General features: G+C 44.5%; 5 protein-coding genes and 1 long non-coding RNA gene across 20 annotated transcripts; 1 reads left to right on the forward strand and 5 right to left on the reverse strand.

The window, feature by feature from the left end:
• Nucleotides 1–8,397: 8,397 nt before the first annotated feature.
• On the reverse strand, nucleotides 8,398–9,664 carry TCIM (transcriptional and immune response regulator). Its single transcript, XM_073325064.1, has one exon. It carries the CDS (start codon nucleotides 9,623–9,625, stop codon nucleotides 9,305–9,307), a length of 321 nt encoding a protein of 106 aa, XP_073181165.1. The 5' UTR covers nucleotides 9,626–9,664; the 3' UTR covers nucleotides 8,398–9,304.
• Nucleotides 9,665–53,059: 43,395 nt separating this feature from the next.
• Nucleotides 53,060–113,366, forward strand: LOC144929904 (uncharacterized). Its single transcript, XR_013635068.1, has 4 exons — nucleotides 53,060–53,153; nucleotides 109,555–110,868; nucleotides 112,329–112,408; nucleotides 112,773–113,366. It is a non-coding gene; the product is annotated as an uncharacterized LOC144929904 (long non-coding RNA).
• IDO2 (indoleamine 2,3-dioxygenase 2) lies at nucleotides 63,390–87,665 on the reverse strand. The gene is made up of 10 exons (XM_073325313.2): nucleotides 84,219–87,665; nucleotides 80,468–80,563; nucleotides 79,145–79,264; nucleotides 78,453–78,571; nucleotides 77,970–77,984; nucleotides 77,105–77,204; nucleotides 72,720–72,837; nucleotides 71,199–71,250; nucleotides 67,615–67,763; nucleotides 63,390–65,585 (listed from the first exon to the last, which is right to left on the reverse strand). Exons 1-10 carry the CDS (start codon nucleotides 84,315–84,317, stop codon nucleotides 65,215–65,217), a joined length of 1,239 nt encoding a protein of 412 aa, XP_073181414.1. The 5' UTR covers nucleotides 84,318–87,665; the 3' UTR covers nucleotides 63,390–65,214.
• Nucleotides 90,213–151,181, reverse strand: IDO1 (indoleamine 2,3-dioxygenase 1). 15 transcript variants are annotated; one of them, XM_073325294.2, is made up of 15 exons: nucleotides 151,126–151,181; nucleotides 148,116–148,280; nucleotides 145,778–148,018; nucleotides 145,460–145,629; nucleotides 145,270–145,362; nucleotides 143,173–143,295; nucleotides 97,497–97,592; nucleotides 97,284–97,403; nucleotides 96,644–96,762; nucleotides 96,001–96,015; nucleotides 94,968–95,067; nucleotides 94,170–94,287; nucleotides 93,010–93,061; nucleotides 91,714–92,051; nucleotides 90,213–91,076 (listed from the first exon to the last, which is right to left on the reverse strand). In XM_073325294.2, the coding sequence occupies exons 5-15, from the start codon at nucleotides 145,345–145,347 to the stop codon at nucleotides 90,685–90,687; spliced, it is 1,551 nt and encodes a 516-aa protein (XP_073181395.2). In that variant the 5' UTR covers nucleotides 145,348–145,362; nucleotides 145,460–145,629; nucleotides 145,778–148,018; nucleotides 148,116–148,280; nucleotides 151,126–151,181; the 3' UTR covers nucleotides 90,213–90,684. The 15 variants fall into 15 exon arrangements, with proteins under 15 accessions (XP_073181395.2, XP_073181397.2, XP_073181396.2 ...); XM_073325296.2 differs by lacking the exon at nucleotides 151,126–151,181 and adding an exon at nucleotides 148,408–150,635 and having other exon boundaries at nucleotides 143,173–143,359; XM_073325295.2 differs by lacking the exon at nucleotides 151,126–151,181 and adding an exon at nucleotides 148,430–150,634.
• A 3,335-nt stretch (nucleotides 151,182–154,516) lies between these two features.
• LOC140903508 (disintegrin and metalloproteinase domain-containing protein 18) lies at nucleotides 154,517–196,060 on the reverse strand. Its single transcript, XM_078850630.1, has 21 exons — nucleotides 196,012–196,060; nucleotides 194,929–194,996; nucleotides 192,272–192,333; nucleotides 191,623–191,701; nucleotides 189,777–189,853; nucleotides 189,458–189,635; nucleotides 187,803–187,868; nucleotides 183,052–183,123; nucleotides 181,455–181,621; nucleotides 181,263–181,344; nucleotides 180,417–180,553; nucleotides 178,185–178,365; nucleotides 173,669–173,758; nucleotides 172,448–172,646; nucleotides 170,616–170,721; nucleotides 168,121–168,304; nucleotides 167,728–167,808; nucleotides 167,217–167,325; nucleotides 165,812–165,968; nucleotides 155,814–155,846; nucleotides 154,517–154,695 (listed from the first exon to the last, which is right to left on the reverse strand). Exons 1-21 carry the CDS (start codon nucleotides 196,058–196,060, stop codon nucleotides 154,689–154,691), a joined length of 2,184 nt encoding a protein of 727 aa, XP_078706756.1. The 3' UTR covers nucleotides 154,517–154,688.
• A 2,117-nt stretch (nucleotides 196,061–198,177) lies between these two features.
• Nucleotides 198,178–234,764, reverse strand: LOC140903442 (disintegrin and metalloproteinase domain-containing protein 32). Its single transcript, XM_073324741.1, has 19 exons — nucleotides 234,759–234,764; nucleotides 228,096–228,157; nucleotides 227,432–227,510; nucleotides 226,078–226,154; nucleotides 225,689–225,878; nucleotides 224,255–224,320; nucleotides 223,400–223,471; nucleotides 221,675–221,841; nucleotides 221,282–221,363; nucleotides 220,451–220,587; nucleotides 218,376–218,556; nucleotides 215,608–215,806; nucleotides 213,910–214,018; nucleotides 207,140–207,323; nucleotides 204,243–204,323; nucleotides 203,114–203,231; nucleotides 200,246–200,408; nucleotides 198,842–198,874; nucleotides 198,178–198,297 (listed from the first exon to the last, which is right to left on the reverse strand). The coding sequence occupies exons 1-19, from the start codon at nucleotides 234,762–234,764 to the stop codon at nucleotides 198,291–198,293; spliced, it is 2,013 nt and encodes a 670-aa protein (XP_073180842.1). The 3' UTR covers nucleotides 198,178–198,290.
• Between the last annotated feature and the right edge of the window lie 1,333 nt (nucleotides 234,765–236,097).

The raw sequence follows: 236,097 nt of genomic DNA on the forward strand, positions 1-236,097 counted from the left end.
TGGGGGCTAAGGCAGGCTAGTCCCTACCTGTCCTGGCATCGCGCTGTGCCCTGGAAGCAGCCAGCAGGTCCAGCTCCTAGGTGGGGGGGCCAGGGGCTCCATGCACTGTCCTGCCTCGAGCACTGGCTCCGCACTCCCATTGGCCAGTGCCTGCAGTGGGCAAGAACAGCACGCGGAGCCTTCTGCCCGAGCCCCACCTACTAGCGTCAGACCTGTTGGCCACTTCCGGGGCACGCACAACGCAGTGTCAAGACAGATAGGCAGCCTGCCTTAGCCCCACTGCACCTCTGACCAGGAGACGCCTGAGGTAAGTCCAGGCCCCAAGTCCCTGCCCCAGTCCTGAGGCCCCGTCCAACCTGGAGCCCCACTCCTGCAACGCAAAGCCCTCATCCCCGGCCCCTCCGAGAGCCCGCACCCCCTGTCAGAGCCTTCACCCCCTTCCAGACCCTAATTCCCTGCCCCAGCCCTGTGAAAGTGAGTAAGGGTGAGGGAGAGCGAGTGAGGGAGGGGACAAGGGGAATCCAGTGGACATAGTGTACTTAGATTTCCAGAAAGCCTTTGACAGGGTCCCTCACCAAAGGCTCTTACATAAATTAAGTTTCAGAGTAGCAGCCGTGTTAGTCTGTATTCGCAAAAAGAAAAGGAGTACTTGTGGCACCTTAGAAACTAACAAATTTATTTGAGCATAAGCTTTCGTGAGCTACAGCTATGCTACAGCTGTAGCTCACGAAAGCTTATGCTCAGATAAATTTGTTAGTCTCTAAGGTGCCACAAGTACTCCTTTTCTTTTTATAAATTAAGTTGCCATGGGATAAGAGGGAAGATCCTTTCATGGATTGAGAACTGGTTAAAAGACAGGGAACAAACGGTAGGAATAAATGGTAAATTTTCAGAATGGAGAGGGGTAACTAGTGGCGTTTCCCAAGGGTCAGTCCTAGGACCAATCTTATTCAACTTATTCATAAATGATCTAGAGAAATGGGTAAACAGTGAGGTGGCAAAGTTTGCAGACGATACTAAACTGCTCAAGATAGTTAAGACCAAAGCAGACTGTGAAGAACTTCAAAAAGATCTCACAAAACTAACTCATTGGGCAACAAAATGGCAAATGAAATTGAATGTGGATAAATGTAAAGTAATGCACATTGGAAAAAATAACCCCAAGTATACATACAATAAGATGGGGGCTAATTTAGCTACAACTAATCAGGAAAGAAATCTTGGAGTCATCGTGGATAGTTCTCTGAAGATTTCAGAGTAACAGCCGTGTTAGTCTGTATTCGCAAAAAGAAAAGGAGGACTTGTGGCACCTTAGAGACTAACCAATTTATTTGAGCATAAGCTTTTGTGAGCTACAGCTCACTTCATCGATGAAGTGAAAGAGAACTAGATAAAAGAGAACTAGATAAATTCATGGAGGTTAAGTCCATTAATGGCTATAAGCCAGGATAGGCAAGGAATGGTGTCCCTAGCCTCTGTTTGTCAGAGGGTGGAGATGGATGGCAGGAGAGAGATCACTTCATCATTATCTGTTAGGTTCATTCCCTCTGGGGCACCTGGCATTGGCCACTGTCGAAAGACAGGATACTGGGCTGGATGGACCTTTGGTCTGACCCAGTATGGCCATTCTTATGTTCTTATGAGCCACCAAGGGAGGGCAACAGTAGTGAGAGGGGGTCGAGGCCTCAGGGAAGGAGTAGGGCCTCAGGGAAGCGGCAGGACTAGGATGTTCAGTTTTGTGCCATTAGAAAGTTGGCAACCCTATCTCCAAGTGAAATTTAGGCAGACAGGAGCTAGTTTAGTCTAGCTAAAGCTGAACAACAAGAAAAAATAAAAACTATCAGCACCAGCAAAACCAGGGAAATTTGCACTTAGTGATTTTGTAAATAAGCAAAACATTTTTCATTCTTTCTTTGAATTTGCTGGTTGAAAATGATCAGCTTTTCTTTTGTGAACTCTTGGGGAGTTCATCCAGGGTGGATTTTTTTCAACATTTTCACCAAAAATTCCAGGTTTTCCTGATGAAAATGTTAAAAAGAAGTATCTTGCTGAGCATGCTCCGGGGAGAATTCACTGGAGACTTTGGGGGGTTGGAGGGCAGCAGATGTGCTTGTTTGCAGGAAAATGTCAGTTTTCATGTCTTATAGCTTTATTTTTCAGCTGTTGCAAAGATACATGGGATCTTGTATGTCTATCTTCCACCTTATCTTGATAACTATGTTTCACAGCATGCAAAGATAACAGCATTGCTTATCATAACCAGAGCCATGTCTAGCCTCTGGGAAATTGTGCTGTGACATCATACCGCTTCACACAGGGCATTTTTACATTGACACCCCTCAGGCCAATTGTGTGTGATAACCGCACACGCACAGCTATACGTCTGCACCACTTTACAGCACTGGTGATAGGGTCATGTTAAAAGTGAAAATAAAATCCTCTCTGCGCACCCTTAGATGAAGTATGCTTTCTGTGCTTAAAGAGAAAACGCTGGTAATAATGCACAGAGCCAAACTATTTTAAAACTTGGATACTAAGCTGCCTTCATGTGCCTGGGTATCACTGTATTTAGTTATGTTCTTAATCTCTTTTGGTGTCTTCATTTACCTCAGTAAAAGGTGACGATTCCGTGTGGCCACAAGCCACTGCTTAGAGCCTCCAGCTGATGGTAAAGTTGAATCTCTGTCACAGCTCTAGGTTCCTGTCAGGTTGCATGGCGGAGAGGGGATTTGGAGTTCTCTTCATTGGCTCACTGCTTGTCCTAGTGGCTGAATTGGGGCCAGAATGCTCAACACCTTGCAATCTTGAGCCCATCACCCCCTTAGCCAATGGATCACTCTTGACCTGTTTCAGGGCCCTATGCAGGAGCAGCTCTCTCTGCAGCTCAGTACCTATTTCAGATGGCCAGGTTGGAAAGACCTATAGAATACGTAGTTCCCAAACAGTAGATGTTTGTCACAGCTGTTTCTTTTCTTGTTCTTTTGTGAGCTGCTTGTGGAGAACCAGCAGACATCTATGCTCTCACTGTAGTTTTAGCCTGGGGTCCTGACATTCTTTCCATAGCTTTTGCAGCTCCACTTTTTAAGGCAGGAAGCAAAAGCCTCCTGTGTATTATCCTGTTTCTGTGATGCCAGGTTTATAATATACAATACACCAATGCGTTCAGATACCACGCGGATGGGAGCCATATGGTTACCTACAGAGAATAATTGCCGCTGCACAGGCCCTTGGGCGAGAATGTACTCAGTGTTCAGCTATTTATTGCTGAAAGGTGCCAACCCGGCTTGTGACAGCAGTAGGCAGTATAGCATTTTTTGGTATATTTATGCTGCTGAATTCTGCACATCCATTACTTATGGAAAGAGTTTGTTCTTTGGACTTTTGAGAAAAAAAATCACAAGACTGACAGTTACATCCAGCTGAGGGTGAAACTTTAATCTGTCTCATCCCCCCAGTGTAGTGCAAGGGACATTGTATCAGTAAATGCTGCCACTGACCCAAGCAGCCTGTCCTTTTAGAAGTAATGCAGATGCTGACATGCACCATCATAATCAGCTCTATTTGCAAAACCCCGTGTACCTTCCACAAGAGGTTAAACACGACAGGACCTCATATTCTGCCATCAGGGAACATCTCAAACCCTGTTCTTTACACAGCTGGAACCAGAGAATATTTACATATTCCAAATGCCATCTTCCTATAAGGACAGACAATAAGAATGATCTTTCTAATGGAAACCTGATGATGCTGGGATCTGGTTGGTTAGCAAGGAAGAAGGCCTCAGATGCTACTCTGTGATTATGTTACTACTGTCATTGTCCTCAGGATTGCCTCCTTTGGGCTCCTTATACATTGCACCCAGTTATTCTGAATATGCCTTCCTTTCTCCTGAAGATGCTCTGAGTTTGGCACACTGGGATGTTGCACAGAGTGATGCTTTTAGTTAGGTGTTGAATAAAACATAATCTTCTTTGAAACCTCCACTTGTAACAGCTTTTCTTCCAGCCAGGGAAGTACCTATATTTCTCATTTCACTTACTGTGAACCTCCGGAGTCTCTTTCCTTGCTGTGTTCTAGTGTTACTTGTTGAGATAGATAGAACAGATGTGCAGAATCATTTGGTCATAGTCTTCTTTACAGTGTCACTTGTGGAGCAGTTTAAAATTAGCTGGTGAGACGCATGTTCCTGAGGACTCTAGGACACAGGGATATCTAGTATAGCCAGTTTGACTCAGTGAAAAGAATTAATGGAAATGCATGGCTCCTGAAGGCAGGAAATACCTTGAACAGGCCTTTTCCTCTTTTTGTTGCAAGGGGAGCACTGACAATAGATTCTGTATCTTGCAGCTGCGTTTCTGCACTGTCTGATGACTGCAGCATATTTACTCCAACAGACACACAGTCTGCACCAAAAAGTGCTCAGGAAGGGCCCAGCACAATGCGGATGACCTGCCCCAACACATCTATTCTGTGTGAATTATATCAATAGCGTAGTGCAAACGTCAGAAAGAGCATCAGCTCCCGCCAGCAGGACCCGTCCATGTAGATGGGGCATCATGAGCACTGCATTTCATAGGTTCAGATTTGTGTCCTGGGTGGTGTTTCCAATGGCAGGAAGGAAAGCAAGTGAGCAACATCAACCTGACAGAGAGAAACCATTTCTAGAGCTTGATGAAACTTGTGTTACAAACAGTGTGACTTGTAAACACTTTCCTTGCAGTTATATCATGAGAGCTAGCCTAAAGAGTAGCAATGACAGAAACATGAGCTGCTTTACCATGCATCAAATATAAACCGAGCTGAAACGGAATGAAGGTCAAGATTGCAGGAATGAGATGCAGAAATGCAGATTATAACCACAGAAAATGAATAAGCAAGTGACTTTTTTGAGCACAGTCTTTATTCTTCAGGGAACCCATGTGGGCTAATGATTTCAATGTCATTAGATAAGGGAGACTATAAACTCTTAAATCGTAGGATGTTATCAGTCATGCTATGCAAATTGCTATTACCGTGACCATCTTAGCTGTATTAAGAAGCATCAGCAGCAAATGCTTTAATTGGTGTTGCTGCGGCTTCTTTCGGATCCCCATCCTACAAAGGAAGGAGCTGGCAGCCACCGTATCTAGCTTCTCCAGCGTACTGGTTCGCACTGGGCGGGGAAAGGTTAGAGGTAATGTGTAGCACAGAAGATAGCTATACTTGCCATACTATTCTATTGCACAGAAGATAGTTACCTGGGGACTGTAGCTTCCCAGCACCCATTGTCACTGGCAGGAATTGCATGGCCATTACTCTGCACGGTGGATTCATACATAATGTCCCCAAAGGTGCAAACTTGCATTTCCCTGCAGGCATAGAGCAAGTCACAGGGCTCTGCGATAGGTGGTTGATTTATGACAGGTTATTATTCGAGATGTGAGGCATGGAAGTGCCTTGGCAATAGGCAGCAATATTGTTTTTAAATAAGTCTGACAAGTACAGCTTAAAAAACCACAGGCTATAAAATACACATTTCTGCACACCTGAGTCCTCACACTCGCTAGTCCAGTCCTGCCACTGGCTCCGCTTCCAAAGCACTACCAGGGCGCTTCACTCCTGACCACATGCTGCCCTTGGTACTCTACCTCTGGGCCCACACAAACAGCTCTGCATGCGCCTTGGTCCTGACTTGCAGCCTCCTCTGCTCTGTGTGTCTTGAGCACAGATTACCAGCTAAGCACAGCTGTGTGGCGGTTTGGGGCTATGGGAATGAGTGACTGGATTGACAGCAACACATTCATTTCACATGGGAAATGCAAACTGTATCAAGCCTGATAACCAAGAATACAGGGGGAGAGAGGGTGAAGATCGGAGATGGACTGTGGGACGCTTAACCATATTAGGGGGAGTGACAGCTGTTGATTTCAGATAAGCAAAGGAGGCGAGCACGTACATTCGTCGGTACCAGCTGTTTCTGTATTTTTAAAGCATCTTCCTGCAGTATGATTTCCGAGAAAGCCCCTCCATTCCCAGTATATAATACTAACCAAAGCAATGTGGACTTCCATGGGTATATCACCCCCGGGGATTCTATTCTTAGAGCATTTCTGTCTCCCACATGAGCCCATTTTTTGTGTAAATCACATGGAAAAAACTCTGCAACACAAATCCCCTGAGTGACTTCCTTGAAGTTGTCAAGGGGATCTGCACACACACTGTGTTGTCCCACCACAGATGGCTACACACGTTTAAATGAGGTCATTGGAAGTATTTCCATTCATTTCAGTGGGCTTTGGATCAGGCCCGGCGCTAGGAAAGTTCTTGGAGCTGACACCTTAGACACACACATCACGTAAGACATTTAGTATGGTCCCAACTGTGCAATGGGATAAAGGCTTGTGCCAGTCCAGAGTCCCTGAAAGAGGCTCTGACCAGGCACAGGAGTCTGCCTGCGTGGATCAGAATGCAGGATCAGGATCTATATTCATGTGTTATGTTGTTGTCTCATTTTATTCAAGCCAGGAGATATTGCACGGCCTCACGCCACGGGTGTTCTTCCCCAGTCCACAAATCCTGGTGTTTCCAGTTTAAAAGTGAGTGCAGATAGGTCAAGGGAGCCATTACCAATGTTTGCACATCTGCACTTAGCAGTTTATAGCGGGGGCCGGCACCCATGCCAGAGCCACTGAGCTACAATCCTGAGGGCTGCAACTAATTTGTATAAAATGGAGCAGATTGCTCACCTGTATCTTTAATACAGAGGTGCAGAAAATGGAACTTCCATCCCATGGGAAATTCAGATATTTCTATGTTTGTCTTTGCCCTGAAGTGGGACAAAATATCAAAATCATGGAACTGAAATGCTGAAATATTTTGATTCAAAAACATCAAAATTATGTTTTCAACAGCTTCCATGTAGATTATGTTGAAACAGTAAAATATTATAAAATTAATAATATCAGAGTAAAATGAAGTGAAACCAAACAAGTCTAAAAGAAACATTTCTATGTTATCTAAATGAAATGAGAAAGTCTAAATGAATCGTTTCAAAACTTTGCCATAAAACATGTTGTCAGAATCTACATGGTCTCGTGAAATATTTAGATTTTGATGAAATAGCCTTTTCTCCGGGAAAATTGTTCAGTCAAATATTTTTTTGACCAGCTCTCTGGAGACTGGTGGTTCCAGTATGCAGTCTTGCACCCAATTCTTTCCAGCTCTGCCTCTGGCAGGGGGGACGACTAGATCAGTTATATAGCAGCCCAAACTGCTGCATAAATAAGCCCATTCTATATGCAGTTGGCTTTTGCTATTGACCCCCAGATTAGCTTGGAGGGCATTCAGCTCTGGAACTCACTTCCGCTGTTGGTCTGACAGACTCCAAGTCTTTTGATCTTCATGGTATGGTCTAAGACTCACATAATTTCTCAGGCTTTAGCCTGCGCGATCTTTGGGCCGTGCCTGCCTTATCCTGGAGGGAATTTACTTAGAACTGATATTGATCAGTGGGCTATGGCATTTCTAAACTTGCTCCTGCTCCTTGGGAATGTGTGGTTGAGCTTTATAAATCTATAAATAAATACAATTACCTGCTCTACTAAGTAATTTAAAGGGGCTATTTCTAGCCTACCTGATTTATAGCCCATTTGTATTTTTTCACTGTAAGAAAGCAGAAGCTGGCCTATTACTCTGAATCATTTTAACTTTCAGTGGAGTAAGCAGGGTCATGGGAATTTATTTTTTTCAGCTGGCAGATTATTAGAGGATATGTTTATAAATAGCTATTCTGTAGCTGTGTTTAATGACTTTGCACATAAGCAACATGGTGAGTGCTGCAATATAAACAGCTAGAGAGATTGTAAATTCCTGATTCTGCTGCCATTGAAGTCAATTATAAAATTCCATTGATTTCAGTGGATTTTCCATAAATCCCCTTGTTTGCAGGAAAGATGGGAGCCTGGAGGAACCAGATTGTTTATTTTTGTTTGCTACTATTTATTTTCTAAATAATTTATATTGGAGGCTTCAGGGAGAAAATGCAAAATATACCCATTGAGTTAATATTAACCATTAGCCTAATTCAGCCTAAGAGAATCAGCAGTTAAGAGTCTGATGATTTCCATTTAAGCTCTATCAGAGCAGCTTCCTGGATGCACCAAAGTCAGAGTTTAGTAACAAGGAATGAAATCCCAGCTCCTGTGAAGTCAATATAGCAAATCTCCCATTGATTTCAGTGGGGCCAGGATTTTAAACCCAGGAGTTTTAAGAATCTGCTTCCAAATGGATTGATTGGCAGTTAAGGAAAGAGATCTCATATTTCACCACATCCCCACAAAAGGATATATTTAAAAAGTAAAAAGCCAAGAACATAGAAACCCACGTTCTTTTAGAATCAAGCATTGCAGACAAAAGTGGTTATATAGTATCATTATAATTTATTAGGTTTGTAGCTCACCATATGCAATAAATTATAGTCAACGTAATTATAGCATTGTCATAAAACACTACCATGGAGTATTTCTAATATCTAACACACTATCTACAAGTAAGCTCTGTAATTATGGTATATTAATATCAATGAGAAATGAACAAAATATCTTTAAAAAGACTTTCACAGTAAATTCAGTTCAGGAGAGGAACTTCATTATTTTTGCTTTTGTGCAAAAATTTCATGATACGAGTATACCACATAACAATGAGAAAAGAGATACAATTGCATAGTGTTTCTAAAGAAAATGCACTCCCTGAAGGTTGAACTTGTTACACCCATGTGGTGTATTTTTAATGCATTTTAACAAATGCAAAATAAATGATCAATAGCTGATCAGTCACTACAACCCTCCATCCCAGTAGACAACAGTGAGGCTTAGAAATCATTTAAAGATTCAGTAAAAACAGGTTTAAAAAAAAGATGAAACCAGTAAACAAGTAGAAGAAAATGTTCTATTCTGCTTTCACCTCAGATTTACTGAGAAAATTGAGTCTGACTGGATGCTTGTGTCATTGTCCCATAGTTCTATGCCTGGAAGCTTGCTGGGTATGTTTCTTGCCAAACATGCTGGTTTCTTTCACTCGTACGTAGGCTTTTCTGGTTCTCCTGTTGCTGATACCGGTTCTTTCGCATTTGGAGAGTTTTCAATCACTCCTGGAAGCTTTCTGCAGTGTGTAAAATTGGATTGAATGCTTATAGCCAGTTTTCAGGTTCACTTGTCTGGCCAGAAGCTTCCATGGTTGTGGAGAATATCATATTTCTTAAGATTTCACAAACTCAGTTTTGTTCTTTAAATATAGCTTTTCTTCGATCTCCTTTCCCTTAGATAGTTCAATGAACTTTAATGGAATATTTCCGAAGTTTCAGAAACTGGAAAAGTTTGTCTTTTGTTCTCTGCTTTAGTGCCATTAATGCTCGTGTTTTCTCCTCCAAGTCCTGATCAGCGTCAAGTATGATCCTGGCTCTTTCCTCTGCTTTCTTGTCTCCAGAGTTTTTGAAGAGCTTTTGAAGAGATTCTTGATCTGTGCTTTCATAGATATTGGCCACAGCTTTCTTTCGCAAGGCTGTGTCAAACCGATAGCCATGGACTGATGGGCTCACTCTTAAGGATGTAGACATGGTTGAAATTTGATTGCTTCTCTTTGCTTTCATCTATATCAGATGCACTGGTATTTGCCTTCTAGGACTCATCAGAGAGATCAGTACAAAACATATTCACAGAACTGCTATTTAAAGGCATCCAGAGCAAAAAAAACCCTGGAAGGATCAAGTTACAGCAATGACATCAGAGCAATCTCAACACAGAATAATTATAGTCGGATTTAACAGTTAAGATGCCAGATTTCCTTGTTTGTAAAAATGAGAGCAAAAGTTTTCCTTTACTCATGTGAAGAATAGACTTTACACACACAGCCTTTGGTTGGTATGCTCAGAGAAGGAGAACACATTCAGAAATTTTTGCCAAGTAAACAGACTCATTTGCAAGAGAGAGGTTGTTAATCCATCTGAGGAATAAACTTCTGTCCTAGCTTATTACTATGCTACTAAAACTGTTTGCTGGGAGCAGGTCTGAGCCACTGTGCTCTTTGTATAGTTCTCTGTGAATTGTTTCTAGCCCAGCCGAAGGAAAGTGTAATAAAGCAGCGACACACACTTGAGGCTGATTACGGAACGTTTGGGGCTGATTACTCCATGATGAGAACAATATTTAGTGCTCATACAGAGCTTTGCATTTTCAAGGTGGTTTACAAACATTATTTACTCCTCACAGCATCCCTGTGAGGCAGATATTGTTACTATCGCCTCAGATTTCATTACACGCTACGTTCATATCCCCACCAAAGCCAGAGCTACATTCTTCATGCCTGCCAGGACATCTCGCCTCTGGGAGCACATGGAGGCATGTAAATCACCCACTCTCTGGAAAGCCCCTCAGCAATGAGCCAGAACAAAGTCAGCACAGAGTGGAGCTGGATTGTCCTGCTTGGGTGGGTTTAATTTGGACTCATCGTGTTACTTCCCCCACTCTGAGAAAGCTCCTGATTTCCACCCTACACTCCATGCCCCAAAGACCCCACATTCCAAGAACTGTCACTCCAGGAGATGAGGGCTGGATATAGCTACTTAAGGAGGGTCAGTATTTGTTGTTTGGGCCTATGGGGTTCACTAGAGAGCACCGCCAGGTGCCACTTCCCTCACCCTCCACCCCCTCCAGGACAGCGCAATGGCTGGGGGCATTGCAGATGTAAAGATCCTACCGTTTGCTTCCTTATCCCATGACACTTCAGCCAGAAGTCAGGAGAGGTCGTTTTTGTTCAGCCAACATGCTGCTCCATGTTATCCTGATCACGGCTTCCATACAACCCTGGGCACTGCCTATGATTAATTATGGCAGCTCGGGTTAATTCAAAATTCTTAGCTGCCACAGTGGTGGGGTGCTTTATGAGTAGAGAGGGAGACAGATAATGCCAGCTGACGGGCAGATAATCTGTGGTCAAAACTCACTTCTGCTTCCTGCTTTTCACATTTTGACAGTAGCAGAGAGCTGTGACAGTGTTTCTGGAACACTAGACCCTAGACACCCTGGTTAGCCCATAATGCTATTGCAGCTCACTTCCCCTTTTTAATTTTTAGTAATAGCAGAAAAGAGAATAAAAAAGAAAAAAGCTTTTAAGGCATGTTGAAGAGCTGCCATGAAAGATAAAAGCACCCAGTACAGCCACCAATTTAAAGTCACATCAAATATATGCACATTTACTTGACTCTGAACATTTGCTTTAATTAATTTCAGAGCTACATAGTTTCATAGATTTCATAGCCAGAAGCGGCCATTAAATCATCTAGTCTGACCTGTATAACACAGACCATAGAACTTCATCCAGGTTCCCCTGTCATGAGCCTAATATACTTGTGTTTGGTCACAGAATTTTTTTTTAGTTATCTCAATAGGTAGTAGTCACGCAATAATTTGCAATGGCTCAATGTCCTGTGGTCTTTACGTCTAGGCTGTTAATGCTTTACAAAAGGTCCTATTTCTTTTGCTTGATGGTCTGATTTAGAACGGGTCAAACTCTGCAGATGCAATGTTCATGAACATCTGTTTGAATTCACACAATTGGTTTGGTTTGAATGTGCTCATACCAGTCTTTGTGAGATTGTTCAGTCTTTGTGAGATGTCTTTGGCTCTTCTTTGTGAGAATGCCCTGATCCACAGGAGAACAAGGCTGCTCATATGTGAACATCAGGATTTGCTGCTGACTATTTACGTATGATTTCTTTAGCACTGTTGGTCACTTGCCAATCCATATGCTTTATTCTCCTATTTTAAAAGTTTTATCTGTCCAGTCAGAGAGCCAAAGCCTCTCTATGTGACCGGCCAAACACCACAAATAATGGATAGGGAATATCTGAAGTAAAAGGTTTGTAACAAGGAATAACAAATTATCTGAAATGATTCTGTCCAGATTATCCAGTGAACATCTTATTGTTGTTTATTTTCTGTATTATGGCAGCTCCTAGGAGCCCCAGTGGGGGACCAGGACTCCATTGTACTAGCACAAAAAGATGGTTCCTGTCCCAAAGAATGTTACATATAACTAGGGGGCCCTACCAAATTCATGGTCCATTTTGGTCAATGTCATGGTCATAGGATTTTAAAAATAATAAATTTAATTATTTAAGCTATCTAAATGTGAAATATTAGGATGCTGTAATTGTAGGGATCCTGACCCAAAAAGGAGATGTTGGGCTGGGGGTCACAAGTTATTGGGGGGGGGGGGTTTACAGTACTGCTACCCTGACTTCTGCCCTGCTGCTGGCACTGCCTTCGGGGCTGGGCAGCCGGCCAACAGCCGCCGCTCTCCGGCCTCCCGGCTCTGAAGGCAGTGCAGAAGTACGTGTGGCAATACCGCAAACCCCCCAAAATAACCTTGCAACCCCCCTGCATCTCCATTTTGGGTCAGGACCCCTTGTCAGAGAAACGCTGGTCTCCCTCCATGAAATCTGTATAGTATAGGGTAAAAGCACACAAAAGATCAGATTTCACAGTCCGTGACACGTTTCTCATGGCCGTGAATTTGGTAGGGCCTTACATATAAATAGTGTATCTTTTTATTAAATTACTTGTGAAAAATACAATAAGGAGCAAGTGAGATTGTTCTGTGACTGATTCATGAACAGAAAAGAGAGAGGCAGTCATCAGAGGATGGTATTTAGATAACAATTCCGCCTATGTGCTTTATGCTGGTTCTAGCTTGCCACAGCTCTTATCTCAGGAGGAGGGAGGGGATGCCATTTAGCCATATGAACACTTCCATATCTGTATATTATTAACAGGTTGTAAATAAATGTTTGGGCATGCCCTAGGTCCAGTCCCATAACTCTTATTCAGCCAACATCCTGCTGAATCAGATGGATTTTGCCTGAATACGTATTGCAGCACTATTATCCTTTAGCATTATCATCACCTGGGGTTAATTTGTTCCTCTTGCTGTTGAATAGGTCCATGAGAGAGTTTCTATTGGTTACGCACCCTTCTCAGCATGTGGATATTAATGTTGCCGGTTCTTGGTTTTGTTTTGGGGTTTGGGGGGGAGGGTGTTTCCCCCATGAAAGGGAAAAGCCTCATGTTTAATTATCAATTGCTATTCACAAAACAGAGAGTCAAGGTAAGTGGGGTAATATCTTTTATTGGACCAACTTACCTTGGTGAAAGAGACAAGCTTTCCGGCTTACACAGAGCTCTTCTTCAGGCCTGGTACCTGAAGAACCCAGAGCTGAAGAAGAGCTCTATGCAAGTTCAATAGTTTGTCTCTTTCCCCAAGAGAAGTTGGCCCAATAAAAGATATGACCTCACCCACCTTGTCGCTCTCATATCCTAGGACCAACATGGCTACAACTATACTGCAAATATTCACCAAGGAGTAATAGATGGGGACACTGGGGGGAGAGATTGGGAGGGGAGGAAATTCCCAACTCCTGAACTGCACATTTCCAGCTCAGATGCAAGATGCTGTCTCTGGAACACAGTAGGAAAAGTTTTGGGTAATGTTAAAAGTATATTTCATTGTAAAATATTAAATATACTTTGCTTCACTGGACAGATAAATAAGTTACCAAACTATCTGGAAATAGCATAAATTGTGCCGAACAAATGGTTATCTGTCTCCCAGCTGTATCTATAATGAGCCCTCCTGTTGAGATGCAGCATTGCTCTTTTGCCAGGGTAACAGCTATGGTACATTCATGCAGGACCCTTCTTTTTTAGCACCTTCTATCACTTCCCTGCATGTGTTTACAGTGAAGTGGCTGATGGTATTAATTTCATAAAACTGTTGAAGATACACAGTCTTGTGCACGGAGACTGGTGCCAGACAGGCTCAGGAAAGTGTCTGCTGTGGAAACGAAGAACAAAACTGATGCATAGGAAGTAAGACATCAGCAGCTGCCAGGCACACACACGCATTTTCTTGTGAAATAATTTTGCTGTGAGCAGTGTCAAACATACCTCAGCCCCCTTAGAGCTTTTGTTCCTACTTAGAACAGTGATTATGTTTGGTTGCTTTAGGACATGTGGCATGCAACCATATAGCACTCCTGAAATGCTCTTTGATTAATTTTTTTCTGTTATATAATTTATGAAATACTTCCTTCCTCATGAATTAGTAATTCTTTTCTCGTGAATTTGGGGGATTCTCTGGAAAAGATGTGATTTCTATAGTGCTGCTCATGATACTCATGGTACAATTAAGTCTTGAAATTATTAGACATCCTGCTGCTTTACATATTAAAAGGAGTCTGGTTTCTAATTCATATTCTCTCTGTCCTTGCAGAATAAATAGCTCAGTCGCATCCCTGATTCCATCATGCCTTTAAAACTCTTGGCATTCTAGTTATCGTAATTTGTCTTGCCTAAGGAGCAGTCAAGTTTGTCCTTAGCCCCACAAAATGAACCCTACATGTTAGAAATTGAAAGTTCAGCTCCTATAACTCATCCTGTAGTGTCCCAGGACCCAGATCAGGGCCTTGAGGGCTGAGGTGCTTGTTGTCACTTATTATGGGCCAGATTGAGCCGCCAGGCTCAGCCCCTGGAATATAGGGCAGGGCATAGCTGGGCAGCCCCAGGAGTAGCTCCTGGAGGGAATCGTGACTCAAAGGGCTAGATCCCGTTGCACTGCTCCAGTAAAGCTGGCCTAAGGCAGCAGCTGGGGATGCCCCTAATGTAGAGGATCCTGAGCTGACATAGGAGTACCACTTGAATCCCTTTGGCCCCTATCTCAGGAAAAGGGGCATTCTGGGATGGAGGCGTGGTAGAGAAGGACAGATAAGGGCTGGACCAGAGTATGATGTTCCTCCAGAGATCAAGGCCATTGGAAGAGCCTTTTGCAGACTATTATCTGCTGGCACAAGATAGAGTAGCTCCCAGGATTGGAGGGGACAGAAAGATGAAATAAAACCTGCTATGCATTCACCTCTACACATGTGCCGTATGCAGCCTGTGCTCTTCCCATACCTTAATGATTCTTCGGATGAACTAGGCCTGTGTTTGTTTTTTTATAAAAAGGCAGGTAACTTTGGAGGAGCTTTGAATTTTGTAAGGAACATTTTGCACAGCTTTCCTTCATCATCAGTCTGCTAAAGCCTAGGCAATTTGTGATCTATTATACTTAAGGGACTAGCTGAAGCAATCTTGGAACCGTTAGCAATGGTCTTTGAGAACTCCTGGAGGATGTTGAGAAGTTACAGGGAGTTAGAGAAGGGAAACATAGTACCTGTCTTTAAAAAGGGGAACAAAGAGGATCCAGGGACTTATACACCAGTCAGCCTAACTTTGATACCTGGAAAGATACTGGAACAAATTATTAAACAATCAATCAATTAAACACATGCATCCGACGAAGTGGGTATTCACCCACGAAAGCTTATGCTCCAATACGTCTGTTAGTCTGTCAGGTGCCACAGGACTCTTTGCCGCTATTAAACAATCAGTTTCTCAGCACCTAGAGGACAATAGGGTTATAAGGAATAGCCAGCATGAATTTCTCAAGAACAAATCATGCCAAACTAACCTAATCTCCTTCTTTGACAGGGTTACTGGTCTAGTGGATTGGGGAGAGGAAGTAGAGATAATATATTTTGATTTTAGTCAGGCTTTTGACACAGTCCTTCCTACATGGCATTCTCATAAGCAAATTGGGGAAATGCAGTGTAGATGAAATTACTGTAAGTGGGTGCACAACTGATAGAGAGACCAGATGCAAAGAGTAGTTATCAATGGTTCGTTGTCACACTGAGAGGTGGTATCTACTGGGTTCTTGAAGGGGTCAGTCCTGGGTCCAATACTATTCAATATTTCTGTAATGACTTGGATAATGGAGTAGAAAGTAGGCTTATAAAATTTGCAGATGACACAGAGCTGGGGGTGTGTGGTTGCAAGCACTTTGGGGCACAGGATTAGAATTCAAAACGATCTTGACAAATGGGAGAATTAGCCTGAATTGAACAAGATTAAATTAAATAAAGACAAGTACAAAGTACTTCACTTTGGAAGAAAAAATCAAAGGCACAACTGCAAAGTGGGGAATAACTGGCAATGTGGTAGTAAAAGGATCTGTGACTTATAGCAGATCACAAACTGAATACGTCAGCACTTGGATGCAGCTGTGAAAAAGGCTAATATCACTCTGGGATGAATTAACTACTCTATGTACTACTCTGCTCAGTACTGGTGAGACCACAGCTGGAGTACTGTGCCAGGAGCCCCACTTTAGGAAATATGTGGACAAATTGGAGTGAGTCCAGAGGAAAGCAACAAAAATGAAAAAAGGTTAACAAAGTCTTCAAATATGTTAAGGGCTGTTATAAAGAGGATGGGGATCAGTTGTTCTCCATGTCCCCTGAAGGTAGGACAAGAAGTAATGGCCTTAATCTGCAGCAAGGGAGACTGAGGTTAGATATTAGGAAAAACTTTCTACCTATAAGGGTAGATACGCTCTGGAACAGGCCTCCAAGGGAGGTTGTGGAATCCACATCCTTGGAGGATTTTGACAACAGGTTGGACAAACACCTGTCAGAGATGGGCTAGGTTTACTTGGTCCTACAACTGTGCAGAGGGATGGACTTGATGGCTTCTCAAGGTCCCTTCCAAGCCTACATGTCTATGATTCTGTGGTTATTACTGTAAGATATTGCAGCCCTATTAGAGAACCTTGGCACTGCTGTCTGTACTGCCAACCCCAAAAGCTGAAAAATCGTAAGTCAGGCCTCCAGAAATCAAGAGATTTACAAATAATAATTTTAGGTTCCTTTTAATCTTGTTTCTGAGCCTTTAGGATGCTTGGTGAAATTCTGAAGCCACCATGGGGGCTAGGAACCCTCCCCCGCCCTTTTTTTTTTGTGTTAATGAAAGCCAAGATTGTCACAAAATCTCACTTATCCCCAGGAGCTGGAGCTTTCAGTAAAACAGCACACATTGCGAGGCTCATGATAACATCAGGAGCGGTGGCAATGCTGGGCTGTCTTTTGGCAGTAGGAATATGAATATTCCTATTAATTCCTAGCCAATAAAAATGCAAAATGAGAAACCAAATCAGGACACTTTCCATGCTTCAGAGCTCCCAGCGTGAATTGTAATCACAGATTTCTTAAAAATACACATTAAATTTTTATCCGTTTCTTCTCCCACAGAAATATCCTGCTATGGTCAATTTTTCAAAAAGAGCTTCTTTAAAAATGAAGTTTTAACACTCGACACCAGCTGCCTTTGTTTAACAAACCCTCTGTCTTTAAAATATTACCCAAAAAAGAACCAAAGATAAACTGTTCTCTTTTTAATTTTTAATTGGTGAGTCATATCTTAAACATTCGGAAACTGAGCCTTGGGCATTTAGAGTTTCTTTAAAAAAAGAAAACAACCGTGATCATAAAAGAAACGTGTTTATGACCAGGAAATGAAGACGAGGAATTTATACATATTTACCATACAATGGCTGATATTTTTTATTTTCTCATAAATTATTGTGATTTAGCCAGAAGGATTCCCCTCTCTTCTTCTCCTGAGATATACCGGAGAATAATTAAAAGTTTCTCTGTTGTGAGAAATGGGTACCCAAGGACCTTCTGAAGCTATTATGTGTTTGAAGTGTGTGCATGGAAGAGAACCTTGACGATATGTGTGTGTGCATAGATGTATGGCAGTGAATTATAATGTAATGAAAGGTACTGGAGCTACAGCTTGTAGAGAATGAACTTCCTTATTTATCCTCAGAACAGGTGCGGCAAGCCGCATTCTTCTGGCCTAGGCTCTGGTTCAGCAAAATACGTAAGCATGTGCAGAAGTGCTTTCTGAAGAGGGGTCAAACTTAACCACATACTCAAAAGTGCTCCCATACCTTGTTGAATCAGAGCCTATGCCTCTGTGCATGGACTGCCAACAAGGGTACCAATTAAGATTCACTGTGATTGCGCTTTTGGTTGTTTTAAGAACTGACTCCCACATTTCCCAGGGATCATCAAATGGATGTCAGATGGCTAATTATTTTGGTCTCTATGGACCTAGGTCAGCTGTAAAGCAGTGCTCTGGCAATGAAAGGTTCCATGTCCCATTGCCACTCCCCTGAGTCTTCCTGGCCTCCACTTGCCCAAAGCAGCTGTTCGGTTTATGTATTTTTCATGCTGCAAAACGAAGAATAGTCGATGCAGTTTTAAAAGTACATTTTAACTATGTTCAGTTTCTCATGGAAAACACACAAAGGATCTTCATTCAGTAACTTTTATTAATAGAAAGCATTACGAATATTTGCAAAATTGCTGGTGCTTTAGCCATTTGAGCCATTTCTTGCTTTTTCCCATTGCAAGCTTATGTGCACCTTGATATTTGTTTAACCTCAGAGTCACTTACAGATTTTTTTCTTCAGCTTCCTCCTCTCCTGTGGGCTGGAGGATCCTTGCACTGGTTAGGGTACAATGAATACAGCTCTCAATATGCTTGTTTGCTCTCAGTCTGGAGAGTGAATTAAAAAGGTGATTCTCTCCAGCACAGAAACAGCTGTGAGATTACAGTACGGTTAAAGAGGAGCCAGCTCATAATGTTCCTCTCAGAATCTTAATCCCTGAGAATTAGTGAAATGTCTAAGTCATGTGAATAGCTGTACCTGACCTGACTTTTCACCTTCCACCTAGTACTTCTGACCTCTGGCACAAGGCTAGTGCAATGTTTGCTAAATGACCTCACCTTTTACAGTACAGGCCTTACCTGATTTGAGAGGTCATCTTATCTTATCTTCTGAGAGGTCATGTCTGCAGCCTCAGAAGGTGTGTTTCCTGCTTTTTGCCTAAAAAAAGTTGGTGAGCCAGAGAAATAAGGGAAAAGCAACAAGACACCAGAATATTTCCAGCAGCTGAGTATAGTGTCTGACTAGACTAGGGTCTGGCATGCAGTCAGTCACCTTCATCAGGGGGACTCTTAGAATGAGAGGTAAGATTACTAAGAAACACAAAGGGGTTGGTGGTATCTGGGGTGCACAACCAGTTATCCAGAGAGTTCCCTATTGTGATTGTGCAGATTTCCCAACCACGTGGCATATATTATTAGCAGCGCATGCCATAATATACTAGCACTCAGGCTACACATGACAACTGACTTCAGTGTAAGTTATGTAGCTCAGAGGTGTGAATAAACCACGCCATTGAGTGACGTAAATTACACTGACCTAAGCCCCGGGGTTGGACAGCACTATGTCAGCAGGAGAGCTGCTTCCAAGGACATGGCTACCGCCACTCGCAGGGGCCTGAGTGATTAAGTTGATGGGAGAGCTCTTTCCCGTCAGCTTAGCGTGTTTGCACTAGTGCAGTGGAGATGCTGTAAATTCCGTAGTGTAGCCACAGTCTCAGACTGAACCCAGCAGGGATACCAACATGAATAATCCTTCCTTGCATGCCCCCTGGTCTCCATCCCAGGGAGATGGGGCTCCTTTGAGCATTGTAAGTGTCTATGGTTTATTCACCAGGAGGAGTAAAGGGAGGATTTGAGTCTCTAGGGCTGTCAAGTCAGCGCCTTTCAGGAGCAAAACATTCATCCAAAAACAGAAGTGAGAGAGTTTGACTTTGGGCGAAGCGTTCTGCTGTCTGAGACTCTCCGGCAGGTGGAAGGAACCTTGGTGAAAGAGGCAAAGTACCAAAGTGCAAAGAGTTATATATCTTTTCAGTGACTTGTTTTGCCAGGCTAACTCCGGGTGGGCTGAGCTGGCTCCTGACCCCAGTTGACTAAGCTTCTGAAGAGGTTCTAGTTTAGATGCACAGCAATAAGGTGGCTTATCTTAATTGTAGTTTTGCACTAGCCCAATTTCTAGAAAATGAATGATTTATCAGCTCAGTTCCACAGACGGTACCGTTCACACAACTGATTTGAAATGAGAGCCAGAATGAAAAACTAGTACGTTCAGTCATGGGAAGATATGATTAAATTTCAACCCTTCTGTCATAAATATAAAGGGAAGGGGAACCACCTTTCTGTATACAGAACTATAAAATCCCTCCTGGCCAGAGGCAAAATCCTTTCACCTGTAAAGGGTTAAGAAGCTAGGATAACCTCGCTGGCACCTGACCAAAATGACCAATGAGGAGACAAGTTACTTTCAAAGCTGGAGTGGGGGGAAACAAAGGGTCTGTCTGTGTGATGCTTTTGCTGGGACCAGGTCAGGAATGCTCTTCAGAACTCCTGTAAAAAGTTAGTAAGCAATGTAGCTAGAAATGCGTTAGATTTTCTTTTTTTTAATGGCTGGTAAAATAGCTGTGCTGAATGGAATGGATATTCCTGTATTTGTGTCTTTTTGTAACTTAAGGTTTTGCCTAGAGGGATTCTCTCTGTTTTGAATCTGATTACCCTGTAAGGTATTTACCATCCTGATTTTACAGAGGTGATTCTTTTACTTTTTCTTCAATTAAAATTCTTCTTTTGAGATCCTGATTGCTTTTTCATTGTTCTTAAGATCCAAGGGTTTGGGTCTGTGTTCACCCATGCAAATTGGTGAGGATTTTTATCAAGCCTTCCCCTGGAAAAGGGGTGTAGGGCTTGGGGGGATATTTTGGGAGAAGATGTCTCCAAGTGGGCTCTTTCCCTGTTCTTTGTTTAACACGCTTGGTGGTGGCAGCATAGGGTTCAAGGACAAAGCAAAGTTTATACCTTGAGGAAGTTTTTAACCTAAGCTGGTAAGAATAAGCTTAGGGGGTCTTTCATGCAGGTCCCCATGTCTGTACCCTAGAGTGCAGAGTGGGGAAGGAACCTTGACAACTTCAATTTAAAAAAATAGCTTAATAGAAAAAAAAACTGCTACCATGAGTCCCCGTTCAGAACTTTTTGTCCTTTCTACCACCTATGAAAACATAAATTAAATAGAGACTAGCTGCTAAGACAGCTATTGTTATAACCATTATATTCTGCCCTATTAATTTTGCTCTGTGATGTCATCTCACAATTAAAAAGAAAAGAGTGATTTGTTAACTTAGTCACGATGTAGTTCAGTGGCTTGAGCAGGGGATGCCTTTGCTAGTGCTGCCATTGACTCAGTCAGTGTCTGACCTGAGCCTCATTTTCTCCACTTAACATTGTCCGTGGAGCGGTTGGCACTTAGAGCCTTTAATCACAGCCCCTCCAAATATTACGCAAATTCTAATTCAGCAACAGCCTCTTTGAGTGACTCAAAAGCTGGATTCTCATTTTCTCTAAAAAGCAGTCACAGCAAAAAAGGAAGGCAAAAGAAAAGCAACATGAATTAAAGGTGTTTTTGTGCCAGTAGCACAGCGAAGGTATAGATGCCTCTATGCAGTTCAGCTTCTACTTAACGGCTTTACCTTTGAGGATCTTGGCCATGAGTAGATTTGAGGTTCGGGGCCATGTCCTTTTACCTGCACGATTAGTCCCATTGAGATCAATGCTTCTTAAATCAGCGGAACTAGATTTACTCATGTGGTGTTTGTAGGATCGGGCCCTTGGACAGCTCATGGACAGTGAATGATTGGGTCTCCCATGTAAGGCAGGAAATTAAGCTTTCTAAAGGAGGAGACTTTTAAGATGTACCCAGAGTCTGACATCCTAGCAACTTGCAGAAGAACCTTGTGGCCCTAGGCATGTTATATGCATGCTGCACTTTGCATCCTGATTACAGAGAATAATGAAAGAAACAAACCAAAGGATGGATAGGAAGCCTATAGAAGTGCCCAGGCTCTATGATTGTAGATGCCAGAATTCTAATGTGAGATGCTGCCCTTGCTGTCAAGCCCTGCAGTGATTCTGGATTTTGGCTTCCAGTGGCTTTGCATGCAAGTCAGGAGCTGGTGTGTGATATTACAGGGGTGCATATAAGACATACGTCCTTTAATGAGAGGCCTATTTGCATGGATGAAGAGGAGATGGAAGCTTTGCAGTATACCTTCCTCCTTGAGTAATCAGAATAAACCATGAAATTTAGTTTGTTTTCTTTCTTAAGGCTTTTGTTTAACCACAGGAGTTAATCATGTAATAAAGCAATGAGAAAAGCAGAGCATATCAGAGGGACATTTGGGGTCTCACTGAGAATTAATAGTTCTTCAGTTCCCATATATTCTCTGTTAACTGTCCTGTCATTGTGAGTTAATAATGCAGTACATGACATGATGAATGGCCAGTTACTGTAAGTAAATTATGCTCAGTTTCCAGGTTGAGAAACTGAACAGAAACTTATGATATTTTAAGAATGTTAACACACTCGCTCACACACATCAGCCCTGCATGCAACAGATCTAATTAAAGCCTGAAGAAAACAGCAGTCTCGAATCTGCCTTCAGAACAGAGTGCTCGTTTTCATAGACGCTCTGGTGATGGGGGCTGTATAAATATCTGTATAGATAGATTCTCCATTTGCTTTCTGTCCTCTGAAGCTTCATGTCCTTCAAAATACCAAAGAAAACTTGCTTTGTCATTCTGCACACTTGAGTAAATAATATCCACTTTGGAATAAGTATCAGGTAAAACAATATCAGTCCAGGGCAATGGGTCTGGCTCTGACCACACAGGGAATGCACTGTGGGATAAAAAATAAAATGCAAAGCTATATCCAGCCTGGAGGTATCTCCATTGCATGTTTGTGTTGCATTAGATTCTTCTCTTCTTGGAAAAAATGTTGTGTTTATGATTTGCAAGAGACAGAGGCAGAGCATAGACTCAAACTCAGGAAAAGAGAGAGAAGCCTACATTGGAGAGTATGCTGAGTATGGAAGAGGAGCTGTTCTCACGGTGTTTTCTTTCCCAACTTTCCTGGGTTTTAACACTGCTGAATGTGCAATGGCAGAACATACAGTGCTATATAATATCATATATGCACACCTACACAGAGAGCAATTGAGAGAGAGAGAGACTATTTTAGAACTGAATGAAGTGTCCATCCTAAGAACTGCTGAGATGCTGCATACAATATACAATAATTTAAACAATTCTGGCTCCAACAGTCCAGAGAAACCAACCTTTCTTACCTTCAACAAAAATAATGAAATAAAAGAGAAGGCCTCCCCTTTTCAGGGACTTTCCTTGGGAGGTTATAAGATGGTTGAAGATGGACTAACCTGAAGAGGAAGGCTTTAAAGTGAGCTTTGCATGGAGCAAGACGATGATGAAGATCTTGCAGGAGGGCAAGCTGCAGATGGGAATTGGAACTGAATTGGAAAAGTTCAGTTCTACCCCATTCTAGATGGAAGCTGAGGCTGAAGAGCAAGGCTGTCCAGTCAGTCTCAAGTGCCATGTGGGACACAGGGGGAAAGAGGGTCTCTCAAGCAACTTGTACATGAGTGACCATAACAACCCCTGAAATGTTTGTGGCATTCTGCTCTGTTGCAAACGTTTCTAGCAAGGAACTCATCCCAGGTCTGAATGTTAAGAACAAGTGTCTCGAAGAATATTCCTTACAATAACTTCATGCAGGTGCACCTTCTAGAAGGAAAGAGAGAGTTGTTGACCATTCTCTAGATGGAGCATCCTCTGGTCCTGAAATAAAGAACCTCACATCTCAGTCCCATCTGTGCAGCAGACCCTCCTCTAGCTGATACTCTGTGTTTTCCCCTTCAGGCCCTAACTGTATTAGGGTTGTGTTCAGCCCCCATCTCCATATTACTATTTGCATTACAGTCGTGTTCAGGGGCCCCAACCAATCCTAGGCCTTCACCATTGTAACAGTTGTATAAACACATAGTTCACAGACTAAGGGAGCGATTTTCAGAATGCCTAAGGGCATTAGGCATCCCCTCCCAGGGGAAGCCCCATTAACTCCCTTAGGTGCTTTTTGAAACTCCCCCCCCCCAAAATAGACACGGCAGACAATCTTTGCCTGCCCCTTCAGCAGTGTAATGCTATTTCCATAAGCACCAGGAAAAGCTTATGTTAAACCATGTGCTTTCATTGACCCTTTCCATGCAGGTCAGCAAAGGCTGGGCATGGCGAATGCGACGTAACGTTAGAAGTGAACACACACTTTTTCCTATCTTTCATGTTGAATTTCCTCTATGACCTTCCTGGCGGTTTCTGTGTATTCTTCCCTGCAAAAAGGGAAAGGCAGAAATGTCTCCAGTTGTCAGACTGCCCATTGTCTGGTGTAGGGGAGACAGACGCACAGGAAATCCTTTTTTCTGCTTTGGACATTGCTATAGAGCGGGTAGCTATTGCATTCTTGAAGCACAGCCCACGTGCAACTGCACCAGAGACAGAGACCAGGTCTCAAGTGTCCCCATAAGTCAGGTCACATCGCTGCGAAACGGCTTCCTTCCCTATATCACCAGCCCACCCTAGGAGTGCACAGACTGTGCAATTTATGTCCATTTGGCCATTAAGAGCAAGGCAGCCCTTTTTCTTTAATCTTCCTCTGGAAGCCAAAAATGCTATAACCCAGGCCTTAATACAGAGAATTCTGATGAGCCTTCATTGTGCTGACAGCCAAGGAGAACTTACCATAGACCATATTTAGCAAATAGCTGTAATTCTGTTGAACCCCTGAAGAAAGCAAGCAGTTCTGTCAGGCTCATCTGGGTTTCCCAGAACTGCCTATACACGAGAACATAAAAGCGGCCAGACTGGGTCTAGCCCAGTAGCCTGTCTTCCAACAGTGGCCAATGCCAAGTGCCCCAGAGGGAATGAACATAATAGGTAATCATCACGTGATCCACCCCATCACCCATTCCCAGCTTCTGGCAAACAGAGGCTAGGGACACCATCCCTGCCCATCCTGGCTAATAGCCATTGATGGACCAATCCTCCATGAACTTATCTAGTTATTTTTTGAACCTGTTATAGTCTTGGCCTTCACAACATCCCCTGGCAAGGAGTTCCACAGGTTGACTGGGCATCGTGTGAAAAAATACTTCCTTTTGTTGTTTTAAACCTGCTGCCTATTAATTTCATTTGGTGACCTATGGTTCTTATGTTATGAGAAGGAGTAAATAACACTTCCTTATTCCTTATACCTACTCCCTCCCTAAGCAGCAACCTTTTACAAGAGAAGTAGAGCACAGGAAAGAAAGCTGCCATGTGACAGGCCTACACTTCAATTAGATAGAGTCCGTTGCTCTCTTATTTTCCAACACACTCATTAATCACATGACCTAGGTCTCTAGTTAGAAAATATCGTTCAGCATCAACGTGTGAGTTCAAGTTTAACAGCAGATTTTTTTCTATGACAGCCCAGTACTGTATTTCTCTCTATGGCACACCCCCTGACCGCTCTCCATGCAGGGGGCCAGCTAACTTCTAGCAGCTTCCAAGCCCCAATGCTCCCCATTGTTCCCTATCTAGCGAAAGCTGTTCCCTCATGTAACGTCTTCTCCGCCTTCCTCTCCCATGCTCGTTTTCCCTTATGCCTAGGAAAACTAAATGCGGAGTATGTTAGCAATGCAGATAGTCTGCTTCCACTGCTATGAACGTATTGAAAACACCAGTTCCAAGACCATGTTCCCTAGATAATCTGCTGGTGACCTGCAGAGAGCTGGCTGCTAATAGAGAGCTGGCTCTGCTACTTGTTTCCAGCTGTTACCGCATGTTAGAGACAGCTTAAAAATTCACTAAACACTTTCCTTCTATCTAGGCAGTTCCTGTAACTGCCCCAGGGATGCTATGTGATCATCAGTGGGAAGGGAGCTAGTCTCCATAATTCCACATCCAAAGAAGCTGGCCGGAAGACAATCTTTCTATTAAGAGATTAATTAGGGACTTTCATTATTGAGTATCCAATATTATCCAGTATTGAGTGATCCAAGTTTTGGCCACCAGAGTTTGCTCAGTCAATAAAAACTTCCGAATGTACATGTTAGACATTGTCTGTAGATTGTCTGCCTCAGTGCCCTGGATTGCAGATGTAAATGCAACTCTTGTGTGGGAGACTCTAGGATTCCTGCTACAAGGAGGTACTTTACTATGGACAAATCAAATCAAATCTCCTTATGAGAAACTAAGCAGAAGAACCCAGCACTGGTGAGTAAACAAGACACTGAGGGTGAACGATGAATGCATTTGAGAGGCAGCCTGGTCCAGTGGATGGAGCACTGGGCTAGGAATCAGGAGAGCTGGGTTCTGTTCCTAGCAGTGACTTGGGCAAGTCCCTTTCTTTCTCTGAGTCTGTTTCTCCTCCCACCTATTGTCTCTGACCTAGTTGTATTGCAAGCTCATAAGGACAGGGAGTGTCTCTCATTCTATGTTTGTACAATGCCTAGCACCATGAGACCCTGCTTATGACTGGAGCTTTTTAGCATCGCCATAATATGAAAGCTTCAAAAAACCTTCTAGTTTGTTTAGCCCTCAATATAATTTTCAGTAACATCCTGCTTTCATGCTTGACGTATATAAATGTCTGAGCAATTCTATCAGTGGAACGAACGAGCAGAAATCTGCACCAGGGCTGCCTCTTTTTTATTATCATAAAGTAATCAAAATACAGCCAGTGGAAACCACAACATTTTCATCTCATTACATTCACACTGGAGTCTCTGGCTGTTTGCTGAGTGTGGGAGCATTTTTTCCTTGTGCTCTTCACTCACCTTGCTCATTTTACTGATTTCGGTGTTGCATTATGTGGCACTGTTTCCCAGGATTCAGAGCCTGGCACGGGGAAGAGTGGCTGACTCTCATTTGTCATTTGATAAGCATCCCTCCTTAACTGTAACAGTACTGTGATTTCCATGAATGGGGTATTGCTAGGATACATAATCCGCTCCCCACTTTCTCCACCCAAGATGTAAAAAAAAAAAAATTGTACACAATTAATTGCCTTCTGCTTGGATTGCTCCAATTTCCCTTGTGAGGTAGATAAGTAGAATTCCACCTCTCTTTACAGATTGGAACCTGAGTTATAGAAAAGTTAAATGGCTTGCCCGCAGAAAACCAGTGGCAGAGACTAGTATAGAACCTTGGAGTTTTAATTCTCAGTTTCCTGTTCTAATCACTAGACACTCGAGAGAGATTTTTTTTTTTTTTTTTGGTATTCGTGATGCATTTGTGATTGCAGAAAAGCTGAGTGTATGTATACAGTAGCAGTAAGCACACAGATTGGAAAGTATGTATCTGAGTAAAGAAATCTAATCAGAGCTCAGGAAAACACCCAATTGTGCCACATGGGGATTGCTCACAGAATCAACTGATACCTAATTCATGTGGGAGATTATGTGAAAGAACAGTGTTAGCAACCTTGTATTTCATAGAATCATAGAATCATAGAATATCAGGGTTGGAAGGGACCCCAGAAGGTCATCTAGTCCAACCCCCTGCTCAAAGCAGGACCAATTCCCAGTTAAATCATCCCAGCCAGGGCTTTGTCAAGCCTGACCTTAAAAACCTCTAAGGAAGGAGATTCTACCACCTCCCTAGGTAACGCATTCCAGTGTTTCACCACCCTCATAGTGAAAAAGTTTTTCCTAATATCCAATCTAAACCTCCCCCACTGCAACTTGAGACCATTACTCCTCGTTCTGTCATCTGCTACCATTGAGAACAGTCTAGAGCCATCCTCTTTGGAACCCCCTTTCAGGTAGTTGAAAGCAGCTATCAAATCCCCCCTCATTCTTCTCTTCTGCAGGCTAAACAATCCCAGCTCCCTCAGCCTCTCCTCATAACTCATGTGTTCCAGACCCCTAATCATTTTTGTTGCCCTTCGCTGGACTCTCTCCAATTTATCCACATCCTTCTTGAAGTGTGGGGCCCAAAACTGGACACAGTACTCCAGATGAGGCCTCACCAATGTCGAATAGAGGGGAACGATCACGTCCCTCGATCTGCTCGCTATGCCCCTACTTATACATCCCAAAATGCCATTGGCCTTCTTGGCAACAAGGTCACACTGCTGACTCATATCCAGCTTCTCGTCCACTGTCACCCCTAAACCACTGTCATCCCTATAACAACAAAACACCTACAGAGTGAGAGCGATTTCCCTCCTTCCACCACAAATCCCACATGTTCCTCATTCCTAGGGACTCTGTTTGCAGCCCATAGACCTCTCTGCCCCCTGCAACATTCAGTATCTCTCACTCACACCGCAGTCATTGTGATGCGTTCACATCACAAGCCTCCAAAGAGGAAAGTGAATTTGTAGGCCATGGCTACACTACAAACTTTGGTCAATGCAAGTGACGTTGGCTTAAAGCCGCTGGAGTTAGTGTCTCGCTTGTGCTCACGCACGCTTGGCTCCTTGCGTCAGTGCTGCGCAGACTCACCAGGAGTGCTCATGTCGGTGCACAGTGTGTTGCACCATGGGACGGTATCCCAGTATGTAACACGCCACCATCCAGCACGCTGTCTTTTGGGAAGTTTTGGCAAGTTGCATAGGAGTGCCTGGGAGCCAGGGATCAACTTCCTAGCGAACAACTATCTCCATCCCCGAATGTCATCTATATTCCATAAATTATACCATAATTATACCATAAATTATACCATAACTTACAAGCTTTAAAAAAAAATCTCATGAACCTGCACAGCCTTCTTCACTGTCCGCCATCTCTGATGGAACCAGGAAGCCTGCACAGTTCTGCACTAATTCATAAGTGTTGCAAGGATGAACCATCTTCTGGTATTTGCAAAACCGTAAGAAGAACCTAATCAGTGGGTAACATGACAATTGCTTGAGGGACGGACTGCTGTGAGATTAGCAAGAATCAATTCAAGGTTGTTGGTGGAGCACTGCTTCTGGGACCAAGAAACAAGCACTGACTGGTGGAACCTCATCATCATTCAGGTTTGGGATGATGAGCTGTGGCTGCAGAACTTTCAGATGTGCAGGGCCACAGTCCTGGATCCGCATGCTAAGTTCGCCCCAGCAGTCCTTCACAGGCACAACAAAGAAGCAAGTGGTGATTGCACTGGGGAAACTTGCAATGCCAGATTGCTACCGGTCAGTGGGAAATCAACTTGGAGTTGGAAAATCCACTGTGGAGGCTGTTGTCATGCAAGTGTGTGTAGCCCATTGCGCTAGCTTGCCTTCATAATATTCTGCCTTTATAATATTCAACAGTAATGCAAGGAACTTACAGGCTTGTATCCTGTAAGACATTAGCATGTGCAGGGCCATTAATCACCTCCTGCTATGCAGGACTGTGACTCCCAGCAATGTGCAGGAGACAGTGGACAGATTTGCAGCAATGGTGTTCCCAAACTTGGTGGGGCAATAGATGGCAGGCATCTCAATTTTAGCACCAGACCACCTTGCCACAGAGTACATCAAAGAAAGGGCTACTTTTTTATGGTTATGCAAGCATTGGTGGACCACCGGTGATGCTTCACTGACACTGGTGTTGGCTGGTCAGGGAAGGGGCATGATGCTTGCATCTTTAAGAACACACAACTGTTCAGAAAGCTACAAGCAGGGACTTTCTTTCCAAACTGGGGGATTACCACTGGCGACATTGAAATGCCAATAGTGATCCTGGAGGACCCAGCCTACCCTTTCATAGAATCATAGAATATCAGGGTTGGAAGGGACCGCAGGAGGTCATCTAGTCCAACCCCCTGCTCAAAGCAGGACCGATCCCCAATTAAATCATCCCAGCCAGGGCTTTGTCAAGCCTGACCTTAAAAACTTCTAAGGAAGGAGATTCCACCACCTCCCTAGGTAACGCATTCCAGTGTGTCACCACCCTCCCAGTGAAAAAGTTTTTCCTAATATCCAACCTAAATCTCCCCCACTGCAACCTGAGACCATTACTCCTTGTCCTGTCATCTGCTATCACTGAGAATAGTCTAGATCCATCCTCTTTGGATCCACCTTTCAGGTAGTTAAAAACAGCTATCAAATCCCCCCTCATTCTTCTCTTCCTTAGACTAAACATCCCCAGTTCCCTCAGCCTCTCCTCATAGCTTATGTGTTCCAGTCCCCTAATCATTTTTGTTGCCCTCCGCTGGACTCTTTCCAATTTTTCCACATCCTTCTTGTAGTGTGGGGCCCAAAACTGGACACAGTACTCCAGATGAGGCCTCACCAGTGTCGAATAGAGGGGAACGATCACGTCCCTCGATCTGCTGGCAATCCCCTACGTATACAACCCAAAATGCCATTGGCCTTCTTGGCAACAAGGGCACACTGTTGACTCATATCCAGCTTCTCGTCCACTATAACCCCTAGGTCCTTTGCTGCAGAACTGCTGCCGAGCCATTCGGTCCCTAGTCTGCAGCGCTGCATGGGATTCTTCCGTCCTAAGTGCAGGACTCTGCACTTGTCCTTGTTGAACCTCATCAGATTTCTTTTGGCCCAATCCTCCAATTTGTCTAGGGCCCTCTGTATCCTATCCCTACCCTCCAGCATATCTACCTCTCCTCCCAATTTAGTGTCATCTGCAAACTTGCTGAGGGTGCAATCCACACCATCCTCCAGATCATTTATGAAGATACTGAACAAAACCGGCCCCAGGACCGACCTTTGGGGCACTCCACTTGATACCGGCTGCCAACTAGACATGGAGCCATTGATCACTACCCGTTGAGCCCGACAATCTAGCCAGCTTTCTATCCACCTTGTAGTCCATTCATCCAGCCCATACTTCTTTAACTTGCTGGCAAGAATACTGTGGGAGACCGTGTCAAAAGCTTTGCTAAAGTCAAGGAACAACACGTCCACTGCTTTCCCTTCATCCACAGAGCCAGTTATCTCGTCATAGAAGGCAATTAGATTAGTCAGGCATGACTTGCCCTTGATGAATCCATGCTGACTGTTCCTGATCACTTTCCTCTCCTCTAAGTGCTTCAGAATTGATTCCTTGAGGACCTGCTCCATGATTTTTCCAGGGACTGAGGTGAGGCTGACTGGCCTGTAGTTCTCAGGATCCTCCTCCTTCCCTTTTTTAAAGATGGGCACTACATTAGCCTTTTTCTAGTCGTCCGGGACCTCCCCTGATCACCATGAGTTTTCAAAGATAATGGCCAATGGCTCTGCAATCACATCCACCAACTCCTTTAGCACTCTCAGATGCAGCGCATCCGGCGCCATGGACTTTTGCTCGTCCAGCTTTTCTAAATAGTCCCGAACCACTCCTTTCTTCACAGAGGGCTGGTTCCCTCCTCCCCATGCTGTGCTGCCCAGTGCAGCAGTCTGGGAGCTGACCTTGTTCGTGAAGACAGACAGAGGCAAAAAAAGCATTGAGTGTATTAGCTTTTTCCTCATCCTCTGTCATTAGGTTGCCTCCCTCCTTCAGTAAGGGTCCACACTTTCCTTGACTTTCTTCTTGTTGCTAACATTTGTTCCCCTGGCTCCTGAAACTGTACCCCTAACCCTGGCTACCTTGACAGCACCAAGGAAAGATTCAAACACTGGCTCAGCAGATGCAGAATGATGGTAGAATGAGCTTTCGGTAGATTGAAGGGATGTTGGCATTGTTTTCTCAGAAGATTGGACCTCAGTGAAAAAAACATCCCAATAGTTATAGCTGCCTGCTGTATCCTGCATAATATCTGTGAAGCAAAGGTGGAAAAGTTGCTGAGGGAGGGCAGGGTGGAGCTGCTGCCTATTGAGTTTAAGCAGCCAGACACAAAGGCTATCAGAAGAGCTCAAGGCGGAGGTATACAGTTCAGGGAAGCTTAAGAGCACTTTAACAGTGAGACACAGTAATGCATTGTGGTGTACTGTGCTCTCCCCAGCTGTTTTGGGCCTGTTAAAAATTGCATGGTGTTTGGTGTGCATCCATGAATATAACACTGTCAATGCACCTATTAATTTTGTGGTGTTTGCTGTGCATTTCTGAGTATTACAGTGTGCTTGTCACTGATCCTATGTGTCACACTGTACAGCAACAAGTAAGTGGGTGTTTTCAGAACTGCTAGGCACTCTGTAGCATATGTTATGAACTAAGATAGATGCATTATTTTCCAGATAATAGAATTTTATTCAGTAACAAAACCAGTGCAAAGAAAAATCTGTGCAATTTAAAAGCAAATACATTAAATCTTAATATATTAATAAGACAGACCTTAACAAGGGGAAAGAACATTCACATCCATTTTACCTACACATACAGCAGCCGTGGCTTTCAGAGGCTAGTGTATGTGAAGCTGTGGTTGACTTTTATATCCCCCCAGGATGGAGCAGTAGGGGTATAGATGTGGCCCTTGATATCACGTGGAATGTTGAGAGGGGTGTAGGGGGATGCTGTAATAGAGTTCTCCCTGGACTGCAAAGGGAGACAAGCCTATGACTGTTGAACCTGTAGGTCCACAAGAGTCTGCAGCATCTGTGTTTGCTGCCAGAGAAGCCCCATTATGTCCTGGTGCATCGCTCTCTCCTTTTAGTGCTGGGACTCCTGGGTCTTTCTCCTGTCTGTTCTTTCCTTCTCCAGACTGCAGTGTTCTCCTTCCAGGCCCTGTGCTAACAGTCTGACGCAGCACGGGCTTTCAGGATTTCACTGAACATGTCATCCGAGTTCTGTTCTTTTTCCTCCTTATCTGGTTCAGGAGTTCTGCGGGTGTGGAGGGGGAACCCCTCCAGGAGGCGGAACCCCTCCCGGAGGCAGCAGCTGCAGATAAAACATGCAAAGGTATCATTGTCCGTGTAGTCACAACAGAAGATTCAGAGCTCCCTTCCCTTGCTCCCCTAAAATTTTAAACAAGACATGCTTATCAACACTTCTGCTTGTGCACGGCACCACTCACACCCCAGCCATGGTGAGTACGGCCTGCCAGGGCTAAGGGAAATGAGGCAGGAATTGCTTGGTTGCATGAAACAATGGGGAATGGCGCTGAATACTGCCACCACTTTCCACAGACAGTGGTGATTTTAGCTGATCTCTTACTCCTGAGGGTAACAAAGGCAGAGAGCGCAGCTGGTGTTGGTGTCCTGAAGCCTCCTGGGCTGCTAGCCTGCACACTGCAATGGTGCCTGCAGAAGTTATCGCTGACGGGTGTGGGAAAGTGTCCTACTGCAGAGGAACAAGTAATGCTGCCATCCCTAGAAACCTTCAGGAGAGGATTGCAGAGTACCTCCATGAACATTTTGTCAAAATCTCTCAGGAAGATTCAAGGAACACCTCTGGGTACATAAACAAACTGCTCCGCATGGCCCCCCACCTAACTCCACAGGGGAATGAAAAACAGATAACAGTGCTACCTCTCTTTGTTGTACCGCTGTCTGTTCTAGAACAAGTAAAGTAATGAAAAGTCGATAGCGGTGTCCTCTCAAGTTGGGGGTGCTATCAGTACATCATTGTAATGGAAAAAAAATTAAACACTTTCCTGAGGTTTGTTCCCCTGCATGGGGCTGGCCTGTGCTTGACTGCAGGGACTGACTGGACTGCGGTGAAGTCTCAAACAAGTCCTGGCTCGTAGCATAGCTGGACCCCCGGTCGCATGTCACCCATCCTCCCCCTCCTCACTGTTCTCACCAGGGGCCTGTGGCTCGGGGTCCTCAGAGGTCTCCACAGCGGTGCACAGGGTGGTGGTAGAGACTCTGCCAAGTATGGCAGGCAGCTTTGTGTAAAAGAGGCGGGTCTGTGGCTTGGCACAAGATCCACTGTTGGCCTCCCAGGCCTGGCATGATTCCTGCTGCTGGTCCCTGTCATACCTCTTCTCCTGCACCCCCATGCAATCTGCTAGAAGATGTCCATGTTTCTACAGCTGGTCCGTAGCTGTTCTTGCACAGCCTCTTCTCTCCATAGGCCCAGGAGATCTAATCTCTCCAGTGTACTCCAAGCCAGAGAGCGTCTGGAGCGCGTCGCTGGCCTGATCAGCTGAGCAGTTGCACTCAACAATGGAGAGCAGTGAGGTGTGCTCACCTTCCAGTCTCCATGACCCCGAGCCATGGAGTTCACAAGTGTGGCGAGAGCGGTCAGTGTCGGGCATTGTGGGACAGCTGCTGGAGGACTGTTAGGGTTCCCATAATTAACTGAGGTGTCTATACTTGCACTGCTTCCACCTCAGTACGTCGACCATGGCTCAACGCTGCTCAGAGACGTGGTGTTACTGCGTGGCTGTAACAGGGCACATATCAATGAGAGACCAATTTCACCATAGACACACGCACAACTAGGTCGGCACAAGACGGCTTACATCAGCCTCACTTTGTAGCATAGACCAGGCCACGGAAAATGTTGTTTGCTACTGAAATGATTCCCTCACTGTTTTAAACTCCTCTGTCTCCCGCTATTGTCCTTATCTCCTCAGGCATGACCCTTGGCAGGGTGATAGGTCTGTCTTCCTTGCTATGGATCCCTGATCGGAGATTGAATGTTTCAGCCCCATGCTGATACATGGTTATTGATCTGTCCCTGGCTTGCACATGCTTGTAAGTACAGCCATACTGGGTCAGATCAAAGGTCCATCTAGCCCAGGATCCCATCTTCTGGCAGTGGCCAGTGCCAGATGCTTCAGAGTGAGTGATCAGAACAGATCAATTTATGGAGTGATCCATCCCCTGTCATCCAGTCCCAGTTTCTAGCAGTCAGAGGTTTAGGGACACACAAAGCAGGGGGTTGCATCCCTGACTACCTGCACTAATAGCTAATGAGGGACCTATCTGCCAAGAACTTATCTAATTCTTTTTGAAGTCAGTGATATTTTTGGCCTTCACAACATCCCCTGGGAACAAGTTCCACAGGTTGGCTGTGTGTCGTGTGAAGACATACCTCAGTGTAAGTGCGCATTTGTATTTTGTATGATATTTACTCTCCTTTTCTGTGATGTCCGCCGTTAACCTCCCTTGAGCGTGAGCCATGATGATTAAAGTCTCCTGAACCCACTTGCAGACGAAGGTGACTGGCACATAGAGCTCTGGGCACTGCAGTCCTACAGCATCTTCTCTTGCTTATAGTCATGCCACAAAAGCCAGTCAGGCCACTACCCCATTGCTGATTCTGTTGGAAGCAGAGTAGGCCATAGACCCCAGGGGGGTCAGATTGCAGCAATTCCAAGCACTCGGTCCCTTTAGGTAGTTAGTTCTGTGGGGCTTGGAACGGGTAGAGAAACAGCAGGGTTCCTGTGTGGGAGGAGAAATCTAGTCCTGAAAATGACACCAAGGTGTCTTGCTCAAGGGCAGGCCCTCCACTACCAAACACTACTCTGCTTCCTTCATCCCCTCCTCCCAGCATTGCTCCCTCCCCTCATTCCTGGCCTATCCCTAAAATCCTATAGAACAGGAATCTGGCTGAGGCTTTTTACAGATCCCCTGTCATTGTTGTGGGGCCAGATGGTCAGCCTGAATTTTTGTAAATTGTAATTTTGCCCAGTAAATTGTAATCTTTGATTTATATCGGCTTCTGCACAGAGGAGCCATACCAGTTTTAAAGAGGTGGTGGCATCTTGATGCCCTAGAACAGAAGGGAAGCCAATGATTATGGCCCCTGCAAATGAACATAGAACTCCTGAGTGCTGAATAGCTCAGCAGTGGAAGGAAAAGGCCTGGGTAGAGACCGTCGAATTGTGGAAGTCAACAAATGGTTACGCAGGTGGTGTCGGAGAGAAGGCTTTGGATTCTTTGACCATGGGATGGTGTTCCAAGAAGGAGGAGTGCTAGGCAGAGATGGGCTCCACCTAACGAAGAGAGGGAAGAGCATCTTCACAAGCAGGCTGGCTAACGTAGTGAGGAGGGCTATAAAATGGGTTCACCGGGGGAAGGAGACCAAAGCCCTGAGATAAGTGGGGAAGTGGGATACCGGGAGGAAGCAGGAGTGCGCGAGAGGGCAGGGCTCCTGCCTCATACTGAGAAAGAGGGACGATCAGCGGGTTATCTCAAGTGCCTATACACAAATGCAAGAAGCCTGGGAAACAAGCAGGGAGAACTGGAAGTCCTGGCACAGTCAAGGAATTATGATGTGATTGGAATAACAGAGACTTGGTGGGATAACTCACATGACTGGAGTACTGTCATGGATGGATATAAACTGTTCAGGAAGGACAGGCAGGGCAGAAAAGATGGGGGAGTTGCACTGCATGTAAGGAAGCTGCTCAGAGCTCAAGTATGAAACTGCAGAAAAACCTGAGTGTCTCTGGATTAAGTTTAGAAGTGTGAGCAACAAGGGTGATGTCGTGGTGGGAGTCTGCTATAGACCACCGGATCAGGGGGATAAAGTGGACGAGGCTTTCTTCCGGCAACTCAGAGAAGTTACTAGATCGAAGGCCCTGGTTCTCATGGAAGACTTCAATCACCCTGATATCTGCTGGGAGAGCAATACAGCGGTGCACGGACAATCCAAGAAGTTTTTGGAAAGTGTAGGGGACAATTTCCTGGTGCAAGTGCTGGAGGAACCAACTAGGGGCAGAGCTCTTCTTGACCTGCTGCTCACAAACCAGGAAGAATTAGTAAGGGAAGCTAAAGTGGATGGGGACCTGGGAGGCAGTGACCATGAGATGGTTGAGTTCAGGATCCTGACACAGGGAAGAAAGGAGAGCAGCAGAATATGGACCCTGGACTTCAGAAAAGCAGACTTTGACTCCCTCAGGGAACTGATGGGCAGGATCCTCAGGGAGAATAACATGAGAGGGAAAGGAGTCCAGGAGAGCTGGCTGTATTTTCAAGAATCCTTATTGAGTTTACAGGGACAAACCATGTGTAGAAAGAATAGTAAATATGGCAGGCGACCAGCTTGGCTTAACAGTGAAATCCTAGCTGATCTTAAATACAAAAAAGAAGCTTACAAGAAGTGGAAGATTGGACAAATGACCAGGGAAGAGTATAAAAATATTGCTCAGGGATGCAGGAGTGAAATCAGGAAGGCCAAATCACACCTGGAGTTGCAGCTAGCAAGAAATGTTAAGAGTAACAAGAAGGGTTTCTTCAGGTATGTTAGCAACAAGAAGAAAGTCAAGGAAAGTGTGGGCCCCTTATTGAATGAGGGAGGCAACCTAGTGACAGAGGATGTGGAAAAAGCTAATGTACTCAATGCTTTTTTTGCCTCTGTCTGTCTTCACGAACAAGGTCAGCTCCCAGACTGCTGCACTGGGCAACACAGCATGGGGAGGAGGTGACCAGCCCTCTGTGGAGAAAGAAGCGGTTCGGGACTATTTAGAAAAGCTGGACGAGCAAAAGTCCATGGCGCCGGATGCGCTGCATCCAAGAGTGCTAAAGGAGTTGGTGGATGTGATTGCAGAGCCATTGGCCATTATCTTTGAAAACTCATGGTGATCAGGGGAGGTCCCGGACGACTGGAAAAAGGCTAATGTAGTGCCCATCTTTAAAAAATGGAAGAAGGAGGATCCTGGGAACTACAGGCCAGTTAGTCTCACCTCAGTCCCTGGAAAAATCATGGAGCAGGTCCTCAAGGAATCAATTCTGAAGCACTTAGAGGAGAGGAAAGTGATCAGGAACAGTCAGCATGGATTCATCAAGGGCAAGTCATGCCTGACTAATCTAATTGCCTTCTATGACGAGATAACTGGCTCTGTGGATGAAGGGAAAGCAGTGGACGTGTTGTTCCTTGACTTTAGCAAAGCTTTTGACACGGTCTCCCACAGTATTCTTGCCAGCAAGTTAAAGAAGTATGGGCTGGATGAATGGACTGTGAGGTGGATAGAAAGCTGGCTAGATTGTCGGGCTCAACGGGTAGTGATCAATGGCTCCATGTCTAGCTGGCAGCCGGTATCGAGTGGAGTGCCCCAAGGGTCGGTCCTGGGGCCGGTTTTGTTCAATATCTTCATAAATGATCTGGAGGATGGTGTGGATTGCACCCTCAGCAAGTTTGCAGATGACATGAAACTGGGAGGAGAGGTAGTTATGCTGGAGGGTAGGGATAGGATACAGAGGGACCTAGACAAATTAGGGGATTGGGCCAAAAGAAATCTGATGAGGTTCAACAAGGACAAGTGCAGAGTCCTGCACTTAGGATGGAAGAATCCCATGCACTGCTACAGACTAGGGACCGAATGGCTCAGCAGCAGTTCGGCAGAAAAGGACCTAGGGGTTACAGTGGATGAGAAGCTGGATATGAGTCAACAGTGTGCCCTTGTTGCCAAGAAGGCCAATGGCATCGAGGGACGTGATCATTCTCCTCTATTCAACATTGGTGAGGCCTCATCTGGAGTACTGTGTCCAGTTTTGGGCCCCACACTACAAGAAGGATGTGGAAAAATTGGAAAACGTCCCGCGGAGGGCAACAAAAATGATTAGGGGACTGGAACACATGACTTATGAGGAAAGGCTGAGGGAACTGGGATTGTTTAGTTTGCGGAAGGGAAGAATGAGGGGGGATTTGATAACTGCTTTCAACTACCTGAAAGGGGGTTCCAAAGAGGATGGCTCTAGACTGTTCTTAGTGGTAGCTGATGACAGAACGAGGAGTAATGGTCTCAAGTTGCAGTGGGGGAGGTTTAGGTTGGATATTAGGAAAAACTTTTTCACTGGGAGGGTGGTGAAACACTGGAATGCATTACCTAGGGAGGTGGTGGAATCTCCTTCCTTAGAAGTTTTTAAGGTCAGGCTTGACAAAGCCCTGGCTGGGATGATTTAGTTGGGGATTGGTCCTGCTTTGAGCAGGGGGTTGGACTAGATGACCTTCTGGGGTCCCTTCCAACCCTGATATTCTATGATTCTATGAACTTGGCTGCACTTCACACCAATGCACCAGCCTAGAGGGATGGAGCTATTTGAAGCGTGGCTTAAAAACAATGACCCTGATGTGAATTATTTTTTTTTAATTGACACTTTCAAAATGGCAATGTACCAGAAGTGCCTGTACCAACCAACCATAGCAACTGGTACTTTCCAGAAGTTTACAGCAACGTGTACTTTCACTTAATTATTATATATTCAGATTGATACATTGTTCACCGGGAAGTCATGACTTCATTGTAAAGCTCTGCTCTGGAATCATAACTAAGTGGTGGCTCTAATTTATGGATATTTTGTCTCCGGCTAGGGCGGTTTATTTATGCTGTCACAGTTCAAACAAAAAACAAACAGTTGAAAGAAAAAGCCGGTAATTCTGATGAAAGGAACAAAAAAAGTTGCTTATACCGAACGATTTTCCAAAAACTGCGAACACGCTTGTAGACATGTCACCCCTGGGAAAGCAAACTGCTAAGCAGCTGTACGAAGTTTTACTTCTAATACTTTGATTCTGATTTGTGAGCCCTTCAGAAACAAAGTAGAAAAACAACCTGTCTTCCATTAGTGCTCTGAAGTTAGCAGCAGCTGCCTAAAAAAATTAATCAGACTAGAATTTGCTTTTACACCTGCTGTTTGAATAGAAAGTCGCCCAGTGCAAATATATGTATAGTGGACTTAAGATTGTCATCTAGCAAAGGCAGAGAGACAGGAACTGTATACGCTCCCTCTACAACTTACAAACAGGCTGGGTAGGATCATAATTACACCCTGGGTTGGGTATTGTCTACTACAATTTGCTACCATTACTCTGATCTTTATAGGTTAAAAAGCTTTATTCAGACGTATAAATACAGGGCCCATTTCGGCACATATAGCCAGCTCAGTCCTAATGATGTCAGGAGAGATGGGTTGGGGTGTAAAACAGGACAGAATTTGGTCCAAATGGTTTAGACATAAAATCTGATGAAAGCATTTATGTCTTTCAATGGCTTAAATTCCACAGGCCATTACTGCAGCATTATTACAGAACCAGTCAGCAACTGGACTTGTGGTTTCACTACAGACATGTGATCTCTGTGGTTAAAGACGCTTCTACCATGTATAAGTTCATAGCCTGCTCTTGGGCTTCATCAGATTCACTGGTTAGTGGTTTAGATGTGGGCCAGATCACAACTAAGGTCAGGAGATTTAATAGTTTGGTCAGCCATATAAAAGGGATTTAGAGCAGGACAGGGAAGTTGTCATGCTCCTTGCTACTCTTGTTTGCATAGAGGGCCCAAAAGAAAAATGGGTCAAAACAAGCATTCTCAAACCCGCTGAGTTCCTGGATGGCCTGGGTTTGGAATCAGACATGCAGTGACCCTCAAGAACCCCACACGGCAGCAGGCAAGAGGCTTCCAGAAGTGGCGCGGGCCAAGAGACATGCTGGCCACCCTTCCCACAGCCCACATTGGCCTGGAGCAGCGAACCACAGCCAGTGGGAGCCGCGATCGGCCAAACCTGCGGACGCGGCAGGTAAATAAACCGGTCCGGCCCACCAGAGGCTTTCCCTGAACAAGTGGTGGACCGGCTTTGAGAACCACTGTTCTAGGTTCAGTCTCAGCAGTCTCTCAGTATAGAGAGAGTCCATCACCTCCCTGCCACAATCCAGCACTTGTGAGAGACCCTATAACACGCTAGTATGGGTAGCAATGGAGGAAAAAGCTGCAAGGAAATAATTAAATTTCCTTTTCAAACCCCCAAGTGGTTAACGATGACAAAAATCTTAATAAGAGGTCTTTTTTTTTTCCTTTTTTTATTGTGGAATGCATCAAGTCCTCTTCAAGTAAATCTCCCATGTAAATGGGTGAGGGCTGATCAAGCTTTTCTGGTGTGTGCACATAAATCCTCTATCTACCGCACAGCCCCAGCTGGTGAGCAGCCTTCAACCACCTGCAGCCTGGGAGTCCTCAGAAAAGAAATTCCTGCACGTTTGTAGAGTCCTTTCTTCACTTTGACCTGCACAGGAAAGAACTGAAAGCATCATCCCCCAGCAGGCAGCAAAAGTCTGTTGCTGGAGAACAAGATTCTTGGGAACTTAATATCCCCAGATAGCAACTTTCCAAAGAAAACACTCGGGCAGAAATGCTAATGACAACAGTGAAAGGAATTCACTCCACATCCAGCTGTGCATAGTGAGCTATGTGAGCCAAGCAACTCGCAAGGCCTGTGGGCCACTTTGTAATGTAGAATTCCCTGTGGACCTGGGAGGTGATGTTCTTTGAAGAGGGTAGGAGACTCTGTTACGATTGGGGAAATCACAAATAGATAAGGAATAAAAAGTTGGAAATATTAAACCTACGGCCTCCTGGGTGTTCACTCCTTTTCTTCGCTAGCCTCAGCCTTTGCAAAGCAGCATTGATCTCTCAGTGGTTTGAGCATTGGCCTGCTAAACCCAGGGTTGTGAGTTCAATCCTTGAGGGGGCCATTTAGGGATCTGGGGCAAAAACTGGGGATCGGTCCTGCTTTGAGCAGGGGGTTGGACTAGATGACCTCCTGAGGTCCCTTTCAACCCTGATACTCTATGACTCTGGGCTCGTCTACACTTACACCAGTGCAGCACCAACACTTTGTGAAGAAGCTATCCTTGCTGACAGGCCAGGAGAGCTTCTCCTGTCCACGTAGGTACTCCACCTCCCTGAGAGGCAGTAGCTATGTCAACAGAGAAGCCCTGTGTGGATTTTCCACAGCCCTGAGCAACTTTATTATACCAACATAAGTTTGTAGTGTAGACTGAGCCTGTGTGTACTTATTGGGCTGCATGGAAAAGGGACAGGTACCTCTCCCTCCACCAAAAAACGCATTGTGTTCTGGACCACAGAGGCTACTGTAGGCATTTATGCCTCCCCTGCCTAGTCATTTATACCTCACCTGTCCCCATGGAGTCTGGCCTGGCAGAATAGTCTACACCCATACAGAATAATGTCTGTGACCTGTTCCTATTCTAACCTCCCCTATCCATTCCTACCTTATCAGTTTCATCACCAGTGATATCATCCAAGTTGTAGCCCCAGTGTGGTAAGAAACAGGATAGTTTAGGCTGGATAGCAGGACAAACTTGCTGGCAGTGAGATCTGCTAGCTTGTGGCATCATCATCTCAGAGAAGAGATGGGATTTTAAACCAGATTTTAAAACCAGGCTGGACAAAATGTTAGGGAATGTGTTGTAGGGAGCAATCCTGCATTGCCTCGGGGGAAGGACTGGAGGGGACTTAACCAGGCGTTTCCCTCTCTAATTTGTGCTGTTCTGTGCAATTCACAAAACCCCCCTGCACAGGGAGTCAATAACAACACGCGCACACACACGCAGGGTAGGCCCCTATTACTCCAGCAGGGTAGGAGGAAGCACCTGCTGGAGTAATAGGGGCCTCACTGAAACCTGACAACCCACATTTAATGTCCACCACTTCCCTCTGTCCCTGGGCACCTCTATCGCTGTGTGCCGTGCTGAGGCAGATGCTTGTGCATGTCGCTTGGCTTTGTGGCGCAGCTGGGTGGATTATGCCTTGCTCCCAACTTCAGGCAGCCAAGACGCTCACATGCAGTCTGAAGTTCACAACGGCCTGAGGTTGAGAGAGTGGCACAATGCACTCGGGAGCATCACATCACCACGCTACATGCATAAGCAGCAGCCACATGCCATTATGGGATCTACTGCTGTTCTGGCACCGTAGCCAGGGAGGGGAGACCAGCCAACTAGCTAGGCCCATGACGGGGATGGGCAGGACAGCTCCGTGCTGCGTAGTTTACATTTCTCCAGCAGTGCCAGCTGCTCTGTCACATTCCTGAGATAAGCGACACATGCCTGGAACCTCTTCACTACTCTAAACGCCGCTTGAGAAGAATTCATGTTGCTTGCGTAGGGACGCTGTCAGAGTTCTGTGGGGAAACCGGCTCGAGCTTAACTGCACCGACAGAAACAACTCCCAAATCCAGGCATAGGCACGGTGTGTAAAAATCTCTGATTCCATGACCCGATGCAGAAATTAAATAAAATAACACAGTAAAATGCTCCTATCAGTGGAGAAGAGAATACAGAGGATGATTGGAGGTTAATGAGTTACGTGAGATATTTGGAAAGATACCATAGTGCGGAAAGCGAGTCCACCCCAACAACACAGAGATACATTTTAAAAACATTTGCTAAAGCAGCTTTTTATTTAGGAAAAGCCAGTGGGTAACGCAGAGGGTTCCTGATTAATATCTAATCCCAACAAAGCCTGCCCCTCGGCAAATCTCTCTCTTCCTGTCTGCACTGGGGAGAAACAACAAAGAAACGTGCCCGTCACAAAGACAGTGTTTACAAGGTTCAGATTTTGCGAGGAAACAGTGTGCTACTCCATAGCCAGCAGAGAGAACAGGGTAGAAGAGATTAGAATAGGAGGCAGTCACAGGATGCTGCAGTGGGCCCTGAGTCTGCAACTCGTCTATTTCTCCTGCTCTGAGCTACACCCCCAGAACACCATCGTCATGATCACAATCGAGGCAAATCCCAAAGAGACATAGAATCCTTGCAGCTCATGCATCACCCAGATCGATCTCTAGCCAGGTCTTTACGATGGTCTGGCTGAATGTTCAGGCTTTGTCAGTCACTGGTGATCTTAGTGATCTCTGATGCCCATGCGATTGCCAGACAAGCCGGGGCATTCCTTGGCAAGCACGGTTCGCAGTTCATCGTCTTCCATCCTACTATATCTGTACCAGGAAAGTCCCTGGATGTGAACCAGTGCCAGTGGAGGCAATTTCTGGGTTCAGCTATGGATATCCTCGTTGCCGGCCTCGTCCTATCACTTAACATGGAGCCTTGAACGAAGACGGCAAGAATCTAAAATGTCCATCGACTGCTCTACAGCTTTCCCCAGCACTCGCATCTCACTGCTGTGTGGCAGGGCTCGAGCCACGGCTTCGTAGCAAGCTTCCTGTCGCAACCTCTCTACAGAGGCTGCTGAAGTGCCTGAAAGGTAATGTCATCTGCTGCTAGATGAGCGCCTCCCTCTTTTTAGCCTTCTCCAGCACGGCCTATGACACGTCCCAAGAATTTGACAGTGGCCATCTGCTCAAAATCTCTCTGGACTGGTTAATACTGAGCTGGCTGTAATCTGGAGTTGGAAGCTTTTTGATGATACCCCCAGTTTACTAGGCTCTTTCATATCACTGGCCGCAGGCAGCTGCAGGCTTTCTCTGAGTACAGAGGTCTCTAAAAGAGAGGCTACAAGGAGGTTCTTCTTAGGAACAGACCCAGACAAAAGTCTCTGATCTCCCTAAAACACAGCCCCCCTCAGATACTATGGGGAAGGGCATAGAAGCATAGACAGAGAATCTTGCTTTGGCAAGTGCTGGAAGAGTAAGTAAATTACTGCTTCCGGGACCTGTTTATTCACTCTACTGCTTCAGGAAAGGTTAATCTGTTACCGCAGCTAAATGCAGCTAGCAATTTAGACACTAATAAATGTGAGAGCTGAGTAATAAGACAGAGGTGAGGAATGATGACTGGAGACCGGTATGAGGACAGCCCAGTCTGGCTGGCATAAACATGCTTCCTCGCCCGTTGCCAGTAAATTTGATCAGCTGCTGACGTCAGCCTTGTTAAAGCTGCCATTCTTTGTGCTTCTGGAGGCGTTATTTAGCAATCAGTGCTCTGTTCTTTGTATACGCTCATAGAGTTCGTGTCCAAAATGCAGGTGAATAATGATCAACTCTTGGCAAGCATATAGTTTGGAAATGGAGAGCACAAGTGGCCCTGCTGATCATTGCCTTAAGCAGGTGCATCCAATGATGAACAGGTGTTGTCCTCCTTCCTTGATACAACAGCTCATTCTGAAACTTGTCTTACACCAGCGGCTGTCGGGCTGCTGTCTGTGGAGGTAAAGATTCTTTGATCTGTAGAAGTTAAAACCATGAACATATTCCATTTTTGCCAGACCGAAAATGGCTCAGTTTGGAATCACTGGTTGATGGTGAAAATCTGAGTAATTCCTCTGTATTTCCTGAAGGTTTCCTGTTGTTCTTGCATACAGTAAATACAGAATATATTTAGAAGCAGAGCCTAGTATGTACGACACATTCTTTGAGTGCGGATGATAGCTGAGTGGCTTTCTTTTTAAGTAATCAGTCTGACATCTGTACCCTTGGGAACCCTGGTATGAATTACCTCATAGAATCTGCATGTCTGCCTGAAATAGCCTTAGATGGCTTGTTGGCCCTTATCTAGTGACTATTAGTTTTGAGTGACTAACTTTACGAACAGGTGTTAAAGCTACTGCATATCTGGAGCTTTCTCCAAATGGCAGAATTAAAATGCTTGTAGTCCAGATGATGATTAAAACTCCAGCTCATGACAAAAAAGGGCATTCCAAATGTTTAGATAAATAATTTCCAGTCATCCACCCACTCTCCCTTCATTAAATTTAATGTATGTACCACAGATTTCATGTAGTTAAAGTTCCCAAACAATTGCTGATTGTTCAGTTGAGGTGAGATGCCCACACAATTTGGGGCGGGCTTTTGCTACCAGAGAAGGGCTTGTTTCATACAGAGCAATCAGAGCACAATACAGACTCTATGGAGCTGGCACCCCTTATGTAATCACACCAGAGATGTTGAACTGCAAATGCGGAGCAACAATGTGGAAAGAAAGCGATGCCACATCAGGGAGTGTCTGCAGACAGGCAGTCAGGCCCTGGCTGCGAACCTAAAACAGGAAAGAACTGGAGTCGCATCTGCTTGGGTGTCATAAGAATGGGGCATGTTCATGGATTTAGTTTAAATCCTGGTATCAGTTGCGAACTATGAGTAAAGCTTAGACTGTTCTAAAAGCATTACCACAGTAGTATGCAAGCAGACTAAGAACTTATTTACGGAAAATCTGTCTTTCATATCTCTGTCCTCTCTTATTGATATTTGTTATTTGTATTACCATAACCCCATGGACCAGGCTCCCATTGTGCTAGGTACTGTACAAACCGAACAAAAAGACAGTCCCTGCCCCAAGGAGATTACGAACTAAGTGAAGGTATTTCTTCACTGCCTGTCTAGGAATAGGTCTACACTACAGTACGTAGCGGCATACCTGGAAATTGCCATGCGTGTTGTTGCAAACTATTAAACAGCTGCTGTGTTCTGCTGCAGAGGTGCTTGCATGTTTGTGATGGGAGAAGTGCTTCCTGTGAGTGTGTTTATACCAGTGATCCCCAAACTTTTTACCTTGCACTGCCCCTTAGTGCTGTCTGTGCCTCTCCCCCCACCCATGGATCCAGGATTGGGGCTGCGGCTCCGGGAGGGGGGGGACGCAGACAGGGGTAATGGGGCCGAGGCTGGGGCCACAGCTGTGGGTGGGAGTGGACCCTTGGCCAGGGGCTGAAGCCTGTAGGTGCGTGCGGGGCGGGGTAGGCAGCCGGAACCCTAGGTGCAGGACAGGCACGGGGCGGCAACCAAGACCTTGGGCATAAGACAGGCGGCCAGGACCAGGAGCGGAGCTAGGTGGCGCTTCCTCCCCACCCCCTGTGGGGGCTGGTCCGGGCCCCAGCCATACCCCCCCGGAATGTTACTCCGTGTCCCCCTAGGGGGGCTTGCCCCATAGATTGCAGACCTCTGGTTTATACTCCTGCACATGTGCACACAGCATGTGAAGTGCGTCTAGATGACAAGGTGCGTCGTCGTTGTGAACGGCACAAGCAGGTCCTGCTAAATGATGTAGGATGTTTTGATGTTGATCCAGGCCAACATCAACATCAACCAGGGATGCAGGCCAGCTGTGCTCGGTTCCGTTCAGAAAGGGGAATGAGCAAAACGGTTGGGTGCTGGTTTTGTAGCTTCCTGAATCTGGGGGTGTCTGGAACGCTGCGCAGTCCCCATCGTCAGCTACCGTAGCCCAAGAGCTGCTTCATGCTACGCTGTGCTACGTGGCCACTAGGGAGCCACTCCACAGCCAGCACACTGGTGCTTTGACCATACCTCCTCCCCTTCTGCTATTCCTCCAACATGCAGCCACCCTGGGGGTGGAATAAAGCTGTCTCCTCCTCTTTACACTAGTTAAGGCATTCCCCTATGCGAAGGGAATTTCCCAGGGGCCAGTTCAGATGGCTTTCCAGCCCCTCTGTGCTAGACGCCAGTACCAGGGATGTTTTTTGTGAGCTTATACTTAGAATGGTGTTGCCATGTCCCAGTGCACTAGGAAGGCCAGCTAAAAATGCAGGATGGCTGGAGAGGTCCAGCAGAGAGTGCCACTGAGTCAGCATGGCAGATGTGGCCACTCTCAGGAGGAGCAGTGGTGTGAGAAACTGACCCCATGGGACAAAAGATGAGAGGTTTTTCGCAGGAGGGGTGGGTGAGATTCTGTGGCCTGCGTTGTGCAGGAGGTCAGACAAGATGATCATAATGGTCCCTTCTGACCTAAATATCTATGAATCTATGAAAAGCAACTTTGGTGTCAACCTTCTTAGCTGGGAGTGGAGTTTCAACACTTGGCTCTACACTGACCCCTGCAGGGGAAGTTCTAGTGAGCTCCAAAGGGATGCACCCTCCATCTGCTCCTCCCCAGCTGCAGGAGTGGCTGACAGGTGGAATTAAGAGATGCTCTGGGCCCACAGCCCCAACCCCACGAAAGAACTGGCCATCCCCAGAACCTGCAACCATGTTTCTAACCATGATTCCTATAGTTTATTTAAAGGCAATCAGGTCATTGGAGGAGAAAATACAGGGAGCAAAATATCTTCCTTCCATTGGGTTACGCATTTTCCAGCAATGAAGCTGCAAACACAGTCCTGTTTCCTGTTATACACTAAATCCGTCTCTGCACATGCAGGAAAGCAATTCCTGCTGTGCCCCAGAACCCTGTAAAACATTAGCTGCCAGCAGCAGAATGTCTTGTTACTGCCAACTAAGTCATTCATATGAGGGTTTAGTGCAGGGCATTGGGAAATGCAGGTTTCAAAGATACCAAGCAACTTACATCACTTTAGGAGGGTAATTGGCTGCACTTGCTAAAAGAAGAACAGACTTTCACTAAGACTTGCTGATTTCTAGCTCCAGTTGTTTTTCCAAATCACGTTTTTTCCCTGCATGAAGTAATTTTTATTCCAACCCCCCCACTAAATTTCAGTCTCTAGTTCCCTTCTTTCTCCAACAACTTTAACAGTGACATATCAGCCACAGTGTATTGTTTGAAATTTTTCCACATCAGAGATTTCACTGACTGCAATATAGCCCATATCCAAAGATCCTTCTGGGTAGTGCTTTCCATCTGATAAATCACCTTTAAACTGGTGCAGTTGTTTCTAGTACAGACCATATACAAGAGGTAGAGCAACACAGAATGGTTTTTCAGCACAGGCCAGCCTATCATTTTAACTTCCCAGCCTTTGAAAATATAAAATGCTAAGAGAATCTATCTCGTAAGATTATTACTGTGCTCACTCCCCTAAAGCAGCCTGAGTGCTGCACGTCTGCCTGTCACTCTACCGCACTATTCCTGCATCTTCAGACATTGCATAAACACACCAAAAAAACGTGAACAGAGCAGGTATTTCTTCCCACTAGGAGTCAATAATCAGCAGCAAAACAGACAGGACACCATAGAGTGACTTGTGCAAACTGCACACAAAGCATGGGTTCTCTGTATCTGAGAACTTATATGGTCTTCATCACCATAGTATCTCAGACCTCAGTCATTAAAGGGTAGAGTAGGGAAGTCTTATCCCCATTTTACAGATGGGGAACTAAGGCCCGAGGTAGAGTAAGTGACTGACCCAAGGAATCTGTGTCTGCACTAGGAACTGAAACCGGGTCTCAGTCCAGTGCCCTGTCCACTAAACCATCCTACCTCAACCTCAGCACAGGGATCTGGCAGGATTCTGAAGAACCCCTGAAGGGCAAGTTCCCAGGGACCCTCCCAGCTGGGAGAAGATACAACAATGGGGAGTTTAACATTAAGCAGGATTTGTAACATTACAAAACAACAAAATGGTGGTGAAATGCTCCCTGCTGTATTTGACCATAATGGAACTCAGCCATTGAGTGAGGGGCTTGCCTAATCTCTGGGGTCTGAGGGTGCTGACAGGGTTAATTATCTCAGTGATGGAGTAGTTTAGATTCTTTAATCTAGCAGGAAGGAGTGTGTCTGACTCTTTCTCCTCGTTTCCATTGCACTGATTATTCAGCATCTGAATCTATGTTCCTTGAAATGTTCTCATGATGCTCAGCAAGGTGCAACAATGCCCATTGCTGTACAGTGCGTGCCTCAGATCCTACTTATAAGTGCAGAGAACAAGAACAGACTGAAGAGAACAAATCCTCTCTGCCAGTTGCAATGGCAGTTCTGGTGCTGTGCAATCCACCTCCTGCCTGGAATGGCCCTTCCCTTCACAGCAAGGCAGCTGGAAGCTACTCTTTTGTGATGCTGCTCTCTCCAAAGCTACATCACCCCTGCACAGCTGAAGGAACAGAACAAAAGAGACAGCTGTCCTTCTGCTACTGCGTCAGAGGCTTTACATCGGAGGAGTCACTGGCCATGCTAATTGCTGAGAAATCCTTATACTAATTGTATGTGCAGAGACAGCTCTTCTGTTGGTTTTTTTCTTCCCCTTCCACTTCAGGCATCTAGTAATTCTTGCATTCCTCCATCACTGCTCCCATGCTGTAATTAATACTTTTTGGCCTGACCATGTCCTTTAATTCATAAATCATAGAAGTGTAGGACTGGAAGGGACCTTGAGAGGTCATCTGATCTGGTCCCCTACACTCATGGCAGGACTAAGTATTATCTAGACCATGCCTGACAGGTGTTTGTCTAACCTGTTCTTAAAATCCTCAAATGATGGGGATTCCACCACCTCCTGCTGACACATCCCAGAAGGATGAATGGGTTTGGAATGGATTATTGGTTCCCAGTGAGGCCAGTAATTCAGATATTGAAGATGAAGGCCTCTACATTTCTGAGAGTCACACATGGACCAAATGAGGCCCTTGCATTTTTCAAGAGCTGAAATAGAGCTCGGGGGATGCCTTATAGGCTGTGGCAGTCAGAGCACATTGATGGGGTCTGTTGCCTCCTCTGCCACTGACCTGCTGCATAACCTTGGGCAAGTCACCTTCCCTCCTCTGTCTTCCCCTCTGTAAAATGGGGGTGATAATACTGACCTACCTCACAGGGATGTTGTGAGTAATTAGTTTTCATTATTTAAGTCTTTTGAGGTCCTCTGATGAGAGATGCTGGAGATGGGAAAGCCACAACTGTTTAAGAGTGGGAGATGTAATGCATTGCAGTTTTGTCATAATGATGCATCCTGCAGTAAATCTCCATTTGCTGGGGTTTAGGAAAAGTTGTGAGGGGAAGGAGATGGAATTATAGCTACATGGCTCCAGCCCCCAGCACTCCCACCTTCTGCTGTCCCAAATACATATTTTTAAAAAATCCCCATCTCCCTCAAAAAAACAAACAATCCCTCAGCTCCAAGCCACTTTGCAAACTGAGCACAAGTATGTGATCTCACTTTGCAGGTGACCAGATCCCCAGGCCCACTTATTCCAAAGGAGGAGCAAATAGATAATACACAAATAAAGGTCAGCTGAGTATAATCCAAAATGAGGGAATGACTGCACTGCACTGTGTGTGATGTACGCCCAGAACAATGGAGAGGAGAGAGTAAGAAATGAGCCAGTTAAGGCTTTCCGAAATCCAGAATCAAAGAGGCTTGCTGGTGGCCTCTGGGCCATTTCAGACTCAGCAGCGAAGGGGAAGAGTTTGACCAGCTGAGTTACTGAATGCATCTCCTGCAGGGCCCCCTCCCCGAACTGTCACAGACTCCTCAGAGCACAGCAAGGGAGGAGCAGACCTGGGCAATAAAGGGATGGATGAAGTCACAGACTCTGACAGACTTCTGGTACGCAGACAGTTTTCAGGACAGAATGAGCAAAGAGACTGTGCAGCAGGTTGGAATCCAGCATAAGAGTAACCAGACACTTGACGCCTCTGGGCATTTCTGTAAGAAGGATCAAACTGACGGGACAAGGCACTGGCCTCCTGGTTTAGCAGTTAAGCAGGCCACAGAGAGGCTTTTTTTAAAATGAGCTTGCCAGATAAAAGAGAGAAATCGGGACAAAAGGTGACAATTCTGGTGTGGGATGAGAATATGCAGAGGGGAACGATACACATGTTTTGGCCTGGGCACAGTTTGGTTTTAAGGTCCCTAAAAGTAGTCAAAGGATTCTTGGGTGTTGCTACAACCCCAGTGGGCACTTGAGGAAAGTTGATCAGGGGATGTTTTTATGGCTATGAGAAGTTTGTAAGGCAGCCAGGGCCTGGATAATGGGGGGTTTTAATTACGCTGATACTGACGGACAAAATAACTGTGCCGAAAACCCCAAAAGGAAACCGGCTGCTGGAGGGGAGCGCAGGCTCGATCCATACACAGTGTGTTAACTCACCTGAGTAGTCTGAAGCCTGTGCTGGCCCCAGTGCCAGGAAATGAGCCGAGTATGATAAATACAGTCGGGAGGCATCTGGAATCCAAATGTTTACAACATTGTTCAATTTCAAATATCCATGAGAATCAAAGCGCTAAAGGAGGTAGCCGCAAAGCTTCTGGTTTTACGGGGCTGCCTGTGAGGAAGTATGAGGTGCCCTCAGGGACTGAGGCTGGGATTCCACCACGAGGAGGAAAGGCTGCAAATGGTGGGAAATATTTCAGGGACTGTTGCAGAGATTTGTAGAAAATCTCTTGATGCATCAGGGAACTGAACACAGCTCTCCAGCTACAGCCCCAACCACTGCACCAGCCTGCCTTTTTCCTGAGGGGGTGACGGCCACAGGCTGTTTGTTGTCGAGGCTGCTGGAGGCTCAGGGCTCATCCCTCTGGGGAGAAGGAGGCGTGTTGGGGAGAAGCTTCAGTCTTTTCTACGGCCAGTCCCTGGAAACAGCAAGCTGCTGGTGGATTTGCCTGCATTCCTCAGCCCAAAGCAGCAGGAAGCTCTGTGTAATTTAGGTCCCCTCATTAGGCTCCCCTGAATTTTCTTCTATTTTATTTGCAAGGAAAAATAATAGAAACAATTCGGGGCTTAGGGGAGCTTAACGAGGGGGCTAAATTACACAGGGCCCAGTAAAATAATAGTATCCAGTGAGTTCTCCCAGGGGCCATTTGCCAGAGCGTGGATTTAGTGAGGCTGTTTACACACACACCTGTTGCCAGCGGCTGCTTGCCATAGAGTCACAGCAAAGAAAGTGGAGCTGATGGCAGGCCTGTGTGTCAGTGCGGCACAAAACCCTGGCTGGCTAAGTGTGACCAGGACTGTGCTTGATGAAAAGGATGGAGGATGAAGCTAGGGCTGAGACGCGCTTGATTTGCTACCAGTGTAACCTGTCCCCCTCTGGGCCCAACCCACAGAGATATGGGTCTGGTACAGTTCTTAGTTTGAGTGTCTGGGTTATAGAGATTCCTGTGTGCAGCTGAAGAGGTCCCCAGTTCAATCCCCTTGGCCTAGTGTGGGCCAAAATGGCAGCCACCCATATGCGGTGGCTCATCTGGGATTCAAACTGTTGTGGGCCACACGTGTATGAGTTGAGCTTCCCCAGCCCTGAGAAAGCAGGTAACCCCGTGGGCAGTGTGGACTAGCGATCCCCAGCCCACAGAAGCTCTGGGTGTGTTACAGCTCTTAGCTCAGGCTGTGACCACTTATGCTTTTAGTTCTGGAGGTCACCAGTAGCTGTCCCCCAACATTGTAACTGGGGGCCCCCTGCCAACTTTCTTTCCCTCCAGCTCCATAATGAGCACATTGCAGGACTGGGGCCTCGGGCTGTGGCAAGCCCTGTGTCCTGGGAAGGCTTGAGGTGAGGGTGCAGAAAACCTACTAATTTGTTTAACAAAACTCCCCCCATGCCTCAAACTCAAGAGGGAGGCAAACTATCCTGGGGCACTCCCGTGTAAATGCTAGTACTTGGCTCCTGGGGAATATGCTGCGTGCATGAAGAGCCGAGCAGCGTGTTTGGCTGGTGTCATGTGAAAGGAGGCCTGGGGGCGTACAAAAGCCTTTTAGAGCAGCTAAAGAGTATCCACTGCTAGGATTGTTCTTTCTTCCTTTCTGTACCTTACATCTGGTGCATCCCAAAAGCAAATAATTTGATCCTTAAATGCATTGTGTTTCTGGGATAAGCATGTCTGGTGGGACAGGTTTAGCAGTTCCCAAGAGGAGGGTGAGTTCTGTGAGAGGGAGGGAAAACTGCTCCCCTGTTTGGTGCAGCTCTGGGGAGTCTTTCCCAGCCCCTCCCTGCTATCAGAGCAGAACTGCCCCCAGCTGTGAGAGTGCAACAGCTGGTCAGCGTGAGCTGATGTGGGCGGCCAGGCAAGGAGGCTCGGGTGAAATTACAGGATTTGTGGTCTTTTTATTGGTGGGTTTGGTCTCCTGGGAGAGGTGAATACAACTTTATGGTTTGGGTATTCAGCAGAGTTAGAGGGGGCTGGGATTGCTCTCAGCTGGAGGAAGAGCACTTTCTCACTGGGGCTCATTAGCCTGATACCGCTTCCTTTTCCTTTTCAGGGGTTATGTACTGGATCCCAGGCTGGCTGTTGTCTGAAGTCTGGAGGGAGCAAAGGATTCTCTAAGGACTCTGACCTTGTGGGAGCAAGTGACTGGTAGGAACTGTTTTAATCTATGAATAGTTGTGGTTTTACTGCCTCCATAGGTCAGCCTGCTGCTGTTGGGTGGAGATGGTGCCTTCCTCACTGGGAAATGTTTCTTACCCAGGGTTAATCAGCTAAGCCCTGCCCCTGCACTGAACTCTGCGTGTGCAGACTGCTGAGCCTGCCTGGACCCCTACTGAAGTCAATGGGGAATCAGGTGGGTTTGGGGGAGACCATCTGTGTGGAGCTTGTTGCAGAGCTGGGGCCTAGGTTTGTTCTTTAGGTGTGTGCTTGTGTTATATGCCTGATCTAAAACATACAGGGTGGTCAGGCTTCATAGAGCAAGCCCCCACTCGCCCACGTAAAGGTGCTGAACTGCATCAACACAAAATAAATGACTGAGTTATTCTAACCTTGCTCTGAGGGGTCCTCTCCAGTAGTTCTAAGCTCTTTCTAGCCATAAAACACACACGGATGTGAAGGACAAAAGTTCTCCAAAGAAAGACATGCTCAGTGTATCTACCCCCCACTCCCCATCCAAAACAGCGATTCAAATCACAGTGCTGGGGCTGCTGTGTTAATGTGACATGGCTCTGATCCTGCAGATTTGCAACTGGAAGCTAAGGGAAGGGTCTATGTAAATCTCTGCAGGATCAGGCCCTATGTTTGTATCGGTGTTTGACAATATGGTGGGACCTAGGGAGGGTGAGAGTGGTGCTGTGCTGGGATTGTTGTTAATGTGATGCAGCTTCTGGTTGAGGCTGCCAGCTAGGGACGCTCCTTCGCTTTCGGTAATGTTCAGACAAAGCTGGTCCTCCGCTGTTTGCCCTCTCTTGAGTCAAACTTACTTTAATATGGACGTGTTGTATATTACTAGAGTGCTACGCACATGGATTTTAAAGCAAAGGCGTTTGCCTCCTATCCCAATGCTGGGAAGGGATGTTCCAGGGCAGCTTGGCATAAACTTCAGTCTCCAAATGGCCAAAGCCCTGGTGTGTCAGGTCCTGGGCAGCATGATGTGCTTTGGAGCACGGCTCATTGGGGCAGTGTAGCTGCGGAATATTTCCCTTTCTTTATTCTCTGAACTGCTGCCGATCACGTAAGGGCAGGGCCATTCTGTGAAGAATGGTGCAAAGGCTACTAGGAAGGTTGGAGACTCAAATGATGCACTGAAGAAGCAAAGGGGCTGTAATGCATGTGGCCATTCTATGCTGCCATGTGTGATTCTTCTGGAGGGACCAGCAATTGGAGGAGAATAAAATCAATTTCCAAGCAAGTGTTTTTACTAGCTGGTAAAAGGTGCTTTTGAACAACACCCCTTACCTTCTTCCTGGTATTTCTGGTGTTCTCTGTTTTGGATAAGGTGGGGAACCACTTTATTGAAGGGGTGTGGCTGTGAGCATCACTCGTACTATAATGCATTCCATGAAATTTGGGGCACTACAAATAGATGCATGGGCAGCAGCCCTTTTAATTACCCTAATCTCTTGAGGGAGCTGGGAGTCTACTTTCCAACGCAGTGCAGATGTGAAGGTAGCAGTGCCTGTCTAGAACGGTCATGTACTCAACAGCCAGGGAAAGTTAAACTGGGAGATGCTGTGGCTTGTGTCTTTTCTGCATCCAGTGCACTGACGAAGTGTAGCTTTATGGGGGAAAGGCTCTGAGCAGTGCCCAGGGTTTGATCGGGAAACACTATCCCACTAGGAGGGTGGTGAAGCACTGGAATGGGCTCCCTACGGAGGTGGTAGAACCTCCATCCTTGGAGGTTTTTAAGGCCCAGCAAGACAAAGCCCTGGCTAGGATGATTTAGTAGGTGTTGGCCCAGCTTTGGGCAGGGGGTTGGACTAGATGACCTCCTGAGGTCCCTTTCAACCCTGATCTTTTAGGATTCTATGACCCTCAGTACAGCCCCTTTCAAAGTTGAACAGAATGTGGTATATTGCAGATGTGGAAATATATTGTATGGAGGGGATTTTCAGGCTGGAAAGAATTGAACTTGGTGATTATGTATGAAAAAGGGATCGTAACTGACTTCACCGCCAGTCATTTTCCACCAGCCTCTCAGCAAAGTTGTCTCCCAGGCCCCTTTGTGACTGTCTGCTGGAAATGTGATGTTAATCATGCTGCTGGCCTGAGACTCACAAGGACGCTTGTTCCAAACTGAAATCACTTCTCTGCTTTCTGTAGCAAGGAGTTAATGTTCTAGCCTGCTTTCCACTCGGTTGTCGTCATCCTCCACCAGGGATGACACCGAGATGGTTGTTAGTCTTTGTCCTCCGGCAGGAATCCCAGCCCATCTTAATTAAAGAGGCAAAATGCTACCCAGTGTAACAGTCACAGTGCCGCTGCTGCTCCTGGCCACTCTGCTCTGTGGCACTGGGCACTAGAGGAGCTGGTCTGGTGCCGCAGCTGCTTTAAAGTTGAAGCGTGACACATTCTGTTATTGCTCATTTGCTTCATGATTGAAATTCTGCTCAACTTCCGCCTCCAGTTGGTGGGGAGAATGGGGGAGTGCTGTTGCTTGCTGAGAAACTTCCTATCCCTATACTAGGCAGAGTAAGGTAGAAAAGAAGTGAAGGGATTGTGAGGAGCTGGCTGGCATAGCAAGTACAGAAATGAATCTGGTTGAATAATCCCAATGCGTGTCAGAAGCACCACTGGGGAGTGGTTATGTGATAGCCACCCACGCACCTGATTCTCCAGGTGGAATGCCACAAAGAAAAGGGCAATTCCTCTCTCCGGTCACACCTACACAATGCCTTGCTCTCTAGTTAGCATGTATTCAGCTCTTAAATCTTTCACTACGTGTGAGAGGGGATTGCTTGGCCCAGAGTCCTTCATATGAAGTATTAGTCCTTTGTGACCAATATGCAACATTAAAAAGGCCTCAGGCATCAAGTGTGGTTGAGACCAGTTTGTGTGTGGGTGTGTGTGAGAGAGATCATTTACAGTTGACCTAAATGAAAATCTTATACGGTAGTTTGCGAAATGGCTAATGCACCATAGACAAAGCATAGTGTCTTTGTTAAAGTTTAAAATACTTTGTTTCATTGTATTTTTAGGTATAGGGCCCCTTAAATAATTTACCACTGTGTATGTACCTTCAATCACAGCTCAGCTGAGGCCTTGTGATGTCTGGATCTTGTGATCAATGAGAGAGATCAGTGGTTTGAATACAAGATAAAAATGAATCAAAGCTCTAGTGAAGTAGCTGTCCCAAAATGCCATGAAAGAAAGCTAGGTGAGGTCTGTGCAAATCTTCCTTGTTTGAAGATGTTATCAAAATCTCAGCAGCTGGTGAGTCTCTTTGCAGGAACTGAGTCTGATGATTGAATTGTCTGTGTGTAGTTGAAGGAATCTCTCTTCTATGTACTTGGTAAACAAGAGCCAAATTCAGTAACCACTCTGGCTTGTGTACACAGCAGAGACACATGGAGTTTGTGGGGGGGGGGGAGGGGGAGAACAATTTGCAGAGAAGGTGGAGAGATTTTAGCCATTCTCCCCAATAAAATAACATGTTACAAGGCAAACTCTGCATGCCCGTACACAGCTTAGCTCAGAAGCAGTAATTAAAAAAAAAAAAAAAAAAAAAAACTTATTGCGAAGAGTTGTGAAGTTGGCAAAAACTAATGGGCTGTTCTGGGTTGGGATCAGGTCCATTTTTTTCCCCTCTTTTTAAAAGCAAAACAAAACAAAAACCTCAGGCCCTTTGAATAAATGGCTTTAGTTTTCTCCCACCTTTTCAAGTTTCTCTATCTGCCTTCTCCTTCTCTCTTGCAGGCTCCAGAGACACTTTCCCAATACACCCACCTCCCTTTCTGAACTGGAAAAATACTTTCTGAAGTAACTTTCTGTATTGCTCTTTTGGGAGGGCTTTTGTTCCCTTCCCTGGATGCTGTAAGCACAGAGCTGTCTGAGAAGGCACTTTGAGGTAGAGCTGCTGGCAGCATTGCTTGAATTCAAAGGCTCCTGAGGCCGGAGGAGGGAGACCTTTATAAAGAGTTAGTGAGGATGTAGTCCAGTTTCCCTCCTTATTGGAGATGGGCAGCTGGTGGAGAAATGCCTGATGTTTTTGGGGAGCAAGGGAAATGGGTATCCCCATATCAGGATGTGTCTGAGCTTTCCTAGTCTAGAAAGGAAGATGAAGTGAGCTGTAGCTCCTGAAAGCTTATGCTCAAATAAATTGGTTAGCCTCTAAGGTGCCACAAGTCCTCCTTTTCTTTTTGCGAATACAGACTAACACGGCTGTTACTCTGAAACCAAGGATTATTGAGTGGTTATGGTGTCAATCCTCAAAAAGAAAAGGAGTACTTGTGGCACCTTAGAGACTAACCAATTTGTGTCTCCCAAGCCCCAGACTAATTCCATGTGTGACCCTGGGCAAGCTATGTAGTCTCTCTGTGCCTCAGTTCCCCATCTGTACAACAGGGATATTAGCACTGCCTTACCTCACAGGGGAGGGGGTGAGGATAAATGCATTAAAGACCGTGGGGCACTTTGGAGCTGTAGTGAATACATTCAACAGCACCAGTATGCTCTCTCTTATTCCAGTCTTGGGATTCTTTCCTGACACTGTGATTGCTGTTAATCTGCTGTTTGTTCCACAGTTTTGCAGTACATGTGGATGAGGCTGACAGCCCTATACATCTTGCTTGCAGTGCCAATCTGCATGAGTGCCCTTAGAATACTTATTATAGGTTTTCATTTAGCTGGAGTGATTCATTCTCTCTCTCTCTCTCTCTCTCTCTCTCGTTCATGCTGGCTTTCTGAAAGGGGCTGAAATCTAATAGACCGAGACAATCATCAATATGAAATATTTCATACATAAAACATGCAGCAGCTAGTCTTGGCCTGAGATCTAGCTGAATGAGGTTTGGCTGACAGCGACTGAAAGCAGTTGTCTGTAAACAGTCTATAGAGATGTCCTCTTCTCCTAAGCCGCAGTTATAAGGCAAAAGAGGGCACAAAATGAAACTTATCAAGGAGCTGTAATAATTCAAGCTGCCTTGTGCTGATCTCTTGGCTGCCCTTATGGGAATAAAGCCTCGATTTCAAAGGACCCTGACTCTCTCCTTACGCGGCAGGAAAGGTGGCCCTGCCAAAGCTGTTGTGGCATGGAGAAGTTGGCTGGGGGTGAAGATCTCGTGGGTGGCAATGCCAGCAAACGCTGGGCAAATGGAACAAGGGGGCGCTGATGTCAGGTGGTTTTTTTTTTTTCCCTAAAGGTGCTGATCATCTGCAGCACCCATTCACTTCAGTGAGACATGTAGGGTGCTCAGCGGCTCTGCAAATCGAGCTGTTAGAAACTCAGGCAGAAATTCTTTAAGAACAACATAGGAACGGTCCTACTGGATCAGACCCAAGGTCCATCTAGCCCAGTGTCCTGTCTTCCAACATCGGCCAATGCCAGGTGCCCCAGAGGGAATGAACAGCACAGGGAATCACCAAGTGATCCATCCTGTTGCCCGTTCCCAGTTTCTGGCAAACAGGCTAGGGACACCATCCCTGCCCATCCTGGCTAATAGCCACTGATGGACCGATCCTCCATGAACACATTTAGCTCTTTTTTTTTTTAACCCAGTTATGGTCTTGGTCTTCAACATTCTCTGGCAAGGAGTTCCACAGACTGACTGTGCTTTGTGTGAAGAAATACTTCCTTCTGTTTGTTTTAAACCTGCTGCCTATTAATTTCCTTTTGTGACCCCTGTTCTTGTGTTATGAGAAGGAGTAAGTAACACTTCCTTATTTACTTTCTCCAAACCAGTCATGATTTTATAGACCTCAATCATATCCCCCCTTAGTCGTCTCTTTTCCAAGCTGAGAAGTCCCAGTCTCATTAATCTCTCCTCATCTGGAAGCCATTCCATATCCCTAATAATTTTTGTTGCCCTTTTCCGAACCTTTTCCAATTCCAATATATCTTTTTTGAGATGGGGCGACCACATCTGCATGCAGTATTCCAGATGTGGGCGTACCATGGATTTATACCAAGGCAATGTGATATTCTCTGTCTTATTCTCTATCCCTTTCTTAATGATTCCCAACATTCCGGTCGCTTTTTTGACAGCTGCTGCACATTGAGTGGATGTTTTCACAGACCTATCCACAGTGACTCCAAGCTCTTTCTTGAGTGGCAACAGCTAATTTAGACCCCATCATTTTATATGTATAGTTGGGATGATTTCCAATGTGCATTACTTTGCATTTATCAACATTAAATTTAATCTGCCATTTTGTTGCCCAGTTCCCATGTTTTGTAAGGTCCCTTTGTAACTGTTCACAGTCAGCATTGGAATTAACTGTCTTAAGTAGTTTTGTATCATCCGCAAATTTTGCCACCTCACAGTTTACCCCTTTTTCCAGATCATTTATTAATATGTTGACTAGGACTGGTCCCAATACAGACCCCTGGGGGACACCACTATTTATCTCTCTCCATTCTGAAAACTGACCATTTATTCCTACCTTTGTTTCCTATCTTTTAACCTTAGAGACTAACCAATTTATTTGAGCATAAGTACTTGAGTGCCACAAGTACTCCTTTTCTTTTTGCGAATACAGACTAACATGGCTGTTACTCTGAAACCTATCTTTTAACCAGTTACCAATCCATGAAAGGACCTTCGCTCTTATCTTTGCACAGAGAATATTCCTTAATGATTCTGTCAATCACAGGCTACTTTATGGTCAGCTCGTACAAAGAGGCATTCACAGAAGCCATTCCAATGGGCCAGAGGTGGACGCTCTGCATTTCCATTCAGGCTGTGACCTCCTTTCAGTGGATCGGCTTCAAAGGGGAGATCAGCTGAGTTCTAAACCCAGGAGGTGGCAGGCAGGGCTTTGGTGGTACAAGGGGGCTGGAATTCTCAGGCCTCTGCCAGGGGTGCAGGAGACATTTTAAAGGAGAAATATTGTGGGGTAGAACTGACCTCCATGCAGGGAGCTAGCCTGCAAGGGATCTCTTTCCTGCTTAAAAGTTCCCCTGTAGCAGGGGACCACAGTCTTAAACTCTCATTCAGCTGTGAAATCATCACCCTTTGCTGCATGCAGTGCAAGTCTCAAAGCCGAAGGACAGCAGCTACCTGCACTGATGCTGTGACTGTCCGTGATGATGGGCAGTGTAGCACCTGCCAACGTGACTCAGTGTGAGCTGGTACAGAATGTCCAAGGGGAAGGCCCCAGAGGAGATGCAGTAGATAGCGCAGTTTTCCTCCTTGTTCTAGGGCATCTGTCCTAGTGAAATGACACATTCCCAGAACTCCATCCTTACCAATGTGTGACAAGAATAACTTGGGGTTTTATGGTTGTCCTGCTAAGATCTTAATGCTTATTTAATCAACGCAGTTCAGACTGGAGGGAGGGTGCAAGTACATTCAGGTGCTTAATGGACCATTTAAAAACTAATACCAGACTCCCTGACAACTAGTCAATTGTTTTAGCTTCTTCCCACATGGTCTACTCATTTCTCTTCTCTGTCATCATCCACTGTCCTCTCTCAGGACAGTTTTGAAAGACTTGAGCATAATTCTAGTGACGGAATAATTACAGTGTTTGTAAGCTGGAGAAAGCTGTGAGTAATTATGGCCCAGTTGCAGATGTAACATCTATTTACATAGGCTTAGATAGGTAATCACTAGATAAAATTGTCCATCAGCAGCACATAATAAAATGCAGAGCAACAAGGAAACCTCTGTGTTCAGACTGGATTGCTGCTGGTCCCAGCACAAGTACAGGGTCTAGTCTGAAAGACTTGACTTGACCTGGTGATTTTCCCTGGAAGAATGTTGTCCTTTGATAGCTTGCCCGGATTAATTGGAACACAAGCATGGAAGATCCTACTTCCATGATCAGCTTCTCTTCCTTAGCAAGGAATTTCCTTTTGTGCGCACACGTGTGTGTGTAATATATATATGAAATGCTTTAATTTTTTTGGTGTTCATTTTTAATTCATGCCATGAACGATCCCTAAACGCATTTGCACGGCTTGGAATCAAGCAGCTTTTCACCCTCAATTTAAAAAAACCACAAGCTGCTGCTGCCATCTGGTGATAGAATAAGAAAAGGTTGCAAAGTGCTATTTGCTCGGAGGACCTGGGGGAGCAGGAAGTACCACAGGTATCACTGCATCAGATTTGCAGCTTGAAACAGCAAAGCACTTTTTTAATGCAATGGTAAATGCTGTTTTGAAGCAGCCTGTATGCCGGACTGACCGACTTACTCACTGGGTTTATGCTTTGAATTAAGATTAAGGTGATTATTCTTTAAAAATTCCTAATATAGTGGTTTACATTAGTTTGATATCTGCTTTTTACCTTTTAAGTAGCTGGTTGTGAGTAATTTACTTAAAAAAACTGATTGCCTGACTTACAGCTTTCCGAGGAAACAGAACCGATACGTTCCATCAGAACAGGCTGATGTAGCCTGAACAAAGCACTAGGCTATGTACTGTAGGAAGCGATTCTCCACTGGGACTGGGTGATCGAATAGGCATCTTCCCTCTTCATTGACCTTGATGAGGCTTTGTTAATATTGCTTGAAAGCAGGTGCTAAACTAGACAAATTACTTTAGCAATTACACTGGCTTTCCTCATTAGTTGTAATTAGTGTACAATGAACACTCCAGTGCTGTAATAGCCATCTTCTGAAAGTAATGTAAACAGCACATCTGTGCAGAATACCCACAAGAGAAATCTCTTCCTAGCCTGCTGTGTCCTAAGACTTACAAAAACAAAATGAGAAACTAAGTACCCTAATGGGGAGGGTAGGGGGAATTCCCTCATTACAGCCCCCTAGCAGCTACATTTAACGATTCCCACAGAGAATTGTCCTGATTTTTGCCACTTTCTCCTAAATCCTGTGTGCACGCTCACAAATCTAGACAACACCACAGAAGATAAAGTTGGCATCTCAGCATATTGATCCAAGGAGTAAAAAATATTTCCATCCCCTTAAAGGTCCCATCTACAACTGGAGCCTTTTAGCAGTGTTTAAAGCAACTCCTGAGAAGCAGAGACCAGACCTGCAAGAAACACTGAATTATAATGGAAATTCTCTGCATACTGCATACTTTAAAGACTTCCCTTGTGAAGGCATGGAGCTGATCATAAAACTTTAAAAGGGTATGTGGGGAAAAATAGAATTTAATAAAATTTTAGTTTATATTTTTTTTAAATTCCTGATAACAGGAGGGTTATTCAGAGCTCTTTCCAAAAGATCTGATCTTTCTCTCCTTTCAACAACCATTGCTGCCCCAGTACAGTTTATATTGCAGATTCATAGAATATCAGAGTTGGAAGGGACCTCAGGAGGTCGTCTAGTCCAACCCCCTGCTCAAAATAGGACCAATCCCCAACTAAATCATCCCAGCCAGGGCTTTGTCAAGCCTGACCTTAAAAACCTCAAAGGAAGGAGATTCCACCACCTCCCTAGGTAACGCATTCCAGTGTTTCACTAGATTGTTGTAGCTAAGACAACTACCTATAAAGTGGGAAATATCTCTTGTTCTGAAATCTACTGAATGTGCCAGAATTGCAGCGGCTTCCTCCCCACCCCTTTTAATGATTCGTCACAAATGTATTCTGATTTATATTTTACATCTGAAAACTATTCTGTGGATCCAATAGTCCTGGCAGCATCAGGGGCCAGTGTCTCCACTGCCATGTTTCTTGTGCCATCATTTACACTCGTGCAAAGTGACTGTGAAATTGCAGCCTTTTAACACCCATCTTGCCCTGGCTGAGATAACTGTGCACACATGGGGCAAGGCACCAGAGAATCAAGTCCTAAGGGAGTTACTGTCTCTTTAGGTTACAAATGAAATACATGGAGACAGGTGTACAGCACTTGCAGTGACGTGGAAGGCACTTGTGGCAAGATAAAATAACCAGGCCCCGAGGGGAACCCTTTTGTCTGCTGTTTCCTCTTTTGTGAGGTCTGTATGGGAGTTTGACAGGTCAGGTCCTGGGTTTGCAGACTTCAAAGCTGTGGACTGCACATGTTCAGATTATTGATTTGTCTGTCCCACAAAATGTGTTTTCCTGGCTGGTTTCCAAACAAGTCCTGCTACCCTGTGAGCTCTAAACATGATCTGGGACCTCGTTGTGACGTGCCCCTCACCCTGACATCCAGAAGCTCTAGGAACACATTAAAAAGAAAAGGAGGACTTGTGGCACCTTAGAGACTAACCAATTTATTAGAGCATAAGCTTTCGTGAGCTACAGCTCACTTCTTCAGATGCATATCGTGGAAACTGCCACATTGGTAGTGATGATACTTAAGTACTGACAATCTGCTCAGCCTCTACATTGTGGGTCTTGACCCCAGGGGATTTATGACTCAAACACAGATAAGATGCATGGGAGAGTAAGAGGATGGGTTGAATTTGACATTTCTCTGCTCCCCCCCCCTTATCTGCGCTCTGTTGGGTGGAGAAGGCAGCGTTCGACTGACATGGGTTAGTGCTTGCTACCTGGTGCAAGAAGTGAGTGTTTAGGAGGGATTTGGACGAGGAGACAGGGTGATTGCTCTGTGTGTGGAAGATGGCACAAACGTGGCAGCTGGAGAAGGAAAGCAAAGGGGCTGAGCCTGGCATGGTGGGCAGAGAAAGGATACGTTAAACACTAAACTCTATCTGAATGATGGAGGGTGACCGATGATGACGTCCCTGGGGCAGTAGACAGTCCAGACAGACCCATGCGACTTGACTCTGTTGTCCTGTGGAAAGCCCAGCAAAGCTAGTGGGCTGTTTCATGGATGCAAGAATCCATTTGCTGGACCAGGGCTGAAATTAGCAAATGAGACTATATGTCCATGGAGTCAAGACTTTCAGATTCTGTGTCCAGCTTCCACTGAAGTCAGACTTTGCAAGGCCCCCAGAGAGAATTGCCAAGCTCCTTTATCAAGGAGAACTGAGTACCCTCGCCTCTTGTGGCAGACTTGGGTTTCTCAGTGACTTCACAAGCGACAGGGGTACCTTTTGGACTTACTGCTTCTCTTATATTTACTGCCCTTCTTTGCAGTAACAGTAAATAAATGAGGAGCCTGAAGGAAAAATGCTTAATAAAAATCAGGATTTTAAAAAAATAGACTGCAACTGAGCTTTAACTACAACTGCGGGAGCAGGGAAGAGGCAGGGAAGAATTTAGAGATGCACAGAGTTTAAGGCCAGAGATGCTCCCCTTCTTTTTCTGAGCCTCGCAGTCTGGAATGACTTCCCCCAGCAAACGAGGACGTGGATCTGTTTTTATTATTATTACAATCAGTGTTGTTGAAGCTCCTGCTGAGCCACGGGGTGGAAAGTAAATGTTGCTGGCAGCCTGAGAGTGGGTAGAAAAGATTCCGACCTGCTCAAGTACTTGCTAGTATTAAGAAAACATTCAGGATCAATGTCAGTTTGGAATACTGACTACACTTCTCAAAACTGGGTGCCTAATACTTGGATCCCTTAATCTGTATTCAAACTCCTAAATAACTGGCTGGAATTTTTGAGTCTCCCTCTCTTAGCCCCCACCAGCAGCTGCCTCTGGCCACCTGTGACTCATGTCACAACGGGGTCATCGGGGAAGGGACTTCTTATCTCGGGAACTTCCAGGCTGCTGAGAGGCAGGAAAGTTATGCAGCTTCCTGTCTGAATGAAGGCGAAGCGAAGGGTAAGTCCACACAGGGATAAAAAACCTGTGGCTGGCCCAGGTCAGCTGACTCAGGCTCACGGGGCTAACAATTGCTGTGCAGACATTTGGGCTCAGTCCCAAGCCTGAATGTTTACACAGCAGTTTAGCCTTGCAAGCACCAGCTGTGCCGTGCTGCAGGTCTTTTACCCCCCTGAAGGCATACCCTGTGTGTCAGATGGGCAATGGTTTTCTTCCAGTAAATCACCCCAGGGTTCACTTATTCCCAACATTGAATGCTTTTTGTGTTCATAGGATGCTCTACCTAAGATGGACCTTTCAACTAGGGCGATCCCAGCCAGATCCTGGCACATGCGCTACGTGCAACTATTAAACAAAAAGCTCTTTCGGTCTTAAGCTTGCTCATGCCTCTTGTCCCTAGTGAAACGCATGTGGCATGACAGCGTTTAACCCTGGATTATCCCTGCTCTCGTTGTGTCCCTGACACTCTTCAAGAAGCTCAGGATGCCTGAGCCACCAGTGCCCCTCTCTTGTAACGACGAAGGCGGGTTAATCTGAAGGCTACCCGCCCAGTGGCTTGGTTTTCCTTTCTTGGCTTTGGCATTAGCAGCTGCTGTGGTGATGTACTTGGTGACAATAGCAATGTGATAGGTTCTCAAGTCCACCAGGGCGGACACACACTGGTTGTAAGCTATGCGTAGCTTTTCATTTCCAGCAGACAGTATATGTTGCTTCAGTGAAGGGGCAGAATGGATTTCTTCTATGAAGGCCCTGTGGTGGGGTGGCATGTAGTCCCTCATCCTGTGTAGAAATGCAGCTGGAAAAGACCAAGAAAGGAAGAGGTGAATCACTTGGCCAAAGATAGGAGGGGGAGGTATTAATTATTAAAGCTAATCTTGACAATTCCCAGGGAATACTTTAATATCGGGACCTGCGTAACATCTAACCTGCTATGATTCGTTCTAGAGTGCTTCCGACAGGTGCTCTCCTGATCTTCCCCAAAATACCCTGCCAGCGGGTCTCAACCCTGACCTGCCAAGCGCTTGCTGATGTGTCCGAGCAGAGAATGCCAGCTGTGTAGAATTGACATGGATCAATAAGGGACTAGCTTGAAACCCACCCAGCACTTTTGCATTTGTGACCTAAGTCAGATTTGTCTGCAGATCCCAAGCATAGAAAACAGGCCCATATTCCCAGCTGCACCCAGAACTCCCATCCATGGCTTCCCAGTAGCCACAGATCTTGGTAGGGAAGGTTGTGTCGGAGTCTCTGTCTGCCCCTTGACAGTAGTAGTGATGGTGACTTGCTCTATAGCCTAAGAGGGCAACTGGTGACCACTCTTTTTTTTCCGGGCCTGGAGGCTCTTAATCAGTGGCACCTTACAGTATTCATCCTATTGATCCTGTTGCAACTCTACTCAAATTACAGAGCACACTAGAGACCCGTAATGTAGTATGGTCTCTCTTTACAAATGCATGTGGCTAAATATCCCCAGTGAGTAATATTGGCTCTTATACCAAGAAATATATCCCTAATAAACCAAGTGCATGCAATAAATCTGGAGAGATCCTGTAGTTCATTTAGCCTTGCTTAAGACTAAAGCACTGTCGCTTTCCATTCTTTATGTTCTTTCAAGGTATATCTGTGTAAATGGGGGAAAATAATAAAGCGAATTAAAAACATTTAAGTGCCTTTAAAAAACTGATAAACATAAATTGCTGTTTTCAGCATGAGCATATTTGTAAGGGACCCTCTTTATAGTTCAGATAAGCAAATGAAAAATCACTTTGAGTATGTTCAGCTCAAATCTGCTCAGATTTTAGAAAAGTCTCTAGTAAAACTCTGCTCTTTAATACTTCACTCTGGTAGCATGCTTCATAGTGCTTTGCACGGTTGGAGAGCCTCAGCATCTCTATTCTACACATGGGGAAACTGAGGCCGGGGCACACTGTCATTTGGTTACAGAGCTAGAAAACGAATCCAAGAGTTTCAGGTCCTGTGGGTGAAATTCAGCCCAAGGCCAATGCGCCACTGCCCTCCTCAAAGGAGGGCTTAAAGCCAACTTAAGGGGGGTGTTGGATTGGTGCTGGAACTCTGGAAGGGGTGAATTCCACCCAGTGTGCATTTCCCAGCCTGCCTTCAGAGGCTGAAGAGTTGCTGGTGCTGAGACGGTGTTCATGTCTCACTGAAACCAGTGCAGCACAAACCTCCAGCATATGTGTAAAATACTTTTCCATCTTTGCTGCTTCTCATTCCTCATGCATCCTGTTTATCTCCATGAGGCAGGGCCATCAAGTCGTGCATCAAGCCCTTTATTCACAACATGTACAGGAAGCTTTACTTCCCCTCGCAAGAGAATAGGACTAACTGGAATGTGAAAAGAACCACCCCCCCTAACCCCAATACTGCAGCGCACCACTAGGGTTACATATTTAACCCCAAAGCCATTGGGCACTCCTAGCCCACGTGTCCCCATTTCAGTTCCTAGTTAGGCTAATTATAACGTGTACATGGGGGGGGGGGTGAGTTGATGTTACTGACAGCATCTGCACTCTTGCGCTTCCTGCCGGTGCTGTGTCCATCTATAACCTAGACAGACCTGTTTGGTTTGAATTAGTCTATTCATTAGGGCATGCCTTTGGGATTTGGTAATGGGGCTGCCAGAACCTGGGTTTAATAGACATCCTCCCACAATGTATTGAAGGGAACTTCTTCCCAGCTGACACAGAAGCAGGTGGATTTTGAGACAGTCTGATTGACACATGGCTTTATCCATTTGTAAATATACCTGATACAGAGCCACACCCATCTGCTTAAACAAATAAGCAAAGTTTTGTTTGACTTACTGCTTTCCTTGCTATGATGAATTGCTAATAACTCATCGAAGACATGAAGTACTGTGCTCTGTGCTGCGCTCCCTCCAGAATATGACATGGGCTCATCAGAAACTCCTTCATATATCAGCCCTCCTGGCATTGCTGGGTTATCTTTCCACCTTTAATGAGAGTGCAAGGCAGTAAGAAATGGTGCTTCAGTGAGCTAAGAACGCTGCGTTCGATAAACAGGGCAAGACTTCAAAATGCTGACCCTACACAGGCCAGATGGAGTAAATCCTCCTAGGTCTGCCTCCTACATCATCATCTTGGGGCTAACCCTCTTTTCAAGTCAAGTTCTCAAATGTTAATATATTACACGGGAAGAAACTGAACATAAGATGTGTGTGTAACAAGTTCTTCTCATGCTTCATCCTTCGATACTTCCCTTCCCCATCCTGTGTGTGTGTGGTCATCCCGTACCATGGCAAGTGTAACACAGATTGCAGTGTCTCAGATTAGGGACCTGTCATTTCCCTGTAAAGTGATATGCACAACTGTGCTGCATGAGAAATGAATACAACAAACCAACAGCAGCAATACTGATTAAAAATATAACCCATCCATCCCCTCTCAAGACAATTCAGCAGGAGAAATAGGTGATGGTACTGAGGATAAGCCATCCAAGACCGCTGCATAATCCTTGTACACCATCCAGAGCTGTCGTCGTCGTCTGGGTTAAATGCCGCAGAAAACGCCCTCTGGCTAGAAGAGCGCCGTGTGAGCGTCTGCTGACGCTCCTGCTGTGCGCTTGTTTGGAAACCGTCCTTTAGAACCTTCGGTAGCCAGATGCTGGAGATGCTCATGAGAGCAGCAATGCCTATTTTAAGCCGTTTGTTAACAATTGCATGAAGCAGAATGACGACCGCTCAGATTTTCTCAGCTGCCTGGAATACTCAGGAGAAGCATCAAACTTGCGCAAGGCTACAGTGTGGGGGGGAGAAGGGTCTCTAATGAAACAGGATTTCTATAAAATAATATTTTGGCAGTGATCAGTATGGTGGTAAGCATTTTAGCAAGATAAACTCTTGGCTCCTAAGATTTTAATTCCATTCTGTATAGTTCTTTAGGAATTAAAAGGGGTATGGCTTTTTAAAGGGGGTGTGTGTGTATTCCTTAGCAACAGAACATATAATTGCAAGGAGCAAGCTCTCAAGGTAATAGGCAGGGATTGGGCACTCAATTCTCATTAACCTCTGGGGCGGTTACTCTGAAATGGCTGTGTAGTGGTCTTAAAATGTAACCTTAATTGTCTCAGATACCAAGAGCGTCCTTGTTCATTGTAGTAGCCCACTGGACTGCTGCATAATCGTGATCGATCCATTCCATGGTTTTGAAACCAACCTCTCTCCCTGGTAATCTCTCTATTTCTCCTTTTCATTTACAGTGCAGAGCTTACAGCTTTGCTATGAGCTAAAATTTTCTAAATGACTCTACCTCAGCACTGAATCTTGAAATGTCGTCATGCCCGCTAGACTAGGCGGCAAGGGTCAAGTATTACAAGATACAAAGGGCAGTTAGGCTCCTGACTAACCCCCCTGCCCCTGACTTTCAATGGGGAGCTGGAAACCTCCTTCTTCGTTCCTTGTAACAGGGACTTGTCTTGCTTTCCTATAAAGCACCAGTGTTTCCTATAAACACTGACTATGCGATAGTGTGAACCATGGTAGTGGAAAGCATACAGGCTCTGTTGCCTGAAAACAAAATTGTAGTGGTACCATCCCAAGCCCCATCACCGTTGCTGGGAAACTTGTGTTTGGTTTTGCTAAAAGGAAAATAATAGCAAAACAACATTGCTGTATTATTCTCAGATCTGCTGGGTTAGGAGAGCATTTGAGGCAGATATTCCGAAGTCCTAAAAGTTCTGTTCTGTTCTTTTTGTCACCTTTCCTTTAGCATAATGATTCCTCTGGATACAGAGTAGGGACAACTTTCGTTTCCTGAAATGGAGTGCAGGGTTTTACCTTTATGTAATGTAATTCTCCTACCCTCACAAAAAACACTAGTCTTCAGCAAACCAATAAACTGGCCAGTCTTTTTTTTTTCCTGATCTGACATGCTTTTTTCCACCACTCCTCCAAACCCTGCAGTGTTTGTTTTATGCATTGCATGTTTACAAATGCTAAAAGCTCTGAATGAATGGAAAGGGGTAGGGGCAGGAATCAGGATTCTGGAAATAACTGTGCCCTGCCCTGAAAATGTCTCCTGGCTTCTGAAGAGTGGATATATTTAGCTGTTTATACTATTAAAATGTTGCAATTTTGGGGTTTCAGTTAGGTGTCTGGGGCTGACCGTCCCCCTGACGTTAACTTCCAGGAGCAGCTGTTATACAAATCTAAGAGGGAAACTAGTTTTATCATCAAACTTTCAGTTATTTTAGCTCTCCCAGAAATACATTTTATAGTAACCTCCAGTCCTGTGAAGTTTATAACAGAAGGTTGTCAGCCTGCTTTAAACTCTGTTCAAGACCAGGTCAGTTTAGATGGAAAACTGAAGAAAATTTAAGATGCAGCAGGCCTTTACACTCGGGAACACTGACACCTGTTTTAAAATTCGAAACCCCCAAATAACACTGATATTAGAATAACTTTGGGGGTTCTGAGCTCTCCAAGTGAGGATCTGGCATGACAAAGGCGTTTTGAATGAGACTTCAGTTATTCCTGAGATTTTTGTTGTTGTTGTTGCTTTACACACCTGAGTGGTGATGGGGGTGTGTCTGTGTTCATTAATGAGCGGCATCCTGTTAAAACAGTGGCAAAGTAATTTGTTGTGATTCGATGGAGAACAGCAGAAGAGACCTACTGACCTTCCAGCAATGTCTACAGAGACATTGTATAGAGAGAGACTATATAGCACAAGGTCAGGAAGAGAGAACTGAAAGTGTGTAGATTGTAATCTCTTTGGGGCAGGGACTGCTGTTTTGTTCAGAAGGACAATGGGGCCCTGTTCTGTGACTAGGGCTCTGACACGGTACAAATAATTTAACAATGTGTCCAACAAATAAACACCCATCTCCCAGGGTTGCTAGCTGGGTCAAGAACTTTTCATGATCCATTTCCATATGATTGATACTAACAATGTTCATGGTGCAGAAAACACCTGGGGGTGGGCTGGTCTTTTGAAAGGCAGGGACAGATCCTGGGAAAGGTAGAGGAGGAATTCTGACCAGGCGCTGTGTTGTGCTGTGCTCTCTTGCTGATACAGGCTCCTGTGACCACTGTCTCCATATATGAGAAGTTTAGGATTGGGGCAGGGTGGAACACACCTGAGTCCGGGGACCTCTTCATCCTGTGCGTTCGGCTGGCCCAGCGTGGATAAAGTTAAACAAAAAATTCCCTTCCCAAAAGAGGGCTCTGAGGCAGTACAAATAATTTTACTGCCTCATGTCTAGGCACAAGGGTGTCACTAACTATAACCTGCGTTATCCCTGCTGCACAAGAGAGACTATGGCACATGATGTACCTACATTAGGGCTGCCTTCCTCCAACAGCCTCCTCTCTACCCTTGGGAATTGCTGACATGATTGTTCCAGAGGGAAATGCGCACCACGTACTTACCCAGACAAAAAGATCCGAATCACGGCATAAAATATTGCTGGATCCACATGGTCTAGGAAAGAAATCAAAGTGTGGTGTTACTCCAAGCCAATGGCAGTTACTTCTGCATCAGCCTTCCCCCATCTCTTCCTTCTCAGTCTGAGCAAGAAATGCCCTGAATCTTTAGAAAAACAACTTGCAGAGGAGGCTGGAATGCTGTGCCCTGCCACCATCCCCCTCCCAAATGTGACCTGGCCCTTTAATGCTCCCGTGAGCTTCATTCGTGGTACTTAATGTTCACTTGAAATAAAGGAACTCCAGGTACTGGGAGCTGTTACACCACGTGACTGGCTGATGTAGCAAAATTAGGCTGTCTCTGGCCAAGACCTCAGCAGCTTAGGCTGTTGCTCATATTGTTATATGGATTCTTCCCTGAGTGCTCTGATGTTGGCTCTGCCATCTTGCTGAGACCTCGGTACCATCCCTCTGCCTTGGCCCCCACTGGCTGAGAGCTGGAAATGCTCTCAAGGGCAGGTTTCCCCCATATGGACCCATTTAGTTCTGTCACCGTGGCTGCCTGTGCACATTGCAAACACGCTTCGCGCAGAAAACGTGCTCTCCCCACCTAAGCACGTCATGGTAACTTCACTTGAAACAAATGCATTGCAGCGTCTATGGCCTGTCTGTGTTCCTTGTTGATGCAGGATCACGCTGCTGCTGCTGGCAAAGTCTGATTACAGCGTGACGGTGGAGAATCACAGAGGGTTCAGAGGTCAGTGCAGCTAACATTACTCCCCACTGTACTTGTATCTCAGTAATGGAGAGGAGGGGGCATGAGCGTCTGGTAAAGCCAGGAGCTGTTGTATTAAAAAACTGGTCATTTATACGGATGTGGAATAACAGAGGTGCAGTCTGAACTCCTCCCACACTGAGACCAATGGAACTCCCATGAAGAGCGCCACGTTGTCCATCATGGGGATGTGAAAGCTGGGTTCTAATCCTGGTTTGGGCCCTAACTGGCTGCTGTATCTCAGACAACTAACAGTAGCTGTGTGTTCCTTTCTGTAAAAGTCTTCTGCTTCACAAAAAAATGTGTAGGGACATGATTTGAGATCCCTGGGTAGAAAGTACCATGTTATTAAGCATTCACTCCTCTGGAATTCCCTATTTCCATACCAGGGGACAGACGCCAGACTAACCGTTCACTCTGGTTAAGCAAGGCTGGTCACAGCAGTTCTGGAATCAGAGGGGAGTTGAAGAGCAGTGAGAGGCTTTTCAGTGTTGCTGCTCTGATTGTCTCACAAAACTCCCTCGATTTTTTCATTCGGGACTCTTGCTGAGCAATACAGACATACACACATCCCTGCACTGTCCTGGGAATATCTGTCTTGCATTTGATTTTCTCCAAGCCGTGACACCTGCAGCCCCGTCCCTGCCTAGAGTCTTTCTACTCTGTGTGCAAATGTTTCCACTCCTGTATCCCAATGAATTAATGTTTGTGCCGTGATCTAAAGACCGCTAAGTGTGAAGCAGTAGCATTACCGTGCATCCGTTTCAAAGCGTCGCTCATCTCTTTAATGGCCTTGGCCAGCTCTTGCAGGGCCTTATGCAGGGCCTCTTTGTCAGGCTGCAGGATGGCATTACCTGCCTGAACAACTGCCTGTAAGAGAACAGTGGAAGAGCTGTGATGTATTGGAGCAACTTGGGTTTATGTGCCCTCGGTGTGCCTCTGGGCACGCTGCCCCCTCTCTTTCATTGGGACAGGCTCTCCTTATCTTATTGGCTCATCCTGAGCTCACCTGGCAGGGCTTTCTCACCTAGCCATGGTAAGAAAAACCGAAGCAAACTGCCACCATGCTAGAAGGTGCAGATTGTTCTAAATTCTGACCCCTGAAACACTGGCAGATGCTGGGACAGGATCTCCCAAAGCAAAGCACAGGAGAGATGATGGTTCTGTGCCCATCCGTGCCCCCAACACAGGATTGCACAATAACTCCAGATGTGACTTCCCGACCAGTGGCAGGCATTGGTCTCCATGGCTGCGTTTGCGACATTCTCTGTTTATCAACAGCACAGGGGAACGTGGGCAGTAGCAGTGCAAGCATCCGTTCTACACTAACACAGAGAGAACCTTCCCCTGGGGGAATACCTGCTAGGCAAGTGTATTCTACATATCCCATTCAGCTGTTTGCCGAGACTGCTAACAAAGTGGCCTATGTCTTCTGAGAACAGCCACCCCTCCTCTTCCAGGTGAGCAGCCATTTGTCAGGCTGCGGTACTACAGATCTGGGCCCTTCATCTTTATCTTCTGTTTAATTCCTAATAAATCTGACTCTGATTGGATTGTGTTGACTGCAGGCCAGACCACCTTTGTTCAACAGACTCTTTTTTTGACAGGTTTCAGAGTAACAGCCGTGTTAGTCTGTATTCGCAAAAAGAAAAGGAGTACTTGTGGCACCTTAGAGACTAACCAATTTATTTGAGCATGAGCTTTCGTGAGCTACAGCTCATTTCATCGGATGCGTACTGTGGAAACTGCAGCAGACTTTATATATACACAGAGAATATGAAAAAATACCTCCTCCCACCCCACTGTCCAGCTGGTAATAGCTTATCTAAAGTGATCATCAGGTGGGCCATTTCCAGCACAAATCCAGGTTTTCTCACCCTCCACAAATTCACTCTCCTGCTGGTGATAGCCCATCCAAAGTGACCATTCTCCCTACAATGTGCATAATTAAGGTGGGCCATTTTCCAGCACAAATCCAGGTTTTTTCACATCCGCCCCACCCCCATACACACACAAACTCACTCTCCTGCTGGTAATAGCTCATCCAAACTGACCACTCTCCAAGTTTAAATCCAAGTTAAACCAGAACATCTTGGGAGGGGGGGGGTAGGAAAAAACAAGAGGAAATAGGCTACCTTGCATAATGACTTAGCCACTCCCAGTCTCTATTTAAGCCTAAATTAATAGTATCCAATTTGCAAATGAATTCCAATTCAGCAGTTTCTCGCTGGAGTCTGGATTTGAAGTTTTTTTGTTTTAAGATAGCGACCTTCATGTCTGTGATTGCGTGACCAGAGAGATTGAAGTGTTCTCCGACTGGTTTATGAATGGTTATAATTCTTTTCTTTTACGTAGAGACTGTCCAGTTTGACCAATGTACATGGCAGAGGGGCATTGCTGGCACATGATGGCATATATCACATTGGTGGATGTGCAGGTATACGAGCTTCTGATAGTGTGGCTGATGTTATTAGGCCCTGTGATGGTGTCCCCTGAATAGATATGTGGGCACAATTGGCAACGGGCTTTGTTGCAAGGATAGGTTCCTGGGTTAGTGGTTCTGTTGTGTGGTATGTGGTTGTTGGTGAGTGTTTGCTTCAGGTTGCGGGGCTGTCTGTAGGCAAGGACTGGCCTGTCTCCCAAGATTTGTGAGAGTGTTGGGTCATCCTTTAGGATAGGTTGTCTCAGAAACAACTCTGACATCATAATCAAAAAGGCTGAAAAAGGAGGTGCTGTTGTCATCATGAATAGGTCGGAATATGAACAAGAGGCTACTCGGCAGCTCTCCAACACGAGTTTCTACAAGCCATTACCCTATGATCCCACTGAGAGTTACCAAAAGCAACTACAGCATTTGCTCAAACTTCCTGAAAAAGCACAAGATCAAATCCGCACAGACACACCCCTGGAACCCCGACCTGGGATATTCTATGTACTACCCAAGATCCATAAACCTGGAAATCCTGGGCGCCCCATCATCTCAGGCATTGACACCCTGACAGCAGGATTGTCTGGCTATGTAGACTCCCTCCTCAGGCCCTATGCTACCAGCACTCCCAGCTACCTTCGAGACACCACTGACTTCCTAAGGAAACTTCAATCCATCGGTGATCTTCCTGATAACACCATCCTGGCCACTATGGATGTAGAAGCCCTCTACACCAACATTCCACACAAAGATGGACTACAAGCCGTCAGGAACACTATCCCCGATAATGTCACGGCTAACCTGGTGGCTGAACTTTGTGACTTTGTCCTTACCCATAACTATTTCACATTTGGGGACAATGTGTACCTTCAGATCAGCGGCACTGCTATGGGTACCCGCATGGCCCCACAGTATGCCAACATTTTTTATGGCTGATTTAGAACAATGCTTCCTCAGCTCTCGTCCCCTAAAGCCCCTACTCTACTTGCGCTACATTGATGACATCTTCATCATCTGGCCCCATGGAAAAGAAGCCCTTGAGGAATTCCACCATGATTTCAACAATTTCCATCCCACCACCAACCTCAGCCTGGTCCAGTCCACACAAGAGATCCACTTCCTGGACACTACAGTGCTAATAAACAATGGTCACATAAACACCACCCTATACCGGAAACCTACTGACCACTATTCCTACCTCCATGCCTCCAGCTTTCACCCTGACCACACCACACGATCCATCGTCTACAGCCAAGCTCTGCAATACAACCGCATTTGCTCCAACCCCTCAGACAGAGACAAACACCTACAAGATCTCTATCAAGCTTTCTTACAACTACAATACCCACCTGCGGAAGTGAAGAAACAGATTGATAGAGCCAGAAGAGTTCCCAGAAGTTACCTACTACAGGACAGGCCTAACAAAGAAAATAACAGAACGCCACTAGCCGTCACCTTCAGCCCCCAACTAAAACCCCTCCAACGCATTATTAAGGATCTACAACCTATCCTAAAGGATGACCCAACACTCTCACAAATCTTGGGAGACAGGCCAGTCCTTGCCTACAGACAGCCCCGCAACCTGAAGCAAATACTCACCAACAACCACATACCACACAACAGAACCACTAACCCAGGAACTTATCCTTGCAACAAAGCCCGTTGTCAATTGTGCCCACATATCTATTCAGGGGACACCATCACAAGGCCTAATATCAGCCACACTATCAGAGGCTCGTATACCTGCACATCCACCAATGTGATATGCCATCATGTGCCAGCAATGCCCCTCTGCCATGTACATTGGTCAAACTGGACAGTCTCTACGTAAAAGAATAAATGGACACAAATCAGATGTCAAGAATTATAACCATTCATAAACCAGTCGGAGAACACTTCAATCTCTCTGGTCACGCAATCACAGACATGAAGGTCGCTATCTTAAAACAAAAAAACTTCAAATCCAGACTCCAGCGAGAAACTGCTGAATTGGAATTCATTTGCAAATTGGATACTATTAATTTAGGCTTAAATAGAGACTGGGAGTGGCTAAGTCATTATGCAAGGTAGCCTATTTCCTCTTGTTTTTTCCTACCCCCCCCCTCCCAAGATGTTCTGGTTTAACTTGGAGAGTGGTCAGTTTGGATGAGCTATTACCAGCAGGAGAGTGAGTTTGTGTGTGTATGGGGGTGGGGCGGATGTGAGAACCTGGATTTGTGCTGGAAATGGCCCACCTTAATTATGCACGTTGTAGGGAGAGTGGTCACTTTGGATGAGCTATTACCAGCAGGATAGTGAGTTTGTGTGTGTGGTTTTTGTGAGGGGGTGAGAGAACCTGGATTTGTGCTGGAAATGGCCCACCTGATGATCACTTTAGATAAGCTATTACCAGCTGGACAGTGGGGTGGGAGGAGGTATTTTTTCATATTCTCTGTGTATATATGAAGTCTGCTGCAGTTTCCACGGCATGCATCCGATGAAGTGAGCTGTAGCTCACAAAAGCTCATGCTCAAATAAATTGGTTAGTCTCTAAGGTGCCACAAATACTCCTTTTCTTTTTTGACAATAGTCCATTCCATTGATACCTCTGAAGCGACCTCCTATCCGCTTTGCCTATGCCTGCAGATCTGAGTGAATTGCATCGGGAGTTGTAAACATTAAGAGAAATGTTTGTCTGCCCAGGATGGCACCATATGAGTTGTACTGTACCTTAATCCCCGGCGCTGCTGCCTTCTCAACAAGGAGGGTAACTAGAATGAATCCTCTCAAACTCTCCCCTCCGGGCAGGGAAAAGATGGTATCCAGATTCCTTTAAGGATGATGATGATGATGATTTTTGAAATCACATAACGTGTGGAGATTAAAACACACAAATTCTAGGAATAAGACTAACTGGCCCTTCACGCTCCCTCCACCTCACTGCTCTGAAGTGCAGTCAGCCAGGTTCTAGCCAGACCCTGCAACACAAGTGTTTTGCACTAGCTTTGGTCAGGCTCTAGTACACTACAAACCTTGCTGCTGGGTAGGTAGCAGTGTGGGGATATAAAACGCCTTCCTCCTCTTAATCCCTTTCCCCAGCCACCACATCAGGATTAGGGAGAGGATGCCACACACTGAGAACCCACCTGAATTTTTCAAGTCTTTAGGCATTCAGAGTGGAAGACATCTGCATTGTAGAAGGCAGCACCTGCCTCCTATGCAAATTGCAAGTGGCTTGTACGTCCTACTCCCAGCCCCTCAGATCAAAATGGGGCATGTAGGGTCTGATTTTCTTTCAAAGGAGCTCCGTACCCCACATGCACCCAATGAGCTGAGTCCATCTCCACAATCCATACCTCTGTGTGAAAGATCACAGCTGTAGTCTGGTTTACAGAAGTCTGGGGGTCACATAGAAGCCACCCAGCTGCTGCTATGGGGCATTGGCATTCCTCTGCCCAGGAGTGAGCTGTTACATTGTGCTCATGTAGCAGGAGACAGATGTAAACTAAAAAGAGCCCTGAGGTGATGGAGCAAATAATTGAATTGAAACAAAGCTACTACAGTTAAAAAATAAATAAGCATATTAGATACTTACTCTATTTCCAAAGGGCTACAGGAGTTTCAGGTATTGACAACAAAAGTGCGAGAAAAGGAAACAGGAATAACAAATCACTATATAGAAATGGAATCCATTACCAAAGATGTGTACTTCAGAATGAGATCTTGTCCTAACACTGATGTTAACAGTAATGTGGCTCTGGCTCCTGTTTTTCCATGTGCGCACACCACCTCCCCCCTCGATTGATAAAGAACTGGACTCTCACACCAAACCTGAAAAGATCTTTGTAGGGAATATTTATCTTTCATGCCAGTAAGGCTCAGAATGGAGTAAGAAAGGGAAGATTTTAAAGGACTATCAAAATGTCAGAGCTCAAATCTAAATGGACAAAAATGGTCTCAAATCTTCCTACTAGATTGACCAATGGTTGCATTTGTGCCGATTTGATACCTAACACAACCACTTTAACAACTCGATTTCGGTCTGTCCAGCTGTAGATTTCATTGTTCTTACATTTACCCACTAAGATTCTTTTTCTTCCAGTTCACTAGCACAAAATCCGCGTGGACCAGGATAGGAGGCAGCCCAAGCATCTGTGAGATCTCCCAGTAGGGAACAGCAAGGTTTCGTGGCAGAAGCTGGAAGACACAAACTTGTGCTTACTCATTTTCTCCTGAAAATGATCCAGTTGGAATGTTCGATGTAGCAGGCTCCTAGTCAGCAGGGAGCCAGGGGCACACTGACCAGCATGCTCTGGTCTCAGACCCCAAGAGTACATCTATGCTGCAAAAAAAGGAGTGTTCTTAACTTGGGTTTAAGTAGCAAGGAAGACGCAGCAACTTGGGTTAAAGTTAAAGCCTGCAGGGAAGCTGGGGTTTGAACTCAAGCTGCCAATCTGAATGAAAAGCCAAGTTGCCATGTCTTTGCTGCTGTTGGAACCCAAGGTAAGAAGGTTCCTTTTTCTGCAGTGTAGACGAACCCTCGAGCTGCACTTTGCTATTGATGCTGACTGATGTCAGGTAAGCTCAGAACTTTTGTACCTGTCAATATCCCAAGCAGTTCCCAGCTCAGCATGGACTTTCCAGCCCTCTGCAGGTACAAACATTTTACCTGAAGGGGGCCATTCTGCTGCCTATTCTGGTAGCATTTATCTGAAAAAAGCAAATCCTTCTTGGCTTCAAAGAGCAAATCTGTTTTGGTGCAGCTTTTACCTTGACCGTCTCCTCCTCGCCTTCTTGCCAGACAAACCCCATTGTGATGAAGCTCAGTGCCAGGTGGGCCAAGTGCAGCTCTCTGTGCCCTTTTAGATGCTGACTGCTCAGCTGGGGCATCTGCCAACAAGAAACTTGTGAAAAAAGGCATTTTTGAGTGGTAAAAATTACCACCACCAAAGATCTCAGTGCACCTGGCCAACTCCCAATGCCTTGTGGAGATATTCTCCTCCCATAAAGCGAGGCACCGACGCAAAGTAATTTGCCTTGCATCACAAAACAAGTCAGTCTGAGCTCAGAACAGGACCCAGGCATCCTGATGCCCATCCCTGTGCTCTGTCACGTCTGTGAAATATTCTTGCCGCCATCAACACACACGGCTTCTCTGCTCTGCTCTGGCTTTTCTTCTTTCTGCCTTAGAACAGGGCTTATTACACTGATGGAACTTCTTCTCATTTGTAGCACTATTATATGGTAACCCCCCTGGTCTGTTTAGAGCAGCGGCTCTCAACCTTTCCAGACTGATTTCTCTTGTGTACCCCGAGTTTCACCTCACTTAAAATCTACTTGCTTACAAAATCAGCCATAAAAAGACAAGTGTCACAGCACACTTACTGTAAAATTGCTTCTTGTCTCGTTTTTACCATATAGTTACAAAATAAACCAACTGGAATATAAATATTGTACTTACATTTCAGTGTATACTATATAGAGCAGTATAGACAAGTCATTGTCTGAAATTTTAGTTTGTACTGACTTAGCTAGTGCTTTTTATATAGCCCTGTTGTTAAACTAGGCAATTACCTAGATAAGCTGATGTACCCACTGGAAGACCTCTGCATACCCCGGTTGAGAACCACTGTTTTAGAGAAGCTTTGCAGAAGGGTGTTTTTCCCTCTCACATCTAGTCTTTAAAAAAAAAAAAAAAAAAATCACTGAGAGCTAATTTGAGATTAAAGGTGCTGTAGCAAAGCTCTAGATGCAGGAATCTGGAATAGTTTCACGTTATGATTAACTCCCAACCTATGTACTTTCTAGCTGAAATGATGAGTTCCGGCCCATCTTTGTGCTTTACCTCTAGTGACACCTGAAGAAAATCTCTCTGTATTACACACTGTATAGGAGAAGCTGTTTTTTTAATTTAACTTTTCTCCCCTTTTGGTTTTTTGAATCCCTATATGTCAGGATCTGTGTTTTCCTAAACGTTTGTGTGTAGCTTCGTTTGAAGATGAAGCTCCAGTTCTGCAGAGGTGACTGGCACTAACATTAATTTGAGGTTAATCCCTAAGAATCTTTAATCCTCTACTTGAATTCTATAGGTACCTTGTAAACTTGTGAACGGAGCTGATGGCTCTGGATCAGGTGAGGCAGGTTGTTGGCAATCTCCATCCAAGGCCCGTAGGGAGCAGGGAGTTCACTCTAGAACAGACAAAAGGCCTTAAATCATCAAACAAGTCTGTTAGGAGCTGGCACAATTAAAAAGTCACTGGCTGGATCTCCCCACCGAGCCCTAATTTGATGGGCAAGTTCATGATTGGTGTAGTGATGGCTGCTATGCGGCAGGAATGAGGGGCATTTGCAGAGTTCGGGGAGGCAGGACTGCAGGGTGGGATTGACAGGCATGACTGGTAGAGCTGCATGTTCAGGAGGGAGTCCAAGACTGGAGTAACAGGCAACTGAAGCATATCTGAGGAATTGTGCTGGATGCTTGCAAAGTGCCTCACCGGGCAATATCTGGCCTGCGTCCTCTTTCTTCTTGTTAAATACTGTGGTGCTTAAAAAGAGCAGTGAGGTAGAGGGGTCTGTGTGTGTGTGTGATTTTTCTGAGGGGAAACAAAGCTGCCTTTCTTCCATTGGGGAATCCTGATCCTATCACGGTATTTTGTATCCACTGATTTTCATGAAGAATAATTCCCTTTGGGGCCACATGGCTTTTATATTTTATCTGGGATCAATGTAAACTAAGTGGCTATTTAATTGTGTGGGATCTGAACAAGATGAAGGTCTAATGGAGTTTTTTTTTTTTTCTGCTTTTAAAAACTTCACTTTAATGACCCACTGATAACTGATAAGAAACAAATCCCTTGTTCTCTCACCCCTTTGCCTCCAGTGATTGCAGGCAAGGTAAAGGAGAGGACAGGCTCATTTCCTGATGTTGCCCAGTGTCACTCCTGTTAGTTCTGCCTTCCCCGAATTCTAAGGCATTTCCCTCTTCCTTGCAGGGGGGACCCAGACAGCGTGGTACTAGCTGACTTGCAATCAGTTTAGATTGGCTTCTTTTCCTCCTTCGTTCAAGGACGGTTGATGGAATTTAAAACACACAGACACAAAGTAGGGAGTGTGTTGTGGAGGTGCCCAGCAGGTAGGGAGGGGTGTTCCCCATGGAGCCAGTGGGGGAGTATGGGGCTATTTTAGGATTCCCCCAATGTCAGTCTCTTCCATGGCCATTAAATTAGAATCAAGACTTGCTTTTTCTTTTAAAGCACAAATGGAGTTTCTCACTGCTCTCCTGAGAGTGAGGCTTTATTTGGGAATAGCAAAGAGACTCATATGAAAAACTGAGTCACAATTTGGCTGCACTACCGAACTGAGGTTAGCCAGCTTCTGAAAACTACCGCTCAGCTGAGCTCCCTGCATAATCCAACCCCTCTGATGTGCCTGGCCAGCCATTATGGTGCACAAGACATTCAGGATGTGTGTTCTCTGGGGATGGGTGGGGAATATTTACATGATCTTTTATGTGCCAAAAGGGAGAGAAAATGAGCTACTTCTGAAAGTACTTTTGTGGTGATTAGCGGCCTGCAATGAGCAGATGGGGCAGAGGAGCTGGCTTGAATTGAATGGTTTGTTTTTCTGGTATTGCTGAGCACTTTCCAAACAGAAACAAGCAGAGTCCCTGCACGGGGAATATATAACTTCCTCCCTAGCAGAGACGCACTCACCAAGGGGGCCACTTTGTTAGTGATTACGTATATAATTATGATTACATTACCATAGCAGCATATTGTAGCTTGGCTCTAAAACAGTCACTCGCCATGAGATGCAGACAAAGAACAGGCCCGAGCAGGCAGCAATCCTTGCATTGGGAGCTGTTTGGCTGTGACACATTCAACGTCGCAGCTAACACAATATTGACAAACGCCAAGCATTCAAAAGCTGAGTCAGGCCCCGGGTGGTTTAAAAAGAACCCAATATTTTAAGAAATCTCATGGTTTTATTGGCTTTTATATGGGTCACTTGTTTAGACTTACTCTGCAAAGCTTTTGTTGCTGTTGTTGTTTTTTTAATGACAGATTCTTGTGTAGTAACGTGTCTCTGAGAACAGCATGTGAGGGAAATGGAGCCGCTCTGTAATAATGGTTGAACCATGTATGTTGACCTAGTTATTGGGATATTACTAATGACTACATCAGCTTAGATTAATGAGGACTGTAAGAAAACAGAATGGCTCAAGATAAGCCACCCCTTGGTAAACACTTGTGGGTTCTTGAGAGATGATGGTTGAACTAGTAACTTTGAAGAGTGACATCCTGGCTCCAGGCATCTTACAAAACGGGTTTTGATGAGCAGGGCCAAAGCCTGGAAACCAGATGATCAAAAGGGCTGTGGCAGTTTAAAAAGGGAGCCTGAGAGGGGAAGTGGTTGTTTGTCTGGGCGGAACCAGACTGATACATAGGACCAGTTGATGTGCCTGAAGAAGTGAGGTCTGCTTCGGGGATAGTTAAGCCTTTTGGTAAGATAAACGGGTAGAGACTCTCTCTCTTTCTTTAAAATCCCTTTTCTCTAAGTGCTTTGTTCTTGCTGCAAAATAAACAATCTTGTGGTTTTCAGAAGGCTGTCCCCAAAGGGGAGTGGGTGTTCATAGAAACATAAGGCTGGAAGGGACCTCTGAGGCAAGTCATCAAGTCCAGCCCCCTGCGCTGAGGCAGGGCCAAGTAAAGCTAGACCATCTCTAACAGGTGTGTGTCCGACCTGTTCTTAAAAAGCTCTAGAATAGGGAGGTTGTTCAGTCCCCATCATTGGAGCCTAACTTCCCTCGTAGGTTAGATATTAGGAATAACCTTCTAATACATCTCCTCCCTTGCTGCAGTTTAAGCCTATTAGTTCTTTCTTTTTTCTTTGGACATGGAGAACAGATGATCCCCATCCCCTTTGACAGCCCTTCAAATATCTTAAGACTCTCTCGTCTCCCCTCAGCTGCCTTTTCTCAAGACTAAACATGGCCAGTTTTTTAACCTTTCCTCATAGGTCAGGTTTTCTAAACCTTTTATCACTTCTGTTGCTTTTCTCTCCAATTTGTCCATGTCTTTCCTAATGTGCTGTCTCAGTGTGTGCAGAAGGCAATCAATCCTGCTGTTCTGGCATTTCACTATCTGTGGAGCATGGTCTTTTTCCAGCTTGGAAGGAACTGGAATGTCAGTTACCATCCTAATGACTGTAAATACAATGACTTTTAAGGCCTGATCCTGCCAGATTCTGAGCAGGTGAAGCCAGTGGGATTGTCAGTAATTAGCATTCGAATTTTGTAGGATTGGGCCTTTTAAGCGCTGGCACTGTGATTTAAACAAGTGTGGCTTAATATCAAATAGCTTGTGTTTAACTTCCCAGTCTGTATCCTGTTTCTCAGCATTTTACTGAATAATCTTGAATTGATTTCTTGGCATCCCTGCAAGCTTCTGCTCAAGGAGTGCCATTTATAATGTTGCTGTCACTTTTTAAAAAGGATTAAAGCTGAAAGTCTGTATTCTAAAGCTCACTCTCCCCTGTACTCAGACTCACGAACAATCTGTAAATACAAGATCAATTCTTTGGTGTCTGTCTTTTCCCCTCTCCTCGCAGCTTGCTCCTGGCACTTTTATTGCTTTTTAAGAATTAGAATGTTATCCTCTATCTAATTTGCTTTAAATATTTAAGCAAAAAACAAATTGTATTTGTGTATAAATAAATATTAGTAAATGAGTGAATTACAAATAATTGCTACAGAATAAGACAACTGCCCACCAACCCCTCTCTTTGAAGGTGTTGCGTTTCCCTTGACATGAATGTCTCAGAGAGAGAGAGAGAGTGTCCCTACCAGAGGATTTGGAAGAAGGAAGCCATAATCTTCAGAGAGCTGAAATCTTCTTAAAGTAAAAAGCAGTGGTTTCTCCTCATTTTCGCTATTAATCTCCATCGTTAGAGAGCTGAACTCTGCCTCAGTCTGGGAAAGTAGAACCTACTGCATAAGAGAGGGTTCAGACTCTATCTGGGCACTGGCCCTGCCGTAGGAAGCATCAAATAAGCACACTTGTAATGTGCTGAGTAAGTGAAGCATTTTTCCCTGGAATCCAGAGGTAGCAAACCTTTGTGCTGGGCGTAGAATCCTCAATGGCCAGTGGGTCTGAGTAAACATGAATAAAGGTTGCTGATAAGGCAGTGTGCAGAGCAAACTCTAATCTAATCAACATCCCCTTACAGAAAAGTCCCGAAAGAGAGGTTCTCCTCTGTTAAGATGTGTGTTTTCTGGATACTCCTGTGGAATTCAATAAAGAGCTCTAGACTGACTTGGGAAACTTATTAAAAATATCACTCTAAATCCCCACAGATTTTAATGGGGGGGAGAGGAGGCTATCTACCAAGCCTTATTGGGTTAATTCCAATTAAATCCAATTGGACTTTTCCAGAAGGTCTATGTCCATTTGTAACAAAAAATGAACCCATCAGAGAAGGTGCGTGTCTCCATTGCACTAAGGTGCTTGTCGTTTCCTATGCTGTAGTAAAAGATGGCCTGTAGTTGATGGCGGCAATGACTTGCAAGTCACATCCTCTGATCTGCAGCCAGTGCGGTCTCCAGACACTGCAGTTTCCAATAAATAAAGAAGTGCACCTTATATATGCATGTTACCATCCTAGCTATGTCAGTATAGGGGGATGCATACACTCTGTGCTGTGTGGATGAGTGGAAGGCCAGGAGCGTGTGTGTATATCAAGAATGCCTGGGGATGATCTCTGCTGGCTGAGCATTAGCACTGTGATACAGGTAGCCGGTGTGAAGCCAGGAGAGAGGGAGACCTAGAATGGGAATGCATAAAGTTTGAATCACTAGACGGTTTTAAGCAGGCCCTTTGCTTACTGCATCCTAGGCCGCCAGAAAGTGGTTTAAGGATCTGGCCTTGAATAAAAAGGATCACATCCTTGGCTTGAACTTCTGAGTGGTGGTGCAGGGAGACCATGTTGCATTGTGATCTGCACAGGGCTGGCAAGATAAGCAGGTCAGGCTGGGTCAGTGGTTGCAGGGGAGACCTCCTGAGGGACCCTGGACTTCCTTTGGAAATGATATTGGTGATCAAATAGGCAAGCAATTCCCTGCTCTGAGTCAGCTCTGCCTGCCTGCCCCGTTAGTCACCTCAGCTGAGGGTCCACCCGTTCATGCTCTGATGTAAGATCCCGAGGCATGTTCCATTGTAGGCAACTATGTTCTGCTTCTCCCTAGCCATGCCCCTGTGCTCCAGCCTTGGATACAAGAGTCCCCTCCCCTCCTTTGAGTGGCTGTCGTGCAGGTCTGGGCTGGGCAGCAGCTGCTGAGTTTCAGGGTGTAGGAGTGTTCTCAGGGAACTGCCTGGGAAAGGCGTGCAAAGCCTCTCGCTCCTCTCTTAACTTAGACCCTACCCCTGCCTTGTAGGAAACCGCCCCTGTTGCCAGTGCCACATGCCCTGCGGCCTCTGTTCATGTTAACTTGTCAGTTACAGTCCCCACTGTGCTGCTGCTGTTCTGAAAATCTGACCCATGTGGCTCCTGCAGTCTGCTCTGCAAAACCGGGTTCTGTAGCGCTGCCTTTCCTGTGTCTCCTGGGTGCTCTTTCTGATAATGGCCTAGGGGGGTTTCAAATACTTCCCCTCCTCCTCCTCCCACACAGCAGTCAACATAGCTGCTACTGCTGGCTGAGGGCTGTGGTCACTACCTATACGCACACATGCCAGTGGAATGGCCAGCAGCCCTGCCTTCAATTTCATCCCCCACGCTCCAGCGCAGATGAGCTCCAGCATCCCCATACAGGATCTGGGAACCCTGCCTTCCCTCTGCTGCACAGCAAATCTACGCTTGTGCTTGCTGTGGCCAGAGCAGGACTTCCCCTGCGTGGAGCCACAACCCCAGTGAACCAGCTTATTTCAGCCCATCATGCAGAAGGTGAGGTCCTAGCGAGAGAAACTGTGCACACTTCTCCATTGCACATAGGTTGCCTGTGGCTCTGCAACTGGGCACCTTAGATATTCAAGTCTGTCCTATTACTGGTCTTGGCTCTAACTCCACAGAGCAAGACTCTCTCTTCCTCTGGCTGTGCAGACAGCACCTGTAGGGGTCATGAAGTTTGGGACTAGATCCTTTGGTGAGTGTAAATTGGCATTGCTGCATGGGCTTAGCTGGATTTACACAAGCCGAGGGTCTAGCCCTTGGTATCTACGTTTTAACTCCCAAATAATTACCCCACAGGGACTCTGAGCATGTTCTGGGCTATTGGAATTACATGGACTCATGAGGACACTAAACTAGCATCACACCATGTTCATCTCCCATAGGAAAAGGGAGAGCAGGTTCTGTCTTATTTAAATAATAATAATAAAAAAGGTAGAACAAAGGACCATTTATCTTCAAGCTTCCTCTTGCTGTCTAGAATGTGATGGGTCCCAGTGGTAACTGTTGCATTGTTAAGGAGATCTACACCCCACTGGGGGAGAGTGGGGGTGTTTTGTTTTATTATTATTATGTATTGCGGTAGCACCTAGAAGCCCTGACTGAGATCGGGGGCCCACTGGGCTGTGCACTGCACACACGCATAGTGAGACAGTCCCAGCCCCGAAGAGCGCTCACACTGTAAATACAGAAACCAGACAAAAGGTGGGAGAGGAAATGGAGGCACAGAGAGGAAGTGACTTGTTTGAGGTCACAGAGCAGGTCGGGGGCAGAGCCACTGCAATAACTTAAACAGAAGTTATGGGCATGAAGCAGAAATTACCAGGTGAGGTTCTCTGGTCTGGGTTTTATACAGGAGGTCAGACTAGATGATCATAAGAGTTCCTACTGGACTTGAAGTCAATGAACCTAGGTTGCCGGACTCCTAGCCTGGTGCCCCCATCTACTGACCCAAGCTGCCTTTCCTCGGGTTGCAGGAGCTTTTAATCCAGCTCAGACACTGCACTGGAATGAAAAACCAGAAGTGACCATGATGCTAGGTACAGATCCTGTCTGTGCTGATTCCTGTTGGCTATTGTTCCAGCAAGGCCCACGGTTCCCTTCAAGCAACCCTTGACAGCAGCCAGGCAGGAAGAGTGCTAAAGAATTTTGTTCTCTTCTCCAAAGGGAACAATGTATGCTGTACTAAGCACAGGCTGTATCTTAGTCTCTGTGCTTTGACAAGGTGCTGCTGATTTACCTTGGCTGTGCCAAGGATGATATTAGCACATAAGTTAATGGAAACGAAAACTGAAGCTGCTGTCACAAAAATAAGCACATCACAGCAGGGAATAAAATAAGTGACATGAAACATGTATTATGAAATTAAGGATTTCTTTCAGGTTCCAGCTAACTTCCCAATGATTAAATGTATGCTAATGTTATGATTTTGCCAATGCCAAATAGAGCATAAGATCCTAATGACTGTTTTAATTTGCATTAGTAAATTACATGCTGCTAATATGCTTGTCACTGAGCACAATCTGCATCTGTACCTACTGCAGGCACCCAGCCAAACAAACAGGTATTTATGGAAGGGTCATTAGAATAAGGCTCTGTTGATTTCCAGGCTAATTGTTTCAGTGATACATGGGAACAAAACTCCCTGCCCACTAGGTGGTTAATGCAGACAAGACTAAGCCTACTATCTGATTAGGCAAATAAGACCAGACCCAGTAAACCATAAAGAGCCCAAGCAAACTCTCTACCTAAGTGCAGTCCTGGTCAACATGTCGCCCATGGATAGTCACCCTTTTTCCTGTAGGGCTGGGGACTTGTCCTAACTGAATGTGAAAGCTCAGAGCAAAAACATTTAAAATCCTTCCTTCATTGTATTCAGTCCCTGCTTTTCCTTCTCAGTTCAGCCCAGCTCTTTCTCCATAGCTTCTCTGCTGGGAACACTTAGAATCGCCTAGAGTTTGTCAGCATTACTGGGCTCATTTCTATAAACTTTCCATGGAAAGCCACCAAAGGACAGGGAGCCAGGACTCCTGGGGTTCTCTGCTGGTTCTGCCATGGAGTGGCGCTGTGCATGACAGACCTGGGCGAGTCAATTTGGCCCCTAAAGCTGGCTATCCAGGTTTGACTATTCAGGTCCTTATGCCTCTGGCCAAATTTTTTAAACTATCTGCCTCTGCAAAACGAGAATATTACATATGCCTCCTGTGGACTGACTGAGGGCACTTTCCCACAGAGCCCCAGCCTGCAAGTAAGGCCAAGAAACTCTGCTTCCCCCGGCTCTTAAAGTGACAGCTTGTGATTCCAACACAGTCCTCAGTACATCAGACCTCACATCTACTTCAGGTGGCTAAGTAAGTTCCTCATGTGAAAAGATAATGCAACAAACACAGGGAAAGCGTAACTTCCATCTCTGGCTTAGAATGTGGTTTCATGACGAGCCCATGGTCTGGTTGGGGTTCTTATCTCAGCACAGCTTACTGAGTCAGTTTGCCCTTGGAAAGGGGGCCTTAGGGTACACACCAGATGCTGAGCTCTTGGGAAAATCTGGCCCTACGTGGCTTGTCCAGGGTCCTGCAGGAGGTTGGTGGTAAAAGTGGAATAAGAACCCAGGGGTTGTGGCTCCACGCCTAGCTCTGAACCACAAGACCATCATGACTCTGGCCATGAGTCAGCACCTGCTTGATGCTTTGGTGGGGATTTCCTGAAGTGATTCCTGCCCTTAAGAATCAGACATCCTCTTGTCGTTCCCCAGCCCCCACAGCCACAGGGTGTACAAGTGCATTGATCTGAAATCTGAACTGTGCCTCAATGGGGAGGAACTGAGCATCCACTGCGCTTTATCCCTGTTAGAGAATGGCCTCCACAGCCCCGACAGGCAATGTGGGGGTTAGGTCAGCTGATGTCTGCCCCAGACCGGAAGTTCTCCAGGCTCTGCCGAGCAGTGGCCAGAGCTGCTGTTGGTGGCTTTTCATAACCAGGACGGATGTTCAGCTTGCTGCAGCTGCAATGGCTTTTGGTTGCCCTGGAGGCATTTCTCTAAGCTGCAGCTGCATCCTCAACTGATGGGCTCTCAACAGGGTGCATCGCACCTGCTGCCGCTTGGGGTTCCTGGCAGACGAGTTTTGAGACACGGTTTGCAGAAGCTGGTCGGGTATTGCTGGGGGAATGTCGGTCCATTTCCCAGGCCTGTGAATAGGCACTCCTGTCATGCAATACCCTGGCGTATGGCTTTGCCTCGACTGCCTCCATCTCCTCCTCACGCTCACTCCCAGCTCATGTTCCAGACAGGGTTGGTTTCTCAGATCTGGCTGAATGATGGGGGATCTGAGAGGCAGTTCTCCTTGCCCCAGGCCACTTCTGGCCACCTCTTCGGTAGTTTCTAAACCTCCTGTAGCTTCACAGCTAGGAAATGGATTTTCCTATCCCCTCCCTGCTTCTCTGTGGTTCACAAATGATCTGGGTTCACCTTGCGCTGATCCTGAGACGGCATACATACCCTGGGGAGGGCAAGCAGGCAGAGGAGGGGTCTGCACCCAGAAGACTAAGGACCACTTTAATTTCCTGGCAGGGCTCAGCCCCTAGGCAGCTCCTTGGGATCCATGCTGGACTAGGGTCCTATCTGAGTGCCCTATCTCCCCCCACCCCACCAGGTTGGTGGGCAAGCGGCAGGTCCCTGGGGTTGTGGGCATCGTGCACCCCTGCAACTAACCTGCTCCCCTACAAGCCAGAGTAACCGGAGGCCAGATACAGACCAAGTATTTAGCAACTTGCGTTATAACTTTCTTCCCCTTGCGGCTTTTCAGCCTGTTTGCACTTCCTCCTTTTGGGGGATTCACAAATATCACCTGAGTGCGGGGAAAGTTAGAGCTGGAAGCAACGTGTCTGCCCCAAGCTGGGGTTGCTGAGAACAGAGCTTTAATAACTGCCAGGTGGGAAGGGGAGTGAAATGTGCCACGACCAAGATGCCATATGTAAGACAGAGGTACAGAGCACTGCACTTTCCTGCCACTCCCCGGTGCGATGAGTGTGCATGGCTCTTTACACCATCGATATAAATACAGCAAATCCATGGCTTTCGATATTGGTTGTAATGTCTGGATTGTCCTTACCCATGTTGCAAAGGGTGCAGTTGCCATTCAGGGGCACCAGCCGGTCCTCGTGGCTTCAGTGGATGCTCCCTCCATGCACCCATCTGCAGTGGTCCACAGATCAGGCTGGGTGCTGCCTTCCTGCTCCCCTTGACACTAGAGGAGAAGGCCCAATCCTTCCCCATGCCCCAGCAGTCCCATCCCATCTCAGGGTCATGGCTAACACGAGGCTGACAGCAACAGGAAAGGGGCCCATCCGATTGTGCCGTAACCATGGCCTAGTCAGTGTGTTAACACCGTTGCATCCTGCTCAGTGAGCTGTGCCTTTCGGGTGGTGTCTCTGACAGCTTTGAGAAAGCGCATGAACCCTGTCCCACCGGTTCCCCTTTCTGAGAGCACTGACGTGCCCTCGTGGACACAGCCCCCGAGCTGCTGCTGCTCTGCTCGGCACCTCCCGGCCGGGATGGTGATGTACTTGGTGGCGATCTGTATGTGATAGCTCCGTAGATCCACCAGCGCCAACACGCACTTGTTGAAAGCTGCATGCAGGCCTGCGTCTCCTGTTGCCAGGACAAACTGCCGGAGGGACGGGCCAGAAGCTAGGGTCTGAATGAAGGCCCTGTGAGCTGCTGGCATGTAATCCCTCATGCAACCGAGGTACTCTGCCGAGAACCCTGCAACAGCAAGATAAGAGCATTAGTTTGGGTGATGCAGTAAAAGAGAGCTCGGCACTGTCCCCCACTAAAGAAAAGGTGCTGGGCCAAAACGGTGGTGGTGGTTCCCCAGCTCAGCCCTGCTCTGCCTCCACGCGGTGTGACCCACATCGCTCCTCTGAGTCATTTACAAAAACTAATGTAAATGGGTGACTGACTCTCCCAACTCCAGTGCCCTGCTCTAAACTCTTACCCCGGGAAGTGACTGCACTATTGCTGAAGTACCGATTCCCCCTGAAAACTAGAGCAGCAGTGGGCTCAGACAGAGTTCGGCCCTTCGGAGTTACGTGGGCCAGGCAGCCGGCAAGTGGGGTGTGCGCACGCAGGGCTTCTAATAACGTTGCTAAGCTGAGGCTGGTGGCCCCACTGTGTTTTCTGGCTCTGGCCCGTGTGAGGTTTGTTTTTGTTCTGTTCCGTGGGGAAATCCCTTTCTGGGGAGACCCCGGTCTCCTGCCCATGCGGGTCTGGCATGAGTCTTCTGGACTAACCTGCTGAATAATCGTCTAGTGGCTGGTGCCCCAGAAACGGAATCTCTTGGTGAAAGGCTTGTGTACTAGTCCCAGAATAACCGCAGCTTCCAGCCTCTATTGCCACTTACCCTGGGCTGCACGGTGCTGGATTCCTAGCAGTACGTCAAAGCACTGTAACGTAGAGCTCTGTGCCGCACTGCCACCAGAGAACTGCTTGGGGCTGTCCCACACCCCCTCGTACACCAGCCCCTCCGGCATCAGGAAACTGTCCTTCCAGCTAGTTCCAAAAACATGAAGCGAGAACCAGCAGCATGACCTGAATGTGCTGTCTGTTGGGGTTTCTGTGTGGCTTGACTCGCCACGGTGATAGACACTAGTGCCTTGCAGCACAGGTAACTTCCGATCAGACAGCTGTTCCTGGAAACAATGGTTCGGCAGTAAAGCCGCCCAATGCAAGATCTGTGCTCTGTTAACTCGGAAAGAAAAGGAGGACTTGTGGCACCTTAGAGACTAACCAATTTATTGGAGCATAAGCTTTCGTGAGCTACAGCGGACGAAAGCTTATGCTCCAATAAATTGGTTAGTCTCTAAGGTGCCACAAGTACTCCTTTTCTTTTTGCGAATACAAACTAACACGGCTGTTCTGAAACCTGTCAACTCAGAGTGACCTGAGCACCACCCAGGCCTACCCCACCCTCTAGTTATCCCATCATGGAAGCGCTGTGCCCCCTGCAGGAAGGGGAACTTGGCGCTGCAATGCAGGCTTCCAGGCAGTGCCTGTTGGACTGGGCTGGGAACATCTTAGTTCTTTATACAACATGTGATGGGCCAAGTTTCTCATGCAGTATCACGGTAGGGTGACCAGATAGCAAGTGTGAAAAATCAGTGCGTGTGTGTGGGGGGGGAATAGGGTCCTAATATCGGCACATCTGATCCCCCTACGTTTCGGCTCACTAGTCCAGTTTTTTGTAAAGTGGCCACCACTCGCCAGAGAGGGCGAGACTTAGACAAGCAAAGGAGGAAGGGAACGGAGCTGGTGTCAGCAGCCTCCAGAAGGGAGAAGCAGAAGGGTAAATACCAGCTCCTGCTGGGAGGTGAGAACTCAGTGTGCATTTATAAAATGATGGAGCAAATGTTATGGAAAAAACAGCCATCATCATTAAGAAATTTTTATCTATATCAAGTGGATACATTCTCCCTCCTTATCCCTAATTGGAAATTACAAACCCCCTGCTTTGGGGCAGGATCAACCCCTAACTGAGCGGTCTGGGAAGAATTTTTTCCGTAGTAGGCAGGTTATGCTGTAATTGCTGTTTCTTACACCATCTGGTGCTGGCTGCTGTGGGAGGCAGGGTATTGGTCTGATGCAGTCTAGTGACGCCTCTGTTCCTAATAAGAGAGAGTGACCCAGAGAAAGTACATACCCTGAGAGGTAGATGCGAAGGGATCTGAAAAAAGCTCCTGGATTTACACACTCTGTGGAGAGACGGAACGTTCATTCAGGTTAACGAGCGCAGTGGAGTCATAAGCAACGTGTGACACGAACCCTTAGAATCCTGGCTTTTCCAATAGTATTTGGTTTGGAGAGATTCCATGTGTCCCTTCCTGATTGGTTTAAAGTATTTAATCTGTTTTGGCTGATGAGACATTTTAGAAATACATCCATTACTCTTGAACTGCACAAACTTGAGTGATCACATTCAGGGGAGCCCCTTGCTTGCTTGGCCTCTCCACAGAACAAAGTACAATCCATGGCGGCCCACTGGGATCTGGCTCTGCTGCTGGCACAGAAGATTGGTGCGTCGTTCCGCGGTGCCATGCAGCAGCCCTCTCCTCCTGCCAGGCAGGGCTCTGCCCCAGCCATGCACAGGGAGTGGTTTGCAGACATCCCTTGCCCACAAAAAATTTGGGCAACTTGAGTGAAGTAATGCTACTGTCAGTTAGTGGTACTTGCAGTTCGCTTCATTTAGTGAGCCAAAGTGGTTTGCATAAGAATTCCCAGACGGATTCATGCTATGGCTTTAGCACCGGGGATGGTAACTCGTGTACAGAATTTAGTGATGTGGATCCAGTTCTGAACTTCCATCTCCTGCTCATTTCCGTGTGTAACAATGTTGCTGTCTATTACTTGTCCCTGCGATCCCTCTCACGGGCATGCTGACTGGCATACGTGCTAAAACGTGTATTTGGTGAGACAAGCTTAGAATAAAGTGCATCTCATTTCAGCAGAGCACTGTCTGTGGGATGTCTTTAGGGACAGGAAATTAGGTCTTTGGCTGAAATAATTTGTGCAGATGCCCAGTCTTGGACATGTGGGAAGGATGCAGGAGCTTCCTCAATCAGCACCAAACTCCATATATCCCTGGGAACCATTCCACACTTGTTCTAATAGCCTATCTGACCACAAAGGAGACTCTGCAACAGACTCAGGGAGCCTGAATGTTTTACTCCTAACTACAAACTGTTGGGGGGTCTCTCTATCTGGAAGTAATAAAATGGGGATTGATTGTTGCATTAATATAAACTTTGTTGTGGGATTTTTGGTTGGAATTCACAAGCGCAGCTATCCAGTCAAAGCACTTACCGTGAATTAGTTTGAAAGCTTCACGCATCTTGCATATAGACAAGGCCACATCCTGCAGTGCCGTTTCTAAGGAGCAACGGTCATGGTGCAATATGGCATTGATGATCATGGGGATTGCCTTAAAGGGAACAGGGGAAAAACACTCTTGGTATCCAGAACACCAGGCTCAGACTTTCTGAGGAAAGAGACTACAGAGAGTCCCAGGTCACTCCCAGCTGCGATACTGTAGGGTTCTCCAGCAGGAGCCATCACGGGGATTGGCGGGGAATGAAGCTGGTGCCTCCTTGGCCCGGTGCCTCCTTGGCAGGGGTTCACTTACAGTGGGGTCATAAATAATGCCATCCTCTTAAAGGAATGGTGTCCAAATCCCTTCTCCACAGCTCTGCAGCTAGAACCCTGCAGAGGGATGCTGAGGCTACTCCAGTAGTCAACAACAGCAGGGAAGGGTGGAAAATAACACCGCTAACAGCAAACTGAGGTTTGGGACCCATTTGCTCTTGTTTGTGAGGGGGGACTCCCGTCTGTGGGCAAATGAGGAAGAAAAGGCTCTCAGCCTCTGCTGGGTGAAGGGTGCAAAGTGAATTCTAAAACATAAGGGTTTAGATGGATGGTGGAAAAACCTGCACTTGTACTTGGTCATCACGTCCCAGATGTGTTTGATCACTTTAAACCGCCCTAGAATCTACTAGACAGAATGCTATGTTCCTGTGAGGTAAACTAAATTGAGTTTGTAAGCAACACTTAGCAGGGCAGGGGCTTGCTCGCTCACAACTGGACTGTTTCATTAGGACTCTGTACCTTGATTCCAGTTGCAGCTGCTGCTTCAACAAGAAGAGAGACTAGGAAGAAACCTTTGTTGCTGTCCCCTCCAGGGAATGAAAACAGGATGTCCAGATTCCTAAGGGAAGATAGATACATTCCCCAGGGCTAGGTCAGTAAAATGACCTCATTGTAATAGCAATTTGTAGCTGATGCTGAGAAACTGTATCCAAGGAGAACTGTGCAATCTAAAAATATCATTAACCAGAAGCTCGTGTGGAATCCAAAGGAAAACATGCAGTGACTTCTGTGTGCAGCTAGATTGCCAGCTCTTCAGATGAAAGATGCATGTAGAAAAGCAAAACACTTGCAAATCTGAACTAGGTTCCATAACACACATTGAGGCTGACACATAGAAATGGCTCTGAAATCAGTTGTGTAAGGTGATGTGTGCACATTTGCACGTGCTCGCTAAACTACCCTGCAGAATTGAATGGTTGGTTTCTTTCCCATATCTATTTATATGACGCTGGTACTCTTTCATACAAGTTACTCCATGAGCATAAACTAATCAATCCTTGCCTCCCTCTCTCCCCACCAAAAGTAGTTTTATCCCAGTTTTATGATGGAAAAGCTGAAACACAGAGGTGAGGATCCCCCAACCTGTTTGGGGTTGGTGGTGCACTTTGTTAGTCTGCACAGGTTGAGTTGGGGATGCTGCTGTAGCCATAAGACCAAGCCTTCTTTCCTTTCCTTGCTCTCACCATACCTTCCTGGGTGTGTCTGCACTTCCAGCTGGAGGTGTGACTCCAGCTCGTGGAGACCTACCCACACGAGCTTGATCGGGTTTGCATGCTAAGAACAGAATGTAGCCATGGTGGTGTGGGGGTGCTGCACCGACTACGGACCCGTCCAACAAGCTAGCCATGTACTTGGGGTGGCTAGCCGCTCCCACCCCTCCCACCTGCTGCAGTTACCCAGCATGCTCAAAATAGTGCATACGTCTCCTTGGGTCACTCTGGTACAGTGCTCTACAGTCCTGTCGTTCGCCAAGACAAACAGATCTACTTACTCAACATTCAGGGGTCTCCAGGCACAGCCGGGGCGGAGCAGCAATTGAGGAAGAAAAAAGAAAGCAGTGAGAAGGAGGAAAGATTTTAAAACTGCGTAAGTGAGAACAACTCAGCGCCGTTGAGTGGCCATGACATGGGTTGTCAGGGTTAGACAGGAAGGGGTCACAACCCAGCCAACGAGAGAACCCTAACTGGGGCTGCATAGACCGTGGGGTGTCGAGCACCCAGTCACAAATGGGGGCTCAGGGTGGGAAATTACCTTTATATCTGGGTTCAGCAGTCTGAAGAGAGCAGCCCCTACTTGGGGTCACACAGTGTCTCACCCCGCCACTGCCAGAGCTCGAAGTGTCTAAGCAGTCGGTAACTGAAATGTCCTATGAGGAGGCTTGTACCAGACAGGAGGATGCCTGGATCAGTTAACGTAGCACCAGCAGGTGAAAGCGTCTGGACAGCACCTGTCTGATTGCGCCGACCGGGGTCACTGTAATGCGTTTATATGCATTCAGGTGACCTGATCTGGGCGTGACCAACAAGTGAGACCTGCGGGCGTACACATCCAACCGGTGCAGGGCGGGGGTGGGGGCGCTACTATATATAAAGCGATGTGGCATCTGACAGAGGTCATCCCGGAGCTCTACATACCCACAGGGGTCTCTCTTCTTCCAGTTTGCCAAAACACAGTCTGCATAGACGAGGATGGGCGGCAGGTCGAGAAGCTCTGAGATCGTGCAGTAAGGCACTGCAAGCACTCTAGGAAGGATCTAGGTTAAACAAGAGTGTTACAATAACAGCAGAAGGTTACTGTGCTGGGCAGCGAAACAGAGGAGAACCTGGGGAAATTCACCATGTTGGGATGGAAACTCTGCTCCTAACAAAGGCAATTTTGCAGATCAGTGCCAAGTGGGATACTGTGAACCGAGGGCACTGTCAGTCCCTGCTTTTCACCAACTGTCTTTATATTGACAAACCAGTTCAAGAGGGTGGTCCCCAGGCTCAGCGATCATGTTTTTTTCCGCAGTTTGTGTGCGTCTTCAGGGACAGAGGGTGGGTGGTTAGCTGGGCTTCCTGATGCTTGCTCTTCATGCAGCACGGGGAAGAGAGCTGCATGTTATTGAGCATCGCATGCTTTACAGGTAGGTGGGCTAGTAACATTCCCCAGCACTTGCTCCTCAGTCTCTGACCCGCCCTAGTGAAATGGGAGCCAAGCCAGGGACTGAGTTTTAGCATCGTTGATGCTGCACGATCAGGATGTAGAATAGCAGAGGGTAATAAAGGCGCTGACCTTCACTGTCTGTCTGCTGCCTCCTTGCCACACGTATCCCATTGTGATGAAGCCGAGAGCCAGGCGAGCCAGGCGCAGCTGCCTGTGTCCTCGCAGGTACTGTGTGCTGAGCAGTGGCATCTACGAGGGGAAAAGGCATTAATGCATTAGCACAGCCCCGGGGCTGTGCGAGTTAGCTAACCGGCGCTGCACGCAGCAGGTTACATATCGAACCTTTGCTACTTCCCTGCGGAGCTGATGTCCCTCTATCAGGTGGGGCAGGTTGGCTGCGACATCCATCCAGGGAGCGTAATAATCTGGCAGTTCTGTCTGTATGAAAGAAATCCAAATTAGGGCGTTCCTTTTAATGACAATGTTTTCCCTGCTGCAACCCAGCTTCCTTCTGGGTCTGAACCAAGTAGACTCCCACATGCCCGCTCACAGGCCTTCCCAGATCAGCACAGAACTCCCACTGACTCTCCCCCGGCACTCCAGCGGGAGACGTGCGAGTTCAGCTGCAGGCCATTGAAGGCCAGGTTTTCAAAAGAGCTCGGCATCCTGGATACCCATTGGGCACAGAGCGCTGCTGAAAATCTGGCCCCAGTTGTGGGGGCTGAGCAATTGGCTGTGGCCAGGAGCCCTCTGGCAATTCCGGCCCTTTGGAGAGCAGAACGTTCCTCCGGCGATGTCCTCGCCAAGAGAACCTGAGTTTAGGGGAGAGCTGGAAATAGCGATCGCTTCCCTCTTGGGCCCACCCCGTTCCCAATTCTCCCTGCCCAGCATCTCCGTGGGAGCTGTGGCCCGAACAGACCTGGTCACAAAATGTGGGAGTGCTGCTCATTCTCTTGCCAGCGGAAGAATAACTGAAAAGACACTCATGAGGCCTAGGGCCTGAATATTGGATGGGCAGCTAGTTCTTCTTGCTTCTGTCTTTGCTACAGCAAAGTTCAGCTATTTTGAAGACTGAGGGTATGTCTACATTGCAATTAGCCCGAGCCCAAGACAGCTGGCAAGGGCCAGCCATACATGTAAGGGGCTGTTGAATTTCAGCAGAGATGTTCGGGCTTAGCCCAAGTTCTGATATCCTCCCACCTTGCAGGATCCTAGAGCCAGGGCTCCAGCCTGAGCCTAAAAGTCTACACTGCAATTAAACAGCCTCTTAGGCCAAGCCTGAGTCAGCTGGCATGGGCCAGCCGTGGGGGTTTTTAATTGCAGCGTAGGCACACTCTTCGTGCCTTGCCACTAGTCCTCAGCTCCAGCATATCAGCTTGGAGGCCAGCGAACATGCAGTGGGCATTCAAAGGGGCATGTTGGGGGGAGCAGGGAATAATAGTGCGCCTTGAAATACAGTTGGAATATTTGGCCTCTGCAGCCTCTCCCCCTTTCAGCTAATGATGATTAACTGTCAGAGTAAAACACAGACAGCTGTGAAGAATTTTTTATTTTTTACAAATCAAAATTCCATTTAATCAAGTGGCAGACAATATATTCGCTTGTCCAACCATGCTCCCTGGGCATGGGCAATTCGGTTTGGCCGGTGTAATGAGAACAGACAGATGAAGCAATCATGCTTGACAGATGCATCTAATTTGGGATCAGTCAGACGCTACGTAAGCATCATGCGAGACAAACATTTTGGTTTTATTCACTTATTGATGGGGAAACTCCCATTTTAAAACCACCATGGCCTGATGGTGCTTTTTAGCATGCTCTGCACGTAGGTCTGAGGCTTAGATGCATGTCTTTCTATTTATTGATCTCTCACTGTATGTTTGTGAAGCCCCAAATTTGGCCTGATGTCATACTACAGCAAGGCACTATTTCTACAGAATTTTTGCACTATTTGTGCTCAAATATATAAATTTAGGAGAAATAGTTTGGTGGCTTTTTCCCTTCTCACTGGCATGTTGAAAACCCTTTTTTCGGCGGGTTGAAAATGATACAGGCACAAATAAAAAGGAAGTGCAGAGAGAACAGAGATGGCATTGTGTTGGAAAATAAAACCAGTTGAATTATGTTTCTCATATAGCCCATGATGAAGTGATACTTCAATCTATTACTGATAATTATGTCGCTCATGAGCTTTCCAAGTTTCTGCTCTGCTCTGCTCTGCTGGACATCTTGATCTTGTAGAAACTTCACTGTACAATCACAGCAAGCCTCTAGGGATGCTCTGAGGTACAACGTGTATTCACGACAGGTGTTTTAAGTCAAAAATTTCAGTCCATGTAAGTTCCCTTGATAAGTATTAAAAACAAGCCATTTGAACTGTATGTAATGTACACAATTTTTAAATCTGGACTGTCATGGCAATAAATAAATGTGACAAGCTCCCCTTGTCCGCTGCTAGATTCTGAGGCCAGATCTCATGTTGCGCAAGATGTGGGGCCGCCTCCTGACCTCCTCTGGAGTGAAATCGGAATCTGGCCTGTTATGACCATGTGAACGTATTTGTAGAGTGTCCCATCAGTCTGCTTTACTTTGCAAAGCTGGTTTTCCAGTCCCAATGAGGCTTAAGGAGCTCAAGTCCTCTCTCAATTGATTTAGTTTACCTTCTCTTTGATAAAGTACCGTATCTATACACAGCGATCACCAGTGTCCTAGCAGGGGCTTTTCAACCTCTCCGACACAAGCATAACAAGAATCAGTGGCAGGAAGTTAATTTTACTTTAAATAATGAAAGATCTTAGCAGAGGAGGGGGTGGAATCACCATTGCTGGAAGCAGATGTAATTTCCTGGTTGTGAGGGTGATTAAATAAGTTCATCTTAAATTCAACCTTGAAGTATCTATCTTGTTAAAAGATAGGCCATGGAATTTCTCCCAGCAGCTGGAATAAAGCATCTGTGAGCAGGCGGTCAGGCTGGTCCATTCTGGCCTTGGAATCTGAATGAACAGTGGGATTCATACATCTCCTTTCCTCATGGGGAGAATGGGATTGCCTGCATTGCCAGCAATGGGTTCATAATGCTTACAGCTCTGCATTAAGACGGTGGTAATCAAATCTCATGTTTCAGGATTCAGCCGGTTCCCTGCAGGGGTCAGGAGGGAACACGCACCCACCCCAATTGGCCAGATGTATGCTGCTTTTTTTTTTTCTTTCCCCTTTTTTGTGAAGCATCAGAGATTAGCTGGAGAAGGGGGATGGGTGGTCTGAAGTGGTACAAAGAATTCTTTCCAGATAGGGGCTGATGGGTCTTGCTCAGACCTCAGGGTCTAACCGATCCCCGCCCCAATGTGGGGGTCTGGAAGGAATTTTTTCCCAGGTCAGACTTTCAGGGACCTTGGAAAGCAAAAAACCCTCCGCCATGTGTGGGTGTGCGGGTCGCTTCCTCCGATTATCTGGGTATATCTAATCCATTCCCTGCCATTGCAGGCCCTAAGACAGTGGTGGTACCTTGGTCTCTCCCATCCTTTCCCTGGGGTCCACCATTTAGTCTCCTGCGGACTGAAATTCTCTGGTCTGACTAAAGTGTTTGGGGTAACATAGGGTTATCTGGCTAAAAAATAATGGCTTGTGAGATACAGACGGTCAGGTGGGATGACCTAATAGTTTAGAGTGTAAGGCCAGAAGGGACCAAGAAACATGAAATGCTTAGGCCCCATTCAAGTCAAAGGTGCCTTTTGAAAATAAAGGATGTAGGTGCCTGCTACCCTAAATGTATAAAGGGTTTCACAGAATATTCAGTTCATCCACTGAGTCTCTTAAACCAACTGCAAGTGTGTAGCTGATAGCAAATGATACCCCTATGACAGGACAGGCTCTCAGATCCTAGTTTAAGGTATAATGTGAAAGTCAGGTGTGTTTTTTTGGGTGTGGGTTTTTTATTTTTTGTAAGTTCTCAACCATTGTTTTGGCTAATGTTTGAAACAGACCATGAATCCCAGTAATGATGGAACCTAGCGCCATTCTAAAGAAGAAGAGCACTCAGCCAGGCTTGAGGCTGTTTCCAACACTTCAGGCTGACTCTCTCAAACACTCTCAGCTTTAGCGTGACGTTTGCGTGACTGTATGTGCTGGTTGTGGTGTTACATGGGTGGTGAATGAGGGCTGTGCGCTGCGGTGAGGGGGTCTGTGCATTTGGGATATTTGTCACATGGATTTGGCGGCCGAACCAAGAAATCCACCATCCGTGCGGTCTCCCTCGTACAAATAATGAAACTGCTGCGTGAAAGTAGCTGAAGAGTAAGGGTGGTAATTTGTTACTTCTGATATCACAATGGTCTAGGACTCTTGGAGTGATACAGAGTCGTGCCTGACCATAGCTACAAACTGTGTACAATTTCTGAACTTAAAAATTGGACAGTAGCAGACAACAAAACCCATTGATTATTCAACCTGGAGATATTCTGAGCAAAAAGAGCTCACAGCCCTATTGGAGTTGTTTCCAGTGCTTCACACTGTGACTTTGCATACAAGCTCTCAGGTAAGTCTCTCTCTGTGTCACTCTGAAGCCTTAAATATCTGTTTAATTTAGTTAGAAATGAATTACTAAAATATACATATTACTTATAGCATTAAATATGTTTTACACACACCATTCCTTAAACAATAGTGTATTACACATACTGTAATGAGCACTTAATTAGCATATAAAATTGCAATAATTGCTAAGCAGCAGTTACTTTATATAATAAATAATAGCAAATATTTTTATATTGCCATATAGAGCAAAATATATTTTGCTCTATCGGTTTAGCAGACCAGGCAAATGTGCTGCGTAAAATTTTAACTTGCCACTGTAATCCTAGAACTCTTACCAGTGGGTTTGGGAGAACAAAGCCATATTCTTCTGAAACATGAAACTTCTCCAGGTTCTGCAGACTCTCACTTTTGTCTTCATGTTCCATGCCTGTGATGTAGCTTCTTAATTTCCCTGCCCATCAGCCCCTGAGCAGTGAGAAATTATCGCTCTATCAGGAGTAGAAACTGCCCTGTCTTTTTTCATTTACTTGCCTGCTCTTTGGAGTTTAAATAGGTTGTAATGTATGGGGGACTTTTTTGTTCCCCAATCAAAATCACCTGATGGCTTATTTTCTGTTTTCCGTTGTGTAGCCAGCAAATTGAAAATAGTATCACTTCCTCCTCTTAATGCTTCTCTTTACTCATGAGGTTTGAGAAGTAACAGAGCTGAATCGATCCCTTACCAAATGTAGCGTGTAATAGTCTTTCGATGCAAATGGTCCTGATCACAAGGCATTCGTTCCTTAGGGCAGGGTTAAAGTCAGTTTGTTTTTCTCTCCAGGCTAATAAATATGGAACAACTTGATGGCACCCAGACACAATTTCCCAACAATGGTTGTCTTGGTGCCTTTCATCCTGAAGGGTCACAGGGTGTTGCAAGCTTAACAGACTTCCTGTGAAGTCACCATCTCTGAAGAGCAGTCGTTTCTGAGATGGGCTATGGCAACTATTAAATAGGGTGCAGCAATATAAGAAAAGACTGGGCAGAAAGGGGTGTGTGTGTTGGGGAGGGAATTTAGGAAGGCAGAATTCCTGGACAAATTCCTTTTGGACAATGTGGGTTCAATTTGGCTGGCAACTGGCAGGCACAGCACGTTTATGTTCAAGGACTGTTGAAAATGTTTGATGTACCATAACATGCCTTGTAAGAGAAGCCATGTTAATGGGCAAGTGATCCGGACCCTGGTTTTACCTCAGCCCCCTGGGACTTCAGCTGAGTTACTTCCAAATAACTGAGCCACCCCACAGTTAGGGGAGCAAACACCTTCCAGGTGCTGTTCCTATTGGCATTTAAATATGAATTCTGACCCAGACCCAATTTGTCTTGATTAGCAGATCTCTCCGAGCTATTTTCACCTCTGCCTATGCGAACAGGTCACTTTACATCAGGCTTTGAAAAGCAGCTCTGTTGCAGACTTTCAAGGATATGAAAAATCTACACCCCTAAGAGGTAGTGTAGACGAACCCAGAGAGCCCTATGCTGATCTGACCCCTGCTGTAGGCAGCTCTAGGTCAGCGGAAGAATTTTTCTTCGTGGACCTAGCACCCTCCTCTTGGGGAGGTGGATTAACTGCAGCAACAGAAGAATCCCTCGCATTGCTGTAGTGAGTGTGCACGCACAATGCTACAGCGCTTCCAAGTGTTGATGTCGTCTTCGGGCAAATGTTATCTGATTCTTCACAGGAAGTGCTTGACCATTTGTGTCTCAGACTGCATCCGATGAAGTGGGCTGTAGCCCACGAAAGCTCATGCTCAAATAAATTGGTTAGTCTCTAAGGTGCCACAAGTCCTCCTGTTCTTTTTGCCGATACACTTCCAAAATGACAGGTTTCAGAGCAGCAGCTGTTAGTCTGTAGTTCACTGCAGTGCTCATTTTGGCCACAGGGTGGCAGTGCTGCATGCAAAATGAACAGAGGACGTCAGCGAAGGGGAAATTTCATATTGCGTTAAGAACAGGAGGACTTGTGGCACCTTAGAGACTAACCAATTTATTTGAGCATGAGCTTTCGTGAGCTACAGCTCACTTCATCGGATGCATGCCGTGGAAAGTGTAGAAGATCTTTTATACACACAAAGCATGAAAAAATACCTCCCCCCACCCCACTCTCCTGCTGGCAATAGCTTATCTAAAGTGACCACTCTCCTTACAATGTGTGTGATAATCAAGGTGGGCCATTTCCAGCACAAATCCAGGGTTTAACCAGAACGTCTTTTTTGGGGGGGGGGTAGGAAAAAATAAGGGGAAATAGGTTACCTCGCAAGTATTCCTTTTCTTTTTGTGAATACAGACTAATACGGCTGTTACTCTGAAACCTGTCATATTGCGTTGCAATCCAGAGGGAAAGGAGGACTTGTGGCACCTTAGAGACTAACCAATTTATTTGAGCATAAGCTTTCGTGAGCTACAGCTCACTTCAACGGATGCATTCAGTGGAAAATACAGTGGGGAGATCTATATACACAGAGAACATGAAACAATGGGTGTTACCATACACACTGTAACGAGAGTGATCACTTAAGGTGAGATATTACCAGCAGGAGAGCGGGGGACAGCTTTTGTAGTGATGATGAAGGTGGACCATTTCCAGCAGTTGACAAGAACATCTTTGGGGGGGGGGGGATAAACATGGGGAAATCGTTTTACTTTGTGTAATGACCCATCCACTCCCAGTCTCTTTTCAAGCCTAAGTTAACAGTATCCAGTTTGCAAATTAATTCCAATTCAGCAGTCTCTCGTTGGAGTCTGTTTTTGAAGTTTTGTTTGTTGAAGAATTGCAACTTTTAGGTCTGTAATCGAGTGATGAGAGAGATTGAAGTGTTCTCCGATTGGTTTTTGAATGTTATAATTCTTGACGTCTGATTTATGTCCATTTAGTCTTTTACGCAGAGACTGTCTACGTACAACAGTGGTTCCCTTAACCCACCCAGCAATATTGTTAATCTATCCAACTATACTCTTAGGACAGATTCTTCTGCTGGGCTATCTCGGGATCTCTCCTTCTGCCATTCCACCCCCACGAACATGATGCAATTCTGTGGTGACCTAGAATCCTATTTTCGACGTCTCCAACTCCAAGGAATATTTCCAACACACCTCTGAACAACATACTAACCCACAGAGACCTTCCTACCAAGACTACAAAAAGAAGGATTCTGGGTGGACTCCTCCTGAAGGTCAAAACAACAGACTGGATGTCTACATAGTGCTTCCGCCGACGTGCACGGGCTGAAATTGTGGAAAAGCAGCATCACTTGCCCCAAAACCTCAGCCGTGCAGAACACAATGCCATCCACAGCCTCAGAAACAACTCTGACATCATAATCAAAAAGGCTGACAAAGGAGGTGCTGTCGTCGTCATAAATAGGTCGGAATACGAACAAGTGGCTGCTTGGCAGCTCTCCAACACCACTTTCTACAAGCCATTACCCTCTGATCCCACTGAGTTTTACCAAAAGAAACTACAGCATTTGCTCAAGAAACTCCCTGAAAAAGCACATGAACAAATCCGCATAGACACACCCCCTGGAACCCCAATCAGGGGTATTCTGCTACCCAAGATCCATAAACCTGGAAATCCTAGATGCCCCATAATCTCAGGCATTGGCACCCTGACAGCAGGATTGTCTGGCTATGTAGACTCCCTCCGCAGGCCCTAAGCTACCAGCACTCCCAGCTACCTTCGAGACACCACTGACTTCCTGAGGAAACTACAATCCATCGGTGATCTTCCTGAAAACACCATCCTGTGGACGTAGAAGCCCTCTACACTAACATTCCCACACAAAGATGGACTACAAGCCGTCAAGAACACTATCCCCGATAATGTCATGGCAAACCTGGTGGCTGAACTTTATCCTCACCCAGAATAATTTCACATTTGGGGACAGTGTATACCTTCAAATCAGTGGCACTGCTACGGGTACCCGCATGGCCCCACAGTATGCCAACATTTTTATGGCTGACTTAGAACAACGCTTCCTCAGCTCTCGTCCCCTAACGCCCCTACTTGTGCTACACTGATATCTTCATCATCTGGCCCCATGGAAAAGAAGCCCTTGAGGAATTCCACCATGATTTTAACAATTTCCATCCCACCATCAATCTCAGCCTGGACCAGTCCACACAAGAGATCCACTTCCTGGACACTACGGTGCTAACAAGCGATGGTCACAAACACCACCCTATACCGGAAACCTACTGACCGCTATTCCTACCTCCATGCCTCCACCTTTCATCCAGACCACACCACACGATCCATCGTCTACAGCCAAGCTCTACGATACAACCGCATTTGCTCCAACCCCTCAGACGGAGACAAACACCTACAAGATCTCTATCAAGCATTCTTACAACTAAAATACCCACCTGCTGAAGTGAAGAAACAGATTGAGAGAGCCAGAAGTCACCTACTACAGGACAGGCCCAACAAAGAAAATAACAGAACGCCACTAGCCATCACCTTCAGCCCCCAACTAAAACCTCTCCAATGCATCATCAAGGATCTACAACCTATCCTGAAGGACAACCCATCACACTCTCAGATCTTGGGAGACAGGGCAGTCCTTGCTTACAGACAGCCCCCCAAACCTGAAGCAAATACTCACCAGCAACCACACAACAGAACCACTAACCCAGGCACCTATCCTTGCAACAAAGCCCGTTGCCAACCGTGTCCACATATCTATTCAGGGGACACCATCAGAGGGCCTAATCACATCAGCCACACTATCAGAGGCTCGTTCACCTGTGCATCTACCAATGTGATACATGCCATCATGTGCCAGCAGTGCCCCTCTGCCATGTACATTGGCCAAACTGGACAGTCTCTACGTAAAAGACTAAATGGACACAAATCAGATGTCAAGAATGATAACATTTAAAAACCAGTCGGAGAACACTTCAATCTCTCTCGTCACTCTATTACAGACCTAAAAGTTGCAATTCTTCAACAAACAAAACTTCAAAAACAGACTAACGAGAGACTGCTGAATTGGAATTAATTTGCAAACTGGATACAGTTAACTTAGGCTTGAATAACCTCCCTCCCCCCCGCCACTGTTCCTCAGACATTCTTGTCAACTGCTGGAAATGGCCCACCTTGATCATCAATACAAAAGGTTTCCCCCTCCTCCCCCCGCCCTCCTGCTGGTAACAGCTCACCTTAAGTGATCACTCTCTTGTTACAGTGTGTATGGTAACACCCATTGTTTCATGTTCTCTGTGTATATAGATCTCCCCACTGTATTTTCCACTGAATGCATCCGATGAAGTGAGCTGTAGCTCATGAAAGCTTAAGCTCAAATAAATTGGTAAGTCTCTAAGGTGCCACAAGTACTCCTTTTCTTTTTGAGGATACAGACTAACACGGCTGCTACTCTGAATCCAGAGGGAACCAATTCCAGCCATTCCCTTCAGGGAAACGGTTCTCCCCACTCTCTGCATTTGATTTCTATAGCCAGGAAAGTTGCGTGGAAATAGCCTCGAAGGGTTAAAGCTGAAAGTCTCCGCAGAATTGTCCTATGTGCCTAAAGTGTTACTGTATAATTGTAGACCTGCCTTGAAATGGGAAGTCATCAGCCAGTGAGTTGTGTTGTTTTTTCTTTCTAGTGGGAGATTGGTTTTTGGCCCCAAAACATGCTATTTTTGTGATGATAAATTGAGGGGGTGGTATGTAGTTTGCAGATATGAGTGGCAATGATGTAAAAAATTTTAAGTGCATCAATGGCCTCGAATAAAACAAATCTCTGAGCAGATCGCTGAGTGACCTAGACCAGCGCTACTCAAAGTGGTGGTCCGTGGACCGGTGCCGCTCCACAAACAATCGGCAGCAATCGGTTGCATGCACATCGGGGGGGGGGGGGAAATGCCGGTCCCCCACATCAGCTTGAGAAGCACAGACCTAGATCACTTTTAATATGGCCAAATTGATGTACACATGTCCAAGTGTTTGCTTGAGCTCAGCTTACCATGTCTATGGATGTAGGCCATACTTACAGAATGGGGGACTTTATCCACCACAACTCCCCCTTTTTGTGTTTAGTCACTGCTTCCCAAGATAATCAGCTGAACATAAGCTCCCAGTGTTTTCTTTAGCAGCATCAGCAGCAAGAACATTTTATACAAAGGACAGTTCCAACAGCTCTAATACCTTGTACAAGAGAAGTGTGGTTTTTAGCCCAACACAATGAACAGCTGTTACTTTGGTGGGGGGAAAAGTCTGTCAAAGATGAGGGTTTTCCTTGAAACTTATAAAAATAAGACTCAAGCATTTAAAACATTATCTTCTCTAACAATCCTTAGTTTCCTTGGTCTAGGTAGTTTGTAGATGGTTAAGAAGGGAAAACAGAAGGTAAGTACCGGTAATTAATAAAATGGTACTCAGTAAATAAAAAGCAAGTTAACATGCCATAAGACTGAGGTCTCAGTGGTATACAGTTTGCCTCTTTGAGTAACCAACACCAAATTTTGTTGTTAACCCAATCACTGTCCAATGTTAATATTAAACACCTTTGTACTGTTATACCTTTGGATGGTGTTGTAACTTTGACGAGCCCATAGATTGATGTATAGGCCCAAACAAATAAATATTTTGTTCCATCTAGTAATGGCTGGAAGTTGAATTGAGATAAACGCAGCCTGGAAAAAAGGTGTAAATTTGTAACAGTGAGGGTAATTCACCGCTGCAACAATTTATCAAGTGGTGGTGTGACGGATTCTCCATCACCGGCAAGTTTTAAAGTCCACTCTTGGTTTTTGAGATTTGATCTGGCATAAGGAATTGTTCTGGGGACATTCTACAGCCAATGTTATACAGGAGATCAGACTACATGATCACAATGGTCCCTTCTGGCCTTGGAATCTATGAATTATGCACATACATGTGTGTCTGCCCTCCCCCCCCCCCCCAATCTCTCAAAGCGTCTCCTGCTCCTACAATTATTGGAGGAATGACCATGCACTGCTGGACAACAGTACCTCAGACAGACGGGGGGTGGGGGTCTCCTTTTAACCTGATTACATAGGTCCCTGCCTGGCTTGCTGTGAAGAATTCAGCAGATAACCAAGTACAGACCGTTCCAGGGACAAAACCACAGCTCCATGGCGCTTTGCCCCAGGTACAGAGAATATAACATACCTGTTCGGAGGGTGAGGGGGAAGAGCTGCGGTTTCCATACCTTGTTGCTTGTTATAGTGACCCAGATTTTACCAAGTTCTCTCCCCACTTGTTTTTCTCTTCAGTAAGGTGAAGGTGAGCAGTAGGGTTATCACTTTTTTTTTTCTTTGTTAGCCCCTTTACCAATACACTGAGCCATATGCGCAGCTGAAGCCATGTAGATTGCGCTGGAATGTCTCCTCCTGAGTTGTTCAGCCTTATCGGATCAGCTTCTTCTAGCATGGGGGGTGCCTGCACTTCTTTGACATCAGCAAAGGGATTTGTCATTGGTTGTTAAACTTTAACTTACTACCCTCACTGAACAGGCCTTTCCAGTTGGGAGTCTGCATGCCCCGCCTATGTACGGGAACTAAATCAAAGTAGTATTTTCTGTGCTTTCTTTTGCATTTGTAGAGGTAATAGCTTTTCCTCTTAGGAACCGCTGTTAAAGCAGCCCCAGTATGTTTCATAAGGTATGTCACGTGCTGGATGTTTGTTTTAATCTAAGAACTGGCTTTGTGGTTGCAGGGGGATTTTTTGTGATTTCAGTCCTTCACTACTCGTGAATAATCCCTGCCCATCTCTTTTAGGTCTGATACAACAATTGTTTTCCCCCCTCTTCTCAAAGATCAGCTGATGTATTTTAACTTTTGCCCACTTCTCTACACATGCAGGTTCTGCTAGCAGCAATGCTGTGATGCTAAAAAAGGAATTTATTCTGAATTGGACAAAGCAGGACACCCTTTGAGTAACTTCCCTACCTTACCGTAACTGGAGCTCTTTGAGATGTATGGCCTCTCTCAGTATTTCACAAGCTGCCCTCCTTCCCTTCTGCTTCAGATCTTGGCAAGATTTGTGATAGAGACAGGGCTTACCAGGGGTGGGGCAGATCAACTCAATGCAGAGCGTGAGGGGGCACGGACTGGACAGGGCGCAAGCATGGACCAACGGACGCCGCTTGCGAGAATTCTTGTCTCGGGCACGCATACCCACGCAGGAATACGCAGAGCGACCAGCACTCCAAGAAGGGGAACTTTACACAGGGACGAGCACTGAAAGAACTCCAGTTCTTTCCTTACTGTATATTCCAGTGTGGGTGACTAGCAGAACTCACTATCTCTTCCTCAGTAAGGATGCTGACGGGATTGCTGCTTGTAGAACCATCGCTCCAAAGGATGCCTCGGCAGAGAAGCGTCGGACCCACGGCGTAATGTCTTGTGAACGTGTGGATGGAACTCCACGTTTGCTTGGTATTTAGAGGGCAGCAACCTCTGAAAGCGATGCTACTGAGGCAGTTTGTGCCCTTGTGGACTGTGCCCTTGCCCCGTGTGGAGGAGGAAGCTGTGCCAAACTGAAACGGAGGCTTTCTTCTCTATGGAATCCCTGTCTGGGATAGAGACTGCACCTGCGACGTGTTCAGCCCTGGTTAAGATTGGTTTGGCAAATGGGGTCACGTGGGTGCATGCCACTAATTGACCCAACAGCATCGGGAAGGAACAAACTATTGTTTGAGGGCTGAGATGGCTTTGGACACTGAGGTTCCTCAAGGGTAGAAACCTGTCCGGCGGTAAGTATGGTTTGTCCATGGTCCAGTCCAGAGCTGCTCCAAAGAACACGCTGTTAGCTTACCGGACGCACACTAGAGTGACACTGAGGCCCCAAGGACTGGCGCAGGCTCAGCAGGGTGCTCGCTGCCATCTGTTCTTGGTGGGACTGGCTCTTGAGGAGCCAGCTGTAACTCACATGTATTTCCCTACCTTGATAATTGTTGTGAATATCCCCAGGGGAATTGCTCAACCTTGCCTGGGGACTTACTCAGCAATGCCCCCACGACATGCCTGGACTTCTGTTTTATACCCTCAGTCCACATGCTTGGAGAACACAACACAATGGCCACATGCTGGGCCTTTCTCCCGCCCCCCTCTGCTGCAAGCAAGACAGATGCTCCGAAGAAGACCGAAGACTCCAACAGTGGAGCCAAAACACAGGTTTGTCCCTTCAACCGGGGCCAAAGGACTGCCATAGCGGGGGGGGTGTGTGAGAAAAACTGACTTTTTGCTTAATTTGAAATCTAAGTGCATCTAAGACGGGGTTAAACTAGATGTTGCCCAGTCTAATGGTGCTTGAGAGTTTAGACTACCACATACTTACTTCAGGCAAACGGTTAAAAGAACATATAAACACGTAAACAGTAAACACACCGGTAAAAACTTTACTACAAAAGATCAGTACCAAAGATTGTGACAGGCTGGCCCCCCCCTCGGGCGTCCCCTGGGGTGCCAGGAGGCCACCGTGAGGGGACCCAGGCTGGCGGATTAGTCTTTTACCCAGTGGTGCTGGGCTAGGCTCCCCAGCGTTTTCTAGCCAAGCACATTGTGCAGCTGGGTGTGGCCCTGTCTGAGTGCCAGACATCTGCTCTGGGAAGGCTCAGCTTAAAGGGCTTGCCACAGCACCCAGGTGCTGCTCTCCCCCCTCAGAGTACAAACCGACAATGTATATGAAATTCACCTCTTCCCTCAATGCGGAAGAGGGTCCGCACAACTTCACTCCCACTGCCCCCTGTTAGGAGGAATTTAACCTGGACTGTAATTTACATGTGATTTCTGTTTGTATTAGTAAAGTAAGGTGTGTTTAAAACAGATTATTTCTGCCCTATAAGAAAGTGTATTAAGCTTAATAAATTGCCTTGTTCTAAGAAAATGAGTTGGCTTGCTCTGTCTGCTAACTGGTTTTTAGAACCACATTCAGGGTGGGAACTTGCATGTGATCTTCTTCAGACTTCCCCCAGTTCAGACTTTGCTGGAACCAGGTTGGAAGGGTAAGAAAGAACTGAAAACAACTTTCATCTTGGGTCAGGTCACGGGAGAACTGATGACCTGGATTACCTCATTCCCCACCCTGAAATAGACCTCCCCCCCCACCCTTCCAGGAGTCTTGTTTCCTAATGTAAATCCTACCTGTTTTCCACAAGAGGCTAAGTACAGAATGCAAGATGGGTTCCAGTATCGGGTGACATGGTCACATGCCTCTGTAGGCCCACTGTAAAAGACCTTGTCTCTTGGTGATTGATTGGCCATTAACGCTGTCTGGCTTTTTCATTGTTGTACCTGAAGTGTTACAATCATATTCTAACTTCAGATACAGAAATAGTAACATATCTAGTATATGAGCCAACTTGTATGCCTGTAGTTTGACTTTGTGAGAGAGTTCTGAAAATAGCAGGGGCCTCACCCATAGGAATATTATCTTTCTGCAAGATGGATATGATTTCCTGAATGTGATGTCATTCCAGAGTATGCAAACCTGAGCAAAGGATCATTAGAGAGAGAGTTTGGAAAGTTTGAGATGATTGGATATACACCAGCCTTCATCAATGGAAATAATAAATTTGCACTGCTTATCTTTGTGACATGTCATACTAATTGGTTCACCGCTTTGTCTTGAACAGCACAAGATGGTACGTTCCTGAGGTAGAGAGCCGGGAGCTGGAGGGATTTGGGTGGTGCCTTTTCTCCGTGTGATTCATAAGTAAGTGGCTATGGGAGCATTCATGCGATCTAGCAGGGTGCGGGGCTCCAAATGCGGTTGTGCTGAGCGATCACAGCGCCTCGAGGGGCTTGCTGCTTGTCTCTCGCCTGGGCTGTCTCTCAATGCTTTGCTTGTGAGTTAAGGGGGCACAGCGGTCCCACAGTCCCAGGCTGCATCCTGGGGATCCTGTCACAAGGGGTACTCACTGGGAAGATCCATGGGGAAGGGGAGGCAAGGTTTGACACCTGGCCCTGTTGGGATAAGGGCCTTATAGTTTGTGTGTCAGGGGGAAGAAACCTCCCCTCTCCCCTGACTTTAGTTTAAGCAAAAACTGAACATATGTAGCTAATTCCATATTTTACAGGTAAATGTTGAGTGGAAGAAGAAATACAGAGTCTGCAAATAGTAGATGAGGAAAAGACATACTAATAGGAGGATTCCATTCCAAAGGAGGAGGAATTTCCAGTCCTGGGTGGATGGAGCACATGTGTACCACAGGGACGACTCGTAACTTGGTCAGTTCTTTGCGTGCCGGTTGAGTAAACGTGCCATAAGGCACGGTAATGGAATTAAAGGAGCTGGGTCCAATTCACAATAAACAGCAATTTGCTAGAAAAGATTAAATTCCATCCTGTACAAAGCCAGGCCCTAAATTCAGACCTACGTGCAGCATGTAAATCTCAAGAAGGGCAATTCTCATCCCTCAATAAGCAAACACGTGCACGAAATTTCAGTCTACCAAGAGCTTGCACCGCCACCGCTCTTCTTTTGGGGCCTGTTGTTGTTTTTCTTTTCAGTTGCGAGTGCGGCGGGGGCCTCCCCATAGCGATCGTTCAATTCCGTACTCCTGGTGCACTAAACAAAGAATCTGAAGAGTTTCACAGCACAAAGGCCATACCCACACACATGCAGTCACGTTTCCGTTCTTCATTCACCCTTGTTGTGACTGAGTATACTGTTAGGAACAAGCACTAGTTTGTCATTATACCCATCTCAAACAGACACATTTACTGTCAGTCAGTCTACACCACAAGCCGCTGCTGCAAAGAATGCAACAGAAGTAGATGTCGATTACCTCACTTTGTGTTTAATTGTGCCTCCTTGCACTGGAAGTTCCATGGTGCATGTTACTGTAGGGTGTGTCCTGCATTTAGAAGAAGTCTCTATGGGGGTATGGTTACCGGATGCTGCAGGCTACTGACTGAGTTTATGTATGTGTATTCTTTGAGAGCCTGAATGTGTGATCAGATGAGAAAATGTTTGTATTGGTGCATCATCATGGTCGACAATCACAAATGTGTATGTATGCAATGGTGTTCTGCGTGCACTTTTGTGCACCTTATGTATCATAGGGTGTGACTAAATATGTGTTCAATCCAGTGGACAGATCTGGCTGCTTGCAGATGCTAACACACATACAGATACAACTGTTTTACAAAGTTAAATAGTTTGATAACGTATGAATTTTTGCCACTCGCATGGACAGGCATTGAGTGCTGCTGAGTGCTATATATGTCTGATGTGCTTGACATATACAGGAATGCACAAAGTCAAAGACCTATTTAGTCATTGGTACATCTCATAAGTGCTTGGCTTTTTTTGTATGTCTAAACACACAAGATTGTAGAGATTCAGTTGTAGAGAATGTGTTTGTAGAGATTGATCAACAAACGAACGAACAAAACACACAAAGTAACCACATGGTACAAATGAGATCTCTACACATTATCTTTTTCCAACAAACAAACACCATTCATAAATGTACAATTAGTTGTGAGCTTGTAAATGTAGATGCCAATCTGTTTGAAGATACAAACAAGCATGTGCTACAAGTGTTTGGAACAAACCATTTCATATGTTATTACACAATCTGTATGTTTGAGATCTAAGTGTGGTATTTATGAACTAAACAATTAGAAATTAAAACATTTATTTCACTGCAGAACAAGTTTTAATCCATAATATAATAAACAGACTTAGTGTAGTTATCTAAAGAACAAGAAACACAAATAGTTAGTTTAATAAGATCCAAGTAAACTGAGTTTAGAGGAACTTTTTGTCACAAGGATGTTTAATACTCTAGTCTGATAACATCAAATCTTGGTGTAATAATCTAATTTCTACTACCTCAATCCTTTTTATGAACTAATATGTTAGAAATTAACAATCAGGGTGGTTCAACCTTATTCATGTGGGTGTTTCAGTGTAACTGAAACATGATGGTTGGAGATGAGATGTTCTCAAGTGTTTAGTGTTGTTGAAATTTCAACACTTTGAGAATATTCTGAAAACTAAACACTAATCAACCATGTTATCAACCAGTTATGCAGACTGTGATCAACACTAGATTGTTAACTGATTATGTTTTGTTTCTTAGACTCTCTCTCTCAAGAATGATGTAGAGTGAAAAACCGTAGATTTGTCTGATCTTTAATCTCAGAAGTAAAACTGTTAATTCATATGTTTTAGATGGATGAGTTTGTCACCTGATATAATATTACCTGGATTTACTGTTAACTGATTGGTTGAGATCACACTTGAGAACTAAAACTATGTAGGGTGATAAAATAAACAAACATGAAACATCAGGTAATATTACAACTAGATCACCCTACTTAAATATAGCAATCTTGTTTTCAGTAAGATCCTACAATATCAACTAAAATGGATTTTGACTGATGTTTTGTCTCACGATAAGTTTTGATCAATAAGATTAACAACTGACAAGGAAAGAATCAATCGTAAGTTCAACAGATCAACTATTTTTAACACTTTGAGGTGCTTTGATAATATACAGATCTGTGAGGTACAATCTCAGATATCAGGAAATACAGTGTTCAGATACTGATAAATTTGCTCACTAATCCTCAACTTTGATATGGAGATTGTTAAACTCTAGTTGAGACTGTTGTTGTTGTAACATTGCATCTGAAGTGGTTTGTGTGTTTAAGGGTATTGATCCAATAAGCTTTTGTGGGTAAAAGTTATTTTGCGTTACTACCAGTAGTTAACTGAGTCCAGTGGCACCTTGGGCATGTGTTTATCAGTATTTAATGAATCATGTGTTTAAAAATGTTTGTGTTTATTAGAATAAACACCAGGATCTAGGATGTTACCAGTCATCAGAATCTATGGACAGTGTTTTTCTAGAGAATCTAGGATGTTTGTTCCCTATAAATACTGATTATGATAACTCAGCTGAATTTCTAATATGGAGTTTATTATCATAATCAGATGACAAACACTGTCCATAGATTCTGATTGTTTTAGTTTGGATAAGAGTTTGTGTGAAAACTAAATCAAACATGAACAATTAACTCTTTTTGACAATCTTTTACAAAACTATAGTGCACTTTGGAAAACAAGTTTGTTGAGTTCAGCCAAATTCAAAGATTAAATCTAGATGTTCTTGTAGTTATCATTAGAGTCATGTGCATTAGTCTCTTGGATATATCAATCTTCAGAAGATAGATGGATATATCCATGTCTCAGTTTTAAATTAGTATCATGAAATCAACATTCAAGTTGGTATACCAATCTGGAAAGTAACAAATCTTATGACAAGTGATATAGACACTAAAACAGTGTCAAGAGTCTTGTTGAGGAGTATGCTTACCACTTCTGTGTCTTCAAAGCATTTGTAAGATTCTTTAAACAATAGTAAACTAAAACAAAGGATAGGATATCTTGGTAACATGGTTTTGCTAAAGATGTTTACTATCATCCCTTTACATACTTCTGTCATGGTTTATGCTTGAGTAGCAGCATTCAGTGTCTAGATTACATTTATAGGACAGGGTTGACTGGGTTTTACTTGTTTTTAAAAACTAGTTAATAGTTTAAACTATTTGGCTTTTACTTAACTACAAACTCTCTCAAAAACTGAGTCACTGTTTGACCTGAATAAGTTGTCTAGTCACTAAGGTTTTATATTACTTATCTGACAGTCATAGTTAAGTAACCATATTTGTTTCAGTTTTGAGATTTAAGAAGTAGAAATGTTACACTCACCTAGTGAGTCAGTAGGGATCAAAATGTTTTGAAAACATTTTGATCACTTAAATTTGGAATTAAGCAGTGAGATCCAGTTTTAGATTAGTGTACAGGTACAATCATAAGTAACACTATCTGAATACTAGAGAATCTCAGATGATTTGATTAAAAACTCTGAACAGACGAATCTCAACATATCTTGATATTCTTACTACAATTGCAGTTTATCATCTTCAGTTGTTTGGATGTAAAGGTTTGGGTAATATGAGATGTTTAAGTTACTTTACACTCTGATTCCAGAGTAGATATCAATTTGGATGAGGTGTAGATGGAATCTTGTAAACATTTGAGAGTTTGTTTTGAGAAATACAGTTGGTACTGACACAAACAAGTTGTATGATTTCTAACAAATACTTTAGGATTCTACTTGTTGAATTTGAAGTAAACAATACTATAATCAAAGTTGAACTGATCATCCAGTAGTAATTTAGTTTTCAACTGATTTGTCACAAAGTACAGCACAAGATTGGTACATGAATCAAAGATATTGGTAGCTCCTACAAGAATAAAAGGTACTAACTGTATAGTTAATAAAAGGGTGACCATAAAGATTGTTCTGGTTGGTCCCTGCCTTAGACTTTTAAAAGTCATCACAGAAATAATCCATACAACTTTTATCCTACAAAAAGTCTTATATACTCAATCTTTGTTTTAGCAAAACATTTACTTAGTTCACAAGACACAATCCTAAGTTATAGGAAACCTCTGTAATGCTAAACCCAAGAAAGAAAGACGGACACTCAATTAGAGAAATGTTGAGGGCCTGAAGCCCCATTTCTGTGAGAGATTGTTTGTTTGTGAAGGCTTTCACTTTTCCTGATGCATGCATTCCATGTTTTGTAACATGGGTGTTACAGCCAAAAAATGGGTGTTCTGGCTCAAACTACTCAAGGAGTTCAGTGGTTTGTTCATTCAATGGAGTTTAGTATAGAAACTTTTAATCTATTCACACATACATTGTGTTTTAAAGTAAATCTGTATAAACAACTGATTTAGATGTCTAAAACAAGGAGTTTCCTGGTTTACTCTAAATTTGTCTTTTAGACATCTACAATTTTATAGGTTTGTTTGTTTGTGTTTTTGTACACTGAGTTTGTACATTCATATAACTAATCTAACTGTTAGTACTGAATCAAACAGTGTAAACAAACAAACAGTTTTTAATCTGTTCCAACTACCTAACTAAGTCTTGTTTACACATCTTGTTAGTTTGTTTAGGTGAGTACAGAAATGTTTCACCCTTTGAATAAACTTGATAAGATGTTTAAATCTAGTTAAACAACTCAAACAATTTCATTAGAGTTCATTGTTTCATAGAGTTCTCTTGCGTAACTTACAACAAACTCAGTTTCCCTTTTGTAGTTTAATATGAAACTTACAACTCTGAGAATCTGGTTAACGCTACATAATGTTTTCTGGAAGATGTCTCTCAAACTTTACAAAAACTAGATTAGAAATCTTTGATATCAAATTTGTCATCACTGTAGTTAGAAACTAGATATACAGAGCTAAAGTTTATAGTTTGTTAGCTTAAGCACGTTTTAATCATTTCATGTACAAATGCTTGGAGTATAAACCTTACAAAGCATGTAAACTTACAAATTAATTTGGTTTGTAGCATTACTTTAACTGAAAGCAGTTTTACCTAAACTAGTTTTAGTACTGTAAAACTATACATTTACATTTTAAACTGTGTAGATTGTGTATATTTACCCTACTTCAACAGCTCTTGAACTCTGATATCAAACTCATTGGAGCTAGTTTGTAAATGGAAAACTAAACTAGTTTTCCGTTTACCTCAATGTAAACTAAAAACTAGTTTTTAATGTATCTTCAAACTGATTTTAGTTTTTCTAGTCATTGGATATCACTAAACAGCTAAGGTTTTCAACTCGTTTTGTAGTCACACATTGAACATGTTACTGGTGTTAACCTTCTACAGTCAAACAGCTATCTATCTCAAATCTTTGATCTCTAGGATAAATTAAAGACAGACTTCAAATTCTGCCTACAGTTCATAATCATTAGTTTTGAATGACAGACATGTCTAATGTTGAAGTCTGAAAGCACTTACTGACAACTGCTTGATGTTTCTAACTCTGTGTAAATCTCAATCAGATATGAGTTTAGATATGTTTATAAATGATTACAAAAACTAATGTCATTTCTAATCTAAAGGTCTAAACATATTTAACTAGATTAAACTTTGTGATTGGATCTCTGCAGAGATCCAAAGTAATTGTGTAAACTTGTCAGGATCTAAATTGTAAACTACTGTATTATCTCCAGCAGGTATTACATGATTAGATTCTCCTTACGGAAAGTAACTAGGAGCAATTAAATGTGATTCTCAACTAGAGTAAACTAGAGCAGAGTACTCTATAGATTCATGATCAGATTATGAAGTTTACATACCATCAATGATCAGATCTTAGAGAGTGATTTTGTCTATATCATGGATGATTTCAGTACAGACCAATGATATATTAATAATCATATATTTGATCATGTCAAGTAAGCAAGTAAAGTATTGGGGAAAGTACTTTCCCCATCATCTGTGTACACTAGTTTGATGTGGTTTAAAGGGTAAATCTCGTACCATCTTATGTAGTTGGTTAAACTTTTACCCTTGTTACATTATATACTACAAACTATACTGTATTGTATAGTTTATTAAGGTTAAAACTAAACTGAAGTAACTTTGAATAGTAAACTACATTCGTATATATAGTTTACTACTTTCTACATGTTCTGATTATTCAAACTGTTTTTGTAATTGAATACTATTCAGTGTACACATGTTCTGATTAGTTTACCCTAGTGTCCAAATGAGTATAAACATTGTTCTAAAACAAACGTTATGTATTCTTTAAAAGGTAACTTGAGAACATCCTAAGGAGTAAGTTGAGTACACTTTAGTGTTACCTTGTGTCGGTTAATAACTAACTACAAACCAACTGCGTGTTTACAGGTTACACTTAAAGAGTTTACTTAACTTACCAGACCATATGTGCTAAGACACTTAGGGCTGATGAACAGAGAACCAAGTGAACTGATGGCAAGTAAACCACAAAGTAAAGTAAGTGTACTGTTTAAGGTTTACTTTGTAAGTTAACTGAGACTACTATGTCAACCGAAGTTAAACTTCAACAGTAGGTTTAGTTGTTAAACATCAACAGGTTTGCTTGAAAGTAAACCTTTGCTGAACTGAGACAAGTAAAATACTGTTTAAGTTTGAACTTTTCAGTTTTGTGTTAGTTCACTTTAGTCTAAAGTTGTTCTCTAGACATATGTATGTTATGCAGTTATACATTTACAGATTGTAGTGAAAACTAAAACAGTTCTAAAACTTGTACATGTTATGTTAAAACAACTACTTTGAGACTTGTTTATGTTAGTTCCAAGTCTCAAACTACTCAGTGAACCTAGTTTTGTTTGCTTTAAACAGAACATTCCACTAGTTAGGACATACTGTTTATTAAAAGTGTTCTCTGTTTAATAAAGTCTGGATGTTAAGTAGTTGGTTGAGTTGTAAAGTAGTTTTGACTGGCCTTAGTTCCAAGTAGTGTACTACTTGTAAACAGACGTTGTTGTTGTTAAACTTTCACTAACAGAAGCTTGAGTTCAGTATTCTAACTGCACTTTTTACTGGCCTTTGAGTTTGTACTTCAGACTAAGTGTAGTCAGAGTTTAAAGTACAAAAAGTTTAAGTGAAAGTTTACTTCTAGACTAAAGCTTGTTTCTGGGTTTAAACTACCATCAACTTCAAACAAAAGTAGATTAAACTGGTGTGTTTAACACACTAGTCTGTTATGTACAAAGAGTGAAGTACCAACACACTGTTCATGTTAGTGAACAGACAAAGTTTAGTTTGCATTCAAGTATAAACCTTATACTTTTACAGTCTAAGTATAAGGACAACATACATTTATGTACAAATTACCTTAGGTCACTTCAACTTCACTGTCGACAACAGTACAGTAAGGTGTTCAAAGTAACTTCAGTTTCAGTACTGAAACTGAAGGTTGTGGTAGCATTTTGTACAGTTTACTAACCAGTGAACTTTATTGAAAAGCCTGCAAATGTAAACCACAAACCTAAAGCGTAGAACAGACTTCACTAAACAAAACTACTGAACTCCAAACCTACACTTATATTAGTACTACATACAATTTTAATGTTCAAACCTAACTCTGACATGAACTAGTGTAACCAAATTAGTAAAAAGTGCTGTAAACTATTTTATGCTTGTGTTTTGGTTAACACATTTCTAGGACAAAAGTGCACTTTCCTTGTAACTTTAAACCATTTGGTTTACCTAGTTTTACTATTCATAAAACGTTAGTACATTAAATATTGATAATTTAGTTTAAAACTAGGTAGTAATGTTCTGTACAGTTTACAGAAGTGTGTACGTAACATACTTTAATGTACAGTTTTAAGTTACTACTAAGTGACAAATATAAAGGAAGGTTTGCTTTTAACAAGTAGTTATAAAAACATTACAAACTTGGTAACAACTCTGTCTTGTACTTTGAATAACTTGAAATATTCACATTCAGTTAAACTACCTTCAGATTTAAGTGCGTAAAGTGTAAACTATAAAGGTCAAGTAGTGTACATTACAGTTTAGTTTGATTACACCAACTTGACAACAGTTTAATGTGTGGAGTGACCTTTTCACATTTCACTCAGTTTATATGAAGACACTTACTTAGTATACTTTACATTTTATGGTTTGTTAAACATTTCAGTCTAGTTTGGTTAGAACATGTACATCTACACTGGTGTTTGTAGTCGGGTACAGTATAAACTGTACCCGACTACAAACTTTTTACAGTGCTATAAAATCCCTCCTGGCCAGAACCATTGAGACAAGATCCTTTGTTTCCCCCTCTCCAGGTTTGAAAAAATCTAGCTAAAGTGGCTGATAAAATAGGAGTATACATTCCATTCAGCACACTTATTTGTGTGTCTTTTTGTAGGTTGAGATGTAGCTTATAGGGATTCATGATGTTTTGAATCTGATGTGATCATTCTTACAGGGTAAATGAAGAATCAAGTAAGGATGGTGACTATACCTGAGTGTTGAGAAAGAGAGTTGTAGGCTACAGAGGTGATTCTTAAGGTTAAGATCCAAGGGTTTGGGTCTGTGTTCACCTGTACAAATTGGTGAGGATCTTAATCAAGCCTTCCTCAGGAAAGGGGGCTGTAGGGCTTAGGGAATGAGCCCGCTTGGAGAGGTCTTCCCTCCAAAATATCCCCCAGTTTTGTTGAACCGTATGCTGCCACCACTAAGCGTATTTTGCACCTTGGGAAGTTTAAGCTTTACTCACATGTTTACAACAAACCAATAAGTGAAACTGATCATTGAGAAAATGACCCCCTAAGCTGGTAAGAATAAGCTTATTCTTGTAAGTACCATGTGTTCAATTCAGTGTTCTACAAAGACATTTTACTTCAGTTCATATGTAATTGTTTATTTCATTTGGAAACAGTGATTTAACTTTACTAAGATAAAGTTATTCAGTTCAAACAGTACTCCATGTACTGTTTTGAGTTGAGTGAATGTCAAACTACAAGTACATTAACTGTTCTTTAATGTTAAAGAGACTCTATTGTACTCAGTGTTGAAAAGTGTTCAGTTGACTTAAGGAAGTACTTGGTAACTGTGTTTTGACTTTTACATGTACTCTTGGACACAATTACCAAGTCAAAACACAATTACATTTCATTAGTTTTAACTGAGTTTGAGTTTATACTCAAATAATACTGTTTAAACTACCAGTTGTACAGTAAGAAGTACCAGTAAAGTACAAACATAATTACACCTGAACAAGCTTTAAAGTGTTTGAAATGTTCCACTTGTATAATTTGAGTGTGTCAGAATATATTTATAAAGGAAATTAAATTTTACACATTGTGAATAAAAGAAAAGGAGGACTTGTGGCACCTTAGAGACTAACCCATTTATTTGAGCGTGAGCTGTAGCTCACAAATAAATGGGTTAGTCTCTAAGGTGCCACAAGTCCTCCTTTTCTTTTATTCACAATGTGTAAAATTTGAGTTTGAGTATAAACATTACAAGGAAATTAAACTCACTCACTATGTACTCCAGTACTTTTCTTTGTTTAACAAACTGTTACTATACAAGGAAAAGTACACCTAACTGTGTACAGTGTTAAGCAGCAGTGTTCAAACAAATGAACTTTGTGTAACGTAGTTTAAGTTGCACTTCATTAAAAATTTCATTAGTGTTCACATAACTGTACAAACTTTGTTCACCAGTACCTGTACATAAAACTTCAAGTTACTGTTCACATGTTAACCCTAAACATTGCCAGTACCTTAAAGTTTCAACTTCAGTGTCACAACTTAACTAAAGGTGACTTAGTCATCTATAAAGTTAGATGACAACTAGTGTAATGTAATTAGTTGAAACTGAACTATCATGGTGTACACCATGATAGTTAAACCATTAAAACTAAACTAACTATAGTGAAGTATAACTATTTCATCACTTGAAACTACAAACATTTACAATGTTTAAACTACAGATTACAAGTACAGTTTGTATGTTACATGTACAGGCTGTCATTTAATTGGATTAATGTACATTAAATGGAACTGTTGACCTAGTAATGTACATGTATCTGTACTTTCCTATTTAAGTACTACTGTGTTTTTAAGTACTGTAAACTAACCTTCAAGACAAAGTGACTTGTGCTGAGTTAGTACTTTACTTATGAATTAGACTAACTCAACAAAGTACTTATAAGCAATTGCTTATAAAGTAACTCAAGTATTAACAGTGTTTACTTGAACTTGCTGACAAGAATACTTGATACTCAGTAAAGGAAAGCAGTGGATGTGTTGTTTCTTGACTTTAAACCCCTTGGTGATCAAACAGCTTATGCTCAAATTTGTTAAACACTTCTATCAACAACTAGAAGGAATAGTTCAGTCTGTATCCACAAAAAGGATGACCACTTGTACCACTGTAGACACTAACACAGCTACTACTCTAGATCTGTAATCCTTGTTACAGATCTTGTTTTCCACTGTACTAATCCGATGAAACAGTGGGACAGTTAATGTGAGTGATGTACAATTTCCCTGTTAATTTACAGCTACTTGTTAATCTGTTGGTTAGAAACTCAACCATAAATCTCACTGAATGGACAAGTCAGGTTTGAATTCAGTAATCTGCATGACCTGATCTTTATTCATTGTTAGACAGTTTATCATTTCTGAGATTAGGGTAAAAATGGTCTCAGCAAATTGATTAGCAGATATTGGTAAGATTTGTTGTCTGACTAATCTTAACCTGATTTAACAACTGATTTTAGTTTATAGATACTAGTATCTATTATCACTTGACCTTTTATTTGACAGTATATTATTTAGGAATAATTGGGTTAGAGTGTAAATGGTAGTAGGTTGATACTTTTTCAATTGAGTAGTGCACACTAACTACACACAGCTATTGTGCATGTACTCAAATTCTTAAACTGGTATCAAACTACTAACATGCACAGGTCTTTAGGTTTAGGCTGGTCATCATACCCAAAGTAAGGTATTAGGTTATCAAGTATTTGAAGTATGGTTTGTAAGCTGCCAAGATAGTTGATTACATACTTTAATTGTAGTTTGACCAATTGTTACATTACTGGTGTGACTTCTTGTTGAGTGTATAATGTTTGAGCAATTCCTAATTGCTCATTCAACTACTAGTGTACAATCTCATATTATGGTCTAGATGCTTATGCCACATATCATGCTTAAGAAATTGTGTAACAGATCTTGGTATTTAGATGACAGCAGTGAACTCGATCCACACAGGAAACAGTTAAAGAGAACGAATAGATGGTTAACTATAATCAGTTTGTTTAATTTGACATCTCAAGCTAGAGTACTACTAGAAAAGAAATAGTGATGCAGAAGACCTAAACTGTTTACAACCTAGTTAATAAAGCTGTGCAGCGATAGCATGTAGTAGTTTTGCTATGGTATAATTGTATCAATCAAGTGATAGCAAGTTGAACAAACAATGAAGAGGATAAAATGATTGTAATTTGTAAAATGAGCATAACCATGTAGTTGTTCACACTATGCTGGCTCAGTCAGGTTGATGGTTCCATTTGGGATGGTTTATCAAGTTGAGTCCCTTTACACAATGGAGATCTTTTACAATTAAACAGTTCACCCCTGCATTTTTAACAAACCTGCTACTCCGATAGAAGTTGGAGTAGTTTCAACTTGATCAAGTAGTTTATCACCTACCAGTTTGTGAATACAGACTAAACCAATCTACATGAAAAATCTATCAACTTATTACGTTCATTAAACAGAAAAGGAGGACTTGTGGCACCTTAGACTAACAGCTGCTACTCTGAAACATCCCATCTACACTATCTGCTTTACGCAGATCGGTCTTAAAGTCAACTCAGATTGTAGTAACTCCCTCTTATCTCTGAAAACCATCCCAATTATCCATGCATGACAAATTTTAATGTAGATTCATCTGTAAGAACACAACATGGTACTCAAGTATAAAAATGTTGGTGTGATAGCGTTCTACTACCTGGTATTTACTCAAAATAGCTAATCTATACACAGTCAGTCAATGTGTGTGTACACGGACTTAAATCTCATGTGTCAAACCTGACCATACAAACAGATACACAAATTACCTCTCCTCTTTCACACAGCAAGATAGATTCATGAGCAATTAAATTGCAACTGTACATAAGATTTTCTGGGTCATTTGCTCAATACACATGGACTGTGTTTTTATGACTGAAAAAGCAACCTCATGGAGCCAGTAGAAGATCTGGAACATAGAAAGAGAGAGGCTGCAAATGCCAAGGCTACCTCCTGAAACACAGACAAAGATGGCGTGCGCCGAGATCTGAGGAAGATGTATCACAGCGGCAATTTCCTTGGTCATTGGACCGGTATGCCAAATGTGGCCTGGTTTGACCATCAGTAGGCTGAAATATGTAACTGTTTCTATGATCATTTTTATCTACCACCTTGGCCCTATTACAGCTACTCCCACCTAAAATCTTTTACAGCCACATTTCACATCCATATTTAGCTCTAGATTGATAAGTGGACTCTAATTGCATACCACTGCGTGCCACACACATTTGAATCCTTGTACAAAACAACTAGGTCAAGTGCTTGAGTGATTCTGGGCATATATTTTTTTTTTTAAACTAAACACCTGAAGAAACACCTCCGCTCCTAGTTTGCTGAACCTTGCAGAACAGGCATATCAGTATGTAGGTCATAAAAACAGCACATCACTACCCAGTATTTGCAATGGGGACAGGCAAAGTACAAAACTAAAGCCATCTTCCTCAACACGTACCCTGCAGACAGCAAAGGTGTTCTAGCTCTCCTTAGCGTACAACCAAGTCTCCCACAGGCCAAGGGGCTTCAAGATAAGGGCAAAAGCCTCTTTGCTAAACAGGCATGTTGCTCTCAGGGGTCAACAAGGAGAGAGCTTCTGAGCGGTGCCATGCTCCACTGACAGGTAAGAAGCATTGTAAAAACTGAAATCTGTGAGGGGACGAAGAGGAGGAGGAGGTCCACTGCCAACACTGCCTCCCAATCCTCTGATTTTACAGTCTGGGAGGGCCCAGCCCTGCTCACAATCACTGTTCTTGCTGCTGCATGCCCACAGTATATGGGAGGGGGAAGGATGCACAAACACAGATTACAGTGGGAACACCACAGAGGTGTATTTCCCCCCCCTTTAGATGAAGGGGTGAAACTTCCCCTTTCACAAGCCATGTCTTCAGGGAGCAGGCGGGTCAGTGACGCCACTATTTCCTCATTACGCAAAAAAAGACACGCACCAGACTTTCTGCCAGCTCAGTCCAGCTAGAGGCAACTGCGAGGAGAACACTGAACTCCTCTCCCCCTCGATGAATGGGTAAGAGGAGTCTCCCAATACCTCCACTCGTAGATGAACTGGAACCTTACACACCGCCGCTCCCCCCCCACCTTAAAGTAATGAATTATCAGACTAGAAGTCAGTCAAAATAAAGTAACCAGATGGTCAGTAATGTTACTGATCAATGACCCTAGTGGCCAAACTTCCTGTAAGAAGTTTCTCTACACACGGGCCTGCCTGGATGGACTACTACAGAGGTCCGCTATGGGGTATGAAAGCGGTGTAATCTTAAAACAAAGAGTTTGACAATCCCCCCACAAGACAGTGAGTAAGGAATGGTTTTCTTGTGCATACAAAAAAAAAAATTAAATAAAACGAGCCGCTCTTCCACTGATACCAAGTCCCAATATTTTACTTCCTACACCTTCCACTACTCACACCTTTCCCATTGTGTGTTTATACGGGAACTGCACAAGCCTATGAAAGCTGTTACAGCAGAATGTACATTACACCCCCCCCAACATGGATTACGAGGCTGTGGGCGCACGCACACTCTGAAGTTCCATTCAGACGCTCGATTTAAAGGGAAAGCAGGCGTCAGGGTAGGCAGTGCGACAAGTTGGGTCAGAGACGACCCCCTCCCCTCCGGACTGCCACCTGCTGTGCTGAGCCTACCCCAAGCCCATTTTCCTCAGCAGCCTGGGACGTCACTACCCTGCCTGGTTGCACCTGCTACAAAACTGACCTGGGTCGGAACCGCAGCCCCAACGGAAAAACGCGCACCCCGCTCCCTGGGGGCTCCAAACCCCAATTACTACTTATTAGAGTATTTAACACTACTCTGATCGAATTCTCTGTGCTCCCCCAGGAATTCACTCAACGCCTTTGTCCACCCTCTATACAAAATTACTTGCTGTGGGTTATAAAGCTTTAATTTGGTTCTCACAACTGTGCATATATAAGGATTAAAGTAAATGCAGGTAAAAGTGTTTCTTTAACCCTAATACAGTAGGAGACTTGTAGTGTTTGTTCTGTACAAAATAAGCGGGGTACATTGTCTGCTTATGAAACAAAAGTAAATCTCACCCACGGAGATGTTCCGATCAGCTTCTTTGATAGACTAGACGCCTTCCCGGTCTGGATCGCCCCTGTAGTTACTGTGCTTTGTTCCAGTTTCTTTCAGGCATCTCTTTGGGTGCAGAGGCTATCTTCTGAGCCAGCTGAAGACCAAATGGAGGGGTTTCCGGGGCCTTTTAGAATCTCTCTCGTGCGCAACATCACGGCCGCAAGATGGAGTCTCTACCTGTCTAGAGAAGTCACACAGCCTGCAAAAAGCCAAATCGTTCGTAGAAGACGCCATTGTGTACTTACTTATTAGTTTGGGAGTACTCAAGACAGATTTGGTCAACGATTACCTGAATAACCCCTTCACCCTACGCTTGTATGTAGAGAACATATGTGCTTCCTACAGCACAGTCCACTGTTACTTACAAGCATTATGCTCGTGAGTGTTTGGGACACACCAATGCACATCTGAGCTTTCCTAGGAACATTCAAACTTCATCGAGCCAGCTGGAATATCTAGCATAAAGTATCTTTAGGATGAATATATAGAAATATGTCATATTTATATGCATGTAAACATGATGAAACTGTGTACAAGTGTGAATATTCATCCTCTTGAGTACGACTGACTGGGAGAAAACAAAAAAAACAATCAAGAATTTGGCTCGCTGCCTGTGAGGTTGCACCCCATAATGCTTTGTTAATGAAAACAGATTATGCCATTTAACTCCCATCATAACTAAACGACAAAGTTCCAGTCCACTTAACATGAACTAAAGGACATGTCCAAGTTTTAGTAATAGACCGTATTTATTACATTTTTATTATTAAAGCAGGAGTAAGGACAAGAAACAATGGTCTACTACTGTCTGTTTTCCAGAAGAAAAGGGTCTGAACTTTTTCCCAAGAAGAGCTTCCCTTTATACCTGTCTCTCTTAATAGGAGCAAAGACTGCAAAGTTTTGCTACTCGGGACTCCTGTACTAGTCTCTCTCCCCCTCCCCACCAACCACCTCATTCTAACCAAAACCAACAGTGCATTGCTGAAATGCTTGGAAATTAAAGTCCATGAGTAGCAGAACAAACCCCAAATAATAAAAATGGTGGCATTCACCAACCTTCTAATGGCTACAGTTTTGAATGTGTTTTACTTCTGTACATTGATACATTAATATAGAAAACCCAAGGATTTAGGGCTCGGTAGTCAAATTTTAGAGGCTTGTTGAAACAAGCTTTGCACATAGTACTTATAAAAACCAAAATTTCTTAATACTTTTTCACCCCAACCAGCAGTAAAAGGCAAGCTTGTGTTACAAACAAATCCAGTCGGTACAACAGGAAACTGCTTTCTCTGACTGATTTTTAGTCACGCCTGAGGTGACCGTGCATGTGATTGGATTATGCAATTTAAAATTAGAGACACGTTTTTCTAAAGAAAAGAAATCAATTAAAAAACAAAAACAAACACCCAGCACCTCCTCCCCCTCCCAGCTGGCATTTTATCGTACCAAACTGAAATGATACGTATGTCACAGCTACCGTTAGACAGTCCCCCTTTCAGAGACTTGCAGTACGAATACCCACGTGTGTCAGGCTAGAACCACCACAGAGGTATATTGACAGACTCCCTTGGGCATCGATGTGGTTTTCCTGATTTACACTAGCTGAGGATCAGGCCCGTAGACGACCCCCCGAAAGAGCACACTACACATGGGACTATAGGATGACTTTTTGTCATTGCACTCTGCCACAAAGGACGTGCTTGAAGAAACAAATGCACTACCTAACAGTTGTGAGAAAGTTCACTGTCCCTGCCCCCAGCTATAGCCACATTATTTTAGTTCAAGGAGATAAAGACTAATTTAGTTCTGGTTATTGTAGGACACGAAGATGGAGTGGGATTTATCAGAGGGTGTTGCTCCCTCATATCTATAGGTCTCGTGATTTGCCACCCCCCCAGCTATTGCTCTCGATTTTACATGGAGGGTGCTCTCAGATACCGGTCTACTAGACTTCTTCCCCCTAGAAAATCAGCTGATGCTTATCTGTTTACAAGGAGGAACTAAAAACAATCCACCATTAAAGGAGAGAACAACCTATGGAAATGACTCTCCTCTTAAACCAAGATCTTAGAGTTTGTCACGATCTAACTGTCTTACTCCAAACTTACGGTTGCGTAACTAGGTAAGACGGACTGAATGTCTACTACACAGTAGTTACGCATCGTACAGCAGATTTGCACCGCTACATAAAATCCAGGGGGGTGAATGATCTACTTATCAATACATGGGTATAAAGGGGAGATACCAGAAACTCCAAAGCCATTTAGGAACGGGCACCGCTGCCTGCAGAAGACAGACACATGTGACATTTTGAATCGGAGGGTGGGGAAAAACACCTCCGACAAGCAATTTTATTTTGAATGACTACAGGAGCTCTGACTGGAAAACAAACACACTTGTGCTTAGTCTCAGGCTACAGAACTATTTTCAACTATGCTTAATTTTACGTTAGAAATTCAGCCTTCATCCAGCTTTTTCCCCCCCCCCCCCCCCCCCCCGTCGTCATAACCCTCCAAGCTCACCACCTGTCTGTGGCTTACATCGGTCGTCAAGGCAGCGAGGATGCTTGTAAAAGGCTGCTAATAAATCCAGTTTAAAATCATTTAATAAAGTCTGAATAAAAACTCTCATCTTCTCTTATACAAAGGATGTTGGAAGAAAAGATTGAGTAAGACACTCTCAAGACCACATCACCCCTTTTGTTCTTCACATTTTTCTGCTTATATACTTAAATTTGGGTACACGTGTCTCCTAAAATTGGCCTCCTTTACACACACACAGATAAACGGAGCCATAGATTTACCCCTTTTTTGGGGTGCTTTAACCAAACTCATTTTTTTCCCCACTCATAACTAAGTTTTCAATACAGTGGTGCTCATAACTCCAAGCTTCTGGAGTGAGAAACTGACCGGTCAACGACACCTCACTGGGAGCCAGAGGTACGCAATCGGGCAGCAGCAGAGACACCCCACCGCAAAAAAAATTCATTTTAAAAAGTAGTCAGTTTTACCCAGTGCTATAAAGGGAAAGCAGCATTTTTCGTCAGCAGAGTAGAGTTTCAAATGTGTCAATGTTCACTTGTACACCTTTGCAACAACCGCTGTAACGTTTTGACCACAGTTCCGATAACCTCCATTCCCAAGATGTTCGTAACTCTGGTGATAACAGAGAAGTACAGTAGAACCTCAATTTCCTGGCTGTTAAAAGCCTAGTATGAGGGAGGACAAAAGAGGGGCCTGAACTCACACTGCTTCAGGGTTCAGGGAGACCCGCTACCAACTATGAGAGCCCTTCTGGCTCCTGATCCTTTTTGACTTTGAACATTAAGCCAAGAGAAACTGCATCTCGGAGTTAGCGTTCGGACCTCAGAGCGCTGTAAGCTTTTTAAACATTCCAGACCGTGGCCAGCCATTTGAATATTCAGTCCCCCGAAGAGGAAAGGCTACACTATTGATGTATTCCTACCACTGTTCTTGTTACGGGATACGAAAGCCGCGATCTCACCACGCACGCAAGCTTAACTTCCATACATTTAAGAACAAATTCACGCCTCCTTACCAAAAACGTTCATTCACTCATGACCCCACACTGTTTCACAGATGCAATTCACTGCTTGCCACTACAATTCTCTCCTCATATGACCCTAATTATAAACAAACATTTATTCACTCTTTAAATTAAGTAGCTCTTCAGCCTTCCAGTAGAGCCAACCTATTAACATGTAAAACCTACTTGAGTTTACGGAGAGCAGATGTGCATACCAGAAATGTAACGTTGCAGTTGCCAAATTGGTCCCTTCGAGCGCTCGCTTCTCTGAAGCGAACCGGGGGAACTTGGTTTGTGCCTGGCGGGAGCAAAGCAAAAGCGTAAGTGACGGGAGAGACAAACGGGCACGTTATTCAGAACGCCGATTAATCCAGTCATTTCCGGCAACTGCGAGGAATCGTCCGAGCCTAGAGCCGTCCGGTGCTATTTCGATATGGACGTGCCTGTTGTTGCTGTACAGGTTAATTGACACCGGTATAAGCCACAAGGAGCTTGGGTAAACTGCAGAAAAGCTTAGTCACCTCCCACTTCCTGGGCGCTGGTCCTGTCAGAAATCTGTGCTCAATGTCTATTCTGTTTTCAGAATCCACGCTGACTTCCCCAAGAGAGACTCAACACCCTGCTCTTGGCTACTTCTGGTCATTAAAGACCCCTTGGTGTTTTTGTAAGAGTAGGGGTGTCACCTCCAAGGAAGTAAAAAAGCCTACGTGACATTTGCCTACTGTACCAATGCCGATTCTGGTGGGACCCAACGGAGAATGCCGATTCGGGACAAGCTGCTTAAAGCAGAGCTGTTCCAGCCAAAGGCTGGGGTTCCTTTGCAGACGAAGGCAAACCGAACCGGCCTAACAGAGAAGGCCTCGGTTTTACCCCACTGGCTAACCATAAGTCACACAAGCGATTCCCTTAGACGCTCCAGTTTCCCAGTATCGCCACCAGTGCCGCTCATTATGGGGATGAATGGTTATGAAAACCAATACCCCGGTCAAAGGGGAAGGAAATAAATAAATAAAAAGTTCTCCCGCTCCCAAAGGGCCAAGCCCCAGACCCAGGTTGATATACTAATCACGCTGTTCCCAATCCTTTAGAATCGGAAGGTTTTTTCATGAAAAGGAAAAAGATATAGATGAGAGCTAGAATCGGTTAAATGGAATCAATGACATGTAGTAATGGCAAAGTTCTTGGTTCAGGCTTGTAGCAGCAATGGAATTAACTGCAGGTTCAAATCAAGTCTCCGGAGTACATCCGCAGCTGGGATGGGTCATTCGGTCCTTTGTTCAGAGCTTCAGTTTCTAGCAAGGTTCCCCAAGTGGCAAGAAGCAGGACTGGGATAAAGAAAGCAGAGACCACATGGCAAGAGACTATAAAAGGCTGATGCATCTCCCCCATCTTGTCTTCAAAGACATGCTATCTAGCGCAAGGCATTGAAAAACCCTAAGAATTCGGTCCATAGGCGGGTCGCTGCATACCTTGCCAAGTCACAAGGGTCAACTGTATGGCCCACGGTCCTTAATGGACATTCATTGGGCCTTAATTTGGCATCAGCACCGCGTAGCCTGCTCGATGGCCCATTGTCTGGGGTGTCACCCAGAAGCATAGCACAAGTCTGAAATACAGACAGTATGGAGCCAATACTTATAACTTTATGCTGTCCGCGTGTATCATGTTTGTATTTCATCATAACCAGCAAACCATAACCTTATCTTAGACACCTTTTATACGAGATTCGGCACCACTACAGGATCTCGGTCGCACCGACAAGGATCTATACGGTCCCAGTTCACATCAATAACGTCACACCTACATTCCCCCTGCAGCTTCCATAGGACGCAAAATTATTCTTATTTCCCCATCCCACATGTTCTGCTGCATGTCATTACACACCTGCACATCAGCAGTGGATGTGGAAATCCCTACCTAAGATAACACATCAGTAAGCACCGAGGGCTTTGGGATCCTTCGCAATGACGAATAGTACATATAATGGAAACAGCTGCTATATACGATGATAGGCAACTATAAGACACAGTAGCATTAACAGAAATGCTACCATAATCAGTGTGTTAGTGGTACAGTACCTACAGGACGGACAGCATCTGGCAAAACCTGTTTTTGTTGCCATAATTGGTCCAACACCCACCGTGAGCCTCGCCTTTGCAAAAGAGCCGCGCGGTATCCGTTCGTCACAGGAGATGGAACTCCAGGCCAAAGCCAGGGCCATTACTATAGTTACATCTGTGTACGATGAAACATCATCATCTTGGCACCACACTGAAAATCTATTGCAATATTCTGGAATATCACATTCATCAAGACTTGCTTGGCATACTTTCCCTTGTAGAAGTCATACAAGATAGAGAATTCTTGTTCCTAGAGGAAGGGGTCAATTTCCTGGTTGCTGTAGTTTAACATCCTAACAAGGGTTGCCTTTGGGGACCCCTGCTGTAACGTGGGCCTTACACGGGTGGCTTGTTTCCCAGTGCCATCGTTCAGGATTTGCTGCTTCAGGCCATATGAGGATGAGCTTTAAAGGCATCCGATGTGCTAGTGACAAGTGGAGGATAAAGGAGTCTGTGTCTTTTGATAGTTCGGTACAGGCAAAACTATGAGCACATTCTGCATGTGTTTGAAAATAAATGGCTAAAGTGTAAACATGCAATAGTGTGAACCAGAGACTTTAAAGACAATAGAAAAGTCTGTTTCATTCTCCTGAGTAGCACGCTCCCATTTCTATTCTGGAATTACCTGAAGAATGTTAGAAAAAAAAGGCAGGCTCTGCCATTAATAGCGAAGGGAATCAGTTTTAGTTTGACTATTTAGCATTATTTGGCTTTTGTGTGTATAAACATTTTATATATAAACAGTGAAAGTTTACATAATATTTTGTGATTTTTTTTAACCAAACATTCTATTTAATGAAACAACAAATACAATATGCTTTTTGGTCTAAGCAACACCTGGCTTCAATTTACAATTGGGTTGCCAAGAAGGACCCCTTTGGCAGTCCTACAAGCACGCAATATGATGCCACCTCATCGGTGGTCTCCTGTTGGCCTACCCTGGAATAAAGCTCTCCTTACAACTTTTTAGTCCATTCACAAAGTAGAGAAAGCCAGAGGTTATTTATTACTTGTCAATTTCCCAACATGACCAATGCTGTAAAACAGAGCACTGGCTTTTTAACAATAAAAAAAAAATACATTACTTCTTTGGAGGGGATTTTCAGGAAACTGACTTCACCCTCCTTACAGGGGTATTTGGTTTTAAGTCGGCAAAATTTTAAGAACCCAACACCGTATTTATGGCATTTCCTTTGGTCATACTGCAGGTCTTTAGTCCCGTGATGCCACTCGTGCTCACAAATGTTTACAGCATGGTAGTGAGAGCAGCAGCATTCAGAACCGATGCACACCGCCGTGCAAAAGACCATGCTCTGCAGATGTTCAGGCAGTGAGCTAACTCAATGTAATCTGTTACTATGGAGACACGCTCGTCTCCAGGGGTAGGGCTGAAATGGCCTTCCGTCGCTGTAAGTTTGATCGGCGCCCCCGCTCTTTATTGTGCCGAACGTTAAACCTACACATCTGAGATTTCACATCTTCTGCCAGGCTAAAAACTGGGTAAATTTTCAAAGTTCTTACACTCAGACTCACCCACGATCCCTTGACATCTGAGAAAAAAAAAAAGTGCACACCCCTTCCCTTGCATTCAAACAAGGCACTGATGGTACATTAGCATTTTCTCACTGGAACAGCTATTCACGCTAAGGAAATTAAATCAGAAATACATTCAGTACATTTTATGACAAACCTTGTAATGTAAAAACGAGGCGTTCTTAGTCTAAGGTGCCACAACTATTTTCCACTCCATGCATCCGATGAAGTGGGTTATAGCCCACAAAAGCTTATGCCCAACTAAAATACAGTAGGCAGGTATAAATATACGGCACATAAAAAGATGGGAGTTGCCTTACCGAGTGTGGGGTCAGCGCTAACAAGGCCAATTCAATCAGCATGGATGTGGCCCATTTCCAACAGCTGAAAGAAGGGGTCAATATCAGAGGGAAAAACACGGTTACTCACCTTTGTAACTAACTGTTCAAGACATGTTGCTCGTGTCCACTCCAACTAGGCAGGCACGCGCTGCGTGCATGGCCGTCGGAAAGTTTCCCCCCCTTGCGGCATCCATCGGGTTGGCTGTAGAGCCCCCTGGAGTGGCGCCTAGATGATGCTCTATATATGAGCCTGCCGACCCAGCGCACCCTCAGTTCCTTCTTGCCAGCTACTCTGACAGGGGGAAGGCGGGGCACATTTGGAATGCAACACATCCCAAAGAACAAACAGTTACGAAGCTGAGTAACCGTTTCTTCGAGTGCTTGCTCATATCGATTCCAATCAGGTGATTCTGATGAGGTGACTCCCAAGCCTTACCTAGGCAGTGGGTCACAGTGAAAGAATGTTGACTGCAGAACCGTTCTACTGAAAGCCACGTCATCTCTCCTGTGCTGGACGATGGTGTAGTGCGAAGCAAAGCTACACACCGAGGACCGAGTCGCTGCCCTGCAGATTTCTTGGATCGGTACCTGGGCCAGGAACGCCGCCGCCGAGGCCTGGCCCTTCGTGGAGTGTGCGGTGAGAGCCGAGGTCACGACGCAGCCAGCTCATAGCAAGCGCGGATGCTGGACATGATCCAGGAACAAATCTTTTGAGAGGAGACAGGGAGGCCTTTCATCTGGTCCACCACTGCAATGAACAGCTTAGGGCAAGGGCCCTGTGGACATAGAGGGAATCTGGCCACTGCTCTCCGGGACCAGCATGAGGTTTAGGGTAAAAAACAGGCAGGAAAATACCCTGGCTGGTGTGAAAGGCCAAGCTCGGAGACAAGTCTCGCCAACATAATGGCGACCGGGAAAGCAGTCTTCCAGGAAAGATACAGGAGGGAGCACGTGGCCAGCGGTTCAAACAGGGCCCCCCCCCCCCATGAGCTTTGAAAGGGCAAGGTTAAGGTCCTATGCAGGGACAGGTTACCAGATCAGAAGAGAGAGACGGTCCAAGCCCTGGAGAAAGCGACCGACCATCGGGTTGGTGAAGAGCAAGCAGCCAGATGAGCCCGGGTGGAAGGCAGAGATGGCAGCAAGGTGAACCTCCATGGAGGACATCACCAGGCCTTGCTGTTTCAGGTGCAGGAGGTACTCCAAAATGAGGCGCACCAGCACCCTCTGCTGTCCCTATGCTGGCGAGGCCACACTGGAGCTACCGGAGTCACCCTTGCCCCATCCCTGCAGATCTGAGCACAACCTCGTGCACGAGGGGGAACGAAGGAAAGGTGTAAAGCAGGTAGCCTGCCCAGAGAAGCAGGAACACATCTGTGAGGGAAGCCAGGCTGCAACCTTGGAAGGTGCAGAACGCTGGGCACTTCTCACTGCTGCGGGTGGCAAATAAGTCAATCTGGGGAAACCCCCACCTGTGGAAGATGAGGTGGATGACATCTGGCCAGAGGGACCACTCCTGTGACTGGAAGGACCTACTGAGGCAGTCCACCAGCATATTCTGGATCCCGGGAAGAAAGGATGCTACCAGGTGAATGGAGCGGGCTATGCCGAACAGCTTCTTGGCACGGGGAGGAATGGGCCCCCACCATTGCTTGTTGATGTAGAACATGGCCATGGTGTTGTGTGGCAGTTCTCACGGACAAACTACACAGGTGCGCCTGGAAGTCTTAACAAGCAAGACACACTCCCTCCATATCAACATGAGAGAGCTGATGGCAGAGCTCAAATGGAGACCACAGCCCCTGACTCCAAAAGGTTTCTCAGATGAGTGCCCTACCCCAGAGCGGATGCATCCATGACCAGGGACAAGGAAGGCTAAGGGCTGTGAAAGGGGACTCCCTCGCACACCACCCAGGGATCGAGTCACAAGCCGAGGGAGGTGAGGACCCGCTCCGGGATGGTGACCGCTGAATTCAGGCTGTTACAAGCATGGCTCGCCTCAGTCTACCGCCCGGGGTGCAAGGGCCGAAGCCGGAGCCGGGTGCGGTGGGTCACGTATGTACATGAAGCCACGTGGCCGAGGAGACTCTGGCAACCTCTTGCTCTCAAGGTCGGAAAGCTCTGAAGGCCCTGAATGAGGCCCACGATACCTTGGAAATGAGAGTCTAGAAGGATGGCCCGCACCTGAATGGAGTCCAGGACCACCCTGATGAACTCTATCCTCTAGGTTGGTTCCAGGGTCGACTTTGCTACATTAAGGAAGAGATCCAGCCAAAGGAATGTATCCCTGACCAGGCAGAGGGCCCCAAAGCAGCCAGTCTTCCAGGTAAGGATATACTTGCACCTGCCATCGACAGAGGAAGGCGGCCACGACTGACATACGCTTGCTGAACACCCGGGGGGCCGTGGAAAGGCCAAAGGGAAGGGCTGTGAACCGGTAATGTTTGTGGTTGACCACAAAGCACGGGAAGCACCTGTGTGCCGGATTAATCGCTATGTGGACTCAACACTCAGGACTTTAAGGTCAGAAGGGACCATTATGATCCAGTCTGACCTCCTGCACAAGGCGGGCCACAGAATCTCACCCACCCATTCCTGTAACAAAGCCCTGACCTATGTCTGAGCTACTGAAGTCCTCAACTCATAGTTTAAAGACTTCAAAATGCAGAGAATCCTCCAGCAAGTGACCCGTGCCCCACGCTGCAGGGGAAGGCGAAAAACCACCAGGGACTCTGCCAATCTGCCCTGGAGGAAAATTCCTTCCCGACCCCAAACATGGCGATCAGCTAAACCCTGAGCATGTGGGCAAGACTCATCAGCCAGACACCCAGAAAAGAATTCTCTGTAGTAATTCAGATCCCACCCTATCTAGTATCCCATCACAGGCCACTGGGCATATTTACTACTAACATTCAACGATCAATTAATTGCCAAAATTAGGCGATCGAGCTTAGTCTTGAAGCCAGATATGTCGTTTGGCCTCCACTGCTCCCTTTGGAAGGCTATTCCAGAGCATTACTCCTCTGATGGTTAGAAACCTTCATCTAATTTCAAGTCTAAACTTCCCAATGGCCAGCTTATAGCCATTCGTTCTTGTGTCCGCATTGGTACCGAGCTTAAATAATTCTTCTCCCTCCCTGGTATTTATCCCTCTGATATATTTACAGGGAGCAATCATATCTCCCCTCAGCCTTCTTTTGGTTAAGCTAAACAAGCTGAGCTCTTTGAGTCTCCTTTTGTAAGACAGGTTTTCCGTTCCCCGGATCATCCTAGTAGCCCTTCTCTGTACCTGTTCCAGTTTGAATTCATCCTTAAACATGGGAGACCATAACTGCACATGCATCCTTCATGTCGAGGGCGACATACCATTCTCCCAGATCCAGGGAAGGTATGATCGTGCTCAGAGAGACCCTGGAGAACTTCAACTTGACCATGAACTGGTGGAGTCCTCAAAGGTCTAGAATGGGTCTGAGGCCCCTCCCCCTTTGCCTTGGGGAGAAGAAAGGAAGCATCAGGAATAGAATCCCTTGCCCCTTAGGAACCTCCTCCACTGCCCCTATGTCATAGAGCGATTGCACATCCTGGATAAGGAGTTGCTCATGACAAGGACAGGGGGTAGGAGGGAAGGGAGGAGCAGAACTGGAGAGAATATCCCACTTCTACTGTGCGGAGCTCCCAGCGGTCCGACGTTATTTGTGACCGAGAATGGAAGAAGTGGGACGAACGATTCATGAAGCACAGGGAAGGATCTGGCATTGCGGCAGGTACACCGTCCTCGAGCCTCCCTTCAAAAACCTTGTTTGGAGCCCAACAATGGCTCGGTCGGGCCCTGTCCCTGCCCTGACGGATGGTTTGAAGGCTTGCGCCTGTTATTTCTGCCCCTTTCAGTGGCAGGGGTCTTGTCTAGGGCAGGGCTGATGCTACGGCTGAGGCTTGAAATGCTTGTGCTGGGCAGCTGGCGTGTGCATCCCCATTGACTTCGAAATTGCCCTCGTGTGTTTCAGGCTGTGCAGCTTTGAGTCGGTCTGGTCTGAGAACAGTCCTGCAAGGACTGTTGTACTTCTGGAAGTAACCTGGACTCTTGGAGCCAGGAAATTCTTCTCATTACCACCGAGGAAAGGGACGGACAGCTGAATTAGCTGAATCAAGGGAGGCCTGTAGGGAAGTCCTTGCTACTGCCTTCCCCTCCTCGACTATGGCGGAAAATTCCACCCTTCATTCCGCTGGAAGGAACTCCTTATACTTCGACATGGAAGTTCAAGAATTTCAGTTGTACCTGCTGAGGATAGCCTGCTGGTTGGCTATCCTCAGCTGGAGGTCCCCTGCGGGATAGATCTTTCTGCTGAAGAGGTCCATGTTTTTAGTCTCCATAGACTTGGGCGCCGGTGCCTGTCGGCCCTGATGCTCCTTTTTGTTTACTGCTGAGACAACCGGGAAGCAAGGGTGCAGGTGTGAGAAGAGGTACTCGTAGCCCTTGGAAGGGACAAACTACTTCCTCTCTATGCCCCTAGTGGTGGGCGGAATGGAGGCTGGACTTTGCCACAGGGCGTTTAGTGTTTTGGATGGTCTTTATTACCAGTAGCGGCACCCAGGAGGGACCTTTGGGGCAAGAAGGTCTATCGTAGGGTCCTCTGCCTCGACTGCTTCCTCCGCCTACAGGCCAGTGTTGCGGGCAATGCGACAGAGCAGGTCTTGGTGTGCCCTGCGCTCAACAGGTAGGGGCCCTGAGGCTGACGCCCCTGCTACCGCCTCATTGGGCAAGGAAGATGAGGTGGCAAGTGGTGGTACAGGGCCTCCCGGCCCTCGAGCTGCCTGGGTTGCTCCTGGACTGTACCAGGCTCTGGCCACTGGCTCAGCAGGGATGACTGTCCCATGCATTAGCAGCAGGTCCTGAGCTGGTTTTGGCCCTGCCTCTGCACTCTGAGGGGGTGGCCTGGAGAGGGCAGCTTCAGCTCCCTGAGGGGCAGGCCTCTAGAAGACTGGGAAGGGTGGCGTCCTGAGATCACAGACCTAGAGCCCCTAGAAGGGGTACCCTGGGCCTGATGGTAAGCTTAGGGGGTCTAAAAACAGCCACAGTAGTAACCCCCTGCACAATGGCTTCCAGACTACCCATGAGTTCCTTTGGCATCTGCCCAACCTGTGTCAACGGCACCGACTCTCGCCGTCTGGGAGCCTGGCCTTCCTCGGGTGCAGCAAACCAACCCCTGGCTGTTCCGCAGCTCTGAGGAGAGTGCCCTCTGTCTTTTTATGGTGATTGTGGGGCACCAAGGAAGTAGAGTGGTGCCAGGCTGCTGCTCCTTGTTGCGGTGCCAGGGATCATCGATGCAGAGAGTCTCACACTAGAGTCCTTCCTCGGCCCAGAGTTGCAAACCAATGTCAGAGTGCTCCGCCTGATCCTTGGTAGATCCTTGACAAAGTGGGGATTCCATGAGCAGGCTGCAGCTGCTTCACACGGAAATCCTGCTTTTTTAAAAGCCCTGCAGATTTTTCAGGGCTGGGTCTGATGCACCTCCCCTAGACCCCTCAGGCAAGAGGCATGGGGGTCAGTATTTGGTATGGGCTTGTTACATGCTCTGCGAGACTTACCCCTTCTCGAGTGCTGGGACATGCCATGAGCCCAAGGTTTTGAGGGGGATAGGGAAATATCCCACGCACAAACACCTAGACTAACTATACTAACTACAAAACAAGAACTAGGTAATTATGGTAAGGCAACACTTGCGAAGCAAGCAAGTCACGGTTCCGACAGCCATCAAGAAGGAACTGAAGGGGGAGGTCAGGTCGGCAGGGTCATATCTTGAGCACCACAGAGGCACCAGTCCAGGGGACTCCCTCGCCAACCTGATGGGAGCTGCTAATGGAAAACCTTTCCGACAACAGTGCATGCAGCACACGCCTGATTGGAATCGACGTAACCAAGCACTCTAATATCTGGTATATATTCAGGGGTGACACCATTTTTCTAAGATTAAACAGTTTCGTACTAAGGGTACTATTTCTAACACCTTTTTTGGGGAGACAAGGTGGATAAGGCAAGATCTTTTATGGACCAACTTCTGTTGGAAAGAGAAGCTTTCGAGCCATACAGAGCACTGCTTCAGCTCACCAACAGCAGTTAGTTAAATGAAAGATATTAACTCACCCACCTTGTCTCTCTAATATCCTGGGACCAAGAGGGCTACAACTACATACCATAAGGTAGTTATGCAAAGTGGCATGTATCCAGAGATTAAACTGTCTACAGCATCACTGAAATTCAGCACTGCTCCCACATTCTCCTGTATGAGAACACCCATATGCCATGTGAGTCAGCAAAGTAGCACTTTTACTGGCAGCAGCAGCAGCAACATAAAACTAAATAGAGCTTCATGGTACAAAGCCACACTCTTGCACACAGCCCCTGAATTCTGAGCTTCTGAACTGAACAGTGCCAAGTTCAGCTGGTACAAATAAGAATGTAAGATACTCTCAGTATTTGAACCATACCTGAAGGCCTAGTCAGACAGTCTGGACTTGCTGGCAGCCAGCAAAAGAAAAAAAAGGCGGAAACAAGAACATGAAATCAACTAGCCAGGTAACAAACAAACCTATTTGTCATTCTCCTGGCTAACTTATTTTGTGATCTGTCCCATGGAGAAAGTAGTAAGTGAGAGAGCTAGGAAACAGAGGGGTAAATTGCTGGGGTGGCAGGGAAAAGAGCAAACGGAAAGAGCTAGCTTTCTGACTTCAGTAAATACAGCTCAGTTGAGGAGTCTGGAGCACAGAAGTTCCAGGACGCTGAAAAGGTGCCGCCTTCACAGCAGTTAGGCAGGAAAGCCATGAAGTAGCCCCCAAACCTATGGATGAATAAACCATGGCCGAACAAAAAAAAGTTAATCTGAATAATGAACATGAGTCTTAAAACAGTTTAAGAATAATTATCTGCATCCAGGCAGAATGGATATAGAGCACGCTAAACTAACTTGTTCATCTTTGTTCCCAGAATATTGATCTGGAGACTATAAAGCCCCAGCTCCTACAGTCAAGTGAATAGATGACAATTTCAGCCTCCATTCTTAAAGATGGAACCTTCTAGCCCCCGTGGCTGTGCAAAAAGCTACAAAAAATGTGTCACCAGGGCACCCTAAAAGCTCAAAAAGCAGAAGGCAACTACAAAGAACATATCATCATCTATTATTCTTAGAAAACCTCAGGATTTTTGGTGAGCCTGACAGGATTATTCAACATTTGGGGTTGGCAACACTATACACTAAAGAGCTCAACTAATTCAGGCTGGATTGCTTCACCGTATTACCCCATATCACCTGGGTGAGCATCCAGCTTCCTCTGTTACATAAAGGAGGTGTTAAAGTTTAAGAGTCTTAACAGGTTCAATTCCATAGTTTAAACATTTAATCTGCAGAATTCCCTTGGGAATATAAATATGGTACCTAAGAGAGACCTAAAAAAACCAAAAACACAACACCCACCACCTTCTTCAGTATACAAATAACTTAAAAGGTCAAATAAGATTCAGTTCCTTAAAAAAACAGTAAGTCTGGAATAGCTTTTTGTCAGAGATTTGATTTAGAAAGGGTGTGTCTTAAAAAGATTGACCAAAATGCAACAATAATTTTACACTATACTTTAGTGTACAAATGTTTAATAACCCAAAAAGATTATGAAATTTAATATGGATAAGTATGACTGATTTAATAGTTTTAATATTACTATTAAATCTGATGACTTCTGTTAAAGTTCATTTTGTTCCTATTAACATTTAACAGCAGCAAATTTGACATTAGTTCCAAACCTCTTGAGTTTTAGTTCTGTTTGAATTGAAAGAGAATACTAGAACTGCAAGCATTTAAAAACCTCCTCTTTCTAAGAGGTACTTTGTTTTGTATAGCTGTATTTTTTTTAAATACGACTATACAAAACAAAGGCCTTCACTTAAAGTAATAATGCCAGAGATCTAAAAATTGGTTCCATATACCTTGTGTTGCAAATAAGAAAAAACACCCAAAATATTTCACTTGCGTAGTATAAAGCATAAATCATAGCAATGTATAGTATCTGCATGTCCACAGAGGATATATATCAGACATTTGTTATAGACAAAACACAAAACAGGAAAAGGGGTAAAGGCTTGAACTAACCCTTACATTCGCAAGCAGTTGTTGCAGACTCCCTGGACTCAGACGATCAAAAGTGAGGCAGAACCCAGGAGTTGTCGCTGCAGAGCCCAGGGCGAGCTTGAAACTCACTCCAGAGGGCCAGGACTGTGCCTGGAGCGTCAAAGGGGCCAATGTGACTCGCAGCCTAACTGTGGAGGAGATCTCTCTGCTGAGCCTAAAGGGCCATAATCCCACAAGAGCAAAAAGAGAAGAAGGACACAACCCTGATTACAGGGAGGTCCCAAAGACCCGCGTGATTAAGACCTGAATTCCCCCCCATAAGCGAGAGGGACGTGACCTGAGCCCCAATTACAGAATGGTCACTCTGGCCAGCCTGCAAGAGCAGCATAATGACTAGAGACCAAAACCCTAAGTTACAGGGAGCTCTCAGGGGACCAAGACAGCCCCCTAATCCCACATAAACGAGAAAGAAGTCAGGGAGGTCACACCGAGCAGCCTGTCAAGGGTTCATAAGCCCAAGAGAAAGAGAGGGGAACCATCTGAACTGTGGTTACAGGGTGGACTCGCTGCTCTAGCTGCCACCGGCTCCTGATCCCCCACTCGGGTGACCTGCACCCTTCTTACAGGACGGCCACTCTGACTCAAACCAAAAAGGAGAAGAGTCACAAGAAAGCAAGAAGGAGACACCTCTGAACTGCAGTTGCAGGCAGGTCTTGCTGCTCTAGGGAAAATTGCTAAACAAGGTGGCTAAGGTACCAAAGGGAAAAAGACCTGAAGCCAAATTACAGGGAGTTCATATCCCCAAGGTATTAAAAAGCTCTAATCTCCCTTTCCACCAAGAACCATGGATGTGACCAGGGTTTGTCTTTACAGAGTGGCCACGCTCACCGGCTGGCTTAATGGAGCATAAATATCAAGAGACCTCAACCTTGGTTACAGGGAGGTCCCTCAGACCTAAGGCTCTTGAAGTCCATCATTCCCCCAGAAGGGAGAGGGGGATGATGCAGGGAGATCACATGGTCTAGAGGAACTTAAGCAAGGGGCCCAAATGCCTTCTCAGGCTTAAGGCACAAGACCAAAACCATCAATTGTGCCACTATACGAGTAAATGAGGGGCATAAAAAAAAAGTTCTTTTTCTAGTTCTGGGAACAGCTCATTCAAACCAACCAACCAAACCAAAATACAAAAAAAACAAAAAAGCTGCAGCGATTTACAAATAATAACTAAAGACCTTCCACACCCATGCACATCACATTCGCTCTCCAGCACAGACATACCAGATGAAACAGCACTTCCCAAAACAGAAAAAGAACAAACTGGGAAAGGCTATGGGCCCAGCATATTAAAAAAAGGCACAAAAGGTCACCCTGCTCATGCCAGAGGAATGAGACCAGAACCCTACTTACAGGGCGCTCAGCCGACTAGCCAGACAGCACGGTTTCCCACTTACAGCTCACACGGGGAGAGACAAGAACCCTAGATACAGGGTGGGCCATGCTGACTAGCCAGCCAGCAGGGTTTAGCACCTGGAGCTCACATGCTGAGAGAGACAAGAACCCTACTTACAGGGCGGTCACTCGGTCTCAAGGTACTTAAGGGCTCAATATCCTCGGTGAATGAAAATCCAGACCTGAACTCTTGTGAAGCGAGCGGTCTTCCTGACTGCCTTGCTAGAGCACCACAGTGCCGAGAAAGCCAAAAGGGGAAAGACCAAAACCCAAAGTTACGGGCAGGTCACTGGCCTCCAGCCTAGTAAGCGAGCCCTAAACCCCACCAGCCACAGGGACGTGAGCCGGACCCCGATTACAGGGAGGTCACCGAGTAGCATGCCACCAGTTCTTAAACCCACCACGGCAAAAGGGGAGACCTGAACTCTATTTACAGGGAGGCTACACTGACCATGGGGATTAAAGAGCTCAACCTCCTCACTGAGTAACAGGGGTGTCACCTGCACCCTTCTTACAGGGTGGTCACTCTCTCCAGCTGGCTAACGGAGCAGAGGGGGAAGAGACCTGCACCCTAGTTATAGGGAGGTCTCACTGCTCACGGTACTACTGGGTTCAGGCTGGCGCTCTCTCTCCCCAACCCCCGACACAAAGAAGAGGGACTTCCACCCTAGTTACAGGACGGTCATTGTGCCCGGTGTGTATTTTCTCCTCCTCTTCCATCTTCCGGATCATCTTTTCTTTCCTCCTTCCCATTTTCTTCCTCACGTGCTAGAAACGGAGAGAGGGAGTGTGCAAGACAGGTTATGACAGGATTAAGAGAGTCTGTAGATCTTCAAATATAAACAGTGCGCATTAAAGTTGCTACCTTGTCTTCTTGCCTCCAGAGGCAGCCTTCGACCTATAGCTGGCAGGGAATTCTGAGCTGTCTCCATCATGTGCTTTGATGGCACACTCGATGCCCAGGCCTCCAACTCTCCCAAAGTGCCAAAGACTCAACTGATGCCCTACTGTGGAGCCAGGTTTCCAGCTTCCTCACTATGAAATAAATCAGCAGCATGTTATGCCGGGGCGGGGGGGGTTGTTAGTGAGAAATGCACTTTAAACAGCAAGAGTCAGACACAAGGTGCTGTGTACTAACTGGTTTAACAAACAAAACAGAAAGAAAAAAAACAAACAAACAAACCAGGTAAAGGGTTGAACGGAACCTTGAACTCGCCAGCAGTTGTTGCAGACTCTCTGGACTCAGACGATCAAAAGAGGCAGAACCCAGGAGGCGTCGCTGTAGAACCCAGGATGAGCTGGACACAGTCCTGGCCCTCTGGAGTGCATATCAGCAGCAGCAAAGGGGCTGATGTGACTTGTACCCTAACTATAGAGGAGGTCCCTCTGCTTAGCCTAAAGGGCCATAATCCCACAAGAGCAAAAAGAGAAGTCCCACAAAATTAAGACCTGAACCCTGCCCCCCCGCCCCCCATGAGCAAGAGGGACGTGACCTGAGCCCCAATTACAGAATGGTCACTCTAGTCATTATGCTGCTCTTGCAGGCTGGCCAGAGACCAAAACCCTAAGTTACAAGGAGCTCTCAGGGGACCAAGACAGCCTCCTAATCCCACATAAACGAGAAAAGTCAGGGAGGTCACACCGAGCAGCCTGTCAAGGGTTCACAAGCCCAAAAGAAAAAGAGAGGAACGATCTGAACTGTGGTTACAGGGCGGTCTCACTGCTCTAGCTGCCACTGGTTCCTGATCCCCACTCGGGTGACCTGCACCCTTCTTACAGGACGGCCACTCTGACTCAGAAGCCAAAAAGGAGAAGAGTCACAAGATAGCAAGAAGGAGACACCTCTGAACTGCAGTTGCAGGGAGGTCTTGCTGCTCTAGGTCCCCAAAGGGTTCACTAACCCCCCGCAAGCAAGGGATAGGACCTGCCACTTAATTACAGGGAGGCCACTCAAGGCCAAGGTACTAAAAAGAGCCGAGAGGACCAGGGACAAGACCCGTACCCTTGAGAATGGGGGGGGGGGGGTAGGAGAGAAGAGAAGAGAGCGGGGAAGTCTTAAAACAAGGTGGCTAACGTACCAAAGGGGAGGAAAAAAAAAAAAAAGAGAGACCTGAAGCCAAATTACAGGCAGGTCATATCCCCAAAGGTATTAGAAATCTCTAATCTCCCCTTCCACCAAGGCACAGGGATGTGACCAGTGCTCGTCTTTACACAGTGGCCACTCTCACCGGCTGGCTTAATGGAGAATACCAAGAGACCTCAACCTTGGTTACAGGGAGGTCCCTCAGACCTAAGGTTCTTGGAAGTCCAACATTCCCCTAGAAGGGAGAGGGAAGTGATGCACGGAGATCACACGGTCTAGAGGATCTTAGCAAGGGGCCCAAACGCTTTTTCAGCGTTAAGGCACGAGACCCAAACAGTCAATCGTGCCACTATACGGGTAAATGGGGGGCATAAAAAAACCAAACAAACAGTATTTTCTAGTTCTGGGAAGAGCTCATTCAAACCAAACCAAAAACACAAAAGCTGCAGCAATTTACAAAATAAAATAACCAAAGACCTTTCACCCCATGCACACCACATTCGCTCTCCAGCACAGACATACCAGATGACACAGCACTTCCCAAAGCAGAAAAAGAGCAAACTGGGAAAGGCTAAGGGCCCAGCGTATTAAAAAGGCAAAAAAAGGTCACCCTGCTTATGCCATAGGAGAGAGAAACGAGACCAGAACCCTACTTACTGGGCGCTCAGGCCGGCTAGCCAGACAGCACCGTTTCCCACTTACAGGGCAGTCTTGGTCTCAAGGTACTTAAGGGCTCAATATCCTCGGTGAATGAAAATCAAGACCTGAACTCTTGTGAAGTGAGCAGTCTTCCTGACTGCCTTGCTGAAGCACCACAGTGCCAAGAAAGCCAAAAGGGAAAAGACCAAAACCCAAAGTTACAGGCAGGTCACTGGCGTCCAGCCTAGTAAGTGAGCCCTAAACCCCACCAACCACAGGGACGTGAGCCAGACCCCGATTACAGAGAAGTCACCGAGTAGCATGCCAACGGTTCTTAAACCCACCACAGCAAAAGGGGAGACTGAACTCTACTTGCAGGGAGGCTACATTACCCATAGGGATTAAAGAGCTCAATGACATCACTGAGACACAGGGATGTCATCTGCACCCTTCTTACCACTCCCCAGCCAGCTAACGGAGCCGAGGGGGAAAGAGACCTACACCCTAGTTATAGGGAGGTCTCACTGCTCAAGGTACTACTGGATTCAGGCTGGTGCTCTCCCCTCCCCCGCCAACCCCACAAAGAAGAGGGACTTCCACCCTAATTACAGGACGGTCATTGTGCCCGGTGTGTATTTTCTCCTCCTCTTCCATCTTCCGGATCATCTTTTCTTTCCTCCTTCCCATTTTCTTCCTCACGTGCTGGAAATGGAGAGAGGGAGTGTGCAAGACAGGTTATGACAGGATTAAGAGAGTCTGTAGATCTTCAAATATAAACAGTGCGCATTAAAGTTGCTACCTTGTCTTCTTGCCTCCAGAGGCAGCCTTCGACCTATAGCTGGCAGGGAATTCTGAGCTGTCTCCATCATGTGCTTTGATGGCACACTCGATGCCCAGGCCTCCAACTCTCCCAAAGTGCCAAAGACTCAACTGATGCCCTACTGTGGAGCCAGCAGCTTCCTCACTATGAAATAAATCAGCAGCATGTTATGCCTGGGGTGGGGGAGGGGGTAGTGAGAAATGCACTTTAAACAGCAAGACTCACAGACACAAGGTGCTGTGTACTGACTGGTTTAACAAAATAAACAAACCAGGTAAAGGGTTGAACGGAACCTTGAATTCGCCAGCAGTTGTTGCAGACTCTCTGGACTCAGACGATCAAAAGCAAGCCAGAACCCAGGAGTTGTCGCTGCAGAGCCCAGGGCGAGCTTGAAACTCACCCCAGAGGACTAGGACTGTGCCTGGAGCGTCAAAGGGGCCAATGTGACTCGCAGCCTAACTGTGGAGGAGATCTCTCTGCTGAGCCTAAAGGGCCATAATCCCACAAGAGCAAAAAGAAGGACACAACCCTGATTACAGGGAGGTCCCAAAGACCTGCGTGATTAAGACCTGAATTCCCCCCATAAGCGAGAGGGACGTGACCTGAGCCCCAATTACAGAATGGTCACTCTGGCCAGCCTGCAAGAGCAGCTTAATGACTAGAGACCAAAACCCTAAGTTACAGAGAGCTCTCAGGGGACCAAGACAGCCCCCTAATCCCACATAAACGAGAAAGAAGTCAGGGAGGTCACACCGAGCAGCCTGTCAAGGGTTCACAAGCCCAAGAGAAAAAGAGAGGAACGATCTGAACTGTGGTTACAGGGCGGTCTCACTGCTCTAGCTGCCACTGGTTCCTGATCCCCACTCGGGTGACCTGCACCCTTCTTACAGGACGGCCACTCTGACTCAGAAGCCAAAAAGGAGAAGAGTCACAAGAAAGCAAGAAGGAGACACCTCTGAACTGCAGTTGCAGGGAGGTCTTGCTGCTCTAGGTCCCCAAAGGGTTCACTAACCCCCCCGTAAGCAAGGGATGGGACCTGCCACCTAATTACAGGGCAGCCACTCAAGGCCAAGGTACTAAAAAAGAGCTGGGAGGGTCAGGGATGAGACCCAAACCCTCGATACAGGGTGGGGGAAGAGGGGCGGGAAAATGGCTAAACAAGGTAGCTAACATACCAAAGGGAAAAAGAGACCTGAAGCCAAATTATAGGGAGGTCATATCCTCAAGGTATTAGAAAGCTCTAATCTCCCTTTCCACCAAGGACCATGGATGTGACCAGGGCTTGTCTTTACAGGGTGGCCACGCTCACCGGCTGGCTTAATGGAGCCTAAATACCAAGAGACCTCAACCTTGGTTACAGGGATGTCCCGCAGACCTAAGGTTCTTGGAAGTCCATCATTCACCCAGAAGGGAGAGGGGGATGATACAGGGAGATCACACGATCTAGAGGAACTTAAGTAAGGGGCCCAAACACCTTTTCAGCCTTAAGGCATGAGACCCAAACCATCAATCGTGCCACTATACGGGTAAATGGGGGGCAAAATAACCAACAGTTCTTTTTCTAGTTCTGGGAAGAGCTCATTCAAACCAACCAAAAAAAAAAAACCAAAAAAGCTGCAGCAATTTACAAATAAATAATAACTAAAGACCTTCCACACCCATGCACATCACATTCGCTCTCCAGCACAGACATACCAGATGAAACAGCACTTCCCAAAACAGAAAAAGAACAAACTGGGAAAGGCTATGGGCCCAGCGTATTCAAAAAAGGCACAAAAGGTCACCCTGCTCATGCCAGAGGAATGAGACCAGAACCCTACTTACAGGGCGCTCAGCCGACTAGCCAGACAGCACGGTTTCCCACTTACAGCTCACACGGGGAGAGACAAGAACCCTAGATACAGGGTGGGCCATGCTGACTAGCCAGCCAGCAGGGTTTAGCACCTGGAGCTCACATGCTGAGAGACAAGAACCCTACTTACAGGGCGGTCACTCGGTCTCAAGGTACTTAGGGGCTCAATATCCTCGGCGAATGAAAATCCAGACCTGAACTCTTGTGAAGCGAGCGGTCTTCCTGACTGCCTGGCTGGAGCACCACAGTGCCGAGAAAGCCAAAAGGGGAAAAGACCAAAACCCAAAGTTACAGGCAGGTCACTGGCCTCCAGCCTAGTAAGCGAGCCCTAAACCCCACCAGCCACAGGGACGTGAGCCGGACCCCGATTACAGGGAGGTCACCGAGTAGCATGCCACCGGTTCTTAACCCCACCAGGGCAAAAGGGGAGACTGAACTCTACGCTGACCGCGGGGATTACCGAGCTCGACCTCCTCACTGAGGCACGGGGGCGTCTCCTGCCCCCTTCTTACAGGGCGGTCACTCTCCGCGGGCGGCTAACGGAGCCGAGGGGGAGGGACCTGCGCCCTCGGGACAGGGAGGTCCCGCTGCTCACGGCACTGCGGGGTTCAGGCCGGCGCTCTCCCCCCCGCCCCAAGGAGAGGGGCGCCTCCCTGCGCGCAGGGGGCCGCTCGGCGCCGCAGCGGGGCGGGCGGGAGCCGCTCCCGGAGCCCGGGAAGCCGCGGCCGCGCAGGGCCCCCGGAGATTTGGGGCACCACGTTTCCCGGTGCCCTGCGCAGGGCTGCGTCCTGCCCCGGCCCCGCCCCTGGAGCCCGCAGGCGGCCGGCCCGGCCCAGCCCTCCCCGGCAAGGGCTGCCACCCGGCCCCGCCCGCGGGGGCCCTTTCCGTCCAGCTGCCCCAGCGGGGCAAGTCCCGCCGGGGCGGGGCGGGGCGGGGCGGGGCGGGCCCGTCTGCCCCGCGCTCGGGGAGACCCGACAGCGGCCGCCGCGCCGCTTCTCTGCCGCCGGCTGTGGCCGCGGGCCGGCCCCTTTCTGCAGGCTCCGCCCTCCGCCCACAAGCCCCACCCAGATTCCCACCCAATCGGAGACGCCCGTTTCCCCGCTCGGGCAGGTGCCTCCTCCTCTCATCATACCGCACCTGCTTGCCGCCCGGCCTGCGGCTTGAGGTCCCCGAGCTCCGCCCCCGACCCGAGCTCCGCCCCCCGCTCGTGCCGCCTCACCCGAGCTCCGCCCCCCGCTCGTGCCGCCTCACCCGAGCTCCGCCCCCCGACCCGAGCTCCGCCCCCCGCTCGTGCCGCCTCACCCGAGCTCCGCCCCCCGCTCGTGCCGCCTCACCCGAGCTCCGTCCCCCGCTCGTGCCGCCTCACCCGAGCTCCGCCCCCCGCTCGTGCCGCCTCACCCGAGCTCCGCCCCCCGACCCGAGCTCCGCCCCCCGCTCGTGCCGCCTCACCCGAGCTCCGCCCCCCGCTCGTGCCGCCCGACCCGAGCTCCGCCCCCCGCTCGTGCCGCCCGACCCGAGCTCCGCCCCCCGCTCGTGCCGCCTCACCCGAGCTCCGCCCCCCGACCCGAGCTCCGCCCCCCGCTCGTGCCGCCCCACCCGAGCTCCGCCCCCCGCTCGTGCCGCCCCACCCGAGCTCCGCCCCCCGACCCGAGCTCCGCCCCCCGCTCGTGCCGCCCCACCCGAGCTCCGCCCCCGACCCGAGCTCCGCCCCCCGCTCGTGCCGGCTCGCGGCTTCCCCTTCTCGTCCCCCCGCATCTCCCCGTAGCTTCCCCTGTCTCAACTGCCCCCACCCACCGGTGATGGAACCGGGGGTCAGGGCCCCCCATTCGTAAAAGGGGGAGAGCCATGCCCCCCACGTTTTGATGGGGTATAGTTTTGGGGAGCAGGGTCACCCCTGACCCCTCCACCGGCGAGCCTTTGCAGCGGTATCAGTTGGGGGGGTACGGTACCACTGTCTCCTGCCCCCTCAGCTGTTAAAAAGTGGGGGGCCTGGCCCTCTGCCCCCCCATCTACAAGGGCTGCAGCCCCCCTGCACCCCCTCCCGCCGGCGGCAGCGCCCGCTGTTACCAAGCGCGCTGTGGGGTCCAGGTGCCTGGCCAACCGCCCCCTGCTTCTCCGGGGAGCCCCCGCTGCGTCCCTTGGGGCCAGGCAGAGACCCCTGCCCTCGCGTCGCCTCCACCTCCGCCCAGGCAGCTGAGCCCACGGTGGAAGGGGGGGCTGGCTTGGCCCAGGCAGCCTGCGAGAGGGTGAGGCCGCAGCACCTCAGCAGAGCGTGCTGGCGGTGCCCTCGCCCCCCTCTCCCAGCGTGCAAGGGAGAGACAGGCCCACCTCTGCCGTCTCCTCTCCCCCCACAGTGCTCGGTCACGCCACAGCCCAAACTCTAACATTTGCCATCTGGCATATGGAAGAGACGGTCCGTCCACAGCGCTGATTTAAAGGTGTAATTGTAGCAGGGGCAGGCCGGCACACCCAACCCAGCTTCAATTTACGCGGCACAGGTAACAATTGCAGAGAATCGGGTTCCAGTGCAGATTAGCAACCTCAGTACCTAGCCAGGGTCCTCAGTGCGCCATGCCCCCAGATCTACACTCCACTGTTGCCTGCGCTCGCTGGATTAAAGCTCGTGCAGGTATACCTACCCCTGCCACAATTGTACCTTGGTTTGTGGTCTTAGGGTGACCAGATGTCCCGATTTTATAGGGACAGTCCTGGTTTTTGGATCTTTTTCTTAGATAGGCGCCTATTAGCCCCCACCCCCTCTCCCGATTTTTCACACTTTCTGTCTGGTCACCCTATGTGGTGTAGATGTACTCTTAGCCAGGGTTCATGGGTATGTCGCCCTGCATATATTGTGTGAGATAGCTCCTTATTGGCATTTTGAAAACTTTGATGTTTCCCTTTCAATGTTTGTTTTATTACTGGTTTTAATGTCTCTAAAGGCAGGGTATTAGATTTCTTTTTGCATGATCAAATGTATAAAGAGAGCAGCTGTGGTTTCTTCATTTTGCTGGCCACAGAAGGTATGTCTGTACTAGAGCTAGAACGTGTGAATTCTGCCCTAGCTCTGATTAAGCAGCATGCTGAAAACAGAAGTGCAGCCAAGGTGGTGCAAGGGGCTGGTTGCCCTGAATATGTACTTTTGGTCTCTGACTGGATCATACTTGGAGTGGCTAGTCCTGCTATGGCTACATTTCTCTTTCTAGTGCACTAGCTAGATCAAAGCTAGTCAGGTATGTCTCCTTTACCTGGAAGTTACACCTTCCAGCTCCAGTGTAGACAAACCCCGAGTAAGGCCTTGTGTATGCTAGGAGGGTTTTGCCTGTGTACTTATACTAGTATAGCTATACTGACAAAACCCTCTAGTGTGGATGCAATTATGACAGTCTAAAAGTGCTTAAATTAGTAGAATTTATGCTAGTTTGAGAGCATGCTCTGTTCAATTGCCCAGTCTTCAGCTACATGGTTCTCAAATTATTGTATTCTGCAGATCACCAGAAAAGGCTCCTTTCACCTCATTTAGAGAAATATTTAACATCAGTAAAAATAATCCAAGTCAAAATAGTAACATGAACTTCTGGATTTACCCAGCTCAAATAAGATATGTAGCTGTTTCCAGATTTTTAAAAAAAAAAAATTTATTTTGTAATTAACATCCAATTGAGAATTACATAAGGAGAAGACGCCTCCAAAACAAAATCAAAAGGTTACAAACATTTCCGAGGCAAATTGAGAATCCATTAAAGTTCACAGTTGAGGTGCAGGAAGAGAAAATATTCCCCAATTTTCATTGCAATAGCCCAAAGAAAAAAATATAATGAAGTCAGGTCAAAAAACTACTCAAGTCTAGAGCAATTATTATGAGTAATCAAATTACTACCCTTTAAACTAAATTATTTAAACTACAGGAATTCCTAAGGGCTTATACATGCCTTCTAGGCACTAGCCTACATTAGGCAGAATGGAGTTCTCACTGGGAACTCCTACATTCCCTAAAGGAGGATGCAGCATACTCTCCCCAAATGCTTGCCAGCTCTGCTGGCTAGTGCTTGTGATGACATGATCCTGCCTCTTCCGAATCCTCATCTTGTGGGGTTTGCTCCTTAAGTGGTTTATGAGAGAACAGTTAATTGAACACCCTTTTGAGATAATTGTGGGAGCTCAAACCTCTAACACCAAGCTATTGTTTCAGGCTGTCTAGAGACAGACTCAGAGAGCACTATGTTGATTATATCTGTCGAGCTGTCTTTGCAACTAGGACTAGAAACATCCCACCCTCAAATGAAAGCTTGAATTCTGCAGAAAGTGAAGTAACTCTCACCGCCAAAAGCTTCAAACCCATCATTAGCAAATGGAAAAGTGCAATTTTCAAGCCCTATGTCTGGCATGAATTTAGACCACTAGATAGAGATCAGTAAATACGTTTAATGGTTATGTACAGGAAAATGTACAAATACAACAAATTTAAGTTCAGTCTTTGCTTTACAGTACTATTACTTTTTTTTTCTTAAAAAAAAACACAACAAAACACTCAATCTTTAAGGTGGGACAGAAATAGTTAACCTGAATAATTAAAAAAACAACTCCAAATTAAAAGCTCGTTACATGTTGCACTGTCCATTCAGAGGTTCCATGCGGGAAGTACTTTGCCATCTGCTTTAAACTGACTGCTAAAATGATTTCCAGCCTTCTGGTGTTATTGGCTATACACTGTGCCAGACAGAAGAAGGGGGAAAACATATTGCTGTTAACAGAATCAAGAATAAAACAAAACATAGTAACATAAGCAAATTATTTAGCTGGGAATTTAGCCCTAATAAGTATGTCTGTTGTCCGTCAAAAGGCAGACTCAAGCCCACTTCCATCATAAGGTAGTTTTCACTAGTACCAGTCTAGCTTCAGACTGCAAACTATATTTGATGTTATAACTGGGCTTGAGTTTACCCTCTGACAGATCGACATATTTATTATGGCTGAATTCAAAAGATACATGGTGGTGAACTTGAAGCAGGATACAGTTCAGCACTAAAAATACAGCAACAGATGACCAATATTGATGATCAGATTAATTTTGAAATAATTTAGTAAATATCTTCAGACAAATAGTCAAGAAACAGGCTAGATTATTACTTTAATGATAGGGGTGGAGACAACTCTCAGACTGACAGTGTTTGAGAGTATTGTGAACACAGCTTGCTCCACTCTCAAAGGCGGAAGTGTACCTTATCACTCCAGCAGTGTGCAGGAAACGCTGGAAGGGAGGGGGAGGAGCGGGGACAGGGCATACTTGGGGGAGAGGGTGGAAAGAGGGGCGGTTGGGTCTTGGGGGAAGGGGTGGAGTGGGGGCGGGGCCTGGGGCTGAGTGGGGAGCTTGGGGGTCCGTGAAAAATTTTAAATCAAAATGGGGGTCTTTGGGTTGCTAAAGTTTGAGAGCCGTTGCATTAGGTGCGTATCTGCATCTTTAGGCACCTACATACCTTTAAAAATCTGGCCCAACACCACTATTCTATAATATGGTAGAGGAGCTATTTATAGAGACTGCTAACTTTTCTAAATAATTTAGGGATGAAATTTATCTTTCTTAATCACAGTTGGTAAATTTAAAGAACATGGTTTTAGCCACACAAGGTATCAATGCATTGAATTTGATTGCTTATTTTGTTTCTTTCAAACTGTACTTTAAAATCAAGTTGGCAATGAAACGTTCAAATGTGCTTCAAAGTCACATTGCAACTATCAAATGCAGATTTTGACATGTAAATACTAAGCATATTCTAAATAAAAGAAAACTAGATACATGTTCTACTGCACTGACATGTGAAATTTACCTTACATTTTCTGACTGATCCATGTCTTCTAATCTAGATTATAAAACAGAGTGCTATGAGTAAAGCATACCATACACATAGTCTCGTAGCTCTTCAGCATACAGTAAATTTATTGTGAAGATTACTTTTACCCAAGTAGTGTGGCTCTCTCTTTAACCAGAGGACACGCTCTCATTCTCCGCAGTGCTAAAATGGCCTTACATGCTTCTCTTTACCTTCCTATTTAGCCCTGTGGGTTTTTGTTGCCTTTTACACTGTTTCAGTTTTTATTGGAACATGTAGTCTTTGTTTGTATCTTAAGTGCTTTTTGCAGGTATTACTGAATTCAAACAATTTTCTTTAACTCCTTTTGCATTCTCAGAGAGTTTTATTTTCTGAAGTCCAGTATTTTGCTGTTATAATTCTTTCTACAGAAACTCATCAGAATTTACAACCTGATGGAATTATGGTTGATTCCATCTTGAGAGGACAGCAGTGTTAAGGCCAGCATGTCCCTGCAGCCCGCGCCACTTCTTCACAACATTATTTTTACAAGGTCCGGGTTATCTGTAGAAACACCTTCTAGTCTCCCATCTAATTTCTCCAAGAAATCTAGAGAACAACCAAGGATCATCTATTTTTATCTTATTCTTCAATCCAAATGGTCTGTGCTGTGTAACCAAAACTCTAATCAAGAATAAATAAATGTATCCTAACGTTTGGGGAGACACAAAAATAGTTGGTATAAACAGGGGTTTGGCCCTGGAGTGCAGTAAAGTAAAAGTATCCCATCCAACTTTGAAAACCTCAAGGATATAATTGAGCTTCCATTTAGCAGGGTTGTATAGCATCTCCTTCTGTAAACAAGGTTTCCTGTACTGCAACCCCTCATCTTGCTTTGTTTTTATGCCCCTTCAGTAAACTTTCTTTATTATTAATTTCATCTCCCAACTGAATATCTTGGTTTAACCAAGTCTCTATCATTCTGGTTATATCACACTTCCTGAAAACATTCAATATGCTACTAGCATTTGTAGCAAGGACATTTATCCTTTACTTCTTTCACTCTTTTCTACATTTTTTTACTGGTTTCATTTTACCTTAAAAAAGTTGCCTTGGTGCCGGACCAACCTTTTGTGTATCTCTCACATCCACTGTTGAAAGAGTCAGCCTGGAAATTCCATCTATTATGCCCTACACACTTTAAAGAACAAGTACTTTCCAATATGCACCTGTGTGTCTACCTCCCTATACAAAGCCTTTCGCTGACAAAACAGGAGATGTACACACTTGACAAAATAAAACCACCTCAATGAGAGGCTGTGATATTATCTGATTAAAATAGGACCGTATAGATCATTGTTGTAACCACTGTTATATATTTGCAACAAATCTTGTACAAAGGTTGTCAAGTAAGGTGCCTATGGAAAGGTTATGATTTGCTGAATATGATTATGCTATTTGTATGTATCATTTTTGTATGTGAAGTTATGAGTATTGGCTCTATCCCTATATTTCAAATGTTTGCTCCTGGGGTAACGCCCACAAGGTATTTAGCCTGCACATCTTGAAGGAACTATTCAAGTAGAATGGCCCATTAAAGAACACTTAACTTACAATGGAAGACGCCTATCTACTCTTAATGGACTTTCCTGCTGTGACTAGGCAAAATCATGCATGGACATGTGACTTGTCCATGCGAGTTCAAACACCATCTTGTTACTGTAATTTTCCACAGTAAGAACAATGGGATTCCCTCACATGGCAGAAGATATAAAAGGCACTGGAAACATCTCCATTTTGTCTCTATCCTGCTCCAGTCTCTTTCTTGCTCAAGCCTCTTGGACTATGAACTTATACAAATGGAGGCATTCTAACCAAGGAATTGAGGACCTTCCAATGACTTGGAAGCACCCAGAGACTTGACTTAAGCCAGCACTGGTTCACTGCTACAAGCCTAAACCAAGAACTTTGCAATTAATGTATGTATTTGACTCATTTAACCGATTTTAACTCACTTTTCTTTCTTTCTGTAAATAAACCTTTAGGATTTTAGATACTAAAGGATTGGCAACAGCGTGACTGAGTAAGATCTGAGTTTATATTGACCTGGGTGTGCGGCTGGTCCTTTGGGATCAGAAGAACATTTTGTTTGATGAGCCTGGTTTTAAAGAACCACACATCTTTAAATCCAGCGTTTTTGGTGGTGATGCAAGGACTGGAATGCCTAAGGAAACTGCTTTCCGGATTTCTTGTTAGCCAGTGTGGTGAGACAGAAGTTTACTTTCATTGCTGGTTTGGTAGATCTTATGGAGGAATAAAAAACAGTTACTCACTTCTCGCAACTGTTGTTCTTTGAGATGTGTTGTTAATGTCCATTCCAATCAGGTGCGTGCGTGCGCACGTGCACGTTGGCCAAAAGATTTTTCCCCTAGCAGCATCCATCGGGGGTCGGCCTGGGCGCCTCCTGGAGTCGTGCCATCATGGTGCCCAATATAGAGCCTTGCCGACCCGCCACCCCTTCCGTTCCTTCTTGCTGGCTACTCCGACGGGGGTAGGAGAGTGGGTATTGGAATGGACATGAACAAACACATCTCGAAGAACAGTTATGAGAAGTGAGTGACCGTTTTTTCTTCTTTGAGTGCTTGTTCATGTCCATTCCAAATCAGGTGACTCCCAAGCCAAATTTAGGAGGTGGGGTCAGAGCTGTCCACTGATTGGAGTGCTGCTCTTCTGAAGGCCGCATCATCTCTGGCTGCCGGGTGATTGCACAATGTGCAGCAAAAGTGTGTATAGAAGACCATGTTGCCCCTCCGCAGATTTCCTGGGTGGGAATGCCATCAATGAAGCCTGTGCAAGCCTACAGAACACGTTGTAGAGCGGGTCTGAAGTCAGGGCCCTGAGCTCAGACACCCTCCTGGCCCAGGTTATTGCCACCAGGTACGCAACCTTGTAGAGAGAGCAGAGAGCATGTTGCTAAAGCTCAAAGGGCCCCCCCCCCATGAGCCTAGAGAGGACCAAGTTGAGGTCCCAGGCAGGGACTGGTTGACAGACATGAGGGTACAACCTGTTGAGCCCCTTTAGCAATCGGCCAATCATAGGGTTAGCGAAAACCGAGTGGCCCTGTATGCCCAGGTGGAAGGCCGAGATGGCAGCCAAGTGCACTCTTATAGAAGGCAACAAGAGACCTTCCTGCTTCAGATGTAGAAGGTAGTCTAGAATGTGCGGCACCAAGGCTAGCGTCGAGGGCAAGTCGCGCTGCGCTTTTCCAATCTGAAAATCTCTTCCACTTCGCAAGGTACGTGGCCCTCGTCGAGGGTTTCCTACTGCCAAGGAGGACCTGTCTGACCTGGTCTGAACAGGAAAGTTCTGACGGATTCAACCACGGAGCTTCCATGCTGTAAGATGGAACGACTGAAGGTTTGGGTGTTGGAAACGTCTGTGATCTTGTGTGAGAAGATCCGGGGAGAGCGGCAAGGTAATCGGGGCTTCTACCGACATGTTTAGGAGGGAAGTGTATCAGCGCTGACGGGGCCAAGCCGGTGCTATCAGTATGACCTGAGCACGATCTCTGCGGATCTTGAGCAGGACCTTGTGAACGAGCGGTATCGGTGGGAAGGCGTACAGGAGAGCCCCTCCCCAATGGAAGAGGAACGCATCCGTGGTGGAGCCTGTGCTGTGATTCTGGAAGGACCAGAACTGCTGGCACTTCCTGTTGCGTCGCATGGCGAATCCATCAGGGGAAATCCCCACCTCTGGAAGATTGAATTTGCAACGTCCGGGCGAAGGGACCACTCGTGGCTGTGGAACAACCTGCTGAGGTGGTCTGCTAGCTCATTCTGAATCCCGGGGAGGTACAACGCCTGTAGGTGGATTGAATGTTCTACCCAGAAGTCCCAGAGCATAAGGGCTTCCTGGCACATGGGAGAGGAGCGTGCACCCCTGTTTGTTGATATAGAACATTGCAGTCGTATTGTCCGTCATGACTGATACACATTGTCTAGTTAGGTAAGGGCGGAATGTTTGACACGCCAGGCACACCACTCTGAGCTCTTTGACATTGATGTGATCTGCTTGCAACCAGAGGCCTTGATTTCTGCGGTCCCCAAAATGAGCTTCCCAGCCCAAGTCCAATGTGTCCGTCGCCAACAACAGGGATGGCTGTGGGGCAGCAAAGGGAACCCCTGAGCACACCTGCTGGGCATCGATACACCACCAGAGCGAATCGAGGATAGGGCGAGGCAGGGTCACGATCCTGTCCAAGTTGTCCCGGGCTGGGTGATAAATTGATGCTAGCCAAGACTGGAGCGGCCGAAGCCTGAGTCTGGCATGTCATACCCCGTATGTACGGGCTGCCATGTGCCAGAGAAGCTTCAGGCAGTTTCTCGTAGTGGTGGGAAACTGCATGACTCCCCAGATCATGTTGTTGAGGGCTTGGAGCCTCACCTGTGGGAGGAATGCCCTGGCTTGGGTCAAGTCCAGTACTGCCCCTATGAACTCTATCCTCTGGATGGGAGACACAGTCGATTTTGCTTCGTTTAGGAGCAGACCCAGGTTCTCAAAGGTAGCTCTGATAAATATGACCTGAGTTTCCACTTGGATCCTGGAGCGGCCTTTGATCAGCCAGTCGAGGTACGGAAACACCTGTACCTGATGCCTCCGCAAGAACACGGCGACACGACTGCTTTGCACTTGGTGAATACTTGAGGCGCTGCTGACAGGCCGAACGGGAGGACAGTAAATTGGTAGTGAGAAACCATTGACCACAAACCTGAGGAACTTCCTGTGGTTGAGAGATTGCAATGTGAAAATATGTGTCCTTCAAGTCGATGGAGGCCAAGGAGACCATGCGGAACTTGAGTTTCTTCACAAACTTGTTGAGCTCTTGCAGGTCCAGGATAGGCCTGAGGTTGCCTTTGGCTTTTGGTATTAGGAAATACTGGGAATAGAAACCCTCGCCCCTGTGCTCCAGAGGAACCTCCTCCACTGCCCCTAGTGACAGGAGCAACTGCACCGCCTGTATGAGAGGAAGCTTGTGAGAAGGTCCCTGAAGAGGGACGGGGAAGGGGGGTGGAACTGCAGGAGGGCACAGAATTGGATGGAGTATCCCCTCTCTACTGTGCAAAGCACCCAGCGGTCCAAGGTGATACGGGACTATGCATGGTAGAAAGGGGATAGTCGGGAGGAAAAGGTAAGGCAGGTTAGATTCAGTTCATGATCTGGTGCACCGTCCTCGACCGCACCTTCAAAAGGCTGGTTTAGGGCCAGAGGGCGGTTTGGGCTGGCCAGAGCCCTGGCTCGAGGATGGGTGTTGCCTCCTCCTGCCACTCCTGTTCCTCCGCCGAGAACCGTCCTGTCGGTTCTGCTGCTGGAATCTCTGAGGAGGTTGCGGGCGGAAGTGTCTCTGCTGCGTGGAGGGGGTATGCAGGCCCAAGGACTTGAGGGTGTCAGAGTCTTTCAGGCTGTACAGCCTCTTATCTGAAAATTCAGATAAAAAAAAGGGTGTCACCCTCAAATGGAAGGTCCTGAACAGTTTGCTGGACCTCATAGAGTAACCCCAAAACTTGGAGCCAAGCACCCCTCCTCATAGCTACCCCTATCGCCACAACCCTAGTGGTGGCATCTGCAGTGTCTAATGTGGCCTCTAGGGAAGCACGGGAGACTAGCTTGCCTTCCTCCACCAAGGCTGTGAACTCAGTCCGGGAGTCCGAAGGGACAAGCGCCGTAAACTTTGCCATTGCCACACAGGTGTTATACGAATACCTGCTTACAATGGCCTGTAGGTTCGCGATACGGAGCTGCAAACCCCCTGTAGAGTAGACCTTTCTCCCCACAAGGTCTAGTCGCTTAGCATCCCGGTTTTTTGCAGAGGGTCCTTGGAAGCCCTGTCTCTCACGCTGGTTAGCTGCATCGACCACCAGCAAGTCAGGAGGTGGGTGAGAGTACAAATGCTCGAAGGCATGAAATAATGCCTGAAGGGCACGAAATAATGCCTCTCGTTGTGCTTGGCAGTGGGTGGCAAGGAAGCTGGCGTCTGCCACAGGGTCTTAGTGGCATCCACAATGGTCTTTATAAGTGGAAGGGCGATACGCGAGGGTCTGGAGGGTACTAGGATGTCCACCATGGGATCAGCCTCCTCTATCACCTCCTCGGCCTTAATGCCCAGACCCTGGGCGGTCCTACGCAGCAACTGCTGCAGCACCCTGTTGTCCTCTAAAGCAGGGGCTATGGCTGTCCCCGCCAATGCTTCGTCCGATGACGAAGAGGAGGAAACATTTACTAGAAGTGGAAACTCCCTGTCATCCACCCCTGAAGGGTCAAGAGACTCTCGGGGAAGCATTGGTGATAGTGGCGCCACCGAGAGTGCCAGGGCTGTAGACATCGGCGCACACATTGGCCCCACCGTCAGTATGACGGGAGGGAGCTGTGTCTGCACGCTCACAGGAGCCAAGGGAAGTGGAGGGCCAGGTGCTGACATCGGCACCGGGGCTGCCGGTACTGGCATCGAGGTCAACGTCGACAACGGTGCCAGCATGTGAGACGTGTGTGAAGACGCTGCCAAGGGCGATGCCAAGGTCAGAGCCAAGCACGGTGCCATAGTCGACGACAGTGCCAGAGGCGGAGGTGTCGGGACTGCAGGTGCCAAAGGCAGGTGCACAGTGGATGGCGGAACGAAGGTGGCTGAGGACACGGAAGACATCGCAGAGCAGTGACCCTGGGTTCCTCCGTCCTTGGTGAAAGGCCCAAGGGGTCCAGAAGGGCCACTGAGGTGGGTTCTGCCACTGTGGAGGCCATGTCTGGGGCTCTCTCCTGTCTCTCCCAGACCTCGATCTGCGACTTCTGCTCCTCCCAGAGCTATAGGAGTCAGACTCTGACTCCGAGGTCTCTGAGACTGAAGACCACAGAGGAGCCAATCCTCGGTGCCTCGAATGTCGAGAGCTCGGGGAGCGGGTAGGCTCTCTGTCCGAGTGAGTTGGCGCCAAGGAATATGGCGAGGGGGAGCATCTCGTCATCATAGCCGGCTTCCCCTTCCACTGCACTGGAGAATGGGGCAGGTCCGCCAGCGCTGAAGGTTCCTCCCTCCTGGTGGGCGAGAACGGCGCCGTAAGATGCAGGAGGTCCTGAGTAGCTTGATAAACTTCTGGCGTCGAAGGGAGCTGTAGCTGCTGTGTAGGCACCGGCGACCAAGACAGGGCCGGACTCGACTGCCTCACTTGGGCAGGAGTCGACACGGCCCCGGCAGGAGATCCAGAGGAGTGGCCTGCCTGGGGGTCTCACGTCTCTTGGTTTAGCCAGAGAGGAGCAATTGTCCAGCTTCTTCTTTAGAGGCACCGGCAAGTGGGAACGGTGCCTACTATCAGACGGGCCACGTGAGGAGCCATGTTGCTGCCGAGCATCTTGGGAGGGGTCCTTTCTCGGCACCGAGCTCAACGACAGTGCCGGGGCGCTCTACGTCGAGGATGACGTATTAGGGGTCAGGTCCCCTGAGCCCAGGTCGGAGTGGGGGTGTAGAGCTGCCTCCACGAGGATCACCTTGAGCTGCTGTTCCCTTTCTTTAAGAGTTCTCTGACAGAACTCACCGCAGATCTTACAGTGATCTTTTTGATGGGTCTCCCGCAGGCACCATAAACACAACGAGTGCAAAACACTCTTCGGCTTGCGCTTCGCGCAGGCCACACAGTTTTTAAAACCCGGGGATTGCAGCATACCACGGTTCCAGGGAGGAGGGAACCCCAACAATCTCTATACTAAGAACATTAACTAACTAACTGTATACAACCAGAGAAAGAATGAGCTTGCTGAGCAAGAGCTAAGGGAAGTTCCAGCCACCATCACTGGTAGTAAGAAGGAACTGTAGGGGTGGAGGGTCGCCAGAGCTCTATATTAGGCACCATGAGGGCGCAACTCCAGGGGGCGCGCAGGCCGACCCGACGGATGCTGCTAGGGAAAAAATCTTCTGGCCAACGTGCACATGCGCGCGCACACACCTGATTGGAATGGACATGAACAAGCAGTTGAAGAACCACCTGTTTGGGGTGAGCCTGCCCTATTTCTCAGCAGTTTGTCCTGAATTTGGTATTCTCTGCTGTGACCCACAACGGCATAAAGCTCTTTGCGGCAAAGTGTCAGTGTAGTCACTACTGTTTGTTTTGTGAACAGAACTGGCTTCCACCAGTATCCCACAATGCCTGCCGTGACCGCTCTGCTCACTGTTTTGATCTCTGCTGCCCTGCAGGCATGCACCCCACACCTTTCAAAGCACTCAGAAATATCTGACAGCTGAGCTTGCTGCTTCCTTTGGGGAAAAAAGAGCAAATCAAGAATGTGGAATGGTCCTGTTCTTCCCTGCACAAGGAACACAGTAGCAGGCAGACTGCTGCTGCAGGGAGCTGGAGAAGTGGGGGGAGGGAGAAAAAGGAAGGAAATGCTGTGCTGCTTCGACATTCCTCAGCACCGAAAGCTCCCAGACTTGCTCAGGATGCCGCTTCCAGCAGCTGAGGAGATTGTGGGAGAACTCAGAGGGAATCACAGAACCACAGGCAGGCAGAGCGGGCTGCTTCTGGAGAGACTGCTGTGCTGTGCAGAGCCTGCGGCTGATGTGGGGAGGTCCCCCTCCCCCGCCTCAGAATAGGCGGGTCAGCCTGCTGTCTCCCTGACCCCAGGCACCCCAGTCTCCTCCCCTCCCTTCCCCCCTCCCCCACACACACTTCAGGGGTGAAAGCGCCTGACAATCTATTAGGATGCCCCTGGAACAATGGGACTGAGAAACCTGCAACACATAATGTTGCACCTGCCCCATGGGGCACCGCAAACCCTTCCCAAAGCACTCTGCAGCCAGTTGCATAGTGGGATAATTACCACAGTGCACTGCTCTCAGGTGATGCAAGAGCTGTTAGAGGGGATGCACTCTGCTGACACAAGGAGCTAATGTGGACATGCAACAGTGGTTTTAATTACAGCGGTACAACTTTTGCCAGCAAAACTTTGCAGTGTAGACAAGGCCTTAGAAAGAGAGGAAGTTGGAAGTACAAGAAGATGGCTGCACGGAGGAGCTCTAAAGTCACTCTCTAGAGAAGGGTAAGTTGGCTAAGTACAAGGAGGAGTTCTATAAGGGCTTGCATCCATTGCCGCTCGTCAGTAACTGTAGACATCGGCAGTCGATTTAGTGGGTCTAGTGAAGACCCGCTAAAGTCGACTGCAGATCGCTCTCCCGTCAACTTCTGTACTCCACCGGATCGAGAAGAACAGGGGGAGTCGATGGGAGAGCATCTCCCATCGACATCGCATAGCGTGGACCCCCGCAGAAAGTAGATCTAAGCTACGTCGATTTGAGTTACGCTATTCAGGTAACTCAAATTGCGTAACTTAGATCGAATTTCCCCTGTAGCGTAGACAAGATCTTAGTCCTTCAATCCTGCCTTGGGCTACAGACTTTGGCAAGAAGATAGGAGGGATTAGGTAGGCATGGGGGAGTGTAGGAAGTACTAGTGTTAACCAAGAGGTGATCCAGAAGATTGAGAAGAGAGGTAGGAGGGAATCCAGGGGAACAGCAACAGGGTTGGCATTTGAGCAGACTGTGGTTGCTGGGCATAGAGTCCCTGGGTTAGGACCTGAAGTAGTGGGCAGGCACAGGTTCCCCTATAAGCCACTGGGAAAGTGACACAGAAGTGGATCAGAAGACTGCCTGAGACTTCAGACAGACAGTTTGTCCAGTGGGACTTTGATACCCCTGGAAGAGGAAGACTATAGTGACCCAGCAGGAGGGCTGACTCACAAATAGAGAGCTGGAGCTGCCACGGGCCAAACGAGCAATGGAAGGAGGTGCTAGACCTGATGAGAGCTGATCCCTAGACCCAGCCATGAGGAGGCATCACAACAAGTGTGCCCATTACAGCACCACTCAACTATTCCACTCCTATGGTCTTGCTCATGAACTCACCACCTTCCCCAGTGCCCAGGAAGATTCCAGATCCCTAAAAGAAAGGTTAGAACTAGACAGGTGAACAAAATAAACTTACTCATCAACTTGTGATTCTTCCTTAGTGCAGCATCTATTCAATTCATTTCGTTTTATAATCATGATGATAGAACAAACAAGGACAGGCAGAAAGAGACAGAAACTTAGCAGAAGCCAGTTCTTCAAAGTGTTCCGGTAAAGTCCGTCAGTGATTGCATCTATCAAGGAAAGAAATATATCACAGATCTTTATGATCTGGGAAGTGGGGCCTCCAACCAGAGGAGACATTATCCTGTATTTACCTGTTAGTGATAGAAAGGAATGGAACAAAAATGTGAACATAGCAGACACGTGAAACCTGAAAACATGAGATTCCCCAAACTGTCACACTTTCAAAAAGGATGCTTTGAACAAGCAAGATACTTTGATACTTTAAGGAATGATTGCAAATAATGTTCAAAACATGGTACAATTACCAGCTGGTATTCAAAAGTAGTTCAGGACCAGAATAGCACACTATTTTATTGTAGGACTGAAATGCATTAGCACAGCTATGATCAACAAAGTCACTTAACATGTAATTGAGATTAGATTTTAAATCAGATCTGTCATAGTAAGAGTCTTAGATTCCACATTGTTACTTTATAACAGCCAGTTGACTGTATGTAATCAAGATAGTGTAATACATGATCACTTTCTTGTATCCAATAGCAATTTGTTTATTAAAATGCTGTTATCCATACTATTAAAGTAATAAAATAAAAAGAAAGAATAGTATTAAACTTTTCTCTTCTTTTTCACATTTAAAATGTAGAACCTCAGTTTATGTATTTCCCCTTACGACTCAAACTCTTAACTGTTCCATGGTATATATTTCAGATATTTTTTTGCTTTTTTTAGTAATGGAAAAGTACAGAGAAGGGCAATAAAATGATTCGGGGTATGGAACAGTTTCCATAGGACAAGAGATTAAAAGAACTGGGACTGTTCAGTTTATGATAGAGATCTATAAAATCATGAATGGTGTGGAGAAAGTAAAGGAGTGTTATTTATCTCTTCACATAACACATGAACCAAGGTCACCTAATGAAATTAATAAGCATCAGGTTTAAAAACAAATATAAGGAAGTACTTCTTCACATAACGCACAGCCTACCTGGGGAACTCATATTTGGGTTCAAAAGAGAATTAGATAAATTCCTGGAGAATAGGTCCATCAATGGCTATTAGCCAAGATGGTCAGTGATGCAACCCCGTGCTCTGGGCGTCCATAAACCTCTGATTGCCAGAAGCTGGGACTGGACGACAGGGATGGATCACTCGATAAATTGTTCTTGTTCTGCTGGATGACAGGATACTGAGCTAGCTGGACGATTGGTCTGACCCAGAAAGGCCATTCTTATTTTCTTAAATGTTGCACTGGGAAAACAACAACACAGGGTACAGAATTTTCCAAGATAACTAACCACTTTTGAAAATACTGTCAATACTCCCTCCAAATCCTTTTGATGAAATTTTGCAATCTGGTGGCAGCCAGCCAGACCTACAGTGACAATTTCCTCTGTTGTTGCACACCTGAAATAAAAGGGGGAAAATGCTGTTTAATTACTTATTATACTTTGTAGTTGGAAGTCTCAAAATATGAGGAAATCCCATTATACATGCTTTCAGGAAACAGTTTCTCTTAGAGATCTCTCTTCTTTATAACCACATTCTCAGTTCTTAAAAACTAACCAGTCTGTTTCAGAAAATACATCAAATGTAAAGTACCACAGACTATTGTCTATAAAGAAAACCATGAATACGACTCTAAGTATCAGGAAAAACCAAACCAATCAGCCATGGCACGAAGACTTTGCATGCCAAGTGTCAGCCTAAAGTAGCTTTTTCAGTTGACGATTTATAAGAAAAATATCTGCAAATCCAAAATATTATTAATCCAAACAGTATTATTATAATAATGTTGCTGTTACTTACTCCATGGTCATTGCATTTTTTCTTTACATCACAATTATATTTCAGGACAGCAGCATCTCCACATTTCTGGTTCATACAAATCTAAAACCCAAACATAAATACAGTTCAAGGTCAACAGAAAGCATAGAAAAAAAATTCTCTAGGTTTAAGGGTCTTTTTCAGGCTGTTTAAGAGCAGAAAGCTGTTTACCAGATCCTATTTTACCTCAAAATATTTGGAAATAGTTCTTGGTTAGTTTAGAGTAAACCAGGGGACAAAACAGTTAATTTTATAACTCAGTAAGCCAGTGCAGCTCATCACTGCTCCAATATTAGTAGCAACTTCTAAAAAAAGTGTATGTTTACATGGAAAACATTTACATTGCTAACCGTTTAAAAAAAAAAGATTTGTTACCTTTTGCTTACCACAGAGAGTACCATCCTTCACCAACATTGGATCCCTCACTCGAGGCCCCTTCATATAATCTAAAGTTATGCATAAGGAATTCTGCACCCTAGCATAAATGACAGCAGCCTTTTCCTTAATGAATGGTCTATGACTTGGATATTGACAAACTAACTTCCCACACTGGAGATCTCTACAAACATATGAGAAGAAAATTAAAACTACATATTTGGCATTTGACAGTTCAAAATATTAGATATTAAAGCATACCATAATTTCTGTGAGAAGGGATAACTATACTCTGTACAGAGGTTTGCTTTGGTTACTTGATGCAAAACACCAAGCAAAACACCAAGCTTGAATGGATTCTCCAGGAGAATCCACCTCAAGCTTGGTAAGTTATTTCAATGGCTAATTACCCTTACTGTTAAAAATGTGTGCCATATTTCCAGTCAGAATTTGGCTATTCAACTTCCAGCTATTGGATTTTGTTACACCTTTGTGTGCTAGATTGAAGAGCCTATTATTAAATTTGCATTCCCCATGTATTACTTAAAGAAGTACTGCTACGACATATATAAAACACAGGCAAAGAGACTGTTGCACATGTGAAATATTCCATGCACAGTAAAAAAAGGGGTTTTAAAAAATTAGTGTCTAGGTTCCTCCTCCATGTGAAGCACTTTCCCAAAGCATCCCGATACTGTGGCAAAACCAGAGGGACACCTGAGAGAACACTTCTTCCCACATAATACGACAATGATAGCTGATATTTTCTTGCCAGAAGTCTCTAGATTTACATATCACTGACTGAGGACAGGCTGTTCTTACTAGAGGGACCACAATGCTGGAATTTGTTTCCTGTGTTGGCCCAATGAAGCGTGAATTTTACTCCTGAGGGCATTCTGCGCAAAAAAATTAAAAATTCTGCGCAAAAAAAAAAGCCATGCACAATATTTTAAAATTCTGCAAATTTTATTTGTCAAATAAATATGGAGGCTCTGGCATGGCACTGGGGAGCATAGGCCACTGGCAGCACAAAGGTGGGAGATCACTGTGCAGCCCCCCCGGGACATGGACTCAGCAGTGAGGCTGCACCCAACCCTGACACAGCACAAAGACCAGGCTTTCCCCAGAGCCCTGCCCTTCCATGTGGGCAGGCAGGCTCAACAAGGCAGGATTCAAGTGTGGAGGGGCTTAGCGTGGGGGGACCCAGGTGTGGTTTGAGAGGGTTCTGCATTGGGCAATCTGGGTGTGGGTGGCTCAGTGTGGGGAGGATCTGGATGCACAGGGGCTTCTTGGGGGGTTCTGGGTGCAGTGGTAATGGGACTCTGGCAGGGGGTCCAGATGAAGGTGGTTGGAGCTCAGCGGGGAGGGGGTCTGGGGGGGGAGATTGAGCCTGGTAGGGGAGGCTCAGTGAGGGGGTCCAGATGACTTGTCAGGGTGGTGCAGGGGAAGTGAAGCTCATCAGAGTGAGTTCTGAGTGCAGGGGGGTGAGGCTTGGCAGGAGGGTCTGGCTGCATGGGGGCTGGGCAGATGGGAGAGCAGCTTCCTGTACAGGGATCCCTCCCCCTGCAATTAAGGAGCTATGGGTGCAGGAAGTGGTGGTGGTGGGGGAGGAATTTGCAGAGTTTCCTGCAGCTGGGGGAGAAATCTGGGGGTGGGTCTGGCCTGGGTCCAGATCGTGCAGGGGAAGAGGAAGTCTCATCCTCACTAGCCCAGCCGGAACTAGCAGCGGAGCATGGTGCAGGGTAGGAGCCACCAGCCAGGTCTTCCCCAGCCCCACAGTGAAATACCTCTCTACCAGTTCCCTGGGCACCCTGAAACATACAGCTGGGGAGGGTTGCATGACCACTCTTTTTTGCTCCCTTTGCTTCCCCATCAGAAAGTCATTTTTCTGCTGGGAAGCAAATCTGCAGGGGACATTAATTCTATGCATGCGCAGTGGCGCACAATTTCCCCAGGAGTAGAATTTGCTAGTCTTGACTCTTCAGGGTATGCTGCAAAGTCCACCAATCTACTCAGACTTCTGCTTGAAATAAAGTGGTTATGTTTGCAAGGACTCTCTGGGTCACTGGTTAGGAATGACATTTTTCGCTGAAGAGGCGCTTCAGGTAGGAGAGAGGCTCCTGCAATAGAACCTGAAGCAGAGGGATTGAAGTGCATGGTGTGTCCTCCTTTCAGTGCTGAGAGAACCAAATGGGGAAAAAGCCTGTAGGAGCTGTAGCCTATGGTGGGCAGAGAAACTGTTTTGGTTTGATACTTTGCCTGAGTTTTCTGCTAAAGAATAAAGCTGTGCCCTGAAAAAAAAACATGGGCATGGCAGTGAACTCTTTCTGAGCTGGGAAAACAGGCCAGCAGCTGTTTACATATAGTAAAAGTTCAGAAACAAACCGGATAAAAATTTTCAAAATCCAAGTTACTTTCAACACAATCAGCCAAGATGCCATGCTTCATCTTGTACTTCTCCCTATAGGGAGACATTTCTATTTCTCAAAACATACTTCCATTCGCAAGCCTGGTAACCGTCCTGATTGAAGCCGCAGTGTCCCATCCTATCCTTTTGACCATTAATTTCTTCATAACATGCGAGAGAGCCACTTTTTGAAGCTGCAAATACAATAACATTGATTAGACTTCGTCATAGACTTATAGAAGTCAGAGTTGGAAAATGCTTTGCTGGAACACCTAGCACATGCCAGTGCAGAATTGTTCTCTGCACTGTCGAGTCGAGTTTGCAGGTCATAGACACAGGGCTGCTTCAAGCCAAACTCGGGCTTCCTTCACAGCTATTCAGTCATGGCCTCCTCCTAGAACAAGTGGGTGACCGTCTCTTTTTCATAAGTCCCAAAATGCTCTGCCAAGGCTGACTTCAAGACACAGGCAGAACAGGCAGTTGCGTAGAGCAGCAAAAATTAGTGGCAGAAAAAAGTACAGTATTTATTTATTTGGGTGACTATAGATTGGTAGAAGTATCTATTCACCTAGATCAGCAGAACCTCAAGCCAGTCCAGTGCTCTACTATAGGAAGGTATGTGTCTCAGGTGTGGTACTGAGAGTGTTTGACAACCATTGGAAATGTGTCAAAAATGTGTGTAAGTTGTTTCTGGAGTTAAAGGAATAGGTATGGAGATTTCCTATTAAACAGAAGATATGGAGAATGTGGGTGTAAGATAACACACTTAAGGCCACTAGAAACTCTGGTCAGTCACATATATAATAGGAAATGTTCTAATTTACAGGCTAACCTGGAGTATCCTCAGCAAGTTTCTGAAGCTAAATTAGCTTCACAGGGATTTAACCAGGCCTTCATGTGGAACCTGTGATGTGTTCCAGTTAGGGACAAGGAAAGGGCTCCAGTCGTTATCACAAGAGTTGGCATGAAGCAGCTTTTATTCCATACAACAGGAGTAAATAACCTGTCCCTGATGGAGCAGGGGGCCTTGCAGCTGCAGGTTGACAGCATTTTATGAACCAGATCAGCCTGGACAAGGATGGCAAAGAACCATCAGATCATCTCATTAGGGTTACTAATATAATAATGTTTACAACAACTGCTATAGTTATGCTTGCAAAACACTTTGCATGATAGCCTTAATGTGTGATATGCATCTTTCTAATTTTCATAAAATGTGCGTGTAAGATAACACACTTAAGGCCACTAGAAACTCTGTTCAGTCACATACATAATAGGAAATGTTCTAATTTACAGGCTAACCTGAAGCTAAATTAGCTTCAGAGTGAATTAACCAGGCCTTCTAATTGTTCCAAACCAACCAAAGCAACTTAAATGATTTTAGAAAGTCTATGATATGGTTAAAAAAAACAAAAACTCTTCATACCAAAATACCACTGCCATTATCTCCTCTCTACTCCCCCCAACCAAAATGCCATCTGGACTTAGGGGAATGTGCAGGCTGCTAGGATACAGGTAGTCATGAGTTCTAGTCTCACCCTTTACACTGACTGGTCTTAATAAATCTCTGCACTACATACATGTATTTTATGTAGGAAGCTTCACAGCACCACCAGCGGTATAAAATATAGTTATCCATATTTTACCCATGTAGTCACTGAACCATAAAAAGGTTAAGGGAAATACTCAAAGTTACCTAGAAAGTTTGTGGCTGAGCTGTGAACAAAACCCAGATCTTTGATGCAATAAACCCAAGTCTTATCCAACAGACCACAGAGCGTCCAGGCAAGTTGCCTCAAGTATCTGTGCCTAATTATGTCATTTGTGACAAATAATAATTATCCACCTTCATAAGGCAGAAACACTGAAGACAGCAGTCTCTAGAATTAGATTTTGGAAACAAATAACTATCATTATTACCTTGACCAAAGAGTTTTTTACACTGTTTATCAGCAGTTTGGCACACTCCTTTGAAACAATAGGCTGTGTTCTGGTTGCATGGGTGTCCATCCATGACCCAGAAGTCAGGTGTACAGTGTGCAGAGGAACCATTGCAATACTCTATTAGATCACACTCATCTTCGCTAGTGCTTCGACATAATGTACCATTTCGCACAAACTAGTAGGAAAAAAACAGAAATAGGAGGCCTGTGCATGACATATAGAAAGGTTATAACTAGAGCTGTGTGGAGGACAGAAATTTGCAAAGGATTTCAAGATTTTCATACCTATCTTCTGATTAGGAACAACACCCCTACACTTCAAATTTCTCTATGAAAGAAAATCGCATGGGGAAAATCATTTAAAGTTGATTTAAATGTTTCATTTTGATTTCACAATTTTTATTTTAATATTATATCATATAATATCAAATAAAAATATTAAAGACAAAATTGAAATTATATTGTCAGAATTCTTTTCCCTTGTTTTCTTTTTAAATTTAGACAAAATTTACATGATTTTGCAAAGCATTTAGACTTTGACAGAACTGCACTCTCTGGTTGAAAATGGTTTCACTGACATTTTTCCAATCAGCTCTAATTATAACTACTAAGGAACAGAATTTATGCGAATCACAATATTTGATATTTATACTGATTAGTCAACATAACAAGAAAACCTAACAACTAGAAACACTTTTTTTAAATATAAAAAAGCTAAAAGTCTTTCAGCTTTTTGTTTTTAAAAACAAGTTTTTGCTTTGATGACTTGAGTAACAAAAAGCTGATCCCATGAAACAAAGTGAAGATCAGCTCCCTTTTTGGTCATTTGAGTCATTGGCCTCTGCTTAACTCCTATGGCATGTGCACGCTCAGACAGAGTATTAAGTACATGTTTATACAACTGCTTCCATCAGGTCTCATTTACAATATTGCCTTGAATTATCAATATCATTTTGACAATATTTTAGGTAACTCGATATGTCAACAGTGACTTGTTCTCTGGTTCTTTCTGTATATAAGTATAGAAAGCAATAATATATAGTATGCACAGTTTGCTCCAATCCTAAATACTGAACTGGATTATTCACATACTTAAAAGTTAAGCATTAAGTATCTGCAGTATCGGGGCTATTGTTAGATATGTGGGTTATAGTTAGAAAATGTGTTAGGTTCTGATCACTCAGAATGTATAGCTTACCCTACATTTCCAACAACAATCTCCAGTGATACATTTGATGTCTCGTCTAAATTTACAGGTGCGTTGGCAACACGGATCCCATAGACATTCCTGAAAAACAAACAATAGAAACATTATAGATTTTAGAATATACCACATTTTAATCCTGGCAAAAGAGACCAGTTTGGTGGCCCTGGAAACTGAAGTCTCTCCCCTCCCGCCCCCCCAAGGAAAGAAGTTAATTAAAAGTCCCTTTCTGACAGGAGGCGTTTCAAAAACATTCTCAAGGGGGCGGTTTGGAGGAAGTTCCCAAAGCCTCGGCTCACGGCTTACTGAATAATGCCAAGGACCCAGGTATCTGAAGTCACTAAGCTTCTGGAAGTATCAGTAGTAGTAGCAGTTCCAAAGGTTGCATGCGGTGGAAGTTGACACTTTAACATCTGCACTTGAGGCCACAGTGATATTTTAATCCCTGTACTGAAGCATGCAACATGGAAAGCGCTGATGCGTTCATCTATCTAGACTACAAACAGAGTTCAAACAGCCACAGCGAACCAGACGTTATTTGACAAATAGGTCTTGCCACCTCCTCTATGAAATCCAGGTCTCAATTATGAACGCAAAAATATCACTGCACTGAGACAAAGTTCAGGATTTATCAAATCTGTGTACTACCTGTATTGCTATATAGGTCAGAAACCTGGAGCCTCTTGCAGGCAGACTTGGAGCAGCTAGAGGCATTCCATATGTGCTGTCTGAGCCAAATCTGAGTACAAAGTGGTTTGACTTTGTGCGAAATGTCACAATCTGACAGAGATTCGACCTTCCTTCAATAGCTCATTATATTCAAAAGCAACATTGCATGCTCTTCAGCCAAGACATCAGAATGAACAAAAACACCCCAGCACAGCATGCTCTCAAACTCTCCATTGATACATGAAGGGGTGTACATCCTGAGCTACCCGGCGCCATCCATGAGGCCACCCCAGAAATTCATGGATTCGCATTACTGAGCCAGATCTGGGAACTTCATTATACAATGCCTGGTGCGATGCTATCAACCATGATCAGTCTGGCTGGTGCAACAGTCCTCCACATACTGTATGTGTTTGACCATCATGGTGAAGCTCACTCCTTCCAGTTCTCCCATCTCCCAGCCTGTAGTGGTTGACAAACAGCCTGATTCTTCACCCAAAGTCTCTTCTTCTAGGGACCCCAAAATGGAGTGGTAGGCAGAATAGCTCATCTTCTCTTTATTCAATACACCAATTAGGCCTAGTTTCTGACACTCCAATTTTTGTTCGTTACTTTCTGGTTCCACACTTCTCATTTGCCAGACATGATCTTAACACAGTCCTTTAATAGGCTTTTTTGTTTGGACTAATTTAGTCATTCTGTCTCCTTTTACATATTTTTCCAACAATATTTTGTTATAGGCATTATTACATTTTATGAACTTTCACTTCTCACAGCTGAGTCCACAAATAAGGTAAATTTTAATTTGTAGGCCCAATTATTACAACACCTCCTGCATAACACAGGTTATAGAAATTCCCAATATATTTCCTGTTTGAACTACAGCAAACCTTTTAGAAAAGCATCCAATATTGATTTTTAAATGGACAGTGATAAGAGAATCCACCATCATTTTTGGTAAGTTATTCTGTAGCAAGGTCGAGACTCACCGGTGTGGTGTCTCCTGATGGTCGCCCTGGGAATTAGCTCTTCTCCAGCCTTGGAGCGCCCTCTGCCAGCCGGTGGCTCACCTGCTTCTGGTCTCCGTGTCCCTCCCATACCCTGGTGCCCCTTTACCATGGGGTTCTGCCCCAGCAGTACCCCCACACTCTGGGTCTCCCCTCCCAGGGGAACCCCCAACCATCTGAGCCCACCTTGCCTCAGTGGCTACTGCCAGTCGTCATCTAGCCCCTGTTCTCTGGGGCAGGCTGCAGTCTGTAATGGCCGCTCATCACTGGCAAGGGGGTAGGACCAGCTGCCTCTGCCTATCCCTGGGCTACACCTCTGTAACCCCAGTCCCTGCTTAGGCCTTAACCAAGGCCTCACCCTGGAGCTCCCCAGCTCCTCTTGCCTTTCCCCAGCACTGCTCTGCTCTGCATCAGGTACCCTGTGCTCCCAGGCAGCTAGGTCCTTCTCCCTCCAAGGCTGGAGAGAGACTGTGACCCAGCTCCTCCCTTAGGCCGTCTTATACTCCCAGCCTGGCCCTGATTGGCTGCCTCAACCCTGCACTTAATTGGCTCCCCGGGGCAGCCCTTTCCCAGGACTGTTTTTAACCCCTGCCCCACGGGAGAGGGGTGACCGCCCCTGTACATATTCCAATGGTTAATTATCCTCTTTGTTTAAAATATGCACCTTATTTCCAATCTGAATTTATCTGGCTCCAACTTCCAGCCATTGTCTTCCAGACTGAAGAGCCCATTATTAAATATTTGTTACCCATGTGGGTACTTATAGGCTGTGATCAAGTCACCCTTGAACCTTCTCTTTGTTAAGCTAAATAGATGGAGTTCCTTGAGACTATCGCTATAAGGCATGTTTTTCAATCCTTTAATCATTCTCTTGGCTCTTCTCTGAACACTCTCCAATTCTCAACATCCTTCTTGAATTGTGAACACCAGAACTAGATACAGTATTCCAGTAGTGGTCACACCAGGACTAAATACAAAGGTAAAACAACCTCTCTGCTTCTACTCGAGATTCCCATTTATGCATTCAACTACTACATTAGCCCTTTTGGCCACAGCATCGCACTGGGAGTTCATGTTCAGCTGATTATTCACAAAGCCCCCCAATCATTTTCAGAATCACTGCTTTCCAGGGTAGAGTCCCCTATACTATAAGTATGGCTTACACATTCTTTGTTCCTTGATGTATACATTTACATCTGGCAGTATTAAAATACATATTGTTTGCTTGCACCCAGTTTACCAAGCAATTTCAGCTACACTGGTTTAAGTTCTGGTGAAGTTAGGAGGCACTTATAATAGAATCATGCAGTAGCTCCAACCTTAACTACAGAGAGGCTACTGTCTCTGAAATAAGCAGAAAGTCACTACACTGTTTTAAAACTTTAGTACTGGAGAACATTTGCTGACCTACCAGTATCAAACCAAATACTATTAGAATATAAAAACGGTTATGGTTGTTACACATATAACATACCTAATACAAAAACACAAAAGCAAGGAAATTAAAAGTCAAGTCACCTTACAGTACATATCCTCTACTCTTCTACCCACAGGCACACATTTTATCTTCATCACAACAGCCATACACCACAGATCATGAATCGCATCCTTAACTCTATCTCCTCAACCTCCCCTTCTGTGCACATCCTTTTACGGAACGTCCCCATCCCAATGCTATTAGTTGTGAATGTCTAATATAGTATATTTTTGTGTTTGGAAGGAGTAGATTAGTAATGGAAGGCTGTCATCCCCAGAAGGGGCAGATAACATTGTGGTAGATGGTCTCTGCTGTATACTAATTGTAGTAGAGTCAAGGTGTGTGCTTGTAGAGGGAGGAATGTTTTGTTGGGAGGGAGGTTGGTGAAGGGTGTGATAGAAAGCCAGCATGTAGTGTTCTTAACTGTTTTCACAATGAATTTTTTTGTATATATTCATTTCGTAGGGCTTTTATGGGGCTTGATCCTGAAAGGTGCTGAGCTCTCTGATCTGAGCCAACAAAGTACTTAACCAAGTGTTTAACTTTAATTACATGAGTAGTTTCATTGACTTTTTCATATTTTTAAAGTTAAGCACATGCTTAAATGCTTCCCTGGATTGGACCTAGAGTACACAGTACCTTGTAGATACATTGAGATTGACACTTGTCTTAACATTTCAGAGAGGAGACAGATGAGTGAAGGAAAGGTATGCCTGGAGGGGTGGTTCCTGGAGCTGTGCGACAGAAGTATAGCTGCCAAAGGAAAAGGTTTTATCCGTCAGAAGCTGCACATAAAACATACTTAGATATGGGATAAAATATGGCATAAAAGCGTAGTTAATGATGGCGGTTTTATCTGTCAGCTACCTGTTGGTGAATAAACTGTCAGTTAAAACAAATAACATCTGTTGCACGAGCTTCCTTCAAGTTTATCAATTTTGAAGATGTCACTTAACAATCAAAAAGGCAGAATGCCATGGACAAATTTTAACAACAGTAATTTCAAATGCTTTCTATTATAAATTTAAAAAATCAAATAAAGCTACATTTGAAATTCAAAGAGAAATTTCATATTGAACGTCTATCTACATTTAGAGAAAAACAGAAATTTATGTTCCATTTTAAAGCCCATTTCAGAACACAACCCTGACTATGAGGCTGAGAAAAAGCACCTCCATAGCATTTCCAAGTTGAATGTTTTTTCTCAAGGGCTCCAGGTGGCCTTTCATCCAGAGGTCTTGTTAGCACTTCTTGGACCCATAAGGTATCTCTTATTTTTTTAATTTTCTCTTCCGTCTCAAGGTATGGAACTGTGAATTATTTATTCATATTAAATTTCAGGAATTTATTTCCTAACCTTTCGTGTGCCACAGTCACAGTCCTCTCCTTCCTCCACTATTTTGTTGCCACAGACGGGAGCCCTATAAGATGCATTCAAATACGGTTTGTTCAAAAGGCATTCTCCTTCTCCACTTGCAATGAAACTTTGAAAGTCTCCTATACTGCAGTTGCTAAAGGTCTTTGTCCCACTGGAATGTCTAAAACATAAAGTACAATATCATCATTAAAGTATTCTTCATGCTTTGTAAAATATATATCCTTTCATGCCACTGAAATACTTTAATAAAACAAAAATGACTTTGGTTGCAAAATTAAGGATTTTTAAAAATATGTCAACTGTTTGCCTTGTGGGTGAATGTGGCTATTAACCTGGCACCTTAAGTGCATTCACTTGCCTTCAACATTCTTCTTGGCTGAAATAAATTAAATAGAACTGGCAACCTCAAATTAAAATAATTTCTCCAAATTGGAGGCCTCTGACCCAGCATGTCTGCCTCAATGAAGGAATAAATATAATTTTTTAAAATATCTTTGCAAGTTTGTGCTAGAATGGTGTTTGGGTCCCAGACAGACTGCATGCTGCAGCCAACTGAGGGCAAGAAGAAGGCATAACATGCAATGGAGGATGCCCTCGTTAAATTAGGAAAACACAAGCAGAACAGCAAAACCTTTCTAAACTGTCATTGTCTCAGTCTCTCCACTAAAGATACTGCAGGCCATACCTTTTCTGTCTCTTCCAGAACACTTGTTTATTCTCCTCAGTGAAAACTTGACAGCAATTGAGGTTAGTTTAATAGTAATCAATCTAGCAGCTACAATTAGGAAACCTATAATATAAATACCAGATTTTTTTTCTTTCCTGTCATCAGCGGTTATATTGAATTGAGTGTAGTACCACCTACAAGCCCACTGAGAGAAGTCTGGAGCCCCAGTATATCATGTTTGCTGTGGCCCCATCCCCTCCCATTTCACCCCAGTTCCAGACATTCCAGTTACAAACATTGGGGGGTGGGGCCGAGCTTATGGGGCTGGTACAATTGTCTCCCCTTTCCCTCCTCTTGTCATCACAGACAATAAAGCATCTCACAAGAAGACGGAACTCTCAGTAAATTTAATTTTAATGACACATTACATTATACTAATATTAGAAACATTTAGGCCCTTGAGTAATTTTACATAGTAGAACTAGTCAAGTGAGTAAAGTTACTTACATCCATAAGAGTTTGCATGATTGGTCCCATAGTGAGTACACATCTGTACATAACATAAACTGGAAAGCTTAAAAAAAGGGTGGAGAAAATGGAGAAGTGTGGACTAGTTTTAAACTAAGAGTGATTGAACATTTGAAATTTGATAATAAAAGACCTTATGATCTCTGAAGGTCCAAGTTAGGGCTTTTCCTGTATTCAGTGGCACATAATGAATTAGTGTATTTAATTTCAAGACTGTAGCTCAGCGGGAACATAGACATTAAAAGTCACATAGTTATCAACAACTGCTTAGATAGAGAAATAGGACTTAAAAGATGAGGGTAGGAGACAGATTTTGTTCTTAAGTGAAAAGCGAAATATTTCCTGTAACTGTTAATCTCTGAAAGTACTATTTATTTATTTTAGATTTTTACATCAAATTAGTGTTCATGGCAAGTACCTGACTGACAGGCAGCCTCAGATTGAATTACTCCCTTTATGCACATGACAAGCAGCAACAGTGCAAGTTTTCCTGCACTCTGTCACTAATCTGCTTTAAATCTTGTGGGCCATCGCGGGGATGAGAAAGTAAGTCAGTCTGTCGGCTCCTCTGCAGAGATTCCCAGCTGATGACATTTGTGTTGGGATAGTTTGGTTATATGGAAACATACCAACAAAGAGGAGGACTGTGACCTATACCTATATCTATCTAGATATGACCTATATCTATATCTAACACGGCAATCACTCTGAAACCTAATTCTATCTAGATATCCATCCATCCATCTATAGGTCACAGTCCTATTCTTTGTTGATATGTTTCCATATATCCAAACTATCCCAACACACATAGGCATACACACAGACAACTTCTAGCTACTAATGAACTGGGATGGACTTAAAACAGTGATATAGAGGTACAAAAGTCTACATATATCCTAATATGGCATTATTTAGAATGATAGCACTTGTATGCATATTAAAATGGTTCTAAATATAATAAATAATGCAATGCTATGTGAGGTACATAAATTAATAATAATTAAAAAAAAACTTACACTGCTGTGGTGTGCATTATGCAGGTGTATCCTGAACACTGACAATCCCTAGAATCATCATATGCTATTCCCAGACTAAGCCCGAGCAGCTGTGCAATGATGACTGAAAATGTCTCCAGTGTTATTGTTCTTTGATACTAATATAATAAGAAAGAAAGTGCTAAAAGTTCATTCAACTGTGGAAACAAACTGTGATAAAAATCTAAATTTTTTGTTTTCTGCCCTGCCTAACATACACAAAGATATCTGCACTAGACATAATATATGAACGGAACGCATACTCCATTGTAAGGAAACTGCTCTGTCCACTTCCAGGACTAGAAGGAAGTTACAAAGAACATGTGTAATCCTGAATTCAAACACTCATTAACGTACTTTTTCTCCAGAGGCCGAATCCTCTGTGCAGTGCCTAGTCTAAGTAGACAAGTTGAGTGCAGAGTAGAAGTGCAGGGGCAAGAATCTTTCCATCTGATCCTATGGAGTGGCTACCGAGCCCAGTGGCTCAAATAATCTGTGATGCCTTTTTGGAGCCACCACCCAGAGCAGAAAACCAGAGGACCCCAGACAAGGATATCCTTTGGCTCCATTTCTATTTCATCATCCCCTGCATGCTGCTCCACAGCATGTGAGACAAGGCTCCTCTTCTCATGGTGTTTAACTTCTGAATGGCCCTGCTAAATTCTGTGTTCCCCCTGCACAGCATAGCTGCATTGATTCTGTTGCCAGGGGACTCTTCTTAGTTGTAGAGGTGGGTGCAAGATTTGCCCCTACAAGCAAAGGTCAGAACTGTAAGTAACCAATACAGTATATTACTTGTACAGGTAAGTAAATTCTATTATATCATACCAGAGCAACCCCTCCAGAATAGTTTCTCAGACACAGCTTTCCTGCAAAAGATGCCCCTACATAATTTGGTTGGTCCCTGTAACTAAAGCACAAAAAAGATTCTTGATCATAAATATATTCTTTCTAAAAACAATGACAGTCTAAAAGATTTCTAGTGCATCTTCTTTAATAATAAAGTAATGTTCTTCTTACACAAATAAATATGCTATGTCATGTGGCCGTAGAATAAGATGGATATTTTTCCACTGTAAAAACCTTTGTAATAATTCATCAGCTTCCCCTGTTATAGGAATTTTGTTACTATCTGCCCAGAACTCCAATGAAGACAGCACAATTGTCATATTAAGAGAGGTAAACATCTGAAAATGTAACAGAGGAAATACAAGATCAGTTACATTATATGCACTGTAGTACTGGAAGATCTATAAGCAATGGCCATGAGTGTAACAAACTATGGATTGGACTGTCACAGAGTGTATAGCCACAGATGTCCCCACAATAAAATGTTGTAATCTATGTTAAGGAAAACACAGTACTGAAAGATCCTAAAATCCAACATCTTAGTCCATATCAATCCTTTTCAACCTAGTCAATCAAAATAAATTCTCAGTTAGTGCATCACAACTGTCAGTTCTTTTTATTAGAGAGACAAGGTGAGTGAGGTAATATCTTTTATTGGACCAACTTCTGCTGGTGAGAGAGACAAGCTTTCAAGCTTACAAAGAGCTTTTCTTCAATTCTGTGTGAGCTCAAGAAGCTTGTCTCTCTCACCAACAGAAGCTGGTCCAATAAAGGATATTACCTCACCCACCTTGTCTCTCTAATATCCTGGGACCAACACAGTTACAATGATGCATACAGTTCTTCTTATGACCAAGTTAACTTAAAATAACTAAGATTATGTCTACACTGAAAAAAAAAAAACAACAGGTGCATTCTTAACTCGGGTTAGTTAACTCAGGCTAAAATACCAATGCAGACACAGCAATTTGGCTTTCAACTGAGGTTAGCAGTCTGAGTTCAACCCCAGATCACCCTATACACTTTAAATTGCACTGCTAACCCACGTAAAAAGTCGAGTTTGGAAAATTGCCCATCTGGGGAATCCTCGTGCCAAGATTGAGGCTCATCATCCTACCAATACTGTATACACTACAAACATAACCTAAGGAAGTTTAAGACAGAAAAAGATTCACGGATATCATAACAACAGTAACAAGTGCCCACAATGAAGGTAGTCAGAGTAATTTTACAATAAAAAAATTCTAAAGGGGGACACATTGCAGGTCCCTTTATTTTCAGATGGCTCAGAGTACCTGGCGTCTCTGATGTCTCTCAGGGGTGAATGAGCTAATCCTGGTGATGAGGAATATAAAATGGTTTTTAATCTAATTGCTGCAGACTGAGTATCCTGAGGGTGAAAACTGGTATTAAATAATCACCAGAGAATAATATCATCTATAAAATATTTGGACTTCATGAGGTAATAATATTTTCTTCTCCTACTGCATCTTTCATCCAAGGTTCTCAGAGCATTATAAGTCTCACATAACCCTTGTGATGTAGGACACAGATAAGTATTATATTGAATTTACAGAAGAAAAAGACACAGAAATGTGAGGTGACTTAGCAAAGTCACACAGCAGGTCGGTGACAGAACCAGGAATAGAACCCAGGAGTCCTGATCCCAGCCCCCTGCTCTACCTGCTAGGCTATGACTACCAGCAAACTGACTCAGAACAGCCACATTTCCCATATGAATATTGAACAGAAAAAGACAGTAACTTACACTATTGACAAAGCCAATAAGCTGGACTATTTTCTCCGTTACAACATCCTTGTCTGAACCCATATAGTCATACTGAAAAATAACACAACTTTTTAGATTACAACAACATATCACTGCTGTGCAATGTTTCTTTGAATGTAACATTTCCCTTAGGAACTGATGCAGTGTCCAAATGAGTTCTTTCTATTTGTGCCATTTCCAGATTGTGGTACCTGCCTTAAAATATTCTCTCCCAGTTCTCAGAGAAACTTTATCTGTTTTTCTTCATGTCATATCCTCCCAGATCATTTGGTAGAATGGACAAAGCAGCCATCATAAGAACATGAGAATGGTCATAATGTGTCAGGCCAATGGTCCAGCTAGTCCATTATCTTGTATTTCAACAGTGACCAGTGCCAGATGCTTCAGAGGGAATGAACAGAACAGAGCAATTTATCGAGTGATCCATCCCCTGTCATCCAGTCCCAGCTTCTGGCAATCTGAGGTTTATGGACATCCGGAGCATGGGGTTGTGTCAGTGACCATCTGGACTAATTGATGGACCTATCCTCCAGGAACTTACCTAATTCTTTTTTTTTACCAAGTTATACTTTTGGCCTTCACAACATCCCTTCACAATGAGTTCCACAAATTAACTGTGCATTGTGTGAAGTACTTCTTTACATTTGTTTTAAATAGACTGCCTAATCATTTCATTTCATTCAAGCCTGTGTTCTTGTGTTATGGAAGGAGTAAATAACACTTCTTTATTCACTTTCTCCAGATCATTCATGATTTTATTGATCTCTATTATATCTCCCCTCAGTTTTCTCTTTGCCAAGCTGAAGAGTTCCAGTCTTTTTAATCTCTCGCATATGGAAGCTGTTCCATACCCCTAATCATTTTTGTTGCCCTTCTCTGTACTTTTCCCAATTCTAATATATCTTTTTTGAGACAGGGCGAGCAGAACTGCACACAGTATTACAGGTGTGGGCATACCATGGATTTATATAATGGCATTATGATTTTTTCTGTCTTATTGTCCCTTTTCTAATGTTTCCTAACATTCTGTTAGCTTTTTTGACTGCTGCTGCACATTTAGCAGATGTTATCAGACCACTATCCACAAGGACTCCAAGTTCTCTTTCTTGAGTGATAACAGCTAATTTAGATGCCATCATATTGTATGTGTAGTTGGGATTATGTTTTCCAATGTGCATTACTTTGTATTTATCAGCACTGAATATCTTCTGCCATTTTGTTGCCCAGCCTCCCAGTTTTGAGAGATCCATTTGTAACTCTTCACAGTCAGCTTTGGACTTAACTATCTCGAGTAATTTAATATAGTCTGCAAACTTTGCCACCTCACTATTTACCCCTTTTTCCAGACCATTTATAAATATGCTGAACAGCACTGTTCCCAGCACAGATCCTTGGAGGAGCGTACTATTTACCTCTCTCCACTGTGAAAACTGACCATTTGTTCCTACCTATGTTTTCTATCTTTTAACCAGTTACTGATCCATGAGAGGACCCTCTTATCCCATCACTGCCTACTTTGCTTAAGAGCCTTTGGTGAGAGACCTTGTCAAAGACTTTCTGAAATCTGGATCACCCATGTCCACATGCATTTTGACTCCCTCAAAAAATTCTGATAGATTGATGAGGCATGATTTCCCTTTACAAAAGCAGTGTTGACTCTTCCCCAACGTATTGTGTTCATCTATGTGTCTAATAATTCTGTTCTTAACAATACTTTCAGCCAGTTTGCCTCATACTGAAGTTAGGCAATTACAGGCCAGTAAGCCTATCTGTGAGTCATCTGGTACAGAAGCAGATTTAAACAATAGGTTACATACCACACTTAGTAATTCTGCAATTTCATATATGAGTTCCTTCAAAACTCTTGGGTGAATATCATCTGGCCCTGGTGACTTATTACTGTTTAATTTATCAATTTGTTCCCAAACCTCCTCTATTTGTCCCCTAAAAGGAATGGCTCAGATGTGGGAATCTCCCTCACATCCTCTGCGGTGAAGACCGATGTAAAGAATCGATTTAGCTTCTCTGCAACGGCCTTGTCTTCCTTGAGTGCTCCGTTAGCACCTCAATCATCCAGTGGCCCCACGGATTACTGAGCAGGCTTCCTGCTTCTGATGTACTTGAAAAAAAATTGCTGTTAGTTTCTCTGTCTTTTGCTAGTTGCTCTTCAAATTCTTTTTTGGCCTGCTAATTATATTTTTACACTTGACCTGCCAGAGTTTATGTTCTTTTCTATTTTCCTCTGTAGGATTTGATTTCCGGTTTTTGAAAGATGACTTTTTGTCTGTAACTGCCTGTCTCTGTGGATAGACTGAGCCCAGCTCCCCTGGACTTCAGCCGGTGAGCCCAATCCAGCTAGTTAAAGAGGGCTGGGCTACACCTCGGCCTGTAAAGGGCTGCTATGCTAATAGGCACCTGGAAGGAGGAAGGACTGAAACAGGCTGAGCCCTGGGGAGGAAAAGCCACACTGGAGTGGGAGAGGTCAGAGGCTCAGAGAAGCAGCCCTGCAGCTGCTGCTCCTCAAGAGGAGCAGAGCTGACTGAGGCTGGGAGGCTACCAGGAGCTGGAGTGCCAGAGACCCCTGGGAAGGGTGGCCCTGAAGCCTGGGGCCAAGGATGGAGTTAAGACTATTTTCTGTTTGCTTGATAACCTCTGTTTAAAGAAAGAAATCTCCTTGAAAACACTGGGTATGGCAGCACATGCTTTAGAAGTGGGGAGAAGCAATGGCCCCGGTGACCTGGCATCTCTTACTCTGTTGTTTAGCCATGGTGGTATTTTTTGGTCCTCTTACAGATTTTTTTTTTTTAATTTGGGGTATACACAGAGTTTGAGCCTCTGTTGTGGTGTTTCATCCTCATAGGGGGGAAAACACCAAAGAAACCCACCACAGTAATATTTAACTTCTAAAACGGGAACTACACAATTGTTCTCTAAAGCATGGCGATGCCATTAAAAGTTTGTTGCTGGGGTTAAAAGTACTGCGGCATTGTGGTGGAGGAGATGACATACACACCCGGCCACAAGCCAAGCAAGTGTTAAGGAACTCCTGTGGTCATAATCAACCCCAACCTGTTGCACCTGTGAGGCTGGTCAGGCCTGGAGACAAGCCCTTGAAAGCCTTGCAGTGGCACTCAGAAGCAAGTAGACCCTGGCTCAGGCACCCAGACTGGAGGCCCTGTGTCACTAACTGACCTATAGTTTGTGAATGCTACTTGCCTAAGCCCACTGAGAAAGGAGACAGGTTGGGCTGATTTTCCTTGTTGAAATCCCACCAGGATTAAGCCCTGACTTCTGTTCCCTCTAAGCTACATGGTTGGACAGCCACCCAGGAGTGATTCAAGTGCTGTGCACATCCAGCAGCATATGCTCAGGTGCCCCTCCTCCCTGTTACTTTGCATCCACATTGCTCCTGCAGCTGCTCCCATGACCCTCCTGCCGGCTGTGCAAAGTGGGGGGGAGAAAGGAGAGGGTGTTGATGTCAGGGTGTCCCTGCCCTCTTTCCCCCATCTCCACAGAGCCGGGGAGAGGGGACAGGGCCCAGGACTGAAGCAGGAGAGAGCTGCTGTGGTCGGAGGTCTGAACTAGCTTTCTGGGTGAGTGAGTGTGCCTTAAAGGGACAGCACATGGTCTCTGAGACTTCTCCAGCAGACAGCTCACACAATTTCTATCTCTGTCTCTCTCCTGCCCATGTCCATCTCCGCAGAGTGGGGGAGGGAAGTCAGGGCCAGGAGACCTTTCAGTGAGTGCCTTAAAGACACAGTGCATGGTGTCTCTCAGAAACTTCCCCAGCAGCCAGCGCACACACAGTCTGTGTGTGTGTGTGTGTGTGTGTGTGTCTCTCTCTCTCTCTCTCACACACACACAGTCTTTCACACTCCCCTCCCAACACATACTTGTATGATTGTTGTTGTTACTTCTTGGTACTTCCTGCAATGCACATATATTCTCTGTAATTTTATTCTTTCAAAGTGTGTTATTTTAGTTTTTGACTGGTCTATGCATTTCATAATTTTTTATTTCTCTCTTACACTTACATTTAATTCTTTGAGTGGTGAGTTCTAAAATGCCTAACCTGTCCTGGCTGGAGTAATTATCCCTATGGTAACTTTTAAAAAATATATATTATATCTAGGTTTTTTGTTTCTACTGGTGGCGCACATTCCCACATACCTTGCTTCACATAACAAAATTTATTCCACACATGGATGGAAAAACTCAGAGGAAACATTGGCCCTGACCTTTATTTGCACTGAGGACTGGGAACTGAAACTGCCTGAAAGACTGCTTCCCTCTCCCTTACACAAGGAAGAGAGGCAGGTAAATATTTTCCTTTGTTTGGATTGTTTTGTATCCCCTGAAAGGGGATGGACTCACTAAAGGCACAGCCAGAAGGCTGTACCTATACCCCGGAACCAGACCACAGGGCTGGGGCTGCCCAGAGAACAAGTTAAGTGAGGTGCCTGCTCTCTCTGAAAGGGGGCAATCTTGGGACATTAACCTTAGACAGTCAAATATGCATCAATTTTTGAACCTGCCATAGGATTAATCAAAATGCTTAAGACAGCAGTGGGGGTAAGAGAGAAGCCACATTTACATTTTGGAAAGTGTGTATGCTCCTACTATGTGCTGTAGAGACAGAGAGGAAGTTTCTAGAGCTGGACTCAGCTTTTGCAATAAAAATTAAGACAATACCATAGGAAAATATAAATGATTAATTAGTTTAGACTTACCAGAGCCTTGTCCAAAATCACATGCATTTCCAGATATCTGGAGTATCTGATGAAACTCTGTTTTGACTTAAGGAAAAAAGTATATTAAGGAATTACTTCTACATTATATCTCTTGTGCTGATTACTAGCAGTGTGAATGAGACACAGAGAGCAGAAGTCACAAAATAAGATAGAGCGAATGGCCAAGCTAAATTAGTGCTATTCAGAAACAATTAAATCTAACTGTGGAAATAGCCCTGGACTTCTGAGAAGTCACAAATTAAGGAATGTACAAGATTCTAAAATCATCAACAGAGTTGGACTTCTCTTAGTTACTAGAATTTAAAAAAAGGAGAACAGTAATGGGAAAAATTAAATTAATAAGTGATCTCACAGCTGAGAATCCCTTTGACAATGACACTCACTCTCCACTATTAGCAAAACCTCTGAACCAAAATTGCGGAAGCAACATGTACAGCTGGTTCAGACCAGCCAAAATCTATCACAGACTCTAGAAAAGTGAAAAATCTGACATTTTGGAGCCAAATTTGTTCAGTCAAAGATTACTTGAACTGGTCCCCCCTGCCCAAAGGAAAAATTATGTGAGGTCAAGACTGCAAACTCTAAACATCTGTGCAGAATCTACACATCCCATCTGCCCTCGATCCATATTTTGACCTTTGAATGTCGCCAAAACTCTCTCTCTGGTGGGATAGTTAGGTGTCCTGCCATGCATACTGCACTGGCAAGTCACTGGCACCACCACCATTTAATTTCTCACCTTAGTTCCCAATTTGACCTAGTAATTTGGATCAGCACAAAGTCTGAAGAGATAAAGCTATATTGTTCTCTGAGGGCATGGCTGAAAACCCTTCTCCTAACCAGTCGTGTAGCGGCATTGATGTTGAGAAGTGAAAGTGGGAGACTGTCTACATATGTATGTGTACTTAGACTCACACTTTACATCTAGAACTACCAATTTTCAGGTGCCCAGAGCTGTGTCAGGTGCTGAACAGAGTGAGGATCCAGGAAGGATATTTAGGAGTCTAAAGGACTGGTCACCCCACCCAAAGGAAAAATTAGGAGTGCTGTCCCACTAGTTGTTATTGGGCTTGTGTGCCAAAAGCCCTCCCCATCGAGATGGGAATGTCCCCTTTAGTAATATTACATCTCTGAGCAAGGTGGTGACATAGGACATCATGATCTCTCAAACCAGTTCAGGGCACTGGATCACATTCCCACAAGCATCCAAGAATCACTGCTTCCCAGCTACATTCTTTCCTAATAAAGTAATGGCTTCTTCTTGCCGTGGAGCAGCCCCGTGCTTCAATCCACGGTCCAGGAAGATAATGTGTGTTACCACAATGCCCAACCAGAAGAGGCAAAAGACTGTTCTTACCACAACTGAGTTGTCCAATGTCTAAGTATCAGACATACTGAATAAACCAAAATTACCACCGTGTAATAGCTTTGCCTTGTCTTTCAGACAAAACACAAACTGACAAATTCTGCCCTCGGTAACATCCTCGCAACCCCACACACTTTATTGAGGATGTACAAGTGTAACTGAGAAAAGAATTTGGCTAAAAATACTGAGGGTAGAGATTGTAAAGTAGATCAGATACTAACCTATGAAACATTTTCTCAGCAAAGTAAACAAACCAGAGAGCACCTACTTTTATTCCTGTATCCAGCTTCCGTGTCATCCCTTCACTCCATATAACAGAATCATTTTCTACAAAAAGCAGACTCTCAATGTTTTCATTCCATATTTGATAAACGAGATGTTGAAATCCAGGTGTAGAGTCCAAAGGTTCAATTCCATAGCTGACATTCTTTAACTGCAGTATCCCTCTGAAAAAGCCAAAATTATGTGAAGCTCTAACATAGTTTGAATGAAACCACAGTCAGTCTGAAAGGCAACAGATACTGTAAATGCAAAAACACCTTCTGAATTATTTAATTTCTGTATTTAAATAAAAGTGGTGTTATTACCTAAGTCCAGAACAGGTGCTGAGTGTCACAACTGAATTTGGAAAACCTGCAATATATCCTTTGTAGAAACAATCACGCTAGAAAAAATAATTAAAGAAAAATTAATGGCTTACTCATCAGTAAGGGGAGTTCACCAGCCAAGAGCTGGAAATCATTTCAGTATTGACATGTTGAGGAAGTGCACATTGATAATTATTTAGGCTGTGCTGTCACCCTAATTTTAAAGGACATGCTCCCAATGAAAAGATTCAAAGTATATGGGGACAAGGGGACCACAGTCTATAAATGTGAGTAGATACGAGTGAATTGGAAAACTCTGAATGATCAACTTTTCTGTCTTTGTACACCTCTCAGGGCTAAATTAACTTTTGTGGACCCCACACCGCACTCAGCCCATTCTCTGCTCCGAGGCCGTGCCCCTGCTCTGCATCTTCCCTCAAGGCCCCGCCCACCCCTCAAACAGAGAGGGGAGGGAGCAGAAAAGAGGGGGGGCAGAGAGGAACAAGCAGTGGTTAGGGGTGGGGCAGAGAAGAATAAGCGGTGGGAGGGGTCTTGCAGGGGAAGAGGCTGAGTGGGAGCGGAGCCTAGGTGCGGAGCACAAACAGAGTCAGGGGCAAGGCCACAGTCCAGGCACCAGGGCCCCTTCTGAATGTGAGCCTGATGCCAGGGTGCCACTGTAAACCCAGTACTGTTCCCTCTACTGCAGGGGTCTCCAACGTGGTGCCCCAAGAAAGGTTGGGGACCACTGCTCTACTGGACTGCACTCTTCGGGAACTATTCTCTATTTATCTTAGGTACTTATATGGCCTCCATCACCATAGTATCTGAGCACCTCAATGTATTTATCTTCGTGGCACTCATGTAGGGTGACCGGATGTACCGACTTTATAGGGACAGTCCCGATATTCGGGGCTTTCCCTTATATAGGTGCCTATTATCCCCCACCCCATCCTGATTTTTCACACTAGCTATCTGATCACCCTACACTCATGTGAGGTAAGGAAGTTCTATTATCCTCATTTTACAGATGGAGAATTGAGGCACAGAGAGACTAAGTAACCTGCCCAAAGCCACACATGAAGCCTGTGCTGAGGAGAGACTTGAAACTAGGTCTGCCAAGTCCTAGACTAGAGCCCTCATCATTGGACCACCCTTCCTCTCCAATATTCCAGTACTATGAGCAAGTACTTTGAGACGGTACTGCTAGCCTGTCGATAACATTAAAGAGAAAACGTTAGGGTGCATCGCTCTTCTGAAACTAGCATCTGCCATTGCCATTAACTGCAGATTAAATCCTACTTTGGGGATCTGGGGAGAACAGTTTATGGATAATAAGCCAATGTTATCTATAGTGAAATGCTCAGGATTGTAAGAAACCCATATTTCTTTTACATCTATGTTTTTCTTTTAATATTACATACAATTGAGATCTTCACAATTATGCTATTGATTTTTTGAGTTTCAAAAATGTTCACAGCATTGGCATAACTCCACTCCAACTAACTTTAATGGGAACAAAGTTAGGCCAATGCCAACATCTTTAGAAAATCCCACTCTAAAACTCTGTTATAGTGCCTTTACCACAGATACTTTCTTGATAAGGCTGCCCATTTAATACAGTTCTAAATTTGAAAATAATAATCTTAGTAATTCTAATGGATATTTGCACCTTTCGTTGAAGAAGCTCATACCAGGATTAGCAATAAATAAGAAAAGTCTAAGGTACTTTCCAACAGGAGAGTCATTTTAATACTTAAAAATACAAGTAAAATCCCCAGAGAGTATTTCTAACAGCGAGTCTATTTTGAAAAAGCAAAACCTGCAAGACACAGTAAATAAATCTTACCTTAATACGTGGGAAATCAGAATGAACAGACCCCTCTTGCCTGTAAGTATACACCCTGAAATTATTGGGTAAAAAAACTCTATTAAAAAAAAAGAAAAGAAAAAAGTTTGAATTCCAAAATAAGTATTATACATTCCCGAAAAATTAAAGAGCACTCACACTTATTTCAGCATGCTGCAATGATTTTTTCCACCCTTTAGTTCAGTTTCTTGAGTGATAATTTAATGTTTTATGTTTTCTTTCCGATTGGAAAATTGTTGAGTTACATGGGGTGACAGTAATGTTCAGCCTTCAAGGTACACAGCTACAAACCCTTTTGAGGATTCCAAGTTCTTTTCTTGTTTGCCAGTCAGCTTCTCAATCTTCTCCTTAAGTCTTGAAACTCAAGGATCTGTGAGAGTATTTCCTACTGAAGAATCTTAGATTCATCAATTGTCAGTGCATACTAATAAGAATAACAGGCTAAAGCAACAAGATGGAGAAGTATAAGTTTGGGCTCTTACAGACAAAGAATAATAACTAAAGACTGGAACACAAAGGGAAGTTAAAAACAAGTCATCCAATACCTGACAGGATTTATTAGAAACATTTATAGTAACAGATCACACAGTACCCAGCCAAAGGGTGAGGAAGAAAGTCAATAACTTACTGTTGCTTCAGGAGAAGGGTATATGACCTCTCTTCTATTGTAATAACATAGGACACCTGATTCTAATGCATCCAGAATGACAGAGAAAAAGGGATTTACTAACACAGTATTTTAACTGGCTCAATAATTCTGCATTTACTAAACATGAACATAAATTTAAAGTGCTTGATGAAGATGAAGTGAGCTGTAGCTCACGAAAGCTCATGCTCAAATAAATTGGTTAGTCTCTAAGGTGCCACAAGTACTCCTTTTCTTTTTGCGAATACAGACTAACACGGCTGTTACACTGCAAGTGTTTCTCAAGAGAAATAGAGATTAAAACACAAATTGAGATTAAAACACGCCAGACTAGGGTTAGCCCCTCTTGACATCTACCAAAATGTATTGTGTTGTGCTCTTCCAAAGCTCTATGCAGTGCAGAGTGACTCAATCTTTGATTTCTTAAACTGAATCATATGTTCCTTTTAAAAGCTCCTTGGCTATAAGCAACCACAGCTAAGGAGGAGGAGAAAATGTAGTTACAATCAATAAACTGTGTGAAATCCTGCTCCAATTACCACAGGGGACAAAGTCATATATCAGTGTACACTATATAATTTACAGGAATATTGTATGTGGCAATATAATTTCCATACAAAGTGATACAGCATGGAAAGTTATTTTCATGGAAGCCAAATAATTATACTGATTGTGCAAGTGAGCACAAACCCACCAGGGTTCATAATATCATGATGTACAGTTATCACAAAAGTGACTGTAAAACCATTTAAAAATAATTAAATACACCCATCAATAAAAATTATTAGATTTTAAAAGACAAGTACATTATGTGCAAATTATTTACATAAGAATTGCCATAACGGTTCAGACCAGTTGTAGTCTAGTCTATTATCCTATCTCCAGTAATAGCCTGTACCAGATATGTCAAAGGCAGGTACAAGAAGTATAGTGGACCATTATGGAATAACCTGCTCATAAATTAAGTTTATTTCTAGCCCCCTTTCATTAGTGTTTGGATTATACCCTGAATAAGGAGGGTTTATATCCCTTATAAAAATTATGTTATCCAACAAGACTTTTGTTTCCTTTTAGCAGTCACACATACGTTGCCTTTCATTTCCACTGAATATTTCATTGTGCTTACTCTTATTTTATACATATCATCATCACGTCCCCTCTTGTTCATCTTCCTTCTCAACTGAACTCTCCTAATCTCTCCTCATACAGAAATTTTCCCATGTATCGAATTGTTTTGTTGCCCAACTCTGGACCTCTTCTATTTCTGTAACATTTTTCAGAGACAAGGTGTCTAGAACTGAACACAATATTCCAGGAGAGAGTGTGATATCAGTTTGTGTAACTGGCTAATAGTTTCAGCATTATTTCTATCCCATTATTTATATACACTTTATTTGTTTTTTTGACTGGAGCTGCGCTCTGAGCAAATGATTTCAATGAGATATTCACAATGAACCACGGGGATCTTTCTCCTGAGACATTACATTAATTTAAAACACTTCAATACATGCAAATAGTTTAAATTATTCGTTCATTGAGCATTACTTTGCATTTGACAAGACTAAGACTGCCAGTACATTTCAAGCCGATACCTGTAAGATTTTGGAATCTGAAACTTTAAAAAAAATGTTGTTCAAGAGATTTGCAGCTCCCCTTTAAATCTAAAGGTTTAAATGCTCAAGCACTTGGCCATATCTAGCTTAGTATATCAAGATGGTTGACTGTACAATATTTCATGATGGTACACAGAAATTATAAAAGCCACAAGAATTTGTGCATGGAAGGATTTCTAGTTGTACCTTCAGCTAAGCAAAATTATTATATTCCAGTCCATAGTTTTTTAATAATTAAATTTCTTAATTATAAGCACTAGTACCCGATTTCCATTTTGATTTGATGTCATTGACCATGGAACCATGATTTGCATAAATGTTCGTTGAGAACCTAGAGAAGAAAAAATCTTCACTAACTGTATTTATTAATATTCCCCCTGTCATACATCACCCTTCACTATCTGCCTAAACTGTTCCTTCCTATCTATCCTCCCGTTTCAATCACCAACCATGGCTTCCTCTCCATTTCTGAATGCATTATAAAACTGCCATATTGGCTTTGGCATGCTTGACTGACTCTCTCTTCAATCTACTCTGTGTCCACACCCACCTTATTCCCCATATAAACGCACACTACTCCCCTAATCTTGGCTTCCTCTCTTTCCGCTTCATTCAGCAAACTGGAGGAAGCGCTTTTAAGCTCTTTTGTTTTTGCTGCCTGTTTACCAGGCACTTTCTCCCTCTGAGCCAGTCAAGTTTCTTCTTCAAATGCAGGTTTAAAACTTTTCCCTTCACCTAGCTAAATGCCTTGCTCCCTTCCTTGAATTTGTGTCCAATGTGAAATTGTTTTATTAATGCCCTGATTTCTAGCTCTCCCCTTTTCTGCAGGCCCTCGGCTCATCATGCCCTGTCTCACTGTCCCCAGTTCTACAGTGTCACCTCCCTTAAGGCCTGTTGCTCTACACTGCTTGGAGATATGCAACACAAAATATCTTTCCTGGAACACATAATGATGAACCCTGGGTGAGAGAACAAAATCTGCCAGGGCCTGGGACCCACAGGACTCCCTGAGTACGGGTAATTTACCTCAGAGGCCTGGCTCTCCACCAAGCCCCTCCCTTCTTCTCTTAGCTGGAGGGTCAGGGATAGGGGAGCTGTAGGAGGGACAGCAGAGGGCTTCTCAATGCAGAGGGTGGCTCTTGAGGGAGCAGTGACACGGGGACAGACTGGATGTTTCTGTGGGTGAAGCGGCATGGAGATGTCTGTCTCCAGGAAGCCAGTGACATCAGGAGAGCTCTCGCAGCACCCACCCATATCGAATGACACGGGGGGGGGGGCGGGAGCGTTTATCCCTGAAGCAGGGGCAGTTGCCAGAAGACCATGCAGTGAAATGGGGATCTCTCTCCCGGGAAGGAGGGGGCAGTGATACAGGATAGGTCTCTGCAATGCAGGAGAATTGGCATGGGGGAGTCTTTCTCCTTGAGTGGGGGGGAGGTCTCTCCCAGGGGGTCATTGATGGGGGCGGTGACAAGGGGAGGGTCTCACCTGGCAGGGGCAGTAATATAAGGGGTGTCTTCCTGGCAAGGGGGCAGTGACATGAGGGGGGTCTCTCCTGGGGGGATGTGACAAGGGGGGGTCTCTCCTGGGGGATGTGACAACGGGGGGTGTTTCCCTGGCAGGGGGACAGTGACATGGGTGGGTCTCTCCTGGGAGGGATGTGACAAGGGGGGGGTCTCACCTGACGGGGGCAGTAATACAAGGGGTGTCTCCCTGGCGGGAGGGGGAGTTAAATGGGGGGTCTCTCCCTGGGGGGCAGTGGCATGAGCCATGTCTCCCAGAGAGGCAGGGGCAGTGACAAGGGATCTCTCCCTGGTGGGGAGGCAGTGACATGGGGGTCTCTCCCGGGGATGTGACAAGGGGTGGGGGTGTCTCTCCCAGGGAGGCAGTGACATGAGCCATGCCTCCTGGAGGGGTGGGGGGCAGTGACATGGGGGGTCTCTCCCTGGCGGGCAGTGACGGGGGGGTCCCGGCGGGCGGGGGGCAGTGACGGGGGGTGTCTCCCGGAGGGGCAGTGACGGGGGGGTCCCGGCGGGCGGGGGGCGGGTCCCGGAGGGGCAGTGACGGGGGGGGGTCCCGGAGGGCGGGGGGCAGTGACGGGGGGGGTCTCACCCAGCGCCGGGAGGAGCCGGGCCAGCAGCAGCGCCAGGACGGGTCCCATGGCGCGGGGCCGGCGGCGCCGGTTGGAGCCGGGAACGGTCGGGCGGCGAAACGACCCCTGGGGCCTCGAGCCCGCGGGCAGCGCGTGACGGAGACCGAGACCCCCCCACCCCCCGCCCCACACACACACGGCGGAAGGGGAGGACAGTCGGGGCCGTGTGGGAGGTGGGGGCAGTGTGGAGGGGTGTTGGGGGCCATGTGGGGAGGGGGCTGTGGGGAGGCGTGGGGCAGTATGGAGGGGCATTGGGGGCAGTATGGGAGGTGGAGAACGGGGGGAGGGTTGGGAGGCGTGGGGCAGCGTGGAGGGGGCTGTGGGGTTGTTGGGAGGCGTGGGGCAGTATGGAGGGGTGTTGGGGGCCATGTGGGGAGGTGTGGGGCAGTGTGGAAGCATGTTGGGAGGTGGGGACACTGTGGAGGGGCATTGGGGGCAGTATGGGAGGTGGAGAATGGGGGGGGGTTGGGAGGCGTGGGGCAGCGTGGAGGGGGCTGTGGGGTTGTTGGGAGGCGTGGGGCAGTATGGAGGGGTATTGGGGGCCATGTGGGGAGGTGTGGGGCAGTGTGGAAGCATGTTGGGAGGTGGGGACACTGTGGAGGGGCATTGGGGGCAGTATGGGAGGTGGAGAATGGGGGGGGTTGGGAGGCGTGGGGCAGCGTGGAGGGGGCTGTGGGGTTGTTGGGAGGCGTGGGGCAGTATGGAGGGGTATTGGGGGCCATGTGGGGAGGTGTGGGGCAGTGTGGAAGCATGTTGGGAGGTGGGGACACTGTGGAGGGGCATTGGGGGCAGTATGGGAGGTGGAGAATGGGGGGGGGTTGGGAGGCGTGGGGCAGCGTGGAGGGGGCTGTGGGGTTGTTGGGAGGCGTGGGGCAGTGTGGAGGGGTGTTGGGGGCCATGTGGGGAGGTGTGGGGCAGTGTGGAAGCATGTTGGGAGGTGGGGACACTGTGGAGGGGCATTGGGGGCAGTATGGGAGGTGGAGAATGGGGGGGGGTTGGGAGGCGTGGGGCAGCGTGGAGGGGGCTGTGGGGTTGTTGGGAGGCGTGGGGCAGTATGGAGGGGTATTGGGGGCCATGTGGGGAGGTGTGGGGCAGTGTGGAAGCATGTTGGGAGGTGGGGACACTGTGGAGGGGCATTGGGGGCAGTATGGGAGGTGGAGAACGGGGGGGGTTGGGAGGCGTGGGGCAGCGTGGAGGGGGCTGTGGGGTTGTTGGGAGGCGTGGGGCAGTATGGAGGGGTGTTGGGGGCCATGTGGGGAGGTGTGGGGCAGTGTGGAAGCATGTTGGGAGGTGGGGACACTGTGGAGGGGCATTGGGGGCAGTATGGGAGGTGGAGAACGGGGGGAGGGTTGGGAGGCGTGGGGCAGCATGGAGGGGGCTGTGGGGTTGTTGGGAGGCGTGGGGCAGTATGGAGGGGTGTTGGGGGCCATGTGGGGAGGTGTGGGGCAGTGTGGAAGCATGTTGGGAGGTGGGGACACTGTGGAGGGGCATTGGGGGCAGTATGGGAGGTGGAGAATGGGGGGGGGTTGGGAGGCGTGGGGCAGCGTGGAGGGGGCTGTGGGGTTGTTGGGAGGCGTGGGGCAGTATGGAGGGGTATTGGGGGCCATGTGGGGAGGTGTGGGGCAGTGTGGAAGCATGTTGGGAGGTGGGGACACTGTGGAGGGGCATTGGGGGCAGTATGGGAGGTGGAGAACGGGGGGGGTTGGGAGGCGTGGGGCAGCGTGGAGGGGGCTGTGGGGTTGTTGGAGGCGTGGGGCAGTATGGAGGGGTGTTGGGGGCCATGTGGGGAGGGGACTGTGGGGCAGTGTGGTAGCATGTTGGGAGGTGGGGACACTGTGGAGGGGCGTTGGGGGCAGTATGGGAGGTGGAGACGGGGGGGGGGGGTTGGGAGGCGTGGGGCAGCATCAGGGGTGTCTGTGTAAAAGTTGGGATGCCAAGTGCTAACACGTGCATCGCTCCCATTATGTTGGCAAATCTGTCACACATCCACCCTCCGTGCAGTGCATGTGGGAAGGAGAACTCACCCGGAGCCACCTGAAGGCACGAACTACACTGCACTTTATGGACAAGCGAGATTTTATTCACCAAAAGCAAACAGCTTATAAAATACGTCACTGCAGCTATAATCTAGTCTCATTTTTTCTTCCCCAGGAACCAGGACCTCAGCCTTCTTTTCCTAGCTTCGGTTTATGCCTGGTCCAGTTTAGTCTTCAGGTCTCTGCCAGCTGTTGCTCTTTACCTACATACTGTGGCAGAAAAGCAGAGGGTGGGGGAAGGGAACAGACATATCACTGCATATAGCAACAACAAGTAAATAGAACAACCTGGCTAGACTCTTCAAAAGGGATTGTTTGTTTGTTTGTTTATGTTTATGCATTTCCTTAATGTGTCTAGTTTAGCATTAGGAGCACAAATAGTTTTAACAAAATGGACTTGATCAAATTCACTGCATGCCACTGATTATTTATAAAAATATGCAACCATAGCATTATGAGGTTTATATTTTTCACCAATACAAATATAATTATGGATATTCCAGAGCAGACGTTTAGAAAAACCTACTGCATAATGAGTAGATCGTATTTTGAAGAATAAACTGGTGTGTATTGAAACGACACCACTTCTGACCAGCTTTCTCAGAGAATCTGTGTTTTATCCTCTTTCCTGAACTGTGCTTCACACAATAGGATCCAACCCTGATTACAGTCTTGGAGTACTTGTGTAATACTTGTGTAGTACTTGTGTAAATGGTAAGTGAGAGAGAGAGTGTGCTACATATTTGAAACTTACCTTCGATTATCTGGCAGGCTCAAGTCTTCTGATCTAGATTTAGATTGTTAAAAAATGAGAGAGAGAAGATTATTTAAAACAAATTAAATGCTTCACAGTCTCGAAACTACAGAGTGTATTCAATTCTGTCTCTTTAAAATTCTAGCAATCCAGAAGAGAATTTCTTGCTATCAAAGATGAATTCTACTGACGAATACAGAGTTCCTATAAAATACATTATTTTCCTGCAGGACAGGAAGACTTTTAAAGTGCAATTTCTGTAAAAAAAAATATTTATTATGAAAATGCCATATATTGATTTTGACCCCTGTCTTGCATCAGGTTCCAGTCGTGCAAACCCCTTTGTCCATGACTTACATGTAGCCTTGGCAGAATTAAATTTTTATTTTTTATAACTGATGGAAAATATCAATGTTTACTTTTATCTATTTAAGTGTTCACAGTTGTGCAATATTATGGGTTTTAAGAATTTTTTTTCAATCTGAATTCCTTTACATTTTCACAGTTGTAGAAATTTATGGTGGAGGTCAGGCAATAATTATTTAATGACAGCAGCCACTAAGATTCAATAATTTCAAACTTTCTGATCATTAAAACAAATTGTCAACATCACATGTCAAAACAGCCAAATTAAATACCTTTAAATCACAGTCTAATAACTTCTCAATCATTTTCCTTACTTTGCCTAGGGGCAAATGTCGATTACCATTGATGGAAATTTTTGTTGTTGTTTGGTGTGTGTTTGGTGAAACTGACATTTACTGACACCAATGGAAATCTCATCCTTCCAAGCCTATTTACATGGGAGGCACAGGCACATGGGCCCAAGCCAGTAGATTGAGAGACACAGTTTGGCTCCATCTTTCTAAGACTAATTTGCACATTTCTCTCTTTCTTCATACAATTTAAATGCCCTTAGTTGGTCTCCTACACTGTTCTTCACATTTCCACTTAGACTGGTGGATTTTGGTTGCCTTTCAAGTTTTTTAGTTTTCACTGGCATATGGAGCCACAATTGTATGTATCTTAAATATTTAATTTCTCCCTTTTCCATTGTGATTTTCCCCAGTATTACTGAATTCAAACCAATTTTCTTTAACTCCTTTTACACAGCTACAAGCCTGACTTTCTGAAATCAGTTTTTTCTGATACTGTCCTTTCTACTGCAACAGTGTATTTTAGCATAGCGTGTCCATTATTGCCTAGCTCACGTGTATGCTTATGAAACCGTCTCAGAAGTAAAAGCATACAGTTCCCAATGCACACCATTGACTGTACATTCAACCATCTCATATTCATCATGATCTTGCTCATGAACTCATCACCTCCACCACTGCCTAGAGAGATCCCAGATCTGTAAATGAAGGCTTGGAATTAGTTAATTATGTAAAAAAAATTATTTACTCATCAGCTTGTGACTCCTCCTCCTCCTTTGAGCAGAATCTATTCAATTCATTCCATTTTACAATCATGATGATAGAACCAACAAGGACAGGCAGAAAGATACAGAAACTTAGCAGCAGCCAATTCTTCAAAGTGTCTTGGGCAGCTCTTTCTAAAACCATATCTAGAAAGGAAAACACATAACAGATTTCACAAGTCCAAGCTGCTCAACTCCCATCATTCTGTGTCGTTTATAAGGAGAAAGAGAGAGAGAAAGTTATCTGAGATTATAAAAGCATATAGTCCTTTCTAGAATAAAATATTGTTTCCATTTGGTTAAAAAATGAAAATTGTGCTAACTTTGTGTTCAAGTTTACTCATTTCCTGAATCTTCTTTATAGTCATGGCTTAATAATAAATGAGGGTTACTTACTGGAATGAAGTTCTTAGAGTATATTGCCTCTGCAAACCCACAGTCTGTGGCATAAATATTTAGAGCAGTAAAATTGTTGGGACCACATACAACCACCCTCATAGGGTGACCAGATGAAACAGACAAAATATTAGGACACATGGGGGAAGCAAAAAAAAAAAAAAAAAAAAAAAAGCGGCCGGAGTGGTCAAAGCCGCAATATCGGGTCAAATGGCATCCTGACCGCGCATCGGTCGGGACACAGGACAAAGAACTAAAAATCGGGACAGTCCCAATTTTATCAGGACATCTGGTCACCCTACACCCTCAGGACCTAGCATTCAGAACTGAGGTTCCTGAAAGTTGACAGACTCATTCGTCCTTTAGTTCCAGTCATACAGTTGTAAGCCTGATTGAAAACTCCAGTGAAGTAGGGTGCATGAGTGTGGATGAGCAGAGGAACTCCAGTAACCTTCCTTTCTTGTTCATGAAATTGCATAGGCACATCCTTGCTCTTGGAAGATTAACATGCAGTTACTACCCAATTAAAAGGGTATGGGGTGGGATCAACTGACTGGAAATTGTAATACTGCTCTCCGTAAAGGGGCATCTGACATAGCTCCCAACTCAAGAAAGTAGCTCATCTTTCAAAAGGCCTGAAATATATTTCCCTTGCTTTTTTTTATCTTAGATATATCAGGAATATAAAGTCTTCTGTCCCTCTCCCTTGTTTTTGCTGGAAGTTTCACTTGTAGGACCCAAAGCAGTGGATTTGGGAGCTCAGGAGGATGTTGAATAACTAACAAAAGAGCTTTTCTCGTGAATGTTTGTTAGGTGTTTGAAGTAAAGTTTTAAATAGTTTGAATAGAGTCACTTCTGACCAGTCAATCATATTTCACTTCCTTGACATCTGTGACATCAAATGTACTTGGTCATCAATAGTGTCTTCTAGGAAAAACAAGGCTGGTAAGATCTGAATTTTTGGCATAAATTAAAAGGAAAAAATCCAAATCAAACAAAGACCCACTATACACTAACATTCAATTCCAGACCTTCTTTATACATCATAAAGCAGAATTAAGGACACAAGCCTCCCCCCCCTTTTTTTTTAACCTTTGCAGGTCAACTTTAACATTGAGCTTGTGAAATTTTGACTCCCCATTTGAGACTATATGGTTTAGAAAAAAACCTGACATTATAATAATACTGCGGTTTAGGTCGAATTCAATAACCATCTTCGGTAAAAGTTTTAGATTCACAGCAGCACCAATTTCTCCTTCTAGACTGAAAGCTCTCTAGTGCAGAGATTATCTTTATTCATGTACCTTGTACAGGGCTGAGCACATTGACAATGCTTAACCAGAAAAGAAAAAGGAAGAAGATCTGTAAAATGGGGGATTACCCAGGAAAGCTTGGATATCACAGACCCTCCTCACCACCAACACTGGAATTTTTTTATCCAGCTTCTGTTTCAGTTTTGGTTGCAAGTTTTAATTCCATGCAATTGTATTCCCTAAAGTTTTTTTTTTTTACTTTCTTTAGACTTAACAGTTTTGAAATCAAAGTCATGGATTATATTTTAAAATTAACTTCAAAACAAAGTGAATATTTGTATAATTTTGTAGTTTAAATATTTAGGGATCAATTTTAACAATGACAAAAGAGAGAAAATGATTGTGCTAACTAAAGTGGACAGAGTGCAGGCAGGGATTATGAAAGCTTTTCCATGCAGTCTGATCCTCAGATGATAGATATCTTTCCAGATCTCAAAAACATTGTACAATATGACTTGAATTGGAGAAACTAGCAGTGTGTTGAGAGAGATGATTCAGAGCCTGGTGTATTAGCCCAGTGTGCCATCTATCTGCCAACAGAGGCTGTATATCTGTTTATAAGATAATACAATACTTCAGCATTTTCTCAACACAGACACTATTCTTATTATTTATTTGTATTATGGTAGTACCTATTAATAAGTATAGGTCAGACTCTGCTCTCAACTGTGTCTGTGTAAATCAGAAATAACTGAGACTAGAATCTGATGCTATGTCATTAAGCAAATGAAGTCTAGTAGTATTTATTTATTTATTTGTATTTATTAAAAAAACTAGAACATATCTGGACACTCTGTGAACCTCAAAAATTCAATAAATTAAAAAAAAATCCCAGCAACGTCAGTAGTAATATAATAATATTTAGTAAGCACATAGCACAAAAAATATACCAAATTCCCCATTTCCTATATTACAAATGTTTTCTTTTTTCACAAAAATATAGAATTTCAATTTACAGGTTTTTCTCTTAGCTACCCCCATCATTGGTGGTGTGATTTTGTGGATATTATGATGGTATGCTTCTCTAAGATGCCCATCCCCAGAGTATCATATCCCCACTCTTTTTCCATTAGAGAAGATCTCTGAATTCAGGTCAGTGAGATGTAGGGCATTTGATTTACCAGATTTACTTGGATTACTAACCAAAGTCCAAAAATCGAAGCCCACTGTCAACACTTCCCCCCACTGGAGAGCCTTTCGTTTTGCAATCTGGAGGATTCCAGCCAGGATTACAATGACAATGTTTCTTATTGTTGCATACCTGAAAAAACAGGGGAACGTAGCAAAATTACTCATTTAGTGAGTTTTCCTCAGAGATTAGTACTATTGGGTACCTTCTAAGACAGTGGGTTTCAACCTTTTGTCATTTGTGGACTCCTAGAAAATTTCAAATGGAGGCGCAGAGCCCTCTGGAAATCTTAGACATAGTCTGCGGACTCCCAGGGGTCCACGAATCACAGGTTGAAGACTACTGCTCTGAGATTACACTTTTCTTGTCAACCTCCTTGTTCTAGCTAGACCTGCTAGTGGGAGCAGGATCAGCTCTGATATCAATATGAATTTTGCATTTACTTTAGTGGGATACGATCAGGCCCAAATATTACTGAATAGTCTGACACTTCAGAAAATACACCAGACAATGAGCTGAAAATAAGACAGCATCTAAGCTCCTCAAAAAGCTGTATAAATATAGAGCACAAACCCCTGTGAGGCAAGTATGCTATACTGTACTATTCCTTGCATCAGAGAGGTGGACTGACTTGCCCAAGGTCAACACCAAGGTAATGGCAAAACTGAAATTAGAACTCAGGGACTTCCTAGTTTTCCCTGCTGTCCTCAATCCACTACACCAGCATGGTTCCTCCCATTGTTTGCAGCCATGTTAATTTTTTTTATAAATCTACACTAATTTGGTCATGTGCAGCTCCCTCCTGTTCAAAGATACAGATCTTGGCCCTTATTTGATTTTTTTTCCTTTTACTAATCTGCCCAAGCAATTCATTTCATAGTTATACTGTGCATAACAATCTCTTTCTCACATTCTAATTTTGTTACTGGTTCTGAGAAAGAAAAATAGTTTAAATTATTTTACTCAATTATTCCCATAAATAACTGACAGTAGCATAGTGATTCTGGACCCCAAGTATAAGCCCAGAAGGGCTTTTACAGCCAAACCACAGATACTACAAAACGGGGTTTTATAAAGAAAGAACTTCCTGAACAATATTAATAGAAGCAGTAACACCAGAATAGTAACAGTATTGTTACTTACTCCATGACCGTTGCATTTTACTTGTGGATTACAATCATATCCCAGGACTGCATAGAACTGGCATGTGCGGTTTATACAAACCTAAACAACAAACAAAACCACAGCATAAAATTCCAATTCAAATGAGTCCGACAATCTTAGCATTCAGTATATCTGCTGCATGCTCTGAAAAGAAGCCTAGGATGGAAAGGCCATAAATATTACAGCTGTATGGAAATACCCTAATGCTTGCCAAAAGGTAACTGGCAATGCAGAATGAAGCCAGTTTCATTGTTGCTGCCTGTATCCTATAGGAGTTGCAGATTAAGAAGGGATGCTCAGGAAAGATACTGTTAATAACCACATCTACAAATGGCATGTATGTTTCTACTTTGAAAAACAAGGCAAAAGCATTTTGATTTGTCAATACATAGGTTTTCTTAAACTGAATACTACTGTAACTGCTGGTGTTCTCTCCCTCTTCTGGTATAGTTTATATTCCATAGACTGCTGAGTCCATTGCTAAGGGCCACTTTGTGCTTTGCCCTTAGGGGGGTGCATGAGATGTGGGAGGAAGAAAAGGTGCCTTTTTTATTCTGTTGTACAGCTCCAGTATGGGCCACACACAACTGCAGTTGCCTGCAATGCCGAGTTGGGGAAGGGAGTCAAAGAGTCTAGGGACTGCCTCCTCCTTGCAATCCTGGGGTACACCCCAAAAGGGAAAGAGGGCCATGGCCTCAGACCCCCTCTGCAGTGATCTGTGGAGAGAGACTATGCACAGGGCAAAAGTGTGGAAGAATATGCTGCACCCCATAATGGGGTACAGTAGCAGGAAGCTCCCATGTGCGTTCAGGAGCTTCATGAATTCTGACTCTGAGCCTCCCCCTCAGTGGCATGGATTAGCATCACTCTTTGTTCTGGGCTGTGTTCAATTTCTACCTTTTTAATCATGTCCCCTCTTATTAATTTAGTTTCTGAAGTAAACAATCCTAATCTTTTCAATCTCTCTTCATATGACAGTTTTTCTTGCCGCTAAATACTCATCACCCTACTCTGAATTCCCTCTAATTCTGTAATATTCTTTATGAGATAGGGTGACCAATGCTTCACACAATATTCTAAATAAAGGTTTACCATCAGTTCATATAATGGCATTACAATATTTTCCATATTATTTTCCATCCTATTCTTTATGCATCCTAACATCTTGTTCAGTTTTTTGACCACAGTTGCACATTAAGCAGAAGTCTTCAATAAATTATCCAGTGATGCCCAGGTCCCTTCCTGAGTTGACACAGTTAATGCAGAACCATGCACAGTGTATCAGAAGTACATATTTTCCCCACCAATATGTTTTACTTTGCATTTGCCAATACTAAACTTTATTTGCCATTGTGTTGCCCACTTACATAGCTTGGTTATGTCTTTCTGAAGTTCCTCATAGTCTTCTCTGGTCCTGACTACCACAAATCGCTTTGTGTCATATGCAAATTTGCTACTTCATTGCTCACCCATATCATTAATAAATATATTAAACAAAATTGGACCTAATACAGAACTATGAGGCATCCCACTGTTAATCTTTTGCGGGGATTAAAACTGCTCTTTGCTTCCTGTCTTTTAGGCCAGGTGTACACTACACATTTTTTCAACGTAGCTCTGTTCAGAAGAGTGATAGGCTTTGGTTTGTGACAGACATGCTTACACCAGCAAAAGCTCCAGCTGTAGATGCAGTCCCTGTACTGGCAAAACTGTGCCAGTTTACTTTTGCCAGTAAAGTATATTTCACTCAGGAGGGTTGGAATAACCTATGCCTGAAAAAGCAGACTTTTGCTGTTATAAGCTGTTATAAGTGGGAGTGATTTTTGACAACACTTTGCCTCAAACCCCGTGGCTACTTATTATCTTTAGTAGTCTCTTGGGAAGCACTTTGTCAAATTTAAATAAATTGTGTCAGCTAGTTCTCCTTTATCCACTACTTTATTAACACATTCAAAGAATTCTAACAGGTTGGTGAGACATGATTTTCCTTTGCAGAAACAGTGTTAGAGTCTATCATCTCATGATCTTCCAGATATTTTACTATTCCATCTAATTTCAGCCAATTTACCAGGTACAGATGTAAAGTTTACAGGTCTGTCAATTTCCTGGATCACACCTAGACTCCTTTAAAAGCCGCATTTGCTACTCTCCGATCCTCCGGTTTAGTCGGTGCGGGGGTTTTTTGAGAGAGATAGCAAATTTTTATTGAGTCACATTGTACTTGAACTCCTTCATAAATCAGGCCTCTTTCAGTGCCTCTGTTGGCCACAATTCTGTCCTCCAGTTGTACCACTGCTTATTATTTTAGTAAATATTTGTTTTTCAATTATCTTCTACTCTAAAACCACATTTCTACCTAGATTTTACTTTTTATGTTGGTGGAGGGAGGAATCCAAAATCAAGCTTAGAACATGATCATGGTTGTACCCTTAACTAGGGTAACACTATTTTGCAGCTCCCTAATGACAAGTACTTAGATTGTAAGCAATTTGTGGAAGGGACTGTCTTTTTTATATATGTTTGAATAGCACTGACCACAATGTGAATAGGACCTCTAGGCACTACTGTAAAACAAATAATAATGATGATTAAGTAGTAATAAAGTAATTCTCTAACACAGTTTAAAATACATTATAGTGAATTAAAACAAGGCACAGGGATTAGTCATGCGGCTAACACTAAAGGTCTACAATAATCATCCATAACCACTCCAGACTGAAAATTTTCCTCTGGTGTTAAAAGAGTAAGTAAATAAAACATTGGTAATGAATAACCTTGAGCTATGTTGCCAAAGGATAAATATTTCTAAAACTTAACAAGTTTATAAAGTCCACATACATACTAACATTTTAGATGCTTATAAAATATTTCCTTACTTTACCAGGCCCACACTTTGTGCCTTCTTTAACCAGTAGAGGGTCAGTCTCTGTGGGTGGCTTCATATAATCTAAAGATACACATACATGCTCTCGCACTTGAGCATAAATGATAGCAGCTTTTTCTTTAGTGAATGGAATGCGACTTGGATATGTACAAACTAACTTTCCACATGTGACATCCCTATAAAATTCAATAGCAAAGGAAAATAAAATGATACATGTGACATCTGATTGATCAATACATTAGAAAAACAAAACTGCCGAAAACGAGTGAGGTATTGCACATATTAGATTGATATAAAGGCCATAAGCAGGGCAAGGAAGGCAGAAAACTGATCTTTGAAATGAGGAGAAAACTGATGCACATCCACCAGATTACTCTTGCCTGCAAATGAGAATGAGGCCATAGTGGGGAACACATAAGAACCTCAGAATGGCCATACTGGGTCAGACCAAAGGTCCATCTAACCCAGCAGCCTGTCTTCCGACAGTGGTCAATGCCAGGTGCCCCAGAGGGAATGAACGGAACAGGTAATCATCAAGTGATCCAACCCCTGTCGCCCATTCCCAGCTTCTGGCAATCAGAGGCTAGGGACACCATCCCTGCCCCAGTAGTTATGTGCTTCATGGACATGCAAGGATTACACTTAAGGTCATGGTTTTTTTTCAGTTATGTTCATTCACGGCCCATGTTGGATCATATTAAAGAAGTTCTGTATTAAAATCACAAATGAGTTTGATTCCCCATAGTTTAAATTCCAGGGTATTACTAATTAAGAGGTCTCTTGGTTTTTGGTACTGTTTCTCTCCCTCTCTGTGTGAAACTTGCAAGCTGCTAATTGTGTTAGTACATTCTAAGACAGAGTCGGTTCTCAAAGCAATTCTTTGTAATAACAACTACTCACACAGAGAGAGACTCAAAGCAATACTCTGTAACAACAGCACCCAGAGGCTCCCCGCCCTTGTGTTGTATTCATCTCGCTTTGTTAACAATTGTGATTAAAATAGAGATAGAAGATGTATGTGGATGGATGCTTGGTGTGGATAATAACTGAATGATCAGGGAGGTGCCAGCCTAAGAATCCAGTGTCCATCGTCTGAAGAAGGTGTCAAGTGGAAATAACCCTGGATGGCAGACTGGAATCCACCCCACAGCCTCAAGAATGGGAGAACCAAAGAACAAGATAACATCTGGCAGCACGGAGCCGTCAGAAATGTGCCATCTGCTGATTGATTCAGCAACAGCATGATGAAGCAATTCCCATAGACTAGCATAGGAAGGAATTCCTATAAAAATGAACTCTAGAAAGTGAGAACTTTGGGGTCTGATTCTGCAAACCAACTTCTAGGAGCATCAGATGTGCATCTGACAAGGGCCTGCTCCCTCTTCATGTCCAGGCCACCTGGACAGTGGCTTGGCATAAGCAACTCTAAGGCTGGTAACTATGATAACAACCTTGCAGAACGTGTGTGTGTGTGCGTGTGTGTGTGTATGAATGAGTGAATAAATATGAGATTGAATGGAATGTTATAGCTATAACTAACTGCTTACTATGCCCTGGTCTAAACTAGGACTTTAGGTCAAATTTTGCAGAGTAAAATCGATCTAAACCTGCACCCATCCACACGATGAAGCCCTTTATTTCGACTTAAAGGGCTCTTAAAATCGATTTCCGTACTCCACCCCTGACAAGTGGATTAGTGCTTAAATCGGCCTTGCCGGGTCGAATTTGGGCTACTGTGGACACAATTCAACGGTATTGGCCTCCGGGAGCTATCCCAGAGTGCTCCATTGTGACCGCTCTGGACAGCACTCTCAACTCAGATGCACTGGCCAGGTAGACAGGAAAAGAACTGCAAACTTTTGAATCTCATTTCCTGTTTGGCCAGCGTGGCAAGCTGCAGGTGACCATGCAGAGCTCATCAGCAGAGGTGACCATGATGGAGTCCCAGAATTGCAAAAGAGCTCCAGCATGGACTGATCGGGAGGTACGGGATCTGATCGCTGTATGGGGAGAGGAATCCATGCTATCAGAACTCCGTTCCAGTTTTCGAAATGCCAAAACCTTTGTCAAAATCTCCCAGGGCATGAAGGACAGAGGCCATAACAGGGATCCGAAGCAGTGCCACGTGAAACTTAAGGAGCTGAGGCAAGCCTACCAGAAAACCAGAGAGGCGAACGGCCGCTCCGGGTCAGAGCCCCAAATATGCCGTTTCTATGATGAGCTGCATGCCACTTTAGGGGGTTCAGCCATCACTACTCCAGCTGTGTTGTTTGACTCCTTCAATGGAGATGGAGGCAACACGGAAGCAGGTTTTGGGGATGAAGAAGAAGATGAGGAGGAGGTTGTAGATAGCTCACAGCAAGCAAGCGGAGAAACTGGTTTTCCCGACAGCCAGGAACTGTTTCTCACCCTGGACCTGGAGCCAGTACCCCCCCAACCCATCCAAGGCTGCCTCCTGGACCCGGCAGGCGGAGAAGGGACCTACGGTGAGTGTACCTTTTAAAATACTATACATGGTTTAAAAGCAAGCATGCGAAAGGATTAATTTGCCCTGGCATTCGCGGTTCTCCTGTATGTACTCCCAAAGCCTTTGCAAAAGGTTCCTAGGGAGGGCAGCCTTATTGTGTCCTTCATGGTAGGACACTTTACCACTCCAGGCCAGTAACACGTACTCGGGAATCATTGTACAACAAAGCATTGCAGTGTATGTTTGCTGGCGTTCAAACAACATCCGTTCTTTATCTCTCTGTGTTATCCTCAGGAAAGGGAAATATCATTCATGGTCACCTGGTTGAAATAGGGTGCTTTTCTTCAGAGGACACTCAGAGGAGCCCGTTCCTGCTGGGCTGTTTGCCTGTGGCTGAACAGAAATGTTCCCCGCTGTTAGCCATGGGGAGGGGGAGGGTTGAGGAGGTAGCCACGCGGTGGGGGGAGGCAAAATGCGACCTTGTAACGAAAGCACATGTGCTACGTATGTAATGTTAACAGCAAGGTTTACCCTGAAACAGTGTAGCCATTGTTTTATAAAATGTGTCTTTTTAAATACCGCTGTCCCTTTTTTTTCCTCCACCAGCTGCATGTGTTTCAATGATCACAGGATGTTCTCCTTCCCAGAGGCTAGTGAAGATTAGAAAGGAAAAAAACCGCACTCGTGATGAAATGTTCTCTGAGCTCATGCTATCCTCCCAGACTGACAGAGCACAGACGAATGCGTGGAGGCAAATAATGTCAGAGTGCAGGAAAGCACAAAATGACCGGGAGGAGAGGTGGCGGGCTGAAGAGAGTAAGTGGTGGGCTGAAGACAGGGCTGAAGCTCAAATGTGGCATCAGCGTGATGAGAGGAGGCAGGATTCAATGCTGGGGCTGCTGGAGGATCAAACCAGTATGCTCCAGTGTATGGTTGAGCTGCAGCAAAGGCAGCTGGAGCACAGACTGCCACTACAGCCCCTGTGTAACCAACCGCCCTCCTCCCCAAGTTCCATAGCCTCCAGACCCAGACGCCCAAGAACGCGGTGCGGGGGCCACTGGCCAACCAGCCACTCCACCACAGAGGACTGCCCCAAAAAAAGAAGGCCGGCATTCAATAAATTTCAAAGTTGTAAACTTTTAAAGTGCTGTGCTTAAAGTGCTGTGTGGCATTTTCCTTCCCTCCTCCACCACCCCTTCTGGGCTACCTTGGTAGTCATCCCCCTATTTGTGTGATGAATGAATAAAGAATGCATGAATGTGAAGCAACAATTACTTTATTGCCTCTGCAAGCGGTGATCGAAGGGAGGAGGGGAGGGTGGTTAGCTTACAGGGAAGTAGAGTGAACCAAGGGGCGGGAGGTTTCATCAAGGAGAAACAAACAGAACTTTCACACCATAGCCTGGCCAGTCATGAAACTGGTTTTCAAAGCTTCTCTGATGCATACTGTGCCCTCCTGTGCTCTTCTAACCACCCTGGTGTCTGGCTGCACGTAACCAGCAGCCAGACGATTTGCCTCAACCTCCCACCCCGTCATAAACGTCTCCCCCTTACTCTCAAAGATATTGTGGAGCACACAGCAAGCAGTAATAACAGTGGGAATATTGGTTTCGCTGAGGTCTAAGCGAGTCAGTAAACTGCGCCAGCGTGCCTTTAAACGTCCAAATGCACATTCTACCACCATTCTGCACTTGCTCATCCTGTAGTTGAACAGCTCCTTACTACTGTCCAGGCTGCCTGTGTATGGCTTCATGAGCCATGGCATTAAGGGGTAGGCTGGGTCCCTAAGGATAACTATAGGCATTTCAACATCCCCAACAGTTATTTTCTGGTCTGGGAATAAAGTCCCTTCCTGCAGCTTTTGAAACAGACTAGAGTTCCTGAAGATGCGAGCGTCATGTACCTTTCCTCGCCATCCCACGTTGATGTTGGTGAAACATCCCTTGTGATCCACCAGAGCTTGCAGCACTATTGAAAAGTACCCCTTGCGGTTTATGTACTTGCCAGCTTGGTGCTCCGGTGCCAAGATAGGGATATGGGTTCCGTCTATGGCCCCACCACAGTTAGGGAATCCCATTGCAGCAAAGCCATCCACTATGACCTGCACATTTCCCAGGGTCACTACCCTTGATATCAGCAGATCTTTGATTGCGTGGGCTACTTGCATCACAGCAGCCCCCACAGGAGATTTGCCCACTCCAAATTGATTCCCAACTGACCGGTTTCTGTATGGCGTTGTAAGCTTCCACAGGGCTATCACCACTCTCTTCTCAACTGTGAGGGCTGCTCTCATCTTGGTATTCATGCGCTTCAGGGCAGGGGAAAGCAAGTCACAAAGTTCCATGAAAGTGCCCTTACGCATGCGAAAGTTTCGCAGCCACTGGGAATCGTCCCAGACCTGCAACACTATGCAGTCCCACCAGTCTGTGCTTGTTTCCCGAGCCCAGAATCGGCGTTCCTCAGCATGAACCTGCCCCATTAGCAGCATGATGCATGCATTAGCAGGGCCCATGCTTTCAGAGAAATCTGTGTCCATGTCCTGATCACTCACACGACCGCGCTGACGTCGCCTACTCGCCTGGTATCACTCTGCCAGGTTCTGGTGCTGCATATACTGCTGGATAATGCATGTGGTGTTTAATGTGCTCCTAATTGCCAAAGTGAGCTGAGCGGCCTCCATCCTTGCCTTGGTATGGCATCTGCTCAGAAAAAAGGCGCGGAACGATTGTCTGCCGTTGCTCTGACGGAGGGAGGGGCAACTGACGACACGGATTACAGGGTTGGCTTCAGGGAGCTAAAATCAACAAAGGGAGTGGCTTTACATCAAGGAGTATTTCAGGCAGGACTTCACGGAGGGTTCCAATAAGAAATGGTGCACCTAAGTTATTGTTCTTATTGGAACAAGGAGGTTAGTCTGGCCTCTGATTGGTACGTGGCTAGATTTACCTCGCTGCACCTTCCCTGTGAGTGACTGCAGTGTGACCTAGAGGAATGAGTCCCCTAGACGGGGGAGGGGGAGGAAGCAAATGAGTACAAAACAAATCTGGTCTATTTCCTGTTTTGATACACTCCATCTATCTTTTACATCTTTGGCTGGCAGCAGACGGTGCAGAAGGACTGCATGCCATCCACATCTCATGGCTGCTCGGCAGAAGATGATGCAATAGGACTGCTAGCAATCCGTATCGCCTGCCTGCTCACCATAAGATGGTTCAATAGGACTGACTGCAGGACTAAAGAGAATGACCTGGTCAAGTCACTCCAAATTTAGTCCCTGCGCCTATGTCTGCCCAGGCGCTCCCGGCCGACATGGCCAGGAGCACCTTGGACATGATGATGACGGCTACCAGTCATATTGTACCATCTGCTGCCACAAGGCAAGGGGTTGCTGCTACTGTGTAGCAATGCAGTACCGCATCTGCCAGCACCCAGGAGACATACGGTGACGGTTACATGTTTGCCATGGTATGTTGTCTGCACAGGTAACTCAGGAAAAAAGGCGCGAAACGATTGTCTGCCCTTGCTTTCACGGAGGGAGGGAGGGAACAGGGGCCTGACGATATGTACCCAGAACCACCCGCGGCAATGTTTTAGCCCCATCAGCCATTGGGATCTCAACCCAGAATTCCAATGGGCAGCGGAGACTGCAGGAACTGTGGGATAGCTACCCACAGTGAAACACTCCGGAAGTCGACTCTAGCCTGGTACTGTGGAAGCGCTCCGCCGAGTGAATGCACTTAATGCACTTAGAGCATTTTCTGTGGGGACACACGCACTCGAATATATAAAACTGATTTCTAAAAAAACGACTTCTACAAATTTGACCTAATTTCATAGTGTAGACATACCCTATGATTCTTTCTGTATTCACAATAAATGTGGCATTTTGCCTTTTCCCCTTTAATAAGATCCCGCTGGTTTTTATTTTATTGGTATAACACCCACACCGCAACCTTTGTGTACCATGTGCTCTTCTGGTGGAAGAGGAAGCAGGTGTGCAAGGCACAGAGGTCTATTCTGTCCAGTGTGGAGCATTACACCTAGTCAATAACCTTACTTGGGTCCAAGCACAGCTTCGCCTAATCCTTGCTCTCCATGCTATAGGATCACGGTCTAGATGCTGACCAACTGCGCATTCTTTGAGAACGGCCAAGGCTAATGTATACAGAACACCTGAGACTAGAAGGAAATTTTATAAAGAAATTAAAGCAGCCTTACTAATGAACAGATAGTAAGCATTTGCACCATACAGTAGAGGAAAGCAGAAGAGAAATATGTTTTTTCCTTAAAACATACATCCAACTACAGATCTGAAATCCTTTCTTCGGATCATTCCCACAGTGTCCAAACCTATCTGTTTGACTATTGATTTCTTCATAACATGCAAGAGGAGCATTTTTAGAACCTGTAAGTTTTGAGATAAGATTGAGTATAATTAAAAGGAACACTAAATCATTTATTAATCTATCAGTACTTCTAACATGCCTATCATTGCCGTACCTAGGTGCTACACATGGATTAGAGAAAACCAGGAAAGATAAATATCTTTCTGTTCAAACTGTATTTTTATTTAAATTAAATTATTTTTTTACAAAGAAAAAAAGTAACTTATTTTAAAATTAAATTTCAAATTGTAACAACCTATCTTAAGGCCTAAATTTACTATAATCTACTAATCATTTAAATTAAATACAAAAATAATATTAAGCAGTACATTTGCTGCTGAAGTTTTAAAGAAAGTCAAACCACTGAACTTGTGGAAGTCACTGACTAAGCACCTGGAACCAGAGTTTGCTGAAGTCTTAAACAAGCTTTAGACAGCAGTAGCCTCTTCTTCAGGTGCAAAGAGAATAATTTATACATTTCAGTTTATTCAACTAGTTCAGTCCCATAACTAGTTCATTCAAAGTTGAGAAACCAATTGGCAGATGAAAAAGCAGAAAAGCTTGTTCTCCTCTTTGAATCTAAGAATAAAAACTAGGTGTGAGAGGATAAGATCTACTAGGTTCTAAAATCATGAAGGAAATGGTGACCTGAAGCAATCAATTCAATTCACTAAAATATTTCCTTTGTTTAACAAATCCATTAGTTTTAAAGTAAAACATGTTTTGATACATTTTCTTGTGTATCCAGCACATTTAGGGTTGTTTTATTCAACTAATTTTTAAAAATTGTAAATGTTGGTTTTGTGCAGTTTTAATTGAATTCCAATTTTCATGCAAATAGAGCTTGACACAAATCAGAAATAAAAAATTAATCACCATTTATTTAAAAAACTAAATGCATCATTCAAAATTTTCTAACAACAAAAAAGCAAAAAATAAAGAATCTGAATAAGTGTATATTAAGTTATATAACTGCTTAAATAAATGTACATATATTGTATATCCTCCTGATTAGCAACAGGTAGTACCAAAATTCAAAGTAAAGGCTACATTTAGTTGCAATTCAACATGTTTTAATGGTTAAAATCAGTGAGAAGCAACCCTTCTCTAGGAAAACAGTGAAAAAGTACAAATGCAAAACATGATTAAATTTGATTATTTAGATCAAGGTTTCCTGCTTGCTGATTTAAATAATGATTTAAATTAAGCTACCCTGCAGCAAACAGTGAGATCTGTTCGGAATTGGTTTTCTAGTCTGCTATTTGGTTAGCAAAAAAGAAGACATATTTTACAAATGAATTTTAATTTACAGTCACCACTTCATTTTTACTTTACTTCTATAAAATCTGAGCTTCTGGTAACCTCCATGCCTTTATAACAATATTTAATATCACTGGACAACTTCAGACAAGTAATTTGGCCATTCTGTACCTCATGTCCCCATCATCAATAAAAAGGAATAAACATGGTTAATCACTGCTATAAAGTGTTTTGGATATATGGATGGAAGTGGCCATGTAAGTCTCTCTTATTAATTATTATTATTATTATTACAGCATTTAGTGGAACTGGATTTTAGAACAAATTAGAACATAATTGTCTCCATTACCTTTTCCATAGATCTTCTGACACGCTTTATCAGCAGACTGGCAACGTCCTTTGTAACAAAAGGCAGTATTGTGTTCGCATCTGTGTCCATTCTGAACATAAAGATCAGCTGGACAGAATGCAGATGACCCATTGCAGTACTCACTGAGATCACACTGACTATCAACCATGGGTCTACATTTCTTATTCTTTGCCTTAAACTAGAAAAAAGTAAGAATAAGGAGACTGTGCATGTTTTACAAAGATTATGGTCTATAATGTTTAAATAACAGAATTTATGTAAAGCACAAGAAAAGATACTTACAGTGAATAAGAAAATAAGTAAATAACACCACCACATATATGCTGTTTAATGTGGTTGTCACTGACTGTGATGAATGAGAGAATTCTTTGTAAAATTCTTATCTATTATATGTATGACTCCAGGTCACCCAGGGTTCTTTTAAATCATTTTCATCATTTTTTCCCTTGTCATGAAACATAAATTGATAGACTCCCAAGCCTTCTGTCAGAGTGGCCCTGGTGATTTAGCATATGGCACTCTTCCCCTACAGCAGTACAGAGTGGGGTGCTGTCCCACCACAATGCCAGGAGATATCATACTGTTAGAGGTGTCATCTTTTGGATGACATGTAAAAGTATGATCCTTAATCTCAGAAATATTTCATTTTAAAGCCCTAATCCTGCAAAATTATGCACATGCTTAATTTTACACACGTGAATAGTCCGCTGACCCTGTCTGGAGAACTTGTTCCACTAGAAGGTGCAGAGGTGGGATATATACCAATCTGAACTTCAAAGAAAGGAAGAGATCATCAAACCCTAGTGCTAAGGGAACCCTTATATAGGTGAAGTAAGGGAACTAAGCAGAAGCACAAACTGTAGATAAGGCACTGGACTGGGACTCAGGAGAGCTATGTTCAATTATCATGTCTACCACAGACAGCCTTGACCATGGGCAAGTCACTTAATCTTTCTGTGCTCTGTTGCCCCAGGTGTAATATGGTGATAATAATATTTCCCTCTCCCAACCTTTGTCTGTCTTGTCTATTTAGTCTGTAAACTTTCTGGGGAAGAGACTATTGTCAACTATGTTTTGTACAGAAATCTGTATAATAAAGATAAACACAGAGGTGTTTGCGCTCCCTTGTGCGGTACTGTCCTCTTATTCTTTAAGTTGTAAAAACATTCGCATAGCACCTCACATTTTCAAAGAAGGCAGGATTATTTAGTGTCATGCAGGAGACTGCGATTGAGAAGATTTGTGTTATAATCCTGGCTCTGACTGGTTTATAGTGTGTCACGAGACAAGCCCATTATAGCATAGTGCTGACTCACCACCGCGGCACCACCTGCTGGTCATCCAGGAATTAGCTCTCTCAGCCCCAGAGCGTCCTCTATGGGCCAGTGTCTCGCCCTCTGTTACCTACCCCTCTGCAGTCCCTTTATCTCCCCCACGCGTAGGCCCCACGTCCCTCCTGAACTACGGTGCCCCTTACCTTGGGGTGCTGCCCCTCACTCAGGGAACCCCACTTCCCTGAGCCCACCTCGCCTCAGTGACCCACTGCCAGTCCTCATCTAGCCCCTTTACTCAGGGGCAAACTGCAGTCTGCCATGGCCACTCATAATTGGCTAGGGGGTTGGATCTGCTGCCTTTCCCTGCAGCCCCAGTCCTCCTTAGGCCTTCCTGTCAGTCCTCAGCCAGGGAGTTCACCAGGCCTGAGCTCCCCAGCTCAGCCTGCCCCATCCCCAGCACTGCTCTGTTGAAGGTACCCCTGTGATCCCAGGCAGTTTGGTCCTTCCCACCCTAAGGCTGGAGTGAGACTGCCTGCCTCCTAACTCACAGCCCTCTTTATACCAGCCCTACCGGGCTTGGATTGGCTGCTACCTGCCTTCCCCTGATTGGCTCCTCGGGGCAGCCCTTTCCCAGAGCTGGTTTTAACCCCTTTCTCTCCGGAGCAGGGTGCTCACCCCACCACACCCATGCAGTACTCAGGAGCTCCAGTGGAGCCCATTGTGGCACTTAAGTTCTACTAAACCCATAGATTTGTTGAGCTTTGACAAAGCTGATGAACTTCACCAGAAAGTTTCTAGGCCAAGACATTGACTAAAAAAAAGGAATAAAAGAATTTTCAAAATAATATTTTTCCCTGAACATCCATATCAGAAAAGTGTTGTCGGACTGAAATTAAAAATGCTCGGTAAAATGCTCCCTTTGGCCAAAGACCACCCAGGCAAATGTCAAGTACGAAGGACAGTTTTCACAAGGTTTGAGTATGGGTGGACACAAATGGAAAGCTGGTTTTCATCTTTAACTATGCAGTGAACAGTGTCTCTCCAAAATTTAGAAATTGTGTTAAACATCTGATAATCCTGAATATACACCTTACCTTACAGTTTTGGCAACATAATCCAGTACCACACTTTGCTCTTGGCTTAAGTTTACATTTGTTAGTACAGCATTTATCTTTTGCACACTCCTGAAAAATAAACCATAGACTCATTAGATATTCTAAAATTTTCCTTCTCTAAAGAGTCTGTCCAAGATTCTCATCCCCTAAGAATAACAACTTGAAAGATCCCCAAAGAAAAATGAGTGTCAAGCTACAACAAGGTTAATACCAACATGAAAACTGTTTATAAATATAAGTAAGATCTTCAGTGACTTTCCTAAATTTCAGCTGGGTACTAACTCTCAAAGCTCCATTCTTCTAAACTGAGAACAGTGGAATTTTACACTACTTAGGCTTTCTGGTGTTGAGTACTAACCTTTGCTGAGCCACAGTCACACTGCTCTCCTCTTTCCACAATACCATTGCCACAGACTGCCCTCTTGTAGGACAGATTCAAATAGGGTCTGTTAGAGAGGCAGTCTTCTCTCCTATGTTTCATAAAACTTTCGAAGTCTCTAATGCTGCAACTGCTAAAGGCTTTTACCCCATTGGAATGTCTAAAAATAAATTATCCATGAAAAATTATACCAATTGAGGATATTTAAAGATTCCGGAGTACTTAATATCATTAATGCTACATTCCAACATATTCAGCTGAGGGTCTTTCACTTCATTTTGTAAATCTGCATTCAAATAATGTCTTAAGAGTAAAAATTGGCAGAAATTAGCAACTAGAACATCATCCTTTTTTTTATTATAGAGAAAGATATTAATATTCCTTTATCAGAGATATTGGCTAACTTAATTGTGCTTTTATCTTTCCAGAGGTAAAACATGGGATACCTAAATACATTAGGGTTATTAACGGATAATGGAAATACATTTTCATTTATTTTCTTATAAACTAAAACTTTATGTGAAATATTAACAAAATCACATCACTGGATCATTTATAATTGCCTTAGTTTCCTTTAAATCACATATACACAAACATTACATAAATTATAAAGTGTTACAATATCCTGAGCCATTTTATCAATATACAGCTCAAATCTCCCTGTACCTGAGAAAAATAAACTGAAGCTGAACAATCTCATTGTAGAGCTAGATTCTGGTGATGGTTTTTGTAACACGGGCATCTGTCCATTAAAAACCAGAAAAGATATGCTATAGCTCAAACAGAAGTTATTGATTTGATGAACAAATTACCAGGTGAGGTTCTGTGGCCTGTGTTATGCAGAATGCAAGAACAGATGAGCATAATATAGCTCCTTTTGGATTTATGAACTCATTTCATATAAATTAATTGCCACCAGCTACTAATGATTATTTGTCACAATTGACCTAGGCCCCAATACTGAAAACACTTCAGCGTGTGAACAGTTTCACTGAGTTAGTCACAGGCATCTGTTTCCATAGGGCCCTTTGGCTGGATTTGACTGAGTGACAGCAGGGTTAAATGATCCTATTGAGAGTCCCTTGAGCCACTGGTTAGCTTATTGGCTTGTGAACACTTTCAGAAGCTTTCTAGAGCAGTACAGAGTAGCTCATTTTTAGCTTGTCTTGATCTGATCTGAATTGACTATATATAAGTAATGTCTGATAAGACATATGTTATGGAAAATACAATTTGAGGCTTAGTCATATGACCTTGTATGTTTTATCCAAAAAATAATTAAAAGCTGTTTCCTGGAAAAAGAGCAAAGTAATGCCCAGTGAATGCCATGGAACAAATTTTGCATTGTTACATGCATGCAATCCCACAGATTTCAGTGAGATTGCCCCCTTATTGCAGACTTTGTCCAACAGAGTTTAGACTCTTTCCACCACTTTTAAGGGTTGAAAGGATATTAAGCACATGACTGCTAGTAACTGTAATGATCATGCCAGACTTTGATTTAATTGGGGATGGGTCCTGCTTTTGAGCAGGGGGTTGGACTAGATTACGTACTGAGGTCCCTTCCAACCCTGATATTCTATGATTCTATGACTTTGAAAATTAACCCTTTCCATGCAGTATCATATAAACAGAAAACTAATTAAATAAAGCATTACAAAAATATGAACAAGCCAACAGTGAATTCTGTTCCACTCAAAGCTCATTAATACAAGGAAAAGGTAACAAAAATCTATAATCAAAGCCTACTATGAAACTTTCAATATAAACATGAATAATGTATACTTGCATTCAGATGTGAAAAATTATTTTCAGATATGTTCTTTAGAAATTAGTTATTTTTTTGGTATGCATAACTGGCACCCAAGACTTCCATTGACAACAGGCTAATTTGAGGAATCTCACACTTCACAGGAGGCACTCAGCACCTCACACAAACACTTAAATACTAATCCATGGTCATTTATAATGATTGAACTTGCATGCCACAGGAAAACAGTTCTCAATAATAATAATGTCATGTTACATGAGATATATAAATAAAAAAATCTTACACTGCTTTGGTGTTCATTATACAGATGGATCCAGAACACTGACAGTCCCTAGAATCATCATATGCTATTCCCAGACTAAGCCCCAGCAGCTGTGCAATGATGACTGAAAATGTCTCCAGTGTTACAGCCCTTTGATACTAAATAAGAGAAATCACTGAAAATCATCATCGAAGTAACTCAGAATAAGAAACAAAAACTATGATAAAATTCTAAACCTTTCTGTTTCCTGCCAATGTAGTCAGGTCATATTTTATAAAAATGTCTGTGCTTTTATGTAAAGAACCTCAAGATGCTTGTCTTCAATGCAAGGCCGAAGTTCATGCTGACTTACATTCTGGAAAACTCAAATGAAAGCAATGAAGATGCCCAGGGTGTGAAAAACAGTGCAGAACTTGATATGCCATATGGTAAAAGAAATGCATATGCGTATGGTAACTGTTCTTAAGATTCAATCCTGCAAAGTTCTAACTGGCCTTGATGTAGCAAAACATTTAAACTTGTGCTTAACCTTAATTCATGAACAGTCCCAAGATAAAGGGATTGCTTAAGTGTTTTGCTGGATTAGTGCCAGAGTACTCAGCACCGTGCAAAGTAAAGCTCTAAAGTACTTTAAAGGGCTAGGAGGAGACTATAGAGCAAGTAAAACCCTAACATTCAAAGTTCTACTGCAAATTGTTCTAACCAAGTGCCTAAAGTCAAGCATCCAAATGCATATTTAAGGCATCTAAATACAAATGAGCTGTTTTTCACAGGTGCTGAGCACCCACCACCGCTCCTTCTGAAGCCAGCGTTACAATGTTCACTAGCAATGTAGATCCAATAATACTATACCAGAGCAACTCCTCCAGCATAGTTTCTGAGACAAATCCTTCCTGCAAATGTTGCCCCTACATAATTAGGGTGGTCCCTGTAACTAAAACACAAAAACAGACTCTTGAATATAACTATGTTCTTCGTAGCAGTGTTTAAAAGGACAATGTTGTTTGTGTCTTATAGTTTAACTTTTACTTTCTATTGTTTACCACATAAACACTCTGAGAAATCTGAAAATATTTTGTAAACACAGTACATCTAGAATTATATTTATAATAATTCATAGTATCTGTTCTATTATTTTTACAAGAGATGTTTCTTGGTCATGTGGAATTGTGTTGGTCCATGCTATGACAGTCTAAAAGATTTCCAGTGTGCCTTATTTTAATAATAGAGAAATGTTCTTCTTACACAAATAAATATGCCATGTCATGTGGCCGAAGAACAAGGTAAGATTCTTTCCATTGTAAAAATCTTTGTAGTATCTCATCAGCTTCCCCTGTTGTGCGAATTTTATTATTATCTGTCCAAAACTCCAAGGAAGACAGTACAATTGTAATATTAAGGGGTGTAAACATCTGAAAATACAACAGAAGAAACAGATGTTCAATTACGTTTTATACATAGCAGTATTTTAATTTTATAAAAAATAAGCTAAAGGCCCAACTTAGCAAAATGGACATCACACAACAGCACTTGGTTGCGGGGGCACTTCTCTCCAACACCTGTAAAACTAAAAGGGGAATGGGGAGAGAAAAATGCAAGCAAAATACATAGTGCTTGCCCAGCAGACCAAACCCAAGTTCTGAGAGGAGGGGTTTCTGTAAATAAAAAGAGGATTCATAAGTAAAGCATATATTCAAATAAATAACAGATTTTAAGCCCTAACCCTGATCATGTCCACAACACTACAATTTCAGAGGCAAACAAAAATTTTCCTTTTTTTTGGTACAAAAGGCTGAATGATGGGGGGGGAGGGGAAGGGGAAGGATTTTCCGATTGGCAGCTGTTTAATAAGCCTAGAGATGCACCAATACAGCAATCTCTTCGAAGCTCCTCCTCCTTTGTGAGAAATAAGGAAGAAACTGAAAATTGGAAGCACTGAGGAGCAACCCTGGCTGGTATCAACAGATTTAGTGATATCAGGGCTCTGGACCAATGATTACAGAGTGGAGATCTGTTACTGTTTGTATCTCTGGAGACAAGCAGACACCTAGAATCAAGATGACTTATGGCAAACAGAAAAAAAGATAACAAAGCTAGACAAAAAACTTTATAAAAGAAAAATACAAATTATAAACCAAAAACAAAAGAACCAAGAGTCAAAACAAATGCTGAGAGAGGAATAAAACAGTTTTAGGGCTTGTCTACATGGGAAAATTTTCCAGTTATACTGTTATAATTATACTGGTATAGTTAACAGTATAATACCCCTGTGTGGACACTCATATGCTGGAGTAAGGGCGGCTTTTTTCAGTTTAGCTTAAACTGCTAATAAACTAAACCAGAAAAAGGGACTCTTATACCAGAATAAGAGTGTCCACTTGCGGAGGTTACACTGAAATAACTTAGTGGTTTATATTCACATGCCACCTTATATTGGTATAACTGCCCCATGTAGACAGGCAGACAGATTTTCACTTTCCTGAGGGACACAAATGGACAAAAACTGGGGACGGTATCCTGCAGAGTTCCTACACTCCCAGATGGATGAGAGCACCAGAGTCTGTAGGTGGAATCTAGGGTTGATTATGATTGGCTAACATTGTGAAAGAGGCTAAACCTGCCCACACTAGGTGCTAATGTGTTTTTAAACAGCACTGAATTAAAACGTTACATAACATATCTGTCTGAGGCAACAAGCTTAAAAAAACCCACCTTTTTAACCAATCTAGACAAGACTTCAGAGAAATACAACACAAGCTTGAGGTGAAGCACTTAAATGTTTTTTCTCTAATTGCTATAAAGATCTCCTGGCTATCATCAGCCAAAAACTTGAGAGCCAAGAATTAAAATCAAGACTAAACAACTCCCTGGAGAAAATGAGAAAATCTAGAAAATCTTTGACCTTTAATAACATCCAAGTAAAACATCCAGATTTCATTTCAATATGAAACAAAAAAGGCAGTAACTTACACTGTTGACAAATCCAAGAAGCTGGACTATTTTCTGTGTTATAACATCCTTGTCTGAACCCAGATAGTTGTACTGGAAAATAACACAATTCTTTAAGTAACAGCTAAAAATCATTACAGAACAACATTTTTTTGGTCAGTCATTTCCCTGATGAAGCAGTGGAATGTTCACATGAGCCTCAAATTCTGAGCATTTAAATGTGTCTAATTATTTTAATTCTCAGTTTCCTTCCAATTCCATAAACAAAATATGCATTGATCCTTTGACAAAATGGATACTATATATCTGATCATTCCAGATTCCATTACTTTAACCGACATCCATGACTTCTTTGGCCTCAGCCCGCCACAGCAGCAGGGCTGGAGTAGCTGTCAGCCCCTGCCCAGGAACAACGGCAGGAGAGCGGCCTGGGGATGGAGCAGTCCCCAAGGCCAGAGCAGCAGCCTGGGGCATGGGCAGTGGCCTCAGGAGCAGCAGCTGGGTCTGGAGTAGCCCTTAAGGGCTGGAGCAGCAACCAGGCTTGGTAAGTCCCCACTGCAGGAGCAGCAGCTGGGGTTGGAGCAGTGGTAAGCAGTCAGCCCCCGGTGCGGCTTTCACTGTTAGTCCTCCCCACCCCCTGAAGGGTATTTTTAGTAAAAGTCAAGGACAGGTCACAGGCTTACGTGAATTTTTGTTTATTGCCTGTGACCAGTCCGTGACTTTTAATAAAAATTCCCAAGACAAAATCTTAACTTTACTGATTATTACATCCCAGACCTTTAGAAGGACAGCCTTAAAACGATGCATTTTTATGACATGTTTTAAAAAGTAGCGGAAATATATGAAGTAAAGCAAATTTGACTGATATGGACTTACCAAACCCTTGTCCAAAATGACATACATTTCCAGGTATCTGGGGGATTTAGTGACATCTGACATTGACTGAAAAAAAAGCCTTCAACATTTCGTAATTATTTCAACATTTTACCTTTTGTATCACTTATTAACACTGTGAAGATGAGGTACATTCCTTAACACTAGATTTTTAGCTTGAATACCTATGCTCAGCTGTGCTGCTCAAAACCACCACCATCATCCTTTCATGGAAAGAGTTCTATATTTCTGAAAACAATCATAACCTTAAAAACATATGGTACATTATTTGTTAGACTAAAAGATTCAGTAATGCAAATAACAATAACATTCCAAAAACTTCAGCATAATTTGGTCTTAAAATTTCTGTACCACAATATTAAGAAAATAGAGATGAGTATAAAACAAACAGACTACACAACTGATAACCTCTCTGATAATGACACTCACTCTTCATTATTACCAAAACTTCTGAACCAAGGAGCCGCAGAAGTAATATGCACAGCTGGCCAAACCAGCCAAATGCCATCACTTTCCAGATACTTGAAAAGTGAAAAATTGGATATTCTGATGCCAAATTTTAGTCTCAATCAAAAATAATTTCCCCCTCCCACTCCACTCTATGAATTGGTCTCCCTCGTCCAATGGAAGCTTCTGGGGGACCAAGATCTTAAGCCCCAAACATCTCTGGAGAACTTTATGCCTCCTATGCCATTTGGGTCTTATTTTTGCCCTTTGAAATGCCACCAGTTCTCTGGTGAGATAGTTAAATGTCCCTCCAGTCAGTCTCCACTCTCAACACTGGCACCAGCAATATCTTGTCTGTTGTCTCTGTGGTCCTCAATGCCTTCTTTGACCCAGCAAATAGGATCTACACATGAAGTTCTGGGATTTTCTTCTGTGGAAGGCCAAGATTGAAAATCCATCCTCTAATCAAGCCACGGTGGAAGGGCATCAAGAGTGAGTAGTTAAAGTTGAAGTAGGGAGCCAAAAATAAGGCATGACTGTCTACATTTGCAAGTGGAAATTAGACCTGCAGTTTAATGCTGACAGTGAGACTCTACTCAGGGAGATTTACAGGCGTTATCCTCATTCAAACACCTGAGGCCGGAGCTGTGCATGTGTGGTTAAAGCCATCCTGACTGAGATAGAACTATTCCCCTGAATATGGGACAGCATTAGTAACATTGTGTCTGCAGATACCTTGGTGGCACAGAGCATCATGTTCAGGCTAATGGATCATACTTCTTTATGAATAACTTATTTCCAGTACTATTGTTTCTTACCAAAGTTATGGCTCTCATATGCCCACTTTCTGTATATCATGCACATAATTAATAATTAAATCCAGATTCAAGACCATCACAGTGAATTTCCTGTGCCCTGGATTTCAGGTTAGACATAATCTCTATCATTATGATAAAAAGCGGAACTCACTTCAATATCTGTATGCAGCTTGTAAGACACCTTTTCTGTCACCTTTTCTCTCCCTATATCAGTGTAGTTGTTTGCAAAAAGTGGACTCTCAGTGTTTTTATTCTTTATTTGATAAATAATGTGCTCAAACCCAGGTGAAGAATCCAAGGGTTCAATTCCATAGCTGGCATTCTCAAACTGCAATAGCCCTCTGAAAAAGCAAACAGTGCAGGTTACATAAAGTTATAAAATGATCTGCCATCAGCTTGAGACCTTAAATGTTAGATACTATATATAGTGGGCACCATTAAAAAGTCAGCATTTTCCAACTGCTACCACACTAGTGTCTGGGATACTGAATTTTACTAAAGGTATTATTATATTAAAATTATATTAAAATATTTCATTACTTGAGCCCAGAGCAGGTGCTGAGTGTCACAAGTGAATTGGGAAAGCCTTCAATATATCCTTGGTAGTAGCAATCATCCTAAATAAAAAAAATTAAAAAATCAAAGAAAAATTAATAGCTTGCTTATCCGTAAGTATAGTTCTCCAACCAGGTCATCTCCACTTATCAGTACATTTTGGAGCTTCCAAAGACACTTATATGGAACTTGAAACCACCTAAAAATAGAAGTGTGGAGGTAGAACACATCTCACTATTCTGACTCAAAAGCTGAGGTCAGTGCCCGCCAGAGCAACTGGGCAGGGAGCTGGAGATATGAGTGAGGGACTATAGGAGGAGGAACCTTTCCCCAAGGCTACAGAGTGGCTCCGCAGCTGTTCTGCACAGGATACTTCATCCTAATGGCTAAAGTAGTCTATGCAAGGCCTTTACATGTTTCCCTGGTAGGACAGGAGAAAGGAGTTGGGAAGATCTGCGTTGCAGATCCCCCAGACCGCTCCCCAGCATGTTCATACTCACCCTGGCCTCCTCCTCCCCACCTCTGGAGAGACGCCAAACCAGTAAACAAAAGAGTCGTGAGGAGAAAGGAAAAAGATTAAACACTTTAAAAATTAAATGGAGGTGAGGGAAGGGCGTGCATCTAGATGGAATGACCCAATGGGAGAGCAACTAGTGACCCTCTTTTCTACCTCTTGGGATCCTTCACAGATCTACCCTGGAGACCACAATAAAGCAGTCTGAGAGAAGGAAGTAAGGGACCCATCCGGAAAGATGCTGCACTTCCTCAACTCCTATTGTTTTCAGAAAAAGCACATTAGCTTGTGTGAGGAAATCCTAATAAGTTAAGCAATGGATTACATTAGGAGAAAAGGCAACTAGTATGACACCAGCCTCAGCTAAATCCTGGAGTAGAGAATCTATAGGGGGACAGTTTGTGATGGAGGATCTAAACATTACCTTAGGTAAATGTATAGGACAGTAGAAAATCCCCAATTTTCCTGTCCTGGCCTTCCCCTCTGAATTTAAGCACAAGTGATATGTTTGCTCCTTTAGTGTCCATTCTGCAAGTTAACTACTGTAAGCACATTTCAGTCTAACTAGTCGTTTCTTTGAAAAATTTGATAATTAGCCAACCAAAATAAACTTGAAGTAAGTAATCTTATTGTTAATTCTCCATGGAGAATGTTTCCTTGAAGAAATCTCATGCCAAGATTAGTAGAATGTCAGCAATAAATAGGTAAAGATAGGGAGAGATTTTCTGATACTTAAAAAAATGTAAAATCCCCAGAGAGTATTTCTAACAGGAACTCTGTTCTGAAAAAGCTAAGAAGCTGCAAAACAAAGTAATTAAATCTTACCTTAATATGTGGGAAATCAGAATGAACAGCCCCCCCTTTGCTGTAAGTATAAACCCTGAAATCATCAGATAAAAATAGTCTATAAAAAGAGAATAAAAAATGTTTGCATTAAAAAATAAAGATTACACATCACTGCAAGTTTAAAGAGCACCCACACTATTTTCAACATGCTGCAGTGATTTGTATCACCCCTTAGTTTTGTTTCTTGAGTTACAATTTAATGTTTTATTGCTTCTTTCAGACTGGAAAATTGCTGAGCTAGATGAGATGCCAGTTATGTGCAGCCTTCAGATCACATAGATACAAACCCTTCTGAGGATTCCAAGTTCTTCTGCTGTTTGCCAGTCAGCTTCTCAATCTTCTGCTCAAGTCTTGAAACTGAAGAATACATGGATCTCTGAAAATACTTCCTACTACAGAATCTTAGATTCTCCCATTGTCAGTGCACAATACTAGTAATAACTGAGGCTACAGCAAAGAAGATAGAGAAGTATCAGCTTGGACTGTTACAGACTGAAAATTATAACCAATGATTGGAAAAGAAAGGGAAGTTGAAGACAAATTATCCAATATTTAATAAACCTTATTAGAACCTTTTTTGAGCCACATGACTGGCTTATAACAGATAAGAACCAAAGGGTTAGGAACAAAGTCAATCACTTACTGTTGCTTCAGGTGAAGAGTATACGGTGTCCCTCCTATTGTAATGACATAGGACACTTTGTCCTAAACCAGCCAGAATGACAGAGAAAAAAAGAATTCAGTAACACAATATTTTGCAACGCATAGTAATTCTGCATTTATTAAACATGAACGTAAATTAAAAATGCACCACAAATGTTTCTTAACGGGAAATGGATGGACAGTAACATGGTTATCAGCGCAGTTTTGACATCTCGACAGCTACCAGAACAACTGCCCTGTATCGTTCCAATACTCTGTGCAATGATTGTCTGTGGTTTCCTAAAAAGGCTCATCCACCACTCTTCCTTTGACTGACATACACTGTATTCCACATGTTCAAGATGTGTGTCTGTGTTTTATGTCCAACACACAGGAGAAATAATTTAATAGCCAATTCCATCTCAAGATAGCCAGATGTGTGCAAAGGCAAAAAATGCCAGTGATAGTGACCAGGTGATGGACATTGCAGTAAATAAAATGGAAACTGATACATCATAGCTTGGACTGGTGAGGGAATTTGCTGAAAGTATTATAGACCGCTGGAATCTAGAACCTGGAATCCAGTGGACAAATAGGATGGAAGTAGAAATAACACATTTCATCTAATTCAGAAGAGCATCATTCTGAAGTCACATGAAGGAATTCATCATTTTAGAATCAGCTGCTGCTTCTTACTTTTGTGAACAAACACTTGAAGGCTCTTGTTAATTTGGAGGGAGAATTACTGAAGATTCTTGTTCAAGTATAACATGATTTAAGACCCCTTCCTTAAATCTCCAAGACATGTATGTAAATATAAGTTTTCATTGCCACTCTCCTATTGTTATTAATAAAAATAAAATGGTGTACGTCAACAGAACCTTTCATCCCAGGATCTCGTAACTGTTTATAAAAATTCAAATAGAAAAACTGAAGCACAGAGTTGACATGACTTGCCCCAAAACAGACTATACAAAGAGAATTTAGAGCCAGAAATAGAACCTGGGAGTTCTAGCCTGTCTCCTACTCTGACCTCCAGGAAGGGTGAATAAAAATCAATGATTTTTTAAAAAAAAAATTAAAAATCTGATTTTTTAATTTAGATCAGATTTTTTGATAAAATGCTTTTTGAGGAAAAAAGCTATCTAAAGATAGTTTTAATTAAGATACATTATAGCTCAAAGACATCATGGAATAGGGATTATACATTCTGATTCTATAGTATGAGACAATATATTCAAGTAAAGTCTAAGAAAAGTTTTGTAAATGAGTTCCAATAGTTCATGGATTAGGGACCCAATCTTATGGGGTTCCAGGGGCTTCTGTATAGATTATTTAGGTTAATCTTTCTATCTACCCAGTGGGACTCAGTGCTCAGTCTAGAAGATACCATCAGAAATGCTTAGTTTTGCAGTTCTCAAACTGTGCATTTGGGTCTCCAGAGATAACATGCTTGTTAACAGCAAAAATGTTTTAAAATAAAATAAATAAATAATATATAGACGTGAGAAATAACAGACCTCAACCCTACTGTCCCTCTGCAAATTTGTGTAGACAGAGTCAATCCCTTACCTCTCTCTAAAAATGCAAAGTTTCAAAAAGTTCAATGAATAGAAGATTGTTGGGAGCAGAATAGACAAGAAGAAGTCTGGAGATAAATGTCAGAAGGGAGGGACAGGCAGTAGAAACAGAAGTGAAACTGTTGGAGCAGCATATTCCAGAAGTCTTGAGGTCTTTCTGAGTGTAGCCTTCATTGATTTGAGATCTACCATACCATTCTCTCACTAGAAGGGAAAACCTATAAAGGCAGCAGGCCGTAAAAGAGACCCAGTTTGGGAATATTTTAATGAAGTTCCTCTTCCTGTAGCATGCATGCAAAATGCAAACCGTGCAACAAAGAAATGCCAGGCCTGACTGCCCAAATGAAACAACATCATAAGAAGTGTTCCTTCTCAGGAGGAAGCTGCACTGAAGATGATGAAGGGAACATGTCTGAACATGGTGATGCAGGATCTTCAGGTTGTGACTGAAGACTTTTTTATTTCATACTTCTTTCGAAGGACTGCCTGTCTTCCTTCTGGACTATTCTTGAATTCTCATGTTGGAGCAAAAAATATAGTTGTTACTCTCTGGTACTATCATTTTAGATGCAGCTGTGATAAAAAATAAATAGTTGAAATAGGCAGATCTTCCTTTTACAATTTCACCTTTAAAGTAGTACTGAGTGTCAGTGAATGCAATGAGTAATACTAAATGAGCAGTATGGTAATAATAATTAAATAACTGCATTGACTTATTTTGTTTAGGAGAATCCATCCTCAACATACAGGATTCTGAAGACTATCCACCTTCAAGATCACCATCATTTTCTGTAGTTTCAGAGTTATCTGCCAATGACAGTGTTTCAGTCACATCATGTATGTCACATAGCCATAGTATACCACTTGTAGCAAAAAGAAAAAAAAACACTCCGTCATCCAGAAAGAACCATAGATAAATTTGTGATAAGAACCAGCAGATTACAAAAAGAGGTAATTGATGAAAAAATTGCCCGGTTTGTTTATGAAACAAACTCTCCTTTCCGTATGATTGAGAACCCACACTTTATTAACATGTTTCAGTCATTAAGACCAGGATACAGTCCACCCAACAGAGCAGATGTCGCAGGCAAATTGCTGGATAAAGTGTATGAAAGAGAAACTGAGCAGGGTGCAAGAAGTGTAGAGGATGAAATTGTTAACCTGAGTCTTGTTGGGTGGAGCAATGTCCACAATCATCCTGTTGTATGTGCTTGTGTGACAACAGAAGAAGGGAATGTTTTCCTTACAGAAACAATTGACACATCAGGAAATGCACACACAGCAGAATACTTACAAGAAGTAGCAGTAAAAGCTATAACAAACTGTGAAAAAAAATTAAAATGTCTAGTATGCAGCTTGGTCACAGACAATGCTGCAAATGTATCCAAGATGAGAAGAAATTATTTAGAAGAGAGTGAAGAGCGTCCCAAGCTAATAACATACGGTTGCATTGCTCATTTGATGCACCTCCTAGCCAAAGACTTCGGTGTTCCAGAAATAAAGGCTAATGTTGTTGAAATTGCAAACTACTTCTGTAACAACTACTTTGCAGCAGCTGCTTTGAAAAAAGTGGGAGGAACCAAGATAACCCTCCCACAAGATGTGCGATGGAACTCAGTAGTGGACTGTTTTGAGCACTATATCAAGAACTGGCCTAATCTGATGACAGTTTGTGAACAAAATTGTGAAAAAACAGATTGCACGTCACAGCCAAAGTTCTCAACACTGGACTTAAGAGAAAAGTTTAAACACGTGCTGAGTACCCAGTAGCCTATTTCTGTAGCCTTGAACAAAATGCAGGGGAATAGCTGTTTTATGGCTTATGCTGTTGAAATTTGGAAGGAACTGAGTGAGATCTTAAAAAGGGAAATATGCAACGACAGAGATAAATTAGAAGCATTAAAACAAATGGGACAAACACTATCTCCAGCTCATTTTCTTGAAAATATTCTCAATACTTGGTACCAGGGTCAAACCTTAACTGCTGAAGAGGAGGAGTTGGCTATGACATGGACATCCAGCAATCATCCCTCCATAATGCCAACTATAATGAACTTCAGAGCTAAGGGTGAACCATTCAAGAAATAGGTTTGCTGATGATGTTTTAAAGAAAGTCATATCAGTGAGCTGGTGGAAGTCACTTAAGCATTTGGATTCAGAGACTGTTGAAGTGATAATCTCACTTTTAACAGCAGTAGCTTCTTCTGCCGGTGTAGAAAGAATATTTTCTTTCTTTGGACTAATTCATTCCAAATTGAGAAATTGTTTGGGACCTGAAAAAGCAGGAAAGCTTGTTTTTCTTTTCCAGATTATGAGCAAACAGGAAAATGAAGGTGAAGATGACTGAGTTAGCTTCAAAAGCCAATATTTTAAGTTACTCATATTGACCTGGCTGACATAATCGGTTTAATTTTTTTTAAATTCATTGAACTATTTTAGTTAAAAACAATTTTAACAAAAACAAACCTGATTTTGAAAAACTTGAATGTTTAACTAAATTCAAAAATTCATATGCTTGTTTTGTTAAAATATTATATGTTTGCTGTCGAAGAAAAAAATCCAGAATACATAACGTTGTTGTTTTAGTTAAATAAAACAATTTAAATGTCTGTCTGGTGATGTTCTCCTCCTAATACAGAATGGCAAGAAAATCCCCCAAATATTAATGATTACCCTGTTGAATTAGAGATAGTTCACCTCCCAATGACTTCATAAATATCTGCTTCAATTACCTTTGGTAAATGAAATAACCAAACAATCATTCATTTTCTTATATAGTTGTAAAACTAATCTGAAAGGTTCTCAAAATAAATCACTTTAAAAATGTATAGTGTGTACCTTCTAAAAATGAAACCTACATCTATCTCTGAATTGTGAAGAATATGTATTAAGGTTATAAAAACCAACAAGAATGCACTTGTATGTAGAAATCCATGATTAAATCGAGTCTTCCTGACTTGCTTTCTGCAGAAAATGACCGAGGGGTTACAGTGGACGAGAAGCTGGACATGAGTCAACAGTGTGCCCTTGTTGCCAAGAAGGCCAATGGCATTTTGGGCTGTATAAGTAGGGACATTGCCAGCAGATCGAGGGACGTGATCGTTCCCCTCTATTTGGCATTGGTGAGGCCTCATCTGGAGTACTGTGTCCAGTTTTGCGCCCCACACTACAAGAAAGATGTGAAAAAATTGGAAAGCATCCAGTGGAGGGCAACAAAAATGATTAGGGGGGACAGGACTTATGAGGAGAGGCTGAGGGAACTGGGATTGTTTAGTCCGTGGAAGAGAAGAATGTGGGGGGATTTGATAGCTTTCAACTACCTGAAAGGAGGTTCCAAAGAGGATGGATCTAGACTATTCTCAATGGTAGCAGATGACAGAACGAGGAGTAATGGTCTCAAGTTGCAGTGGGGGAGGTTTAGGTTGCATATTAAAAAAAAAAAATTTCACTAGGAGTTTGAAAAGAAAAGGAGTACTTGTGGCACCTTAGAGACTAACAAATTTATTTGAGCATAAACTTTCGTGAGCTACAGCTCACTTTATCAGTTGCATTCAGTGGAAAATACTGTGGGGAGATTTATATACATAGAGAACATGAAACAATGGGTGTTACCATACACACTGTAACAAGAGAGTGATCACGTAAGGTGAACTATTACCAGCAGGAGAGGGGGGCAGGGAGGACCTTTTGTAGTGATAATCGAGGTGGGCCATTTCCAGCAGTTGACAAGAACGTCTGAGGAAAAGTGGGGGATGGGGGGGGGAATAAACATGGGGAAATAGTTTTACTTTGTGTAATGACTCATCCACTCCCAGTCTCTATTCAAGCCTAAGTTAATTGTATCCAGTTGGCAAATTAATTCCAATTCAGCAGTCTCTCCTTGGAGTCTGTTTTTGAAGTTTTTTTGTTGAAGAATTGTGACTTTTAGGTCTGTAAGCGAGTGACCAAAGAGATTGAAGTGTTCTCCAGCTGGTTTTTGAATGTTATAATTCTTGACATCTGATTTGTGTCCATTTATTCTTTTACACAGAGACTGTCCAGTTTGACCAATGTACATGGCAGAGGGGCATTGCTGGCCAATGATGGCATATATCACATTGGTAGATGTGCAGGTGAACGAGCCTCTGATAGTGTGGCTGATGTGATTAGGCCCTATGATGGTGTCCCGTGAATAGATATGTGGACACAGTTGGCAACGGGCTTTGTTGCAAGGATAATTTCTTGGGTTAGTGGTTTTGTTGTGTGGTGTGTGGCTGCTGGTGAGTATTTGCTTCAGGTTGGGGGGCTGTCTGGAAGCAAGGACTGGCCTGTCCCCCAAGATCTGTGAAGCACTGGAATGCGTTACCTAGGGAGGTGGTGGAATCTCCTTTCTTTGAGGTTTTTAAGATCAGGCTTGACAAAGCCCTGGCTGGGATGATTTAGTTGGGGATTGGTCCTGCTTTGAGCAAGGGGTTGGACTAGATGACCTCCTGAGGTCCCTTCCAACCCTGATATTCTATGATTCTATGAAATCAAATCCACCCTGCCTGCAGGTATCACCACCTATAACGTTTGGGGTATTGTGACTCATTACAGGAAAGACACAGAAACCCAAATTTAAGATTTAACAAACTTGAAGAAAAAACTATTTTCAAACCTTATGTAGCCCATGCTGCCAAGTTACATATTTGAAGCCTGAGCTAAAGCAAGTCAGTGAAGAGACTCCCATTGACTTCAATGGGCTTTAGAATGTGCAAAAAGTTATACACATTTAAGTCTTTGCAAGAGTGGTGCCTTAAATTGTACATTTATTTATCAATAGATTATAATAACTTGCCCTTTTATTTGTAGTTTTGAGTCCAAATGTTTTATTATTGATTTAGCAACCAAATTATTTTATAAAACATTTGTAGTTCCACTTTAAGGTTACTGCTCTGAGTGCCCAAGCACTTTGCCAAATATACATCTCTTCTCAAAGACTCATTGGCCCAACAAGGGACTGTAGGATGTTTCACTGCAACATTGGAAACACCTTATACACTATAGCCACAAATGTGCTACAAGGCTTGTAGCATTTAAAGGATTTTAACAGATTCTCACTGTACCTCCATCGGCACATATTTAGGTTATATAATTTAATATCTAATTATATATATAGGAACAACTGTATTCCTTAACTACAAGTACCAGATCTCCAGTTATATTTGAGGATATTCTCTGTGGATCTGTGATGTGCAAAAATATTTGAGAACCTAAAGGAGGGAAATATGTTAGTTATTATTTTTATGTAATAATACCATTACAAACATACCTAAATATTTGAATCAGACTCAAAGCTCCACTGTGCTAAGGGCTGTACAAGCACAGACATAAATAGATTCCTGCCCCCAAGGAATTTTTCAGCCTGCAAAGATTTACATGCATGCTTAACTTTAACAAAAATTAAGCACGTGTAAGTTTTGGTAGGATCAGGGCCTAAAAAGATAAATGATGGGTGTGGGAGAGATACATTCAAATACATCCACTTTGTAAATATATTTGCTTTGAAAAAGTATATCTATAACTCCGTAAACAGCTATCTATCCTCCACTGCCCCTCACTTTAGGCTATGTCTACACTACTGCCTATGTTGGCAAAATTTGTCACTCACGGGTGTGAATATTTCACCCCCTGAGCGACACAAGCTACACTGACATAAGCACTAGTGTGCACAGCACTAACGTGGCAGGAGAGCTTCTCTCCTGTCCACACAGCTTCTGCCGCTTGCAGGGGTGGTTTTTTCCTGCCGACGGAAGAGCTCTCTCCCATCAGAATAGAGTGTCTTTGCCAGATGTGCTGCAGCACCGCAGCTGCATCGTTACCGCTGCACATGTACATGTGACATTAGCTTCCCTTTTAATTTTACAGAAGTGCTTCTTTTACCTTTTTTCTTTCTAATAAAGTTCTGTTCCTTTTAAGAGCCTGAACGATTTCTCTATTGTCCTAAGACCCAGGCGTTTGGGTCTGTGATCACTTTGTAACCAATTGGTTAGGATATTATTCTCAAGCCTTCCCAGGAAAGGGGATGTAAGGGCTTGGGGGGATATTTTGGGGGAATAAGAACTCCAAGTGGTCCTTTCCCTGATTCTTTGTTAAATCACTTGGTGGTGGCAGCTTACCCTCCAAGGGAAAAAGAGTTTGTGCCTTGGGGAAGTTTTATCCTAAGCTGGTAGAAATAAGCTTAGGGGGTCTTTCATGCGGGTCCCCACATCTGTACCCTAGAGTTCAGAGTGGGGAGGGAACCCTGATGGGGCGACTGTGGGGTAGTCTCACGTTAGGGGAGGCGGGGGTTCTCTCCCGTTGGAGGTAACTAGGGAGCATCTCTCCCAGTTTGGAGTGACTGTGAGAAGGGGCAGTGAAGCAGGTGACTATACGTCAGGGGTCAGTGACTGTGGAGGGGGTCTT

The sequence above is a fragment of the Lepidochelys kempii genome, chromosome 26 (assembly GCF_965140285.1).
Source record: "Lepidochelys kempii isolate rLepKem1 chromosome 26, rLepKem1.hap1, whole genome shotgun sequence".
In the NCBI taxonomy this organism is placed as follows: Eukaryota; Metazoa; Chordata; order Testudines; family Cheloniidae; genus Lepidochelys; species Lepidochelys kempii.

Coding starts and splice junctions, on each gene's coding strand:
- IDO1 (XM_073325294.2), bottom strand. CDS start 145,347: ATGGGAAGGAGGAAAGAAAAGATGATCCGGAAGATGGAAGAGGAGGAG. Junction 93,062..94,169: donor AGCTTTCAAACTAATTCACG/GTAAGTGCTTTG, acceptor GTCTCTCCACAG/AGTGTGTAAATCCAGGAGCT. Junction 91,077..91,713: donor CCAGCACCGTGCAGCCCAGG/GTAAGTGGCAAT, acceptor TTGCTGTTGCAG/GGTTCTCGGCAGAGTACCTC.
- IDO2 (XM_073325313.2), bottom strand. CDS start 84,317: ATGGAGATTAATAGCGAAAATGAGGAGAAACCACTGCTTTTTACTTTA. Junction 79,265..80,467: donor TCCGTTCACAAGTTTACAAG/GTACCTATAGAA, acceptor TCTTGTTGGCAG/ATGCCCCAGCTGAGCAGTCA. Junction 71,251..72,719: donor CGCTTTGAAACGGATGCACG/GTAATGCTACTG, acceptor TTTCTTTCCTAG/ACCATGTGGATCCAGCAATA.
- LOC140903442 (XM_073324741.1), bottom strand. Junction 224,321..225,688: donor AGCTGCATACAGATATTGAA/GTGAGTTCCGCT, acceptor CTTTTTTTTCAG/TCAATGTCAGATGTCACTAA. Junction 218,557..220,450: donor ATAATGAACACCAAAGCAGT/GTAAGATTTTTT, acceptor ATTTATTTTTAG/ACATTCCAATGGGGTAAAAG.
- LOC140903508 (XM_078850630.1), bottom strand. CDS start 196,060: ATGGGACCCGTCCTGGCGCTGCTGCTGGCCCGGCTCCTCCCGGCGCTG. Junction 189,854..191,622: donor CTGATTTCCCACGTATTAAG/GTAAGATTTATT, acceptor TATTTTTTCTAG/CGTGATTGTTTCTACAAAGG. Junction 167,326..167,727: donor AAAAATGCAATGACCATGGA/GTAAGTAACAGC, acceptor CTTTTATTTCAG/GTGTGCAACAACAGAGGAAA.
- TCIM (XM_073325064.1), bottom strand. CDS start 9,625: ATGAAAGCAAAGAGAAGCAATCAAATTTCAACCATGTCTACATCCTTA.